Source organism: Hyaena hyaena, unplaced genomic scaffold (assembly GCF_003009895.1).
Source record: "Hyaena hyaena isolate Hyena2069 unplaced genomic scaffold, ASM300989v1 scaffold_15, whole genome shotgun sequence".
Taxonomy (NCBI): Eukaryota; Metazoa; Chordata; class Mammalia; order Carnivora; family Hyaenidae; genus Hyaena; species Hyaena hyaena.
The window spans coordinates 5,779,195-6,013,237 of record NW_024080647.1 but is presented as its reverse complement, the minus strand read 5'-3'; the positions used below and the strand labels follow the sequence as shown (position 1 = coordinate 6,013,237).

General features: G+C 43.7%; 3 protein-coding genes and 1 long non-coding RNA gene across 14 annotated transcripts; 3 read left to right on the top strand and 1 right to left on the bottom strand.

Annotated features, from left to right (window-relative positions):
* The first annotated feature begins 2,456 nt into the window (after positions 1 to 2,456).
* On the top strand, positions 2,457 to 58,690 carry RAB8B (RAB8B, member RAS oncogene family). The gene is made up of 8 exons (XM_039219369.1): positions 2,457 to 2,688; positions 45,929 to 45,989; positions 48,514 to 48,574; positions 51,429 to 51,506; positions 52,402 to 52,491; positions 53,940 to 54,005; positions 56,263 to 56,313; positions 57,141 to 58,690. Exons 1-8 carry the CDS (start codon positions 2,565 to 2,567, stop codon positions 57,231 to 57,233), a joined length of 624 nt encoding a protein of 207 aa, XP_039075300.1. The 5' UTR covers positions 2,457 to 2,564; the 3' UTR covers positions 57,234 to 58,690.
* A 9,980-nt stretch (positions 58,691 to 68,670) lies between these two features.
* On the top strand, positions 68,671 to 154,308 carry APH1B (aph-1 homolog B, gamma-secretase subunit). Of its 6 annotated transcripts, none has more exons than XM_039220221.1 (7): positions 68,671 to 68,844; positions 70,250 to 70,420; positions 77,013 to 77,083; positions 77,904 to 78,026; positions 96,286 to 96,413; positions 107,971 to 108,165; positions 154,157 to 154,308. In XM_039220221.1, exons 1-6 carry the CDS (start codon positions 68,732 to 68,734, stop codon positions 108,136 to 108,138), a joined length of 774 nt encoding a protein of 257 aa, XP_039076152.1. In that variant the 5' UTR covers positions 68,671 to 68,731; the 3' UTR covers positions 108,139 to 108,165; positions 154,157 to 154,308. The 6 variants fall into 6 exon arrangements, with proteins under 6 accessions (XP_039076152.1, XP_039076174.1, XP_039076157.1 ...); XM_039220243.1 differs by lacking the exon at positions 154,157 to 154,308 and adding an exon at positions 149,392 to 149,600; XM_039220226.1 differs by lacking the exon at positions 154,157 to 154,308 and adding an exon at positions 130,058 to 133,697.
* On the bottom strand, positions 121,926 to 174,796 carry CA12 (carbonic anhydrase 12). Of its 6 annotated transcripts, none has more exons than XM_039220178.1 (11): positions 174,581 to 174,796; positions 169,043 to 169,063; positions 142,426 to 142,605; positions 141,474 to 141,616; positions 138,338 to 138,433; positions 137,403 to 137,466; positions 137,061 to 137,218; positions 135,669 to 135,795; positions 133,706 to 133,775; positions 125,131 to 125,218; positions 121,926 to 124,406 (listed from the first exon to the last, which is right to left on the bottom strand). In XM_039220178.1, the coding sequence occupies exons 1-11, from the start codon at positions 174,660 to 174,662 to the stop codon at positions 124,395 to 124,397; spliced, it is 1,041 nt and encodes a 346-aa protein (XP_039076109.1). In that variant the 5' UTR covers positions 174,663 to 174,796; the 3' UTR covers positions 121,926 to 124,394. The 6 variants fall into 6 exon arrangements, with proteins under 6 accessions (XP_039076109.1, XP_039076103.1, XP_039076098.1 ...); XM_039220172.1 differs by lacking the exon at positions 133,706 to 133,775 and adding an exon at positions 126,064 to 126,096 and having other exon boundaries at positions 174,581 to 174,795; XM_039220167.1 differs by lacking the exon at positions 133,706 to 133,775 and adding an exon at positions 126,064 to 126,096 and having other exon boundaries at positions 121,926 to 124,409; positions 174,581 to 174,793.
* A 14,234-nt stretch (positions 174,797 to 189,030) lies between these two features.
* Positions 189,031 to 199,555, top strand: LOC120221822. Its single transcript, XR_005525904.1, has 5 exons — positions 189,031 to 189,154; positions 194,197 to 194,267; positions 194,875 to 195,068; positions 196,092 to 196,246; positions 198,535 to 199,555. It is a non-coding gene; the product is annotated as an uncharacterized LOC120221822 (long non-coding RNA).
* The last annotated feature ends 34,488 nt before the right edge of the window (positions 199,556 to 234,043 follow it).

Below are 234,043 nucleotides of genomic sequence, written 5' to 3'. Positions count from 1 at the left end.
AGAATGGCAATTGTTGCATGCAGATAGTAGGGCTAAATTTTATTTTAAATCAGTACCCGTTTTATAAAAGAAAGATATTTCACTGGTCTTTGAAGATTTTTTTTTCCTGCTTCTTTCCCAGAATGAAGGTGAAGGTATAGACTGAGCTGTTCACACTTGTTCAGCCCTGGTTGAGGCCAAATTCACACTTGCCCAAGAACTGACTAGGGCAAGGAGGTTCAGTCCATGCCAGAGGGCAGAGCCCTTCCCTGAAGGGGGCAGAAATTGACACTGACCTCCTTAAAGCTTTGTTTCCATCAAGTAGGCTCTAGGAATTAGACATTTTATTAGCAGCAACTCTCTAGGTACTGTATTACCAATAAGTGTGAGTTAATGACACATTTCATCTGTTTTCCACATAGAAGGTGAAGGCCAGTACTAAGACCAACTGAATCTTCTGCCACAAGACTAAGAATAGAATATCACTGACACTGTACATGAAGTCACGATTCACTCAAGGTGTTTCAGAAAAGCCGGCTGTCAGGGCGCCTGGTGGCTTAATGGGATGAGTGTCCTCCTCAGGCTTAGGTCATGATCTCACAGTTGGAGTGGGGTTGGAGCCCCGCGTCAGGCTTTGCTCTGGTAACTCAGAGCCTTCTTTGGGTTCTCTGTCTCCCTCTCTCTGCCTTTCCCTCCCTCCTTCTCTCAAAAATAAATAAACGAAGGAAGGAAGGAAGGGAGGGAGGGAGGAAGGAAGGGAGGGAGGGAGGGAAGGAGGAAGGAAGGAAGGGAGGGAGGGAGGGAGGAAGGCAGGCAGGCAGGCAGGCAGGCCCGCCATCTTGTTTAACTGTCTCAAGTGTTTTCTTTATTCCACTAATGGTGAGCCCACTGGTTTCCTTCATAACCCCCTCTAACCTTCCAGAAGGTGTTTCCTTAAATCGAAGGTAAATGCCTAGGCCAGTTGTTCTCCAATATTTTGGCCTCAGGACCCCTTTATCCTCTTAAAAATTACTGAAGTGGGGCTCCTGGGGGCTCAGTCAGTTGATTGCCCAACTCTTGATTTCGGCTCAGATCTCCATCCCAGGGTTTGGGATCAAGCCCTGCATCTCTCTCTGAGCGTTGAGCCTGCTTAAGATTCTCTCTCCCTCTGCCCCTCTCCCCTCTCTCTTTAAAATAAAAAAAAAATATTGAGGACTCTGAAGAGCTTTTGTTCATGTGAGTCTTATCTGTCGGTATTTGACATATTAGAAATTAAAACTGAGAAGGGAGAAGAGTCGGGAGACAGAGCTCTGACTGGATAGTTTCTGGTCTTAGACCTCCTTAGCCATTCCTTGCCCTTTGGCTTTATTTGAGACAAGAAACTTCCCTTCCGGGAGAACTTGTTCTGCTTGGGTTTCTGCCAGTAGCAAAGAAAGAGACCTTAACAATACATCCACAAAACAATTAAAGAATAGTCTAAAACAGTAAATAAAGGATTACAATGATGACTGAATGCACCCCCCAGCCCCCCCTTCGTCATCCATGCAGAAGGTAACTATCACCTTAAACATTTCTGCACTGCCTATGGATTTCACAGTGCTTTCATATTAAGTATTTCATTTAATTTTCTCTACAACCCTGTGAAATGCTTGTTTTATACCCATTTTACAGATTTGAAAACGGGGTCGCAGCGATTGCACAGTTAAGCCGCTGAGCCAAGACAAAATCCGAATCTCATTCTCGATTCCCAACGTCATAGTTTGGGCCTCACATAATGCTTTTCATTTTATGGGACACAGACCTGTAGCACAAGTCTTAATATTTTCAATTCCCACTTTTTTTTTTTTTTTTTTTAATCCATCCTCTTGTGGGAGGGGAGCGGTCTGCATAGCAGATCCTCTAAAATACCTATCGTATTGGGCTCTGGTCTGTGGGGTGTGAAGAGAACACAGCTGGGGTTCAAGTTAGAACGGCAGTCATTCTTTTCGAGATCTGTAACTGAGGAGCTGCGGGAGGGGGGTTGGGGTGGTGATGGGCAGGAATTGCAGGACAAGCCAGGTAATGCACTCTGCAGATAATCCACAGGCTGCGCCGCAGAAGCGGGAAGCAAAGAAAGCATCTCTGCTCCGGGTCCGGACGGGAGAAATACGGCAGTCGTGGGACTCCGATTCCGAGGTCCGGATTTGAAAGGCGCCCACACACAAAGAAAACGGTGAACTTGAGTTCCAGAGGCACGACGCGCAGAGTTCGAAGGGAGGCCTTCCTTCCCGGCAGGGGTGGAAACGTCTAATCCACCCGGTTACCGAGCCCAGAGTAGATCCTCTTTTATCCCTTGGGGCTGCTCGGACAGCCCGCGCGGGGCACGCCCGAGACTCCCCAAAGGAACTACAAATCCCATCAAGCCCTGGGACGCAGGCGGTGATGACGAATCTCCCGCGGATTGGCCGCACGGGGCGGGGCGCGCAGGCCTTCTCCAAGGGAAGGGGCGGGTCTCGGGGCGGGGCGAGCGGTGGTGGCTCGGCGGACACGCCCCCTCGCCCGCGGCCCCCTCCCCGCCTCTCTCCGCCGCTTCTCTAGCTCCCCGGTCAGAGGGCCGGAGCGAGAAGATGGCGAAGACGTACGATTATCTGTTCAAGCTTCTGCTGATCGGAGACTCGGGGGTGGGCAAGACTTGCCTCCTATTCCGCTTCTCCGAGGACGCCTTCAACACCACCTTCATCTCCACCATCGGTGAGGGAGGGGCCGCGGCCGGAGACGGCTAGTGAGATGTGGGGGGCGAATGCAAGGCGGCCGGGGAGAGGGCTGGAGGAGGGCTTGGGAGCCCCAGGAAGGGGACCCCGGGGACAGCCGGGCGGCGAGGGCAGTGGAAGAGGATGAAGGAGTGAGGGAGAGGGGCGGGCGGGTACGTGAGGCTGGGATGGGGGGAGGTGAAGAGGGAACTTGGGGGCAAAGGAAGGGGGAACCAGAGAACAAGGACTAGGGGTATTGGGGGGAAATGAGAGGGTTGGGGAGTGACAGGGAAGGGTCTTAGCAGGACAAAGTGGTGGTGGTGGGGACTAACGAGATCTCATGGAGAAAGAGAAGGGGATAGTGGGTGTGAAATGGATTAAAAGACAGGAAAGAGGAAGGAAATGTGAAGGGGGAAATGAAGCTTTGGGAGGAATAGGAGCGACGTGAAGTAAAAGAAGGGAGGGCACAGGGGACAAGAGAGGTGAGAACCCGACAGTCGGAAGGGAATTCAGGGGAATGAGGGATCAGGAGGTGCGGGACTGGGGGCACTTGGCCACAGGAGGTCTGGACCTCTCCTCAGGGGAGGGGCAGAACAGAATTGCAGGATGGGGAGAAGAGTTCAGGGGAGCGGAGGACCGAGTGAGCATAGGTGGTGGAGAAAGTAAAGGAGAGCTGGGTGTGAGACAGGATGCAAAAGGGGAAGCGGAATCTACAGTAAGGGCTGTACAGAGCAGAGGGAGAAAATGGGAAAGGGAGGGGAAATGGAAAGTGCGGGGCACACACTTTCTGCAGTAACCGAAAACAGTGGTTACCATGTTCTCCCTCTTCTTCCTTTGAATCAAGTGCGAGAGAAAGAGCAAAAAGTGACTAATGGTAGAGTAATGCCTACAGAATATTAAATTGTTGTGTGAGTGTTAACGGGTGTTAAGAGAACTGGTGACTCTTGGGAATGGTGTGGTCAGGAAAATAGGGTTCGCTCCTTTACTCCCATCTCCTGAGAAGCACCACGTCTCAACTTTTTAAATGCTTGGGCTTGGGTGTTTAGTAACGTCTCGGCAGAGGAATTGATCTTATATTCTGCCTGCCTCCCTATGCATTTTGCTTTGGTTCTAATTGTTACTTGCTGAATGAATCACAACATGCAGTGTATCCCCCAATAACTTTTGATTGATTCAGTTTTTCCTGATCTTGGCTGGGAGCTGTCCTTTCTACTTGTGTACTGGCAAGACTGTGTTCAGGTAAAGAGATCTCTTAACTTAAGCTGAAGAGCAACTCAAAGCTGGTGGTTTTTTTTCTTTTTTTTAATTTATTTATTATATTGAGGGAGAGAGTGTGCTCAGGAGGGGCAGAGAGAGAGGGAAAGAGAATCTTAAGCAGGCTCTGCACTGTCAGTGTGTACCCACCAACCGTGAGATCATGACCCGAGCCAAAATCAAGAGTCAGACACGTAACCGACTGAGCCACCCAGGCGCCCCAAAGCTGGCTTTAAGCTACCTATACAAGTGACCTTAACATCATTTCCTTTGTTAAATAGCTGCAGTTAATTAAGCACCTTAAGAATCTTAGCTTTTGGTTGTCTGGGTGATGTTTATGGTTTCTAATAGTAGCTCACTTAAGCACCTTTCACATGGTTCTTACAGCATATCTCAACACAAACTTCTGGGGTTCTTATGGGGCTAGAGCTATGGTAATAATTGTATGTGAATATTGTATGTTTTAAGGATAATTTACCATTAAAAAAGGAATGTTTGACTATGGAGTGCTCTTAAAAGTAAGAACTAGGAAAGTCTATGGTTTGTTTGTTTGTTTGTTCTGGCCTCTTTCATATGGATTGAGTGCTCTGACCCGCCGCCCCCCCCCCGTGTTATGATGTCTGGGCTTAGGGAAGTTTGAGTTGCAAGTTCTTGGCAGTCATTCTTGAGTGGGACTTTTTCTTTTCTGAGGAAGCAGATTTTAAATGTCATGTCTCAAGTATATTCCCAAGAGTTTTGGTGGGAGCTGTCACAGCAACCAGAGGACAGTAGTTTTTGATCCTGGTACTAATTTCAAAACCCCAAATAAACCTTTTTTATTGTTGAATTCATAGTGCAGTCCAGATGGTAAAGGACAATTTCTAACAAGTAGAGTGGGTAGCCTTTTGTCCATTCTCTGTGTGACCCTCCCAGAAGCATTCTCTGTGTCGAAAGTGAACAAATCTTGCCGATGCTGTTTCTGCTAAGCATCTTGGATGACTTTTGCTCATTATTAATGGCTTTATTAACCCCTTCCCCCTTTTTTTTTGCCCTGTATTTCATTCCACATTTCCTGTAAGGGTATCTGCTTCCTTTTGTGATAGTAGCTTTTAAAATTTACTTTTCATGTTGACGGCTTAGACTCTTGTGTGGATTTTTTTTACCGCAATTGGTTCGGTGAAGGGTTGCAGCCATGAAGGCAGGAAAACCAGTGTCCTGAAACTGTAGAACAGAAGGGAGACATTAAATGGGGTGAGTCTCATATGTGACCTTGGTCTTTATATTTTCTGTGGGGTGGATGTGGTTACAAGAGGCTCTGAGCCGTGTCTTCAGTTGACGTGGGGGAGGGGAAATCCATGCCTCTTACTTAGCCCCAGAGCCTGACAGGAAGTGGTATCACACTGCCTTCAAACTGCAGAAAAATTTAATATACCTGAAGCCTAATGCTTTGCACTTGAAATTAAGCTGGGAAAAGAAGGTGAATGTTAACACCATTCTAGTGAAAAAAGTTCCAGACATTCTTCACTAACCACAAACGTCAGCTTGGAGCGTCCACGTCTCTGGCAGCCATATCCAGTCCCCTCCGCCCCCCAACCTCCTCCCCCATCCTCTGGTGAACTGAAGTTGTTGAGGTAAGAGTTGGTGGTCTCTCTCCTTCGAGTCATAATTATTTTTTGAGGTACCCAGCTGTGTAAGTTCCTGGGCTCCTCTGACTGGGTTTTGACAGGTTCTGCCACAGCCTCGCTGACAAAATGTGATAAGGTCACCCTCACAGGAAAGAGCCATTTCTTAACGCCTGAGGTGTGTGTGGTAGCTTTGTATGTGTGCTTGTTTTTCCCCGTGAGGATACACGTTAAGTCTTAATTTTGCTTTGTCAAAGTTGAAGTCATTTTTTTAAAAAGGCATCTGCCATCCTTTGATCTGTGTGACAGTGGTTTGGCCATCATGACAGGAAGGAGACAGTCGTTTTGATTACAGATCCAGTTGTCTCGCAAGAACTTTGTTCTTCCTTCTCTACAGTCCCACTACCTTCTCTGATTTCGCGGCTCCCCTCGTTTCCTTTCTGCTCTTGGGGGTGGTGGAGGGTACATATATTTCACCTGACCTATTGGGAACCTTTTCAGTGTATCAGTCAGATAATATTTGTTGACTAGTGAGTAGGGATGTTTTATCCATTTGAAATATAGGCCCAGTGCCTAGGACCAACCAGCCTTTCAGTTCAGATGTTTGAGGACTGAAAAAAGTTTTTCGATTAGCTCCCCCAGACATGTTACGTAATCATAATTAATGTTTAATTAAATGTCTGTAAAATGTGACATTAAGACAATTAGGAAACAGTAATACAGTCGGTTATGCATTCTGATTCCTGTGGGAGTGGGTACAGTTTAATATCCATATGAGGCCATACCGATACCTTGGCCTGTCCTGAGCAAGGTACTCAAAGAACGGAAAGAGAAAACGGAGCTCTGTCCTTTAACTGGACAGCGTGAGCGTCTTCCCTCTGCTGTCTCTCTCCTGCCCTCCCCCCTTCTTCCTGTTAGGGTATTTCCTGAGTGGTTCCATTATTTAGTATAGTCATAGTTTGACAGCAGAAAGAGTTAGAAATTACCTACTTTGTACCCTTGCCCCAGTTTTGTAAATAGGAGCACGGAGGTTAAGTTGACAGTGTCAAGATCACAAAGCTGGGAGTAGCAGAGCTTCTAGCGAAGCCCCGAGTTCAAGTCTGTGTCACTTTTCACAGCCGAGCTGCTGCTATTTTTGATCAGTCTGATCATCTCCATAAATCCAAGTCACTGCCTTTTTCGGGGAGGAATTCGATTTTGCACATATGCTTTTCTGTGAGGAATTTCTGCTGGGATAACTCAGCACATTATAGCCGTCCTTTGCCCTTTCTTTGTGTCCATAGTTTCAGGTTGGGAGATCAAAGTGCATCCTGTCATTAAAATTCCTTCCATGTGCAAAATACCTAATGAAATCATGTTAATAGCAGTGTGCTGGTTAATTGTCGAGGCCTGGTCTCATCAGAGCACTTTTCCACTTTGTGTTCTGTAACGTTGCATTCTTTTCCCCCTTGGATTCACTTGTCCTAAAATCAGGGCTTGGCAAACTACAGCCCCTAGGCCAAATGTGGCTTGCAGCTTTTGTGCCATTGATAAGCAAAGAATGCTTGTTAACGTTTCTAAAGGGTTATTACAGACTAAAACAAAGAAGAATATGCAACCGAGACCATATGTGTTCTACAAAGCTTAAAAATATTTACTAACTGTTCCTTTATAGAAAAAGTTTGTCGACCCCAGCTTCAAATTAAAAACCGTTTTTGGTTGGTAGCGATTCAAGGCTTTTATCAAGACTTATTGACTGAAAAACAAACTCTGTCATATTTACATTTTTCTCCAAGATGTTATCAACATTTGGCCGAACATAATCCAGATATGTAGAGCAAGTTGATTTTAATTTTCATAGTTGTTTTCCTTGGTTTCAGACTCTCAAACAAAACTACGCAAGGAACATGCAACTTTGAATTGAACATTTTGTACCTAAAGCCTTATTTTAATGTCACTGGGTTCTTTCAAAGCTGTCAGTAGATTTTCCATCTAAGTGATAGCTTTGGTAACCATACTATTTCAGAAAAGTAGAACTTAATGCTTGATGATAAAGGGTTAAGTTTCCCTCCTCAACTAGTGTTCTAGTGCATGAGAAAAGCCATTCAACAAATGAAGAATGGGTGTGGAGAAACTGAGTCTTGGATACAATATAGGTATGTCCTAAGAACAAGTATACTTAAAAAAAAGTTTTGCCCACTATTCCACATGGCGGTGAATCCAGGAGGAGGTTCTCCGGGCGACAGCACTGGCATTGTCTGGACCCACGGAGAAAGCTGGAGGGAAATAGTTTTCGATATTGTCTTAAAGGGAAGTAACTCTAGCCTTTGAAGACCAGGACAGACTTAGCAGTTGATCTCTGAATTAAATCCCATAACTGGATCTGAAAAGAACCCTGGATCTGGAAGCGGAAGGAAGACCAGGGAGCTGCTGGCATGGCCTGAGGCTGGCTCTGGTGTAGGCCTGCCTGCCTGCGCACGGAGCCATTCCGGGGCCCAATTCTCTTGGGTGTACTAGAGTCAGGACTATTTTGCAGGAAAGAGATGCCACACAGGATGAGGGGAGGGTTGGAGTGGGGATGGAGAAGTAGATTTTCGGTGGTAAGTAATACTGTGGAACATAATGTAATAGGGAGCTTGTGAAATGTAAGGGGGTGACGCAGTGCACTGGTTCACGTATGGTGTTGGGGGGAGAGCACGGTGGGTTAGGAGGGGCACTGGTCTGCAGCCTGCTCATGTCCTGGCATCTGTCTTTCCTGGTGTTCTGGCCTTGGTGAGTCACTTGTCCTTCTAGGCCTTACTTAGTTCTTTCATCTCTAATAGAGTCTAATAATATTATACCAACTTGTCAGGGTTGCTGCGAATTGCCTGGGGCAGGAATCAAGCCTTTATTCACCTTTTAAATCTCCAAGGACTGTATTAAATGACTCATCAACTGAATGAGTGAATGGCTGGGTGGATGAATTGTGAAAGCGCTATATGAGCTATAAAGCATTGCTTGAATTTTGGTTATTATTCTCCTTCATAGTATTATAATTACATTATGTCTGAGATAACATCAAAAGTGCTTAATTTGAATTCTTAACATGAGAATGCCAGTAGAAAATGTGAAGGGATGTTTTAGACCAGGTACCATATCACTTATCTTTCAGTCTCCATAATAAGCTGTTTAACATCCGCTTCCAACCCCCTACTGACATAAATACCAAATGGAAAATGAGTGGCATCACTGGGTTTGCTTCAGAAGGGCTTTCAGCTTTGTCTCTGCCCATTAGCTTCACACAATGCAACAGATGCCTGTTAACAGTTTCATGCCCAGTTTTAATTAGCAGATGGAGCTCTGTTTGTGTCTGTACCTTGCCCAGCGCTTGTTTGAGTGACAAGGTAGTGAGTGGATTGAAACCGGGCTGGGCATTTGGGTTGAATAAAGCCAAATTCGGTTTTTAAAAAGACGAATATAAACATTTATTGTATAGAACTTCTTGTGTATCTCACCACAGTGCATGGTGTCTAGAGTAAAACTAATGTTTGCAGTTATGTTTTCCACTCTTATTGCCGGTTTAAAATTCTATAAGGTAGAAAAAAATTACCATTTTTATGGCTTACATGAAGCTTTACTGTCATGAAGTGGCTTTCTTTGAAGACCCATTTCAAGATCTTGGCATGGTATGTTGAGGAATACGCAGGGCCGGGATGGAATAGACTTCAGCACGAATGCCAGCGTTGGCGGATTGGTAGTGGCCACCCGGAATGCTGCCTGGTGCAGAGTTCTGAGCCCCTACCTGAGCTCAGCAAGACCAAGGGCCCCGATGGATTCTTGACCTCTGCTGGGGTTGCTATGGGGAGAGAGTGGGTGGCATTGGCTTAAATATTTGCCGTCTCTTTTCTCAAGCGAATAGGTAGCTGTTTGCTGTCCATCATGTTAGGGCTAAATTTCAGTAGTAAAAATATTATCCTGGAATGGTAATTGGATACAGTGTATCTGGATGTGTGTCCTTTTCCTCTGCTCAGTTTTGTGTTTGGGGATTATTCTCATTTTGAGTTGAATTAATAACCTTAATGGAAGTAGGTGCCTGGTTGTCTTTGGAGGAAGTGTCTGCCTTTTCTTTCTTTCATTCCTTCGTTCGTTCGTTAGTTACTCAGGACTTCCTTTGCAAAGCCACCTAAAGTGGTGGAAACAATTGGAAACTGTTCTCTGCAGCCCACCTGTTACTGATTGCAGTGAAACACCTATTTTCTTGTGTTACAGGTAGCATTGATTCTGTATCAGTTTAATTAGGCATTTTGGGGGGTGCCTGGGTGGCTCAGTCAGTTAAGCGTCCTACTTTCGCTCAGGTTATGATCTCATAGTCTGTGGGTTCGAGCCCCGTGTTGGGGTCTGTGCTGACAGCTCAGAGCCTGGAGCCTGCCTACTTCAGATTCTGTGTCTCCCTCTCTCTCTGCCCCTCCCCCACTCACTCTCTGTCTCTGTCTCTCAAAATAAAAAAAGAAAAAAGACATAAAAAATAATTAGGCATTTTGGTATTTAGCAGTTGTTGAACCTTTGGACATTTTCCAAGTAGCTCTCCTCTTCCTTAGCCCAGAGTTTGAATTCTTGGTACCCAGGAAAAAATGCTAACACTCTCGATGTCCTCATGTTCATCAAATATAGGCTTGCTGTCACTAGGAGACAGGCTCTGTCTGACAGTGCTGGTTGTAGCCTTGTGACAGCATTACAGGACTTCAGAGCACTTTGCAAACGTGGGGTTAAGTATGCAGTCCCACCTCATCATGATAAATACAACCACAAAGCAGTTAAGCAATGCATAGTGTTGGATAGTTTTCTGCTGGCAGAGCTGGGACTGGCATGATTTCCCCACATCACACTGTAATTTTGCATATTTTGGCAAAGAATTTGGCAGTAATTATTTTAATAACTCGTAGATGTTTTCTTGATATGTAAAGTGGAGGGACAATCTCTAAAATATACTATCAAGTTTTGACATGAAATACAGGATGATCTATTTAAAAGTTGAATAGGGTGCCTGGGTGGCTCAGTCGATTGAGCATCCGACTTGGACTCAGGTCATGATCTCACAGCTTGTGGGTTTAAGTCCCGCATTGGGCTGTGCACTGATAACTGAGCCTGGAGCATACTTTGGATTCTGTGTCTCCCTCTCTCTCTGCCCCTCCCCCCTTCTCTCTCTCTCTCCTTCCCCCCCTCGAAATAAATAAACATAATAAATAAATAAATAAATATTGAATTATAAGAGTTTGTTTCCTACAGCCCTATGCAAAATTTATCTGGAATAGGTATTACACAATATTGTAATCTCATACACACAAAAACACAAAGTCCATCACAAAAAAGAAAAAAAGAAGAGTTTGCATTGTGAGCTATCTGTGACTAACCCTACTGTAATTTGTTTGTTGCTTATGAATTTGGATGGGGTAGCGGTTTATGGTTTTCAACAAAGAATTTTTTACTTTTTCTTTTCTAAAGGTCTCTGAATAAAATCTGGAGATGGCATGGAAAACAATTTTTTATTGAGAGTTAACTCTTTCAGTTTTGGAATGAATCAGACCACTGTCTCGGTATAGCCTCCATTAACACGTCACCCTTACCACAGTTTGGGAAGAGGGGTTGGATTGGGAAAGGAAGTGAATGAAAACATCATTCTACCCTCCTCCCATCAGTTTCTCTGGCTACTCCTTTAGTCTCTTTTGCTTTTGTTAGTAGTTGGGAGAAACTATTGGGTGAGGAGTTAGAAACTTCCACCTGTAAGAGTGTGAGAATTGGGGGTTTCCCGGGTGGCCCAGTAGGTTGAGCGTCTGACTTTGGCTCAGGCCAAGAACTCATGGTTTATTAGTTGCAGCTCCTTTCTTTTGCTCATGTTCTCTCTCTAAAAAAAAAAAGAAAAAAGAAAAAGAAAAAAAAAAGTGGGAGGATTGGGGCACCTGGCTAGCTTAGTCGGTAGAGTGTGCGGCTCTTGATCTTGGGGTTGTAAATTCGAGCCCCATGTTGAGTGCAGATTATTTAAAAATAAAATCTTTTAAAAAAGAAATAGGGGTGCTTGGGTGGCTCATTTGGTTGAGTGTCTGACTCTTGATTTCAGCTCAGGTCATGATCTCATGGTTGCTGAGTCTGAGCTCCAGGTTGGCCTCTACACTGATGACACAGCTTGCTTGGGATTCTCTCTCCCTCTCTTTCCGCCCCTCCCCTGCTCACGATCTCTCTAAATAAATAAGCTTAAAACAAAGAAATAAATAAGAGAGTGTGAGGATTAATAGTGACTTTTGACTTCATTACCCCCTTACAGTGTTTCAAACTTGTTAGTAGAAAGAATTGGTGCTTCTCTCAGTCACAGCCAGTAACACACAGTGACAGATTAGGTGTCATCCACCAACCAAATAATTTGAGCGAGTGCGTCTCCTATTTTGTCTACTTATTTTTGTTTTGAAAATTTCCAGCTATAAAGAAGCATGAAGAATTGGTGGAACAAGCAAAATATTTCTTTCACTCCCAGAAAATTCCATTATAATCAAGTGTTAAGACCTGCATATATATCAGAGGTGTGCCCCTATCTTGGCCCTTCAGCCCTCAACTTTGATAAATACTATTACATTTTCAATTTGTGTTGTGATCTCAGTATATGATTTATCACAGTCTTTATTCCCATCATCTGTTATTGCAGATTATATAGTACTCTGAAAAACAATTGGTGCATGTTTCCAATCAGCCCTGCTTAAGCCCCTCCCCAAGGACAGTTAGACTGGGCCTGTTTTGTCATTGTGAAAGGCAGATCCAGGCTTCTATGGTTTTCATAGTCTCTTCTGGCTGCATCATTCTGCGAGTCTATGAAATCAAGTAGTGTCTGTAAAGAAAAAAAGATTTGTCCTTTCAGTTAATGACTGTGGACGAGGGTTCTTTTTGCAGGTGGACACTAGTGTCTTGATGACTTGAAGACAGAAGGAAGAATAATAGCACTAGTTAATTCAAACCATGCCTGTGTCGATCTTGTAAATCGGTTAAACTTTTTGCAGTCCTAAAGAGACTTCTTAATGAATTTGACTCCTGTCTTTCACAAATGCTTTGGTTTGAATAATAAAGCTAAATTTCACCAGGAAAACAACCATGTGAAGGTTGTCAAGAATATCTCTGTGAGAAGAGATGCATAAAAGTATTTTCACATTCTCTCATTTTCTTCACATAAAACATGGCGAAGCAGGTGAAAAATAATCTAAAAAGATAGGAAGCCTTTTTCTTGCTTAGATATGTTGGTGGTAAATTTCCGTTGGCGAAGCAGGTGAAAAATAATCTAAAAAGATAGGAAGCCTTTTTCTTGCTTAGATATGTTGGTGGTAAATTTCCGTTTGACACTTGGGGGGCCCGAGGCCTGGGGGCATGGAGTTGGCTTCAGGTCACACAGAGCCAGGCCTTGGGTATCAGTTTACGGATATCAAGCCTCTTTCCTCTTGCACATCATCTGCCGTCAGTTGCCATGCTATGAAAGACACCAGTGGTATAGCATAAAATTTGGACGCAGTCAACATTGTGTAGTAGAAAATTCAGGGATCGAACCAGGAGATGTAGGGGCCAAGCACATCTCTGCCCTTGATTAACCATTTGCTTTTGGTCAAGTCTTTTAGCTGCTTCTCATGATCTTTGGTTTTTTTACCAATAAAAAGGAGAGGCTGGGGGTGGGGTGAGGTTGCTTACAAAGCTTAGGGTGGGAACTGCAGAGATTTTGTTACTCATTTACTACTGTCAGAAGTCATTTTCATTTTCACTAAATTCACTCATTCAGCAATGTTGTTTAGTCCACAAAATTTTGAGAGGGGAAAGAGTAGCAAGTATCCAGGCAGTTTAACACAATGATGAAGAGAGCTCCAAAGTAAACATAAGAGCTTGTGAAAGCGCAGAGGAGAGGTAGAGGAAAGCTTCTAGGAGGAAGGAAATGGCATCTAAGCTAAAATCAGAACCCGCAGGAGGACTTAGCTGCGGAGACTGGGAGAGCCCCGGGAAGGAGGGCCCCTTCTGCTGCGGGTGTACTGGACAACACCCTGGAGGAACTCAGGACATCTGGTTTGGCTACAGCCTCAAGTGAGGTGGGAGGTAAAGTTGAACAGAAATTAGAGGACACGTTGCGATGGGCTTTTAAACCTGCTCAAGGGTCTGGACTTTGTCCTGAGAACAGCCGTGTCACTTGGGGTTTTATGCGAGAGACCAGTTAGATTAACAGATAGAATCAATTGCCTGTACCTCATTGGCACCCTTACGTTTACAAAGTACTTTCACTTACAATCTATTTAAACTCCTCAGTAATCACATCTATGGACACAGATTACTATCTCCCTGTTCTAGATGAGGAAGCTAAAGTTCTGAGAGAGTGATTGACTTGCTCAATCACGTAAGTCTTCGAGGAGCCACGGGCCCACTCTGTCCACAGCGACCTGTTCTTCTTAGAAGGGTCCTGGAGTTTTCCATGAGACGGAGTATGTCGGCACTTAGGCTATAGTAGCTGTGCCTTTCAGTGGTCTGTCCCAACCATGTAAACTGACTTGAGAAGCATGTTGCACGGAAAGATGAAATCAGCCTCTCCCCTGACAGGCTCCCGTACAGCTAATGCAAACATGCGCTGCACTCTCTCTTGGCCCTGGGAGGTCAGTGGACTTGGGGGTTTGGGTTGTCTCCTGGCCTCTGACCCAGTCCCGTAGGAAGCAGGCAAATATGTGCGCAGCAGAATGGGGGCAGGAAGGGACAGTTTAATTATGAATCCAAGTCTCTTGTGCAAAGGGAACTAATTATATCAGCACCTCAGACCTGTCTCTCCACATGGGGCCGTCGCTGGTTATGCTTGTATGCTGTTGGCCTTAGATAGACAGTAATATGCTAGGCAGAGCTGCTTTAATTGTGAGCTTCTTTCCTTTGACAGATTTAAGTTTAGACCTCATGCTAGCCTGTGCCTTTCTTTTTTTCTGCACGAGATCATTTCTGCTCCGGGTTTTGTTTGTAAAGCCCTGTTTGGCAGCTTTCCTCAGAGTCACAGTGACTTTGTAGATGAGACTAACACCTGATTTGTTTGCTAGCCCTGAGTCCACAGAATGCTGCTGTGAGCCAAAAAGCAGAAAGACCCAAGCAGCTAAAATTGATTAAAACAAAGTCCATTTGCTGAAACTCATGAAGTTGTCTGCTGGGGAACCCCTAGGTCTCTCATTTACCCTTTGCATTCTTGATTTTTACAGTAGTCGTTTGTTTCTTGGAGCCCTTAAAAGATCAGGAGTGAGCTGAGATCCTCCTGGAGGCAGGCCATTACCATCCGAGAGAAAAAAGTGGCATTGTGCTACTGTAGCAGTGGCATTCGGGACGTGGCTGTGGGCAAGTCAGCAGTCCACTTCCTTGGGCTTCCACTTCTTCAGAAGCAAAAAGGGCATATGGTGTTCAGTACACTCTAAAGACCCTTCCAAAACTCTGATCCTAAGTGGTAACCAGAGGCTTCACTGACAAAAGGGTATGGACTTAACACAAAATAACACAGTGTAGACAAAAGAACTTGGGCTGCTGAGACAAACTCTCAAGTCCTGTTTGAGAGCCTTGGGCAAATTATTTAGGCATTTTCTTTATTGATCAAGGAAGGATAGGAACTCCCTTTTAGGTTTTTTGTTTCATTTATTTTGAGAATGAGATGTCTTATAGTGTGGGTAGTATCTTTGGTTCATGGGACACACACAGAAAAGGCATGTGTGTGAGAGCCCTCAGTCCCAGCTCACTGAGGGCAGCCCCAGATAGCTATGAGGGAGGACGCTGGCAATCCCTCAGGCTTCGTTGCTGTAGCACTTGCTTTTAATAAGAGTGAACATTTATTGAGTGCCTGCTGTCTATAGGTACAGTTCTAGGTATTTTACATGGATTAATGTTTTTCATGGATTGATCCATGTAATTCTCAAAACAACCTCTTAGGTGCAATCTGTTATTATTTTCATTTTCTGAAAGAGGTAGTGGAGTAAGAAAATGGTTGAATAATTTCTCTAGGGCACATAGGCTGGTAAGCAGTGAAACTGACCCAGATTTGAATCCAGGCAGTCCGGTTCCAGAGTTTGTGTTTTTAACCTCTGTGCTTTTCTGTGCCACCAGTAACTCAGAAATATTTATAAAAAAAAAAAAAAAAAAAAAGATTAGCTATCTTCAGGGAGGCGGTGTGGTGCCAGGTCAATGTGACATGACTTCTGACCCGCTGGGTGATGTCACCAAGTCTTTTGACCTCCTTGGTATCAGTTTTCCTTTTCTGCAGAGGATTGTCTCGAGGTGCTTTAATGATGGCACTGTAGTAAAGCATTTAGCACAGCGTCTAGCACGCAGTCAGTCTCAGAAATTAGTGAAGGGTTTTGTTTTTTCCAGATAATTTAGGGAGCCCTTGTTAGAATGAGTTCCATAAAAACCATGAATGGGAACATTTTGGTTACTTAATGAGGTGTGCTTCAGTTTTCTAGAAAATTAGTTCTTACAGTTGAGGCCCACATGCATTTTATGAAGCTAGAATTAGAAATATTTGTCTTTAACCTCCTTCTCGGAGTGAAGGTGATAGTCCCTGGCCTCAGCTGGCTAAAGGAGGTATCCAAGAACAGTCTTTGACCCCAGGGGCAGCGTGTCTGTGTAACGTAAGGAGCAAATTCTCTGCAGCCTTCTGGCCGCAGACTCCCAGAGCGTCTTGAATTCTTCCTTTGGGTGAGAACAAAAACAAAAACAAAAACAAAAAACAATGCAAAATGCCCTGTCTAGGAGGGACAAATGTTTCAATTTAAATATTCCAGCTCAATGTCCTCTGTTAGGGCCCTGAATTTTAAGTACAGGGAGTTTCTGAGTGAAGTCTCCTGAATTTTAATGAGTTTGTTTGCATACATGAATTTGAACAATACATTAAATCTTGAAACGCCGGCGCTGATTCTAATGGAGTAAATTACCCAACTTGAAAGTTAGTTGATAGGCTTTTCTTTACCAAATAATCAAGATGATGATGATGCTTTAATCTGAAAAAAGTCATTAATCACATTTTTATAATATCGATGCATGCTATTAATTTCTTTTTAATCATTAGACTGTCTCCTCAAGAGAATTAGGGAAATAAATGTGTCAGTGTTGCATGAAGCACAATTTTCCCCCTTGTGATATTTGGTACTTAATGAATGATTACATGAACACGGTAAGCATAAAACTGAAATTGGGTTTGGTTTTGTACAGTACTTGCTTTGGACCATGAAGATGAGATGCGGTGCTCTTTACTAGTTTCATTTTTTTTTTTACCATAAAAAAATATATACAGGGATGGTACAAGAGGTGACAGGGACCAGGTCATGAAGAGCCTCAAGGGCCAATGTAAGGGGGATAGATTTTATTGTGAATCCAGTTGAAAGAACATATGCAGAGTTATGTGCGGGGAAGTGACACATATATGATTTATAATTTTATTTTTTTCAGTGTTTATTTTATTTTTGAGAGAGAGAGTGCAAGCTCGAGCAGGGGAGGGGCAGAGAGAAAAGGGGACCTCTGATCCTAAGCAGGCTCTGCACTGACAGCAGAGAGCCTGATGCAGGACTTGAACTCATGAACTGCAAGATCATGACCTGAGCTGAAGTTGGATGCTCAACTGACTGAGCCACCCAGGCGCCTTTATGATATGTAATTTTAAAAGCTGCAGTGGTTTTAAGAAAGTTCATTTTGGGGCACCCTGCTGGCTCAGTTGCTGGAGTGTGTGACTTTTGATCTTGGAGCTGTAAGTTTGAGCCCCACATCGGGTTTAGAGATGACTTAAAAATAAAATCTTTAAAAGAAAAAAAAAATCATTTTGAGGTTTAATGGCACTGAAAAATCATGCCATGGAACTCTCTGGTCCAGTCCATTCCCCAAAGTTATGTTGCATCCAGAAAAGTATCTTGTTAACAGTGTTCAGATGGCCAGAGTCTTACCTTGTAATAACACAAAGATTGTGATGGTGGGTTCAGTTAATGCCCCAGGCAATGAAATGTGCCAAAATGGTGGAAAGAGCAGAAGCTTTCAGAATGTCACTTCTGATTATGACCTGGTGGACAGGAACCATGACTTGTGTTCTTCAGGGGTGGTTTATCTGGTGCTCAGGCCTGCAGTATTTGTTTGTGGGATAAGTAAGCTAACACCATCTATTTTCTTCTGAGGAATGGATCTGGGGCTCCTTTGGTAGTGGCATCTCATCCATTAGCACATACATAAGCTTCAAAGGATGTGTAATTATCACCTGTTATTGCTTATGGTCTTTTTCTAGATGCAACGGGATAAAATCAGTCTGTTTCTTTTTTTACCCTGAGAACAAATGCCTGCTAACTTCACGCATGCTCAGGCATAAACGCACGGCTTCTGATGCATGGAAGGCCCTCGGTGAATGTTTCTTGAGTGGACATAGAGTTGGCAGCGGTTGCCATCTCAGGTCCCCGCTGTACACGCATGGCTCACTCACATCTCTTCCCAGTGGTTTCTAGAAAAGACCCTGCAACCCCCCGAACCAGAGCTTCCTTAACATTTTTTCTTACCATCTCTAATTCCTGGGTACTTTCGCCTTCCCTTGTTTCCTTTCCCCTTCTCTCCAAGGAGGCAGTGCTGACCTGTTGGTTGATGTTCTTGTAACACCTTCCCTTTCTCTCATGACTGGGCCCTGGCTGATGTCCCCTTCTCTCTTGTATCATCTGTTTTTTTTTCTTTCTCTTCCTCTGCTGGCCTCTTCTGCTCTGCTTTCAATCCTGTTGCAATCGTCCCCATTCTAATAAGGAGACCCCATAATTGTGCTATTTCCTCAAGTTACCCATCTCTCCCTCTCCTTTCCTTTATGTTTGACTCCCTAAAAGAGAAGTCTTGTCACCTGCACTTTTGTATGTGTCCTCACACATGAAGCGCTTGAAATCCTGCTCCACCAGCTTCAGCGCTGCGTCCAGGTGATCCTATCCTCCTCACTGAACAGGCCAGTGGCCCTTTCTCCGTCCTTGTCCCCCTTGGCCTCTCAGCAACGTTTGGCACTGTTTATCACTTGCTTCTTGAAACTCATTCTTCTACCAGCTTCCAGGAATTGTCTGCTCCAATTTGCTTCCTACTGTTCTAACCGTGCCTTCTGTTTCCATTGGTAGCCTCATTTCACCTTTTTTTTTTTTTAATGTTTTATTTATTTCTGAGAGAGAGAGAGAGACAGCGTGAGCAGGGGAGGGTCAGAGAGAGAGGGAGATACAGAATCAGAAACAGGCTCCAGGCTCTGAGCTAGCTGTCAGCACAGAGCCCGACGCGGGGCTCGAACCCACGAACCGTGAGATCATGACCTGAGCCAAAGGCGGACGCTAAACCGACTGAGCCACCCAGGTGCCCCCTCATTTCACCTTTTAATTGAAGTCATTTTCCAAGTATCTTTTCTCGAGTTTTTCCTTTTTTCTCTTTTGGAAATTAGACACTTTAATACACTTTGCAGTCACGTTCATCTGTGTCACCACCACGTGAAGGTCTCTCTCCCGCCAGATTGCCACTCTGGGTGTGCAGGTGCCAGACCTGTTGCTCTTTGCCATACCCCTAGCACCTAGTACAGTGCTTGGCAGGTAGAAAGGGTTAAAAATCCCTGAGTGATGAAGGAGGTAGGCTTGCCCCCTTCCAAGCCTTCCATGTGGGACTCCCCAACTTTCTATATCCTTATATCCCCAGCCTTTCCCAAACTCCTGCCCTCCATGTCCCGCCCCCACATGAGTTCATTTCCTCCTCTTATCTCATACCCTTTCATCAATTTTTGTGTATCTTTATTATTAATACTACCATCAGCCTCATTTGGTTTAATTATTCATTTATCTGGGCTCAAGACCTGGAAGTCATCCTTGGCTCCTTTGTTTTCCTGAAATTCTGCATAGAATTTGTTGTTGAGCCCTTTCTTTCTTCTCCCACCCTAATACAGGCCCTCCACACCTCTCAGCTGGACTTTGCAGCATCCCCTAGATGGCCTAGGCACTTCCAGCGTCACTTAGGCAACACCCTTGCCCCATTCCATTCTGTACACGTTGATCAAATTCCCTATAGAGCATAGCTTTAGATATTAATCATGTTAACCCCATCCTTACTCCTCCTCTTAAAAGTCTTATTTTTCACTTTGCCTAATTGAGCATATTTTTCTGAGTCTATCCTTTCAAACTCCTTACAGTGAGGAATCAGCTGTATCTCCTACTGTTTCTTAAAGGAGCCCTACACTCAAACCCAGGGCCTTCTAAATAGGTATACCCAGCAGGCTGTGGCCAAGCTTTTGCCTGACCAGCGACCAGCGTAAGGTTACTGACTGCCCTTTTGTGAGAAGGAATGCCATTTTTAAGTTGCGAGATGATGTGCTTCCTACATTTTTGGAATTCAAATGCTCTTTTACTTGTAAAATGATGGTGATGATAGATGGCCATTATCTATCATCTGCAAAATAAAAAAATAAAATAAATCGCAATCGAATTCTTGCTGTTTTATTTCTTTGGGGGAGAAAAGCCTACTTCCATCCCAGCAAATTTTATGGAATAGCAGTTCCTAGCTTAGTATATTCCTTCTTTCTTTCAACTTCTTCCCTTCTCTCAGTCACCAACTTTTTTTTTTTTTCCTGGAAACTTTACCAGTTCCCAAAATTAAATCTTCTAGGAATCGCTGCTGTACCCAGAATGGGTGGTTTCGTGAACACACACTTCTTACCTGCCTGTTGACATCTTACTTTTCATTCCTGACGCTCCTTGGGTGTTCCTTTCTTGTGACACCATATTACAGCTGCCTCCCGGCCCTCCCCCCCACTGGAAGGTGCTTCTTCTTTCCTCAGTGGTACTTGGTACCCTATAGTACTTTGAACTTAAGCATGACACGTGCATAAGAACATGACCCACGTTCTTCCTGTATTCAAGTAGAACTGGCTTCCTTCTCTGCGTCCCCACCTCCCCACCCCCATGGTAACTTTCTTTAGGACAGAAGCTTGTTTCTTCTTTGCGTTCTTTGCATTACTAGACATTGTACTTGGCACATAATTGGTGCTCAAAAAAATTGTCATGGAACTGAAATCTTAGTCTGGTACCTATGAAGTAATTAGGTAAAGCTCTCATCTTTGGAGGAAAGGGTCTTTCAAAAATATTAGTTGAGAAATTTTTTTGATGATTCTGACATTAAAATTACAGTTGCTTACTAAATGTGCTGAGAATAATTGCCCATTTATCTTTTAAATTTTAATTTATTTTAGAGAGAGAGAGAGAGACGGAGCAGGAGTGGAGGAGGAGCAGTGAGAGAGGGAGACACAGAATCCAAAGCAGGCTCCAGGCGCTGAGCTGTCAGCACAGAGCCCAATGCGGGGCTCGAGCTCACAAACAGTGAGATCATGACCTGAGCTAAAGTCAGATGCCTAACTACTTAACCAAAACCAACTGAGCCACCCAGGTACCCTGCCCTTTTATATTTTAAAGATACAGTCGTCTTAAACTGTAGCAGCTCTAGGTATCTCAGCCTTGGATTAAAGTCTGCTGTGGTTGCAGTGGTTAAATTGAGAAATTTACACATTTCATTTGACATCTTTTGTGAGACCTGTGAAATCATTGTTGGCACGTTGATTTTGATTTCACTTCAACAGAGGGGGCCCCTAAAATGTTCTTTCCCCAGGTGGTCGGCTACAATTTCTCTGCCTCTGGCTTTCTCTAGAGTTGTCAGCACGCCCTGAACATTGGCCTGATCTAGACCATGAGGCTTTTCTGTGTGTCTGTATACAGGCCTGTCACTTCCATTTTTTTTTTAAATATTTTTTATTTATTTCTAGGGGAGAGAGAGAGAAAGACAGCACGAGCAGGGGAGGGTCAGAGAGAAAGGGGGACACAGACTGAAACAGGCTCCAGGCTCTGAGCTGGCAGTCAGCACAGAGCCCGCCGCGGGGCTCGAACCCACGAACCGTGAGATCATGACCCAAGCAAAAGTCGGACGCTTAACCGACTAAGCCACCCAGGCGCCCCATGTCACTTCCATTTTTAAGAAAAAATTTTTAAAGTGAATTTGGTTTTTTTTCTTCCCACTTTGTCTATTTCTATGGTCTTCCCCCGCCCCCAACTTTGGTTACTACATTTGAATTCTGCAAAAGCATACTGGATGAGAAATACATAGTACGACAGCTAGGCCTCCTAGGGTATGTTTGAGGCCCTCTTTGGTGTGAACTACCTTCTACTTTTGGGTTCCTGACCGTCTGCAGTGGGGCCATGTTTCCCCATTTCCCACTGAAGGACTGAGATCGTTGTGGACATAGAGAAAGTGGCAGTGTTTCTGACACAGAAGCCCCTGGCGGGAGAAGGAAGGGTGTGCCACTGCCTCTTCTGTCCTGCCTTTCCTCCTGAGAAAAGGATGGGGAGTGAGAGCACTGGCCATGGCGGCAGCCTCAACTGTGCGCACTGACCACTGGGCCAGCTCTTGGCCTCCTTTTTTTTTTTTTTTTTTTTTTTTAAAAAACCGTAGGCTGGCTTTCTATTATGAGTGACGGGTGTGTAAATAAAAGATGAGAAACTGAATTGTCTCTCAGGGAGAATGAAAGCTTAGCATCATACCACAGGCATTTTCTAGCAGCATACTAACAAGACTATGTGGTATGGTTCTAATTAACTTTGAAGAGCCAGGCCTTAAAGTCAACCTAAGGAAAGTTCTTTTGCCAAAAGATACTGCTGCGCAGTGACCCATTGGAGCCCTTGCCGTATTGAAGGATAAAAGCAGGACTGAAGTTTGGGGGAGGATTTTTTTGGTTTGTTGGAGATGTGGAGGTCTTATCTGTTAAAGCCCAAGTCAAAATGAGTGGTCACCTCTGCTTTCATTGGCTTAAGTGTTTTTGCACTGCAATCTCCTTTGAGGAGCACCTGGGTGGCTCAGTCGGTTAAGTGTCCGACTTCAGCTCAGCTCATGATCTCACGGTTCGTGGGTTCAAGTCCTGCGTCGGGCTCTGTGCTGGCAGCTAGCTCAGAGCCTGGAGCCTGCTTCGCATTCTGTATCTCTCTCTCTCCCCGACCCTCCTCTGCTCACGCTATATCTCTCTCTCTCTCTCTCTCTCTCTCTCTCTCTCTCAGATATAAATAAAACATTAAAAAAAATTTTTTTTAAATCTCTTTTGACTTCTCTGGCCTTACTTTTCATTTTTTGACAGGGAACAAACAGAATATCCTTTGTACATCAGAAGTGTAGAAGTTGCTGAGATTTTGAGGAAATTCAGGAAGATATGTTCATGAAACTAGCAAAATTCTTGCCTCTTTTCATGTTGGGAAGTTAGGAGATTATTGTCTTAGTTACTGGGATGTTATAACTGTGCTCTTGTTCTAAGCTGTATACACTCACTATACCTCTCATTGACTGGCTTATTTAACACTATTGTATTTTAACTATGTTGGCCATTTGAACAGAAAAGAATATGTAAGACCCTAGAGAGAGCCTGAATTTGAAATTTTTTAAGGCTTCTTGGTAATGGGGCGCCTGGGTGGCTCAGTCGGTTAAGCATCTGACTTTGGCTCAGATCATGATCTCTCCGCCTGTGAGTTCAAGCCCACATCAGGCTCTGCTGACAGCTCAGAGCCTGGAGCCCACTTCAGTTTCTGTCTCCTTCTCTCTGTGCCCCTCCCCTGCTCATGCTCTCTCTCTCTCAAAAAAAAAAAAAAATATATATATATTTTTTAAATTTTTATAAAGCTTCTTGGTACTGCATTTGGCAAATACTTTCTTTAAATATATCCTGTTAAAAGTGAGTGTGGTAGAATTCAAAATTAGCCTCCAATTAAATCCAGTTATGGTTTTGTTGGATTTTTTTTTGCCAGGCACATTTTTCCTTCGTAGTGTCCCATATTGACGGACCAGTATCTCTCATACGTATCCTAGCTGAAGGTGAAATGCCCCTAATTAATTGTTCAACATCACTCAGAGCCTGTCTTCCCAGCACAATGCATTGTGGTCCTGCCCGAGTTCATATAAAAGCATCCTTAGTGCATAACAAACAGAACCTGCAAAATTAGTTCACAGCAAAAACAAAAACAAAAAGCAACCAAAACTTGATACCCAAGTTGCTGTTGGATAGGTCACTGTGTGTCAATTTTAAACCCCTGGGGTTGTGAGATAAAGTTGTTAAGGGAGGGATTTTCACCAGCACCTTTTCTGTTTCAGTTCATGTTCATCTGTGACTCATATTTATTCTAGTCTAACCCCATTTTGCTTGGAAATATTTTGTATTAGAAAATGTCACTTTCAACTAGGGGTGGGGAAATTCTGCTGGAGTCTCAGAAGAGTCGAGATATTGTAGTGATAATTTGGCATTACTTTTGACTCAAGAAAAAAAAAGAGAATCCTCACAAAGAAAAGTGTTGTAAAGTGCAAAGTGATTCTTACACACAGACACGGAAACGGAATGTCATCTCTGAGCTTTACTGTGGGTAGGAGGGGGGGTGTGGATCAGGGAAATTATTATGAAATTTTTATACATGGTGGGGAGATAGCTACTGGACTTTCTCACGTTCCCTATTCACTAAAACAGCTCTAGTGAATTGCCACCCGATTGGTATATGAATAGGAAGAAAGACACTAGAACTCTTAAACTTGATCTTGAAAGGCCCATCCTCACATATAATCATCCACAGATGTCTGTATGTGATTATATATTCCCGTAGTGAGGGAATGATAAATGTAAATGAGAACCATGATATAATTTTGCCTTGCTTGCTTGCACATTTTCAGAATATAATTAAAAGCACATGCCACCGTCAGTAGTTAACTATGAGGTTTGTGTTAGGTTTTCGTAAGACTCTGGCAGAAACCTAAAGCATGTTTTAATATCTATGTCTTCCCTCTCCCCTCCTTCCCTGCCTCCCCACTCTTCCTGTTTCCCTTCCTTTTTCTTCCCTTTCTCCCCTTTGAAATCAAAAGGAAACTCTCTAGGTTCTAACTGATATCTCTTCAAAACTAGGGATAATTTAAGCTTTAATACACAGATTAAAATAATTTTCATTCTTCTACTTCCTAGCTGGCACCTGCAGTTGTAACCTAAGTTTTACTAGATAATTGCTTTCTGACTTTTTTTCTTCAAATTAAATACCATGAGAATAAATGTCTTCTAGGCACTATTTCACTACCCAAAACAAGTGGATATGTCATGTGGGAAGGGAGGCAGAGGTTAGATTAGAGGCCAGTCATAATGTGACTTAGGTCAGTGGATTGGTGTTTAGTAAATCATGATTTTCCAAATAGTGCCAAATACCCAGAAAAGCCACTGTACTGCTTAAAGAATTTATTGTTCACTTAGTCACTCAATTTATGCTTAAAACTGTAATGTGTGCCTCTTCTGAATTTAGTGGGCTGTGCATTTATGACTTTAAATGATGCAGCTTTCATTTTAAAAATGATGATGGCATTTATGTGGAAACTAATTTGACAATAAGCTATTTGTAAAAAAAAAAAAAAGAAGAAAAAAATGATGATGGCACGTCTGGGTGGCTCAGTCAGTTAAGCATCTGACTTCGGTTCAGGCCGTGATCTCACCATTCCTGAGTTTAAGCCGCCTGTGTTGGACTCGCTGCTCTCAGCGCATGCCTCAGAGCCTCTGTCCCTTTTTCTCTCTCTGCCTCTCCCCCGCTTACTCTCCCTCACTCTCCCCCCAAAATAAACATTTAAAAATAATGATAAAAGCATAAGTTGAAAATTTGAATTGTAATGTGGACATAAAAAAAAAAAAAACCATGAAAAAATAAAGTAATCTTCCTCTGGTTAAGGGCAATTCTTACATGAGTTCTTCCCAGTTGCTTTGTTTTGAATACTGAAACTTAAAATGAGTAAATTTTGGTAACTTTCTACATTTTCCACTTATTCTTATCTGTCTGTCATATCTGCTCTTAAGAACAAAACAAAAGTGACTTCCTTCTTTTCACCAACTTTATAAATTTCCAGTGCTGAAAAATACAAACTGGTCATTCTTTTCAAGGTATTACAGCGTGGGAGGTAAAGGGTCTGTCTAATGTAACTATCCAAGAGCTTAACTTCGGTTTGAAAAAAGAATTCTGCAGTGGTGTTGAATTCCTTAGAAAAGGGTGTGCTCAGTTTCTGACTTTCCAAAGCTCGCGCATCTGACAATGGATGTGACCAGGGCTGGCTCTCCAGCCTCCGATTTCAGTTCAGCAGTTCATTTCTCTTTTCTTGTGTAACCCTTGCGATTCAAGTTTCTGCTTTTGAGAATTCACATTTCTGGTTTTTCCCTCCTAACCGAACAGCCTCATGTAGTGGTGTATTTTTTTTCTAAAGAAAAAATATTTTCTGTGGAATGCAAATATAGTAATCATATAAAGGTCTTTTACATTGAAAAGGGTATCTAAAGCTCTTCTGTCCTTGTAACTTCTATCTCTTATCAGGTGTCTGCATTCTCTATAGGATTCTGGGCTGCTTCCCAGTTCCAAACAGGGCACGTACCTACTCTTGGTGTTTATGACCAAATACCACGTTTGCCCCAAACCACCAGCCAGGGCCCAGGGAATCTGGATGTTGAAGACTGGTGTCTACATAACTCGGTTCCAGGACCCTTTCCTCTCGCTTCCCTCCTCCACGCTCTGATTTGGACTTTTGCCTTCCTCCAACTGGACCTCAGTTTCTACTTGTGTGAAATGGACATACAGCCCCTGTGCAGGCTTGTTAAGAGGCAAATGGTAAAGTATAGTAAGTCCCTAGCACGTGCCTGGCACTCAGTGGGCTCTTGAGAAATGATAGCTATTTTTATGAATGATGGCCTGTCCCATAGCTGTCAATGTCATTCTCTGCTGGGAGGTGAGCCATCGTCCCAGGAGAGTGTCTTGAAGGATTTTATCTGATTCCATTATACAGAATTATCTAATCTGACCCTCATTGTGCTTTACTACATTTTGTCCTTTAGTACAAATGCTGTAGCCATTCTGGATTGATTTAAATGGGAGTCCTTGATTTTGCAGGCAGTCATTTCCTCACTTAAAAGGTATACTCCTATTTCATTCATTTGGAATAAGATCGGTTACCAAACCGTGTCGAACTCTTCTACCTTTTTGTGATGGGCATTTCTCTCTTTTCTTCTTGTCCTGACGCCGATGGATCAGAGCGTCTCAGGTAGTACAGGAAGTGAAACCTCTGGCAAGGTTATGCTCAGAAAAATTGGGCATGTTGCCCAGGCAGTATTTCCATTATTAGAATTCTCCTTTTTCTCCTCTAAGGCTTAGCTCCTTGCTCCTTTCTATGTTATTTTAACCACAAAACAGAAACAACAACAATGCACACACTCTCTTTTTAATGGCTTATTAAATTTAACAAATATTTTAGTGCTTACTAGACCCTGAAGTTGTCTTTGATTTTTCTTTCTTTCATTAAAAATGAAGCTAGAGGGGCCTCTCCTTCTCAGCAGTGGATTTTCTAAAAAGAAAGCAAGCATGTGACCTTTGGTTGACTTCCACAATGTTCTTTAGGCCAGTGTTTTTTCAGTATGGGTTGCAACCTATTATTGAGTTATGAAGTCCGTTTAGAGTGTCCAGACCAACTTTTCTTTCTTTTTTTTTAATGGAGGGAAAGAGAATAGACCAAAATATAAGAGAAATAGAAAAGAAAATACAGAATCCATTGCATGCACAAAAGTAACAAGGGGTGAAAGTCAACTGCTATTTTGTGAAACTTTTGTTTCAGTTATATAACATGTATAACATGCACACATATGGATATATGTGTAATGTGCTTTGATATCAAAAGCATTTATTAGCTGTGGGTCAGAAAAGCTGGGAAGGCCCTGCTGTGGCTGCATTTGGCACTGAAGAGTTAAAAAACATGTTTTTTTTAAAAAAAAGCAATTATCTGGAGGCTGTATTTAATCGGATAAAACCCCTTTTTCCCCTGAAAGAAAACTGGGCCTTTTAACTGTCGAGCCTCTTTTTGATGGAGGGCTTCGGCTGCTGGTTCGACTTGCTCTGTTTTTATTAGGGTCTTTTGGGTAATGAGCCCATTGCCTCTCTCCCTTTTTCGTTTCCTGCTTTCTCTTCTCTAAGTGGACCCTGGAAGCCATTCTGGCTGTTGGAGCACTGGCAACAGCAGTTTTTATACAGCAGAGACATCTGCAACATATGGTTGTTGTGATTGTTGCCAGAGTTTTAGGAAAATTGTGGTTTGGGAAGAAAGTAAAAGTCTCTAAGCAACATGAAATACCCAATTCTTTTCCCCTCTGCTGGTGGCACTTACATTATTGGTCCTCCTGATACGATTACAGAATTGGTATTTATTTGCACGTGTGTAGATTTTTTTTTTTTAATTTTTAAAGTTTATTTATTTTGAGAGAGAGACAGAGAGAGCGAGTGGGGAAGGGGCAGAGAGAGAAGGAGAGAAAGAATTCCAAACGGGCTCCGCACTGTCAGCACAGAGCCTAAGGAGAGGCTTGAACTCACAAACTGCAAGTTCGTGACCTGAAACGAAACCAAGAGTCGGACACTTAACCAACTGAGCCACTCAGGTGCCCCAAGATTTTTAAAAATCACCTACACTCCTAAGCCTATCTAAATTAACATATTACTTTATGGATTGGAGTTGAGATGATGGTAACAGAACCTTCCAGTCAATCCCTTATCTCTGGAAGAGTCTGCACTGTTGTCTTTTCTCCATTCTAAAATAAACAGACATCTATTTTTGTGTGCTTAATACTGTCTTTTGTGATTTGTTCTTTTCTCAATTATTTAAATGTTTTAGTGTTTGTGTGTCTGTGTTTGTTTCTTTTTATCACCTAAAATTATCCAAATTTGTAACTTAATTTGCCAGTCATTAAGATGCATTCCAGGGGGGTCAGTCTGGAGATATGTGAACCTGATTGTATCCAGAAATAATTAATCAATGTCAAGAAGTATTTATTGAGTGCCTGTGATGTGCTTAGCAAATAAGGAGTTTCCAAGGCTCCTGCTTCTAAAGGACTTCTCTTTCATTTATCCCTATAAATATCTATTGAGTACCTACTCATTGACCTGCATACTGTGCTAGGTTGTCTGCCTAAATCTAATTGGGAAGGCAAAACTTATCATGTGAAATAACAAGGATAATTAAATGCCATCTCTAGTGATACTTATTCTAAATTTTGTAGAAATTTAGGGTAGAGAGTGAGCAGAGTTGGCTAGGATATCTGGAAGACAGAGCAAGTGGAGTTACTGAGCCTTGAGCTGTTGTCAGCATTCCAGTGGGAAGGATGGAGAATATTCCAGACAATGGAGGGATCCTGACAAATGCTTAGAGGCAGGGAATATATCAGAGTGGAGCATGAAGGAGGCATTTCTGAGGCTGTGTTCTGAGGAACTGTGAAAAGTAAGGCTGGCTGTGTTGGTTGGGGCCTTGTATTTTAAGACGTATGGATCATTGTAGAGTTTCATAAACTTAAAAGGTACCCCACATCCTGCGGGTGCTTACAGTTTACTCTGGGGGAAGGAAGGGATTATAAATAAGTACGAGACTGTCCTGTAAATACTGTGCTGGAAGCCAGTGCTGTGATGGAAGTACTCTAAGCAAAAAGCTTGGAGTCACCATGTCAGTGGTTACCCTTGAGCTATATTGGGACTGCTTGGGCTTAGCACTTGGCAACATCGCTGACTCAGTGACAGACTTCCTTTTTGGAAGGCCTGGCTCCTGACTTGCCAGCATATGACACTCCCAGTTCACCAGGTCATCCTGTCCCACACTGCCCAGTTGATTATGAAGCTGCAAGATCATAATGACTGAGGCTGCCTCCCGCCTCCAGCTGCGAATCCTGCTGCGTTCCTGGACAGGTTCCCCAAGTGCTTCTTCAGCACCAGGGAGGCTGGAGGTCTGTCTGTACGGGTGCTTGCCCTCTGCCCCAGGCTCACAAATTAACAGTGGAAATGTTTTCCTCAAAGCAGTTATTGAAAATAACTATTAATGTTATTTCATGTTAATAGTGAATCATGTTTGCTTATCATTCAACTTTTGCTTTTATGCAGCCCCCACAGCTCTGGCTTATAACAGTAACACACATTTCATGCTTACAGCTAAGGGTTAACCATATTCTTGGGTAGTTTTCCCTCAGCTGTATTCCTCCATCTTTTCCTGCCCTGGCTCCTGGGTTAGCTGACAGGTCAGACCGAGACACTGGCAGGAGATTAGAAGGGAGGAGAAAGGAGACACCGAGGTATTTCTCCTTTTCCCTTTCTGCCATGGGTAGCTTCTTCAAAGAGGTTGTTTTCTCTGGCGCCCCAGTTTTCACCTCTTACTGGGTGACTCTGAGCCTTCAGCTCCAGTAACACCATCTCCTCCTTTTGTGTCCCTAGCTTAAGGGTGGTAGTGGCTTCCTGCTGTTGCTAAACTCTTTATCATCTCCTGGTTGGCTCTCAGCAACTTCATGGCTTATGTAATCAACTCCCTGTATTAAATTCCTTCTGTTACAAATAATTGCAGTAGGTCCTTTTTCCTGATCAGGCTCTAACTGATGCACTGTGCCAAAAGCGAAGTTTTTCTTTTGTCTTTTCTGGTGTTTTTTCCCTATGGGGCAGCCTCAGAAATAGGTATAAAATAGCCCATTTGATCATCCTATTAAGTGTCTCCTAGTGAAGCAGTGAGATGTAGTGAAAAGAGGACTGGTTTTGGAGCTTCAGAACAGTCTACCAGCTGGTCATATTTCATGAGCATTTGAAGTTATTTCCAACGTAGTTTCTTTCTCATTCTAAACTCAGAATTGGAAGATGCAACTACAGTTAGCTAAAGACAAGTTATGTAAAGCATTTATGTCATGTTGGAAGAAATTAACGTGCATTTCAAAGTTACCCTGCAAGTTGTTAAGAAGTACATTTGACCACTGATGACCTCCAGGTGTCCCAAACTTTTCTGGTTCTTGCTTTCCTACAGAACCAAGAGCATATTCCGTAGGGCAACATACATGTCCCAATCTCTGTTTTGTAGACTAACATGAAATGTATTTCAGTCATAAGAATAGGCAGTTGCCTCTTCTCCCTCCTCCTGAACTTCCCTTATTTGGGACCTTGCCTTGGAGGAGAGATTCACTTTGGTTCAAAATAGACAGTCTTTTCCAGTTTGAAAGATGTCAGGATGATCCGATCTATTTCAGATTAATCCAGAAAGAGTTCTTTATGCAGTGGCTATACTAAGCTTACTCAAAGGACTCAAAGAATGAATAACTAATATTCAGGTCCACTCAGAGTGGACCTATTCTTCTTTTGTGATACAGAGATGACCTGGAACTAGGTTCATCTTTCAGTGCTGTGTTGTAAACTGGCTCCTCCCCAGTCTTTCACAATGTGAGTTAGTACTACATGGTGGGGAAGGGGTCTGAAAGGGATTCCCCTCTTAGAACCACCTGAGTCACAGAATTCTCATCCTTAGCATAGTGGAGAGCCCAAGGAAGGGAGCCAGGCAGACCCTGGTACATATCCCAGCTCTGCCACTCACTAGCTTGTTATCTTAGACACCTCTTTAAGCCTCAGCTGCTTTATTGGTGAAATGGCGGATAGTGTTAGCTATTCCCTTGGGTTATACCTGGCACGTAGTTAGTTCATAGTAAATGGTAGCTCTTTAATATAATTTCATCATCCTTATCAGACAAAGACTTTGGAGTCAGGAACCCAAGATTACAGCTGAGCTGCAGAGGTTTGCTCAGCCCCTTAGCCTTTGCCAATATAAGTTTAAACAGACAGAATTTTTAATATACCATTCCTTGCAAATATTGTATTTGGTCATTTTGATTTTTAGCTAGTCGTTAAAGTTTTCAGAGTACAAAGAAAATTTCAAACTTGACCAAGACTGTAGTATATATACTGGAGGAGGAAATGTGAAGGTGATGGTATAGTGAGTACCTTTTTTGTTTCTTTTAAAGTTTATGTGCTTATTTTTGTATTTAAGTAATCCCTACACCCAATATGGGGCTCGAACTCACAACCCCAAGATCAAGATAGCATGCTCTTCTGATTGGGTCGGTCAGTTGCCTCCCCTTCCTTTTTTTTTTTTTTTTTTTTTTAAGCTATCTTAAACCTTCAGTCAAATTGGTTTCTAAACAACAGTAAAAAATTGCTATTACCATGTTTGCCATTTGTGATAGACAAATGCCACTTGTTTACTTTCAGCCTTTGGGGAGATAATTATACGCTTGCTTGTGGAAATGACAGAATTAAAGCAGCCGGTTTCATAGCTTAGGAAATCATGTTTTCTGTCGGTTCATCATCTGTCGTTAGTTCCTGCTCCTGAGGAGCAGACCTTAGAATATTATCTTTAACAAAAGACACAAGTGAGGCATTGAGTTTTCACGATAATAAATTTTAATGATTCGTAGTAGCCCAGGAGCTCCTTTAGGCCCATAACTTTTCGTCTTTGTATTCTTCAGTGCCTAGCATAGAGTCAGGCTCATGTCAGGCTCGAGACTTCCTATCAGATCAGACACTAAAATTTGCCCTTTCATTAGTTGACTTGATTTACATTTGACTACACTAAACTTCACTGTATGTGTCAGATGCAGCTGAGCACTCCTTAGCGGATCTCCTGTGTAGCCAGTCAGGCCAGATGTAATTCCTTGCACGTTGGCTGAGGAATTGGTTACAGGGCTGAAAGGGGGCCATGTCTGCTCCTTCTTTGCCCTCAGTATAGTAATCTCCAAATGTGGACTGCAACCTTGAGGCCCGCAGTGGTTCATCTGAAGTAGGTTAATTTTTTTAAGTTATTCATTCATTCATTCATTTATTTTGAGAGAGACAGAGACAGCACAAGTTGGGGAGGGAGAGAGAGAGACATTCCCAAGCAGGCTCCACAGCATCAGCGCAGAGCCAGATGTGAGACCTGAACCCACAAAGCTGTGAGATCATGACCTGAGCCAAAACCCAGAGTCGGACGCTTAGCTGCCTGAGCCACTCAGGCACCCCTGAAGTAGATTAAATATCGCAGTTTTTCCGAATGTACGGTTGTCTTGTTTTCTTCTTTTACTTTCGGAAATTCATGCAAAGAACTGCAGTCTGGTGGTTATGATCTCTTCTTTTTCCCAGAATGGCCAGTAACATTTTCCTTCAGGTTCCTCATTCTGCTGACAGACCATTTGGGGTTAGAAATACACAGTCATTGTGTATCATGTTTCTTAAGTCCTTTGCCTCACTGTCATACACACTTCCTGACCTAATGGCAGCGCTGTCCAACCTGGGAGTGCTAACATTGTGACCACCAGATGTGGAAATCCTGCCCCAGGCTTGCCTGAGGACATCCTCTAAATGACAGTGTGTATGTAAAGTGATCATGTGAGTGTATAGTTCTGTTTTTGTTCTTCATATTAATAAAGGAGGGTTCCACTTACAGGGCTGACAGTATGCCTTTGGATCAGTCAAAAGCTGGGTAGAGGGATTTAGCATTGTAAAATACCACCTTTTCAATTGCAGTAATAGAATTTTCACCTCAGTGGTCAAGTTTGTTTTGTTTAGTTATTTTCCTCAACCCTTTATATATGGCAGCACTGTGGCTTGATCCACCCGCTACACACCCAAAGGCTAGAGTTCTCTACCTCCTCTATCTTTGAGTTTACTTTATTTTTTATTTTTATTTTTTTAAATTTTTTTTAATGTTTTATTTATTTCTAGGAGAGTGAGAGAGACAGTGTGAACAGCGGGGGGTCAGAGAGAGAGGGAGTGACAGACTCTGAAACAGGCTCCAGGCTCTGAGCTGGCAGTCAGCACAGAGCCCGACGCGGGGCTCGAACCCATGAACCACGAGATCATGACCCGAGCGAAAGTCGGACGCTTAACCGACTAAGCCACCCAGGCGCCCCTGAGTTTACTTTAAAACAATCTGGATACACCTACTGTCTTTTCCCCCCAAACCACATTGTAATATGGATCCTTCTGAGTAGAAAGATGAGTTAAAAATATACAAAGCAAATTATTCACCAAGACCACTTTTTGCCCTTTGTGTGTGTGGGAATTCACCATGAGCCCCAGCCGAGCAGCTTTTGAAGCCCAATGAGCTCACTTTATTAAAGCTTGCTCTGTTGCCCTCTCCTGTTTTATGGCTGATTAGATTAACTGAATATGATTAATAAATTATAGTATGGCGAACTCAGAATTATCTGTGTTAATTAGGGACAGGGAGAGCATGGAAAGATGAAATCGTCAGATGTCATCTTTCCTTTGGGTTTGTTTCTGCAGATGCCACAAAGACATATCACGTTGAAAGCAAGATCACGTTTCTTGATCCCTTTCTTTGTCTTCCCATACATTCTTTTGCAGGTGATAGCAAATAAAGTGGACCTGAGGGAATTAGGGAAAGAGGGATAGATTTGTCCAGTCTGTTTGGTGGGTGACAGTTGGAGTCTTGAGTTAAGGCCCTTTTAGATAGAGTGTGTGAATTGGTGATTTTGTGTGCTTTTTAAATGCTTCTCCCACCCCTGACAAAGAAATGGCATTATACTCAATGATAAGATTTTGTAAGGACAGTCCCCAAAAGCTTCTTTAATCTAGAATTTGAAGTATAGTTGTAGTGAGTACTACTTCAGCTATATATAGCATGTATAATGTATTTTCAGTGTTACAGACATAGTGCACTTTATATTTTGCTCCTTTTAAAATACCATAACATAAATGCTTTGTGCATTTCTGCATAATCTTGATAATGACCAAGGATTGCTTTTAATAGCTTTAAAATATAACTTTCTGGGGGCGCCTGGGTGGCTCAGTCGGTTAAGCATCCACCTTTGGCTCAGGTCATGATCTCACTGTTTGTGGGTTTGAGCCCCGCATCAGGTTCTGCTGACAACTTAGAGCCCAGAGCCTGTTTCAAATTCTGTGTCTCCCTCTCTCTCTGTTCCTCCCTTCCTTGCATTCTGTCTCTCTCTGTCTCAAAAATGAATAAACGTTAAAAAATGTTTTTTTTAATATACCTTTGTGGTGAAAAGACTCAAAGCCTTCAGTGTCAAGGGTGAGGATGTTGGAGGGATGTGTGATATTTTCAAGAAGTGTGTGTGTACCTGCCTAAAAGAAGTTGTTGCTCACTCCTAGGTATTCTTTTGTGGGAAATATGGTTTATTGCCCTCCAGGATCCAAGATCAGACTAAAGGCCTCCAAATGAGTCCTTTGTATCTTACATGCCTGTCATTTGGGGCAACCTACTGCTTGTGACTCTTTTTTTTTTTTTTTTTTTAATGTTTTATTTATTTCTAGGAGAGAGAGACAGCGTGAGCAGGGGAGGGTCAGAGAGAGAGGGAGTCACAGACTGAAACAGGCTCCAGGCTCTGAGCTGGCAGTCAGCACAGAGCCCGACGCGGGGCTCGAACCCACGAACGGCGAGATCATGACCCAAGCGAAAGTCGGACGCTTAACCGACTAAGCCACCCAGGCGCCCCTGCTTGTGACTCTTTAAAAAATATATTTTGCATTTACAACTTTGAAAACCTTACCTGAGAAAGATGAGCGCTAACATTCATTGATCTTAAATGTATTTTTCTAGGATTTGGGAAGAACGGCCTATTTTGAAAGAAGTGGGTAAAGGAAAACATAAAGTCATTGGAAATTGTGCAGTTAGTTTTCTTGCTCTGATGACTGAGGCCTCTTCTTTAGTTATTGAGGGTCAGTATGGGGAGCCTTGAATGGGGTGTTCCACTCTGAAGTTGGTTTAATAAAAACAAGCTGATAAAATATACTTTGAAATGTTTTTTGTCAGTTTTAGAAAAATTATTTTATGTGCTACTGGATGATTCTCTGAGCCATTCAAATATCAGGACAGCTTTTTAGAAATGGTCTCCTGTCAATATTGTTCAGGTTTTCTTTCCTCCTAACCCAAAACACTGGATTTGGAAGTAGGGAGCATAATGATCAAGCATGAAGTCTAAAGTAGCTTTTTTAACAACCCACTTATTTTATGCTTTGACAGAGTTATTATTCATTCTTTGTATTTGAAGATTAAAGTGCCAATTAGCTGGAGGACATGGGATACAAAAGGATATAGGATGTATTCTAGTCTTTTGTTCAGACTGCATCTATAGATCTGAAATGTGAGTGAGAGAAAATCTTGGATTTACGAACCCGGTTGGTATTGGGTATTGCCTCACTGTGTTCTGTTAAAAGTCAAGCCAGAGTAGTAGTATGTGACAGAATCCTTTATTACCATCTAAAGTTAGTAAAATGTCTTAAGTACGTAGAGGTGGATGGCTGCGTGTATACATATATATATGTGTACACACACACATATATATATACATACACACATATATGTATGTATACACACACGTACACATACACACACATACATATATATATGTACATAATGGCCCCATGGAAGTGTTTACTTTGTGTGCATGAAGGTCATAGTGCTGTTAATTGTAAACTTTTATATCACTACGGAGTGTGTTTACAAATCAGGATGATATAATCATCTGTGGAAGATTTTCATTTTGATTGGGAGAAACTATATTTTGTTCATGCCGCTTTTATTGATCTTCGTGTCATCTTTTTACTTGCATATACTCCATCTGTTTGTTTTAACCTTACTCATTAGCAATAGCTTATTATAATTACCCATCTGTCACCCTGGCTACCGTGAGCTGTAAATGCTGCTTAATTTTACTATACTGCTGTGGCATTGATGTTGGTTTTGATCAAGAAAAGCCTTTTTGCTAACTTGATTCAGAGCACTGAGAGTTTGCAGTTATGTTTGTTTATTTTATAATCTCTGATCACTTTCCTTTTATCTAGTGAAAGGAGAAGAATGGGAAGCAGTGAGGTGGGCATTGCAGGAAAGAGATTATGACTTTTGATGATTCTTCTCTTCAGCTTGCAGTTATGTGCTACAGACCCTACCCCTTTCCCTCCATTGAAAAAAAAAAAAAAAGTTGATTTGTATTAACTTGGTGAGGGAAATGACTAAATTTTGCCTTTTGTACCAATATAAGCTGAAATCTTTCCTAAACAAGTGATTTGGAAATTTTCCTGAAAAATAGTAAAAGTATAGCCAAAGTTTATTTCAGTCCTAATTGCTAACTGATATATTACATTGATAACAACCTTTTTTGTGTTTCCTCCTTTAAGAACTCAGTTCTCAAAGGGAAAAAAATACATCATTTGTTTATAGATAGTTACACCATGTAATGTTGTTACTTACTTATATTGTTTTATATGTATTTTTTTCTTTTTAGCTTTCATTTGCCTCCAAACTAATGGAAAATATGATACAAGGTCAATACTTGGAAAGATCTAACGGATCAGTTTTATTGCATATTTGGTGCAACATCATTGGAATGTGGTTGTAATTTTTTCCAGTGATAATTCCAGTGATTTGGCAGAAGGTTTTCCCATAGCAACAGTGTGTCAAATCAGGGATTTGGTTCTTTATTTTCATTTTCTGAATAACCACAGTATTCCCTTCACCCTTAAATGAAACGGACCTGACCCTGAGTTGTCAAAATACAAACAAGGAAATTCCAGGTTTAGGAAAGTGATAGTGACTCATACTGGGGGGAGTGGGGGTGCCCGCTGCAAAGGTACAGACACTTTCTCAGAAATGGGGGTGGAACAGAGGTGATGCAGGTGGTTTCGTTTGGGAGAGCAGTTTGGTTCTTGAGATGGTCGTGAATTAATGGGGAAAGGGGTGGAAATCTCAGACATTCTGAACTTTTATTCTTCAAGGCAGTTTAATTCATATATTAGGCTCTTTATGAAAAAGATTTTATTGAAGGTAAAAACATCTGTTCATTGAAAACCTCTAAAGTTTACATTTTAACTACTTCAAGCACATTGCCACTTCCAGATTGAGTAACACTTAAAACACACTTCCTTTTGAAAACGCAAGATTTGCAAAAGAGACTTGTAGTGTATTCATTTCACCATTCTCATATGCTGATAATGCTGGATAATCTCTGCTGGCCCCTTAATCAGATTTAATATTCTCAATCTTTCCTAGGTGTTTCTGCATACTTTATCTGAGTTGTAGCTGTGTTACTGCACCTTATTTGCTTTTTCTGTTGGTTTTTTCCCCCTCTTTTATTTGTGATTCAACACATAGCTATTTTAGCAGTTTTCACTTGGTATATAACAATTTGTTATTTTGCCTTATAATTTCCCAAAGACATTTTAAGGTTAATTAGATCATTATAATTTAATCTACAAAGCCCTTTGAGACTCTCAAATACAGACCTTACGTAAAACTCTTCCTATCTGCACTGTTTTTGTATCTGTTGCACATATGTTTATGGTTCAAAAAAGTAAATTCTTTCTCATTTCTAGAATTAGTTTATGAGTTTATCTTTTGTTGGTATGATTAAATTCTCTGGGTACAGCTGTCTTATGCCAAGAAAGCCAAGAGTTGAATTTAATTCCGTAACAAGTAGACAATTTTCAAACAGTGTGAAGATGTGCAGCTTTTTCAGCAAAAAGAAGTAATATGTGTCGCTATTGGTTTATACCATAAATGAGGTTTAATTTACTGCTTCCTATTCACAGAATAGAAGAATCAAAGAAATCTGAAAACTGTTGTATTCTTTTGACATAGTAGGTGTCTATTTTAAGAGCAGATTATATTTGCAGACCACTGTAAGTCCACGTTTGGAAAAGAAAAATCCCCTTTCTCCTATGTTGGATTTAACAAAACTAACATATTTGGCTGCCTGTGATCATTTCAAACTATTGTTAAATGCCTTCTAAGCTTACCTTCAAGGTTCTTTTTCTCCTAAATTTTAGATTTTTCTGATTTTCAAAAAAGAAACCAGATTGTAAATTTGAATATAAATGAAATAAAAAATTAAATGGTTCTAAATATATGCAGCAAAATTGCTCCTTGGTGAAAATGCTTCTTTGAAGTTACAGAATGTGTATTTACAAAAGAATAATGCCTTGAACTCCTCTCGTTCAATCTAAGTAACATTCTTAACTTTGTTTTTACTTTAACTCATTTTCTCCAAGTTCTTTATTTTGGAAAAAAAATGTTTAAAGCTTCCATCCATCTTATTTTTTCCTATTTCAATAATGTATTTTTCTACTTAGAGATTTTATTTTCAAAACTGGCACCTGGGTGGCTCAGTCAGTTGAGCGTCTGACTTCAGCTCAGGTCATGATCTCACGGTTCGTGGGTTCAAGCCCCATGTTGGGCTCTGTGCTGACAGCTAGCTTAGAGCCTGGAGCCTGCTTCGTATTCTGTGTCTCCCTCTGTTTCTGACCCTCCCCTGTCTCTCTCTCTCTCAGGGGAAAAAAAACAAAAAAACAAAACTGGCCGTATCCATCTACCCTGCACTTTCATCATTAATAATAACAATCTTGAATAAGGAAGTAGATATGGCATTTCTTTAAAGTGGATTTCAATATTTGGGAAACTTTTTTCTATTTCTGGAATATCTCTGAAATGTAAATAGACCAACCACATAACCCGTATTCCAATAGCTTGGGATCACAGATGTTTCCAAATGTACTTTTGAAACAAAGTACAGTTTTCCCCTTTTCATTGTGAAAGCGCAGTATTGGACTTCTGTTTCTTCAGCTGGGTCGAAGGGGATAGATGGCCTGTGTTGATTTGCTGTTGATGTGTGGATGTCTTTATGGTGCCATGAGCAAACTCAGCGTTGGAATCTTGCATTGCTGTCATCATTGAAAGGCGGAATGTTCCAGAAATTTGACTTCTTTTTTTTTTCATTGATCTCTTGGCTGTAGCCAAAGTGGACTTTTTATAAAAGAACTTGAGTGGGAACTGAGTGTGGAACCCATCAGTTGAAGGTCTCTGTTTCTCCACCCCTGATTTTCCTGGGTCAGCTGACTTCCCCAAGTAACCCAAGACAGTTCCAAGGTGGAAGGAAGAGCTTTGTGTGTTCCTTTTTTTTTTTTTTTTTTTACAGATTACTACTGGTTTCTGCCGCCCCCCCCACCCCCCACCCCCAGAATTTCAGATTCCATGGGGGTTGGGGGAATTTACATTTTTTTAATGTTTATTTATTTTTGAGAGAGACAGAGACAGAGTGTGAGCAGGGGGAGGAGCAGAGGGAGAGGGAGACACAGAGTCCAAAGTAGGCTCCAGACCTTGAGCTGTCAGCAGAGCCTGACGCAGGGCTCACATTCACAGACTGCAAGATCATGAGTTGAGCCAAAGTCGGAAGTTTAACCAACTGAGCCACCCAGGCACCCCTAGCTACGTGTGTTCTAAGCTACAGTACCCACAGGGCAAAAATTCATCCAATTACAGCTATGCTGGAGGTCAGGACAACTGGCTGGCTCCGGAGTTCTCAAGGCCAAGAACAGTCCTTCATACCCTTTCAACACCCCAGCAAAGTGTATCCTTTCACCCATTCACAAACCCAGGGCAACCTCCCTATTCTCTTGAAACAGCAAAGATTACGATAGTAAACAAAACATCTGTTTGCTGACTAATTTGACATCGTGTAAAATAATTTTGTCAATCTGTTCCCTCTCCATGTTCAGTTAGGTCTAATTTGTGAAATGAAGGGTGGCCCAGTATTGCTCATTCCAAGCTCCTTGCCCTGCTAGGTCTGTTAACTATGGGCTTGGATTGAGTTCAAAGGTTCCTTCCCTCCCTTCAGCTGCCTCCAACTCTGAGAAGTATCTGTGTGATAAGCAGTGCTTTAGGCCAGGTGCTCACACCATACCCCTCCCAGAGCATCGCCGCCAGCTCTCTGCCAGTTCTTGTTCCTGTGGGTCGCCCTGGACAATGCAGAAGCCTCCAGTACAACTTTTACCTTCTCAGAGGTGCAGGGCATAGCCCCTTCCCCCACCCTGAGCAGAGAGGGAGGCTCTCCTCTTCTTTCTCCCATTGGAATGGAAGATCAGAACTCCTGCCTTTGTTCCTCTCCTAGAGTGCCACTCCCAGCAGTGACCAAAGTGTGTTCTTTCATTATTAGCCGAAAGAGAATCTTCTTTTTACTGCAGGCAGGAAAGGAAATGCACTTGAACCCCTGCTTGAAATCTGAGTGGCATGCGTGCCTTGCTACCCCAAGGCCCTGGTCTGCCCCCTCACTCTCTGCCCTTGATCTAATCTTGCTGTCACTCACACTTGGTCACCAAGGGCTCCCAGGCCTTCTGTATATTGAGCAGTGTGGGGTGGGGTAGCGCCTGCTTCCCCCACACCCCTGCCACCTCCCACTAAGATTTTTAAGTGGCCTTTCACGACTAAATTTGGTCTGATTTTTCTGCTGTTATTAATGAATGAGTGTCTCCAGATGTCATTTTTTAAATAACTACTCCTTAACAATCATGAACACTTTCAGGCATATAAAAGTATACCTAATATAAAACACTTCCACATCCAGGTACCACTGCTCAGTTTTAGAAATAATAAATGATAGAGTTGAAGTCCCTTTGAACCTCTCTAATCCCTCCTCTTCCATTTCTCTCCAGAGGTAACCACTCTGCTGATTTTGTTCATAGTCATTCTCATGTATGTTTTTTATACTTTAATTACACATAGATATATGTATAAATGAAATATAGTATAGTTTTTTGGTATTTTTGAAATTTTCTAGGAAGGGTTTGATGGTGGGAAATTTCTGCAGTTGCTTTTTTCACTTCACATTCACTCATGTCGATCCGTGTGACTCTTGTCCACTGCCCCTGGATAGCCCCTCTGTGCCAAGGGGTTCTCCCACTGCTGGACACTCCCATTGTCGCTAGTTTTGCTATAGACCCTTAAAGAGCAGGCCTCCCCAGGGAGACAGGGACATTCTTGTACACATCTCTTTGGGAAGGCCTGATCTTTAAATGCCAAGTTTAATTTTAACCCCTTTTGAATTAGTCTTTGTGAATCTGGTAAATTGCTGTATTTCCCTGGGCCTCAGTTTTCTTAGGCACACAGGGATGACTGAACTAAATGATCTCTAAGGTTCTTTCTAAGCCTAGAATTCTGTGATTCCTTTCATGCTGTTTTCCTGGCTCCTTATAGTATATTATATATATACACACACATATATATATATCAGTTATGAGTAACTGTTTAGCATGAGAATCAATTCAGAAAAAAATCTGTGTGTGCATGTGTGTATGTGTGTGTTTGAATTCAAAATAAATAATTTCAAAATAAAAAATGGCTTTGAGTCCCTTGGGAATGTTTCTTACAATGTAGATTTCCTGTTTTATTGACTCGATAAATATTAATGACAAAACTAGCGCTGCTTTAAAGCCACCAGAAAATTAACGTTGGGGCACATTCCGGGACACATGGAAGCAGCGTCAGAGTCTTGTCTCCTGAACGTAGATGTTGGGCTGTGTTGCCAGCTGGGCAGGCGGCATGAAGCCTAGTGGCTGATGGACTGCTCGTGAGTTGGGATGACTCAGGGTCGTCATTTTGAACATGAGTTATCATATTATGTACTGCCAAGAAATGATGTTTTCTAAAAGGCTGTTGAAATGTGAAGGGCTTCTTTTTACCCTAAACGTAATGCTCTTCAGAAGCGATGTTTGAGATTGTATAGTCCTTTAAAAACAAATAAGTAAAGTTGCTCCCTTCCTGCCAGAATGAGCTGTGGTAGTTCTTGTTGCCGTTGATAGGACATTCCCCTCCTTCTTTGTGGTCTCTAATCATCTGGGGCAAGGGCGCAGGCCTGTCCTTTGGAACTGGGACTTTCGGGCAGTGAAGATCATGGTTTAATGCACAGATGTGGCAGCTGCTTGGTTTGCTCATTGTCTTTTTTTCCCCTTCATATTTTCTGCTTGTGGCTGAACACTGGATGAAGTACTAGAGTTGTCATTAAACTTAGTAACATTTACGTCAGGATAGTAGTGATCGTGATATTCAGATAGCTATGAATATTAAATTCTCCTAATTGAGAGATCTGAGTATTATTCTGATGGATACAATGACCAATTCAACAGCTTTTCCACTCTCTCCTGTTTTTAGCAGTCCTGTGAGTCAGGGAAGTGACTAGCTCCAGGGATGGGTTTTGATTAATCTAAATTTAGGGATGAGTTTAGATTAATCCAGTCTTGGGAACTGCCCATGGCAGTGATTGGTTCCTGAACTCAGCATTAGCCCCTAGAACATGACATTCTCATGGTTGTAATTCCAGAAGTGAAACATGAAGGAAAGGTCGCTGGAGGCTTTGGGAAAACATTTCCTCACTTTGAAGTGAGAGGCACAAGAAGATGATCTCTTTGCTTCTCAGTATTGCTGCGGTGGTCAGGAACCGTTGTCAGTCAGGGGATGAAACTGATCCTCCCAGAAGGGCAGAGCCCAAGGAGATACAGAGAAATGAAACGGAAGTACAGAATTGAGCCATCCCTGAACCCCCAACTCACCACTGGGCTTGTTATATGAGTCGACAAATTACCTTAAGCTAGTTTGATTTGGGGTTTCTGTTAGTTGCAGCCAAAAGCATCCTGACTGATATAATTATATTGCTATATTATGACGGGTTATTCTAATTCTAGAGTAGTCTCAGGAAGTTATCTTTTCTTTAAATGTTAAAGTGAGTGGTAATCCACCATATAATCTACTGATAGTTATCAGTTGAACTAACTGTAATGTAAAGACCTTGATTTTCATATTGTAATAGATTTCTTAGCATTCTTCGTCTTGTTTCTATGGCCTGCTAAGCAAACTTAGAACTTCCATGGTTTTCTTAGCTCCCTTCACTCTTAGTAGAATGTAACCTTTCCTCTCCTAAGAGCATTTTACCTTTTCTTATCTGTGCCTCTTTCTGTAGGCAACCTCACTGGCAGAGAGAGGATGGGGCCCTTGTTTGACTGGGGAGCAGTTCAGAGCAGTATGGTAACCACACCAAATAACACAGGATTAAACCAGGACCTGCCCTGTCAGGGATGGACGTGGCCAGGTAGAGAACTGAAGGGGGAAGGAGGGGGAGGACCCACAGTTAGCATCCTCAGGGAAGGCTGCCACGGGAGGGGGCCCTGACACGCGGAGGGGAGGAGGTGTGGGGCAGAGACACAGAAGGCTGCCGTCGGAGGGAGGCTCCGAGGGTTGCAGTGTCAGGAGAGCGAGCGGTGCCTCTGGTGGGAACAGCCGCATTGCCAGGCAGAGGACGTCGGGCCCACAGCTTCTCGAAGACTGAGGTGACGTGACTGTGGAGATTGTTGACAGTTACTCTCACGGTGGCATGCAGGGGAGTTAGAACCGGGGGAGATGTTGACACGGAGTCCTGGGACACTGTTACCATAATTCACACGTGAAGTGACAAGATCTGTAGGATCATAGCATCTGGATGTGTAATATTTTACAGTTATCTGGAATTTCAGAGTTCCTAAAGCACATTCAGACACATTATCTAATTTATCTAATTAGGTCCCCCTCACCTTTTTCTGTGGATGAGGATATAGACGTTCAGAGCAGTCAAACATCCCCCCCAAAGTTGTTAATGACAGAGCCCAACCTCCAGTCTAGGTCTTTGGCTTTCAGGGCCAGTGCTTTTCAATAATAATATAAATGACATTTTCCATTTTTAGTGAAATTCAAGTTGAGCTGATTTGACTGTGCTCTGTGCATTTGTCTGTCAGCTGGCTCCTGACAGTGGCATGAACAAAAGCTAACCGCCACTGCTCGCAACTCTTCCAAGCACTGAAAACCTCTGAATTGTGAAAAGCTGGTTAAGTTTCACAGATATTGGTAGAACCTCCTCAAATAACAGTAAGGTAGGGGCGCCTGGGTGGCTTAGTCATTTAAGTGCCCGACTTCGGCTCAGGTCATGATCTCATGGTCTCTGGGTTCGTGCCCCACATTGGGCTCTGTGCTGATAGTTTGGATCCTGGAGCCTGCTTCAGAGTGTGTGTGTGTGTGTGTGTGTGTGTGTGTGTGCGCGCGCGCGCGCGCGTGCACGCACCCCTCCCCCACTCATGCTCTATCTCTTTCTGTCTCTCAAAAATAAATAAACATTAAAAAAACATAACAGGGGGTGCCTAGGTGGCTCAGTCGGTTAAGTGTCCAACTCTGGCTCAAGTCATGATCTCATGGTTCGTGGGTTCGAGCCCCGTGTCAGGCTCTGTGCTGAGAGCTCAGAGTCTGAAGCCTGCTTCCGATTCTGTGTGTCTCCCTCTTTCTCTGCCCCTGCCCCTCCCCTGCTCACATTCTGTTCCTCTCTCTCAAAAATTAAAAAAAAAAAAAAAAAAGATTTAAAAATAAAGAAATAAAAAATAACAAAGATAGCCCTTCTAACAAAGACGTAAAACAAAAGACTGGGCCTATAGAAAATTTCCTAAATGTTTTAAATGACTGCAGAGGGACTGAAACTTTAATGAGCATCAAAATGGCAGCCTATTTGGGTGCTCTCTATGTTTGTATGTAGAAACATTGTAGTTAACATAGCTATTGAAGGCTTTTCTCTCCGCAAATAACTGCATTTGATGGTTAAGTCAATATAGTGGATAATTGACATATTTTCTTGAAATGTCTTGGAGACTCCTTTTAGGGGGTTCTGTACAGAATGCGAAAGAATAGAAAAACCTAAAAGCTCAATGGTCAGATGATAAGGATTTAGCAAATTGCATCCAAATTGTATTTATTAACTTGTCCTGTCAGAGAGTAGCAGCTTTTTTCTGATAAAATGATAGGGCATTCTGATGTTTGTCAAGGACTTTGTGGTTCTTTGTAATTGAAATGCTAAATAAGTTTTGAGCTACAATAGTGGGGGGGTGGGGAATAGCTGAGGGAGGGGTTGAACTTTTAAGTGCCAGAGCCCCAAATGATGCTATTAATAGGTTAGAATCATCTGAGAGCTTTTAAATTACTAGTGCACAGATCCCACTCACCAACTAAGTCAGAATCTCAGAATTCGGGGAAGAGAGCAGATCTAGCCATTAGAAGTTTTTTAAATTTCTCCAATTAATTCTAAAGTTCAGCTACGGCTAAAAACCATTCTAGCTGTTTCAGCCCCAGCCAGTAAAATGCAAGAAATGTTTTATTAAAATGTACATAAGATACTTGACGGCTGTGTACAATAAATATGCAGGTTTTTCTCATCCCTGAGCTCAAATAGGCAGGTTTGGGAGCCTGGGGTTATGTTTTTTCCCTTAGTCAGTGGCAGATCCCAAAGAAAAGTGTGCAGGAGTTGGAGAAAGACATTGTAAAAAGGTCCCACAGTGTTTTTTTAGAGAAGGATGGGCCAGAGGGCTAGGAATCATTGTTTATATGTATTTCAGGAAGTGGAAAATATGGCAAGTGCTCAGTCTATCCAAATTATATAACTTTGAGGGATGTGATCCATTTGTAACAAAATAATGAGGCATATAATACGTTCCATTTAACATGTGTGGGAATTCTTTGCAGAGTAATTAGCATTCCTTTCTTCAGCCTGTATTCAGAGGAAACATACCATTCACACCCTCTCTGTGTTCACATTTTCCAGTGCGTTGGAGAGACTTTTTTTTTTCTCAATAGAAATCTTTGTTCTTTTCCTAATAAGACTTGGATTATATTTGGAGAAGTTTAGCATTTCTTTCTTTCTTTTTCTGGCAGGAATTGATTTTAAAATCAGAACGATAGAACTAGATGGAAAGAAAATTAAGCTTCAGATATGGTAAGTAAAACAAAAATTATATACACAGTTTCTACCTTAATTGGGAATTGAAAGTGGGAATTGAAATGTGAAAAATGTGAATTGTGCTAAGTTAGAGGTAACTTGTGATCGCTAAAACATCTTTTCTTTATCAGAACCAAGTGGAAGTGGGTAAATATTCAAAGGTATCTCCACTGAGAATGAGAAGGTAAAGAATGATGCCACTAACCCTTACAGCTGGAGGAGATCTGAGAACTCATTCTACCCAAACGCTAATTTTGTGGGGAAGGAAACTGAAAGCTAAAGAGCACATACACTTTATCGTTATAGTTGTTGCACCTTTGATATCAGATAAGGCAAAAGTATTCAGGCGGTAAGAACCCTTACTGACTTCTTCTGTGGGAAGTACAGATCTAGGCTCTAGGTTCTGTCTCTAACCTGAGGACTTGGACCTGTGCCTTCCCTTATTAGGGCCTCTTTTTCCTCTTTCATAAATTGTTTGGCTGGACTGAAGACATCGGAGTTCCCCTCCAGGTCCGATAGTTTATAATTCATTTTCACATTTCTTGTCTTCAAATAAAAAAATGAGGAACACTGGACAGATCTAACATGTGATGATGACGACAGTAGACAAAGCTTAGGAATCGAGAACAGTATAGATTTAAGGAGACAGGGCAAAATAGTCAAGTAATATATGTCAGCTTTTCCCTTAGGCTGTTTTTCTTCTTTGAATATCAGAACCAGGATAGAACTAGAGCATCATATTGAAACCTCCTAGTCCTTCTTTTACAGAGGAGGAACCTAGGACGCAGAGCGGTAAGTCTGTCTGAGGGCATCCGTCTGGGTTAATGATACCCCTGGGACAGCTCCCCAGATCCGCAGCATGGTGTCGAGCTTCACATGTTAGCCTAGCAGAGTGAGTGGTTCCCAGTATATTTGTTGGAAAACATTGTGAAGGTTACCACAAGTTGCTCTTTTCATCTATTGATACTTAGTAAGAGGCCAAATATTTTAAAGATACTTTTAAAAATTTTAGGGGGGGAAGTATAGAGAATTTCTGACTGTGCTGAACCGTCCCGACCATAGCAGTAAGAGGCCTTTCTGGGAGCCTGCAGTCGGTCAGCTAATCAGAACTTCATACAACATCATAGCACTCTCTGTCAGCACTCTCCGCAGCGAAATAGTCTCCATTCAGTCTTCTTGACCTCCATCGAGGATGGCAGGGTGTCTCCTCCATCCTCACTGCAGAGCGGCTGCCACCTCGAGCAGTGTGTCAGATCAAAATATGGTTAGTTGGCTCAAAGGTGCCTGGCATCTGTTCTCCCCCTGATTTCCTTGCCACATATCAAACAAGTGCCCTGTGTGTCTCATCCTGATCAGTGAGAGAATAGCCAGTTAAGGTGACTGTGGTGTGATGCCTGGCCCTGCGCTGAACAGCTGAGACCTGGGACGCTCCAGTGTCCCTTAAGGCAATGAGCTCTTTAGTGGCTTAGTGACAGACCATAGCCTACCTGAGCCCGTTGCCTCCTGTGCGCAGTGAGGGTGGTGGGCATCATCTGAGCACCGGAGGAAAGTATTTTATAAGGCATATATAAATGTTAAGGTATTTATTGTTTCTGATTTACTGTATTTCCCTTGGGCCTTCATCTCCTGTTTGGGTTTGGCATGCATTCGACTTCTAGTATACTTCCGCACATGCCTCGCTCTCCCCTGCAATTAAATTGTACAGGTTAGTTTGCCTTAGTAGCATAGGGAGTGAATTCGTTCTGGCGGTGTATAGCAAATTTAGAAATATTGATTTGCCCAGGTAGCAAGTCACTTTGACCCCCTTTATAGGGATTGCTTCAATAAGCATAATGAGAAGATTTTTAAAAATTTTCAGAATGTATTTTAATAGAATGCCATCAGCTAAAAAACCAAGACTGTATTGAAGTCTATGTAATTTTGAAGTGTTGTTCGTATTTTCAAGTCTTTGGAAACATTGTCAGCCACCAGGTGTTAAACTCCAGGCTCCCATTTAATCCCAGGCTTTATAGCTGAAAAAATTCTTAAGGAGATCCATTTTAGTGGGTTCTGCTGAGCGGAATTTACACAGTAGTGAGTCCAGCCCACTTGCTTTGCGTTGTACAGAAATCAGACTTTCAGTCAAGAGAGCAAAATGCCTTAATCATTAAGCATTTATAGAAAGGATTATAACTACCCCCAGGGGTCCAAGAATTTAGAACCATTCTCTATTCTCTCCCACGTGTGTTTAACTAATATAACATGCCAGTTCCTAGCGGGGCCATGTATTTTCCTGTTGCTGCTTTTATCATCAAGGACCAAGTTCCCCACCAAAGTCACTGTGAGCTCCTGACAGGCTCCTGTGGCCACCACCGCCTGCAGCTCACAGACACACAGCAGGCTCCCGCCGCGGCTTATTCCCCTTCCCTTGAAACCACTGCCTTTGTGAGCAGACCGGAATTGCATTCACAGCTTAAGGTCTCTCCTCGGTGGTGCTGGTGATAACTTTTAAAACCACTTTCTCCTTTGTTTCAAATTTTAGGGACACAGCGGGTCAGGAAAGATTTCGAACCATCACAACGGCATACTATAGAGGAGCCATGGTGAGTGTGTTTTCGGGTTTCATAACTCTTCCGGTGCAAGTAAAGCATGAATATTCATTTGTCAAGTTTATGGGATCCGAGCTAGAGTCAAGTACAGTGGGGAGAGAGATTTTTGGATGTGAAAACAGGACATTTAAAGGGTTTTTTTTTTAATGTTCTGTGGTTAGTAACTGCATACTTTGCCATTGGTTTTCATGATGTTAATCAGGTAAATAGCTTCTAGGTGTTGGAGGACTCTTGCACACATTCTGAGCGATTGTATGTTTTCATGAAAGCTGGGAGACCAGTTAAAGACAAAGCCAGCGATTCAGGTAAAGGCTAATAGATGAGAATATGAATAAGGCCGTGCATGGGAGTCGGGGGGTCACAGTCGGGAGATATTGTGGCAGCTGGGCGTATAGGATTTAGTGACTGACTGGCTGTGAGGAGGTTACTCCCAGGGTCCGCTTGGACTGGCTGGCAGGGCTATGTGGCTCTTTATCAACACAAGAGTACAAAGAGGAAGAGAAGATTTGGAGGGGACAAAGACAACCTTGTGTTTTACTTAGCTGGGTTTTTGTGACCACATGGGACATTTGGGTGCTGATATCCAGTCATGGTCTCCAAAGCACATCTGACCCTGTCTGTCTCTTCGGCCTCATTTTGTGCCCTTCTCCCATTGGATCTGTGCACTCTTACCAAGATGGCTTTCTTTCAGTCAACCCAGTGGGTTCTGGGCCTTTCTGGTCAGCAAGATATTTATGTTTCTGCTGTGTGTTGGGCACTGTGGATTTTCTTTCCTTTGCCCCTGTCTCAACCCCACTGCCCAATTCAAGTTTACTCAGTCCTCAGGTCTTGGCTTTAATGTCATTTTCTCAGAGAAACCTTCCCTGAACAACCCCATCTCCTCAGCCAGATTTGATTAGCATTTGGATTCAGAACTCCCCATGCTGGGACCCCTGGGTGGCTCAGTCAGTTAAGCGTCCGACTCCGACTCTGGCTCAGGTCATGATCTCACGGTTGGGGGTTTGAGCCCTGCGTCAGACTCTGTGCTGACAGCTATCTCAGAGCCTGGAGCCTGATTCAGATTCTGTATCTCCCTCTCTCTCTGACCCCCCCCCACCCCGCTTATGCTGGCTCTCTCTCTCTCTCTCAGAAATAAAACATTAAAAAATTTTTAAAAACCTCCCCATGCTGCTTCATAGCAGTTGTCAAAGTTATAATCCATTGTATAATTATTGGTTTATTGTTTTCTTTCCTAGCTGTGCATGAAAGGAACGGGCCTTGTCTATCTTGGTCACTGCTCGTAGCACTAAGTATATTATCAGACATCCAGTGGGTGCTCACTAAATATTTGTTGAATGGGTGGACAGATAGGTAGAGCTCACACTTAGTACAGGAATGTGGTCTGGTGATACAGATCTTAGATACAGATTTTACGAGTCAGTTAATATATTTCAAGATAAGCCTTTTAAAATACTGGACATGAGGGTCTTTAAAGATAAAAGACATTGCCTTTCATTAAACCTGTATAACAGATGTATTTATTTTAAGTGTCTTTGATTTATGTAGATGATAGTGACATTCTGATCAGTCCATATAAAAAGAAATAATTTTATTTATTTATTGATAAAGATTTTAGTTTTAAGTAATCTCAACATCCATCCTGGGGCTTGAACTCATAGTCCCAAGATCAAGAGTCTTTACCAACTGAGTCAGCTAGGCGCCCCTAAAATTATCTTTTTATTTTTTTATTTTTAAAAAAAAATTTTTTTTTTAATGTTTTATTTATTTCTAGGAGAGAGAGAGAGAGACAGCATGAGCAGGGGAGGGTCAGAGAGAGAGGGAGTCACAGACTGAAACAGGCTCCCGGCTCTGAGCTGGCAGTCAGCACAGAGGCCGACACTGGGCTCGAACCCACGAACTGCGAGATCATGACCTAAGCGAAAGTCGGACGCTTAACCGACTAAGCCACCCAGGCGCCCCTAAAATTTATCTTTCTTTAAAAAGATAATTTTTAGGGGCGCCTGGCTAGCTTAGTCAGTTAAATGTCTGGCTTCAGCTCAGGTCATGATCTCACGGTTCTCAAGTTTGAACCCTGCACCAGGCTTTGTGATGACAGTGCGAATCCTGCTTGAGCCTCTCTCTCTCTCTCTCTCTCTCTCTCTCTCTCTCCTCCTACCCCCCCAATAAATAAATAAATTAAAAAAAAAAGAAATAATTTTATTTGTATTTATTTTTTTAATATTTATTTTTGAGAGTGAGAGAGATAGAGTGTGAGTAGGGGAGGGGCAGAGAGAGAGGGAGACACAGAATCCCAAGCAGACTTCAGGCTCTGAGCTGTCAGCACAGAGCCCAACACGGGGCTCGAACTGATGAACCATGAGATCATGACTTGAGCTAGAATCGGATGCTTAACCGACTGAGCCACCCAGGTGCCCCAAGAAATAATTTTTAAGTAGTATGATTACAATCTTAGTAAAGGAGTAAGAAGCAAGACAATTTCTACTTGTAATAAATGAGTACACCACAATGCTATCTCTGTTTTAACTTAAACACTCTTTTAACTCCAGTTAGTGCTGATTCTTATCACGTGAAGTCAAGTAGAAAGGCTGTATCACCTTTACTGTAATCACTAATTCATTACAGGTTAACAGTAAAAATGTTTACAGACTATCTATTTACATGGTGAGACAATGAAAGTATTTATTTATTTATTTTTGCTTCTCTGTACTTAAACGTTTTTATTATAGTTTATTAAAAAGACAAAGGACAAAAAAAGCAGTTTCTGGACGGTAGGAGTACACTGCCGTTATAGTCTATTACTTTAGGTCTATGAAGTACTAACTAAAAGATGTTTTTTTTCTTCTTAAAGGGGATTATGCTGGTGTATGACATCACAAATGAAAAGTCCTTTGACAATATTAAAAACTGGATAAGAAACATTGAAGAGGTAGGTATGGAAAGAGAATGACGGTGTTACGGAGGAGCCCTGCTTGGTACTGGCACAGGCCTCCTGTCTCGGGAAGAGGCGACAGAGCTGCTGAGAAGTAGGGCACAGGCAGCTTAGAGAGAGACCTCCGGTGCTGCCAGTCTGGCGTCCCTGTCAGACAGGGAGGTACAGCCAGAACAGCAGCTCTACAGATTTCTAAACTTCGGCCGGATCTTGAAAATAATGTCGTCCAAGTCCCACTTCACACGTGAGAACAGAGAGAAGACGCTGGCTTGTGCTCCTTCCTAGAGTTTTCACATCTGACCCTCCGGTTCATGCTGTTGGACTGGCAAAGCTTGCTCTCTCTCCCAGCATTTGATCAGTTTTCCCTTCTAGCATCTTCTCCATGATACATATTTGAAATCTGGTTTAATTCCACATTGACTGGTATTAAAATTTGTTTTTTAAGTCTTTGACGTTTCAGAAAGCAATCTGACTTTGAAAGCATTCTGTGCACATTTATATTAACCTACATGAATTTATATTTGAAGTAGTTCAGAATACAGAATCCCTTCCTCATTGGCTCCCTCAGTCCTGGTTTTTTTTTTCTTCCTTCTTTAACCTAAACTAATATTTGGAAGTTTTGTTGTTGGATAACCGTTGTATTTTCGTTTGTTCATGTACAAAAAGGCCTGAGAATGCCTGCAAGCCTTTGAGGGAAAAGTTAGCACAGGCTCTTAAGCTGTAGCTCTTCCCTCCTCCCATCTTTTACATCTTCCTCTGAAGCAGGCCCTGTGTTGAGCAAAAGATTGTCCTATTAAATTTATGGATATGTTTCTGACAGGTTAGGATTTGCCTATTGAATAACTGTGTTTTTCTCAGGCTGTTTTTATAACATACCATTTTCTCCCTGTAGCATGCCTCTTCAGACGTTGAAAGAATGATCCTGGGTAACAAATGTGATATGAATGACAAAAGACAAGTGTCAAAAGAAAGAGGAGAGAAGGTAAATTTGAACCGAATGCACAAAGATTGGAATCTATTCACTCTAAGCGTTTATTTTCTTAGTATTATTTAATTATTGGTTTCAGTTTGAAACGTATCTGTTATTTTAATCCTTTAGAAAACAACAAAGAGATGTAATCCATACTTGAATGGTGTCAATTAGTATTCGAGATCCAACCCCATTTACTGCGTAGTCATGACTCATTCCTGAAGAATTTGCTGTTTTCTGGGAGATACAAATTGGTCCTTTTTCAGATTCCTGCAGCTTAGAGTTCAGGCTATTCCTTCCATATCTGTGTGAAAAATGCCCTGTTTTATGCCCCGTTTTAAAGGTCAAGTAAAGCATTCTCTTCAAATAAAAGTAATAGAATAGGTGAACTTTAAACAGTAATCATAATCCAATTCATTTTTTCCCCTAAGAATATTGTACTACATGTTAGGTTTAGGTCATTGTGGATAAACTGCTTGTAACTCGTCAAAGCTAAGGATCTCATTTGCAGCCATTTCTCTATTTTGTATCCTGCCAAAAAAGCAAAAATGCTTATTACATGCATATATTTACTTCTCTGACATTTTTTAAATTAACTTAGAGCCTTCAATTTTTAAGTCTTGGAATTTTGCTGTAGCCTTTTTTTAGTGATACATATAAAATACATTTTGTTTTTAAATCTGACTGTAAACTTTCCCCCTATGAACATTCATTTAGTCCTGGTATTTTAAAGGAACTGGGAGTTTTTTGGGAGTAGATGGAAATAGAAACCAGATAAAAATGAAAACAGTGAGTACCTAGTATTTTAAGCTTTCATTCTTTCATGGACCAATTTATTAAAAAATAATGAAAAGTCAGTAGAGTCACTATTGGAGAGTTGTACTTTGGGAGCAGATAAAAGAGGTTAGCTAATTCCAAATTAATGGTAAGAGTCAGTGTCTGTCTCATAGTTTATTTTTTCTTTTTGTGTTTATGTTTGTTTATTTATTCTGAGAGAGTCCATACATGTGCATGGGAGGGGCACAGAGAGACAGATAGAGGGAGACAGATAATCCCAAGCAGGCTCCACGCTGTCAGTGCAGAGCCCTATACAGGGCTTGATCTCACGAACCATGAGATTATGACCTGAGCTGAAATCCAAGAGTCAGATGCTTAACTGACTAAGCCACCCAGGTGCCCATCATAGTTTTTCTTGTAAGTATATTAGAGAACAAAAGTATAGTAGAAAAAAATAAAGTACTTAAATGATGTTTTCAGTGGAGGTGGTGCCATTTTAACTTATGACGCTTAAGTTAGATGTCTGCATTTCAAAAACTTAGAAGAAAGCAAAGAAGTTTGAGAACCACAGAATTCTCAACTAGACACTCTACCTTTAGGACTTTGAGAAACCTAGAAAATAGAAATACTTTATATGTTGAAGCAAACTGAACTGAATTTAAATTTTTCTGTTTGCCTTTCAGTTAGCAATTGACTACGGGATTAAATTCTTGGAGACAAGTGCAAAATCCAGTACAAATGTAGAAGAGGTAAGAAAGAAATATTTGATGACTTCTGGGGTAGCATTAGAACTTAGGTACCTCTGTTCAAGCAACTCTCCAAGACTTGTTATTTTCTTTCTTTTTAAAAAAGTTTTTTAATGTTTTATTATTTATTTTTGAGAGAGAGTGAGACAGAGCGTGAGTGGGAGAAGGGCAAAGAGAGAGAGGGAGACACAGAATCTGAGGCAGGCTCCAGGCTCTGAGCTGTCAGCCCAGAGCCCAATGCAGGGCTCAAACCCACGAACTGTGAGATCATGACCTGAGCTGAAGTCAGACGCTTAACCAACTAATCCAGCTGGGCACCCCGCCCCGTCTTGTAATTTTCTTAGTGAATGTCTTCGGTGAGGTCTACCTCCATATTGTGAACTTTTGTGCGTCTGACTTTATGTGGACTCAGATTATTGAGTTTCTAGCACCAGCCTTCACACGAGCTATATGAGATTGCTCAGTTAAGATTCGCTGAACAGAAGGTAAAAGTTCTTTCAGGTTCACCTTTGCCCTTTGTTTGGGAAGCTGGAAATCCTGCCCTCGCCAAGTAAGCATAGTGTCCTCAGCTCATTTTTCATATTTCCAGTCATCCTATGGTAGCCTGTATCAGGAGAGCCTTAATTACTTTCATGTCTGTACTCTCGCAAGAGAGAATTAAACTGTTTATTGAATTAAGCATGAGACACTGTAGGACAACATTTAGTAGAATTAAGTGTGTCTATCTGAGAGTAGTTTTAGTAAATTTTCAGTAAGTTAACTGTTAAAGACAAGCAAATCATCTAAAGACTTCTAAGAATAGATTTTCTGTATCAAGGGCAGAGTTGTTGATCATTTTTTCTTTTAAAACATTTTTTAAACTGATCACAAAAATGATGTATTGTGTTAATATGGGTAACTCAATAAACAAAAATATTGATGGTTTTATAGACATTTAACTTCTTAGGCTACTCACCGTTCACCATAACATTATTGAAATGACTTTATTGGCTAGTTGGCACTGCTCAGAACTTTTTCTTTGTTTTCAGTAACACTAATATTTTCAGGTTGCCTAATGGGTGTTAGGAAACAGGAAGCTTCTATTGATTAATTACATAAGCATCGATAAGCAGAAAAATGCTTCCACCTGCTTGCCACAAAAAAAAAAGCAGAAAAGGGGGAGCCTCTTCGGAGACACAGGAGAAAGTGTGTTCACTGAGATGGCCCCGATGGGATTGCTCTCACAGAATGAACTCCATACCCTGGCTTAATGGAGCAGGTCTCTGTTCATACCTGCACCCTGCTCACACCAGTGGCTTAGAGCTAGCTTTGAGTTATGGAAATACAGAGCTGGGAGGCGCCTGAGCTGCTTATTCTGACCAGGTGTTCTACAGAAATGAGTGGCTTCCCTAGAGCTTTGACTTAGTGCGGTTGGCTTTTCATAAGAACTAGGATGGGCTTCTCTAGAAACTTAGACTCACGGGTGACCATTGTGACAGCGCAACGTTGATAATAAGTGATGATAGTGGTTATCGTATTGTTTCTATTTGGCTTGATGGGACATAATCCTCCTGGTGAACATCTGTGGAGGCATCAGGAGTGGTTGGAAACAAGAAAATGACAGCATAAGTTTTGCATGGAGACAACTGAAGACACTTTAAGAGTCTTGGCTCTGGAGAGGGGCGTCTGGCCGGCTTAGTCAGTGGAGCATGTGAATCTTGATCTCAGGGTTGTGAGTTCAAGCCCCACATTGGGTGTAGAGATTACTTAAAAAGAAAATATTAGGGGAAAAAAGAGTCCTGGATCTCTAGAAACAAAGTAGAGATGATAGAGTTAAAAAATGTTTGGTGTGGGTCAAGAGACACAAGGCACAAAATGAGATTCTAGAGGTATTCATTCAGTTGTTAAACAGATATTCAGCATCTCCTAGACCAGGCACTGTGCCCTGCTCTGAGGACGTGGGGTGACTTAGAGCCTCCGTGCCACTAGGTGTTCTTGGTGCACTGAGAAAGCTACCCATACCTCAACCAGTGTCACATTAGGAACTTGTGCCAGATATTATGTGCGGAAAATATTTGATGAGTGAATGAATGACAGTTTTATAACACTGGAAAGTAGATCATTGAAAAATAAGACGATATTCACGCATATACTGTGATTATGTTCTTTTCTCAATTAAAAGGTGTCAAATAACTTATAATGAAATAGTGAAAGAATTCCACATTTCTATTTTAAAATATGCTATTAACATATACTAATAAAATGTTTGGTTTACCTTTAGGCATTTTTTACGCTTGCACGAGATATAATGACAAAACTCAACAGAAAAATGGTTTGTATCACTTAACATTTTTATTTTCATTATGCTCTTTGTTAAATTTGTTGTCTTATTCATCCTGTTTATTTATTTGATCAAAAAGATAGGCCTGCTTATAATATATTCATGTTGACTTCTTTTTTTCTGAGCTCACATAGTCACCTGATTGGGCTTTGATTCTTATTTCTGTTGCTTCACATTTTCTTACTTCTCAACCACAGCTGCCTTAGTTCTTTCATCTGACTCTTCAGGTGGCCTTTAATGGAATTTGGACCAGAATAATTAAAATCATAATGACACAAATTAAATTTTTCCCATAAAATTATGTAGCTTAGTTTTCATGTTACAGATATTTATATCTATATGTAATTGTGATCTTAAAGTTGTTAACGTTTGCTTAAATTAGAAATGATCTCAGTGATGAATCATTAGGACCACACTGGAGGTTTGTTTTAACCTGAAGCCTGAATATAATTGTATACCTTATGTTACCAACTCTCCTTACGTCTAACAAGAGTAGTGCCTATAGCAATATCTTAATATTGTTGCCCTCCTTACCCTTGAAAATTTACATTCCATTGGCTATAATTTCTCTGAGCTGGAAATAGGAGCTTCCTATCTAATATATTGTTAACATAAAAGGTACTATCCTAAAAATATTTTTCTTGTTTTAATCCACCACTTCCAAAGAAACAGTGTCAGAGCTTAATGAGTCTCTTTCTAATACAACTCTGCTGAATAAGCATTTATGGTTTGGTTTCATACTTGTGTTCTTTAGATAATTGGATCCAAACCATGAAGCTTTAGTTTCCTTGGTAATTATATTATCTTCCCTTTTTTAGAATGACAGCAATTCATCAGGGGCAGGTGGACCAGTGAAAATAACAGAAAACCGATCAAAGAAGACCAGTTTCTTCCGTTGCTCGCTACTTTGATGAACTCTTTCTGAGAGACTGCAGCACACCTACAGGACTCTTTCCTGCTTCTCTGAAAGCACAGGTCAGCCAGCCTCAGAACCACACCGCCCGGCTGCTGCGGAGAACACCACTGAACCTAGACTTCTCGACACAGAAGGCCACGTGGGTCCCGGCCTCGTGGCCTGGCAAGATAACAGGCTCCTTTTTTCAAACATGGAAGCAATGAAGTGGAGACATACGCAGGACTTAACTTGTTTTTTTCTTTGGTTTGTCCCGGAAGCTGCTATCTTTCTTTTTCACTTTGCACATCGGTGTTAGCCTGTCCCTGCTACAGCACAGTCTCAGACTCGTATCTGCACACTTTTGCCTTGTAAAGTTCCAGACAAACTTGTGTACTTTTGATAAAAGCAAAACATTTAAAGCAGAGATTAATATGCTCAAATTAAAAGATGTTTGGTCTGGTTCATGTGGCCAAATGTTATTGCATTGATAGAATTTTTTTAAGGGTTCTAGTTTGTGATTTCCTTCCATAAGAATCATTAAATTCTGATAAAATTTATCTTAAAAATTCATAAAGATGTCCATCTGTTCATCGGAGGCCACATTTATTTCTCCAGATTGTTTAGAACCTTGCTTCATTCTGGCCTTTTTGCCAGAGAGTTTTGGGGAATAAATCACTTTTTCAGTTGATTACCTCCACCTCATCTATAGAAGCTACATTTGGAAATCACCTTAAGCTCACTTTTCCTGGGGCTTGTATTTACTGTTCTTTCCTATGTTTGACCCATTGTAACCACTCAGTTATCTAAACCATAACATATTTGAACATTGTTGTCTATTTCTAATTGTGAACTTCTTGAGCTGAAATTTTATACAGGCAGAGAGATGTACCATTTAGGTTTTATTTCATCATCTTACTGTGATTCTTTCCCATCAGCATATGTAATGTATTTTTTTCTTAGGTTCGCTCTCTAGCTTGCTGGTTTCATTTGTAATACCCAATCCCTACCGTAATCCCTGTCTGCAAGAGTTAACAAGAATTAGATGTAGACCTTTGTTCGTAGAAAGCTTACCTATAGGGAGAGAGATTAACTTGTTGATATAAATTTAATAGAGATAGCTCTTGGTGATGGTAAACATAATGATTTTTTGTTCTGTTTTTATTTGGGTGTTTTTTTTTTTTTTAAATAAAGGTAGTTAGGCCTAGACCTAGTGCAGCCTCTAGGAAAAGTCTTGCCTTTTTGTTAGAGAAAATATGAGTAAGGTTTCCATTCTAAAACAGCTGTTGTTGGATGTGTAGAACCCAGTTCCGTCTGTTTAGGTTCGTTGTTACAGAACTTGGTCCAGCCATTTGGGCCACAGCCAGCCAAGAACTTAGCGGCCTTTCTCACCAGACACTTGGTACTGGTATACCTTTTGTAGATGAAACCTTCACATAAGGGGAAAAAAAAAGTATTTAGTGTTAACTTATGTGCCAAATTCAAATCATTATGTCATTGCTGTTATTCTAGCCTTCAGTGTCCTAACACAGAAGGGAGTAATAAGTAGGTGATTAGGTAAATGAACTCTCTTAATAATCACTCTTCCTGTTAGGCCTTTTTTGTTTCATGGAGGTTACCGCCACGCTTGATAGTTTAGAGCGGAGAGGAAAATGGAAATGGATTGCTTGTTACCACAGAGCATTGTGCTTCCAGTTAAGATGTACCATTAGAATGCTTGGACCAGTCAACCTGTATTTAGTACTTCTTCGAAAACTTAACGTCCAGTTTAGCAACAGTGAATATACCAGAGCTATTTCTGATGGATATGCTAAACCTAATGTTGACAAATTTCAGCCTTCTTGATTTTTTTTTGTTGTTGAACTACCTGTAGGCGTAGAGGCACCTGCTGGTGTCCCAGTATAATCAGTAGTTGTTTGATTGAAAGTTGATTGTACATCTACCATCTTAAAATGAGATGCATTTTTGGAAAGAAAAAATAATTTTTCAGAAACATCTTGTCTTTACTAATTTTCTGAAGAAAGATCCAAGCAGTTAAGCTTTCTGAATGGTAACAAAGTACTTTCTAACAGGCAAGTGCTATGACACCATGTATGAATGTAATTCTCCTAGTAATTTACCTCTGACTATTTGGTGTCTTAACACTTTGGTTTATATCTCAGGGGTTGTCTGCAAACCAAAACTGACATATTCTGTGGTTAGCTTTTTTCTTTTTAACAGAATGCTTTGCTTTTGATTTATTACTTCCCTCTTCTTGTGTCTTATATGGGTTAATAGTTAGTCTCCATGAATTTCCCTTTGAAAAGAGCCTGTAAAAGTTAGATGAGTCTAAAAGTGCTCTTTGAAGTAGCAGCAATCTGGGGGTATATGCTCTGTTATATAGAAATAAATTGTCCTTGCTATTTTCTTACATTTAGCTTTGCTAAATTGTATATAATTTGAGCTAAGACCATAGGAAATTCCCTTTCTGCATGGTAAAATGACCCAATAAATACTCCACTTTGCTTAATAATGTACATATAGTGCATTATTTTTTCTATTTGTAGATGAATTTAGTGACAGATAATTGTCTGTTCCCTGCTGAAACTGAAGAAATCTAGTTTTGTGTGAACATGTTTGTGGTCTTAGGGATAAGGTACATGAAGACTTTGGCAGCAGTGTTAGTGGTTCGGGGGCTGCACTTTATTATCAGTGTGCTAATTTCTGACAATGATTGGACTAGACCTTTTCAGATAGAGTCTGAGGATGTCAGACCATGAAAATGTGCTGTAACTAAGTAGCATGTAAACCAGTTGATTGTAAAACGTTTCGCTGGGAATTTATTTTAGCTCTGTTTTACTTCATACCGATTATGAGAAAATAATCCACCTGTGCGTCAGTTAGGAGGCGCCACAGGGTTTCTTACTATTTACATGAACATTTTGTGCAGTCTTTGTTATAAATGTTCCGAAGACTATACTCTTTACTCCGAAGGACTATTTTTTAATTATACCTCATTTAGCTAACTAGTATTCTAATACCTGGTAGAAAAACAGTGAGCCAGCCTTTAAGCTTCCAGCACCATTTAGAGTCTATGTTTTGTTTCGGACTAAAGACATCATTGGAAAAGGTAGGAGATAGTTTACTTTAGAATAGAACATACATGTCATATCCACTTAGTGCAGAAAAGGTATTCTCTCCCTGTCTACATTAAGAAATTTAGCTGTGCAATATAGATAAATGTTTGCAGAAATTTGTAAGTAAGAGATTATAACTCCAGTTTATAGATTCTGAATGCTGAGAATCTGTACTAAGACTTATAAAGTTTTTCCTGTGAACAGTAGGTGATACATTTAAGCAGACTCTCCTTTCTAGTTCATGGCTTAGATTTCTTTATAAATTTGAGTACTTACTCTTTAAAGATGAGCTTCTAAGCTTCAAATTTTAAAACAGCATTTCATTACGTTGGTTTACTTAGCTCAGATTTTAAGCACCATTTCAGCTGTCGGGTTTTTTAGAATTTTTCTTTTAACAGAAAGGACATTCCTTTTCCTTCTTGTGATATCCAAAGAAGGGAGGGAAAAGGAATGTCTAAAAATGAAATTCCTTGTCCTAGCAGAACCTAGAGGGACAGGATATCCTAATAAAATTTTAAATCCCAGCACAATTTTACAGGAGAATCAGTCTTTTTTTTTTAGACTAATAATGTTAATGGGAGTCATGTTCAATATGATAAAGTTCTTAATGACTGAAATTTATAGAAGTGAAAATTAGCAAACAATTATTTTAGGGATATTTTCAAATTTTACTTCATTTTTTTCAATTGCTTGTGCCATATGCAAATGCATTTCTTATTGCCAAGAACTAATAGCAACTTATTGCTTCATTTTCTTACCTTTTTTAAAATGTGAATTTAATTATTATAATTCATTCCTATGGCCTTACAGATGGGTTTTATTTTGTTTGTTTGCAGCTGACACTGTAGTTCCTTTAATGCAAAATGCCATAAACGATTGACTAAAATCATGCCCTTTGTGGGAAATATCTAGTCTTTCCATAGAATTATCCATACATAGAACATGTATGTTTTGGCATATTTTACTTTTGCTTCAACGGCTTAATGTGGAAAGCTCCTGCAGATAAAGTAAACCTGTCATGTGGTTAATCTTGTTTAAGCCAATTCATTAACTGTATACTGATAACTGATGCTGTGGTGTTTTTTTTTTTAATGGACTTTATTCCAGGTGAACTTTTTTTTACAATAATGTTCGTCTAAAATAAAAACTACATAATGAAAATACGACTCTGAAATGGACTCCACGTTTAAAAAATGTTTCTTCACATTTGCTAAGTGACTGTGATTCAAACCGTGGTAGAGATATCTTAGCAAACCTATCTGGCCTGAAGTTGTTTAAAACTGAGAAAAATGGCCGGATCTCCTGCTCATACCTACATCAGCAGACATTGAGGTGGTTCTGTTCTGGAACTGTAGCCTTCCCTGCTGAGTCCTCACAAGTGGAGTTTCTGTTGCTTTGTTCTCACTTCCAGATACCACGGACGGAGGCCCTGGCCCTATTGCTGTCGTACCACGGTGCTTGTGCACATTCCTGGCACAAGGTAGCCTTTTGCGTTCAGTCCCACCACCATTTTGAACTTGCACTGTTCTCAAGCTTCCTACTTCTCTCCCTTCACTCTTAGTAAATAGGCCTTTAGGGGCGCCTGGGTGGCTTAGTCGGTTAAGCGTCCGACTTTCGCTTAGGTCATGATCTCGCGGTTCGTGGGTTCGAGCCCCGCGTCGGGCTCTGTGCTGACTGCCAGCTCGGAGCCTGGAGCCTGTTTCAGTCTGTGACTCCCTCTCTGACCCTCCCCTGCTCAAGCTGTCTCTCTCTCTCTCCTAGAAATAAATAAAACATTAAAAAAAAAAAAAAGTAAATAGGCCTTTAACCTCCTGCCTCACAGAGAAAAGCATCAATCAAACACAAGATTCTTAGCCACCTCTTCCTCCTCAACCTGTCGCTTCCATGGGCGGGCTGCCCAACGCCAACCCTCATCCTCACCCCTTCCTTATGAAATAGAGGCATCCCTTTCATTCTGTGCACCTCTCACCACTGCCTCTTCTCTGAACTCTTCCTCCCACCCTCCCCCCACCCCCACCTTGCAGAGAACTCGCAGCTCTTTCTCTTAGACCTTCACCTGTGTTACCCCCGTCCCTTCAGCATCGAAGCAGCCCTGGTATTTGATGTACCTGTAGCAGATCCCAGGGGAGATGTGTAGCAGGCAGATCAGCTTGGAAGTTGATCCAGCCTTTGGCCCCACCTTTTCCTCTTCCTGTTGTAGCTAAGCTAAACAAAGAGTTGCCTAGAGCTCCTGTCTTCAGTTTTTCATTTTTCATTTCTCCCTCAGCTCTCTTCCAGTTTGGCTTCCACCCCCACCACTGACCTTGTGCTTACAACTGCCTAGTTGCTAAAGTAGCGGACAGTTTTCAGTCCTTATCTGGGCTAACCCCTTGGTGGCATTTGACCAGTGTCTCTCTTCCTCCCAGAAATGTTCTCTTGGCTTCTGTGACCGCGTTCTCTTGATTTTCCACTTTTCCAAAAATAATTTCGTCCTTTTTCATGGTTCTTAAATGTTCACAACTCCTGTGATCTGCTGACTAATGGCCCCTAAGAATGTTCGTGTCCTAATCTCTGAAACCTGTGGATGTTACTCTATATATCGAAAGGGGCTTCACAGATGTGAGCAAGTTAAGGATCTTGAAATGGGGGGGTTGTCCTGGATTATTGGGGGGTGGGGAGCATGTAATCCCACGAGTCTTTATGGGAAGGGCATAGGAGGAGTTGGAATCAAGAGGAAACTCTGTGATGACAGAAACAGAGGGAGAAAAGGTGTTATCATGAAGGGCTGTGAGCCAAGGAATGTAGGTAGCCTGGGATCTGGAAAAGGTACGGGAAAAGATTTTCTCCTAAAGTCTCCAAAAGAAACCAACCTGGCCCTAATACCTTGACTCTACACTGGTAAGATGGATTTCATAATTCTGCCCTCCAGAGAGGGCAGAGACTCTTAAGAGAATAGATTTGTATTGCTTTAAAGGCACTAAATTGTGATTATTTGTTACAACAATGATAGGAAACTAATACAGCTTTCAAGTTTATATCTCTAGCCCTACCCTCTCTGCAGATAGGCAGACTCCCAAGTTGATCTGCCCATTGGACATCTCCCCTGGGATCTGCTTCAGGTACCTCAAACATCACATATAATCTGAAACTCATCCTCAGCTCTCCATCTCTCCCCCTTCCCAGCAGTTCCCACCAACAACCCTTAAACCTAAGAGGAAAAAGCTGTTCTCTCTCTTTTTTTTCTCGTGATAGATAGCACCATCACCTACCTAGATTTGCACGCAATTCACAGCCTCAAAGTCTTTTTTTTTTTAAGATTTTACTTTCAAGTAATCTCTCTGCCCAATGTCTCAACCCTTGAGGTCAAGAGTTGCATGCTCAGTAGCCTCCAAGTCTTAGGGATCAAACACCTTAATCTCTTTTTAATCCATCCACCTGTCTATTGTTTCTGCCTCTGTCTTTGTTCAGGCCCCCTCATCTTTTCCCTAGATGGCTGCAACTTCTGCTAACCAGTCTCCCAGTCTCTAACTTATTTTCCTCCACACCAGTTTTCACAGTGTCAACAGGCTTTTAAAACTGGAATCTCCAGGGGCACCTAGGTGGCTCAGTCGGTTAAGCCTTTGATATCAACTCAGGTCATGATCTCATAGTTCATGGGTTCAAGCCCTGTGTCGGGCTCTGTGCTGATAAGCTCACAGCCTGGAGCCTGCTTGGGTTTCTGTGTCTCTGCCTCTGCCCCTTCCCCCACCCCCCCCCCCAAGGAAAATAAAATAAAAATAGTTTAAAAATTGGAACTTCTATCACTGCCAAATTTAATCCTTCAGTGGTAGCTCATAACTTTGGGGGTAAAAAAAGCTAAACTTTGTTTACCCTGGCAAACAAAGCCATTTACCGCCCCCACATCTTTCTCTCTAGCCTTGGCTCTTGTCATACCCTAACTCATACCCATTTTAAATGTCACCAGTAATTGCAGTTTCCCAAATACGCCATGCTTTATCATTCCTTTGCTAATGCTCTTTCTGCTGACTTCCTACCCCTTTTCTGGCTAACTCTTCCTTATCTTTCAAGACTTACTAAGGGCTTTTCTGGGAAGACCCAGCACAACCTATCCAGGTTAGGAGCCCCCTCCTGTGGATTCCCAGAGTGTCACTGTACCAGATTCCAATTGTCAATTTATTTCCTTCCCACTAGACTCTAAGCTCCCAGAAGCATGGGGACCATGTCATTAGCTTTTGAATCCATGGTATTCAGTAAGGAGCCTGGCACATAGTAGGTGTTTAATAACTGTTGAAAGAATCAATGAACTTCAGGAATTATCAAAATTAACGTGTTGAAGAAAGGTAAGTAATTTAGGAGCTGTTTTCCATTTACCATTTTCCATTTTTCCATTTTAAAGAAAGATTTAAAGTAAATATAAAGATTTAAAGTAAATTTAAAGATTTAAAGTAAATTCATCAATGCCTTAGTAAGTATAGCAATAAAAAGAAGCTTCATTATCTGGTTTTTATTCTAGCCCTTACCTTTCATTAGTTTAGTCTTTATTTTTTTTAATTTTTTTTTAATATTTTTTATTTATTTCTAGGAGAGAGAGAGAGAGACAGCGTGAGCAGGGGAGGGTCAGAGAGAGAGGGAGTCACAGACTGAAACAGGCTCCAGGCTCTGAGCTGGCAGTCAGCAAAGAGCCCGACGCGGGGCTCGAACCCACGAACCGCGAGATCATGACCTAAGCGAAAGCCGGACGCTTAACCGACTAAGCCACCCAGGCGCCCCAGTTTAGTCTTTATTAAATACAGGAAAATTTCCTTTTAATAAAATAGATCACCCAGAGAGTTATGTATTGATAAGTTGAGTAAACTTTTTCTCCCCTTTTCTCCATGTGTCCTACTAGCAAGATTTGGGTTTTCCAATATTGGTTCCAGTAATATATGAAAATGCCCCCATAGTAAATAAAATTAATTTCTGCCCTTCAGAAATGCCGTTTTCTTTCACTTTGAGGCCTCTCCACCTGTACTCCATTTCTTCCCTACTTCTTATCTTTGCTAACCCTAAGCAGAGACGTGAATGAGTGCATGTTCTCTTTAGCAAAACCTCACACATTTGGACTGGATGCCCTTCCCTCTTCCTATGTATTCGCACAGCACCCTATCAATACTTGCCTATCTGGCTTCCCACTAGACTGTAAGCTTCACGGAAATAGGAGCACATCTGGTTCATGGTGTATTCCCGTTGCCTAGCATTGTGCCTGATACTTGTTGGCTTTCAGCATGCATTTTGAATGAATGAATAAATGGTTGAGTAAATACAAATCTATCAGCACTACCAGAAATAAACTCAAGTGAATTCATTAGTATCCTGTGAATTACATGTACGTATGTCAAAACCTTATTTGATAAATTGCTAAAATGTGGTATTACTTTTGAACCCCGGCCCCCATACCCAGCTTCCCACATGCACCCAATTCTGAGGAATTCCCTGTAGTCTATATCCAGAGCCATACCATGTGCCAGCCCCCTTCTGCCAGTCACCTCAGGGATTTAACCATCATCACTTAGTACCTTATGTTTTCAAGCCTTCAGAGGAAGCTAATAGTGCATAAAAACTTGAGTCAATAGCACTGCTACTTAGCTTCCGACTCCACTCTCCTAAACAGAACTGTTTGAAGTCAGTGTAAAAGTACTTTTAAGACAGCAGTGCATTATATAAATGTAAGGTGCTATTCAGAGAAAACTTAAAATCAGTTTTCCCAGTAAATAATCATGAATGCTGAAGATGAATATTTTATCAGGGATTTTTCCGATTTGGTCTAGTTGCTTTCTTCTTTTCTTTTCCAAAAGACATCAGTTAAAGATGTCTTTACTGATAGGAGGCAGACTCATTACATTTTACATTACCTTCCCATTTTTTAAAACTGGTTTTGAGGACTAAGGTTGAACTGAAATATGGTCAAGACACCATGAATACAAATTCCCTCAACTTACAGTTCTGCCTGTTGAGTTGCCTACTTCCAAGATATCTGAGGCAGCTTTAACCAAGACACACAAATCTTAGTTACAATTGGGGGAATCAAATCATTAAAATAGGGATAAAATAAGTCATTTTCTAAAGTCATGGCAATAATTATAATGATAAGGCCAGAAGAATAATTGCTATAACCAATTATTAAATTTAGCTCAAGTGCAAGTAAAGCCTGAATATGATGAATTAGCTCTCAAAGCTGAGCATATACATCTGTCAGGAGAAACAAAAATTTTTTCTAGCCCTGAACTGAAGTAGTAAAGTGTAGATCTACTAAAGGTATTGAACAATGATAATTAAAGTTTTATAAAATATCTAGATGGCCATTTGTTGTGTAAAAATCTTAATTTATGCTAAGGACATGAGTACATTGTGCTTCTGTGAAGGCATTGCTGCATGGAGCTGAAGTAATGAATTAATTGCATTTGATAACTTTGATTCAGTATTGAACCCAAAGAATATGTGATGGTGAATCACTCCATTATTTTGAACTGTGTATACAGCAACTCAGTTTCAGTAGGTGCTATATAAAACATTTCAAAATGAAGAAGTATTTTGTAGAGTAAATGGAAAGTATATGTCTGTTTTCAATGAGCAAAGGTAACATTTTACCATAATTAAATAGTTGTAGGGGTGCACAGGTGGCTCAGTCCGTTAAGCTTTTGACTCTTGATTTCATCTGAGGTCATGATCTCACATTTGTGAGATCTAACCCTGCATCAGGCTTTGCACTGACAGAGCAGAGCCTGCTTGAGATTCTGTCTGTGCCTCTCTCTCTCCCTCTGCCCTTACCCCACTCTCGCTCTCTCTCCCTCGGTCTCAAAATAAATAAAATAAACTTAAAAAATAATTAAATACTTGTAGTTGTATTATTTGAAGGTCCATTTTCAGAAATGAGATGCAAAACATTTTCAGTCAGGTACCGTCTACTGGCGTTTGTCTTTCCAGTGTTCATTTCCAAGAGCTTTATTCATGATATTAAACAATGGAGTGGGGATGGCTAACACTTATATACCACTTAGTGTGCAAGCACAACCCTCAAAATAACGCATGAAGTATTATTATTCTTCCCTTTAAACATGGAGAAATATCTTAGATGTGAAATCCAGGAACTTAACCTACTGATTTTAATTCTTCTACCTCTCAGAAATTGTTACATTAATATAAAGTAGCAAATGTTTATAAGTTCCAATTTTTAAATTATTTCGTTCACTGAACAGATATTTAGTGAGCACCTTTTAGGTGTGTGGAAACAGCAAAACAAAACAAAACAAAGCCCCTACCCCCTAAGAATTTACATTTTAATCAGGGACACAAATGAGCAAGTGAAAACAGAGCAGGGAGATTTTACCGTTCGTATAGGGTTGGTGACCGGAGAATGCCTTTAAACACATCCTTTCTGAAGACCTGGGGGTGAGGGGACGGCATAAATAAAAACAACTCTGAGAAGGACAGCTTCGTCCACCACTCTCATATTTTAACTATTGTGAGTTATTGCCTGGGTTACCGCTTTCCCAGCTTGGGTTTTACATACGACGGAGCACGAAGTTCCCGCAACTGTGCGAATGCCAAAATGCGCTTTAAAAAAACAACTTTATTTAAAAATTTTTTAAAAGACAACTTTATTTAGAAGTGGAATCCTACTTCTGTCCGGCGCTGTTTTTCTTCAGGGGACCTGGAATCTTCCCCCTGTTCTGGCTCCAAAGCGGGCTGGGGACCTCCCCTCTTCCCAGCCACCTCGCGGCCGGCACCGGTGACCTGATCAAGGCGCAGGAGCGGTGATGGTGGTTTCGGGGGCTCGAGGCCCGACGCTAAGTAACGTCGCCAGGTGGCCAGGGAAGGGCACCTCGGTATCAAGTAGGCCATGGACGTCCGGTTTGCGGGCGGGGCGTACGGGGTAAGCCTGGCGTTGAGGCCCGGCCCCAGCCCCGCCTTCCAGCATCAGCGCTTCACCCCCTCCGCCCCGCCCCCTCCGCCGCTCTCCTCCGCCCCCTCCGCCGCTCTCCTCCGCCCCCTCCGCCGCTCTCCGCCCCCTCCGCCGCTCTCCGCCCCTCCTGCTCCAGTTCCCTCCACCCCAGCCTAACACCCTCCTCTCCGCCTCCAGGCCTCTCCGCCCCGCCCCAACCTCCCCGCCGTGCCCGCCTACTCCGCCCCGCCTCCAGCCCTCTCCGCCCCGCCCCACCCCTCCGCCCCGCCTCCAGCCCTCTCCGCCCCGCCCCACCCCTCCGCCCCGCCTCCAGCCCTCTCCGCCCCGCCCCCCTCCTCCGCCCCGCCTCCAGCCCCCTCCACCCCGCCTCCGGCCCCCTACGTCGCGCCCTGCCCCCGCCCCCGCGCGGCGCAGAGCTCTGTCAGCGCCTGGCGTACTTCGAGTCCCCGCCAGGCCTCCCGGCCGGCTTCTCCGGTCGCCATGACGGCGGCCGTGTTCTTCGGCTGCGCCTTCATTGCCTTCGGGCCTGCGCTGGCCCTCTACATCTTCACCATCGCCACTGAGCCATTGCGCGTCATCTTCCTCATCATCGGGTGAGGCGGTTGCGCCGGGAAACCAGGGCCCGGGGCTCCCCTCCCCCGCCGTAGATCCCGGCGACCCCCGGCGTCCCCACCAAACGGCTCGACCTTGTTGGTCTTAAAGGGGAGAAAGGTGGGGAGGGGTGAGCCGGGACCCCGGTCTCCTGGTACTTACTCCTCGTCCTCCGAGGGTCGGCGGGAAAATACCAAGAGCCCTGGGGCCCTACAGGGGGGCTCTGGGGAAGGAGCTCACACTGGGTCTCAGAAAGCCCTGATGTTTGGCTCTTGAGTTTTTGCCCGAGGGTCCGTGGGTGGGTTTTAGTGAGTCGTGAGTCCATTAACATTGCATGAAAAAATTGTGGGTAAATTCACATATTCATCTTTTATTTTTCTGGCGGAGGGTTCCTCTATTCCCACAGATTCTCACAGGCATCTGTAGTCCCAAATGGGTTAAGGGCACATTCGCACCTGGTATTTAGGTGCTTTTAAGACGTACGCATGCCCAACCCCTACCCCGGATCCACCACTTCGGCATGTCTAGGGAGGGGGTGGGATTCGGGCTACGTATTTTTTTCTTTAATACTCCCCAGGTGATTCAGGTGTACAGCCAAAGGCTGGAAACCTGTGAAAACCCCGAAGCACCTGTCAGTGCGTCCGCTGGCAGGAGCTTGGTAAATACTGAACTCTGGTGGCGAATGTGGTCATAAACCCGGTTTTCACCTGTCCCGCAGCTCTTCCGGGGCTCCCCACGTCCCCATCCACCCTTGAGTCTCACTTACTACCAGGAGAAACAGCCATGGTAGGCCGGCGAGTCTCCCCTTTTCTGAGCTATTTCACCTCCTAACAGCTGTCGGGAAAGTGCTGCATCACAGGTGTCAATTATAACACAGAGATTTGGGCAAAAGGTTTATAAAGCTTGTTACAATCGTTAAAATCCACAGGTATGTTGTAAAAGCAGGACTGGAAATCTGATTTAGATTTTCAACCATCAGTGGTTTTCGACTTATGAATTTTATACTAATCACCCTGTTAATAGAGATGTAGACATTTTTCTGGAAAAGACTCATACTTACATATCAGTGAGCAATACATTAATTAGGAAGAGTAGCAAATAAGTTTCTAGCTCAACGGTCCTTGGCAGATAGCCCGCAGATGTGCTTAGAAATAGCAGGGTCATTGGAAAAAAATGATTATTAGGAAGAGTCTCACATTCCTCTTGGAGGGTATGTTCATCTCCCCAGGGAATATGACCCCTGATTAAGAACAGTTGATCCAGAACATCAGGTTATGAGGCCTTTTTTTTTTTTTTTTTCTTGTTAAGGAGTCAGGAAAAATGTTACTTCTCAAGTAAGGTTTTTTCACTTTTAAGTCTTTATTAATCCTGTTCACTTATACCTTTCCCCCCCCCTCTAATTTTCAGAGCTTTTTTCTGGTTGATATCTCTGCTGTTTTCCTCTCTTTTTTGGTTCATGGCAAGAACCATTATTGACAACAAAGATGGACCAATACAGAAATATCTGCTGATCTTGGGAGTTTTAGTCTCAGTCGTTGTCCAAGAAATGTTTCGGTTTGCGTATTATAAACTTCTGAAGTAAGTTACATGTTTGCTCTACCTTTTTTTTTTTTTTTTGCATTAATACTTGAGTTATGATTTAGTAGTTTGAAAACGTTAATTTAATGTGATGTTTGAGTGTCTGTGCCTTCCTAACAAAGTTGAAAGTCAAGGGAGCGTACATTTCCAGCTTGAAAATATTGAGTATTTTAACTTGGGGACATTGCTTCCTTCCTTCCTTCACTCATTCAAAGAATATTTCTTGAGAATTTACTTAGTGCCAGGCACTATCGTATTCCCTGGAGATGATATATCATGATTAAAAGACAGTCTCTGTCTTCACGGAGGTTATGTTATAGTGGAAAGAGATGACGAATGAACCGGAAGATACATTGTATATTAGAAGATAATAAGCGTCTTACAGAAAAATAAGCCAGAGAAATAGTCGTTGAAACAAGAAAACAACCTGTTCAAGGTTAGAATTTCTATGTGCTTCTCTTTGCTGCCACTTAAAGAATTCTTGTGGAGATTATGCCTACCGTTATTTTAACTGTATTAAGGGAAAACTGGGGTTTCTTTTGTGATATTTCATGACATTTCTTATCTGTAATAGAAAAATAGATTTAAAAAGAAGCCATGGTCTTGAGTTCCATTTTTAGGTCAGAAAGTAAGTCATCTGTAGGACACGTGAAGACTTCACATGAAACCACATGTGATTTGAAACACAGCTAGAACTTGGGACCATATTTTCTTTCAGGCAGTCATGAGGTTGACTTTGATTATGTAGTAAAAATTAATAAAGTGGTAAGTGTGCTCTCTTTATTTCCGCAAATGAGATGATTAAGGTATTCCATGAATTTCATAGATGAAATCTTGCCTACAACATCTCTTGTAATAGGCCTCTGGTAATTTGTTCTTGCCAGTATGCTAGGCCTTCTCGATTTTTTACTTGTTGCTTTTAATAACAGATCTTGAAATTTAATAATGAAGCCATTGTAATTATAAATAACAAACCCAGGAAGCCATTGCTTAGAACCAAAAGTCCTATCTTTAGAAAAGATTTAAAAATGAAATTTCCACTAGTTTCTGGAAATATTAAAGAGCAACAACAAGGGACGCCTGGGTGGTTCAGTCGGTTGGGCATCTGACTGTGGCTTAGGTCATGATCTCACAGTTCGTGGGTTCGAGCCCTGCGTCGGGCTCTGTGCTGACAGCCAGCTCAGAGCCTGGAGCCTGTTTCAGATTCTGTATCTCCCTCTCTCTCTGACCCTCCCCTGCTCACGCTGCCCAACCCCCCTCTCTCTCTTTCTCTCAGAAACAAATAAAACATTAAAAAAAATTTAAAGAGCAACAACAAAATACTGACAATTACATTTAAGTTTCCACAGGAATATGCTATCCTTAACAGATGGACCATCTATGTACCTGTGGTTGAATGTTTCTGGTACGCAGCAGTTACTTTCATTCCAAAATTTAATTTTAACTTTAGAATATATTAAGGTAATCAGAATCTCCCTCTGACCTCTGCCCCACATGGCCAGATGAAATCTTTGTCACATGGTTGTCATCTTGTCTATGTCAAGGCTATGCATACCTCATTTCTTCACCTGGCCCTCAGAAGACTTAGAATTGGCTTCCAAACCTTTACCATCTCTGTTCTTTTATGTCACTAGACACACGTCTTCTTAGGGCCTGGAGTTTACCTGTGCTTAGGACGAGCATAGTACTCTGCTGTGGTCGAAGTGGTACAAAGAGCAGTGCCCCTTCCCGCCCTTGACTGGGCACTGTCCTCTTAACAGTGCAGCCTCAGAGTGCACTAGTTTTTTCCTGTCAGCAACATCATTGGCTCATATTGTTTTACATGGTCACACATGACGATCCTGATTTTGAAATAGGTTAATTTTGGGTAGATTTTCACAGTTCAGGGTATAACCCGACTTACCTGGAGTGGCTCAATCTGCTGTTCTTTACCACCTTCTGATGGCATCTACCTGGAATGCAGCCTTTTGTTTTGCACTGTCGTATGTTTCTAAAGGACTGGAGGCTGAACAGTACCATCTTTAGTGAGGGTAGGGAAGGAGTGGGGCCATATGTGGAAGGAATTACAGATCTGTCTGATGCCTCTCATGCCCACAAGTTCAGAAAAGCCTCTTTGACCTTCTGGGGAAACCATGTTTACTCCTCTAAAAGGGCCTTTGAAAATTAGCAAACAGGTAATAAGACAGACCTGTATTAATAGGTTCCTTTAGGGATACCTGAGTGGCTCAGTCTGTTGAACATCTCTCTTAGGCTCAGGTCATGATCTCACGGTTCTTGGCTTTGAGCCCGGTGTCGGGCTCTATGCTGACAGCTCAGAGCCTGGATCCTGTTACAGATTGTCTGTATCCTTCTCTCTTGGCCCCCCATCCCCACTCGCACTCTGTCTCTCAAAAATTAATAAAAATTTAGAAAAAAATAGGTGCCTTTATTTGACATTGCAGAATGCATCTTGACCAAACCTTTTGATTTTTTCTACATCTTCCTAGCACATTTTAGACATGTTGGCTGTCATGTAGTTATGTGTTAAAGCAAGTCTGAGAATTATTATGATACTTTATTCATGACTAACATATATATAAATACATTAAAAAAATTTTTTTTAATGTTTTATTTCTTTCTAGGAGAGAGAGAGAGAGAGACAGTGCGAGCAGGGGAGGGTCAGAGAGAGAGGGAGTCACAGACTCTGAAACAGGCTCCAGGCTCTGAGCTGGCGGTCAGCACAGAGCCCGACGCGGGGCTCGAACCCACAAACCGCGAGATCATGACCTAAGCGAAAGTCGGACGTTTAACCGACTAAGCCACCCAGGCACCCCATATAAATACATTTAAGTTGTCTTATGCTACGCTATATTTAAATATAGGGACCTTGGGGCGCCTGGGTACCCCATATAAATACATTTAAGTTGTCTTATGCTACGCTATATTTAAATATAGGGACCTTGGGGCGCCTGGGTACCCCATATAAATACATTTAAGTTGTCTTATGCTACGCTATATTTAAATATAGGGACCTTGGGGCGCCTGGGTGGCTTAGTCAGTTAAGCGTCCGACTTTCGCTTAGGTCATGATCTCGCGGTTCGTGGGTTCGAGCCCCGCATCGGGCTCTGTGCTGACCGCCAGCTCAGAGCCTGGAGCCTGTTTCAGAGTCTGTGTCTCCCTCTCTCTCTGACCCTCCCCTGCTCTCATTGTCTCTCTCTCTCTCCTAGAAAGAAATAAAAAATATTTTAAAAAAATATATAAATAAATAAATATAGGGACCTTGATTCGATCAATATTTTAACTATCTCTACTGTCAAAGTAGGTTTTCAACTTTTAAGTTTAAAGTACTGCCTTAATCACATTTTTGCTATCTGAATTTGGTGCCAAGATTAAAAAGTGGACTGTTTTGCACCAGTTTTTTACATATATGAAATTGATTTATAATGTTTATCGTTGTGATCTAGTATAGGTTTATTTTATGGGTCAGGCATTAGGAAAAGTACTTCATCTTGAATAATGAATAAATGAATAATAACTTTCAGCCTAGCAAAGGGTTGTATTGTGAGAAGCTGGCACGTGGCTACAAGTGATAGCTCTTTCTGTATTAATTTTTTTTAATTCAAATTATGGTCCTTTACATTGCCTAAAACATACATTAAAAAAATGTTGGCTTGGGTTAACCTTTTGCAATTTAATCCAATTTTGTTTTACATTGCTGATACCATAAATATTTCCTACTTTTAGAAAATCTTCCATTTATAGAAGAAAAGTTAAGATAATCATTACTATAGTTTCTTAAAAGGCATAAATAGGTTTTTAAGTTTTTCTAAAATGGAATGTTTATATTCATATTTTTTGATACTGCTTGTCTCTTATATACATATACAAAAAAGAAAACAAAGAGGGGCCCCTGGGTGGCTCAGTCGGTTAAGCATTGACTTCAGCTCAGGTCATGATCTCACAGTTTGTGGGTTCGAACCCCGCATCAGGCTCTGTGCTGACAGCTTGCTCAGAGCTTGGAGCCTGTTATCGATTCTATATCTCCCTCTTTCTCTCAGAAATAAATAAAACATTAAACAAAAGTGTAACTTATCTGTAGTTTTTCAAAGTTTGTATTTTAAAAATTGGACTTTTTCTTTTTTGTTCTTGGAAATAGTAATAAATGCAAACAAAGAATTCAGTAAAACTGTCAGAAACGCTGCCCCTTACATCATCATGTGTTCTGTCCATCAGGAATGTGGAAATGAATAGTGTTTTCTACTTTTTCACTTCCTAATGTTAGCATTGAGAACTGTTAATGCCGTAGACCTTTCCTCTCACAAATTTCCAATGTGGAATGAGGAAGTTTATTAAACTTTTGAAATTATACATTTGGTATATTTGTGATAGCAGCACTTTGCTATACCAAGTAGCAAAAATCTTTTACTCATTATTGAGAGCAATTTATATAAAATAAAGCCTCCAAGACTTAATGATTCTGTTGTATCCTTATGTCCATTTGCTGGTAGAGATTATTATTGTTATATATGTCTCTAAGCTTTTTTTTTCCCATAAGTTTTCTTATTTTTTCAAGTTTATTTATTTATTTTGAGAGAAAGAAAGCACGAGTCAGGGAGCTCAGACCAGCAAACTGTGAGATCGTGACCTGAGCTGAAGTCAGACGCTCAACCAACTGAGCCACCCAGATGCCCCTTTTTCTAAGCTTTAATTAGCCTTTAATGGCATCCTTGTGATGGTTTTTTTTTATTTTATTTAGGAAAATTGAACATTTTACTTGGTTACTGCTCCAGAGAAAGATGATGACAGGCACTTAAGTTTTTATTAATGTCAATGTCCTTGCTACCAAATAATGCTTCTAAATGGAGAACCCTGAAATGGCATATTGTTTCTTTTGAGTCTGGGAAAGCAAAAGGACTTTTTATTATGCTTATTACTATTTTGGTTGAATTCTGCATTGCCTTAATTTAAAGAAATCAATGATATTTATATTTATGAAATGAATAAGCCAGCTGTATTGAATATGCATACCTTGAAATTCAAATGAACACAATGCCCAGAATATAAGTATGTTCTGGTTAATTTAATTTTCTGTTCTTAGAGTTAACCTAACTGATTTTGTTTCTGTATTTGCTAAAAAATCAGTCTAAAATGTTCAGTTTCTTTTCTTTTTGTTTTTAATTTTTTTAATGTTTATTTTTGAGAGAGAGAGAGAGAGATAGACAGACAGAGAGAGGAGCAGGGGAGGGGCAGAGAGAGTGGGAGGCACAGAATCTGAAGTAGGCTCCAGGTTCTGAGCTGTCAGCACAGAGCCCAGTGTGGGGCTTGAACCCACAAACTGCAGGATCGTGACCTGAGCCAAAGTCAGTTGCTTAACCAAATGAGCCACCCAGGTGCCCCTAAAACGTTCAGTTTCTTTATTGCTTTAACAAATATACTTTATAGTAAACATATTGTAAATACTTTTTGAGTCAGGATCATTGTTGCAGAGTTTCTAGCCAACAAATGTCTGTAATAGTGACCATAATGGAATCGACCAACCACATCTTGTATTCCTACATAACACATCTGCGTGGGAGCATGGACTCATGGATAAGTTTGTGATTGTTCACAACAGCTCAGATATGATCACTCTGAAGATCATTTCTTATTGAATTAGTATTGTAATGTTTTATTTAGGTATTCACTTATCTCCTTTTCTGAGGGCAGTATTTTATTCTCCTCTATTTCTCCCCTCAAGCCTGATTGGGATATGAAACAAATATGTTAAATACTTTATCATCCAAATACCATAAGATTAAGTACCCATATAAGAGTTCAGACTGTGGGTATCTAGGATTTAAGAATAAGAAGATGGAATGCCTGGGTGGCTCCATCAGTTGAGTGTCCAACTTTGGCTCAAGGCATTATCTCACGGTTTGTGAGTTCAAGCCCCATGTAGGGCTTTAAGCTGACAGCACTGAGCCTGCTCCAGTTTATCTGTCTTGCTCTTTGCCCCTCCCCCATCATGCTCATTCTCTTAAAAAGAAACATTTTTTAAAAAGGGTAAGGAGATAATAGCAATTACCAATCACTGGCAAAGGTAGATTCTTTGAGACCCTGCTGAATAAGTGAGACTTTGGAGAAAGAGTATAATTTAGGTCTTAGGAAGTGAAGGCAGAAGGGAGGGTAGCAAAATAACTATAACCCAGGCAGGAGATAGTATAAAAACCAACAAACTGGGATTGAAGATACAGTACTTTTGGAAGAGAAAAAAAAATTCAGAGTGATAGATGCCATAGGATATTGAGTTAAAAAAATAATTACTGAACTCAGAAAGTAGTGAGAACCATTCCTTTTTTTTCTTATTAAATTCAATCCCTGATGGCTTGTTTCTTATATTTTTCTTGTTTTTTTTCCTCTTCTACATAAAATTCAGATAAAAGGCAAAATGTTGGTTGTGAATTTTGATTGATTTTAGTTAATTGAAAATATGGGTTTTGTTTAAATGGATTTTAGATTTAGAGTATAATTTGATTAGAAGCCTCAATAAGCATCTAGATTTTGAAATATCTTGTGTATTCTTCTGATATACTACTTTTTCTTTTAAAAAATTGTCTGTATGGCTTTATTTTAGAAAAGCCAGCGAGGGTTTGAAGACTATAAACCCAGATGAGACAGCACCCTCCATGCGATTGCTGGCCTATGGTAAGTTGCAACTGCATGGTGTCATTAAGAGAAAAAACCTGACTTGGCATAAAAGCCAATTTTATTTTGATATCGTTGTAGATTTCAAATAGCTTTATTTTACTGCTTTGGCCTATTGGTGTACATTGTGTCTTTTTCTAGCTTTACAGAACCATTATATAAAGAGAAATAATTACAGGTGCTCTGTGTGTCTATTAAATATTAACTAGATTTGAAACTTGGGCTTTTAATATGTATGCACTCTAGTTAACTACTGGTTTTTAAGTGATATTACTGTTATCTTCTCTGGGTAGTTACCATGACTGTGGCTGTACTAGGAGGACTTTTCATATTAATATAATTAATACCTTGTGTATTTGTCTTTCAGAGTTATGTTTTAAAGACTGGATCTAGGCCCCTAAGTTAAGTCACCTTTGTTTGATCCAGGAATTACTTTCTCTAATCCACAGTCATCCCTCAAGATCAGTTCCAGTTTTGAACCCTCAAACATAATTCTACAGACTGTTAACATAAACCAAAGCCAGAACTTCAGCATTGTGTCCTTCTCGGTCTCGCGTATTGCTTCTGTTCCTTTCTAGATCTTTCTCTCTCCTTTTCATTTCTCTGCTATGTTCCACTGTTCGTTTCCCTTCCTTTTACACCATACCTGCTCTCTTTGTTATTTAGCCAAGCACTCCTCTTTCCTGAGCCAGCTTTCCACTGCTTCTCCAACAGCATGTGTCCTTTTTCGCCTTCAAAAAATAATATTCTCTAGTCCTTGGAAATTTAGTTTGAAGAGAATTCATAACATGAAATGGTCTGTGTGTTTCTTTCTCTTTAGTTTCTGGCTTGGGCTTTGGAATCATGAGTGGAGTATTTTCCTTTGTCAATACCCTTTCCGACTCCTTGGGACCAGGCACGGTGGGGATTCATGGGGACTCTCCTCAGTTCTTCCTAAATTCAGGTATGTGCCTACCAGTTGTGAACGTTAAATCTTCTGGTCTAAATGATCATCCTTATTGGAGTTACCTGGCTTAGGAATTCAAGTGAAGATAAATTTATGTGATACCTTCTGAAGGCAAAACACCATTAGACATCAGGAGCACCCACGTGGTTCAGTCAGTTAAGCGTCTGACTTTGGCTCAGGTCATTATCTCATAATTAGTGGGTTCAAGCCCTGTGTCAGGCTCTCTGTTGATAGGACAGGAGCCTGGAGCCTGCTTCAGATTCTGTGTCTCCCTCTCTCTTTGCCCCTTCCCCACTCATGTGTGTGCATGCTGGCTCCCTCTCTCTCTCTCAAAACTAAAGAAACATTAAAAACAAAAAAGGACCTAGGAAAACAAAAATTTTGGTTAGAGTATTTTAGAATTTTAGGGTGGAATTTAGCATACATAAAATTTGTTTTTATTTTATTGTACTAATAATGTTGCTGTGTAGTTGATACAAGTGAAGTTTTATAGGATATATGCTTTTTGATTTTTATTAATTGTACTTATTTTCAGTATTTATTGTATTCTCAGTATAAGCCCTTTTTGGGTTAGGCAGTATGACTGAAGTTTGAAATTGAGAGGGGAAAATTGGTTGTTTAATATAATGTTATGCATCTAAAATGTATATTTATACCTATCTGTATTATTTAAAAAATAACAACAAATCTTCCCTTTTCCTTAAGAACTAGAACATTAACAGAACCTTAGAGTCCCTTGTTTCTCATTGTTTCTTCGCCACAGGTAATTGTTGCCTTGATTTTGTTTTGTTATTTCCCTAGGTTAACCAGGTTTGAAAGCTAGGTTTTTAAACATGTATACATGTTTTGTTTTGAAGGTAAAACTTTACCTTCATGTATGTATCTGAAAAAAATTAAGTTTTCCTGCTTTTGAACATTTAAAAATAAATCATGCTATGTTCTTTGAAAAAAGAAATTGAAAGGAAAAAATGGTCATAGATGAGTTGACCTTTTAGCTTTTCAAATTTTTATTTGAATTTCAATAAATGTAGGGGCGCCTGGGTGGCTCAGTAGGTTAAGCGTCCAACTTCAGCTCAGGTCATGATCTCACGGTTCGTGGGTTCAGAGCCCCATGTCAGGCTCTGTGCTGACAGCTCAGAGCCTGGAGCCTGTCTTTGGATTCTTTGTCTCCCTCTCTCTGACCCTTCCCTGCTCATGCTCTCAATCTCTCTCTCAAAAATAAATAAAAAACATCAAAAAATAAAAAAATTAAACATTAAAAAATAAATTTCAGTTAACATAAAGTGTAATATTGGTTTCAGGAGTAAAATTCAGTGATTTTTTAATATATTTTTTTATTTAAAAAATTTTTTTAAATGTTTTATTTGTGAGAGAGAGAGAGACAGCGTGAGCAAGGGAGGGTCAGAGAGAAGAAGACACAGAATTTGAAATAGGCTCCAAGCTCTGAGCTGTCAGCACAGAGCCCGACGCAGAGCTTGAACTTATGAACCTTGAGATCATGACCTGAGCTGAAGTCGGATGCTTAACTGACTGAGCCACCCAGATGCCCCTAGAATTCAGTGACTTATCACTTACAGCACCGGGTGCTCATCACAAGTGCCCTCCTTAGTACCCATCATCTATCTAGCTTATTCCCACCCACCTCCATCTATCAGCTCTCAATTTGTTCTCTATTATTAAGAATCTCTTAAAGTTTATTTCCCTCTCTTTTCTTTTGTTTTTCCCCCTCCCATAAGTTCATCTGTTTTGTTTCTTAAATTCCACATATGAGTGAGATAATTGTCTGACTTATTTCACTTAGCATAACACATTCTAGCTCCATCCACATTGTTGCAAATGGCAAGATTCATTCTGATGGCTAAGTAATATTCCATTGTACATATATATCACATTTTCTTTATCCATTCATCAGTTGATGAGCATTTGGGCACTTTCCACAGTTTGGCTATGTTGATAATGCTGCTATAAACATTGGGGTGCACGTGTGTCTTTGAATCTGTATTTTTTTATCTTTTGGGTAAATACCTAGTAGTGCAGTTGCTGGATCATAGGGTAGTTCTATGTTTAACTTTTTGAGGAACCTCCACACTGTTTTCCAGAGTGGCTGCAACAGTTTGCATTCCCACCAGCAGTGCAAGAGGTTCCCCTTGCACTTCGTTCCCGTTTCTCCACATCCTTGCCAATACCTCTTGTCTTGTATGTTGTTAATTTTAGCCACTCACAAATGTGAGGTGGTATCTCATCATGGTTTTGATTTGTATTTTCCTGATGATGAGTGGTTTTGAGCAACTTTTTATGTGTCTCTTAGCCATCTGGCTGCCTTCTTTGGAAAAATGTCTATTCATGTCTTCTGCCCGTTTCTTAACTGGATTATTTGTTTTTTGAGTAATGAGTTTGATAAGTTCTTATAGATTTTGGATACTAACCCTTTACATCAGATATGTCATTTGCAAATATTTATCTTCTCCTATTGTGTTGGTTGCACTTTTGTTGACTGTTTCCTTGGCTGTGCAGAAGCTTGTTATCTTGATGAAGTCCCAGCATTTCATTTTTGCTTTTCATTCCCTTGCCTTCCACAACATGTCTAGTAAAAAGTGGGTCAGAGAGATTGCTTCCTGTTTTCTCCTCTAGGGTTTTGATGGCTTCCTGTCTTACATGTAGGTCTTTAATCCATTTTGAATTTGCTTTTATGTGTGGTATAAGAAAATGATCCAGTTTCATTGTTCTGCATGTTGCTGTCCAGTTTTTGCAATAGTATTTGTTGAAGAGACTTTTTTTCCATTAGATATTCTTTCCTGCTTTGTTGGAGATTAATTGCCCATATAGTTGTGAGTCTGTTTCTGCGTTTTGTATTCTGTTCCATTGATCTGTGTGTCTGTTTTTATGCCAGTACCATGCTGTCTTGATGACTATAGCTTTGTAATATAGCTTGAAGTCCAGAATTGTGATGCCTCCAGCTTTGCTTTGCTTCTTCAGGGTTATTTTGGCTATTCGGGGTCTTTTGTGGTTCCATACAAATTTTAGGATTGTTTGTTCTAGCTCTGTGAAAAATGCTTGTGATATTTTGATAGGGATTGCATTAAATGTGTAGATTGTTTGGGGGTAGTATAGCTATTTTAAAAATGTTCTTCCATTCCATGAGTATGGAATGTTTTTCCATTTCTTTGTGTTTTTTCTTCAGTTTCTTTCCTAAGTGTTTTGTAGTTTCCAGAGTACAGATCCTTATCTCTTTGGTTAGTATATTCCTAGGTATCTTAAAATTTTTGGTGCAACTGCAAATGAGATTGACTCTTTGATACCTTTTTCTGTTGCTTCATTTTTGGTGTATAGAAATGCAACAGATTTCTGTACATTGATGTTATATCTGCGACTTTGCTAGATTCACATATTAGTTGTAGCAGTTTTTGGATGGGTCTTTCAGGTTTTCTACAGAGTATCATGTCATCTGCAAGTTTGACCTCTTCCTTGCCAATTTGGATGTCTTTCGTTTCTTTTGGCTGAGGCTAAGACTTCCAGTATTATGTTAAACAGTATGTTGAAAGTGGACATCCCTGTCTTGTTCCTGACCATAGAGGAAAAACTCTGTTTTTCCCCATTGAGGATATTAGCTTGTGGGTCTTTTGTTTATCGCTTTTGATGTTGAGGTATGTTCCATATATCCCTACCTGGTTGAGGGGTTTTATCAAGAATGGATGCTATATTTCATCAGATGCTTTTTCTGTATCTATTGAGAAGATCATATGGTTCTTCTCCTTTCTTTTATTAATGTGATGTATCACATTGATTTGCAAATATTGAGCCACCCTGCAGCTTAGGAATAATTCCCAGTTGGTCGTGGTGAATAAATCTTTTAATGTACTGTTGGATTCAATTTCCTAATATCTTGTTGAGAGGAGTTGACCATTTCTATTCAAAGATACAGTATAAAAGGACCAACTCATTTCAAATTGCTTTTTCATCTACCAGGTAAAAAATGTCATCATGATGCCGTGATCATACATTTGCGAGTTGGTAATGTACATAATTAACATAAAATTTATCTTAAATGTTCAAAAAGAATCTTTTGAAAATAGTTTTAGGAAAATTCCACTGTTTTTGTTTTCTCCACAAGTTATATCATTAAAACAAATGACTCCCATGCACATATTCTATTAATTAAACATCACTTAACATCTTACAGGGTGCCTGGATGGCTCTGTTGGTTAAGTGTCCAGTTCTTGGTTTCAGCTCAGGTCATGATCTCATGGTTCATGGAGTGGTCCCCGTATTGGGCTTTGCATTGACAGCACAGAGCCTGCTTGGGGTTCTCTCTGTTTTCTCTTTCTGATCCTCCCCCCTCAAAATAAATAAACATTAAAAAAAATATTTAACATCTTTTACTAAAGGAACTTCTGTCCTTAAGGATCTTACCATCTGGTAGGGAAAATGAGCCCCCCCCCCCAAAAAAAGAGTAATTTGTTTTTATAGAATTTAAGATAGTAGTAGAACCAGATATAGAAAGATGTGCCCAAAATTTAAAAACTGCTGCAGGTATGGAGCCTCCTCAAAAACTATCCTATAATTCAGCAATCACACTACTAGGTATTTACCCAAAGGATACAGAAATATAGATTCAGTGGGGTACATGCACCCCAGTGTTATAGCAGCATTATCAACAGTAGCCAAGCTATGGAGAGAGCCCAAATGTACACTGACTGATGAATGGATAAAGATGTCACACACACACACACACACACACACACACACACACACACACACACACAGGAATATTACTCAGCCATCAAAAGAATGAAATCTTGCCATTTGCAACAATGTGGATGGAGCTAGAATGTATTGTGCTAAGTGAAAAAAGATAAAGACAAATACCACATGATTTCACTCACGTGGAATTTAAGTAACAAAACAAATGAACATATGGGAAGGAGAAAAAGAGAGGAGAGATTGAAACAAACCACAAGAAACTCTTAATGATAGAGAACAAACTGGGGGTTGATGGAGGGAGGTGGGTGGGAAACGGACTAGATGGGTGATGGGTACTAAGGAGGGCACTTGTGATAAGCACTGGGTATTGTATATAAGTGATGAATCACAGAATTCTACTCCTGAAACCAGTATTGCACTGTATGTTAACTAACATTTAAATAAAAACAAATTAAGCTGCTGCAGTAGTTTACAATCACTCTGCCTGGTAACAATGATCCGCTGACCCAGTAGACTCTTGTTCCTCATTTTAGCCCAGGCCTCTCTCCTGTCAAGATTACTACCATCAACCTCCAACTGCGTACTCTTTCCTTAGCACACATTTCATAAGAATCTGTCCTATATGCAGGCAGCCACCAAACCAATCTTCCTTGTACAAGCATGTATAATGACTTTCTAGGGTCTCTTCTTTCCAGGGATTAAGTCAAGGCCCATTACATCTGGCTACAAGTTCATGGGTTAGACCTAACAAAACTGATTTTCTTCATTTTAAGCATTCCATAATCACAACATTTCTGGCAGTTATTTAAATGAATTATAACGAGCTTTAGGTTTTCAGAAAAAATGTAATGTTAATAGCTCAAGTCTGTTAGAGTCTAGTGTAAATGAACAAAACATAATCAGGAGTAGCTATGCTTTTCTGTATTTTCTGAAATTGGTCTATTATACTGCTACCTAAGCAGTTTTCTCTTGGTTCATGTAGCATTCTCCTAGTGGAATTTCTTTTTCTTCCAGCTTCTTTCGCTAGATGGTGCTAATTCCCTTTCATAACACTAGCTTAAAATGATTCTTTTGGAGGAAAGTGAAAGAAAGATGTGCTAGCAGTTTGGGGATTGTATTCGCAGTTCCTTCCTTCCTTCCGTCCTTCCGTCCTTCCATCCTTGACAGACAGCGTGAGCAGGGGAGGGTCAGAGAGAGAGGGAGACACAGAATCTGAAACAGGCTCCAGGCTCTGAGCTGGCTGTTTAGCACAGAGCCTGACGCGGGGCTCGAATCCATGAACTCTGAGATCGTGAACTGAGCCGAAGTTGGACGCTTAACTGACTGAGCCACACAGATGCCCCTGTATTCGCAGTTTCTGTAAATGCAAGAGAAAATGCAGTATTCCAAGGAAAAGAATGTATTTTAATGCTCTAGCTGTTAGGATGGCAGGCTGACCATGCTGTGAATAAGTACTTATTAGAATGAAAGACCAGCTGATATTTTATCATATGCAAGAGTTTCTTATTTGTTATAGCATCATTATTTGGAGCATAAACTCTGAGTTATGCAATGAAGAAATTTTCATTGCATTTTAAAATAATAACCCCAAATTTGTATATATTTGTGTTTGTTGTATATATTATTTATAATTGCTATTATAATCACTTATTTAAGCATAAGCTCATTTTTTTAAAATTTATTTTTGAGAGAGAGTGAGAGCATGCGTGTGTGCAAGCAGGAGAGGGGCAGAGATGGAGGGAGAGAGAGAATCCCAAATGGGGTCTGCACTGATCAGGGAGCTCAATTTCATGAACATGAGATAATGACCTGAGCCAAAACCAAGAGTCAGTTTCTTAACTGACTGAGTCCTGCAGGCACCCTGCCATGAGCTCATTTTTAATTTGTTAGTTAAATCTGTAGGTTTGTATGTTAGTTTAACATATTTCATTACAAATACTTAAGTACTAATCAGAACAGGGACTGTGGGTCACTAATCTATGTTATAGATATGTATATCTATAACAGTATATCTATGTTAGTGACAGAGATACACTGTATGATACCTGTTTATACATAAATTTTTATGTTACAATTGGGCATAGTTTATAAATATGTAGTTTTAAGAAATTTTAATGTGTATTTAAAAAATTTTTAATGTAATTTTTTAATGTTTTATTTATTTCTGAGAGAGAGAGACAGCATGAGCAGGGGAGGGTCAGAGAGAGAGGGAGACACAGAATCTGAAACAGGCTCCAGGCTCTGAGCTAGCTGTCAGCACAGAGCCCGACATGGGGCTCAAACCCACGAACCATGAGATCATGACCTGAGCCGGAGTCGGACACTCAACCAGCTGAGCCACCCAGGTGCCCCTTACTGTTTATTTTTGAGAGAGAGAGACAGGCAGAATCTGAAGCAGGCTCCAGGCACTGAGCTATTAGCATAGAGCCCGATGCTGGGGCTCGAACCCACAGACCACAATATCATGACCTGAGCTGAAGTCAGACACTTAATTGACTGAGCCACCCAGGAGCCCCTAAATAATATATATTTATAAGTTAATTATTTTTATTTGTAGTTGTGTAGCAGCAGGCTAGCATTAAATTTTATTAGAATCATTACCATTTTTTAATAATGCTAGATAGAGACAAAAGTATGGAAATTGGAGTCCTAAATTCAAGTCTTATTCTGGCTCATAAATTTAGTATTTTGGGCAAGTCCATTTGATCATTTAATCACTCATTCCACACAGGAGTATTAAGTAGTTTTATGAAACAGAAGTTATACCAAGCTATGAAAATACAGCTTCATTGATATCTATACCTTCTACTCCTAGTGGGGGATGAAGACAAAGCTGATTATAATAAAGTATGATAATGCTGTGATGAGGAAGAGCCATGAGCACACGAAAGTCAAGCCTCACCCATGCTTGTTTGACATTGTGCTTCTCTTTTGTAGTACTTTCTGTGGTTGTAATTAAGTGGTCAGCTGTGTAGTTATTTTGTCTTTCTCTCCAGCTGGATACAAAGTCTTATAAGTGCAAGGACTGTATCTGTGTTGTTTACCCCAGCACCTTGTGGAGTCCTTGATTCTAGATAACTCAAATATTGATGGGAAAAAATGAAAGCTGGACACAACTCATGGAGGAAGTGCTATTTGAGTAGAAACTGAAAGGATGAATACTAGCTAGGCAGGCAAAAGAAGGAGGTTGTCAGGGAAGAATGTTCCTGGTGGAGGGAAGAGGTCTTTTCCCCAATGTCTGGGAGGTAAGCAAGACATTGTTCATTGAGTAAAGGAAGGCCTGGACTTCTAACCCTCAATTTCCTCATCTTTCAAGAACAAAAATGATGCCTAGCTCAGAGTTGTAATGAATTAAATGAAATTAATTTAGAGAGTAAGTAATTTAATAAAATGTAAAATGGTGTCAAGGTAGAGAAAGTGGTTCTCATCAGGGTAGAGAATTTGGTTCTTAAAATTAAAAAACAGGATTTAGAGGATAATCTCTCTAATTTATGTGGAATCTGAGTTTATCACTCAAATTGCCTGTCATACTTTAGAAGAAAAATGTCTTTAGTACTCAGAAGGACAGCTAATATTTTATTTTTAAAACTTCCACAAATCATTTCATTTAAATTTTCTTGGCAGTGCTCCTATCTAGGTAAGGTTTTAAACTTTTTAGCCATTCACTAGGAGAAATCAGTACAGGTCAGACTATCATGTTCATTTCTGAGCATTGTGATTTAATAGGAACACCAAAGAGCTAAAATTGGTATAGAACAACATTGTGAGTATGATGAAAGACCTAGAAGCTGTGTTTTATGGGGACTGACTGAGGGAAGAGGAATGTTGAGCTTGAAGGAAAATAAAAGAGGAATATAGAGTATTTAGATATTTCTCCCAATTTATCATTCCTCTGTTATAGAATTATGCATCCACACCCTTGCATGGCCTATGGTGGCCAGGCTGTACTTCCTGCCTTTGAGATTAGACTCAGTTATGTGACTTGAGTTGGTTAATCAGTGGATGGAAGGCAAGTCAGAGGCTGAAAAAGCACTTGTATGGTTGGGCCCGCCCTTTTGGACTCTGGTCATGTAGCATGAGAACATGTCCCACATGGTTAATGCCCCCTAAGGCTCAACTCCAGGATGAACACGTACAGAGCAGACCTGCATGTGTTCTGCAGTGGGGAGCCCAGCGCAGCTGTCGCAGCAGCCTGCAGCAGTGCTGCCCAGCTGGGCCTGGCCCTCATCAGCCAGGAACACTCCGTGAGACATTTGGGCCAGCACACATGCAAATAAATCCTTGGGTTATGACCCAGCGAGTCTCCTTTTTTGTTTTTTCTTTTTGTTCTCTATAATATTTTAAGTATAATCTTCACAGTACATCAGCTTGTTACATGTTTAGACTTTTTTTTTTTTAAACAGAATGAACTCTTTATTTATTTTTTACTTCCCTTATCACATTATCGTTTATTTGTTACCTTCACAACTCCCTTACGAGACTGGGAATTCTTTTTTTTTTTTTTTCTTACAAATAGTTTATTGTCAAGTTGACTTCCATGTAACACCCAGTGCTCATCCCCACAAGTGTCCTCCTCCATGCCCATCCCCCCTCCCCCCCACATCCATCAGGCCTCAGTTTGTTTCTCAGCATTCAAGAGTCTCTTATGGTTTGCCTCTCTCCCTTTCCCCCACCATTTCCGCCCTTCTTCTCCCCCTTGTTCCTCCGTCAAGTTCCTCCTAATCCTCCTATACGTGCAAACATATGATATTTGTCCTTCTCTGCCTGACTTATTTCGCTCAGCATAACACCCTCAAGGTCCATCCATGTTGCTACACATGGCCAGATTTCATTGTTTCTCATTGCCATGTAGTATTCCATGGTATAGATAAACCACATCTTCTTGATCCATTCATCTGTTGATGGACACTTAGGCTCTTTCCATGTTTTAGCTATTGTGGAGAGTGCTGCTATGAACATTGGGGTACATGTGCTCCTATGCCTCAGCATTTCTGTATCCCTTGGGTAAATTCCTAGCAGTGCTATTGCTGGGTCATAAGGGAGTTCTATTGTTAGTTTCCTGAGGAACCTCCACACTGTTTTCCAGAGGGGCTGTACCAGTTTACATTCCCACCAACAGTGCAGGAGGGTGCCCATTTCTCCACATCCTCGCCAGCATCTAGAGTTCTCTGACTTGCTCATTTTAGCCACTCTGACTGGCGTGAGGTGGTATCTCAGTGTGGTTTTGATTTGTATTTCCCTGATGAGGAGGGATGCTGAGCATCGTTTCATGTGTCTGTTGGCCATCTGGATATCCTCTTTGGAGAAGTGTCTGTTCATGTCTTCTGCCCATTTCTTCACTGGGTTCTTTGTTTTTTGGGTGTGGAGTTTGGTGAGTTCCTTATAGATTCTGGATATTAACCCTTTATCTGATTTGTCATTTGCAACTATCTTTTCCCATCCGTTGGTTGCCTATTAGTTTTGTGGGTTGTTTCCTTTGCTGTGCAGAAGCTTTTAGCTCCTGGTAAGCAGTATTGTCTCAAATAACTATATTACCAATTACAAAGTGGTAGAAGAAATACAACCTCTATTAATGATACAGAGAAACTTTTTAACAATGGAGATTAATCTGTAATTCTTATTTTCTGAATTTATTAGAATATTAATTTCTTATAATCAATTATCACAACTAAGTGCCACTGCTTATGATGCTGGGATATTCCTTATGCTATAATATGTCATCAATGTCACCCTCAAATATATTCATTATGTTTTCATTATATCTGTAGCATAATAGTCTTTCCTTCAAGCTGTCCACATAACAGAGAACAGAAAATTAGACTGTTGGAATATCCTTGGCTTGTCAGAGATGAGTAGCTCGTGATACATTGTCATGTATGCAGAGCACGGGCAGCCATCTTCAGGCAGTGTGCCGGCAGGCAGCTCCGGGGACCGCTTCACGGTGTGGCTGAAGGAGTGGTGCAGGCCGGTTGTGGCTCTGAGATTTGGTGGCTCTTTCAGATATGTTCCAGGCCACCTTCTTAGACTCTGCTGTCTCTTTGCTCACATGCCAAGGGGCAGCCCCTGCTGACCCCTGTGCAGCTCAGGCAGTCTAATGGCTTCTGCACCTCATTTTTCTTCAGGCCTTGTTTCTTCTTCTCCCCATATTAATCAGTCCTTATTTTCTTCACCCACTACTGCCTTTAATTTTTGGTGTTTCTGTGTTTAGTTTCTTTTTCTTCCCAGAGAAATTCCCTGAGATATTTATCATAGCAGTGATGAGCAGGATATTACTCTGTACAGATGATTTGCACTGGAAAAAAGTAACATTTTTGGAATATCACCCAGCATAGTGTCTTCTTTCATTCAGTCCTGTAGAAACATATATTTTGTCCAGTGCATCCATTATTTACAAGTTTGAAAGGGGGAAAAATAGCATGTTTTCAGCTTTATTGATCAGTGTGGCCTTTCTCAGCCACTCAGCGTGATCCTCTGAGCTCCATGGCTGTGTTGGGAGCGTGTCCTGGGAGTCCTGGCATTTGCTGGTCTGTTCTGTGCCTACTTCTCATCGCTGAGGATGCTCCTCCCTGCTGGGATCAGTTGTGCCAGTTTGCTCCCCTGCCTCTCCACGGTTCTTCTAAGGAGAACTAGAATGTTCACATCAAGGCTGCTGCATTGCATAATTTCTGGAGGAATCATTCATAGTGTAATATGTTTCATTGGTGTACTCTGAGGTTTTCCAGTGAGATTACCAGAGCAAGTCTTAGACACATTTCCTGGAACCAGACTTCTTGTATTTTATGCATAAATGTTTGGAAATCTTTGTGGTTCTTTTCTAAGGAATTAATCAACCTTGAGGTTTATTTTAAGGGATAGATTTCTTTGATTTTATCAGCTTTTTCATTATTCTGAAGTTCTTCACCAAAGAAGAAGTATTTTATTCCATCAGAATATCAAAGAATATTTTGATATACAAAGATTTTGATTTACAGAGTTTTAGTCAAATATTAACTTTGAATATTTACTTGAATATTTACATAAGTGAGTGGGGCAGGGACAGAGAGCAAGAGGGAGACACAGAATCCAAAGCAGGCTCTAGTCTCTGAGCTGTCAGCACAGAGCCTGACACAGGGCTTGAACTCAGGAACGGCGAAATTGTGAACTGAGCCAAAGTCAGATGCTTAACGGACTGAGCCACCCAAGTGTCTCTTTCCTTAAATATTTCAATCTTGATATTGAATTCCTAGTTTCATATGGTAAGTTGATTTTCCATCTTTGGGGGATTTTTTCTTATAGTCAGTGGAACAAGAATTTGAAAAATCTGCTGACTTCTCGTCAGTAATTCTGGAGGACATAAAACAATGCAACAACATCTTTAAAGTGATGTACTTATGAAGTCTTCTTCATCTCAGTTGATGCCCTTCCATTCTTCTGTTGCTCAGGCAAAAACCTTGGCACATTACTAATTTTTCCTTTATGCTTATAACTCACATCCAGTCCAACTACACATCTTATCTACAACTTTCTTTTAAATCTCCATCCAAATTCTTTTGTGCATGGTTTTACTTTATATATAGCATTAGGAATAAACAGTTTGAAAGCTGGCTTGGAGCAAACACTTAAAGGTAAATCTTGGGGTACCTGGGTGGCTCAGTCGGTTAAGCATCTGACTCTTGATTTAGGCTCAGGTCATGATCTCATGGTTTGTGAGTTCGAGCCCTATGTTGGGCTCCACAGTGACAGTGTGAAGCCTGCTTGGGACTCTCTGTCTCTTTCCCTGCCCCTCCCCTGCGCGCTCATGTGCTCTCTCTCTCTCTGTCTCTCTCTCTCTCTTTCAAAATAAATAAATAAACATTAAAAATAATAAAGGTAAATCTGATGATGCTGAAACTATTCCAGTCCAGAGACAAACATGGAAAGGCCCTAGTTAATGTCATAAAGCCAATGCAGCATTAATACAAAGCAGTAGAATCCTGAGAGCCAACACTCAGGGCCCACTGCCAGAGGATGGGTTTCTCATTAGGGAGTTGTACCCTAGGTTCTCATGAGCACTGCCTTAGGCCACCCATGCTCCCTGGGGCAGCTGTAGCCAATCACTTTTGGCTTGGTTATCCAGCATTTTTGTGACAATAGCTGAATAATACAGAAAGTTTCAATTTTTTTTAAATGTGCTACATATGGGACATAAAAGAGTTGACTCATGCTTCTTCAAAAAGCTTTCCTAGGATCAAGAAGCAGCAGTTGGAGCAGAGTTTCTCAGTGTTGCTATTGACATTTAGGGGCAGTAATTCTTTGTTGGCAGGAGATAGAGGGCTGTCTTGTGTATTGTAGGGTGTCCGACAGCATCTCTGGCCTCTGTCTACTGAATGCCGAAAGTACCTCCTCCCCAGCTGTGGCAACCAAAAATGTCTACAGATACTGACAAATGCTCTCTTGGGGAAAAATTGCCTCATTTGTGAATCACTGAGTTAGCAGGCAGATTTGGGTTCAGTTTGAGAAGAAACTTTCCCACAGTGACTGCTTTAATGAAGTAAGCTTCTAGACTGGATTTGAAGTGGACCCAATGGGATTTACTTTTTCATCACATAGGGATTAGTTCAGAAAACATCCAAGAAGTTTCCCAGTGCTGACTCTCCACTCTGATGAACTAATCTGAAGAGAGGATTTCATCATTCTTTAACATTTGTTAGGGAGACTTTAAACAAAATCGTATCTTTGGCAGTCTGTTCAGTTCATTAACATACTTCAGAAGCATTTTCATAAATATGAAATGATAAATGCTACTTAAACACCAGTAGTTATTCAGATTGCTTTCAGAACATCTCTTCTGTGATCTGTTTGATATTAAGAGATAGCACTACACCTTTCTTACTGCTGTGTAATATAAGATAGTATTCAAAATGTTTTTTTTTTAATCTTGGAGAATGTTATTTGATCAGCAATATATGTATATATTTCTTTTTTTATATAGTTTATTTTTGAGATAGAGACAGAGCATGAGTGGGAGAGGGGCAGAGAATCCGAAACAGTCTCCAGGCTCTGAGCTGTCAGCACAGAGCCTGATGCGGAGCTCGAAGCCACGAACCATGAGATCTGACCTGAGCCAAAGTTGGATGCTCAACCAACTGAGCCACCCAGGGGCCCCTATATGTTTCTGTATTATTATAACTAGGTCACAGGACTGTCCTGTTTTTTTTTTAAAGCTAAATTTTAAGTTAAATCACTCTTATGGGAAAGGAATTTTCAAAAAATATTTAGTTCTATGGCTTGACTTCTATTTTGGCTAGGTCACTGGAGATCTCTCAAGAATCCAGTTTCTGCAACCAGGAGGGATGGAGGGCAGTCCCTTACTTCACCTTGACACCCCAGACTCTTTTCTTATTTGGAAAAGGAAGCCAGAAGCTCATTAGTAATCATGTTCTGTCTCTAGGGAGATGAGGCTAACCCTTGGCTTTGCACAGTCCTCTGCCTGTTGCTGCCACCACCCAGCGGCAGCCTTTGCCTCTCTCTGGCGTAGTTAGAGATACTCCGCAGTTGTCAGGGGAAGCCAGAGGATAGCAGTTTCTGTGCTGGTAGGATCCAGTATTAGAATCAGTTGCTGTTTTAGGCTGCTGTCTTTGCAAGGACAGAACAGTAGATACCAGGAATAAGGGAGAGAGGGACAAGCATGAAAAGAAGGATGTTTATGGAACCGTGTGCTGAAATATTTAGAATATGTTCAGGAAGGACAAAAGAGCCAAGTAGTAAATGTAGCCTCTTAAAGATAACACTGAAACATTTTGCTTAAAAATAGGTTAGCCTAAAACATTCTTTACCAAGAGAATTTGACTCAAAAGATTGTTGGAAGAGGAAGTTCATTATCAAACTAGCAGCTACAGTTTCACAAACAGATGTACAAAATTTGTTAGAATTGTTCCGGTTTCTGATGAGTTGTTCTAAAACACTAGAAATTATAGTTTTTTTTTTTTATTAATCTGTATTCTAAACAAATTGTGATATTTTTATGATTGAGTTAGAGAAGTTTTTTTCTACTTTTGAGAATATTAGAACAAAGCAAATTTAGGGTTAGATTCACTGAAGGTCTTTTTGAATTTTATAGTTAGGAACATGAAACAAGAAAGTTTTACTACTGAAAAGATAATATCCTAGAGTTACTATTAGCAGATCCTCTGGTTGGAATTAATTCTATTTGCTAGAGAAAAGTATCAATATAGTATGTATGTACCTCTAGCTACATGTACGTGGCAGGATATTCAGGTCTCCGTTTCTCTTGGACCTTGAACCAGTTGCAGAGGGAATAAACAGTGAATCGCAGTATTCTAAAGAGCACATTAGGGTAAAGGCTTACGATGACATGGAAGCCAGCCAGGAAGCAATGTAGCTGAATAAATAAGCAGTCAGGTAAGAATATGCAGTGTTTTAACAAATGTCTGAGAGATCCCCTTTGGATACTGTGCTAATAAAACAGTAAACTGAAAGGATGAGGCACAGTCCCACGAGATTGTGTTTTGTATACCGTGATAGCTCCAGTGCCTGGAGCAGTGCCTGCCCATAATGGACATTGAATAAGTGGGAAGGGAGGAAGAAGGTAAGTGTAAAAGTAATACCAGGTCAAAGGAAGAAATAATCTACAAGAGTGAGGAAGAGTGTACTGTAGAACGTAGCCCAGTACCTAGGAAACTTAGATAAATGTGGTAATTGCTCGCTGCTTTGCCTCGCCTTCCCACCTGACAGTACAACTCAGTAAAGGCTCTGCCCTGCTCATCTTTGAATCTGGAGGCTATAGCACATAGTAGTATCATTTATTAAAAAGCTGTGGTTTACAAAGCACTGTTCTTCCCTGTGACAGCCCTATGAGGTTTTATTGGCCTCATTTCTGAAAGACAGGAAACAGAGGGTGAGGAAGGTTAAATAGTTTGCCAAAAGCCACACTATGGAGCTGGCATTCCATCTCGGGATTGTGTGGCTCCTGAGCTCCGATACAGAATCTTTAGGCCAGACTATCCAGGTGCTCAGTAATATGTGCTGAGTGTTTTTCTAAAAATGAAGAGTAGGTATCCTAAAGAATTCACCAAGGAGATGACAGCAAGGTAGATCTTAAGTAAAAGTAAGATTTGGATGTGGTGAAATGTCAGGGGGTTATTGAGGGTAGAGTATTCAAGCAAAAGGGACAAAAAAAATTTAAAGTTTAAAAAAAATAAGTAAAAACACAAAGACGTAGAGTATAAGAATTCTAGTTTTCAGCCATCTAGGTTATATTTGAAGATTAGTAAAGGGTATTAATTTGGGTCTAAATTGTAGAAGGCCTTCGATGGTAATCTGAGATGTTTGGACTTGACTTTGGGCACAGGATCAGTCCATCAAACCTGTTTTTTTAAGCAGGAGAGTACCTTACATCATTTGAGTTTTAGTCTGTGATCATCCCAAAGGTAATATATTTTAAAATCCCTCCTCTACTTTCAAGTATTTGCCATCATTTTACTAAATGATGTCACTAGTTAAAAAAACTTGCCTTCTTCCAAGACACAAATAAATGGAAAAACATTCCATGCTCATGGATAGGAAGAATAAATATAGTTAAGATGTCATTACTACCCAAAGCTATCTACACATTCAACCCAATTCCAATCAAAATTGCCCCAGCATACTTCTCAAAGTTAGAGCAAACTATCCTAAAATTTGTATGGAACCACAAAAGACCCCGAATAGCCAAAGTAATACTGAAAAATAAAACCAAAACGGGAGGTATCACCATCCCAGACTTTAACCTCTACTACAAAGCTGTCATCATCAAGACAGTATGGTATTGGCACAAAAACAGACACATAGACCAATGGAACAGAATTGAGAACTCAGAAGTGGACCCAAAAGTATACAGCCAACTGATATTTGACAAAGCAGGAAAGAATATCCAGTGGAAAAAAGACAGCCTCTTTAACAGATGGTGTTGGGAGAACTGGACAGCAACATGCAGAAGAATGAAATTAGATCAATTTCTCACACCGTACACAAAAATAAACTCAAAATGGATAAAGGACCTGAATGTGAGACAGGAAACCATCAACACCCTAGAGGAGAAAGCAGGAAACAACCTCTTTGACCTCCACCGCAGCAGCCTCTTACTTGACACATCCCCCAAAGCAAAGGAATCAAGAGCAAAAATAAACGATTGGGGCCTCATCAAGATTAAAAGCTTCTGCACAGCAAAGGAAACAACCCACAAAACTAATAGGCAACCGACGGAATGGGAAAAGATAGTAGCAAACGACATATCAGATAAAGGGTTGATATCCAGAATCTATAAGGAACTCACCAAACTCCACACCCAAAAACAAACAACCCAGTAAAGAAATGGGTAGAAGATATGAACAGACACTTCTCCAAAGAGGACATCCAGATGGCCAACAGACACATGAAACGATGCTCAGCATCCCTCCTCATCAGGGAAATACAAATCAAAACAACACCGAGATACCACCTCACACCAGTCAGAGTGGCTAAAATGAGCAAATCAGAGAACACGAGATGCTGGCGTGGATGTGGAGAAACAGGCACCCTCTTGCACTGTTGGTGGGAATGTAAACTGGTTCAGCCCCTCTGGAAAACAGTGTGGAGGTTCCTCAAAAAATTAACAATAGAACTCCCCTATGACCCAGCAATAGCACTACTAGGAATTTACCCAAGGGATACAGAAATGCTGATGCATAGGAGCACATGTACCCCAATGTTCATAGCAGCACTCTCAACAATAGCCAAAACATGGAAAGAGCCTAAGTGTCCATCCACGGACGAATGGATCAAGAAGATGTGGTTTATCTATACCATGGAATACTCCATGGCAATGAGAAAGAATGAAATCTGGCCATGTGTAGCAACATGGATGGACCTTGAGGGTGTTATTCTGAGTGAAATAAGTCAGGCAGAGAAGGACAAATATCATATGTTTGCACGTATAGGAGGATTAGGAGGAACTTAACGGAGGACCAAGGGGGAGAAGAAGGGGGGAAATGGTGGGGGAAAGGGAGAGAGGCAAACCATTAGAGACTCTTGAATGCTGACAAAAACTGAGAACTGATGGATGTAGGGGGGAGGGGGGATGGGCATGGAGGAGGGCACTCGTGGGGATGAGCACTGGGTGTTATATGGAAACCAACTTGACAATAAACTATTTGTAAAAAAATTAAATTAAAATTAAAATTAAAAAAATTAAAAAATTAAAAAAAGATAAAAACTTGCCTTCTTCCAACCACAACAGTTATATCCTTTTAATATACAACAGTTATGTCCTTTTAATATAGTTTTTGGATGTTTTTAACTTTGTATAAATAGTAGGTGTTGTCCCACAATATACTTTTCTCCCCACTAACATTATATTATTGAGATCATTTATGTCATGAATCATACAGTATTCCATTGTGTGAATACACCACAAGGTATCCATTCTGATAATGATGGAAATGTTTTGTTATTATAAACAATGCTGATATAAATATTCTTGTGTATGTCACTTTGTGCACATATATTAGAGTTGTCCGTTGTCTGTATGACTGGACACTAATTGTTAGCTGTCTTTCAGCTTTCATGACGCTGGTTATCATATTGCTGCACGTGTTCTGGGGCATCATATTTTTTGATGGCTGTGAGAAGAAAAAGTGGTCTGCCCTTCTTGTTGTTCTTCTGACCCATCTGCTGGTGTCAGCCCTGGTGAGTATTGATTGTCACCATGCTCACAGTGTTTTTTGGATCATAAGTTGACATATCTAAAATGGTAGATTCTACTCTAAATGAAATACATGCTCATGGGAAAATGAAGACATTCACAAAAACTGTTTAATGAGTGCACAGTAGATAGATAAATAAATCAGCTAAGTCTTTCTACAGAAAAAAACCCACTATTAATTTGTTCATTGATTTCATTAAAGATTTTTTTTCTACATATCTTTCTTTTATGGGTATAGTCAAACCTGATATAGCCTTGGATTATGCTTATATTATGTAACATAGCTTAAACAATTACCATGTTATTAGAAATCCTTTTCATATATACATTTTAATAGCCTTATGTCATTACATAGAAATTATATTACAGTTTGCTTAACTGATTGATCAAATCATCTATTTCTACTTTTGTTCCTTACAATGCTGTCTTGAACATCTTTGTACGTGAAATTTTTTCAATATGATTAGACTCCAAGGAATGAAAATATGAAGTTAAATGGTATGAATATTTTTAAAGGCCTTGATATAAATTGCTAAATTCCTCTCCATAAGGTTTGTACCATTTCTACTCATTCTGATCAATAACAAGAGTACCCATTTTATTCCCTCCTCACTGGAATTGTAATTATTATGCCAGTTTTCTAAATAAATAAAATTTAAAAAGAAAGCTTGATTGGATATATTTTTTTAAGAACTATTTAATGCTTTGGGGGGGTCTGACTTTGTCATACATTTATCCCCACCACTGCCGTGTCCAGACCCTTTTCATTTCTCACCTTTAAGTATTAGAAAGGTTCTTTCTGGTGGTGTCCTACGTCATGTTTCTCTCATCTCAATCCACTTAGAATTTATATCAGGTTTCCTCATACTAGTCTCCTTAATCTCTGATCCATCTAAAATGCAGTCTTGCAGGGGCGCCTGGCCGGTTTAGTTGTGAAAGCATGGGACTCTTGATCTCGGGTCATGAATTCAGGCCCCCAGTTATAGGCATAGAGATTATTTGATAAATAGATAAAAATGCAGTCTCATTGCTTTCCCTTACTAAAACCTTTCAGTGGTGCAGCATACTTAAGTTAGTGTGATGGCAACTATATGAAGCCAAATATTCATTGAAAAAAGACTAGAAAGAGAAAGCATTAAAATAATAACAGTATTTTTATCTCTGAGTGGATTTTTTATTTTAATAGATTTTGGCATGTTCCAAATTTTCTACAATGTACACTTTTATAATCAGAAAGGAAATTACATGAAAAAGCAAACGTCCTTTTCATGGATCCATTTGGCTAATTCATTCATTTGACAAGTATTTACTGAGTACCTTCTATGTTCCAGGCACTGTTTTAGGTAAACAAAACAGTTTAGTGAACAAAACAAAGATCCCTGTTTTCACAGTTTAGTGGGGAAAGAGAGGCAGCAAGCAGCAGGCCTAATAAATAAGAAATTTTATAGGTGCTGTGGAAAGTAGAGCAGGGTTAAAAGGAATCCACAGTGTGGGGAGGCAGGAGATGTCAAATTTTTTAATTAGGTGGTCAGAGCAGGCTTCGTTGTGAAGGTGACATTGAAGCAAAGAAGTGAAGTAAACTGGTCCTGTGCTGTTTGGGGAAGAGCATCCTGGGCTGCACAACCATAGGCAAAGTCGAAGAGCAGAGGACTTGTGTGGCATATTTTTGGAAGTGAGGGTGGCCAGAACAGAGTGAGCCAGAGGAAAGTTAGTAGGAGATACTGTTACAGAGTTGAAGGTGGGGACATAAGTAGAGGTTAGAAGTGAAAACCACATATAGATCTTGCAAGGCCCGGACATTTGTTCTCAGTGAAATGGGAGTCCTTGTAGGATGTTAGGGCCATGATCTGACTCACATTTTTAAAAGATCACTTGGCTGTGTTAAGAGTGAACTGTAGCAGGGATGGTGATAACTTGGGTGAAATAGCAGTGGATATAATGAGAAATGATCAGATTGAGGACACTTTTTTGGAAGTAGAGCCAACAGTATTTCCTGGAAGATTGTATAAGGCATAGAATGAAAGAAGAGGAGCCAAGGATGTCTCCAGGGTTTGGGCCTGGACAGTTAGAAGGATGGAGTTACCATCCCCTGGGCTGGGGAAACTTGTGAGGGGAGATCAGGAGTTCATCTAGACACATCGCAAATGTAATAGAGGTGCCTGTTGGACATCTTAGTGAAAATATCCATTAGGCAGTTGGATGAGAAAGTCTGGAGTTTGGGAGAGAATTCCAGTCCAGAAATCCAAAGACTGAGCTCTAGGACCCTCCCACACTGAGACTGGGCAAGGAGAAGGAGCCACCAAAGGAGACCAAGAAAGAGCCACTAGTGAGGTTGGAAGAAAACAAGGAGCCAGGTGTCCTGGAAGCCAGATGTATTAAGGAGAAAATGATCAGCTGTAGTAGATGTCTGTGGAATAAAACCCAGACTTCATTGTTTGACATAAGCCGCTTATCAGCCTTACAGGTATAAAACTTAACCTCCTTCCGCTACCCACAGTTCACCTCATATGCTCCATCTAAATTGATCTACTGTGGCTACCTAGAAGATGTACCTTGTTCATGCTGTTTTACCTGCAGTGACTCCTCTCCCCCTAACCTAAGTCGTTTTGGAAGAGTTCTCAGTCCATGTGAAGCCTCCTTGGAAAAGGTGCATATTCCACACTCAGCATTGGCCCTTATTCATAGCTGTGTTATAACACTTACCCTCAGATAACATTGTTTTATTTAATATAGTTATTTATTGATTTATTTATTCACTTATTATTTTTTAATTTATATCCAAGCTAGTTAGCATACAGTGCAATAATGATTTCAGGACTAGAATCCAGTGATACATATAACACCCAGTGGTCATCCCAACAAGTGTCCTCCTTAATGCCCCTTGCCCATGTATCCCATCCCCCTACCCCAAACCCCTCTAGCAACCCTGTTCTCTGTATTTAAGAGTCTCTTAGGTTTTGTCCTCCTTCCTCTTTTTATATTATTTTTCCTTCCCTTCCCTTATGTTCATCTCTTTTGTATCTTAAATTCCACATATGAGTGAAGTCATATGGTATTTGTCTTTCTGTGACTAATTTTGTTTAGCATAGTACATTCTAGTTTCACCCATGTTGTTGCAGATGGCAAGATTTCGCCCTTTTTGATTGCCAAGTAACATTCCATTGTATGTGTGTGTGTATGTATGTGTGTGTGTGTGTGTGCGGGCACATGCGCATCATATGCTCCACACACATATCACATCTTTATCCATTCATCAGTCGATGGATATTTGGGCTCTTTCCATACTTTGGCTATTGTTGATAGCACTGCTGTAAATATTCAAAACAACACACCTACACCCATTGGATAAATACCTGGTAGTGCAGTTGCTGTGTCATAGGATAGTTCTATTTTTAATTTTGGGGGGAATGTCCATACTATTTTCTAGAACCTATTTTCTAAAGTGCACCAGCTTGCATTCCCACCAGCAGTGCAAAAGGGTTCCTCTTTCTCCGTGTACTTGCCAACATCTCGTGTTGCCTGAGTTGTTAAATTTCATCAATTCTGGCAGGTGTGAGGTGGTATCTCACTGTGGTTTTGATTTGTATTTCCCTCATGATGAGTGATGTTGAACATTTTTTCATGTGTCTATTAGCCATCTGGGTGTCTTCTTTTGAAAGTGTCTGTTCTTTGGAAAAAGCGTTCATGTCTTCTGCACATTTCTTCACTGGGATTATTTGTTTTTTGGGTGTTGAGTTTGTTGAGTTCTTTATAGGTTTTGAATGCTAACCCTTTATCTGTCATTTGCAAATATCTTTTCCAATTCCATCAATTGCCTTTTAGTTTTGTTGATTGTTTCCTTTGACATGCAGAAGCTTTTTATCATGATGAGGTCCCATGAGTTCATTTTTGCTTTTGTTTCCCTTGCCTCCAGAGACATGTTGAGTAAGAAGTTGCTGCAGCTGAGGTCAGAGTTTTTTGCTGCTTTCTCCTCTAGGATTTTGGTTTTTTTTAATTTTTTTAATTTTTAAAAATCTATTTAAAACAATTTTTTTAATGTTTTATTTATTTCTGCGAGAGAAGGAGAGACAGCATGAGCAGGGGAGAGTCAAAGAGAGAGGGGGAGACAGAATCCGAAACAGGCTTCAGGCTCTGAGCTAGCTGTCAGCACAGAGCCCGACACGGGGTTCGAACCCACGAACTGTAAGATCATGACCTGAGCCGAAGTCAGACGCTTAACCAATTGAGCCACCCAGGCGCCCCTCTCCTCTAGGATTTTGATGGCTTCCTGTCTTAAGTTTAGATCTTTCATCCAGTTTGAGTTTATATTTGTGTATGGTGTAAGAAAGTGGTCCAGGTTCATTTTTCTGCCTGTCGCTGTTCAATTTTCCCAGCACCATTTGCTTAAGAGACTGTGTTTATTCCATTGGATATTCTTTCTTGCTTTATCAAAGATGAGTTGGCCATATGTTTGTGGGTCCATTTCTGGGTTCTCTGTTCTGTTCAACTGACCTGAGTGTCTGTGTTTGTGCCAGTACCATAGTGTCTTGATAATTACAGCTTTGTAATACAGCTTGAAGTCTGGAATTGTGATAACGCCAACTTCAGTTTTCTTTTTCAAGATTGCTTTGGCTATTTGGGGTCTTTTCTGATTCCATACAAATTTTAGGATTGTTTGTTCTAGCTCTGTGAAGAATGCTGGTGGTATTTTGATACAGACTGCAGTGAACATGTAGATTGCCTTGGGTGGAATTGACATTTTAACAATAATTGTTCTCCCAATCCATGAGCATGGGATGTTTTTCCATTTGTTTGTGTCTTCAGTTTCTTTCATAAGCTTTCTATAGTTTTCAGTGTATAGGTTTTTCACCGTTTTGATTAGGTTTATTCCTAGATATTTTATGGTTTTTGTTGCAGTTGTAAATGGGATTGATCCCTTGATTTCTCTTTCCGCTTCTTCATTATTGGTGTATAGAAATGCAATCAATTTCTTGCATTGATTTTATCCTGCAACTCCTGTCATACTGTGAAAATACTCATGGTATGATCTCAGTCTCTGTGTACTTATTGAGGCCTGTTTTGTGTCCCAGTATGTGATCTGTTCTGGAGATTGTTCCATGTACACTGGAGAAGAATGTGTGTTCTACTTCAGGATGAAATGTTCTGAATATATCTGCAAAATTCATCTGGTCCAGTGTGTCATTCAAAGCCATTGTTTCCTTCTTGATTTTCTGTTTAGATGATCTGCCCATTGGTGTAAGTGGGGTGTTGAAGTCCCCTACTATTATGGTATTATCAATGAGTTTCTTAATGTTTGTGATTAATTGATTTATAAATTTGGTGCTTTCATGTTGAGGGCATAAATGTTTACAATTGTTAGATCTTCTTGGTGGAGAAACCCATTAATTATGATATAATGCCCTTCTTCATCTCTTGTTGCAGTCTTTATTTTAAAATCTCGTTTGTCTGATATAAGTATGGCTACCTCGGCTTTCTTTTGGTGACCGTTAGCATGATAGATGGTTCTCTATCCCCTTACTTTCAATCTGAAGGTGTCTTTAGGTCTAAAATGGGTCTCTTCTAAACAGCATATAGATGGATCTTGTTTTCTTATCCATTCTGATACCCTGTGTCTTTTGATTGGTTTAGTCCAGTGACATTTAGAGTGAATACTGAAAGATAAGAATTTATTGCCATTATGGCATGTGTAGAGTTGGAGTTTCTGGTGGTGTTCTCTCGTCCTTACTAGTCTTTGTTGCTTTTGGTCTTTCTTGTTTTGTTTTGTCTTTTCGGCCTCCCTCACAGAGTCCCCCTTAAAATTTCTTGCAGGGCTGCTTTAGTGATCACAAACTCCTTTATTTTTTGTTGGTCTGGGAAACTCTTTCTCTCTCCTTCTATTTTGAATGACAGCCTTGCTGGATAAAGAATTCTTGGCTGCATTTATTTCTAATTCAGCACATTGAATATATCCTGCCACTCCTTTCTGGCCTCCCAAGTTTCTGTGGGATTGAACCTGATCTGTCTTCCCTTTTAGGTTAAGGATCTTTTCCTCCTTGCTGCTTTCATAATTCTTTCCTTGCCTGAGTGTTTTGTGAATTTGACTATAATATGCCTTGTTGATGGTTGGTTTTTGTTGAATTTAATAAGAGTTCTCTGTGCTTCTTGGATTTTGATATCTGTGTCCCTCCCCAGATTAGGAAAGTTTTCTGCTATGATTTGTTCACATAAACCTCATACCCCTTTTTTCTCTCTCATCTTCTAGGACTCCTATGATTCAGATGTTACTCCTTTTTAATAAGTCACTCAGTCCTCTAACTCTTGTATTGTGCTCTTTTCCATTAGTTTCCCTCTTTTTTTCTGCTTTGTTATTCTCCATAATTTTATCTCCTGTGTCACTGATTCACTGCTCTGCTTTGTCCATCCTTGCTGCCATGGCATCTATTTGAGATTGTATCTCAGTTATAGCATTTTTAATTTTGTCCTGGCTGGGTTTTCCACCTTTTATCTCCACAGAAAGGGATTCTATACTTTTTTCATCCCCAGCTGATACTCTTATTATCATGATTCTAAATTCTAGTTCAGACATTTTGCTTATATCTGTGTTTATTAAGCCCCTGGCTGTCATTGCTTCCTGTTCTTTCTTTTGGGGTGAATTTCTTTGTTATGTCTCTTTGGAGAAGGAAAAAAAATATAAAATTAAATTTAAATTTAAAATTAAAAAATTAAAAGCAACAAAAAATCAAATAAGGGAAGCTAAATCTTAGGTGTATTTTGGTCTGGTTGTTGAAAGAAGCTTGATAGAATTGAGAAAAAGGGAAAGAAAAGGAAAAAAATGTAAGAAAAAGTAAGAAAATAAAAAAATGTATACAACAAAATAGAATAAAATGAAATAGTTTAAAAATTTAGAAAAAAACATAGTAAAAAGAATTTTAAAAATTAAAAATAAATAAAAATAAAATTTTCTGTTTATCCAAGAAAAAGAAAAGGAGAAAAAAGAATTTAAACTAACGCCAAAAAGAGAGAGAGAGAGAGAATAGATGAACCTGCAAACAGAATGAACCCTGAATGAAGTTATATCCAGTTTCCCTGAGAACTCAAACTATGAAGCCCTCTATAGTCCATACACTAAGCAGTGGTGAGACTTGTGGTGGTCCTCTAGGGCATGTGCTTGGAAGGCGCAGCTGGGCAGGGTTTGGAGAACCCCTAGTGTTCTCAACTAGGTGGCGCTGCTTAGTTACTGGGGTGTATCAGTGTGGTGCTCCTGCACATGTATCGCATGCACAGGAGAGGTGAAAATGACATTACCCAGCTTCCTAGTTTCTGGCCCAGGAACTCTGCGCTAGGAGAGGAATTGCCCATCATGGGGTGTACACGTGTCAACTGTTCATACCATTCAGTTTTTCAGAGTAATTGTATTGACTTACATCCCCATTAATTTGTGAGTGCTTCTCACCAGTAGTTAGTATGGCACTCTCTGGTTCCTGATCCCACTGGGTATGTGGTACTATCACATTATGGTCTTAATTACATTATCCCTAATGATTAATGAGATTAAGCATTTCTTCACATATTTATTGGCCATTTGAGTAATACCAGGGCAAGAGAAAGAACATGCATGCATATTTGAGTGGGGGAGGGGGAGAGTGAGAAGGAGGTAGAGAATCCCATGCAGACTCTGTACTGTCAGCGCAGAGCCCAACTCAGGGCTCGATCCCACAAACCGTGAAGTTATGGCCTGAGCCGAAATCAAGTCAGACACTCAACCAAGTCACCCAGGTGCCCTTGGATAATTCTGTTGTGAAGTGGCTGTTCAGATGTTCTGCCTATAAATCCTACTGGGTTGTATTTTTGATTTTTAGGAGTTCTTTCTATTTTCTCTAAGAAAAAGTCTTTGTCAGTTTTACATGCCGTAAATAACTTCTCCTACACTATGGTTTATCTTTACATTCTCTTACTGTTGTCCTTTTTATGAGCGAAAGTTCCTCATTTTGATGTAGTTTAATCAATTTTTCTTTATGGTTTTCAGTTTTTGTGTTCTGTTCAATAAATATTAACCTGAATTTCAGGTTTTAGAATTTGTTTTTTTTTTACTCATTTGTGTATTCTAATTTTCTGCAACAGTCACATACTGCTTTTGTAATTGTTTAAAAGAGAAAAAAATTTTAAAGAAACTAAAGAGAAATAGAAGAGTTTAGCACCCTGTAAAATAAATTAAAATCCAGTGGATTTGAGGTAAAGAATTATTCTGAAGAATCTAGAAAAAGCTCAATGCCTGCCATACCCACAAATGCCTCTTGAGAAAAGCACTTTTTCTGCATAAGTAACTACCTGCGAAGTCAGCCCATTTTCCTGGCCAGAGCTGATAGGTAGGAGCATGTGCAGGTACAGTGAGGGTAAGGACAGTGAGGAGCCATGAAGGCGCTCCCCCTGAAGCCCCTGATAGGCAAAGATGTTTGGTGACAAGCTGACCCTACCAGCTCCTCTTCTTTGGTATGTACGAGTGCTAGGTTAGTTGGGAACCCATCTCCCTACCTTACCCTGGCCCAGTAAAGGAAGTAGCCTGCCTTCTCCAAAGGCCATTCCTGCCTCCTGGGTGCTAGATCCAGTTCTCTCCTTTAAGGACTTCACTCCTCTGATGGTGCCTTCTATCCCACACCACCAGCTTTTCCCTCTTTTTATCAATACATAGACATACCTTTTTTCTTTTTCTTTTCTTTCTTTCTTTCTTTCTTTCTTTCTTTCTTTCTTTCTTTCTTTCTTCCTTTCTTCCTTTCTTCCTTTCTTCCCCTCTTCCTTTCTTTCCTTTCTTTCCTTTCTTTCTTTCTTTCCTTTCTTTCCTTTCTTTCTTTCTTTCTTTTTTGAGAGCACAAGCCCGGCAGTGGGGCAGCAGAAGAGTGAGAGAGAGAAAAAGAGAGAGACAGAGAATCTTAAGTACGCTCTACCCTTAGCACTGGGCCTGATGCAGGGTTCCATCCCATGATTCTGGAATCCTGACCTGAGCTAAAATCAAGAGTCTGACACTCAACCAACTGAGCCACCCAAGCGTCCCCATTATAGACATATCTTTCTAAAAAAAAAAAAAACCTCTTTCTACTCTTGCCTTTCCCCCTTCTAGCCATCACTCCTTTTTTTTTTTCTGTTTCACAACCCAGCAAAATTTCTGAGAGTTATGTCCACTCATTTTGTCTCCACTTCTTCACCTCTCCTACTTCTAATCCAGTGTGGCTTCTGCTCAACCACCTTCTTCTTTGAAAAAAAATGTTTTAAAAACATTTATTTATTTTTGAGAGAGTAAGCACAAGTAGGGGAGGAGCAGAGAGAGACAGAGGATCCGAAGCGGTAAAGGAGCTTGCTTACAGCAGAGGATCCGAAGCAGTAAGGAGCTTACAGCACAGAGCCTGATGCTGGGCTTGAACTCACAAACTATGAGATCATGACCTGAGCCAAAATTAAGAGTTGGCCTTAACAGGCTGAGCCATCCAGGTGCTCCTCAACCACCCTTCTGAGATTGCACTTGTCAAGGTCAAAAAAGACTTCGATTTCTCTAAATCTAATGGACATTGGTGGGTTTTGGTTTTTTTTCATCTCAGCAGCCTTGAAAAGAGTTGACTGCCCTCTCTGTGAAAATTTTCCTCTTTTGACTGTTACATCACACTGTCCTTATTTTCCTTTTACTTCACTGTTTGCTCTTCTCAGACTCCTTTGCTGACTCTTTTTCAATAAGAGTCAAGCCAATAGAAAGGTGTTGACACTTTTAATTTGCTCCTGTAATACTAAATACCAGTTTATAAGTGTTCTCAGGGCTTGGTCTTGACTTCTTTCCCTTCTTCTATAGTAGCTCCCTGGGTAGAGCCATGGCTTTAAATACCGTCTGTGGGGGGTGCCTGGATGTCTCAGTCAGTTGAGTGTCCGACTCTTGATTTAAGCTCAGGTCATGATTACAGGGTCATGGAATTGAGCCCCATATCAGGCTCTCCACTGGGTAAGAAGCCTGCCTAAGATGTGTGCGCTCTCTCTGTCTGTCTCTCCCTCTCTGTCTTTCTCTCTCTCTCTCTCTCTCACACACACACACACACACACACACACACACTCTCTCTCTCTCTTTTTTAGAGAGAGCTCTAAAAGATAATAGTAAAATAAAAAATATATTAATTTTTTTTTAAATAAATGCTGTCTGTAGACTGTGCTTTTGTATTCCTCTTTCTAGCCCAGGCCTCTCCTTGAGCCCCATGCTCATATACCTAATGCTTACCTGACATTCTGTCCTTTGAAATCTCACAGGCATTTTGCTCTTAGCATGTCCTCATTGGACTTGATTCTCACCAATCATTTCAAGCAAGGTCTTTCCCCTAGTCTTTCAAGCTTGGACTTCCTCAAGTCTTTGTCATCAAATTAAATAGCATATCATTTGCCAAAAGCCAGAAACATGGAAGTCATTTTGGCCTCCCCCTTTCCCTCACATTCCATCCATCAGCAAGTCCTGTCCATTCATAATGCCCCCTCTCTCCATCTCTACTGCCACCACCCTGATTCCATCAGCCAGTGCCAAATCTTCCTAAGGAGTCTCCCAACTTTCATGATGGCCTCCTTTAATCCATTCTCTGCTTTCTTAAACATCTAAGCCAAGTCATTCAGCTCCTCTGTGTAAACCTGTTCTGTGATCCTCCATTGCACTGAGGAAAAATGTATACCAACAGGCTACATAGCTGGTCCCTGCCTTCTTCTCTGACCTCATCTCATGTGTCACCCCTCCATTCCTACATATCATTCATAGCACTATTCTCAGCTTCTCATCTGCCCCAGACTCTTTGCTCTACTGTCGTTCCCTCCCTCAGTCTACACTGAGGCTGGCTCTTCTCCCAACTGTATGTCTCACTTTATGTGCCACTTCCTCAGGGCCTCCCCAAGTTGACCTCCTTGTTCTTACTTATCCTAGCACCATCACAATTATAATTATTCTGTCTAGCATGCATCACAATGTGTATTATTTATTTGTTTCTTCATTCATTACTTGCCTCTCTTACTAGCATATAAGCTCCATCAGGTAGATACTTTGGTCTTCACTGTTGGGTAACACAGTACCTCTTGGCATTCCGTCAGTGTTTTTTAAATAAACTTTTGGAGCCCTCAGCAATTGCATAGCTGCAAAAGAGATCCTGTGCCCTCTTGTTCCCTCAAATTCTAAGGATCCGTACTACAGCAACGTGGATGTGTCCTACTTTCTTGCAAATATTAAGAGCTGGTTAACACAGAAATTATTATAAACTGTGCCCAGAATATATAACATGTGTCTTCTCTTGGGTTTTCCATTAGATGCTGACTTCTAATTACCCTCTAGGTTTGCCATTTGAATATAGTAAAGCACACATCTGTGGGTTAATTTCTGTCGGCGAGGTTAGTTCTGTCCGTCTGTGTGGTGCTCCACATACACGACATACATCATGTTTGTTGAAACGCACCCCAGCTGTTGAAAGTATCCTAGATTTTCCTCTCTCTTTGGTTACTCTGCATGTTTAATAAGCTTGCTCTTATTACCCAAGCTGCTTTATTTTCCTTTTGCAGACTTTCATAAGTCCTCATTACGGAATAAATTTGGTGTCAACATATATAATTGTGGTACTCATGGGCATCTGGGCGTTCTTTGTTGCTGGAGGCAGCTGCCGAAGCCTGAAACTGTGCCTCCTCTGCCAAGACAAGGACTTCCTCCTTTTCAACCAGCGTTCCAGATAACCTCTGAGCACCAGCACCTGCCACACAGTAAGCTGCGTCTTTAGAGGAAGCACAGTTGTGCCTTTTTCTAAAAATTCCTTTTCCTGGTGGTATTTAGATGAAACAAAACCCCCTAGATAAAATGTGACTTCATGCAACAGCTCTCTGGAAGGATATATCAGTGGATGTCCACGTCCTGGCTACACATTAGAATCGAATCCCCTGGGGAAACATAAAGAATATTGATATATGGGCTCCACCCTCCACATATAATTGGTCTGGGCTTTTGGTCATTTTTAAAAGCTTTTCCCAGATGACCCTGATGTGCAGCCAGATTGTGAATCATCAGTGTCTAAATAGGAACTTTCTGAGAATACCATAAATGAATAAAAGTCTGATGTTTAGCCGTCTCTCAACTTGTGCTGAGCAGGTAAATCTCTGAATGTCAAATCCTGCTCAGCCTTTGTCTTTTTAAGCTGTGAAGTCACAAAACGCTAAAGGGCTCTCACCCCCGTGAACTTTTCATGTTCTTTACTAGTTCCCTAAATGTATGAGAACATGGTAGGTTGTGCTTCTAAATGCAATAGTAAATCGCACTGACTTACTATGATAATCTAGCCAAAGTAAGCTAGTGATTCACAAGCTGTGTTTTTTTCTGTAGTTTTTACAATCTGGATTTTGCTTTTTGAGGCATTACATTGTGAGGGAAGGTTCAGTTTCTTTACCTAAGAATCAATTATTTTCTGATTTCTGGGAAGGTATTAGAAACCAAGAATTTTGGTGCAACTTCTGTAAGTCTTTCCTGGGTTTAAGGCTTTTCTCGAGCTGTGCCCCAAGGCAGTGTTTACCAGCAGAGTGCTGGTGGTTGGGCTAGTTGGGGTGAAGCCCGTTATACTATCTCTGAGTAGTTCTGCAGGTTGCTGAGTGATGTACCCTGGGACAGGCTTCACTAGAGCTGGTGAAAGTTCAAGAGCACGAGGCAAACAAGCCAGTAGAGTGATGTTGACACTTTTAATTTGCTCCTGTGATACTGCCAGCACTTCCTCCTCCCCACCAAGTGATGTAGTATAAAATTGGAAATGTGTCCTAAACTGCCAAATCCATGCTTTTACAAAATTCATATAATCTTTAGAGGTAGCAAATGTCTCTTCCAGTTTTTAGTAGCAGATAGAACTTTCCCTTTATAGGAATACCCAAGGTGTTTGTTCAGCTTCTAAGCAGCCCTTTTAATTTCCTTTATTAAGGGGAAATGCCAGTGAATTGTGCCTTTACGAACTAGAAATTGTTCCCAGTTGATGGTTTTTAGGGAGCGGATGGTGTGAAATGAAAATTTCCTACACATTAAAGTGATCAGCTCAATGGATCCCATATGTGCAGTAGAACACCCAAGAGAGATAGGAGCAGCAGTGAGAGGGAGCCTCGCCAGTGCCGTGACAGATGGAAGAATTGGACGGTACTGTGGGGAAGAATGATGAACATGTTTAAAATTGAAATGTGGCCAGTATTTTGGGCTAGCCACACGTCATTCCAGGAGCCAAACCTTTCACTTGAACTAGGTCTTTAGCCGTGAAATCTCCCCCCATGTTTTAATTGCTAGAATTTGTCAATCTAGGGATTCAAGAGAAATAGGATTTCTAGCAAGACTGTAAACAGTCCCGTAGCAATTATAGTTATTCCCCTAAAGTTTACCTCACAGCACTAATACCAGTGTTTCCACTGGAATTTGCAGGTTTCCACCTCTGTACAAGGTTTTCCTTAGACTAACAGAGCCACAGGAAGAGTCAAGGACACAGAGACTGAGTAGTGAAATTTACTGTGCAGAGTTGAGGGAAACAGGATGCCCACTGAGCTGGGCTTTATTCCTTTAGGAATGTGGTGTTCTTTGGTGAACAGAATAAGAAAAATATATAGTTGGTTATTACTTTTGACTTACAAATCTCTTAAATGGACAGTCTGATAAGATATTTGATCTGTAATGTATTGAAAAATCCGAGAATATTAATATTACTCGTTCCTGCCCTCTGAGGATATCCTCTGTGCTTTAATAGTTTAATATTAAGTAAAGAATCTGGGATATGGTACAGTCTCACTTATAAAAACTTCTCAGGCTAGAGGAAATTTTTCTTTGATGGTAAGACTCTTGTCTAAGGAAATTATTTAATAATCTTTGATTCCCTGTGAATAAGGGAACTTTGTAATCCTGATTTCTCTTAAAAACTGAGCATTGCCATAGTCAGCTAGGCAATGTTGTGATAAATAGCCCTGATTTGCCTGATGCCAGGGATACTGGGAAGGAGAGGAGACGATAGTATTCCTCTGTTGCTGTGTATATATTGAGGTGCCTTTTTATTTTTCTTTAAACATTTGTTATCTATGATGAGCCTTCTGAGCCCTGATAGTATTTGGAGAGGAGGAGGTGGTGGTGATATTTTATGTTCTCCTCCACACAAAGCTTTCTCAGTTTGGAAGGAAATGTGGGTATCGTTCAAGTTGACCTTGGAATATGAATATTATTGCAGTGCTGGAATATTTTGCCATGTGATTAATAGAAATTGGTTTTATTGCTCTCTAATTTTTATTCATTTTTTATTCATGTAAGCTAGTAGTGGTAACTGGAGAAGTTTTGTTACCTCAATCCTGGGCCTGCTTGGCTGGTCGTACCATAGTAGCAGCTTCTGTTAGAGCCTCTAATGAAAACATGGCTGAAAGGAAGAAATGATGATAATGGCAGATTGCCTAGAAAATGGCTTTTGTTCTCAATGTGAATTTTCTATTTTAAATCACATTTCAGTGTTTGCGGAGAGTGGTAGATTTCACATCAAAAATATTAGGTGTTCTTATCCTTAGAGTTGGTGCAGTATCTGCAGTCGTGACAGAAGCTTCCTCTTAGCTGCTACTCCTGCCACTTAGTAGTCACCTCCCAGTAGCCCCAAGACAGGGATTAGCAGTCTTCATGGGCCTGAGGGCTCCAGGAAGGCCAGGGGGGCAGCCTGTCTTGGGCGGCAGCAGCCTGCTCCCCAGGAAGAGCTCCTTGAAGGCACTGGCTTCCGTTGGCCAGCTGTTTCTTAGGCCCTGCTGTTCCTGACTCCGGGTGGACAAAGTAGGTATCGCAGCAAAACAATTTTAAAGTGCTTTGCTTGCAGCATTTTGTTTATGATTGCAGTGTTTACAGTTCTCACTTAATAAAAGGCTTTACTTCTATTAAATTCTAGTGTTTAGAGAGCTGGGTACTGTATGTATTGTTTTATATAAGTATGCAATATGTATCATTTTATATAAGTTATGCTGTTATGTCATGTATCCTTGTAATAACAGGCCTTGCATTCAATACACAATGCAATAGACTCTTTCCAGACCTGTATTTTTCAGTGAACAATAAAAATATTGTTTGGCACTATTCTTTTCCCATGTTTCCTCTTCTTTGGAGTAGTGTATCCTTCAGTATCTGTTACAGTTTTTGTCTCTCATAAAACTTGGCTGTATATTCTTTTGTTTATGACTGGTCAGTTCTGAGACTTTTTAAAGAGAAATCTTTGTGAACCTTAAAATTCATAAGGCCTATTTCATTTCTGTGCGTTCAGAAACAATTTGATGCAGAGAAGTTCCTTGAGGTGTCCTAAACCAAGTGGAAGATTATTCTCGAAGATCGTAGAAACTCACCTTTAAAAATCTCCTCTACGTAATTTTTTTTAAGTTTATTTATTTATTTTGAGAGAGAGAGTGAGAGTGAGAGCAAGCGACCATGAGCAGGGAAGGGGCAGAGAGACAGCGAGAGAGAGAGAGGGAGAGAGAGAGAGAGAGAGAGAGAGAGAGAGAGAATCTCAGCTAGGCTCTGCACTGTCAGTGTGGAGCCCCATGTGGGGCTTGAACTCACCAAACTGTGAGATCATGACCTGAGCCTAAGTTGGACACTCAACCTACTGAGCCACCCAGGCGCCCCCTCTCCTCTAAGTAATTGTAAAACAGTAAATTTATAAAACAGCATGTGATAGTGGCTAAAGATGGAATTGTCTGACAAGGAGAGTACCGTTTAGTACCCAGTGACCCTAAGCAGCCTACAGAGTCCTTTTGTGTCTTTCTCCCCTTGATGTGGAGACAATGCAGCTAAGGGTTTGAGCTTGGCTTTCACCATCAGACAGGCTATGAAGAGAATTGTTATGGCCTGAAACTCAAACCACGTGATGCCAGTTCTCGCTGGTTTGAAAGGAGGCTGCTCCAGGTTTATGTTGACTGTGTTGCTCAGTGAAATAACTTCAGGGACCAAGAGCTTTTTGGTCCTAATTTGTATGCCAGTGGAAGCGATGTGCATTTTTTAGGTAATAGTTCAGATTTATGTACAGTTTTTTGGCCCTTCCCCACTGAAACTGTGGCCCTAGTTTAATTGTTGTTTGTTTGATATTTAGTTGGAATAAGGATTTCCCTGTGATGAGCCTCAGCAGATCAGAAACCTCCAATGGAAAGAAGTACATATTTTATCTTCACCTCATTGAAAATGCTGAAGAGAAAGAGCCAAGTAACTGGCTTGTGGATTCAGTCTTAGTAAAAGAATTGGGGACTTGACACATTCTAAGGTGATCGTAATTATGAGCCCTGAGCAGGTCCTGGCTTCAAGACTCAATACTAGAAGGTACATGTTGCATAAGTGTGGATCACTATAAATCCTTTTTCGACTTTATATTAAATCATTCATTTTTCAGTGCTTGAACAAAATCAGAGATGGAGTTTGTAGTGTTGAATCAGGGCCTAGCACGCAGAGAACGCTGTATTAGATACTTTCAAAAGATGGAAAAGAACAAGATGGTGGAGATCTTTGTCTTCTGGGAACATATAATCTCACTGCACAGATGAGAACACATATTACTTTAAGGCAACTAAAAAATGTGCTACCAATTATGAAATAATATAGAATAGCTTGAGTGCATGATACTTGCAATTTTAGTGGTAGATGAAAGGCACCTGGGTAACGGGTGTAGATCCAGGGGGAAAGGGGGAAAAGTGGGACTGAGGGCTGAACCCTGGGGAACTCCAGCTGAGAGTTTGGAAAAAGGGAAGTAGAGTTGTCAACTGAAAAAGAAAGGAAAACCAGGAGAATGTGGTGGCCTGAGAGGGGAAAGTATATCACGTACTGTTGAATAATGAGTAAGATGAGTGAGAATTGATCATTACACATGGAGAGATGGAATTTCAGTGTATGGATGAACACCTAACAGGAATGGATTATAAATATTGGGTGATAATGACATCGACACAGCATATTGAGTAAAGACAAGCATTATAATTCTAGTAGGAGAATGGGATGATAGCCTGAGGATTATGAGGGCGCCACAGAGGGTGTTTTTCCTCCCTTCTGCCCCCATCATTTCTCATTATAACAACATGTTTGTATGAAGATGGGAATTATTTAGTGGAAAGAGAAAAATTGATTGATGCAGAACATGGGGAGGACAGTTGCCAAAGCAAAGTAACTGAAGAAGGAGTAGAGTGAAATTTTTAGTATTAAATGCTTAGATAAGTCAAAATGTTTTTTTCTTGTTTTCTTTTTCTTTTTTCTTGTTTTTTTAAAATATTATTATTATTATTATTAATTTGAGAGATTGAGACAGAGTGTGAGCAGGGAAGGGGCAGAGGGAGAAGGAGACAAAGAATCTGAAGCAGGCTCCAGGCTCCAAGCTGTCAGCACAGAGCCCAATGCAGGGCTCAAACTCACAAGACTCTGAGATCATGAGCTGAAGTCGGATGCTTAACCGACTCAGCCACCCAGGTGCCCCAAGCTTTTTTTTTTAGAAACTAGAAAAAGAGGAGCAAACTAAAGCTAAAATAAACAGAAGAAAGGAAATGAGTAGCAAAAGAGTAGCAAAAATCAAAGAGCAGAAAAACAGTGAAGAATTTCAATGAAACAAAAATCTGGTTCTTTGAGAATATCAATAAAATTGATAAAACTCTGGCCAGATTGATAAGGAAAAAAGAGGGTACCAATTATGAATATCACTACAGATCCTACATGTATTAAATAAAATGGAAAATTATAAACAACTTAATGCCAGTAAATTAAACACTTAGATGAAATAGACAATTACCTTTAAAAACTCAAGAAGAAATTTAAAATCTGAATATCTCTCCAGACTATGTTTTTTCTTCTTTTTTTTTAATCTCTTTTTTTAAGTGTTTTATTTATTTCTAGGAGAGAGAGAGACAGCGTGAGCAGGGGATGGTCAGAGAGAGAGGGAGTCACAGACTGAAACAGGCTCCAGGCTCTGAGCTGGCAGTCAGCACAGAGCCCGATGCGGCCGAACCCACGAACCGCGAGATCATGACCTAAGCGAAAGTCGGACGCTTAACCGACTAAGCCACCCAGGTGCCCCTATGTTTTTTCTTCTTAACATGACTTATAATTATTTATTAAACCCGGAGATCATATATTGAGTAACAGGAACTGAAATAGGCTTTTAGTGTAAATTTTATGTTAATCTGAGCAAAAGTTGGACTGTATTTAATGTTTGTTGCAGCTCTAGGTACCAGAGTCTTCAGATTTCTCTAGTGTCCTTGTTTTGTCTCCCCTCTTGACTTTGGGCTTCTTTATATGTTTCACGTCAAAGAAAGTCTCTGTTTTACAGCTCTTTCAGCTATAATCCACTGTTATTCTATTGGAAACCTATTGGTGTGACAGTAAGACATAAGAGAAAGAAGGTGTCTTATAATCTTAAGATTAAATTTCAACTTTGTAGTGGGCATGCATCCTTAGACTAAGTGTCTCTTAGCTTTTTACCCCTTAGGTAAGATAAGAAAGCCAAAGAGGGCTAGAATGGGAGAAATGCCTTCCTTCCAGGTTGGACAAGGCTCTTAGAAGGTCTTTTTCTGTGGACAGTTAGTCTTTGTTATGGAGAACACTGGGCATAATACAGTATTTGCACTTACCCTTTCCCTGCCTGAGCCATAAGGGATGGACTTATGAGGTTCTGGTCGTGTTCCTACAGGTAAAACCTATAAAATTGTGAGCTCTTAAGATTGTATGCTACTCTTAGGAATTTCTCACTATTATGCTACTCCACATCAGACTCCAGCAGTTTGTTAAAATTAGCATTTAAATGTCCCTACCTATTTATGGCTCTAGTGGCTTCTGCCCTAGGTAAGCAAACCTCTTTTATGACTCTGGATTCCCCTGTCTCCCCAGATTTCAGGGTGATGGCTTGTCCTGAGACTCAGTTCTCTAAGAAGTGCAAGACCTTATTGATTTTTAATTTGTTGAGTGTTTTCTTGTTGTGAGAATGGGAGCGACAACTTCCAAGCTCTTTACATGTTGGAGCTAACCAGATATCCCCTCTGTCTATTAAAGAAATTGAATTTGTAGTTTTCATGAGTGAAATTCTTAGAAGTCTTCATGGGAGAATTCTACCAAACAGAAAGAAAAAAGGAGAAGGAAAAGATACAATTCTACACAAACTGTTCTAGAAAATGGAAGAGATGGCACGCCTTCCAGTTCATTCTGTGAGCATTGCCAAGCATTATTTTGATAACAAAACCGGACAAAGGTATTATAAAGGAAAACAAAAATAAAAACAGAACTACAGACCAGTATCTATCATGTATAAACATGTAAAATTCCTCAACAATGTTTTGGCAGACTGAATCCAGTAATACATAAAAGATAAAATGCATGTGACCAAATGGAGTTTATCCCAATAACACAAAATTAGTTTAACATACAAATACCATTCAGTTCACCAAGTTAACAGACTAAAACAAACATATGATCGTATCAGCAGATAAAGCTTTTGACAAGATCTAAACTCCATTTTTTTACTGTAAATCACAAAGGGAAAAAATGGATGGATTTGACTGCATAAAATTTAAAACAGCAAAAGATACCCTAAGAAAGAAGACTAGGAGAAATATCTTTGGCATATATTACAAAGAATTGCTGCCTATAATATATAAGACTCTTTTATAAATAAAAAAAGACGACTGATTTAGTGAAGTGATCAAAGGACATAAACAGATAATTCACAGATAGTATGTAAATGTAATAGCCAACAAACATATGTAAATGCTAAACTATTAATAATAAAAGAATACAAAATAATTTTTAGGTTTCTCAGATTGTCAAAGGTGAAAAAGATTGATAATATCAAGGATGGTTGAACATATGGTGGAAACAGCATGTGGTGAGAAAGCAAATTAATACAACCTTTTGGGTGATAATTTAGCAAAATTTATTATATCTATAAAATGTTGAGATCTACATATTTTGAGCCAGCAATTCCTTTTCTGAGAAGGAATTTAATATTCCTATTAAAATATATCCAAGTGCAAAAGGATCTTGGGGTAGTAGTGTAACGGTAAAGAATTTGCAAAGTCTGTCAGTACAGCTTTGCCTCAAGGAGCAGAATATTTGATAGCCATTAAAAAGAATGAGGATGGGGACGCCTGGGTGGCTTAGTCGGTTAACCGTACTTTACCGTACGTACCGTAATTTACGTATGATAAAATGCACAGATTTAAAGTATACAGTTGGCTGGGTTTTGACAAATGGATATGCCTATTTGGTAAACACCACATCTATCAAGATATAGAACATTGCCTTCCCCCGATGCTTTCCTCATGCTCCTTTCTGGTCAATTCACCCCACTTTCTGCAGAGGTAATTGCCATTTCCAACTTGTATCACCATAGATTCGTTTCACTTGTTTTGAACTTCATCTAAATGGAATAACACTAACTGTACTCTGTCTTGTCTGACTTCTTTCCTCCAACGTGATTTTCTGAGATTCATCCATGTTTTGTGTATATCAGTAATTTAAACTTTATGCTGAATAACATTCCATCTTTTGGATATTCAATTTGTTTATCTGTTCTTTTGTTGATAAGTACATATTATCCTTTTCATATTATTCTTTATATATTATATTTAGTGGTTTCTGCTTGCTTCCCCAAATGAGATTGTGATACCATTTATCCCTGAATATACAAACCCTATCTAAACCATGTTTGAATCTCCATCAGTTAATCTGTGCTTAGCAGATAGTAGTTATTCATTAAATTTTTGCTTTTGAATAAGGAGGTTTGAGAAAGGAAGTCAGATGGAAGTTACTTTGAACGATAGAAGAGAGATTGAGGAAAATGCTGTTCTGACAAAATGTGAGTTTTTCCACACCAAGCACGTCTCCAGTTCTCGGTGGACACTGAGTAGGTGTTCTACAATTTAACTCGTTTCTGACACTAACTCCCCAGAGTTAGTACAGACCCTACAGGTTAAAGGCTCAATCCCACAAGACTGTCCCCACTTCAGACACCAGTTGTAAGTCCCAGATTGTCACTTGTACTTCTGACCAACGGCTATAAATTGTGACTTTCCATGGCTCCCTCTCAGGTCTGATAATGTGCTGGAACAGCTCACAAAACTCAGGGAAACAATTACTTATATTTACTGCCTTCTTATAAAGGATATTACAAAGAATACAGATGAACAGCCAGATAAAGAGAGGTACTTAGGTCAAAGCATGGGGAAGGGCACAGAGCTTCCATGCCCTCTCTGGGTGTACTACCCTCCCAGTACCTTCATGGTTGGAAGGTCTCTGATGCCTTTGTTTAGAGTTTCTGTGGAGGTCCCATCATATAGGTGTGATTGATTAAGTCATTGGCTATTGGTGACTGAACTCAATTCTCAGTATTTCCCTGGAGGTCGGCAGGGGAGGGCAGGTAGGGCTGCAAATTCCAACCCTCTAATCACTTGACTGGTTCCTCTGGCAACCAGCATCCTATCCTCCAAACATCACCTCTTTAGCATAATCTTAGGTATGGCTTGAAAGGGCTTATTATGAATAACATTTGGGCTGTCTGTGCCAGGAGCTGGGGACAAAGACCAAACACATATTTATTATTACATCACAGTATCGCAGAAGATTAATCCAGATTTCACCCAGTGGCTAAGAGAAAGTGATAAGCTCCAAAGCATACTTGTTCTCAATGGAAGATTATACCTTATTTAGGAAAACTTTTCTTTAAAAAAAAATATTTTCAAATGTTTATTTTTGAGAGAGAGAGAGCATAAGCCAGGGAGGGCAGAGAGAGAGAGGGAGACACAGAAGCTGAAGCAGACTCCAGGCTCTGCACTGTCAGCACAGAGTTCCCCATGGGGCTCAAACTCACAGGCCGTGAGATCATGATCTGAGCCAAAGTTGGACACTTAACTGACTGAGCCACCACTCACCCCAGGAAAACTTTTCAAATGTTTATGTGTTGGGTGGTTTGGAAGGAAGGAAACTACGATGCATGAGATCTGTTGTTGGATGTCTAGGTAGCTTGGGAAACTAGTTTCAGCAAGCTACCTGCCTCACCAGGAGAGTCTTTACTTCTTGCCGAGAAGCTAGTAATGACAGAGTCTACTACATCACTGACACAGAATTCCTGTAGAGTCTGTCCTTGAACCTATAGCCCTGTATTTGTTGTTTTCATTGCAGGTAATTAAAAGTTAATATTTGAAACTGGTGAACTCAAGCAGAAATAATGACTTTGACTTACAGTATCAAGAGGTCATACCTGACCATGTGAATAAGGAGCACACTTCTTCTTGGGCTCCCACACACAGGGTGGGTCCCAGGGAAGGTCCCAGTCCTGGCCAGGCTTCTTCTAGATGGACCAGGAGGATAAGCTCTCAGTGGAAATGCCAAGACAGGGCAGGGTGACGTTTGGCTTTGTGTAGGTGCTTTTATTGTTTTTGTGGGTTTTTTTTTTTTTTTTTTACAATTTTATTGAAGAATAATTGGTGTAAGATAAATGACACGTATTTAAAGTGTAAAATTTGAACAGTCTTGACCTATACAGAGAAACTATTACCACAAACATGATAATGAACATATCCATCACCTCACCAATTTATGGTACCCCTTTGTAATCCCTTCCCCCCCCCTTCTACCTGTCTCATCCCTAGGCGACCACTGATCTGCTATCACTGTAGTTTATTTTGCACTTTTTAAGAATTTTATACAAATGGAATTATAGAGTGTGTGTGTGCTTGTGTGCTCATGTGCACGTGCACACATCTGTGTATTTATTCCTTCTCTCCAGTTTGGCCTTTGGAATATAGAGAAAGTGCAATGAATGTATCCTTGAGACACATTTGGTTTGCTGAAGTAAGAGGTGGGGGTTACATCCCAGGAGCTGAGCTGACTCCTTTCTCTACTTGCAGTTGGCAATCTTTGGACCGACTTTTCCTGAACAGAGGCCAGGGTTTAATATGACCAAGCAGAGTGGAGGCAGGAGGTTGTTGTTGACTTTCCAGAAATTGTTGGCACAAATGCCTTTAGTGCCTTTAGCCTTTGGGACTTTACGAGGTTGTGGCATGATTGAGATAAGCATAGTAAATTCTATTATAAGAAGGTGTTTTCATGTAACTGGAGCTGCGTAGGGCAGACTCATACTGTCACTGCAGATCCTAGAGCTGCCCGAGCTGTGTGACCTTAACGTAGCCCAGGGCAAAAGCTCTGGTTTGGTTTCCTACTTATAAGGACAGTGTTTCCTCTTTTCCTGGGTTGTGGGATAATGGAGTGAATGTCCATTCAGTCTAGGAGATACAAGTGGGAGACTTACTGAAGCCTCCCTGGTTGACCTGCAATCATAACAGTATGCTGACCCAGTTGCAGTAATTCGTTTATGGTGGATAATCCTGTATTACAAGGCACTGTGGCCTTATCCCTGCCCAGTCGTTATAAAATGAAAGGAGGGAGTTAGCCCCTGGCACTTGGCTCCTGCAGCAGGGTCCCCTAACAAGTTAACCAGGCATCCTTGTGCCTATAGCTCCAAGCTCCTGCAAAGGCACCAGAATGCCCTAGGTCGAGTCACTGCTGAGCCCCTGCACCCCAGGGCCTGGCCAAGGGTCACTGCCAGGGTGAGGAGGGCTGGGAACCCCCATGGAACTACAGGAAGAGGTGTGAGGGAAAGGGGATCTCTGCCTAAGGTCTGCTGCTTTGTTCACCTTGGCCTGATTTTCTCTCTGCCCTCTTTTCTAACATCCTCCCTATCCACCCGCCCGGATTCCCCCATCCTCTATCTCTCATCCTTCATTCCTTGCCCCTCACAACTTTGTTCTTGGGTTGATTTTTTCCATGAAAGTCCTCTAGGTTTAAGTGTTGCAGAGGGTATTTCAAAGGAGGTTAGCAGTCCATACGTGCACAGTGGCTGTGCTGGCCTCTGGCCACATGTGGCTGCTGAGCACTTAGGATGTGTCAAATGAAACTGAGAAAAAAACTTGATTTATTTTCCTTTTTTAAAGAATGTTTATTTTTGAGAGAGAGAGAAAGGGGGGGAGAGAAAAGAGAGCAAGTGGGGAAAGGAGGGAAAGAAACAGAGGTTCTGAGGCTGGCTCTGTGCTGACAGCAGAGAGCCTATTACAGGGCTCGAACTCTCCAACCACAGGATCATGATCTAAGCCACCCAGGTGCCCCTGATTTATTTTACTTCAATCAACTTAAATTTAAAAGCTGATAATTGATCAGTTATTTGGAAAACTTTTAAGTGTGTTTTGAGCAACTCCTGGCATGTGAATCTGCTTTTTCAACTGTAGTTTTGTGAAATCTAAATACAGATCAAATATTTTCAATGAAAATGTAGCATCTGAGTCAAGAGGTGCTATAAATGTAAAAATACGCACTAGGTTTCAAAGACTTACTACAGAACAAAAGAGTGAAAATACCTCATATCAAAATATCGATTTCAAAGTGTAGTATGTTGGATCCACTGTTTTTTTCCTTTTGGGAGGTGTGGCTACTGTGAATGTTCTCGTGTCTTGCATTATATTGTCTTATGTTCTCTTGGACTGTGTGCTGGATTTACAAGAGGAGGTAATGGCCAACCTGGAGACGGACTTTAGTGTCACCCGCCAGCCCATGGCTCTTGCCTTCACATCCCTGATTATCCCCTGATGAATCTTGAGTTCAGGGAATGGGAAGAGAGGCTATGTAGAGATGAGGGAGATGATTTCTTTGGCTCACTCCAGCCTCCCCTTCCCTGTTGTCCCAGCCCCGATGGGAATGAGAGTCACAGGCACTCTGTGTGTGCCTTGCTTCACCTGTCCTCACCCCAGAAGGATGCTCAAGGGGGCAGACAAGAATTCCCTGTGTTCTGACTGAAGAGACCATCAGAACCTGGAGGGGTTTATAATGTTTCTATTCTGAAGCTGGGTCCACTGTTTTATCACCTACTGGAAAAATTACCCATGGACAGTTCATCTATTTCCATCCTTGGGCAACCTAAGTGAAGTTTGGAAGCTTTTCTAAATAATGCAAACAATGATCATGCCTGTTTGCCTCTTTTAGCAAACCAGAATATGAAATCTGGATTTAGATAAAAATCATATGGAAGATGATAGCATGTTTTGAAAAAAAATCCAGAATAGTTAACAGGCAACCTAAAGAGGCTACCAACCTACTAAGTGCAGTACCTACTAGGACCCATGTCTGTATTCATGTCACTTTGGTTAGGAATGCCTCTCTCTTTCCATCCATTTGTTCAAATTTGACATATTCTATAAGGGCCAGCTCAGGTACCCCCTTCTCTCTGAGCCTTTCCCTAATTTTTCTAGACTTCCCAGCTGTACTCCCTAAGCAGCTACGTGATCCTAGGTCTTCAATGAACACACCATAGGCCTCTGTCCTCAGTACAATGATTAAGTACATTGGTGTGTTTTCCTTTGCAGTCAGGTTATAAGACCTGGATGCAGGTAACATCATTATGATCAGTTACTACCTGTCACCATAGACCAGGAACTATAAAGTGCTTTGCCAACAGTAATGCTTTAGCCTCACCTCCAAAAAGTCAGTGTCATGTGAAAAACATTTTATTTATAATTTCTCATATTTATAGTTTATTTCTTCATTACAATCATTCTTAACAATAAATACAGAGGTGCTAAACAGACCATCACAGCGGCCTGTGATCCATCCGTGGCACAGGGATGGAAGGGTGCTGCAGACCCCTGTGCTCCCCAGCAGTGCTCAGGAGGCCTTTAGAGAGTTTAGCAAGGGGGGAAGAATCTAGAACTCAAAATAGGATTAATTAATAGTCAGTGCAGGAAAATCCTAGAACGTCTCTTAAGGAAACAGGTATAAGTTGTTACTATTTTTACCAGATGTTACTAAAGAATCAGAACACAGAGATTCAAGCTATCCCGTTAGTGAGAAGCAAAGAACCCAGGGTGTTCCCTGTGTCCTTTTCCCAGTCTGGGCCTTGTTTTGTGATCTCTACCTGCTGTGCATCTAGCACAGCACCTGGGCCCTCCACTGGGTTTGTGTGAGGCAGAGGAGTGTCACACACCAGTGGCTAGTTTCCTGTAGTGGGAATAAGGGAGAACCTGAAGAAAGGCTTCCCAATTCCAAAGGTGCTGGGTCCTCACGAGTCCCATAATGATTCACATAGAAGTTGACAGTGTTGATTCTTGGAGCCTCCTGCCTGCCTCCCTAGCTTTGCTTTTTCTCAGCTACAGGGCAGGGGGAATGCCAGTTTTCATGGCTCAGTAGATCTCCCTTTGTTTGAGCAGCTGTCATGCCAGGTATGATGATCTCTTTGTTCTCTTACAAAATTGTTCATAAAAAGTAAAGAGCCCCATGGTTCTGGAGTGGTTTATGTTGGTTTCTGATTGGCAACTTTGGGCCAAAGCCAAGAAAGCATCCCCTAAGTCACATTGCTCTGTCATGAGGGCTGTCCCTGCTGTCATTTGACCAGCATCAGGCATGCTAATGGCAAGGCTGGGATGCCACCCCAGGCTCCAAACCTGTCAAAGTTCTCATACACACACATCTGAGTGTCCTAGACTAGCTACAAAGCCATGGGGGTGACCATCACTACAAAAAGTCATGACAGTAGAGAAGGGAGAAGACTTCTCAGAGTCAGAGGGAGGAGGAGTAGGAAAAATAATAATGAAACCAGGAATCAGAAAGTTCTCTGGGAACTGCAAAGTGCTGGCCACGAGAGGTTGGTGCTGGAGGCTCCTTCACAGTCAGGGACTAACTGATCTCCATGGGGCTCTTACATCTAGGAAAAGAGTTCTGTCTTTTCAGAAACTGCCTATGACTTGGGGGAAGACCATGAAGAATCTTTGTAACATTCCATTATTTTTGGTCCCTAAATATCATAGTGCCCCTACCCTGCACAGATAACTTCCTGCTTTCTTAGCTTGAAAATAGGTTTTAACCAGGCTTCGACTCAGTATCCCCAAAGTCAGAGAAGTAGGTAAGTCCCAATTCCAGAAAGGCACTAGAGACACCACATAAGTGGTCTCTTTGGGCAAAAGAGACAAAGCTCTTGAGTCATTTTGCTTCTACCTGTTTCCTCTAGATTCAAAAGCAGTTTGAGTCATCTCAGAACTCATGGCTAGGAGACAGAAAACAACACATTTTCAAGGAATGGCCTAATCATGTTTAAAGTGTAGAGTACAGAGCGTAACTGCCCTGCTGACAGGAGGTTGACCTTGGCCTCAATATTCTGTCCTTCTCACACCTAGGGCTCTTGACAGACAACTTCTGACTCTAGTTCTGACTGCAAAGTGAGGTTCCTCCAGACCTTAGGTGTCTTCTCATTCTCACCCTCTCAGGTCCCTTTAGTGCCTTTGAACCAAAGTACAGGACTTTGGAAATGCCTCTATTGTGTTTCAAAGAATAGCTCTTGTTTTCTCTTGTCTCTGATACCTTGACCCTTCCTGTAACATTCTTCCTCCCAATTGTAAGGTCAGACCAAAGGTTTTGTCATAGCAGAAGGAAATCAGAGGAGAGCAATAACCCCTTCCCTGAGGAAAGAAACTTGAGTCCCGAAAGCAAATCCTAAGCAAAGAGTGCACACAGGTCTGAAAGCTTCGTCAAGAAGCAGGATTTCCAGGATCCTTGAAATCACATTCAGATGAATCCCTGGATAAAAGTCTTTCACGACCACTAACAGCCCCCAGTGAGTGACTTGGCTTGTGTCCCCAGAATCCAGACAACTTGTGGTCCACCCAGCTGAAGCAGACTCAGAGTTCCTGCCTCCTTGGCGAGTTCTTCCCATCCATATATCGCACTGGCCGGTGGCCGTGGCCTTAGGGTGGCAGGGCACCCACCAGGAAGCCCCCCATGGGCCTGGAGTGTTTGTGGGCTGTGCTTCAGAGAACCCTCAGGTATTTCAAGTGTCTCGGGAGCCACAGTGTGTAGTGTCCAAAACGAAGTCCTTCCTCGGACATGCCCAGGGGTTCTGAGGCCTCAGGCATGGGCTTCGGTCTCCTTCTTGATGGCCGGTTTATAAATGACTCCTTTGTTGTCACCTTTTTTGCTACTGGAACAGGAAGAACATACATTTACTTTCAGTTAAAGAGAAGAGACAGGCAGAGAGGAAACCTGACTCAGCTATGAAATAAGATGAATTTTAGGGGTCAGATTCCTTTTTTAGGGACCTTTCCCCAGTCTGTCACTCTTGGGAGGAATGCCCCCAAATAAAGCATTAGCAGCTAACAATACTAGACCTGCACTTTGAAGATCTCATTACTACCCCGACTTCAAACCTTTGTATAACAGAGTTCCTGGAAACTTTTGTTACAATATGCCAGAAAAAATAGTTTTTCTAAAAACCAAACACGACGATAAAAACATGAGCAAAGGGCATTGATAGCTAATGTGAGTGATAAATCAGGTTTTCCTTCATGTTTCTTTTTGGGTTCAGAGAAGAAAAATCAGATATACAGATGTTAGAAAGAAGATAGCCTTGCAGCCTGTGTGTGGGCTAATGGGACCTCCTTCCCCCACTAATCCAGAGGTTTGTCTCCGGCATGAGCCATTGCAGCGGGGCTGGTAGACACACCTCCAGCTCTGAGCTTAACGATCCCTGAATGACCAGCATCTCATGCAGAGGATGCCAGGGGCAATGGTCTTTTGGAAACAGCACTCGTAGGATAAGTCTTGGTACAGGTGATAGGGGCTCTTCATTCCGCAGGCCACCTTCCCAGACAGACCAATCCACATGGACATAGAAGGTTCATTTTGAACCCAAACCAGCTCACCTCTTCTTTCTTCTGAAAAGCCAAATGGACACTGCCAGGACAACACAGATGCCAAGAACGCCAGCCAGGGCCACTGAAAGGATGATGCCTGGTGAAGAGGCAATGAACACACATTACCTTCCTCCCATCCCCTGCATCTCACCCTGTGGCACACGGATGTGAAGTCATGTGGCAGCTGTGTAATCTGCCACAGGAAGGTGTAATTTCCCCACTTGTGTTCTCAGGTTCTGGTCTTTGGATCAGCAGAACTGGCTGGAGCACTTAGGGGGAGCCATTTGCAAGCTGTAGTGACTCATCAAGGTTCTCAAACTTGTACCAGGATCATCTGAAGAGCTTGTTTAAATGTAGACCTTTTTTGAGCCCAATCATCAGAGACTGATTCAGTGTGGAGTGGGGCCCAGAAATCTGCATTTTTACCAAACAGCTTTAGCTGATGCTGATGTACATGGTTCATGAGCCATACTTTGAGAAACCCTGAGCTACAGAATAAGAACTTTATCTTTGTTTGCTGGATTTAAGGCCCCTTGTGATATGTCTATCAGCTTTGCCCCCAAGCTCCATTGCACAGTCCTAAGCAGTCTAAGACAACCAGGGATCCATTGCCACGATCACCTAGCTAGTCACCCAACCTCCACACTGGGCTCAGGCATGTTTTTTTAGGCAATGGCTTCCCACCATGGCCAACAGCTCATTGAATGTACACATGCTATAGAGTGATTAGGTCTTTATCAGGGAAGCATTTGATTGGCAATTCATCTTTGAATCACACACAGAGTGACCTGAAGGTAGGACCCACAGCAAAGAGAGGACCAGGGGCCAGAGCAGCAGCACAGAGAAGCAGGGAGGATGGGCTAGAAGTGTCACAGGCCCGGATCATACCAAGAATCACAGAGGTCACCCAGCTGCAGCATGCAGGGCCAGCAGGCCACATACCCAGACTCAGTCCTGTGTAGGTAAGGTCTTGCACTTCAGAGGGGAGAGGAAAAGGGTAAAAATTAACCACGTCAAACCATGGTAGATCTGACCAGTGTTCTGAACATTTGGTTAGAAGTACAGGGCTGGGGGGCGCCTGGGTGGCTCAGTCAGTTGAGTGTCCGACTTCGGCTCAGGTCATGATCTTACCATTCGTGGGTTTGAGCCCCACATCGGGCTCTGTGCTGACAGCTAGGTCAGAGCCTGGAGCCTGCTTCGGATTCTGTGTCTCCCTCTCTCTCTGACCCTCCCCTGCTCATGCTGTCTCTCTCTCAGAAATAAAAGAAAGAAATTTAAAAAATTAAAAAAAAAAAAAGAACAGGGCTGATACAGACTTTCTGAGAGTATTCATTCTTGACTCCGGTGCCTAATGGCCTAGAGGGAATTGCCCACCTTGGGAATTTACACTGTGATGCTCCTTTCCAGTTTTTGTCCCAGCAGTTGTGTTGCTAGGGCAGGATTTCAGTTTTTAGTACAACACGGCTAGAGTGGAAGATGAGGAAGGATTAAGGTCGGAGCCGTTAGGAACAAACGGGCAGGCCGTTACCTTCCTGCTTGGGCACCTATGCCTCTTCATCTGGTGATTTTCTGACCTTAGCAGAAACTTCTAGCAAAAGTGTGTATGTGTCGTGTGGGTGCTGATTCGTCCAGTTCACACTGGAAGCCAGAGTTGTACTCAGAGTAGTGGCCACCCAGTGTGACACTCAGGAGCGCTTGTGCCCACAGAGCCCACTCTGAGACTCAGACCTTGGGAGAGCCCTGGCCAGTTGTGAGATGTCAGTAGAGGGCCAGGGACTCATACCTGGGGACACTTGACACCCTGGGGAACCAGACTTGAGACTGCAGGACGAGGGCTTTTTCGTTCACCCCCTTTTCCTGTTATGTGGCCAGAGTCTGGCTGATTCCCCCTGGAGCCCTCAGCCCTGAGTCTTTCCCCACTGTCCTCTTCCAGTCTCACATGGAGCCTGCAGCCCCCCTCATCCAAGGCTGGCCCCTAGGCATCTCTGGTCTGGCCTGCCCAGGTGGCCCCAGGCTGCTGTCAGAATAAGCAAAGCAGTTCTGGAGAGGAGCTGCCACAAAGTACAGGGTGGCCTGTTCTCTTGGCTCTTGCTAGCCATCAGCAGCAGCCCGTGGCCTCCCAAGAGGCAGAAAGAGAGCGCGGCTCCTGTGACCTGATTCCCTGATCCAGGTCCCTTCTTGTAACGTGAATACAAGGACCAGTCTGTGGCTTAGGGAGACACTCGGGATGCGAGTCTCTCCTGAGGAGAGGTTCCAGTGCCTGTATAGCATATGCTCTGTTCTCTGTACAGCCTCTGGCCCCTGCACACTGTAATATGGTATTTTGGTTTTTTTTTTTTAAGGTACCTAAAGGCAACCAAGGCCTCTAAGATCTTAAAAACAACCAGAACCAACACCCCCAACTTCATCATGGTTTCTTTTCCAAGCCTTTTTGGAAAAGATGTTCTTTGTTCCTAAAGCTCCAGATGTTTGTGGTACCAAACTAGTTCTCGCCACATAAGACCATTACTAGTAAGCCTAACCACTGGCTAAGCCGCCCAAACTGAGCGGTTTCTAGAGTTGTTGCTTTCACAGTCACCTCAAACATCCTGAGAGCCACAGGGGCCCCGGACAGCTAAGCAGCCCCACTCCAGGCTGTAGGAGGCGCCCCCAGGGAACTTAGGAGGCAGAGCCCCTTCTACAGAAGCAAGGCTGCCAGAGATGGGACTTTTCTCAAGAGCCCATGGCCCAAGTTGGTGCCTTATCTGGAGGGAGATCTGGCTGCCGTTGGCTGTATTAGGCTGTATAATTGTTTATAAACAACAGCCTAATTTATTTTATTTTTTATTTTTACAAATAGTTTATTGTCAAATTAGTTTCCACATAACACTCAGTGCTCATCCCCACAAGTGCCCTCGTCCATGCCCATCCCCCCTCCCCCCCACATCCATCAGTCCTCAGTTTTTGTCAGCATTCAAGAGTCTCTCATGGTTTGCCTCTCTCCCTTTCCCCCACCATTTCCGCCCTTCTTCTCCCCCTTGTTCCTCCGTCAAGTTCCTCCTAATCCTCCTATACGTGCATACATATGATATTTGTCCTTCTCTGCCTGACTTATTTCGCTCAGCATAACACCCTCAAGGTCCATCCATGTTGCTACACATGGCCAGATTTCATTGTTTCTCATTGCCATGGAGTATTCCATGGTATAGATAAACCACATCTTCTTGATCCATTCATCTGTTGATGGACACTTAGGCTCTTTCCATGTTTTAGCTATTGTGGAGAGTGCTGCTGTGAACATTGGGGTACACGTGCTCCTATGCCTCAGCATTTCAACAACAGCCTAATTTAATCCAGGGCTCTAACCAGGGTTCCTTGCTCCTGGATGACCAGTTGTGAGGGCCTCAGTCGCCTTTCTGTGGAAATAACGAAATGAGCAGGTCGCCACAAAGACCAGGAAAGCCCCAGAGACTGGGACAGATGCTTTTCAGCCAAGACTTTGATGCAACAAAAATAAAGCAGCTTGACTGAGCAAGTGAAGAGCATAAGCCACTATGGAAGAGGAATGGCAGTGAGGGGGTCACCTCACAAGAATTCTACTCCCAAGGGAGCCCAGGGCAGGAAGATGTTGGGATGCTGCGCCCTGCCAGTTGAACCAGCACCAAGCACCCAGGAAGTGGGACTTCTCTGCAGAGCCGGATGAAGTCCACAGGGCTTGGGGCCCCTTGAAGGGAGATGCTAAAGCATCCGCTAACTAATAGGAGAGGGAAAGGCACTTTTCCCGCTACTCTGGAGGCACAGAGATAGCTGTTGGGGCAACTGAAGAAGCAGAGCCCAGAGAGAGAAGCCAACACCTGCATCGAGCAGAGTGTGTGGGATGGTGTAGAGAATAGGGGACACAGATGATGGCGGGAGGGACACAGCCAGAGAAATTCATCTGCAGATTAAACAAAGAAATGGTTCCGGTTCTAAATGGAGACTAACACAGGCAGTTCCCACTGAAGAACAGTGAGATCGGAGAAACAGAGACAGGCTGTTGACAGGGATGGCCCACAAGAGCTACTGCATGAGAACACGATGAAGGGGCTTCTGAGCCACTTGGTTAAGAGGGTGCATGCCACACAGAGCTGCCTGCTCTCTGTAAAGTGCCCCGGCACCGGTCAGGGTGAGCAAAGATAGGGCGGTACAACACAGAGAGGGAAATCCCACAGATACAGAAGAATTCTGTTGTCACAGGCCTCCCGCAGGTACAATCCCGGAGGAGGCAGATAAGCTGGTTGCCGCAGGGGCACTGCTACCTGTTCTCGCTGGCTCAGGAGCTGCATCTTCCACTGGGATCTTGCTGGACCGAGGGATGCTGCTGCTTTAGTGCTTTGAGGTCTTCTGAAGCCTCAAGTGCAGACACAGAAAAGCCCAGCAAAAGGAACAAGCCCTTCATCCACACAGCTTGCAGTTCCTGGAACGACTCTAGCATTTTCGAGATCTATTTGCAATTCTGTTTATTCAAACAGAATTTTAAATAAAAAGGAATACGATCGTTCTCCTTTCAAAATATTATTTTAGGAGCGCCTGGGTGGCTCAGCTGATTGAGCATCCAACTCTTGATCTCGGCTCAGGTCGTGATCTCACGGTTTGTGAGTTAAAGCCCCACAGCAGGCTCTGCTCTGAGAGCTTGGGGCCTGCTTGGGATTCTCTCTCTCCCACTCTCTTGACCCCTCCCTCACTCACACTTGTTCTCTCTCTCAAAATAAATAAACATTAAAGAAATACTAATTTTGGTAGGTGACATCTTACATAGTTACATACATGTTTATACATATGTGTATGTATGTCTCTTTAGCAGTCTCCAGTCTTATAAAAGAGACAAGAAGAGCTTTGGTTTAGCAGGGATTGGTAGTTTAAATACATAAAATCCAGTTGGGGATGATAAAAGCTCTTATTATTATGCTTAATACAGGTCACAGAGTGAAGTAACTGAAATGCTAATCCTCTCTTTGGATGATGCTTTGGTAAGAACAGCAAGGAAGATGCCCTCCTTGACTACAGAACTGAACTCTCTTTGGAGGACGTATTTAACTGGGAGACTTTTCTTATTGACACCATGGGGCCCCAAAAAGAAATAATCTCTACAGATCTGCTAAAAAGATGCCACCAGATTACCTAATGGTGTTGGTTTTCTACAACCATGATAGGGACCGAGGGCTTTGCCCTCCAGGTTGCAGGATTGCAGGCCCCGGGCCAGGAAGCCACCACTGCTCTGTGTGGCTTAAATCCCAGGGTGGTAGGCGTGGGTTACAGTGGGAGCTGGGGGTTCAGTGCTCCCCACTCCCTTCAGTGGCCACACTCGGGCGGTCTCTGCTGAAGGAATGGTGGGTGGTGGCACCAGGGCCTCTTACTTTTTTCGGGCCAGAGCAACAGAACAAGCCTGACAGCATCCCTAGGTGACTCTCTCCTAGGACTTCAAATCTTGCGAGCTAAATTCTGATCTTTAAGGCTTCTTAAAACAAACGGATTGATTTGAATGCCTGTTGTCAAACTGAAAACAAAGCAAAAGACTTGAAACTAAAAGGTGACACCTGGCCAGGCTTCTGTTAAAATCATTCTGCAGAGAAGACCCTGGGGAGGGGAAGGGAAGGGAGATGGTTACATTCTTTCAATCTTGTAATGAGCTCCAGGCACAATGCCTGCCACAAAAGTGAGTCCCTGTCCTTAGGGTCTTGGAATGTGTGGATAATCTAGACGTGCTTGTTCTTTTTCTCTGTGGCAGTAAGTCATTATCCTGTGCTGTGCTCAGAACCATGACAGAGATGAACGGTTGTTCCAGCCGTACTGAAGGAGACTGTAAGTCACCTTCAGGGGAACAGGGAGGATTCCTGGCGTGATACTAGAGTTGGGTCTTGAAAGAATTTTCCAGGTGGAAAGCTGAGGGGCATCGCCGGCAATGGACCCTGTGTGCAAAAGTAAATCATGTGCACATGTTAAAGCAGTGCCCTGCTAAGGGAGACCCTGCGGGGCGTGGATGGATGCCAGGGGGAGAAATGCCTGAAAGATTGCTGCGGCAGCCTCACCAAGGGTGGGTCCAGCTTTCTGACTTCCCACCTGGTCTGCTCTGTGCCAGAGGCTTCTTTTTAAGGAGCAAGAGAACATCCACAGAAGGGTTTTTGTTCTCCATAGTGCTCAGCTTGGGGTGTGCTCAGGAAATGTAGTGTGTGGAATTGCACTAGAGGAAGGGACTAGGGACTTCTTAGCGCATTTGACAATTACTCCTGACTGTTCAGCCCCCTATATCCAGGGGGATTTGAAGGTGGGAACTCCTCTGGTCTTTCATTTGGATGTCTCAGTAGATTTGATGGTAGTTTCCATCTAACAATTTTTATTTAAAAATAGGAACTTTTAGAAACAAAAGGTCAGTAACCACAAAGCATACATTCTAGTCTCAAAAAGTAGATAATTAGCCATCTTAGCTTTGTAAGATTTTTTCCTCTTTTTAAAGGTTTTATAAAACTACCCAGGTCCCTCAGGGTCAAGCAGATTCTAATGGTGTGACTCCCCAGATTGAGCAGGGGTGAAAGCCCCACCCCTCTACTGTCCAGCGCTCTTGCCTACGAGTGCCTCAGCTGCTCCAGGCTCTTGCAGGGGGGACATGCGGTGCTCAGATGATTATAGAAACTCTTTGGCTTCCCCTTGTCCCTTAAGTGTCCCTGCCCCCTGGTATATTAAAAATAGGGCTAGATCACATTAGCATTTAGGTTTGATCCGGACCCAGTGTTGCTGTCCTTAGGTAGGAAGAAGTCAGTGTGAGGGAACTAAGAATCAGGCTCCTGTAAGTCTGCCCGTGCCATCTTTCTCCTTCCTCACAGAGGGCATCTGACTCCTGTGAGATCTGGTCTGGTCACAGGATGTTTCCCCCCCCCCCAACACTGGGGTCCCACCTGAAGAACAGTGACTCTTGTTTCCCCTCTTTAGTTCAAGTCCTCCATTTGTACCACTTGGAAGACGCACTTTCAAAAGAGCTTTAAAAAATTGCCTGACATGACTTTGACGTCTCCATAAAGAGTGGGCATTTTAACTAAAGGCAACAAGAAACACAACACACATGAGAGAAAAAAATGATATAAAAGCGAGGGAGAAAATGATAAGGAGTTTCTGAAGCAAGTTGCTGCCACAGAGGCATCTGGAGCCCTGATATAGGGTTTGTAGACTCCTCTTAAGGATGGATAGTTCTCACCCATCCACTTCTCTTGGCCTTGGAGAGTCCCAATTAGACTAAAAGCAGGTATATGCAAATTCTAAAGGAAGACGGGGAACAGGGCTTCTCTTGAGTTTGGTCATTTTACCTTACTAACCCAACAACCTTTCGGTTTCAGGGGTAGCCATCACCAGATTGAAAATGTCATGCTGCAATAGAATAAAGATCAGGGCATATGGTAGAAAACTCCAGAATCCTGTCATATGAGTTGGAAAAAAAAAAAAAAAACAGCATGGGCCTTGGAAAGTCCTCGTGTAATCCCTGGGCAGTGGTTCTCAATTTTGCCCCTCTTTCCCTGGAGACATTTTTGGCAGACACAAGTGGGGGGATGCTACAGGCATCAAGTGGGGATAGAGTAGTGCCATGCACTGGACAGCCCCCCGGTGAGCATTCTCCAGCCCAAAATGTCAATAGCACCAAGGTTAAGAAACCCTGCCCTAGGGCTAAATCATAGACTAACCCTCAAGGACAGATTACTACCTTTTAAGGACAGAAATTAAGTTCCTTATTCCTTTTCTAAGCACAGTTGAGGAAAAAGCATGGTCAATTTAAATGATTCAGTCCCAATTCCAATTTGGCTAAAACCTAGGAGCCTACTCTCAAAATCTGTGCACTTTCTCTCCTAGAGGATTTCCTTAACATTACTTTTCTCCTGGCACAATGTTCCAACTCCATAGTTCCTGTTAACTTGCAGAGAAAACTGAATAAATCAGACCCTAATTACAAGCATGCCTTAGTGAAAGTACAAATAAATGAGCACAATTGCTAAACGTTCACACTGACACACACTGACTGCCTAAACCTGAAACTGCACGTTATGGTCTGAGGCACCTCCAAGTTGGTAGGAGAGGGGCCTCATAAATGCAGGTACCCCTGGGGGGCGAGGTTTGGGGTTTCTTTCCTTTGGGGCTGCCTTCCCCATTGTTCCTTGGGAAACAGCCCCATTAGTTGCCTGTGTCTTTGATAAGTGGGAGGGGACAGTTCTAGCCAAGTTTCTATAATCAGCCTCTAAATGAACAGGTTTGCCTTGGACTGCCACGGTTTCTCACTCCAGGGGGAGAGCTGGGCCCAGCCTGGGCTCTTAGAGCAACAGTTCTGGGTGAGCCATGCAAGATGGGCAGTGGCAAAGCTGCATTTGGGCTTTGATCTTGATGTCCTAAGCTTGGAGTCGGTCTCCAGGCTTCAGCCTAGAGGCCCCTCCAGCTCCCCAGCCAGGCTGGGAAAGTCTGCTGAAGTGCTCTGCTGCAAGCATGCCTGCACTGCCCGCGCTGTGAGAGCCAACTTAGACCCAAGCTGGTCTAAGAAGATGGCTAATTATTCCCAGTGCCACAGTCCATTGTTACAAGTGGAGGTTACTTTGGGATGTCAGACTCAAGTTCCTGCATGGTTTCTTCTGATCCTCTGTTACTGCCCTCAAACACTGTCCCTGCAACGTAAAGTCAGGATGAGCAGTTGTTAGTGTCCACTTCGAATCATATAACGTGTTAGCATTGAAAGGACGTTAGCTCACCTAGTCCAACCTGTCGTTTTATGGCTAAGGAACCAAGGCCAAAGAAGGGACATGATTTGCTTACATCATACAGCACAAACTGAGGCCTTGAACCTAGGTCTTCTGACCGTATCCCCTGTTACTTTACATAGACTACTCTAGAGAAGAGCTCTGATTATTATCCTTGAATCACAAACAAAATATACCTTATCTATGTGAGCCAAGTCTCTTATCTCTAGGTAGAGTTGTGGTTTTTTTGGGGTTTTTTTTTTTTTTTGTATTTTATTTTATTGAAGAGTTGAAGTATTTTCCATTTAACCATTGACTACTACATACTCCATTTAGAGGAATGGAAAAAGAGAAGTTTATATCCAAACTAGATCACAAAGGGATGAGTCTGTACATTTGAGGCATTTCCTAGAAAAAAAGTTGACAGTCATCATCATATACACTGTCTGTGTTTAAGAAGGGCCATTGTTCACAGATTCAGTTTTCAGACCAGAAAACTGAGAAAAAGAGGGAAATTACCTTAACTGGTGGCATGTGGCAAGGAGAGCCCAAAAGATAAATTCCCGGGCAAGTCTTGATTAAGTAATCAACAGAAAGACATAATTCTGACCATATGTATGAGTCAGTTCAGAAGGGCATGTTTCTAAAGCTTTCTGGCAAGGGCCCTGAAATACGATCTTCCTATGTTTAAGCTTAGTCAATGATTGTTATAATCTCACACAATAACGAAGGAACAAGAAGAAGGTACACAAAGTGAGACAAGGAGAACGGATTCTTGGACAAGTGGGTTAATGGCGTCATCTTTAGATGTGAACACCTGGCCCAGTTCAGTCACAAGTGACACAAGGAGGTGAAGTGGAACTTGCACAGACCTACCTGCTTCTGACCATGGGATTCCCACGTTGGGAGTGGCCCAAGAATCTACAGTGAGAAGGTGTACTTGGAGGTTTGAAGAAGAATATGGACCCCCAGGGTGCTCCCTTACCTGTTTCCCTGAACCCCCAGCTTCCAACAGTATTGACATGGGTATTGAACAAATAAAGATGTTAAGTGTCCCTTGTGGGAGTTAAGGTTACCGATTTAAGAGGAAGAACTGAGCTTTCCTAGCATTAGGAATAAACCAAACTATTCAGCTTCATTCAGTATAGCTCTTGTGTGCCTGTGCTTGTGCAAGCTTAAGATGAGACAAAAAGGTAGTGAATGCAGACGCTTTCTTGCCTGATGGGTCCCGCTACATCACATTAGACCACGAGCTGCTATGGCCACAAATGTGGATGATTCCCACTCTGAAAGATTACGAAGGGGTATCCCTGGATGTTGGTGATGCTGATGGTGCTATGAATCACCTAGCAAGGCTGAAGATGGGCCTTGATGCCAAGAAAGCCTAGGGTAAGAACTTAGGAGTTTGTCTCGTGAAAACAGTCCTACCATGTGTCTTAGGAGACATAGTTCTCTGACGGAGAGGATGCCAGAACATCCTCTCTTCCCCATCTGTGAGAGACTCCCAGACTTACAGAGGCCTCTGATCCAAGCACCTAGAGGCCCTGGCTAGTGCTTCTGACAGGGAAGCACTCAGGGATGAGTGCTTTGATGATGAGCACACAGAGGCTCAGGGAAGTCAAGAGCAGTGGAGGGAGACTTCAGTAAACCCCCACACTGTAGCTTCTCACATACCCCGGTTCCCTTGGCAGCCAGAGTGCTCTTAACAACCACCTCCTAAGAGTACTGGTGACAAAGTCCGAGGGCAGGGCACGCAACTTCAAATAAAATGGGTGTCCCAGCACCATGCTCCCCCCATCCCCCCACACCACATCTTCTCACCTTGTCGGAAAGAGATATACACCAGCCTCTCATCAAAGTTCTGGACCCGCCGGAAGTTGTTGACCATCTCTCTCGGGGATGGGTCATCCAGATGTGTGCAGTACAGAGCAGTCTCCAAGGCCAGCAGCTGCAAGGCAGAAATACACCCCATGGGCAGAGTGATGCTCCCTTGCCTGACCTCAGCAGGGAAGAGATCTCTGGGGCTTGGCAGAAGGGATGTGAGAAAGCAGTGGGAAAGCCAGAGAAACATTCCCCCTCCCTAGCCGGTGTCTGGTTGACTGGACACCAGGGGACCTGGTCTGTCACCACCTCCCACGTCTTGGGGGGAGGTGAAGGCTCTCAGCTCCTGGGTGCTGGAGGGGCTCCTTAGCCTTTCACGGAGACAGCGTTCCCCTCACAGGCCTGATTTGCAACCCGCCTCTAAATCAAAGGGGCCTGGTGCTTATTCTGGTGGTCTCGTCACAAGAAGCAAAAAGAGGGAGCCAAGAGTTTCACAGTTCCTCTGACCACTGGCTCCATGGAAGGAATTTTCATACACCCACAAAGATTATATAATCTGTTTCCAGGGCAGCTTCTAGGTTACTGCCTCCCTGAACATTTCATCTCTTGATTCATCACATCTCTTTTCCTGTCCGCCTACCTGCTGCCATTTATCTACATTACTCAGATCAGTAGCTCATAGTAAAAAGAACAACCAACAGTGAGGGCCTTACTGGACTCAGGAAGAGGGGTTGGGGGGTGGGAGAGGGCACTGCCCCTGGCCCTGTCTCCTGGACAGCCAGTTTTTTTCTTGATGAATTTCATCTGTGGAGTAGGGGGATGGGCAGCGACCAGGAACCCCTATCTGACACTGGGGCTTGTCTCCAACCAGTGGGCGATCCCACAAGCTCCCTCAACTGTCTCTCCCTCACTTTCATCACCTATAAGACAAGAGGGTTGGAAATGATTGCTGTGGCTTCTGTCCCCCAGTTTTGCACTAGACTTTGAGCTTAAGAGCAGAGACCATGGCCTACTCAATGCTGCAGTCCCAGTGCTCTGGTTTGTTAAACCATCTAACCTGGTTCTGTCTTTATTCTGCCCTGTAAAGGAACCTTGTTCTCCCCCACCACGGAGGCAGACACCATCCAGCCACTGAGGGATATATTAGGAAATGCAGCCTAACAACTCGTATGGAACTGTGGAGATGGGTTTGTTTTTCAGGCTTGACTTGATAACTCCAGTCTTGAAGCTCAGCCTGTAATTTCTGCAGCGCTTCCGGGAACTGTGATATTTGGAGAGGTTTCGCATAGCTGTCAGTGCGGCTCTAAGTGAGGTAATCAAGTTGTCATGATATGGGTGATGGTAGAGACCGAGGTGCCACATGGCCTCTGAGTCAGAGGATACGACAGATACCTGCTCCTGGGAGATTTGCACAGGGTTCCGGAAGACTGTCCAGAGCACTGTGGGGTGGCAAGGAGGCGTGGTCAGGGACCCTTTATAGCGGTAGTATTCTTCAGGCCTCTCAGGAAGCAGCTCTTCAATGCTGAAACCTGGAATGAGCACCTCTTGGCCTGGAGAGACATGTTGGGGAAATGGTGTCAGCCTTTCCCCCATGGCAGGCGTGCTGTTGGGCATGTGACTGAGCCTAGAAATGTGGACAGCACCTGCCCCCTGCATTCACTTTTCTTTGGGTCACATGGGAGTGACTATATATCCTTCTCTCTAAGGGTAAATAAGCATCCGAGGACCCCTTACCTTTGTATTTTACATCTTGAAGGTGCCTGAAGATCTTGTCATAAGATGGATTGAAGGAGCCCATCTGCAACAGAGAGGGCCATGTTGAACTAGGACAGAATTCCATGTGCTGAGCCTGGCTTGACAGTTGCTAATGGAAGGGCTCGACTAAAGGTATATAGTCACCACTGCCTAGGTCCTCCCTGAAGGATGTGCTTTACTAGGAAAATTTTGAAGAATCACTAGCCTGTTAGGGAGTTAAGGTGATGGTCCTGTCCTCTTGCATCTCGGGATGCAAGGCACTGAGGCCTTAAGGCACTGGGGCTTGAGTGCTGCAGGGCAAGGAACATAGCTTGTCCTCCTGGTGATCAGGCTGTGGGTCTGAAAGCCACAACTAAGATGTTTTCTAACCAGAACTCGAGCTTTAGTACATACGAGCCAAGTCAGGAAAGCAAGTGTGTTGAAAAACAAAGTACTTATCATGTTAGGGAAAAACATGTGAGCGAATCAGAAAACATTCCCATTTTGGGGATTAAGGAAAGAACTCAATCTAGGGTCCATATAAAGACTGCAACATGGATGTTAAGAGTTGTGTAAAGGATTTGGCACCTGATGAGGCAGCACCGAATGATCCTCGCCTCCCAACCCCATACACACAGGGCCTACCCAGCTGGACAATTCCAAGCTTTATGCAATAGGACTAGGAACTAGGCTTCATTTTCTCCAGTGTTCCAAAGGAAAGGCCCATTTCTGCTGCCCAGCTACACAAAGCACTGCCTCTAGGCCAAAAGACAGGGTCCACTGGGTGGGAATACCTTCGGCTCTAGAGGCAAGACCCAGCCAAAATGAGAGTGACCCATACACATCCAACAGACAGGTAATTCAGGGCCCAAATGCCAAGTGTGATATCATCCTGGCTTCAAATTTCGTGTAAAACTCCTTTAAACATCTCTTACCTCTATGAGAACAGCCAGGACGGCGAGGCCTTCTGACTTATTACTGGCGGTGCTGGCGTTGGGGTACAGGTCCGAGTTATAGTGGACGATATGCAGCTGCAGTGGAAGGAAAGCTGCTCACCAGGGGACGGGCGACTCAGGGGAACCTTTTGCTTTTGCAGGGGACTCAGATCCAGTGGGGAGGACAAAAGCCCCTCTGCACCTGCCCCAGGTAGATTAGGCCTCTCAGACCCTTTCCTTCATGGCCTCCCCAGTTTGCCCTTTTTCCTCCAGTCCTCTAGACTAAAACCCCTGACAGGACAGACTGTCCATCTTATTTATTCACCATATCAGTGTCTGATATGGTGCTTAGAAAGTACCAGGTATATAATAGAGGAGGGAAGGAGGGACAGAAGCATCGAAGGAAGGGAGGGAGAGAGGGAGGGCGTTTATACTAGCCATGAAAAAGCTTGGGTACTTTGGAGCATTTCTCTCTTCTGATTTTTTTCTACTTATTCTGGAGCCTAGAGAAAAATGGCCTCATGTAGCTTGCACAGTCTCAACCTGGCCACTCTGCACTTGATCTGGAAGTAGTAAGGGCTGAGGCAAGAAACCTCCAGTGGTAACTTAATCATAATTGCATCCAGAGTAGGACACATATTTATCCCTCAGGTGGAAAAAGGAAATCACATCATGGCTTTTATACAGGTTTAATCAGCCATATTTTAAGAGACCAAAAAAAAAACAATAATGTTACTCTACTGAATATAGATTCTTACCATTTACAAAAAAATTCTAAGCTCATGTTTTCAAAGCAGGAATTACTTGTCATTATTAACGTGAGGAAAAGGCAACGTTCTGAGAAATCTTGGATTTAAAAAGTCTAGGTAACTGGGGCACCTGGGTGGCTCAGTCAGTTAAGCGTCCGATTTGATTTTGGCTAAGGTCTCATGGTTGTGAGATCGAGCCTCGAGTCTAGCTCTATACTGAGCGAGGAGCCTGCTGGAGCTTCTTTCTCCCCCTCCCTCTGCCCATCCCCCCTCCCAACCTTGCACACGCACATGCTCTTTCTCTCCAAAAAAAAAAAAATGTCGGGGCGCCTGGGTGGCTCAGTCGGTTGAGCGTCTGACTTCGGCTCAGGTCATGATCTTATGGTTCGTGGGTTCAAGCCCCACGTTGGACTCTGTGCTGACAGGTAGCTCAGAGCCGGAACCTGCTTCAGATTCTGTATCTCCCTCTCTCTCTGACCCTTCCCTGCTTATGCTTGCTCTCTCTCTCTCTCTCTCTTTCTCAGAAATAAAACATTAAAAATGTTTTTAAAAATGTCTAGGTAAGCATTAAGATATTGTTATGGCAAATTCTTACAATGTTGAACCTAATTTTTAATCCAAAATGTGATGTCCCTTGTTCTCCAAAAAGCTCTCTTAGTAGAGAGGTCTGTCTATGTGATATAGGCTTTTTGGTTGATTCTTTGCCTCTTGAGACTGTGACACATTGAGATTTTCTCCTTTCTTTTTCTTCGTATCTTTTTTCATCTTACATGGTTGTAAGCAGAATTCAAGCAGATTTTATTGACTACAACTTAATGTTCCCCACATTTCAAGTGACCCTTTCTAATTTTTAAAAGTTACACGACATTATTTCTTTTTTCAAGCAGCCCTCCCTGTGAAGGATGTAACCTGCCGTACTGCCCCACCGTGTTAGCTTGGCATGGCCTTGAGAGACGGAGAATTCCTTGTGGCTAAAACCCTGCAGGTCCTAGATCCTTAGTTCTTTTTACAGCTGCCCTTTGAGTGTGTGGTCTGCTTCAGCACTTTTCTTACTGTGTTCAGATTAAACTGAGAGGAGGTGAAGACTAATAACAGATGGAACAGAATTCCCCGCTGAGAATATGAAGAGAGTCTTTCTATAGGACTCAATCCAGAAGAACTGCTGCACTTTCAAGGACCCTCTGCAGAGAATCTGCCACTTTCGGGTCACCTTAGTGTATTTCTCTATTAGAGACATTTACGGCCCATTTTCACCAGGCTCTTGGTGATGATGAGGCTTAATAACAGAAAATATAATAACTAGAAATATATTTCATGCCCACATTCTCCCAACCTATACCTTAACTCCTTCTTTATTCCCCATGGGTAAGTAGAAGCCTCCACGTTGCAATTAGCCTGAAAGAAATTGCAGTCCTGGAGGTTCAGAAATGGGCCTGGTTTGAAATACGTGCATCTCTGAGAGTGCTGTCCTATTGGGCCAGAATTATAGCTGCGCCACACTAGTAACTCCACCTGTAATTAGCCTGAGACATTAAGCAGTTCAGCAGTTAAGAACAGAGGAGAATGGTCATGTCATTATTTACCGTGGGCTCCACTGGCTGATCAGTAGCATTTCTCTCCTTGTATTTATTGCCCTGTAAACATGCAGAACCACACCCGAAGTTCCACCCTCTGGGAGCTCTGAAATGGAGCATCTCAAGCACCCCCACTGTACCCCCTGCACACCTATCGTGCAGGAACAAATGCTTCACTCCTGATTTCTTTTGGTGTTTTGGGCTAGTGCCTCTGAGTGACATAACGATGCTGTGCCGACATCCCACACGATCCTCATTGACTCTCTCATTGCCGTGATGTCCCATGAATTATAATGCTAGTCTTCCCCTGGCTTGTGGCCATGGGTCCCAAGGTTCCAAGCACAACCCATGCCCAGGGAAAGGAAAGCTGGGGTGGGAAAGGCCTATGCAAACAGCATGGCTTGTGAAGAAAGACTGAGAAGTTTGGGGAAGCAGTCAGCCCAGTAGGATTCAACAGTGGGATATGATACGTCAGCCAGACAAGCTGGTGGGATCTTGATCTCTGCACGCAGAAGGCGATGCCAACAAAAGGGGCATGTGCGTCCCACTGTGCCACCCTGGGAGCGTTGCCTTCTGAGCGGCCCCACTCAGTAAAGACAGAGACAAATTCCACAAGGCTAGGAGGAAGGGGACCAGGACACCGCAGAAGAGCCGCGGGGTGACTGGAGTGGTTCTGCCTTCCTGGGAGTGGGTGTGTAGAGCCTGAAGGCAGCCCTTGCTTGGGCTCTGATCTTATCTGCACACCAGCAAGGTGGAAGAGTGCCAGACCACCCACCGCCAGGCAGCCTCTGCCGGCCCGCCCGCCTCACTCACCTCCGCGGCAAAGTGCTTCCCACCGACGGTGTGCTCGGAGCCGTGAGGGTCATTCTGGTTCCCCCAGTGCAGGTGCAGCTGCGCGGCACTGTAGCGGGACCGGAGGCCCTGGATGTGCATGTCCGGGGGCAGGTTCAGCCTCACTGTGGAGAGTGGAGCCTTCAGAGCCCTGGCCAGCTGAGCACTGCCTGAGAGCAGTTAGGGAAGCAACCCCGGCCCGGAGCCCAGGCAGGGGGCAGGTGGATGCAGCGAGTGGAGACACAGACTGAGGCTCAGAAGCCTGGTCTCTTCTCCTGAGAATGTCCCCGTTTCCCTAAAGCAATTCTACGGGCACCAGCACCTTCTAGGCTCCCCTGGAAAAAGGATGGCAAGAGCACTAATTCTAGATGGGTGGATGTTGTTTTACATATCCATGTATTACACACCCAGCTATCAAGATAGAACCTTTAATGAAGTATCCTCCAAGCTCTCTAGAATAATATAACAGCAACGATAATAATTGCCATTTATGAAGCATCTGTTGAGTTCCAGATCCCTAGTCTTTTTGCAGTATTCATCAATATGCCCATTTTCCACACGAAAGCTAGAGGAGGGTAATATTCTTACCCAGAGTCTTATGACTTGTAAGTAGTCAAGCCAGGATTCAAATCCAGGTTTGGCTGACTCCAAACCTGGGCACCCCCACAGTGAGTTTCATGGCTCCTGGAGGGTTTGGACCAAGGAGCCCAAGGGCTCAAGCCTGTCCCCATCCCCCCTGCCACTTCCCAAGAGATGTGCTTCTGAGAGGCGCTGCCCTGGGAGAACGACCTCCAGCATCTCCTGAATGAGTGGTCCAGGCCTCCTTCAAGCCCCGCCCCCCACCATCCCTTCTCCCCCCTGCCAGGTACAAGGAGCCAAGGAGCTGAGGGGAGCTAAGACATCCCCTTGCAGGCCTCAGAGGCCTCTCTCTCACCTGAATGGCCATCGTTGGTCAGGAGAAACTGCTCATCGGCAGAAACATTGTAGCCTTGGAACCCAAGGGGCACAAGGCTGGCATCGTACTGGAGGATGTCACTGTGCAGGTCTATTGGGGACTGCAGCACGCCCCCACATGATGGGTACTTCTTGGACCAGCTCTTCTCCCCATCAGGACCTGGCAGGGGAGATTCAGGCCCCAAATTTAGTCAGTCTTCCTTAAAAGTTTTTCCTCACTTTCTAATTCTGTGTCTAAGACAATTACTCCTTTTCTCCTCTTAATCTTCAGAGGTGTATTCTTCAAGGCCTAGAAATCTCAGCCTCCTGCCCACTTCTCCTTAAAGCGATATGGGGAAAGAAGGCCCAGAGCAGCCCCGTGCCAAGAACTTGGGCCCGCCAAGCTCAGTTTTCAGTTTACATTGTTCATATTTTGGCACAATGCACATCCTTTCCATGTGAGGACCTGTTTACATGCATCAATTTAGCATCTGTTTATGGGGCACCTATTATAGAAGGGATTATTCAGGGTCTTGGGGCCACCGGGTTGAACACAACCGTAGGGCCCCTGCCTGCCCAAGCTGGCATCCTCTGGGATGCTCCAGGCTGGAAAAATTGCTGTCTTACTGACCACAGCTCCAGGGAGGTCTTCAGGGCTCGTGGATTTACAGATACGATCTTCCTGATAGGAAACCCTTGAGGACATCGACTCTTGATAGCCACATCCAGAGCAAGTATAAAACCCCATCTGATAGAGATGCTTGAAAAATTCCACTTAATTATGGGCCTGGGATCACAGAGCTAAGTGCCAAGTTTGCCCTGGGAGAGTGTGACAACACTACAAACGAATGACAAACGATCATTGAGGAGGAAGAGACTTAAAAAATAAATCCTCCAGGCCTCAGGCTTCTTGCTAACTACCAGGTGATTGTCCTTCCTCTGGAAATGGAAGTAAACACTCCAATCCCATGTTCAGATAAACTTTCTTACTCCCACAGGGAAAAATCTTTAAAGAATGTGAAGCTGTGTTTAAAAGATTATCTCCTGTGGTAATTAAATGGATTTTCAGGCTGAGGTTTCTCCAGAAAAGCAAATAATTGGCATGTCATGGCTCGTTAGGGTAGAACCATAGTGCTCCGTGGGCTCTGTCTGAGTTGGGGACCATGCTTTGCCATCTGGGGTCCATTCATCAGTATTTGGGCACCAAGAATGATGTTAACTGGAGCAGCAGGAAAAGGAACTCCACTTCCAGGAAGCCTTCCATAGACAGCAGAATCATTTCACAAGAGTATAAGTGTGTATCCTGGTTCCGTACCCCTTATTCTGTAACTAGGGGACTTCATCTGAGAGTAAGGAGAATCTAAAGGAAAGCTTGGTGTCCATAATGCTATGAGGAATTGATCCGAGGTCTGGACACATGCGGTGGAACCCTGCTAATTTTTCAGACTGTCAACCTTTGGATATACCTTTGGGGAAATGTTAGGCCTCGAAGGGATTTCACCATCTCCTGTCCAACTTTTCAAAAGACACCAGTGTTCCTACTTGCACAAGCCAGTCGGAGTCTTCACTGCGATATATTTTAATTTCTCAGACCTCAGAGCCCTGGACTCAAAGCCACTCACACCAAGATGGCAGAGAGGAGAGGGAGGCCAGAGGACACCAAAGCTGTCACTCCATGGGGCAAACTGGAGTAAACGTTAGACCGTTACTCAGCGGAGCACAAATACAAATTCCTCAGGGACAGTAGGAGGCAGAGATGAAGCAATCATGAGGACCCTTCCAAACCCTCGGGTCAGAGAGAGGTACAGCTACCGGGTGGCAAGCCTTCTAGACTGAGGCCGCCAGCCTTTTCTCTGCCCACATCATCTGGAGCCGCAGCCAGCGTGGCAGAAGCTGCCAGCCAGGCACGAATGGAAAAACTCAGGGAATAAAGAGGTGTAGCAGTGAGACGATTTCTCCTTGTACGCATGACTAACGGGAACTGGGTCAGAAGGACTTTCTCTTCCCAGAGTGGAGGTTCCCAAAGGTGTCATGAAGAGGGCATGCTAGTGATAACTAAGCTAGGAGCTCCTAGGGGACACGGACATCTCATTTTCATCTCCGTGAACTCACACTCTGATTAGGGTCACGTGCGTAACAGGCATTTAGTATAAACAGCTTCCCAAAGAATAAGACCCCAAAGAACAGAGAGCTTGGGAAAAGGTTATCAGGAGGAACTTGTCTTTTTCATTGCGCCCTAAATACTCTTTGTTGGAAGTTACACTGAATTAGGTATTTGAGGGCAGGAAAGCTTAGGGATATAAAAGGCAACAGAGTCAGTGTTGGCAAAACCTTCTGAGGAAAGAAAAGCAACTACATGGGACCAGAAGAGTCCAGAAAACAAGATTTCAGCCACAGCTGTCCCAGCGCCTCTGTGAGTGACCTTGAGCAAGTCACATGCGCTGCCTGAGCCTCCTTTACCCTCGTACAAATGAGAGGATTGAATGCTGCATTCTCGAAGTTCCACTCTGGCTCTCAGCTCCAAGACCGATTAAGATTACTAGGACTAAGCGCCTCCACCCTCGGAGTCAGGCAGGTTTGATCAAGTTGGAGAGAGTTGCTCATGCCAAGGCAGCTCCCGGGCATGTGACAAGGTGCCTGTGGGAAGCGGCTGTGAGGCTGCAGGCAGGTGGCTGCTGCTCTGAGGTATGGCTGGAAAGCCTTCTGCATCGGGAACCTGCCACAGGTCAGGCTGCCGTCCACAGGGGGCCTCATCTTTGAGCACCAGTCACAGGCGCTTTTAGGGGCAACAGGGTCTAGTAGAAAAGCCTACTCCTCCTGCTTTATTATTATTTTTAGTAGCTTTGCTTCTTACCACTCTAAACTCTATAGGATCAGCAAGGCAAGAATTGCCCCATTATACAGATGAAGAATTGACATTAAATGATTTGCCCTAAATTAGACTCTGGCTCAGTTAACAGCTACGTTGCCTGGGTCCCAGGACCTCTGTGCCCTTCTGTTTTAGTATGTGTCCAGGAGAATTTGTGCATTCCTGTTTCCTCCCTCTCCTGTGCTCGCCATGCAGGTAAGGGCCATGTCATGTTCATCCCTGCCTTTTCCGTAATCCCTGGCACCAAGCAGGCCCTCACTTGTTTACTGAGCTGGATTCTGATGCTAATTTTGTGCTTGTTCCTCTCCAGGGAAGCATGCACCTATACTAATCCCTAGCTTCCCTATTACCCCGTATAATTTTTTTTTTTCCCATTAGAAAGAAAAGAAAAAAATTATGTCCTTTGCTCAGGTTCCAAATTTACCCTCCTAGCTTCCTAGTTTACCTGCCTGAAGGTTTGTTCTGTTTGGGGGCCACTTGTTTCGCTGAGAACAAAATCTGGTTGCTGCCCTGTAGCCTGGGAGATGGCGTGCCAAGTACGGGGCTTCACCGCAGTTCCCCTCCACCAGCATGTGATGGCCAGTGCCCCCTTCTTGCATGTCTGGGGACGTTGGCAGAGCAGCCTCCCATCTTTGGGGCTTGTGGGTGAGAGAGGTGTGAGGTGCTGTGTGAGTGGGCACCAGGGCGGCTGGGAGCATCGTCAGTAGACCCCTCTCTGCCCCCCACCCCTCGCCTCTGCCTGGGCAATGTGTGACTCATTGCAGAAGCAACACGGGCTTTTTACAGGCAGCTACAGCCCAGGCTGTGGCTTTTCAACTTGGCTACAACTTTCACACTCATGCCAAGTGCTCTGGTGCCAGAAAACCTCTCTTGGGACTGACTCTTCCAAATGAAGCATTTATTTCAAACTATCACAAAAATACCACTTTTCTCATCTGAGTTTTGACTTTGCCTTTTCAGTTAGTTGGTTTCCTCACATGATCCTGATAAAGGAGATCATGTGTATCTCCCAGTTTGTTTTTCCAAATAAAGTCAAGGCATTATTTCTTTCAAGTTCATGTTTTTCTGCTATAGGCAAAACAGAAGTAGACCAAATTTCTGTTTTGAAATGTGACAAGAGATTAACATGATACAGCTCAAAATGCCTCTTGTGATCTCTGAGGGGGAATTAGGAAGCCCAGGGTATAAGACTTGATACCCAAGGACCAGAATTCTTTTTTCATGGAGAATTTCAAATATATACAACAGGGGAGAGGAGAGCACAAGGAACCTCCGTGTCCCCCAGGTGACAACTAACAATTTGCAGAAACAAATCAGCTTCAGCTATATCACACCCACTCCTCCCATCCCTGGATAATTTTATATCAAATCCAAATGTATTTCGTCTGTACATATTTCAGCATCTGTCACTAAAACACAAGGACTCAAAACCACAATACCATTCCCACACTTCCAAAGTGAACAGTTCCTTAATGTTATCAAATCTAGTCAGAATTCAGTTTTCCAGTTATCTCATAACTGTTTAATGGTTCAACTGTAAGCCTCAGGACTGAAGTACAGTCCACAAACTGCAGTTAGTCGACGTGTTATGGCCTGGATCTCAATGTGATGGTGTGATGCCTCATCGGACAACAACCGGCCCCACCCTTCCAAGGCTCCAGATCTCAGAGCCAAGCTGGCCCTGTCCATCTTGTGCCCTCAGTTGGTCATGGAATCAAACAGAAACTGTTACCAACATGGCCTCCACCACCCTGGGGTAGGCCCTCATCATGTCACACCGTAAAGGCTTCCTGCAGAGGCCCCTGCCTCAGCCTCTCCTGTTAGCTGCCAGCCTCCTTTCTCCTGTAACCGAGTTTAGCCCTGCCTCTGTGGCGCTGCCCCCCACCCCCACTTCTCCAGAGCACGCCTGCCCCACCCAACAGAACGGAGCAGAGCCGTAGCCATCTTTCAAGGCCTGAAGCACCTCAGCCTATAGAGGTCTTCGGTGGCCCTCATACCCTCCCCCGTCAGCCCCCACGGTCAGGCCGGCTTCCCCATCCTCAGAACAGGCTATGAACTCAACCTTCACAAATGTACTTATGCTAAAAAAGTGTGCTTAAAATGTCTTCTTTCCATGGGGCGCCTGGGTGGCTTAGTCGGTTAAGCGTCCGACTTTCGCTTAGGTCTTGATCTTGCGGTTTGTGGGTTCGAGCCCCGCGTCGGGCTCTGTGCTGACTGCCTGCTCTGAGCCTGGAGCCTGTTTCAGTCTGTTACTCCCTCTCTCTCTCTGGCCCTCCCCTGCTCACGCTGTCTCTCTCTCTCTCTCCTAGAAATAAATAAAACATTAAAAAATTTTAAAAAATAAAATAAAATAAAATAAAATGTCTTCTTTCCTCTTTGCCTTTCCAAATCTTGTTCACTCTTCCAAGTCCAGTTCAAGTCCTACCAAAACTACTCCAGTGCTTTCTCGCTGCCTCAGACTCCTTGGCCAGCCTGCTGGGCGCTCACACGGTGGTACAGTGATGTGAATGCTCATCTAAGTCTCATGTGTGACTAGTTCCTGAACCTGCTCCAGACTAGAACTCTGTCTACAAATTTCACAGTCCTTCTGAAGACAGAGCTTTCTGTCACATCCCTCCCCCATGTCTGCCATGCAGCACTTACTAAACACTTAATAAATTGATCTGGGGGATTTCTTAAGCTCATTTCAGAAATCTAGCCATAAAGCGTTGAGAGAAGACCCTGTGTGTGTGTGTGTGTGTGCGCGCGCGCACGGACACGTGCATGGTTATAGGAAGATGAGGATAGCAAGAAGGGTTTTGTTCTTAATGGACAGACTTCAGCGTACTTCCATCCGAAGGGAAAGGGGAGTAGGAAAGGAGTATTGGATCTAGGAGGAAGAGGAACTTATGGATGGATTGTGGCTCTGAGGAGACAGTGAGTTGGGGAGGGTCCAGCCAGCAGAGGTTCAAATTAACTCTGGGCTGAAGGAGGCACTCGGTACATGTTCAGCAGATGGATCGGAGCTGAACACTGAAGCCTGACTGGTAATGAAACCCACAGAGTGAAAACCCAGTCAGAAATCCGGGAGCTCAGTGGGCCCACAAAGCTGATCAGAGGGATCTGCTGTGGGAAGACAAACTGTTTCTCCACATTCTGCAGTGTTTGCAACCAAAGTGCACCAATGAGCCCAAACAAGTCAATGTGATTTTTTTAAATGAACTTATATTTGGATATTTTCTTAATACATCTTGTGTCTTGTTTTAAAATGTAGTTACAGAAAACTTCAAAGCAGGTACAAAGTTTTACCATATAATGTACCCATCTATTGATCCATGATTAGTTTAGTTTTTATCTGTCCCCCACCACTGGATTACTTGAAGAGAATCTGTGGATGTTTATCTAAAGATAAGGAGTCTTAAAAAAAATAACCACAATATTATTTTCACATCTAAAAACTTGGCAGTAATGCCTTAATATCATCAGATATCGAGAGGCTGTTCTGGGTTTCCCCAGTTGTCACATAAATTCATTGAACGGTTTGTTTGAATCAGGGTCCAAATAAGGTTCATGGATTTTGACTGGTTAATATGGCTTCTAGGTTTCTCTTTATCTACCTGCCTCCCTTTCATCTCCAATGTGGGTGTATTTACTCTGTACATATATGAGGTACATCTTCGCCTCAGGCAAATAATAATTTATGCAAATAAATGAAGGATAATTTTATTATTTTATAACCTGTTTGCAGACATGGTATAGGGGTAAGTAAAAAACTTTATGGGTTGAGTAATTTATTATATTTATATGCCTGGTGCCTATGCTGTACTAGTAAAAGCACAGAGAGTGCCTTCGAAGATGAGAACTATGTAATTACTGGTACAATCTGATTCTTGTTTCTTACCGGTTATTCTCTCTCAGACTGTACACCCTGTGGGCTCAAGAATAATAAAAGTTTTAGTAAAAATATTGTCTGTAACTTGGACTGTATCTGACGAGTCTGAACAGAAATGTGCATTCATTGTCATCCTATTTTGAGCTTTGTCTTTGGGGCTTTCTGAAGTCGGTCCTTAAGATCCACCTGCTGCCCCTGATGTTTCTTCATGGTCTTCTCTGAGGTAGACTCATCTCCGTGCGGGCTGCTGCCTGGGAAGCCAGTCCTGTACCACAGCTCCGGGGCATGTCTCTTCCGAGCGGCCACCAAAACACAAAGTCAAATCAAAACTTGCACCAACGGATAAAACCATCACAGGAAGGTTTACAAGGTTTACATATTTTTCCAACCGATAGTCAAAATTTCAGTACAATAAAAGCTTTTTTGGTTGGTCCCCTAAAGGATCTGACTACATAATGAAAATGGACCTAGCCCTGACATGTATACTTAAGTGGAAGCGATCACAGATTGTGTATCAAATTTGAATACACATTTAATGAAATTGATCATATTTGCTATTAAAAATGAATATTCAAATGTTGACTAGAGGAGGAAACTGCTAAATACTCTCCTTGGAAGCTACTTTAAAAAAAATTTTTTTTTGGTGTTTTTATTTGTTATTGAGACAGAAACAGAGCATGAGTGGAGGAGGGGCAGAGAAAGAGAGAGGGAGACACAGAATCTGAAGCAGGCCCCAGGCTCTGAGCTGTCAGCACAGAGCCTGACGCGGGGCTTGAACCCACAAACCACGAGATCATGACCTGAGCCAAAGTCAGATGCTTAATGGGCTAAGCCACTCAGGTGCCCGTGAAGCTACTTAATTTTGAAATTAATTCATTCATTTCTTCAACAAATGTGCCTGCTCTGTGCTAGGCAGTGTATTAGGTGCTGAAGATGTAATGGAGAACAAAACAGATGTGGTCTCTGTCCTCACAGAGCTTCCATTCCAGAGGAAGAGACTGATAATAAGTTGCAACTAGGCAAAGCAATACATAAATAAAATAATTACAGTCTGCAACCAGTTCTATGAAGGAAATGAGCAAGGACTCATGAGAATGAGAAATGAGAAATGAGAAAATGGAGGGACCGCTGTGGACCAGGTACTACAGGAAGACTTCTCAGAGGAGGTGCCATTACGATCGAGACATAAAGGATGGATCTGAGCCAACCATGAGCAAAAACAGAGGAATGGCATTCCAGAGAGAGGCCGCCGCATGCTCAGAGGACTTGCTGCTGCAGAGACCCTATGTATTTTATATGCATGTGACGTATCAGAAAAAACCTAGGATCTATCTGGCTTCCCCGTGCCCAAGACAGGCATTGCCCTACAGCAACTCGGAGAATCATTCGGCACCTGCTCATGCGCACTCCTCTATCTGTCTCCCCCTTTCAGGGAGCTGGTACCCACTTTTCCCTGAGGGCCATCAGTCATGGTCCTGTGGCTAGAGCCATAGGACCCCATTCAGAGAAGGCAGCCTTTGGTGCCTCTCTAAATCCATCTTGAAACCACACATCCTCAGGAGGTCGTTGGGACGTGGAAGCCACATTTTAAAACTATTTAATATATACTTTATAGGCCCTGCAGTTTACTTCCGACACTGATGAAAAGATATACAGCTTCTCATAGGAGTCCAGTGGGTTCAGCCTACAGGCAGTAGCACGTTCCCACAGAGTGGCTGCATTCTGCCGATTCTGCCTGTTTTCCTGCCAGTCGAGTAAAGAGGCATGGCCACAATAACCAAGATCCTGCCCGGAAGGAAAGGAGGCTATCAGGGCTATGGGTTAATGATTGGTGGCTGAGGTCTTATGATTTTATTATAAACAAGTGGAGGCCTAGGACTCAAACTGGCATTTTCCTATGTTAATGTTACAGATGAGTCAGAGACAGGGCAGTGAACAAGAGCTAGAGTCAGGGTTACTTATTATTTATACAGCTTAAAGCTGGGTTGCTGAAGGGGGCCCTTTCTTCTTCCTTGGATTTTATGTTATGGGTCAATAAAAAGGGAAAAGCTTTCTTTTTTTTTTTTAAGTTTATTTTTGCAAGAGAGAATGAGTAGGCGAAAGGCAAAGAGAGAGGGGGACAGAGGATCTGAAGAGGCCTCTGTGCTGTCAGCACAGAGCCTGATGCGGGGCTCAAACGCACAAACCATGAAATCATGACCTGAGCTGAAGTCAGACGCTTAACCGACTGAGCCACCCAGGCACTCCAAAATGGGAAAAGTTTTCTAAAGATGCTTTAATCTATACCTTATCTCAAACTTCCCTTTATTTCCTTTTCCTTTGTTATTTCCATCAGTATTGGGGCCAGTTTGAGAGGGAGGGCTGATGCTGTTGGGACGGCTGACGCTTGGGTAAAGCCTCGCTTCCGTGTCATTGCTTGTTTAGCCACGGCGGGAAGGGAGAAGAGGTGAGCTGTAAGACAGGCCACCAGCTCAACTCTCTGCTAGCCTTCAGAAGCCCCTCCACTCTGCTTGCCATATCTAGAGGTACACCCCCACAGTAGCACTGGGGTGGGGGTTGGAGGGGAGGTACGAGGGTAGATATCTCACCCTGCCCCTCTCTCCCGATAATGCAGGACAGAGCGTTCCCCCTCCCCTTGTTCCTGTAGAGCCCTTGGCATTTCTCTTTCCTAGCAACACGTACACTTTTCAAAATAATACTTTCTGTCTTTCTACCCCAGCAGACCAGTGGTTGAGTCTAGTTTAAGAACAGCTGTTGTCAGGGGCGCCTGGGTGGCTTAGTCGGTTAAGCGTCCGACTTTCGCTTAGGTCATGATCTTGCGGTTCGTGGGTTCGAGCCCCGCTTCGGGCTCTGTGCTGACTGCCAGCTCAGAGCCTGGAGCCTGTTTCAGTCTGTGACTTCCTCTCTCTCTGACCCTCCCCTGCTCACGCGCTCTCTCTCTCTCTCTCTCCTAGAAATAAATAAAAAATATTTTTAAAAATGTTAAAAAAAAAAAAGAACAGCTGTTGTCAAGCTTGAATGACCATCAGAATCCCCTAGAGGCAAAATCCAGATTGCTTAGCCCCACCCCCAGAGTTTCTGATTCCATAGATTTTAGGTGGAGCCCCAGAATCTGCATTTCTAACAAGATGCCAGGTGCTGCTGATGCTGCTTGACTGGGGAGCACACTGCGAGAACCACTGGTCTAGAGCAGTATTTCTTAGCCCCAGCTTTACACTAGCATCTCTGAGAGCTTCGCAGTTTGCCCCTCGTCCCCCCAGCCCCTGATATCTGGTTTAATTGGCCTTGGGTGGGGGCCAGACCCAGGAAGCTTTAAAAAGCTGCCCAGGTGATTCTAATATGCAGTCAAATTTGAGAAGAGCTGATGAAAAGCACTTCTCAGATCAAATGCCTTGAAAGCTGGAGCCCGGCTTTTACTCTCCGTTGTCAGGGTAAGATTGCTTTTTAAGAAACATTAATTGATGTTTTATTGTGGTAAAATATATATAACATAAATTTACCATTAGTGATACTTGGTATATTCACAGTGTGGTGTAGCCCTCATCACTATTTAGCTCCAGAACATTTTCATTACCCTGAAAGGAATCCCCATCCTCATCCCCCATTTCCCGTCCCCATCCCCACCCCCACCCCCTGGTAACCATGAATCTATTTTCTTCCTCAATGGATTCTGTAAGTTCAGTCTAAGTGGAATCATACAATATGTAGCTTTTCTGTCTGGCATCTTTCACATCGTGCACTGTTTTCATGGTGCATCCATATTGTAGCATGTATCTGTACTTCCTTTTTATAGCTGAATTAGATCCCCTCGTATGGGTATACCTTCGTTTATTCATTCATATTGTTGCTTTTTGTTGTAAATATCGGACTCTGGTTAAATTGCTAATCTGTCGTATAAAATCGTTATTGACTGAAATAAAGCCTTGGTGTTTCTCCTGTGAGTGTTTTAGAAAAGGTGTGACTAGAGCCAGCAGCAAAGGAAGATGGAGAAAATGCAGCCTACTTTCCTGGGAACAAGAGGCTAGGAGTCAACGAGGCTGTTGCTTGTAACAAGCTCCTGAATGAAAAGGGGAACCTTCAGTCATCATGCTAACAAAGGCATGTTCCATACAAGGAGGTGTAGCGGTGTTCCCTCGCACCAGAAGGAAGTTGGTGGGAGAGCAAATTCAGTGGGCAGAGGCTGCCTCTGTGACAGGCTCTTTCCCTGGCAAAGGGAGATGTAAAGATGTCTCAGGTGCTCTGAATCATTGCTACAGCCGTCTCCTCCAGGTGACAAGAAGCAGCTCTTCTCCAGCAGCCCCCCTCCCCTTTGTTAAAAGTGTGAGACTGGCGGTGACCCATTCAGGGTTAGACAGTAGGTGAGGGACATCCCTGGATACCTAAGTTGAATGTGGCCCTGGCAAAAGATTTAGTTGTGGACTTTGGATGTCTGTTTCCTAGAACCAGTATATCCCCTTTCGTTTTTACTGTGATATCTCGCCTCCACTTCTCAGCCAGCATCTTACAAGAATTGTCTAAGCTGCTGGCTTCTGCATCTTCACTTCCCACTCAGACTCCCTGCCCTGCAACTCTGACTTCCAGGTCCACGTACCACTGACTTCACATGGACTCTCCAGCCCTCGTTTTTCTTGCAGCCCTTGGCCCCAATGCCCCCACCCCGTTACTGAAACTTCTCTGCTTCTGCTGTCTGTAACTCACTGCCCCTTAATGACAGCTCATGACGGTTCTGTTCTTGGCTCTTTTCTCTTACACACATCTCAGGGCTGAGCCCATCCCTTCCCATGGTTTCAACACCACCTCTGCCCTGCGCAGACCTTCCTCCTGAGCTCCAGACCAGCTGCCCACCGGATGCCCCAACTCGATGTCCGTGGCTCCCTGAAACCAGACATGACTAGAGAGGAAGGCAGACGAACAATTAAAAACGAATAACCAAATTTGCCATCTTTTCTCTCTGACCCTCCTCCTTCTAAAACCTCCCTTACTTCCTTCAAGGTTCTCTGTCTCAGCTGATGGTAGCAGCCACCACACCAAAGCCTGGGATCCCAACGTACGTCTTCCTGTCCTCTCCTTTGGCCCCACTGCGAGGCACAGAGACATAATGATTTTGCTTGTAGGTATCTTTTTTAAAACATTTTGATTTTGAAAAATATTAAATGCATGGAAAAGGATACCACAATGAATTCCCATGTACTCTTCACCTGGAATCACTAGTCATTAACATTTTGTCACACCTGCTTTATTCCTCGCTATATATACATGTATATGCATATTATTACTGTTATTACAGTTCCTCCTCAACCTGTGAAAGGGTTATGTCCCAATAAACCCTCTGTAAGTTGACATTACGTAATTTGAAAATGCACCTGACCTCCTGAACGTCCTAGCTTAACCTAGCCTGTCTTAGACATGCTTATATTAGCCTACACATCGGCAGAAGCATTTAACACAAAGGCTAGCTTAGGAGAGAGTGTTGAATACCTCATGTAATTTGTGGAGTGCTGGGCTGCAAGTGAAAAATCGTAGTGCTTGTCTGGATGCAAGATGGTTCTAAGTCCCTCAGTTGTGTACCCTCAGGGTGGCATGGCTGCCTGGGAGCTGTGGCCGCCCCGCCCACTGTCACCAAATGGGATCACACCAGGTATCCCTAGCCAAGGAAGAGATCCAAACTCACTACTCCAGGTAGGGTTTCTACTGAATGTGTGTCACTTCCACACCATCCTAAAGTGGAAAAATTGTAAGTTGAACCATCACCAGTCGGGGCTATCTTTTGAGAGAAAGATTTAGACATCATGCCTTCCTGTACTTAAATACTTAAATGTCTATCTCCTGAGAACAAGGACATTTTCTTACATAATCACAATACAGTTACCCCAGTGAGGAAATGTACCCGTTAGTACTGTTACGTCATATACAATTATATTCCAATTTTTTTATACCCAGTCTCAAAGGATCTTCCCACAGATTGCCTATGATTTATAAAAGGGAAAATGGTACCATTTAGATAGAAAGCTACCAAGTATTATCTTAACCATGTGATCAAAATTATCTCCAACAATGACGTCCAGAGCTTTCTGATGAAATACATAAGTAGTCAAGGACACATTACTTCTGCGGTATTCGTGCCAAAACTTACAACCTAATCTCATGAGAAACCCTCAGAGAAACTCAAATTGAGAGCCCTTCTAGAAGATAGCCAGTCTCTATGCTTCAGAAATGTCAGAGCATGAAAGGTCTAAAGAGGCATGCAATGAGTTATCCAGATTGACTCCTGTATCAGTAACAGTGCTATCAAGGACCACATTAAGTTTCTTTTAAACTTGGCCTTCATGTGTCTCCACTGGCACAGTCTTTGTTCAGACCCACGGCTCCATGTCTGTCCCTTCCACCAGCCTTGCTTCCCCAGGCTTACCCTACAGCCCTCAGGTCTCCACACTCATCCACACCACTTCTGCACATTACTTTGCTGAAAGTTCTTCAGTGGCTACTCAGGCCTTTAGGATTAACCTCAAAGTTTATACTGCAACCCTCAAGACCTTTGTGATCCACCCCCTTCCCCAGCCTTTGCTTTCCCCACTGCCACGTGTCAAAAATCTGAGGTCAGTGGAGGAGGACCTAAAATTTCACCCAGACTAACAAGTTAGGCTACCACAGTTTCGTGGCAAAGACACGAGACTCCTGAGTCAGAGACAAAGGATAGTTTAACACTCACAGCAGTAGCAGAGTGACATTAGCATCTGTGTCCCAAGCCCCTTCCACAGGGCGCTACAATGAGGGCCAGGAGACACCTGCACACGCCCACTGCTCAGCAGCATGGCCAAGCATCCCCAAGTTTAGGAAACCCCCATCTTGTAGAGGGGCAGTTAGCAAACCTGCCCAACCTCACCGCCAGGGGAGACATCATCTTTATCTTAGCAGATAGCAAACAAATCTGCTCTCTGCCCTGGAGGGAGATACTATCTCTCTCTTCTAAAACTACTTGCTACAGAAACATCCTTGAAATGATAGTCTGGAACAAAACCCATCCGTGCCTCTGACCACAGATTGGTTGAAACACAAGAAACCTAGGGAGAACAGCCTCCCAACACCACTGCTCAGACACTAGGCTGCTGCCGCCCCGGTTCTCTGCCTATGCCACACACTCTCACCTGCTCTTCGGACCTCTTTTGCCCTCAATGGAAAGCCATCCTCATCCCTAAAACATACATGCCCCATGCACATAAATATTCATGCGCTCTCCTTCCTGTGCTCCTTTGCCTTCCAAGAATCAGCTCCTCAGGCAGGCCTGACAGCCATCTGCCCCCAAATTGAGGCTTTTTTGTCGTCCCTCCCTGTCCACAGCTCCAGCGCACATTGTCAGAGCACTTAATTTGCTCCACTCTAACCGCTTGTTTACATGTCTGCTGGTGCCTCGGCTGTCATCCCACTGAAGGCAACGGCTGTGTGACGCTTGTCTCTAATCCCAGGACTAGCCCACAAAGGGATCATTAAGGACTGGTTGAAAGAATAAGTGACCCTGTGAATGAACTGTTACGTTACAGTGGCCAGCAGTTTCTTCCTGTCACTTGAGGTAGAGTCAGATGCACAAATTGATGAAGCTGGAAGATTGGCATGGGACAAGGGGTGGGGCGGGTATGGGCTTCATAATCACCTTCCACATTCTGGGGGAGGAACCAGAAATCTGTCCACAGGGAAGCCTTTTCCATCTTGTAGGATGGAGCACTTTGATAAGCCTTCTTAGCTTTACAGACCTGAGGCGGGGAACTACCCAGTGTTACTAGGAAAATGTAGCCCCAGCTGTAGCCATCCAAATGCTCGTGTTCCGGGCTAAGATGCTAAGTGTTCTGTTTAGTGACCCAGTGATACAAACTGGATGCATCTTTAAGAGGTCTGTGTTCTTGCAAAGGACACTGGTTTTATCAATATGAATTTAAGTGTCCTGGACGGGAACAATGTTGTCCTACTTGTGATGTTATTTCAAACTTTAAGTCATTGTTCTCAACAGAAGGGTTATTACCCCTCAGAGGACACTGGCAATGACTAGAAACATATCTGGAGTCACAGCCGGCAGGTGCTACTGGCGTCTAGTGGGTAGAGGCCAGGGATGCTGCCACATATCCTGCAGTGCATGGGACGGCGCCACACAATTATCCTGCCCAGAATGTCAGTAGTGCATCCCTGAGAGGCCCTGGACTAGTCTGTTGGGACTTCCTCGTCTGGGCCGTGTGGAAGAAGGACCAGGTCATGGAGTGCAGAGGAGGTTTTTCTTGAAAGGATTGGGTGCTCTCACTGTGAATCATCCTGGGGCCAGAAAGAGGAATTGAGGACTGGTGTCAGGGAAAAGGGAACACAGTCAGGAGAGCTCCAGGCCAGGAGAGCAAGGTCGGTGCCCCCGTGGTGGGTGGGGACCCATAAGAAAGGGGTGATGTTGCCCTCAGGGAGTACTGTTGACAGACATACCTGTAGACGGTAATTGCCTTGTGTCATCCAGGGCCCGCACCAAATTTTTTGCTAAATTCCAAGGCCTAATGAGTTGTTTTGTAGTAGTTGTTGTTGTTGTTGTTTTACTCTACCATGTAATGAGCGCTCACTATGTACCAGGTATCATTTTATATCTGAGGTTGGCTAATATTTTCTGCAAAAGATCAGAGAGCAAATACCTTAGGATTTGCCGGCTGTACTGTTTCCGTCACAGCTACCGAGTCCTGCTGCTGTCGTGCCAAAGCAGAGTCATAGCAACTGCGTCAGTGGAGGATCGGAGCTGTGCACAGTTTGCCAACCCTCGTTCTATATGCGTAACATGTATTAATTAATGTAATCTGCGTGCCAGCCCCATGACATAGGTGCTATACTCTTATTTAGTAGAGGAGGTGACTGGGGCACAGAGGTTTGCATAACATGCCCAAAGTCATGCTGCCTGTAAGTAGCAAGGCTGGGCTCTGACCTAGGCTGTTCATACGGGCCCCCAAGGCAGCTCCCAGTGCACTTGAGAGAGCTCGGAGCCCACGCGTCGGCAGTGGTTACAGGTTGGTGAGGGGGACCAGTAGGTAAGCCCCAGGTGACCGTCCTGAGCTCGAGAGGAGCAGCAGCCACGGAGGCATCTGTGACCTTGTAAACATTCCCCAGGGAGTCTGGAAATCATGAAAAGAAGGGATCTGGTAACAGACACAAACTTTCTGCAGCTACCCAGGGTGGAAGTGTAACTAAAGCGAAGGGTGACTCAATCCTTCACTTAACAGCTTTCACCAGGAGGAAGTTCTTCCTGATAGCTAACCGATAGCGCTCCTGCTGTTATCTAAAGCTACTCCCTCAGTTTGCCTGTCTAGTGAGAAAAGCTGCTTTTTCATGGGTCTCTCACACCTAAGACCTCATCCCGGCTACTACTTACTATCTCTTTTCCAGAGAGGCGTCAGGTGCAGCGGGAAGCTCGAGGGCTTTAGAGCCATCAGGCTGAGCTGCCAAGCACAACTCTGCCACTTACAAGCTGTGTGACCTTAGGCACATGTCATGGATGCCCTCAGCTTCACTCAGAAAATGAAAGTGGCAGCACACACCGTGCATTCCTGTCGTGAGGAATAAATGTGGTAGCATAAGGCCAGTGTCCAGATGTGATAGGCTCGCAAGACATGCTGGGCCCCGGATCCTTCTGGGCTGAATTGTCTCAATCCTTCCTTTTTCTCTTGCAGGCCGTTTGCCAACCTTTTCGAGTAAGTTCTCCGTTTTCCTCACTGGAAAACAAATCTAGCGTTCCCTGTGTGTCTCCGTTTACTTCTAATGAGATATGCATGGTGATGTGGCATTTCGTTTCAGACTGGTCTTCACCTCTGAAATCCTATCATCCCAGATCAAATGTCACCGTCTCCCCAGTGCCTTCCCCAACTCCCAAAGCCAAAAGTAAGCAGAGGAATCAACCATTCTTTCCTCCTTCACTCAACAAATGTTTGCCGAGCGTCTTCCCTGGGCTGGGGTCTGTGCGTCTGTCCAAGCAGCCCCTGTGGGGAGGGAGTCGCACCCCACAGGCTGTGCAGTTATGTGCTCCTTCTACATGGCCCTCCTTGAGGCTGGAAATGGCCCCTTGCTCACCCCACACCCTATAATACCACCCCACTTGCAGCAGGCTCATGCTTAAAAAAAAAAAAAAGCCACTGAAGGGAAAAACTTCTTCAGGGATAACTGGACATATTACTCTTCACTGGAAAGCAAGCACTTGGCTATTAACCCAAGAGGCACCTGTGCTTCGTGGGACAGTTATGTGAAAGGAGGACATTAAGGCAGCTTAGAATACTCAGGGTTACTTGCACACCTTCCCTACTCAGGGACATTCCCTACTTCTTCCTGGCTGAGGGACAGGCTGAAGCATTGCACCAGGTTGATCGAGAGCCGGGGAGACTGTTGGGCCACCACCAGAAGGAAACACAGAGGAGTCACTTGGAAGATTGCGTCTGAGTGGCTCTCCAAGCTGAGTGTATAAAACACACCGTAACTCAGAACCCAGCTGAGAGGCTACCCCAGCTCACAGGCGAGGAGACGGGAGGGTGAGCGTGTGTGAGTACAGACACCTCTCAGAATGCAAACACTGACCTGAATACGGATGTGGGCCTGCGTGTGTGCATGTGTATGTGGGTGCGTGTGCACGCCCTCCTTCCTGAGGACCCAGAAGGATGGAGCACAGAGGCCAGCCTTCCTCTTCGGTCTTGCCGGCTGCCTCTAGCTCTGTGGTGTGCCACACGACACTTGCTCACTGGACACTCCCGCCGCCCAGCCCACTCGCTTTGATCTGCTTTTCTTTTCTTTTCTTTTTTTAAATTATTTTTTAACTTATTTTTTGAGAGAGAGAGACAGACAGCAAGCTAGGAAGGGGCAGAGAGAGAGAGGAAGAGAGAATCTGAAGCAGGCTGCAGGCTCAAAGCTGTCAGCACAGAGCCTGATGAAGGGCTCCAACTCACAAACTGTGAGATCATGACCTGAGTTGAAGTCAGACGCTTAACCCACTGAGCCACCCAGGTGCCCCTGATCTGCTTTTCTGACCTGCTGCTTCACCTGTGTTTGTCCTCTTCTCTCTAGTCTCCCTTCCAGTGCTGATCCTTCTGATTCCAGTCACCACGTTCCTTTAGCTGCCTATCCACTTGCTCAGAACCTGAGAAGGATATGGATTCAGGAATGGCCCCCAGAGGTACCCCCACAACAGTAACAGCCGTGTTTTGCCAACGGTAATGAAGGCTGGGGGAGTCTATTGATTTTTTTTTTCCTACCAACCACACTGGTCCTTGATCCACATTTCCAATGAGTGTGGCACAAGGAACCATATCAGATGTTTCTCTCTGTCAAAACGTATTCAGTCTACTGTGTTGTCTTTAACCACTAAGCCTTTTATCCTGACAAGGGGAGGAAAAGAAAGGTGATTTGGCATAATTTGTTCCTGGTAAATCTATTTTATTTACTTAAAAAAAAAATCACTGCCTTTCCTCAAGGGCTTTTACACAATGTCATGATGTGCAGCATAGGACACGCAACCTGGTATAAAATAAACATCCCCAAAATGACCAGGAAAGCACGTCCGATGGGAATCAGGAGGTGCAAGTTCTGGTCCTGGTTCAGCGCCTGGTGCTCTGTTGGGGCCACTGTGGAACTCTGAGTTGCCCCTGCCTCTTTGTAAGTGGGGGTGGGGTTTGGCTACGTCAGTATCCCAGACACATAGACACAGACCTCAGGTCCCACCTAGGCAATATGGCCATCTGGATGCCCATTTGAACAGAGACAGGCACTCATCCACAATCAGGCTTCACCGTGCCTACATTTCCGTTAGATGTCTACGTTTCCAGCTGACTTATACCAACAGGTGAGGACCACTATTCCTCTTCCTTGGTTCAGACCCCCAAGTCCCCCTCCCACATCCCTCTGACCTCCCTTTCTCCAGGGTTCACATTCCATGCACTCTCCGCCCTGAAGCTGGTATGATCTTTCTAAAATGCTTATCTGATCGCCTCAGGTTTCTACTTGGAATGCTCTGGCAGTCGCCTGCTGTCTCCAGAATGAGGTCCCAACTCAACACCCGGCTCACACTCTTCATACTCTGGCCTTGGCCTGTCTCCCCAGCTCCACTTTAGTGAGGTTCTTGGGTAGTCCCCAGAACATACCAGCCTAGGTGGTCATTGCACAGTTTGTCCCTTGGGCCCCCAGTGCCCTTTCATGCCCTGCCCTTTGCCTGGCCAGCTCTTATCTGTGTTCCAGATCTCAGCTTAGACATCACCTCCTCCAGGAAGCCTTCTCTAGTCCTTTCCCTCAAACCCTAGGTGAGATCTCTTCCATGTTTCATCTCTCTGTGTTGTAAGGCTCTGTCTGATTCGCTGTCTCCTCCCAGATTCATAGTTCCATACTGGTAGAGACCATGCCTTACTCATCATTTCTTTAGCATCTAGGCCAATACTTGGCACTTAGTGTTCACTCAGTGTTTGTGGAATGAATGTGAACCACTTATCTTGGGCTAACTGAAAACTTTGATTGGTTTTTATGTGTGTCTTTGATTAATAACAAAGGAAGATTAACTATTTCATTAATATATTAATTTGTTAAAACAAATCTTTTAACCGTGGTGTCCATGGAGGGGGCAGAATAAAAAAGAGTGGTGGAAATCTAGAGTATCTCTACTGTAAGGTTCCTTCTAGCTAAAAATTTCAGAATCTATTTGTTAGTACATTTTGGCTCAGAATCAGGAAAAATATCTAGAAACTAGAAGGGCAATATAAGGAAGAATCTTTGGATTTGTAGGTCATAGAAGAATAGACAGTTACTCAGATTGGGGCCACTAGTTTGCCTCTGGGCTTCCTGGTGGCCAAAGCCAAAAGGCAAACAGTCATTTGCATGACTGCTTCAGACTCCCTACAAAACATCTTTGAGGAAAAAAAAACAACCAAAACGTTTTTGTTCAACAACCTTCAGAGTGACCTTTTCTCACTTCTCCACTCCTCGTCTACCTTCTAGAAGGTGGAACACCAAGGAACGGCTGCTGCTGCAACAGCCACTTGGCACCAATTGCCAACGTCCCTGTTCCCTGCTTTAAGTAAATCTCACTTTCAACATAAGGAGCCTTTCCAGAGCCGCCAGTCCCCTCCACCCCCCGGAGGTGGGGGCTGCATGAACCTTTGGCCCTGACTGTGCGGCAGTCTTTACGAGATCTGTATGGGTCTCATCCAGTTCACCCAGGAGTCACCCCGCTGATCTAGTCGGCAGTTAATGATTGCAAAACCCTTTAAAAAGTTAGGACGAGTTAAACAAACCATTCAGAGTTACACCAGTTCTGAGTCAGCCTTTATAGACAGCAGGAGGTGCAGCCAGTATTTGTTCCTTCCTGGTTGGCATAAAATTGAAGGTTTGTCAGGAAATTGGGGAGCTGGCTTCTTAAAGAAATGCTTTTTTTAAAAAAAGCTCCTAAATGACTTTGTTTATAAATGCTTGTAATATTATGAAACAGAAATCATGCATGAACTTAAAATTGGGAAACGTTGTAGTTCAAAATCAAATATAATTCCCCGTCATTCTTGTACGCCATGTGGGGCAGTGTGCACGCCGGCCGTTATTTTTACACTTTTTTGCCCCCATTGTTTTCACTATTGAGTTATCAAAATTAATCATTTCGGCTCCTTTCCTTGTGTCCTTAGCATGTAACAGGGTGCTTCTCAGTGAGTATTTGTGGAACTACCATATTTCATTGCTTCCAGACACCACTGATGGTATGTCCCTATTTCAGAGATGTTAAAATGTGGGGGAGTGTGCATCTGAGAATCAAGCGGTGATGGTCTTTGTCCAAGGCAAGTACTTGGCCACATGGTGTGGCCCCTGGAAGTCTGGCTGTGCTTCTGGGCTTCCGTATCCTTCACCCTTGTGGGTGTTGCTGCTCAGGACGGTAACAGAGCAGGAAAAGGGACCCTCCTGCCCAGGAGATTGCAGAAACAGTCTCTGATCCATTCTCTTCCTCCCGGAAAACCAGACTGTGCAGTCCCTGCCTAGAGCCTCCTTTACACACCTGCTTTGAATTCAGCCCTTTTTTGGCTGAGCTGGTTTATCCCAGAGGCTCCTCTCTCTCCAGAGCTGAGGATGGCATGCCAAGGGCTTTCACCAGCTTCTTGGGGGCTGTGCTCTGCCCACACCTGGATGCCTGGGGCACAGGGCAAGAGGAGCAAGTCTGAGCACGGCGGGAGGCCTGCCGGGGGCCCTGACGAGACCTGCTCCTAGCTCTAGTCTGCCAGCTCTCACCCTGCAGTCCCAGGGCTTGACTCTGGCTCCGGTGGGCCAGGGCTCCTGCCTGGGGCTGGGCTGACTTAGCTCACATTCCTAAGAGCCCAGCCTCAACCTTCCACCCAGGTTCAGACCTCCACCCTGGCATCCTAAGTCAAGGATCAGCCCTGAGGCTTCCCAGGGGCCGGGAGGCCAAGGAAGCCGCAGTGACTTCAGCTGCGTGGCTGGGATGGCTACCGCTGTGGAGCCAGCTGTCTGGTCCCTGGAGGCCAGGAAAGCAGCAGGGAGTTGAGGTCTGACTTCTCCCTGGCCTGACGGACAAAGCTAGAAAGAACATTGTAGCCTGGGAGGAGTTCGTGGTTTTATCCAATCCCTTTCTTTCTCACAAAGAAAGGGTCCCGTTTGCTCAGAATGTAAAAGGAAAACTTCCTTGCTATTGAAACCTCAGGCAGTTCAGAAAAGCATGAGGAAGCAAACCCTTCCTAACCCAGCTCATGTCTGTTTGGTGCAATAGAGTCTACAAGGCATTTTCCCCACATAGAAGCCAATGTAATTCCACTCTGTAGGGTGGAGGGAAAGATAACGGTGATTAGCTGTATTAGGTGCTCACTACATGACCGGCACCACCAGGCTCTGTCCACTCATGATCTTAGTCCTCCGGGAAGCAGACCCGTGCTTCTCAGACTGCAGTGGGCATCAGGACCCTCTGGTGGGCTTCCCCAAACAGATGGCTGTGCCCAGCCCCTGAGTTTTGGAATTTGTAGGCAGACCTGGGACGGGCCTAGGTTTTGCATTTCTAACAAAATCAAATACGGTGCTTTTGTTACTGCTAAAGAATCCGAGCTGAAGAGGTTGAGTTTTTCCTCTAGTCTCCTTTGTGTGTTCCACTTCTAGTTCTTAGTGTTGGGAGGGGCCTCCCGAGTCCCAGGTGATGCTGGTGCTACCTGGCCAAGAACCACGGAGGTAGATGCTATTACTCCCGTTAGGCAGTTGAAGAAACTGAAGTTCAGAGAGGTTAAGTTCCTTCCCTAAGGCCATTCAGCCAGAAAGCAGTCTAGTAGATATTCACGGAGATCTGCCTGGTCCTGGGCTCTGAACACTCTTCCACATCCTCCTCCTGGTTTTCTGCCTCCCCCCACCCCTGGGCCACTACACCTGTCCTGTCTTTAGGAACTAATGCCAGCTGCGCTATGGTTGTACCCGGCTGGCACAGCCAGCCACAAGCACTAAAATGCAGGCATTTTGATAGCCACAGGCCAGGATCCCCACGAACACACAAACCTCAATTCCGCAACACAGAAGAGATGAGAAATAAGTATGAGTAGGCAGACCATACCACATCCTAACAGACCCTGGATGTCACAACTTCAGTTAGAAGCAACTAGAACAACAGCACAGATTTAATAAATGATGGTGGGTTGGATTGCTAGCCTCAAGGGAAATCCCTACTGCATAGGGCTGGGGATTCAGTGCCCTGGTATGAGAAACATGTCCCGGTTTTTTCTTGCTCTCTCTCCTCACAGGGCTCAGTGCCTCTTGTCATTCATCCTCAGGACAGCAGATGGATTGGGGGCAGGGGGTAAGGTCACTGGGGTGTTTGGAGTTGGCTGAGCTTCTTGCTTTTGGTAAAAACAAGAACTATTATTCTTTAAATTTATTTATTTTGAGAAAGAGGAAGAGAAAGAGTGGAAGATGGGGCAGAGAGAAAGGGAGAGAGAGAATCCCAAGCAGGCTCCGAGCTCAGTGTGGAGCCCAACATGGGGCTTGAACTCACAACCATGACCTGAGCAGAAACCAAGAGCCGGATCTCAACTGACTGAGTCACCCAGGAGCCCCAAGACAAGTGCTATTCTTAACTAAATCAGCCTTTTAATTGCATGTGCTCCCTATAACTGTTGTTTTAAATTCTCCCTTTAGCTCTTGGTCTGCTTCCCAAACATTTGGAAGTGAGGTCACGAGTTGCCTTTATCTGCACTAAAGAATAGAAAGTAAAGAGTTTTTCTCCCAACCTCCCCCCTTGTTTTGCGTTTAGCCCTCAGAGTTTGGGAAGGGCTTAGGAAGCATGTCATGTGTCAGGGAAAGCTTGTTTATGGCAACTTAGTGTTCCAGAAGATTTGGGACAAGGTGGGTGGAGGCGAGAGTCTGGAAACCAGAGAGGTTTGCCCCGGTGAAGGATCCCTGCCTGATTCCCAAGGAAAATCCTCTAAGACAGGGAATCCATTGTCCAGAACAAAGGAGAGCAGTGAGGGGATCACTCAGAGCCCAGGCCTTCCGGCCGCGTGGCAGAGACGCTGGGCAGGAGGGGGTGGGAGGGGCTGCAGCCCCCCTGCCCGGCACCCCCAGGCCACACCACCTCCTTCCAGAGTTCTCTGCATCATGGCTGGGCTGGCCCCGCGGATGCCCTGCAGGGCCCTGACTCTTGGAGAGTGGGACGCCCGCCCCGTGGTCCTGTCCATCCCATCTCCTTTGAAGGCTTATCTCACTTCCCCTGAATCTCAAGCAGACGGTGCTCACTCACATGCCAGAAGCACCACAGCGACACCTGGTATGCTCAGGATGGGGCACGCACGCATCCCCCCAACCCCTCATCTGACATGCCCTCGGGGCATTAGCTCCAGCACACTCATTCCTTTTGGCTGCTCTGTCATTTTGAACACACTAAGAGGTTTTGGGGGGTGTTTTCGTGGGGGAAAATTAAAAAAAAAAAACTTCCAGGCTACGGATGAGTCTCCCAGCCAGCTAGAACTGGTTAACTCTTTTATTGAATGTAACACTTGTACAGAACAGGGCATGCATCATCCGCTTAACAGCCTGATGAGCTACCCCCATCTGAGCACAGCACCCACACCAAGGCACGAACCGTGACCAGCACCCTCCTCACGCCTCCTTCCAGTCACCTCCACCCCATGGGGGCTCCAGCTCTCTACCCTCACTTCCAGCAGCAGAGAGCGACTTCAGCAGGCTGGAGTTTATATCGCCCGCTCGCAGGACAACCTGACTTGAAGTGCCTTCCGGTCCAGCAGGCGGAGCTGCCCGGGCTCAGCGGGACTGATCTGGGACTGAAGTGTGGTGGAGGGGGGGTGGCTGCGCAGCAGCTCCAGGCCTGGCCGACGCACCCAGCTGCTGCTCCAGCCACCCCCGAGGGGCGCCCAGGACCGTGGGTCCCATCTTGGCTATCAGGTGGTCCTCCTGCCTCCAGGCCGGCCATCGGGGAGCTCAGCCTGGTGACTTTGTGAAGGGGAGAAGGAGGGAGGGCTCTCTTTCCATGTGCTTCTAGAAGTCCTACGCTGTGTTCCAGGCCTTGGGAGGCCGGTGGATCAGGATGACTCAGCAGCATTTACGGGCAAGTAGCTGAGGTCTGCACCCTGGGAAAACTAGCATGTGGCATTTTGGACTTGCCTCATTCAGGGCAGCCCTCACTGTGTGGAAACCATTCCCCATCCCCCCAGCACCCCCACCAGGCCCGCTGTTGCCCGGAAAGGCTGTGAGCACAAGTGCCAGCTGCCAGCCTGGACCTGTCCCCAGCCATCCTTCCCCCGTCCTCCTCCATCGGCCCCCACTGAGGGCCGACCCCACTTCGCGGGGACTCATTTTGCTCCTAAGAAGCCAGATGTGTCGTTGTGCTCACCCTGTGCACGCCTCTCACCATCAGCCCCTGGCCTCTGCTTCCTCAGCAGATGGCTGCTCCAGTCCTGCAAGGCTTGAGGGACAGAGGGCGGCCAGAGCTCGTGGCCTGGAAGAAATGCTTCTGCACCGCTCCTGACGGCCCCCCCTCCCCGCACTGCCCCTCCCGAGGAGCCCTGGGGCCCAGACTCTGTCATCTTCCTTTGTCATTTCCCTTGCCCTGCCCTTTCCTTCCCTCTTACTGCTGTCTCCAAACTGGATGGTAAGACATGAAATGGGAATTCCACAAAGGCCTGACACCTTCCTGCCGGCTCCCATCCTTCCCTTGCCAGTCCCTACCACCACATTAATCTCCCTAAAACACAGATGATTCGCGGCCCTGCCCCTGCATCTATGGGACAAGGTGGGAAGGTTTTGCCCTGCCCCTGAATGCCTTCCTTGTTCAGTCCAACCTATCTTCCCAGCCTTAGAGTTAATCACTCCCCTGTAACCCCTGTTTAAAAGTTTATTTATTTATATTGTGAGACACAGTGTGTGTGTGTGCAAGGGGCAGAAAGAGAGGGAAACAGAGAGAATCCCAGGCAGCACAGAGCCCAATGTGGGGGCTTGATCTCCTGAACCGTGAGATCATGACCTGAGCCAAAATCAAGAGTCGGATGCTTAACTGAGTGAGCCACAGAGGCCCCAAGTCTTTCTGTACCTGTTGCCCCTCAAATACCATCTTATTTCTTGCCTCCACTCATGTGACACCATCATCATTTTGGCCACCACCACTTCCCTCCCACCACACTGGATCCTCTCTATCCTCCACGGCCCAAGGGAAAGCCTTCCGTGACTATCCAGCCCTAGTCTTCTCTATCCTCCTCTGAACCATCAGAGCACTGAACCATTTATTTATTATCTGTCATTATCTGTTTAGCTTTGAATTGTGAGCTTAAAGTATTCCCAGGTGCAGACCACAGCCCACCCTTCTAAGCACCATGCCTTGCACACAGTAAGTACATAAGGGGTGTCGGTAATGATGGAGCCATGTGGTGCTAGAGCCAAGGGGACCTTGGCCTGGTGGTTCATTGGCTAATTAGTTCGATGGCTTGGCTTTGCCTCCTGGGTTAGCAAACACCCAGAGGCTGGCTTTTGCAAATCTAAGTCAGACCTCTCTCTGGATTCTGCTTATACTGTCACCATCAACACCTCTGCCTGTCACCACTCCTCCTGTGCCAGTGAGGCAGTCCCAGCCTCCTCGCTGCACCAGTCTATCTTGCACATTGCTTGTGACCGTCCCCAACGACATTATGAACATTCTTGCGCTTGTCAGTGGACCTGGTACTTGGCTTCCATTCCCACCTCAGCTGATGACCAAATTTCCAGTTCATTGCAACACACCAGCTGGGCTGATTTCAAGGCCTGCCAGAAGTGGCTAGTGTCATTCCTGAGCCAATCCCACAGAAACCCCATTGCATACTTGATGTCCCCCGCTCTCCTCACGCACGAGGCAGGCATCTCTCTTTCATGAAGGACTAACTGTCACTACCCCTGAGCTACGCCTGCTTACAAACATGGCAACAAGAAGTTAATCCCAGACACACTGACAGCTTAAATCCTGGGGCCTGAGCCAAACTTCCAGAAAGGAGCCCTTTGTTCTTTGTTTATTGTAGAATAAATATCCTCCGGAGGAGAAGGTCTCTCTCCTACCCAAGGCCCCTGCAGTCTGGAGGTAACCCAGGCACATTCACCTGGGAGGTTGGGTAGAAATCCTTGCCGGAAGCGGGAAACCTTAACGCTAGGATTCATAGTTTACGTGCACAGCGCAGGCTGCTTGGCTTGGAGAAAGCGCTGTGTGGAACCATTCTTTCCAGAAGCCTGGGTGCTCCCTTTTAATGATGTCAGAGTTGCTCTTCTCAATACTTCCCCCACCCTGTACCCTCCACAGATCATGGAGTTCCTGGCTTTCTCATGAAATACAGCCATCTCCTCAAAAAAAAAAAACAAAAAAAAAAAACAACATGCGAGATCTCTACTCACCGAAATAGCTCCACTTGGATCCTGCAAAGAACAAAACAAGGCAAAGTAAGTACAGCTGAGCTTGAGCAAGTTAGAGAAAACTACAGATTTTATTTTGAAACGGGTGCGGTTGCAAAGGAGGCAGACGCCTGGACATAAAACGTCGTCTGAGTCTGCATCAGAAAAACGGGTTCCCAGAGTCGCATGCTCCAGAGGGAGGCGCAAGGTCATGGTTTCCGGCAGCGGCTCAAGCATTAGGGAGGAGGCTTCTTGATTAGAAGCCTCCCAGATCTTTTTTTTTTCTTTTAATGTTTATTTATTTATGAGAGACAGAGCACAAGCTAGGGAGGGGCAAAGACAGGGAGACACAGAATCCGAAGCAGGCTCCAGGCTCTGAGCTGTCAGCACAGAGCCCGACATGGGGCTCGAACCCACAAACCAGAGTTCTTGACCTGAACCGAAGTCAGACGCTTAAGCGACTGAGCCACCCAGGTACCCCAGAAGCCTCCCAGATCTTAAGCCAAATTTTAGTTTCTGAATACGTATGAAAGGCTCAAAACCCAGGCCCCCAAAGGGTGCACAGTGAGAGCTCTCTTCTGCCTGCTCTCCCTGCTTGCCCTAGAGGCAGCCAGTTTCATGCGCTGATGGGGACATTTTCACCGTCTGACCACCCACACCTGTGTAATCACATTCTCCCTCCCCGTTTCCCCACAAACATCAGCCTCCTGGAAGCACAGTTCTGCACCTTGCTGTCTCCCACTGAACAGCACACCCCGGAGAGCAGTTCACCTCGGTGCATAAAGAGGAGACAAGTTGTCTCAAAAGGCATGTTCTTCTTGGAGGAAGCTGCCACCCTCACCCGAGCTAGGAGGCTAGGGGCGGTGAGCATGGAGAAGTTCTGCCGGGAAGTGGAAGGTAATGGAAGCCGCCTACCCCCTCCCGCTCCATGCCCTTCACAGATCCTCTGTTCCCACGTCAAAAGGCAGTTGGAGAAAAGAGGCTGCACAGGGGCACTTTTAGTACTCTGCCTGACACCTCCCTCGTCACCTCCAAAAGGACACAGAGACCCTGAATGGAGACTCAGGGTGTCTCGGGGGACACCACCAGGGAGAGGGACTCTCCAAATCCTAAGTGCCTCTCCTAGCTTCTGTGGATGCCTCCATCATTTTTGGCCCACAGGAAGCAGTTGGAAGAAGGTGCTCACGTCCCCCTTTTCTCCTGGGAACTGATTTGCAGTGAAGCTTTTTTACTGACCAGCAATCTGCTCCCTTACCACAGCTGGGCATTTCCTACAAAATCGGGGATTTTGAAAAGCTAAAAGAGTTTAAAATGGGGGTGGGGCACCTGGGTGGCACAATTGGTTACGTGTCGGACTCTTGAGCTTGGCTCAGGTCATGATCTCACAGTTTGTGAGTTCGAGCCCCGCATCGGGCTCTTTGCCATCAGCATGGAGCCTGCTTTGGATGTTCTGTCTCCCCCTCTCTCTGCCCCTCCTCTTCTCATTCTCTCCCTCTCTCTCTCAAGATAAACTTAAAAAAACTTTGGAATTCTTTGAGTCTCCTTCTCTATCTGTAGTGTGGGAAAGAAGGGGGTGTTCAGACCCCTTAGAATATCCAATGAGTACTTAAAAACCTCTTGCCCATGAAAATGTCTATGGGCATGGCCACACAAGATTTCACAGAGGTCCACAGCCCCTCTAAAACCTGCTCTGGACCCCACAGGAGTTAACAGCCCCAAGATTAACCTCCCCTGAATTAGCAATTAGAGGAGGACATTCAGAATCATGGGGAAACCGAACCTGTATGCTACCCACAAGTGTACCGCTATGCCTTTCATTGAAACAACGGTGATAAGGAACAAAGGAGGCATGGCCCTGGAATCAGGCTACAGAAGACCTCAACCCTCTTTTCTGAACATTTCCCTTCACTGGTTTTGCCTGAGGGGTTCATTATAAAAACACACTCATGGATTTCAGAGATAGAAAACATCAGATTATTGCCACTAGGGCTGGGCGGCGCACTCGGAAGCTCGGGATCTAGAAGTTCACAAGTAATCGGGGAGTTCATCCTCACCACTAACCTGGAGAGACGGGCCACTTTGATGAGCCTGGAGACCACTAGAAAAACAGCCGCTGCCTGTGAGCAGTCCTTGTGCCTTGGCCACAAGTTTAATTGCACCTGCCCCCAAATCAAATCATAGCCTCAGTATTCCACATCTTCTGCTATCCTCCCTGAACCTGGCCAGGCTGAGGTTTTCCCTATTGTAGCTCATCCTCTGATGAGGCATCTATGTGATACTTTGGAAAGCTCAGGGAGCAGAGGTATAGAGTGGCCATCTGGGACCATTAAAGGACCCACAGGACCAGGGACTCGGTCTTTAAAATGCAGCAGCATCTGGAGCAACCTTTCCTTCCCTCCTCTCTCTGAGCAGCCCTGCCTGGTCCTTAAGACCAAGACATAAATGGCAGTGTCTGGAAGGACTCAGTAGCTGGAGGCTGGGGAGAAGAAGCACTATAAAATGAAGAGGAGGGTAGTCCGAGGGGGAGGAGGTATCAGATGAAGGTTAGGGCCCAGCCTGGTTCATGTTCAGCTCAAAACTAACCCGAGGCAGACTTTCTAAAGGGTGTGTGTGTGTGTGTGTGTGTGTGTGTGTGTGTATTTGCTTTCCTAGAAGTAACACCTCCTGGTTCCTTGCCTCTAGCCTTAGTCTTTTAAAAAAAATTTTTTTTTAATGTTTATTTATATTTGAGAGAAAGAGAGCACAAGCTGGGTGGGGGGTGGTTTGCAGAGAAAGATGAAGACAGAATCAGAAGTAGGCTTCGGGCTACTTCTCAGTGCTGACACCTGAGAGCCTGATGCGTGGCTTGAAGTCACAGACTGTGAGATCATAACCTGAATCAAAGTTGGACGCTTAAACAACTGAGCCACCCAGGAGCCCCTAGGGGCAGGAGTCTTAACAGGACTCACCTGACCAGACACAGGAGGCCGGCCAGGCCAAGGCTCCTGCAGCTACACTTCAGAGGCTTCCTGAGGAAGCAGGCTTTTCCAGAAGGAAAATTTTCCCCTTCTGGGAAAGGTGATCCTTTCTATCTGTTAGAGGTGGGAGGCTCAGCTCAATGCCTATTAGAACCTGCAGGCCCGCTCTGTACTGGGCCGGGAGAATGCCCTGAGGGCTCACTGAGGAAGTGGTAGTGACAAGGATCCAGGCCAAGGGTTCAGGGTCCTATCTTCTTCCTGTCCTGGGTGCTAGAACCTTCTCTGAGTAACCATCATCTGGGAGGCTAGACTGTCTAGCTCTCCATACTAGGTTCAACAGAGCAGGCTCTGCAGAATTCATTGAAATGTTCCCCCACAACAACTAAAAATTCTAGGGTTTTCTCCAGAAGACACTTGACCTCACTTTACTGCATTCCCTGTTTCCTGATTCCAGTCATTTTTTTCAGACATTCACCAATGAAAAATACTGGAAGTTTAAGTGCTCCAGGTGGAGGGCACACCACACTTTGACCTCATTACCTAGCTTCACCCCCCTCCATTCCCAACCTTGGGTTAATACGGACACTCTACATCTCAGTGATTTTTGCTTTGACCTTGTCCCCAGAGGCAGTTAAACAGCCAAGAAACCTGCATGAGGAATAGCAGAATAAAACCTGTGTTCTTAGACTTGGAGAGGGGAGGTAGGCAGGCTGGCTATTCAGTGGGGGTGAATGTGGATTTTTTACTACAAGCTTCCCCCAACCCCTCCCAACTTGGAGGATGGGGGGCGGGGGGACAAGGGAAAGGAAAGGATGGGGGTGGGCAAGGAGAAGAGGGGAAGAAGAAAAGGAGGGGAGGGAGGAAGAGACAGCAGGGATGGGGAACTGCCCCAGAATGAGGGGAGTAACAGGCTTTCTAGAAAGTGGGCCAGTAAACAGCTGTTTCTCTCCCGTCTTGGAGCAGCTTGGAACTACAAGGGAGATTTCTAGAGGATTTTTTTTTTAATGTTTTATTTATTTCTAGGAGAGAGAGAGAGACAGCGTGAACAGGGGAGGGCCAGAGAGAGAGGGAGTCACAGACTCTGAAACAGGCTCCAGGCTCTGAGCTGGCAGTCAGCACAGAGCCCGACGCGGGGCTCGAACCCACGAACCGCGAGATCATGACCTAAGCGAAAGTCGGACGCTTAACCGACTAAGCCACCCAGGCGCCCCCTACAAGGGAGATTTCTAGTAAAACTTCAGGTCTCAGTACAGCCTTCCTGAGAGGGGAACACGTGTCTAAGTCTGCAATTGTAACAATTTATTTCCACTTTTATATAACCCCTTTCTCCCACCAACCTTCTATTTCTCCTGGGCCAGATAAGGAAAATAATATCAAGTATATCTTGCCAGCCTGTGGATTTGAGCTGAATTAAGAGTAATGCCAAAGCTGCAGCCGGCCAGCTCCCTGCCCCACGGGTACCGTGACCTCCAGGAGGAGGGTCAGAGCTTTCAGGCTACGGAAAAGGTCTGATGTCCCACCACCACTGCCTAGTGGAGGAGGATCCATTTCCAGCCGTCAGAGTCACTGTCAGCCCTCCTATAAATGTCTCAATCTAACCTCAGTCCAGGAATCACAGCACCTGCAAATGTCCCTACAACTTGAGACAGACTCTGTCGAGGGCAGGAGCCACCGTCAGTTGCCCAGAAGTTTCCACAAAAGGTCACCATCTGCCGCCAAGAAAAGTGCTCACCCAGAAACTGGAGAGGCAGGCAGCAGGTTGGCATCCTCCTGCTGCTCCTAAGGATTAACTAACCTTGACCTTGGCTGCTCACCCAACCTCACTGCCTTGACCTGAGCCTTCAGTTCAGGTCCTCCCCGCTCTCCTGCCATCCCATTGGGCACCCTCAGCCTCCAGCCCTTCGGGGTTAAGGGCCCTAATTACACTCAGAAATGAGGTGTGTAGGCCTCCTGGGCGCGCACACACACTCAGGATAGTAGAGCCGTCCTGGAGCAAAACAATTATTAAGGATGCGATGCATCATCCCTTAGACGTGGAGGTAAAACGCCATGGTAAAGAGTCTCTCCAAAGAACATCCTCCACTGTTGGAAGGTTCTGCAACTGGGGCGCGGCCACCCCCTCCCGGTACCCACGCGGCTCAGAACGCCGCCACATTCACTCCTCTACCCGCTCCGCACGTGCACCGGGTCACCGTACTTGAAACCCCGGCTCCCTTTCTCCTCCTCTTCAGCAAGTTCCCAAGCCACCCCTGCCTAGCGGGAGCGGGCGGAGGCTCAAAGAACACACAAACAGCGTGTAATCCGCAGACAACGTGCTTCCCCCGACCGCAACAGGTCGAGCCTTCCCAAGGAAAACGAATTTCCCAAAACGCATTTTCTGAATTGTCTAAAAAAATACGCATTTGAGAGTATGCATGTCCTTCCCTGCTCCCCCGAAATGATTGTGCTTGAGAGAGAGAGAGAGAGAGAGAGAGAGAGAGAGAGAGAGAGAGAGAGAGAGGAGGGGGGAGCCCCGCCGGAAATCTTCCGACCAGGTGTAGCTGAACGCCTGGGACTGTGAGCAAAGAGGAGGCAGGCACTTTACCGTTGAGCGGGGCCGGCCCGGCCGGCGGTTCCTTTAAGCACAGGAGCAGGAGCACGGCGGCGGCGTGCAGGCTGCGGGGCATCGCTGGCGGCCGGCGCGGCGGGGGCGCCGCCTGGACGCCCGCTCCGTCCGCTCCCGGGCTCTCTGCGCTGGGGACCGCGTGCGCACAGCCCCGCCGCTCTGCGAGCGCGTCTGCTCTTCGGGCTCCCGGCTCCCCGCGGGCTGCTTTTATGCAGCGACTCAGCCCCAAACACGTGATGTCGTCGTGCGCGGGGGAGAACGCCCTGCCTTCGGGAGGTCGGGTACCGGGGGTTGCGGGGTGAGTGGTAGCCCGACTTGAGCCGCGCTCCGCGGGGCAGCGCGGACCTGGGAATCCGGGTCTCGGGGAGGGGCAGCGGACAGGTGCGGGGTGGGGGCGGGGGAGGCGCCCGCCTCGGCCCCATCCCCATCGGGAGGGGTGCGGCTGGGAACTGGCTCCGCTGGTCACTGCTTTAATCTGTGGCCGCCCTTAAGTGAGAAGCGCCCTAAGTAGAACGCTGTTTGGACAAGGGCCTCCTTCGCGACGCCCAGTTGTGTGCCTGCCTGGACCCTGCGCGTGTCAGGGACTGGGAAGGACAGCTAAGGGGCTGCATTCCCGTTCAGAATGTCTGCAGGTCGTACAGTGCAGCCTGATAAGGTCTTGCTTTTGAACTTGGACGCAAAGAAGTGAAAGAATTAAAAATAGGTAAATAGGGGACATAGTGAACAGCACTAGGAAGCAATTAGACTCCCTAGTAACGTGTTAAGTAGACGAGGCTCGTATGCCTTCATACTACCAATCCGTTCTCTTCGAAGCTGGGGGGAGGGCCGTCCCTTCTGTGGGGTAGCAGTGGAAGGAAAAGACTTACATTGTTTATTGAGTACCTTTTAGGTGTCAGGCACTGTACTAGGCATTTTGCATCATGCATTCATGTCTGAGTTCTGCTTCTAATGCATGTTATCACTTGTTGCTCATTTCTGCCCCTTTTTCTCACATATCTGTATTCTTTTTGAGAGAGAGAGAGAGAGAGAAAGCTCGAGCAGGAGAGGGGCAGAGGGAGCAGAGACAATCTTCAGCAAGCTCCGTGCCCAGCACTAGCTGGACATGGGGCTCAATCTCATGACGGGAGACCACGACCTGAGCTGAAATCAAGAGTCCCATGCTTAACTGACTGAGCCACACAGGCGCCCCTGTGTTCTTTGAAGTATGTGTATGCACACATCTAGTCGTATCCACATGGTTCTGATCCATGTTCACTTGTTAAGTCAAAGGCCTTATTAACCTGCTGCCTCCATAAATCTTCCTCCTGCTGTTCGCACCACTTGCCATTCCCACATCCTTGTCATTTGTTCTTTTGGCTTCCCTGGGCCGTCGCAGCGTCTGCACTGCTCTCCATGCTCAGTTTCCTTCCTGCTCTGCGACCTTGCTTGTTCTCTTGGCTCCTGCTGCCTATAGACACTGCCCAGACCACACGGTCTGCTGAAGGTCACCCACCAGCCCTGGTACACGCCCCCCGCGTTTGTGACTCGGCCCATCCTGCCCTCTTCTCTCAGCCACAGCAGCCTGACCAGCCTCGCATCTCGCCGGTCTGTGCTGACTCTCAGCCCATGTGGACTCTCAGGCTGGCCCCGGTGACCAGTGAAACCACTTGTCTGTGCAGGTTTTGGAAGGAAAGAGCAGCTTCTGTGCTGACAGTCACCAGGAAGCACCGGCCACCCGCGTTAGAAGGGGTGCTACTGCTCTGCCCCCAGCAGCTCAGCTACTGTTTGCATTAATCAAGAGCCCTGAAGGCTTTTTAAGGAAGTAGTTACAAAGACAGTCTTGTTACCAGCACTTCCAGACCACAGTAGGCTTAAGGATGACCTTTTCTGCCTGCGAACTTGATAAAGAGCCTTGAATAAGCTCCAGAGCAGCAAGTGAGCAGTTCACTTAGTCCTTAGACATCCCTGCCTCTGATTCGTCATCAAGGGCTTTAGAAGATTAAATGTACTTGAAGGACACAAGAGATCCTGCAGGCTCAGAGCTGCCCATAGGAACCAGTGCAGGTGAAATCGCTCACCCCACGTCCCACAACGACTTAAAGGTAAGGTGGGCCGTGCACACACATTTTGTTACTCTCAGTTCCGGTGTTTTCCCATTATGTCTGGATAAACGTTAAGTTCAGTTTCTCCTTGAACATGCATTTATAAGTCTTCTCCAAGGATCCTCCGAGATCGAGGTGGAGAGGTTTAGAAAAGAGGGGGGATTTAACAGAACAGTAAGGTAAGATGGTGAAGTGGGCTTGATGGAGAGAAGGAGAGGGCTGGGATGTTTACTGCATATCTAGAACAGAGACATGGTTAATTAGTAGAGAATGGATAGCAAGCAAAAGAGAGTTGGGAATATCAACTGAGATCCAATTGCCCTGATTTGAGCGATTTTTTTTTTTACGTTTAGGGGATCAGAAAGGGGGAAAAGCAAACAGGAATGGATGGAATGACCAAATTCTAAAGTCTTAAAGCTGAATGCCAAGCACCCCCTTGCCCCCCAACCAACAGTCCCAACCTAACCAGCTTATGTTCCCAACTCTGGGAACCTTCCGTGCCAGAGGCTCCCTGAAGCCTGCGTCACTGGGCGTGCATGGGCTCGCTTTGCTGTCATCAGATGGGGCTGTCAACTACCAATAAATAACCCATTACTCAATGGGTTAAGGTGGAAAATGGACCTGTGGCCCTCAAAATGTGGCAACTGGCCACCAAACAACATGCCCAGACAGAAGGCTCCAGGGAGAGGAGCTCCTGTATAATGTCACCATCTGAATTGACAAGAGGGCGAGGCTGCTGAGTCAAAGGGCAGAGAAATGTGGGGCAAAGGAGCTCGAGATTTGGTGTCGGGAGATCTGGGCTGAAGTGCCTGCCCCACTACTACTAACCAAATGGCCTTGACAGTGGTACAACCTATTGAAACTTCAATTTCCTCCTCTGTATAGCGCACATTGTAATCCTGGCCCCTGGGTGACTAGCAGAAATGATATATGGCCGCAATGAGGTAGGGCGAGTGCATCCATTCATTCACCCTCTGTGCGCCAGGCACTGTGTTAGGCACTCTCCTTGCTCTTGGAGAGTGTGGAAACTCATAAACCACTATATTGGATTGGAATAAGTGTGATGGAAGGCTGATATATAACCAGAAGGGATCTACTCTGTCCTGGGGCAGTGAGGGAAGACATCATCCGTGTAAGAATTAGATTCTGTGACTTCATAAAACCTCTGAAACACACTGCTAATGCCAGCCTTTTCTTCCCCAGAGCTGGAATCATTTGCCCATATACAAGCTAATCTGTAGGCATAAGCATTCCAGTATAAAGAATTTCTTAAGGTAAGAATTGACTCTTCAAACAGGGTCACTTGACGTGTCCCAGTGGCTCAGTTGGTTAAGCATCTGACTCTTGATCTCAGCTCAGGTCTTGATCTCAGGGTCCTGAGTTCAAGCCCTGTGCTGACCCCACTCTGGGCATGAAGCCTACTTAAAAACAAGCAAACAAATGAACAAATGGGGTCACCCAGGTGGGAATGCACCTAACGAAAGGATGAGTGGGAGAAGTAACATTTTTTGTGTACCCACTGTTTGGCGCTGTGCATGGCACTTTATTCTTACAACAGCTTGTGGGGATAGTGTTAGGATTGTCATTTTACGGATGAGGAATCTGAGGCTTGGCAAAGTTAACTCCTTTCCTTGAACGAGGCTGTTGCGGGGCAGAGCCTGAATCCTCAACCAGATGCTTCTCTGTCTCCAAGGCCCAGGCGGGCTCTTTTCACGGCTCTCCTAACAAATACCTTTGAAGGGGATATTTTATATCCTTCTAGGATGAGGATTCTTCCATTTTCTAGATGCTGTGATCATTTATTTGTGGATTAGGGGCACAATGTGCCAATTCTGGCAACTGGATAATGCACAACATGGGACACAGCTGTGTCCTCCCCGATCCCCATAGAGTTACTGAGAGCCCCTGCACTCTGATCGGCGCCCAGCACACCTGCCAAAATGTGATACGAAGAACCTGAGAACTTTGATGTGATACATTCCTCTGGCAAATGAGAATATGAGCCGGACTGCCTAGTTACTTGTTATAGTAATGAACTCTGCTTTGACCAAGGAAAGGGGGTATGGAGGAAGGCAGAGGGAGAGGAATGAAAGAAGGACTGGAAGGGAGGGAGGGAGGAAAGGAAGGGGGAGGAAGGAGAAGGAAGGAGAGAACCGAGGAAAGGAGGAAGGGAGGGAGGGAGGCAGGCAGGAAGGAAGGAAGGAAAAGGAAGGAAAGGAGGAAAGGAGGAAGGAAGGGGAGGGAGGAAAGGAAAAGAAGAAGGAAGGAAAAAGCCACGGGCTTTCCTTTGGGTAATAATGGCAGAGGAGACCTCTGGGCCAAGGCTTGCGTAGACCCCTTGATCCTGGTGCCAATGTCTAGGTCTTTGAAAATGCAGTGACTTTTGTAGCTTTATTCACAGGGGCTCCTTCACTTGTGAAGCTGTGGCTTGGAGTCGTAGCCTCTGTGTGAACCCTAGCTACCCTGCTCGCTTTTAGGCAGGATCAGTCACAGGGTAGAGTGACCCTCAGGAAAGAATGCTGAACTCGTGGCTTTGCCAGGAATGAGCTCTGGTCTTATAGCAATCTCCTGTCCAGCATATGCCTCAGTTTTCTGATCTGTAAGTTGAAGTAAGAATGCCCAGCCCCACACAGGGTTGTGAGTGTGCAATGAGACCATATATGTGAAAGTACATTGGAAAACCAAATAAAAGTACATGACCTACACGAGATATTCCTAAGAGAGGGTTGAAACGAAAGATACTGTTTTGATCTCAGCCTTGGTTTACCAATAGAAGAAAATGAAAACTGGATTCCAACAAGGGCCCGTAAATTCTCATTCAGCCCCTGACGCCAGTTACCATGGCAACTTGTGACTCGGGTCCAGCAGCTTGTCCGCTGAATCCTTCAGCTGTTGCTTCTGTCGAGTGGGGAATAATGGCTTGTCATCAGGACTTTTATAAAGCACTCTGCATGATTAATAAAAAATGACAGTAATTTAAAATTCTCTGCACAGGGAAAGTAAGCACTGCAAGTGAAAATAAACCTTGGTGCAATATGTTTCCTCTTTCCAGGCAATTGATTCTGAAAACCATGGTTAGCTGACAAGAGACTGCTTAGGAGATATAATTAGCCTGTAATAGCTTAAGGTTTCTCACGTCCATCTCCTTTCACCCCTGCTGGTTGGATCCACTCCTCTCTAACCTCGCGGGTTTGATCCAGATCCTGCTCTCCTTCTTCTCAGTCTGAAGCACTCTCCCCTCTTAAGCCTATCTTGCAAACCACAGTATGGTCATAGACAACGTTCCAGCAAGCTCGTGGGACCTACCAAAAGTGAATAGTCCTCATATCAGTTCTGACAACTTCCGCTCAGGGTTCAGAAGGCCAAATGGTATAAGGGAAAGAGTTTTGGCATCACGTGAACCTGGGTTTTGAGAGTCAGCTCCGCCACTCTCTACCCATGGGAACTTGGTCAAGTCACTGAACCTCTGAGTTTCAATTGCCTATTTTTCTATTCTTTTCTTTTCCTTTTTTTTTTTTTTTTTTTGGAGAGAGAGAGAGGGAGTGAGCAGGGAAGAGGACCAAATGGAAAGTGGGGGGGGGGAGGAGAGTCTCAAGCAGACTCCACGGTTAGCACAGAGCTTGACATGGGGCTCGATCTCACAACTGTGCAATCATGACCTGAGCTGAAATCAAGAGTCAGACACTCAACTGACTGAAACACCCAGGCGCCCCTCCTATTTTCCTTTTTAAAGAGATGAGGGCCATAGAGTAAGAGCACCCCCAAAGAGCAATAAGGAGAAATAAATATAAAAGTTAGGCCTGTAAAGAACTTAGCCCAGTGGCATATAATGAGCACCATATAAATGGTAATTCTCTGCTATAGAAATACCTTGAATGGCTGAAGGGTGACTGTTTCATCCATTTTTCCTGGTTTAGACAACCCTACCAACTTCCCTGATTTGGGCAACCACACCAACTTTCATAAACCCTAAGAGAAGAATGAGTGAAAATTTCCAGACATCTCTTTTCCCTACTTCGGCACATTAGCCTCTCAAAGAATGTTACTTTTATTATAACACACCAGTCTTCCTACAGAAGCAATGATACCTTTTAATCAGGTAGACTCAGGACTACTTTATCACGGGAAATTCCTGATTACTAGAATCTTGGAGCTGGGAGGTATTCCTGAGCCCAGAGATGCCACATGCTATTAGAATAAGCTGGTAATTTCCTCTTGCTTAGATACTCTTATTTTTTACAATTGCAGGAATTTATAATTTGATCCCTCATTTCCGTTCCTTTCAAAGAAAACTGGCAAGAAGTCCCACCTTCCTTCAGCCCCAGTGCCTGGCAGAGACTCTGTAGGCTGGAAGCCTGGTGCAGTTAACATTGCTGGTTTCATGGCATGGACAGGTGAGGGCCACTGAGTGTCTCAACAGACCGTCCAAGTTGAGTTGACTCTCTGGTGAGACGCCAGCCCCTGGAAAGGATCCAGCTCCCTCTCAAGCCCTGGCACAGGGCTCAGGAGCCTCTGGTGGCCAAGGACAGCAGATAGACATCCAAGGCTTCATGGTTCTCTCACCCGAGACATATGGCCAGTGAACTAGAGATACTTCCCTGAGGAGAGGTTGCACGGTGCACTCACTGCGATGAGTAAAGAAGTCTCACCTATGGAGCTAACTTCTTTATGCCCACCCCATCCCCCATCCTTGAAATCAAGAGTCTGAGGCTCAGGGAAGGAGAGGAGCTGGAGGTTGAATCAGTCACCAACGCCCAATCTTATCAGTCTTGCCAATGTAATGAAGCCTCCATAAAAAAAAACAAAAGAACTTCTGGGCTGGTGAACACATGGAGATGTGGGGAGAGTCACGGAAGCTCCATACCCCTCCCCCAGACCTTGTCTCTTGCAGCTCTGCTGTCAGTTCCTGAGTTGCATGCACCCTTTAAAGGTGTGGGGTTTTTAAAAATATTTATTTATTTATTTATTTATTTATTTATTTATTTTATTTCTCTCTGAAATAGAGAGCATGTGTGCATGTGCACAAGTAGGGGAGGGGCACAGAGAATCCCAAGCAGGCCCCATGCTGTCAGCACAGAGCCCAACGCAGGACTCGATCCCATGAACTATGAGACTGGCAGGATCAAGAGTTAGACATTTAACCAATTGAGTCACCCAAGTGCCCCTGAGTTTTTGGTTTTGGTTTTGGTTTTGGTTTTGAGAGAGAGAGAGGGAGAGAGAGAGAGGGGAGCTGGGGGGCAGAAGGAGAGAGACAGAGAATCCCAAGCAGTCTCCATGCCCAGTGCAGAGCCCAACGCAGGGCTCAATCTCACAACCACATGATCATGATATGAGCTGAGATCAAGAGTCTGATGCTTAACTGACTGAGCCACCCAGGCACCCTGAGGTCTACCCTTTTATAATAAACAGGTGATCCAGGAAAAAAAAACAACAGCAGAGAGAGTTTGAGGCACGCTTTGCTGTGGAATACATTATAACTGGGTTATTTACCTCTTCAAATTCTCTTTCTCTTGCCGGGGATGGGAAGGGGAAATACCTCAGATACCTCAGGCCTTCCATTTTTGTAAGAGAAACTTAATGCCATTTAATTCCAGTGAGAATTTGTAAAATTCTTTTGAAACGTTTAGGAAGGATTCCACACACCATAATTACAGTGTACTGATGCTTGTTACTATTGAATTGTTCGTTTCTAGTGAAGACATTTGATACCCCTATCATAAGAAGGATCTTGTAGGTCATTGCACCTCTGAGAGAAAAATCATGTTAACACAGGCCCAGTTCATAGTAAAGAAATCAATTCAGAGCTAGTGAATAAGAGAAATCCCATCATGCGGCACCTGGCTGGCTCAGTCAGTAGAGCATGCAACTCTTGATCTCAGGATTGTGAGTTCGAGCCCCATGTTGGGTGTAGAGATTACTTAAAAATAAAATCTTTAAAAAAATAAAAAAGAGAAATTCCATCTTAATAGTTCTTATATAACTAGCTGCCAGTAGAAGGAAATGGTAAAAATTAGGGAAGAAGGCAGAGAAAAGTTATGGAAGAACAGTGCTAACTTGTAGCCATTGTCCAGACTAAAGGGTTAGAAGCCCAGGGAAGGCAAAGGTAACCCCCTGGTCTTCTACCTGAGGGATGGGCAACATGTGATTTTTGTGAAGATTCAAAAGTCTGATGCTGCACAAAGCACTCCTGGCCAAGACTGGATACACAACTTTTTTTAAAAAATCTTTTTTAAAAAAACATTTATTTATTTATCTTGAGAAAGAGTGTGAGCGGGGGAGGGGCAGATAGAGAATCCCAAGTAGACTCTGTGCTGTCAGCACAGAGCCCGACATGGGGCTTGATCTCATGAACCATGAGATCACGACCTGAGCTGAGATCAAGAATCAGACACTCAGTCTACTGAGCCACCCAGGCACCCCTGGAAACAGAACACTGAACTATAACAGGGAAACAGCTCAGCCAAATGATTTTTATAAACAAAGTTACTTAGAGGGAATTCATAAAAGGAAAAGAAATCACACATTAATCCATCCTAGCTGACAATAACTTCTTGCATGTTCCATTCTTATTCTTGTTCATATGAACAAAAAATATTTTTCCAGTTTCTGTCAAGTAAATATACCATATTGTGCATACAACTTTTAATTAAAAAAAAAACTAACATTGGACTATAAGCACTTTGCTACACTGCTACATAATCTTAATAATCTTCACACTGACAAATCTTAAGTTTCAAGAGGTCATGAAATCTGGGAAGACTAGTGATTTAAAACAGGGAGTCAAGGGGCGCCTGGGTGGCTCAGTCGGTTGAGCGTCCGACTTCGGCTCAGGTCATGATCTCACGGTTCGTGGGTTCGAGCCCCACGTCGGGCTCTGTGCTGACAGCTGGCTCAGAGCTTGAAGCCTGTTTCTGACTCTGTATCTTCCTCTCTCTCTGACCCTCCCCTGCTCATGCTGTCTCTCTCTCAGAAATAAATAAAGCATTAAAAAAAACAGGGAGTCAAATTTCTTGAGGGAGTTCCTCAAGAAGGTCAGGAAACTCCTAGAAGAGCAATGGAAGACACAATTTGACAGATTTAGATAAATATGACAGTGGGTAGATTGTAAGTCAGTGGTTTGATGGCTTACGGGACAAAGGGAAGTGATTGCATAGGAAGCACTGATTGCACAGGGGAAGTGAGCCCACGAGTTCACAGCCCAGGGCAAGAATAGCCGTAGTGCATGACAATGAGTCTTCTTTTGTTTGGCACTCTAAAGAAGCTTCCAGGCTTCAGAGCTCCTAAAAGAGCCCAAGAGCCAAGACAAAGAACCAAAGACACTCAGTGAAGGGAAAAGTTTGGGGAGTCATCAGACCTACACATCCAGGACATCCAGAGCTGGGCATTTTTTCCCTTGTCCCACTTCTAGGTTGCCAGCCACCCTCCTCCCACTCGCTGGTTGTGCTTTTCCTTTCTTCTTCTCTATTTCACTTATTCCTCCCCCTTTGAATGTTCTCCATCTTTCAGCCCAAAGAATCAATGGGTTGGGGCGCCTGGGTGTCTCAGTGGGTAAGCATCTGACTTCAGCCCAGGTCATGATCTTCCGCCATCAGGCTTTGTGCTACAGCTCAGAGCCTGGAGCCTGCTTTGAATTCTATGCCTCATCTCTCTCTGCCCCTCCCCCACCCCTTTTCTCCCTCTCTCTCTCTCTCTCTCTCTCTCTCAAAAAAAAAAAAAAAAAAAGAATCAATGGGCCGTGGTCTTCCAGTTCCATAGAATAAGTGCTGTCCTGGGGAACCTAAGGTAGGGGAGGCAGGATGGGGGAGGGGAGAGCAGAGCCAGAAGAGGGATGAACTCAGACCCAGAAAAGCAATTAGCTAGGGCAGTAGGAAGTAAACACTGAAGACCCTGTCCCACGAAACAAGGTGACAGTTTTACTTGTTACACTTCTGTATTGTTTGAGGTTTTTCGGTTGTTGTTGTTGTTGGGTGTTTTTTTTTTTAAGCAAATCTGTTACAAATGGAAACAGTCACACAAGTTAAAATTTAAAAACCTTGAAAGAGGCAAATGTTTTCTTTTTTGACGTAAAAGAAGCAACAGACTACTGTTAACAAACAAAAATTCAGCTGAGTACATTTGAAGCTCTAATTGGCTTTATGAAGCGATTCAAGAATCGGGCAGCATCCCATCTTGTTAGTGGAAGGGAGCTTCCCAAGAGAAATTACACCAAATGGGAGGTTTTTATAGGAAAGAGGGTGGGACAAAGACGTCATTAGCAAAAGAAATGATAGTTCCGGGCCAGGGCACTTTCCCTTTGGGAAAAGGGCAGAGGTCTCCTCAAGCAGATTCCTTCATCTTCTTTTGAGGAGGGTGGAGAGGACCCTCGTGACGGATCGCCTCATGGGTGCCGACTGACTGGTGACACCTACATTTCTAGGGAAGGTTGAAGCTACAATTAGGTGAGGTATCAAGCCCGTTTCAAGGCTTGGCCTCAGTAATGCCATGTTGAGCCACTGGTTCTTCTCCACACTACCTAAGGGAAGTCTGAGTGCCAGCAAAAGCAGCAGCAAGGTCCCAAATATCAAATGCAGAGAAAAGGTCTCCAATGAATGACAGGCAGGCAGGCAGTGCCTCCGAGAAATCTGGTTCTGCAAACACAGAGTGAGAGAGAAGGCTGGTAGGAGGGAAATGGCAACTGATAAGAGATGGGTCCTTAGCGTCAGCAGGAAGGACAAGGAGACAAGGCAAGAGCAGAAGAGTCTCAAAGATTTGGAAAGCTTGAGGTAAATAAGGAGAAGAAAAGGAGCTGCCATTTCTGAAGCCAGGAGTGAATGTTCCAGATGGAGGAGAGCTGGAGGGAAAGGGACCGCGAGCAGCAAGGGGAGAGCAGTGAGGGCTTGCACTGCACAAAAGGTGGTTCAGATGTGTGAAAGCGTTGTACGAGGGAAAGCTCCCACATGCACACAAAAACAGTACAGGGGCCCCTGGCCGGCTTAGTTGGTGGAGGGCGTGACTCTTAATCTCGGAGTTGTGGATTCGTTAGGTGCCCCTAGCCCCACGTTAGGTGCAGAGATTACTTAAAAATTAAATCCTGGGGCACCTGGGTGGCTCAGTCATTTGAGTGGCTGACTCTTGATTTCAGCTCAGGTCGTGATCTTGTGGTTCCTAGGATTGAGCCCCGAGTCAGGCTCTGTGCTGAGCAGGGACCTACTTGGGATTGGCGCCCTCTCTCTCTCTGCCCCTCCCCTGCACACGCACACACGTTATGCACATTCCCTCTCTCAAAATAAACTTTAAGAAAATGTTTTAAGAACAAACAGAATAGTTATAATGAACCCCCATGTACCCATCACCCAGCTTCAACAATTGGTACCTCATGCCCATCCTTGCTTCATCTATACCCTCACCAACACATCACCCCTTCCCTGCTCTGGCTTGAAACAAATTTACGATTCAACGTTCTTTCCATGGTTCTCAGACTGGACTGGGCATCAAAAATCCCTAGAGGGCTTATTCAAACACGGATTGCGGGACCCCACCCCCGGTTTCTGATTCTGCAAGTCTGGAGTGGGACTGACAATTTGCATTTCTATTTTTTTTTATGTTTAATTATTTTTGAGAGAGTGAGAGAGCAGGAGAAGAACACAGAGTGAGAGAGAGACAGAATGTGAAGCAGGCTTCAGGCTCTGAGCTGTCAGTTCAGAGCGCAACGTGGGGCTCAGACTCACAGACCTCGAGATCATGACCTGAGCCAAAGTCAGATGCTTAACCGACTGAGCCACCCAGGCGCCCTGAGAATTTGCCTTTCTAACACGTTTCTGGATAATACCAGTGCTGCAGATCCAGGGGCCACACTTTGACAGCCACTGTATTATTTCACCTGAACATATTTCTGTTTCAAAAAGGACCCCCTTATTTAAAACATAATCAGTGTTGCCACCACTTACAAAAATCTATAGTAATTCCTCAGTATCATGTTTTCCCAGTTGTCTTACTGACCACTTGTTTGATTCGTGCTCCAGACAAGATCCATGCCTTGCCGTTGGTTAACATGTCTCTTTCAACCCCTCCGGTCCAAGGGATGGGGTTTGAATTAATAACATGAGGAGTAGTTTGAGCAGTAGCACTGACAGTGGTGCCGCTGTGTATTAAGAAGAGAGCACAGCTGTTGGGTCTGAATCGCACTCTGCCACTTCCGACTGTTAGGTTGGACCCACCACCGAAGTGCTCTGAGGCTCATTTGCCTCGTTTGTAAAATGAAGAGAATAAGCCTATCTCATGAAGACTTGTGAGAACTGTATGAAAATCAAGCCTGCGGCATGGTGTCTGATACGTGGTAGGGCTAAGGAACCAACCAGAAGGCATGGGTTGGTAGCGGCTCTGTGACCTGGGCACCTTAGGCAGGTGCTTCTCTAAGCTCCAGTTTCCTAATCAATAAAATGGAGATGATAACAGTACTTTGGTGGGCTGTGAATGAGCTGATGGGGACAAACAGCTGAAGCATGACATCTAATGTGCTATAAGCACTCAGGGTTTTTTTTGTTGCTGCTACAAAAATAGCAATTATTATTAGGAGCACAATGAATGTTACTTCTCATGCACTTGAGTAGGAATAACTTCTTAGAATCTTGATTTTCAAAGTGAAGGGTCGGGAGATCCCAGGCCATGAAACTGTGTGTTCCCCATCTCACTTATTTCTTACTTTGGTGAATGGCACCACCATCCTACCAGGTGCCTGAGTTAGAAACCATGGGGGTCGCCTCTGACTCTATCCCACATTCAAGTGCATCATCCATTATAAAGGATTCTCCCTTCAGGTTGTAGCTGGGATCCCAAACTGAATGAAAGAACCTAATAGTGCCTGGTACACAGCATGTCCTTAATCAACACTGATGGTTTATTTTTATTTCTTTTTTTTTTTAATTTTTTTATTTAGTTCTGAGAGAGAGAGAGCATGAGCAGGGGAGGGTCAGAGAGAGAGGGAGACACAGAATCTGAAACAGGCTCCTGGCTCTGAGCTGGCTGTAGGCACAGAGCCCGACGCGGGGCTCGAACCCACGAACCGTGAGATCATGACCTGAGCTGAAGTCGGCCGCCCAACCAACTGAGCCACCCAGGTGCCCCGGTTTATTTTTATTTCTATTGCCTCTACTCTCCTTCTGACCGCTGCCCTCCCCTGACCCACACTGCCCAGCAACTCCCCTCCCCTGCTCCCCCCAGCCCCCCAGCCTCTCATTCTTCAGATGACAGCCTTTCTCTCTGTCTCCCCCTCCCCCACCCAGACTGCAGTGCAGTGAGCCAGTTTCCCAGTTTCCGTCCCCTTCATCCTCCTGCTGCATAAGGAGCTACTTTCCTTTTGTTTTTCCTCTTTCATCCCTGATACTTACGTTTCCCTCCTTCCTACAGGCCTTCCTGTCTCGTTTAAAAAAAAAAAATGTTTATCGATTTTGAGAGAGAGCATGCACCAGCCGGGGAAGGGCAGAAAGAGAGAGAGAAAGAATATCAAGCAGACTCCGTGCTGTCTGCAGGGAGCCCCACATGGGGCCATGAACTGTGAGATCATGACCTGAGCCTCTATCAAGAGCTTGACACTTCACCGACCGAGCCACCCAGGTGCCCAGCATGTTTTTGATAACGTGTTCTTGGATATGTATGTGAACTTATAAAATACATTATGTTATTTTGTGTGCTTTCTGTTCTTAAACCCGCCCACCGCATTTACTTATCCAATAAGTATCCTAGCTAACTAGTAACTTATCCTAGCTAATACCCTCGACCTCCTGCTGCCGGCTATGGTGAGACGAATGTCCATGTGGATGATCCTTTAGGACCTGAGCACGAGTTTCTCTGAAACATCTGCCCAGGAGGGGAATCACGGAATCATAATATCGATGCCAATTTCCTTTGGCCAAGTACTGCTGGGTTGTCCCTGAGAACTACAGAACTCTCGGCCTCTGAAGACTCCTTCCAAAGCCTTCCACTTGATGGAACTCTAGCATAGCTTTAGTAGCTTAAGGTCATCCCTGGGATGCTCCTGGCCACCCCCCCACCCCCACCCCACCCCACCCCGGGAAGGGCCCACCTGGGATGAAATTCAGTGCTGCCTGGATGAATTTCAGTGCTGCCCTGAACCTCCTCTAAGGGCAGTTACTTTAGAAAGCTTACAATTATAAATTCTTTCTCTGCCCTTTAAACTGTTTCCTAAAAGACCTAAGAGCAAATATTCAGGGAGATAACTCTCCTCTCCTCCCCATAGGGGAAGATAAGGACCTAACTTGAGCAGGCACCTCACTGCGACTCATACTACTGCCTCCAGTCGTAAAGATAGGAGAATTTGTTTCCCCTCCTTGAATAAACTAGTGTCCAGCTTTGTTTATTTTTGACGGGCCCTAGAAAAATTCTAGCAGTGTACTTTCCCAGCAGGCAACCAGAAGAGTTTCAGACTTCCCGAGAATTTCTTATTACCCAGACTCCGAATTTGTCAACCTCACAGGTAAAAAGAGATCTCTTGCTATTGTTTGAATTTTCATTTATCTGTAACTGGTGGGGTTGAGCAGAACTAGTGGACTTTCTTGTGTGAGTCATATATTCACATTCTCTGACCATTTTCCTATTGGGTTCTCCATCTTTTTCTGATTGATTTGTAGGACTTTCTTATACATGTTAGATAACAATCCCTATTGGTTTTCGAAGTCTCACATATTTTTTCCCAGTCTCTCACCTGTCAGTTAATTTTGGTAATAATAGCCATCATTATCATTAATTTTGACATAGTCATACCCCTCAATTATTTTGGCCAATGATTGCACTTTTTAGGTCTTGTTTTTGAAAGAATCTTTCCCCACTTTAAAATCATAAATTGGGGCACCTGGGTGGCTCAGTTGGTTAAGCGGCCGACTTCGGCTCAGGTCATGATCTCACACTTCATGAGTTTGAGCCCTGCATCGGGCTCTGTGCTGACAGTTCGGAGCCTGGAGCCTGCTTCAGATTTTGTGTTTCCGTCTCTCTCTGCCCCTCCCCTGCTTATGCTCCGTCTTTCTCACTCTCTCTCAAAAATACATTTAAAAAAATTTTTTTTAAATTAAATCATAAATATATTCTCCTGTGTATATTTCTGTGTGTTTTTTTTTGTAGGGTTGCTTTTCATATTCAATCTTTAATACATCTGAAGTTCACCTTTGTTTATGTGTGTTGAGGATTCAACTTAACTTTTCTCCATGTAGTGAGACAGTTTCTCTGCTACTAAGTTTCTATTACCTACTAAGTAACTTACCCTGTCCTGGTTGATTGTGGTACGTTTTCTTCCTACATACCAGGTACACTCACACCCAAACGCATATACGTTTCTGGGCACTTTGTGGCCCTTGGCCTATTTGCACGTTTCTGCATGACACTGGAGTATAGTCAGGCAAGTCCCTCCTCTTTGCTCTTTTCTGAGAATTAACTAATTATGGATTTTGATTTTATTCTTCCGTATAAATTTCTGAATATGCTTTCCTTTCCAACAAAAAGATTATTAGGAGTGTATGGAAGTGCTTTACATTTTTAGATTCACTTTGGGAGAATTGGTATCTTTACATGTTAGGGAGTCTTGTCTCCCGACACGGCATATGTCTCTGCTCATTCAAGTCTTGTTTTGTGCCCTTTAATAGTTTTACATTTGCCCTCCAGAAATGGTTTTGTGCTAATATAGAAGAATGCTACTGATTTCTGTAAGCACATCTTGTTCCTGACATCCTTGCCAGGATTCTAATAATTCGGGGGTGATTTTCTATATGGATAATAATCAAATCACCTATCATTAGTGACAGTTTTGTCATTCCCTTTCCTTTTTCTTTTTTTTAAATTTTAGATCGAGAAAGAGGAAGAGAGCACACAAACAGGGGAGGGGACAGAAGAAGGGAGAGAGAGAGAGAATTTTTTAAAAAATATTTTTTATTTATTTCTGGGGCGCCTGGGTGGCTTAGTCAGTTAAGCGTCCGACTTTTGCTTAGGTCATGATCTCGCGGTTTGTGGGTTCGAGCCCCGTGTCAGGCTCTGTGCTGACTGCCTGCTCAGAGCCTGGAGGCTGTTTCAGAGTCTGTGACTCCCTCTCTCTCTGACCCTCCCCTGCTCACGCAGTCTCTCTCTCTCCTAGAAATAAATAAAACATTAAAAAATTTTTTAAAATATATTTTTATTTATTTCTGAGAGAGAGAGAAACAGCGTGAACAGGGGAGGGTCAGAGAGAGAGGGAGACACAGAATCTGAAGACAGGCTCCAGGCTCTGAGCTGGCTGTCAGCACAGAGTCTGATGCGGGGCTTGAACCCACAAACCATGTGATCATGACCTGAGCCGAAGTCAGATGCCTAACCGACTGAGCCACCCAGGCACCCCAAGAGAGAGAATATTAAGAGGCCCCGTGCTCAGTGTGGAGCCCAAAGCAGGGCTCCATCCCATGACCCTGGGATCAAGACCTGAGCCAAAATCAAGAGTCAGATGCTTAATCAATTGAGCCACGCAAGCGCCTCTTTCTTTCTTTCTTTCTTTCTTTCTTTCTTTCTTTCTTTCTTTCTTTCTTTCTTTCTTTCTTTCTTTTCTTTTCTTTCTTTCTCTTTCTTTCTCTTTCTTTCTTCTTTTTTAAAAATTTAAATCCAAGTTAGTTAACATATGGTGTAATAATGATTTCAGGAATAGAATTTAGTGATTCATCGCTTACATATAACACCCAGTGCTCATTCCAACAAGCGTCCTCCTTACTGCCCCTCGCACATTTAGCCCATCCCCCTACCCAACACCCCGACAGCAAGCCTCAGTTTGTCCTCTGTTTAAGAGGCTCTTGTGGTTTGCCTCCTTCTCTGTTTTCATATTATTTTTGTTTCCCTTCCCTTATGTTCATCTGTTTTGTATCTTAAATTCCACATAATGGTGAAATCATATGATATTTGTCTTTCTCTGACTTATTTTGCTTAGCATAAAACACTCTAGATCATTCCATGTTGTTGCAAAAGGCAAGATTTCATTCTTTTTGATTGCTGAGTAATATTCCATTGTATATATCTACCACATCTTCTTTATCCATTCATCAGTTGATGGACATCTGGGCTTTTTCCACACTTTGGCTATTGTCGAAAGTGCTGTTATAAACATTGGGAGTGCATGTGCCCCTTTGAAACAGCACTCCTGTACCCCTTGGATAAATACCTAGTAGTGCAATTGCTGGGTTGCAGGATAGTTCTATTTTTAATTTTTTGAGGAACTTCCATATGTTTTCCAGAGTGGCTGCACCCGTTTGCATCCCCACCAGCAGTGCAAAAGAGAGCCTCTTTCTCTGCGTCCTCACCAACATCTGTTGTCCAGGCGTCCCTTTCTTTCTTTTTCTTTTTTTTAAGTAGGCTCTACACCCAATGTGGGGCTTAAACTCACAACCCGAATAAGATCAGGGTCACATGCTCTACCAACTGAGCCAGCCAGGCACCCATCACTTCCTTTCAAATTCTTATACCTGTTCCTTCTTTATCATGTCTTTTTTTTTTTTTTAATGTTTTATTTATTTCTAAGAGAGAGATAGAGACAGCATGAGCAGGGGAGGGTCAGAGAGAGAGGGAGTCACAGACTGAAACAGGCTCCAGGCTCTGAGCTGGCAGTCAGCACAGAGCCCGACGCGGGGCTCGAACCCACGAACCGCGAGATCATGACCCAAGCGAAAGTCGGACGCTTAACCGACTAAGCCACCCAGGCGCCCCTTCTTTATCATGTCTTAACACGTTGGCCAAGGCCTCCTGTACTCTGCTGAGTAGTAGCAGCTCCTGTTCTCAGAGGGAATGTGGATCTACCCGCACCTCTTATCGCCTTCCTTTCCCCACAGGCTAAGCCTGCCCTCATGTAGCCACAGGCTCTATTTCCTACTGGTGCAGGACTAGTGATTCTGTTTTGCTGTGTAGTGGAGTTGGGATAAACTGTAATCTATCCATGGAAATATGGGGGAGATAAAAGTTCCCCCAGCTGTGGACCCAATTACTTGCTGTCTCTCTAGAAGCTTCTCACAGTTATTACATTAGATACTCAGATTCACCAACTGTTCCATTTCTGAGGCACTCATTCCCAGCACTGGTTTGAGGAAGGTAGCCAGTAGCCTAAAATGGGTTGCCATTTTGTCAAGAGCCAGAAGCCAGAGCGGCATTTCTAAAGTAATTCCCATCATGAGAGTGTTTTAATCATAGTCCATTGAAGGCCCTCACTGTAAACTCTCTTTTTTAAATTTTTTTGATGTTTATTTTTATTTTGAGAGAGACAGAGAGAGAGAGAGACAGCATGAGCCAGGGAGGAACAGAGAGAGAGGGAGACACAGAATCCAAAGCAGGCCCCAGGCTCTGAGCTGTCAGCACTGAGCCTGATGCGGGGCTCAAACCCACAAACCGTGAGATCATGACCTGAGCCGAAGTTGGACGCTCAACCAACTGAGCAACCCAGGTACCCCCATTATAATTCTTTAATAAGAGCATTCAAGAACTTGACAAGGTGGCCTCACCTCCTTTTCCACTTACCACAGCATACCCCACACTCAGACGATCCTGGGCGATCTCCTTTCCCTGAATGCGTGTCCATTCAACCTTACCTGCTTATCATTCAGTTCTCTCTGCATGGGATTCTCTCACCCTCTCTCTACATTGAGAAAGCCTCATCATTCATCAAGGCTCAGAACAAAAGTCATCTCTCTTATGCTGTCTTCCCAAGTTTATCTCATTGGTATAAATCATTCCTTCCACCATGCTCCCCAGAGCACTCAGCTCTCCGGTTTGCCTTACAGTTTGTTGCTAGTTATCTAACCGTTCCGTTAGATAGCGACCCCCCAGGTCAAGGACTGTGTGTTATTCATCTCTATCTCTGCAGCAATTCTTCGCCTATAACAAATGCGCAATAGATGCTTATTCATCAAATGAAAGGATAGAGATCACAAATTATATGAAAAAGAAGTCATTAATAAAGGTGAAGTAATGCTGATCGAATGTGAATCTGCGGAGGTGTTATCTGCAGAAATACTCAGCAACACGCATTTAGGAGCAAGAACAGACCCTGTAAATGTCTAGCCATGTTCATTATTATGTGGTAAACCTTGTGAGTGCTATCGTCACAGGTGCTCAACTTGTGCGGGGCAGAGCAACGCTGGGGGGGGGGGGGGGGGGACTGGGGAAGTTAGTGTGTGGCCAGACTTCCCTGGGTCTCTGCTTCTGAATGAGACGTCTGCTTACACTCTATGCTACCTTGCCCTTAAAGTGTGCGGATTTACACACTGAAGATGATAAGATACATGGAAATGTCTTTTGAAATATTACCTTTGGAGCACCTCGGTGGTTCAGTCAGTGAAGCATCTGACTTTGGCTCAGGTCATGATCTCACGGTTCTCGAGTTTGAGCCCCACATCAGGCTCTGTGCTGGCAGCCCCCTTCACATCCTCTGCCCCCCCCACCCCATCTCTCTGCCCCTTCCCTGCTCACACTTTCTATCTCTCAAAAATAAATAAAAAGATTTTTAAGTACCTTTACTTTCAATAGGAGTTTCCAATAAGTGGGAGAGATTGGTCATGTGTGGACGAGACGTGGAAGAGGTAAATGAAGAAACTGAGGTAAAATTTATAATGTTTGTATTGTTGCTTTTCTTTGATAGTTTCTTCTGTGCATTTATTCTTTTTGCTTTTTGTCTGTCTAGGCCAAGTAAAGAAGGTATTATATATATATATATATATATATATATAGTATATATCATTATATAAAAGCTGAGATAAGGAGTTAAATTCCTTTTCCTCCATAGATTGTGGCAGCAGTGTCCCTCAAATTATTCACACCTTCTTGTGTCCACCTCCTTGGGGAGAACCTTTCACACTGACTCTAGGCATGGCCATGTAACTTGCTTTGGCCTGGGACAAGAGCAAATATGACACTAGCAGAAATTTTATTTCATTTTTTTAAATGCTTATTTATATTTGAGAGACAGGGAGACAGAGTGTGAGTGGGGGAGGTGTAGAGAGAGAGGAAGGCACAGAATCTGAAGCAGGCTCCGGGCTCTGAGCTCTCAGCGCAGAGCCTGACAGGGGGCTTGAACTCACTGATGGTGAGATCATGACCTGAGCCGAAGTCAGACGCTTAACCGACTGGGCCACTGAGGCACCCTGACACTAGCAGAAAGTTTAAAAGGCTTGCTTGCTTATGGGAGCTTGCCGTCTCCTGAGACAGCCTTAAGGTGATCAGCACACGAAACCTGGGCTTGAGGATGACAGAGCATGTGGAGCAGAGACAGACCATCCCAGCAGAGTCCTCAACAAAGGAGCCTCTCGGTCTCCAGGTATGTGAGTGAGGCCAGCCAACCCCAGAGGATCCACCTACCAACCTCAGAGATCTGTCACATCACCTACATCAGAACTGTCCAGGTAACTCACAGAACATTGAGAAATAATAAATGTTTGTTGTTTTAAGCCATTACATTTCAAGATGGTTTGTGACACGGCAAAGCCTAACGAAAACATTCCTCAGGAAAACCTTCTGAGGCTAGAATCTAGAGGTCCTGGTCTCCAGGGTCATGTTCAATTGCTGTGACTTCTTTTCTAGTCAAAATTCAGGTTGAGATATGCAAAACTTATGTGTCTTAGGTTTGATCAGGCCTCTTGAATTCCTCGAGGGCAAAGACCATGACTTTTTTTTCCAGTTGGCTCAGTACATCACTTTATTCATACAATATGCTCAGTACAGAGTATTGCTTTTCTGTAAGGGAATGAAAGTTTAGTTCCTGTGAGGATAAAGGTAAATTACATGGGATACATATAACTCTCAAACTTTATGTAGGACACAGATATTTCTAGTTACAAAGAAGGTTTTAGACTAACAATCTATCCTAAGAGAGAAAACAGAAGGAAGAAGCAAGGGCCGTGTTTTTGTCCCCAAAAGAAAAGAGTCTTGCAGAGTCACTGGCCTGAACAACTTCAGGGAGCAACCATTCACATTGAGGTCTATGCTAACAGTGCCACTCCCCCCCCCCCCCCCCCCCGATTGTGCAGTACACAACGTGCACAGCTGTACACAAGGCCCCTGCCTGGCACATAGTAAATGTTGAATGAATGAATGAATGAATGAGCAAACAAGTGAGTGAGTGAGCATGTGTGCATGCATTCATGCCATGTTTGTGGCATTTAGCAGAGTTTTAAGTGGAAAGAAAAATAAGCCAAATTAGACTGAATACGCCTGTTTAGTGGGCTCCAAGAACATAACCCACTTTGCTTTTGGTGTGACGAAGTGAGAAAATGACCAAATCAGATACAGATTCAAAGAAAAAAATCTTTCACCAAGAGTTGCTGGTTAAAAAAATAAAAAACTCATTTTGGTTAATGGTGACACCTAGTGGTGGTGTCAAAGCTGTAGGTTTTCCTTGGAGTAAACGATTTTATTTTACCCATTAGGGCAGTGGAGTCCTTGGCAAGATGGATTCCTGCTCCCTTCACAATTTAGACAGTTAAGGCCCGTAGGCTTCCCACGGTCAGCACAGGTGGGACATCTTTGTTCTGGGATTTAGTCCTGGAGAGGCCATTCCACTGTTGCTGCCACGGAGACGTCGGTAGGTAGGAAGCTCCCTCCCTTCCAGTGGTACGGGGTCACTCACGGTCCCTTAAGACAACTGTCCTCAGCTTTTCCACTTGTGTCTTAATCTTCCCCCATCTCCTTCCTTTGCTTCTTCTATTTGTCCGTTGCCAAAATAGCCATCCATGGGCCATTTAAATGCAAATAGATTAAAATGAAATGAAATGAAAATTTGAGCCCCTCGCATTTCAAGTGCTCAGCAACTCCGGTGGCCACGGTGCTCAGTGCAGAACATGATCATTTTCATCACTGCACAAACCCCTCCAGGAAAGCGCCAGCCTGGAGCCTGGTTACCTACCTCTCTAGCCTTCCATCTCTTTTCCTTCTAGCACCTCTTCTCTACTGGGTGATTCTGCTCCCTCCCTCCCTCCCTGCCCACTCCAGTTTACTTGGTAGCTTTCCGTGTTCTGTATAGTATTATGTAAACTCGCCAAGGTGACCTTACCAAGTGAGCACAAAAATATATAATCATATTGGACAGTTTATTCAGGACAGTCAATGATTCACAGCATCTTGTTTTCCATGCATTGGAACACATCAAAATATTTTTAAACTCAACACATCAACACATCATTTAAAACAATTATAGCCCAGCCTTTTTTTTTTCTCTTGCTTTTTAAATCCACAGGTTTCTGCCTTTCTACTTTGTCTTGAGGTAAATGGTTTTAAAATTAAACAGTGTATCTCTTTTTAATGTCTGAAGAAATATTTTTTAGGGTTTTATTTTTAAGTAGTCTCTACACCCAAAGTGAGGCTCAGACTTACAGCCCCAAGATAGATCAAGAGTCTCATGCTCTACTGACTGAGTCAGCCAGGTGCTCCTGAAAAATATTTTTTATGCATAGAATAGCTTTGAAATAATACACAGGAAGCTTTTTGTTGAACACGCTCTTAGAATATTTTCATTTCTACCAGATTTTTGTGCATCTGTACGTGTATATTTGTATCTGTGTATTTATGTATAACTTTTTATTTTTTTAGAATTGTTAAAGTTTCTGTATTGATTAAGAGAGAGATAGAGACACGGCCAGTGCGGGAGGGGCAGAGAGAGAGGGAGGGAATCCCCAGCAGGTTCCTTACTGTCAGCTCAGAACCCAAAGCAGGGCTCGAACTCACGAAACTGTGAGATCGTGACCTGAGCTGAAACCAACAGTCAGATGCTTAACGAACTGAGCCACTCAGGCCCTCCTGTATGAATATCTTTTTAAATTAAATTGAATTCTAAATTACTTTTGAAATTTAAATCATATCTGAAAATAAATATCACAACCTTGAGAGGATCAAACCAAGAACTTTGCAGGATATATGAGCTCTCCGAGAGAGAGTAATTTCTGAACGAGCCTGCAAAGTTTGGGTGATGACCCATCTCTTTAGGAATAAGGTGGGGTGGGGCAAGGTGGGGGGGGTGGATGTAGCACTGCATTAACTTTAGATTTATGTCTAATGACAGTTTGCCAAGAATCGGAATGCACTGACAAGTGGCCCTCTTGACTATTGATAAAAAGTTACATTAGCAAGAGAGCCTTCCTTTTCCTTCCCGCCCATGATTAGAGAAGAATGACTCGAGAGCTTATCCCTTTGGTGCCCATCCCAAAAGGGACTTGGAAAATGGTAACAGCTTGGATCCTCCCTTTCAGGGGCACACTGACCCGCCTCTCTCTTTGTAAGGGCTTGATGAACGGGTGAAAGTTACCATCTCTTGGGACGCTTGGGTGGCTCCATCGGTTAAGGCTCTGACTCTTGATTTCAGCTCAGGTCATGATCTCACAGTTCATGGGTTTGAGCCCCACATCAAGCTCTGTGCTAACAGTGCGGAGCCTGCTTGAGATTCCTTCTCTCTCCCTCTCTCTTCCCCTTTCTCCCCCACCTCTCTCTCAAAATAAATAAATAAACATTAAAAAAAAAAAAAGAACATGGGCTCAGGTCATGATCTCATGGCTCTTGAGTTCGAACCCTACATCGAGCTCTGTGCTGACAGCTCAGAGCCCGGAGCCTGCTTCTGATTCTGTGTCTCCCTCTCTCTCTGCCCCTCCCCCTCTCACACTCTGTCTCTCTCCTTCAAAAATAAATAAACATTGTGGGGGGGGGGATGGGCATGGAGGAGGGCACATGTGGTGATGAGCACAGGGTGTTATATGGAAACCAACTTGACAATAAAGTATAAAAGAAAAAAATTAAAAGAAAAAAATAAACGTTTATAAAAACTTTTTAAAGAAAAACAGAACAAAGGTTACCATCTCTCTTCCTTTTCCTCCGATCCCACAGCTAGCCATGGCCACCTGTCCTCCAAAGAGCCATCAGCTTTCAAAGAAGAAAACAGGATGAAGCCCAAGATCTCCCCTGACTTCAAATCTGGTTTCAGCTCAAAGTCACTTCAGAACTTGGATTTATGCAGCATTTATGTAAAGACTTGTATTTCTTTGAAAAGTGATTTGGGGACCAGGACAGAACCAGCATACTTACCTGATAAATAACAGCTCTACTGCCACTTTGAGAAAAAGGGAAACTGAGGCAGGGCACAGTAACTGTGGCGTGTGCTAGGATTTGGAGCCAGTATTTTTGAGTTCCCGTAAGGCAGTTTGCATCAAAACCATATAATCATATGCCCAGGCCAAAGTGTAGCATCTCTGTGTGGATTCCTCTAAATAAAGTGCCGCCTGGACCATGCCACCCAGGGGAGTTGGTTTGTGGTTCCTTCTGGCCATGGACGCCCGTGGTGCCAGGCTGGCGCGGGCAGAATTGTGGTCCTTCTGAAAGAACAGGCGTTTGTGTGTCAGCTTCGTGGGACTTGCAGGAGTCCGTTTTGAATGATGCTCCATGTTGGGAAGACAAATAGCATCCCATCCCCTCGGCAGAGGACCAGCTTGGCCCTTATCCCAAGGCAGACTGGCCACGGGCAATGGAAAACTCAGGATCATCCGTGCTACAAAGGCCCTTAAAACACTCCTCATCCATCCCCAGTTTTATGGAGAGAGAAACTGAGGCCCCAAAAGGTTAGGGGTTCGAGTGACCTTCCTAAGACATGTAAAGGGAGGACAGGGCTGCAGTGTGACCCCTCCCCACGAGACATCCCAAACCATTTGGTGCTGCCTCGCCTCCCCCATCCCAGCGGCCCTCAGGCCCCCTTGCAAAGACTTTCTCTAGCCTCGTGGAAAGATCCAGGCACCTTCATAGTGTTCATTTGTTAATACGAAGATTGACATACTGAGGATTACTCTGTCTGTGTTTTCAGGTCAGATTTTTTATTTATTTTTTTATTTTGAAAGTGCGTGTGAGCAGGGGAGGAGCAGAGAGAGGGAGACAGAGAATCCCAAGCAGGCTCTGGGCTGATGGCGGGGATCAAACCCAGAAACCCATGAGATCGTGACATGAGCTGAAACCAAGAATCAGATGCGTAACTGGGGGAGCCACCCAGGTGCCCCTCAGGTCAGATTTTAAACATAGATCTGTGCTAATACAGTAGCTACTAGCCAATGTGGCTACTGAGCTCTTGAAATGTAACTATAAATTAACACGCTGTAACTGTAAAATGCACATCAGAGTTTGAATAGTTGTTATGAGAAAAACAAATTTTAATCATTTTCATACTGACTACATATTGAAATAATATTTTAGATATATTAGGCATTATTTAATGTATTATTAAAATGTTGATGTATTTCTTTTTACATTAAAAATTTTTAATGTTTATTTTGGAAAAAAAATTTTTTAATGTTTTTATTTATTTCTTAGAGAGACAGTGTGAGCAGGGGAGGGTCAGAGAGAGAGAGACACAGAATCTGAAGCAGGCTCCAGTCTGTGAGCTGTCAGCCCAGAGCCCGATGTGGGGCTTGAGCCCACGAACCATGAGATCATGACCTGAGCCGAAGTCGGATGCTTAACCGACTGAGCCACCCAGGCATCTCTGTTTATTTAGTTTTGAGAGAGAGACAGAGATACAGAGTGAGAGCAGGGAAGGTGCAGAGAGAGGGAAACAGAATCGGAAGCAGGCTCCAGGCTCTGAGCTGTCAGCACAGAGCCCAATTCAGGGCTCAAACTCATCAGCTGGCAGATCATGACCTGAGCTGAAGTCGGAGCCTCAACCAACTGAACCACCCAGGTGCCCCTCTTTTTACTTTTCAAAATGTGGTTAGTAGAAGATTTAAAATGATACATGTGGCTCATATTACATTTATGTTGGACAATGCTGAAATCTACAATATAGACCTTGCCTTCTGCTTTGATATTCATTTGATATTCAGGTAGATTCACTTGGTGTTCATGTATTTAATATACTTACACTGAAGGAAGGGAGGAGGAGGTGAGTGACAGACAAGGAAAAAAACCAGCTGACCTGATGTTACACTGAATGTGAAATAGGATCTAATGATTCCACATTGTCCCTGTGGGGGTCCTGATTCCCATGCTTGACTCCCATAGGGTGAGCACCTTACACTTTTCCAAGAGTTAAGTCTAGTGTTTTTCCACCTGCACTGACGTGGATAAAGCTCAAAAACCTGACATTAAACAAAGAAAGCGAGTTGTGGATGCATACAGATAACTTGCCTTACATAAACTTGTACAACTGCAAAGCTATATAGCAAATAGAGACTTGCACCGGAATGGTAAATCCCAATTAGGGACAGCGATTCCTTCTAGTGAGGGAGGAGGAGAATGTGATTGGGGAGTTGCTTTCAGTGTATCCGTAATAGTCTTTCTTTAGCTAGGTGGTGTTAGGCATTGTTTGATATTTATTTTCTATGCTTTGTGTAGACCAGAAATACTTCATAATAAAAGTGCATTAAGGTGCATACTTTTCAGAGACTAGTCAGATATTTGTAGGGGCAGCATATATTTTTGGTGTGTACATGTTTTATTTGCTTCATATTGTTAGTGCAAATTTCTAGGCTATCCGCTACGTATCCCCTAACAAGCCCATTTCTAATATGGGAAACATCCAAAGAAAGCAATGGCCTTTAAAATCTAAGCAGCTGTTTTTCCTTTAAAATGCACAGATGTGGATTAGACACACACTCACAGTGACCTGGTGATGTCACAGTGTTTCAGTTATCAGTCACTACAGAACAAACCACTCCCAGAACTTAGTGGCTTAAAACAAAATGATTTATTTCTCCTAATATTGTAGGCTGGCTGGGCTCTACTGGTCTCACCTGGGCTTACGCAAGCAGCTGCTTTCAGCCAGAGCTCAGCTGAATTGGGGGATCCAAAATAGCCTCACTCCTGTCTGGCAGTGATTGCTGTGCTATTCTCCGTGTGGCCTCTTTACCCTCCAGCAGGGCCTCTTTACCCTCCAGCCTTCTTTTTATGGCAGTTTCAGGGCATTCTGAGTGATAAGGGCAGAAGCTGCGAGTCCTTTTGAGGTCTAGTCCCTGAACTCACGGGATGCCCGCTTAGCCATCTAATATCAGTCATGGCAAGTCACAAAGCCAGCCCCAGTTGAAAGGGTAGGAAAAATAGACTCTGCCTCTTGGTGGGAAGAGCTGCAAAGAATCGATGGCTGGATTTCATTCACTACACACATGTATTAAAATATTCATTTACTCTTTTGAAGTCTACATAATAACACAGCAAACTGAGAAGGCATAGTCTCAATTTCCACCATCTCCCTTAATTGGTTAAAAGAAAAAGCATCTATCGCAAAACCATTCAAACGCTGAAGGTTTAATTCCATTTAAACCTAAATAATGTTCTTTTTTAAGTGGAAGAATAAAGGGGCGAAAAATGGACTTTTAAAGAGAATGATGAAATCCAGGCCTGGAAATGGGAGTCCCCAGCACGAACATCTGCTACCATTTAATATTTAACTGTGTGAGCCCCAGACAAGGAGAATGGGAGTATTTGGAACTTACTAAGCACCATCTATTTGCTACACTAATGTTTAGTTGATGTGGAATTCTGTATTTTAGGAAGACAACCGGAAGGGCACAAAATAAAGCTAAGATGAATGTAAGTGAGCAAAGGGGAGGCAGCCCCGCCGGACAGCAGGTGGAGAGGGTTTGCCCGAGGGTAGCTGGTATTCATTAGATGGGATTGTTACATTAAGTAGCAGTTTTGCATGCAGACAAAATGGTTGGGAGAGAAAAGAGGAAAGGGGACACAGCTAGAGAAGGAGAATCTTAAATGTTAAAAAGTGCCATTTGTGAAAAAGCTTTACTTCCAAAAGAAAAGAAAATTCATTTAATTTTGGAAGAAACTCTTTCTCGAACAACTGCTGTTTTCATCTCCAAACCCACTCCACCATATGGGAGATTGCGTTCAGTTCAAGAAAACATGTCCTGGGAATGACTTACGCGCTCAGGCATCAGAAAAAGTCACTGATCAAAGGGAGTGTGTGATTTTCCTGGGGAGAATTGACCAATGACCACAGGGATTCAGAGAGCAGGGAGTGAAATCAAGGGCTGGGGAGCCGGGCTGAAAACTCGAGAGAAAATGTAAGCCAGGTGAGAATGGTCTGAATTGCAGGCTGCGAGAAAGGGAGATATCTGGGCAAGAATCTGCCTGCTTCCTCCCTGCCAGGATCCTGCAGAAGCATTAACTGGCCTTTCAAAATTGAGAAAACGGAGAAAGAAAAACAAAACGAAAAGGAAGACCCCGAGACACCACCAGCCAGGACCAAAAGCCAAAATAGGGCGTTTAGAGAGGGTTGCAAAGCATGCTGGAGAGAGAAGGTGATGGCCTGTGGCAGCTGTGGGGTCCTGGCCCACACCTCACTAGCCATTTGACCTTGGGTGAGTAATACGATATCTTTGAACTTCACGTTCTTAATCTGTAAAATGTGAGCCTAAGGTGACGCGCAAAGCGTGCCGAGCACGCAGTAAACTCCTGTTTTTCTCTTGGGGAGAGCTAAGCTCCTGCCACCTTGTCATACTTCCTGTCTCTCCCTCAGCTCTGCCATTTAAACTCATTCAAGACAGGCTCCGACTCAGGCACAGCAGCTTTGGGGGTCCCAGGAGGAGTGGTGAATAGTTTTCCTTCTGGCTGGGATCCAGTGGGGTCCAAAGGGGCAAACCTCAGCATGGCTTTAAAATTTTAAACATCCTGTTGCCTTACAAGGCAAATGTAAATACTTCCCAAGAGGCTTGGTATATTTTCAAGAGTTGCCTGTATTGCTGCACATGCATCACCCCAGATGTAAAATGCTTAACTTTTTTAATGTAGATTTTCCTTCCCACGAAGCCTTTAAAAAAGATCTATTTCTCTGAGTACCTTTTGCCAAGAGACAACATAGTAGAGAACATGATCTGTTGAGTTTTACTTCTAAGCATAATGTAATCCTTTGCATTAGCTGAATTCACTTTAAAAAAATACTTATTGAACATTTACCGTGTGCCAGGCAAATACAAGTGCTCAACTGAGACAAAGAAAACTGAAACATAGTTCTTGCCCATGAAGTTTCTGGTCCAGAGGGAGCTAAACCTAGTGTACACTCAGGGACCCCCAATCAGCTTTAGGAACAAGGTAAACAGAGGGTTTTGAAGGAAGGGTAGCATTTTCTATAGACTTTTATCACATCAACAATATTCTAATAAAAACAGCCTCCTAGTAAGTGGTGATTTTCCTTTCTCTGTGCCCCCTTACACAATCTCATTCAAGCATCTATGTGATTTTTATAGCATGTTCACAATACAGTTTTGTGCTCTCCCAAGCATCAAGTTATAAGTATTTCCTTTTGCTAAATACTTTCCATCATAATTTCCATCTGTTGGTGAATGTAATTTCTTTTATGGTTCCCCCTTGTAGGATGGTTGGGCTATTTTGAGTTTTTTCATAGTTACAATTTATGATATAAAGGGTGTCTTTATGCATGTAGCTTTTTTCTTCTTCAGTATCATTTTCCTTAGCTTAGGTCTGCAGAGCAGGATAGGTAGGGCTCAAAGGGCATGAACATTTCTGTATCTCTTGTAATTTGTTGGTCATTGTTTCCACCACCCACCCCCAAAAGTTGGACCCATTTACCACGTCCCCAACAACATGTTTCTTCAATATAGTGTCAACATTGAGTGATTTTTTTTTTCTTTTTGTTTTTTTAGTCTGATTTCATAGCTATGCCCGGATGCCTCGCTGTTATCTTAATTGACATTTCTGCGATAACTTTTCCCACATCCTTCTTGGTTGTACCTCTTAGTGACTTCCTGTTTAGGTCAGGTGGGCAGGATTCTACAGGCAGAGAGCCAGTGAACGGGCCTGTTGGGGAGAGCATATGGCTCAGGCCGGTGTCGAGATAGAAGGGAAATGTAGACCTTTTTGGTTGAGGAGTCGGGTATACCAAAAAGACAAATGGTGGAGACGAGGCTCAGAAGGAAAGTGGAGGCCAGCGTGTGCAAAAGTTTGCTTTGAGTCCTCTGGGTTTTTTGTTTAACTGGGACAAAATACCTCATAGGAGCGAAAACTGAGATGGTCCGTCTCTCTCTAGTTCTGGTGAGTCCCTGTGAGCAGCACCCAGAACAGCCAGCTCTACCCAGACAAGCTGCTGCTGCTCCCCTCTCTTGCACCTGCTTCACCTCCTTCGGGTGCTCCCTGGAGGATCCCTGGTGCCCCTCCCCAGGGGCCTCCCCACACTCACTCTCCGCACGTGGCATGGGTCTTGCTCCTTGGGCTCTATCCACCTGACCCAGCCCAGGACCCAGCATCAGTCCTGGGCATTGGACCCCCGGTTCTGCACTCCTGTGCCCACCCCTGCCTGCTGGGGATGTGTCCTTTCTGTCCCGCAAGAGGGTTAAAAGCTACCAGACTGGGAAGGAAGCATCCACAGTGTCTTTTGCCACCTACCAGGAAAACTGGGCAGCCTGACACACAGCTATAGAGGAGAGAAGTGTGTTGTCCTTTGAGAAAGCACCTAGGCCTTGGTTCCTGAGTTTTGTGGAATATTACATGATCGTGTTTGCAAGTATGAGAATCTCAGATGTGAAATAAGGCTCCCTAGACAATGGCCTGGGAGCACCCTCTGACCCAAGGGTTGTACTTCTGACTTTCTATAAGCAGGCTTTCTTATAGAAAGCCCTTGGCTCACAAAATATGCCTGTGGGAAACTTCGTCACCCCACTAAGCCTCAGTCTCCGTGTCTGTGAAGTAGGAATAATAAAACTAATGCAAGGTGTTGTGACGATGAAACGAAATAACGTATAGAAAGGACTTCATGCCTGGACACCACTCCATAAATGGTGGTCACGATAATGTGGGTTGGTTTGGGCAGCTGTCTGCCTCTGTGCCTCTTCTGAGTGCACCAGGCTGAACACCCACGATGAAGTTGGCCCCAAGCCCTCAGCTATACCACATGCCCGGGGCTCTTCCCTCCAACCAGATCTGTAGACCAGACATCCGTGGCGGGTCCAAATCTGGGTCCTGTGATGCCCACCCATGTTACTAACAACTAACAGGGCAGGCAGGGGAGAGCCAAAACAGACCCATGCTGAGCCTTGATGGGAGGGGCTGCACCCAGGAGCCTGAGGTGGGTGGGTTTCCTCAAGGCATTGTGGGTTCCACACTGGTTAGGGGTCTGGCAGCGCGTGGCACCGCCCAATCTCGGGGGCCACTGGTAGGCTACTTACTGAGCTCTGGGTGCTCTGCTCAACCCACACAGCCAATGCCATTCTCTCTCAGTGCTCTCCAAGTTGGGGGGGGGGGCAGTGCTGAGGGCTCTGTCCCTGGGTGCTCCATGTGGACAAGCACTACTCTGTCTCCACAGGAAGAAGTTGTGGACTCATGTCTGTGGCAGCCCCGTGGAAAGAGCTACACAAGTGTCAGCCCCCAACTGTGAGTTCTGGCATGAGCCACACTCCTACGACTTCCCTGAGCCCCGGAGACCCCCTGCAGGTAGTGTGTTGGGATATTTAAGCAGATTGCCTGGTTCGCCAGCATGGTCTTCCAGACAAGGCAGATGAAATCACATTCTCCTCAAATGGGACAGACGCCCCCAGCTGGGTTCTGGCGTAAGCTGTGCTGATGACATCATCCAGATTCCAAGCTTGTCCCCACACTTACCTGGTGCACACCCCGAAGGGAATTCTGGCAGCTCCAGAGAGTAGAAAAACAGTTGCTTTTGATCCTGGACTACACTTTGCTCTCCTATTATGGGAAAGCAATTATTAACTTGTCTTAACTTGACATTCATAAACATCTCTGTGTCTGTTTTTTATTAACTATATCCCACCAGACAGCAGGAGACAAATGAAGGAAAAGGTAAAGCTCTGAACATTATCTGAGAGACCAGCTGGAGGAAAATAAAGAATAGAACAATCACATTAGCATGGATTCAGAGCTGCCCTCCAAATCCTGCCTGCTTTCACCCTTTATCTTGACCTGCTATCGCCACTTTTCAAACAAATGGATCTCAGCTATTGGAATAATCAATATTTGGTTTTTACAACGAAAAATAAATTGAGCTTTCTGTCCACATTTAGTAGAGCAGTGGGGATACTTTTCTCCCTGCACCAAAACACAAGTCCTGCTAAATATGTTGGTTGTATGATTTTTGTATGTTCTGTGACTCGTTCCCATCTGTTCTTCCTCGGGTAAGCTCACTACTTATATTTGCAGGGGCTAAAGCAAGAATTTAAATGGGGCTCCCTGGCCCGCAGCCCTTCTGGTGCTCTGTGCATGCGCTGCTCTGTTCCTCCTGCATAGGGCCCTGCGTGCATGTAGGCAGACTTCAACTTCATGCTCCCACCAGAGCACGCTTGGCTACCTCTTGGGCTCCTTGCTGTGCACATCAGACACACTACCCCCTTTTGGGAGGATGGATCTGAGGAAAAGTTCATCAAAGACCCAAGAAGAGGGCCTAGGGCTCATTTCAAAAGAGAATTCCAGGGCCCCAGGCACCTAGAGCCTGATCTGGAAGGTGTTTCTTGTCCCTGGCCCCCTTGGCTCCATCTTGCTCTGTGGGAAAGGGCCCAGGGATAGGAAGGCTTGGGCACGGGGTCCTGCAGAGCTGAGTGTATAGGCCAGGAACACTGACTGCCTGATCCGAGGGCGGTATCTACTGCTGTGTGCCGATGCCAGCTGGGCTGTGAAACCGAGAGAAGCATTGGCTGTCCTGGCCCCAGGGGACCAATAAGCATATCCCTGGCCCCAGTGGAAGTCTCCAGAGTGGAACTCAGAAGGACGAGATATTCTCTCCACCTAGATATCATGTGCTTTTTTAAGTTTATTTATTTATTTTGAGAGAGAGAGAAAGAGCGCATGTGCACACGGGAGAGACAGAGAGAGAATCCCAAGCAGATTCCGCACCATCAGGGCAGAGCTCAACACAGGGCTCAAGCTCATGAACCCATGAGATCATCACCCAGCTGCTGTCAAGGGTCAGATGCTTACCAACTGAGCCACCCAGGCGCCCCTACATAAAAAGTCTCCTTAACCTGGCCTCAACCCGCCCTCCCAACTTAGTCCCAGCATGTTTCCAATTAAAGGTTAATGTCCTCCCCCCAGTAAAAGGACCTAGGCCTAAAGCAGCTACTCTAGGAGGCTTAACCCATGAGGCCCCACCAAGCACACAGAACCGACTGGGTGCAGTAACCAGAGAGTTGGGCTCAAAGACAAGACAGAAGAACAGATGAGAAAATGATGAGTCCTGCTTCCATTCCTGAGTACAGTACCTGGAGAAAGGTGTTTGCAGACCTAGGATTTAGTGGGTAAATGAATCGTGCAGAAGCAGGACTCGAAATCTTCCACTTAAGTCAATAACAGCTCTGAGCCTCACTTTCTTGACTACAAAACAAAGGTCTACCTCCTTGCAGGGATATTGTGATGGTATGTGGAGATCATGCAAATGAAATGTTTCATGCTATCAGGTGCTTCACATATGTAAGGAGGTCTTTTCACATCACTTTAACAAAATAGTTTTGAGGAGGTATACTTTGTGTACCATAAAATTCACCCATTTTAAGCGTACAACTCAGTGATTTGTCTTTGTAAAGTGACAGAGTTGTGCAGCCCTCGCCACAATCCAGTTTTAGAACATTTCCATTGCCCTGAAGAGACCCCTGATGCCCATGTAATTTCGAGTACAGTTCGCACCCCCCCACACACACACACAACCTGAGGCAACCTTTGGTCTGGCTTCTGTACCTTTAGATTTGTGCTTTCTGGACATTTCATATAAATGGAGTCATACAATACGTCCTCTTTTACATTCAAGTTACCTTTTACAACATTTTTATATATTGTCTTTTCCTTTCCCACTCTGTAATTCCCAACTCACCAGACGATTTTATTTTAAAAGTTTATGTCTTCCATTGGTCTTTGGACCTCACTTATGCTTCCCCAAAGAAATACTGTTGTAAGTCATGGTTAAGTTCCCAGACCAACTCCCAATGCCTACTTAACCCCAAACAGAGCCGAACTAGAGTATAAATGCTTCCAGCCTGAACTTTGAGTCTGGAGAGGAGCAGGCCACGGGGTATAGAAGGGACATAGGAATGGGTTTTCTCCTGCTTTCCCCTCTACAGGGTGCCCCTAGTAACATCCTTGGGTTGGTAGAACTTCCTACTACACCTGTCTCTAGATCAAAGTGGGATCCTTGGATTACCTACATTAAAATTCATTCATTGGGACACCTGGGTGGCTCCATCGGTTGAGTCTCTATCTTTGGCTCAGATATGATCCCATGGTTCGTGAGTTTGAGCCCTGCATCAGGCTTGTTGCTGTCAGGGCAGAGCCTGCTTGGGATCCTCTGTCCCCCTCTCTCTCTACCCCTCCCACACTTTCACTTTCTTTCTCCAAGATAAATAAAAACATTATTTTTTTTAAAAAAATCATTCAACAGAAGCTTTTTTTTTTTTTTTACAAATAGTTTATTGTCAAGTTGGTTTCCATATAACACCCAGTGCTCATCCCCACGAGTGCCCTCCTCCGTGCCCATCTCCCCTCTCCCCCCCCACACCCATGAGTCCTCAGTTTGTTCTCAGCATTCAAGAGTCTCTCATGGTTTGCCTCTCTCCCTTTCCCCCACCATTTCCCCCCTTCTTCTCCCCCATGGTCCTCTGTTAAGTTCCTCCTAATCCTCCTATACTTGCAAACATGGTATTTGAAATAAGTCAACAGAAGCATTTTGAGAGCTGCTAGGAACTAAGCATCAATTCCCCTATTCCATATTTGGAAACAGAATCTCTGGGTGTGGACCCCAAGAATCTATCATATTTCACATGCTCTCCAAAAGATTAGAATGCACAAGACAGTCTGCATCTTCTGTGCTGGCCTGACTGTCCCTGAATTTAGGATGCCCTAAGCTAGTCAGGCCTAGGCTAGCCACAAAGTATCAATTATCTACCTCCCTTCCAATTAATAAATACCCTTCCCTCAGTGTAGCTCTTGTCTGCTAGATAATAAAATAGCACCCAGCACTGCCCCTGCATGTTTCTGTACTTTCCAAATTCTCTTGTCTAACAGTTTAAAATTAAAATATAGATAACAACAGAAGCAAAATTGGATTCTGTAAGTTCGTTTCCTTCCCTGCTCAGAACCCTATTAAAACTGCACTTAACAGCTTGATAATTGTCTCCCTCCTGCTGGGGCACGAGCTCAGGGAAGGCGGGCTGCCCTTGTCTGCTGTATTCCGGCTGCCTTGCACAGTGGCTGCCGAATAGTAGGTGCTCAATAAGAATCTGCTGAAGATGGTAAAAGATATCGGGAATCTTATTGAACAACTCAATACTTTGCAGTGAGGTGGGGGTGGGGGGCTGGTAGGCGCCTGGGTGGCTCAGTTGGTCAAGCACCTGCCTCTGGGTTGCAGCTCAGATCATGATCCCATGGTTTGTGGGATCGAGCTCTGTGTGGACAGTGAGGAGCCTGTTTGGGATTCTCTCTCTCTCTCTCTCTCTCTCTCTCTCTCTTTCTCTCTCTCTCTTTCTCTGCCCCTCTCCTGCTCACGCTTGCTCTCTCTCAAAATGAATAAACAAACATTAAAAAAAAAAACCAACTCAGTTCTTGAGGTTAATATTTCCATTCACTCAAAGGTAAATTTTTCAGAGACTGTCTCTAAGTGTCGGGTGCATACCGGATGATTCCCTGCAGCTTCTGACAGAGCAATTAAGGGAAAATACGGGTCCAGGCTTTTTGAAGAAGGATGATGTGGGGCCCCGAGGCCATCACAGGCAGGCTCCTGCTTCTCACTCCTCCTTCCCAGTTTGTGGGACTTGGTTACAGAGGTCCTAAGAAATCAATTCACTGCCTCACCTCACTTCCAGTTTTCCTTCACTCTTACTGTGGCCTGGGATTATGTCCTTCCATGAAGTATTAGGACATAAGCTTTGCCTTAGGCTCTGTTATCAAAGGTGGGTTAATAATATTGTATATATATAATATTTTATGTATTATATATATTTATTATGTGTATATAAAAATGATGGTCATATTATATATATACATTTGTATATATAAATATATATTTGTGTGTATGTATGTATGCATGAGATGAACTTTGATCCGTGAAAGATAGGAGATGATTATATATGTATAATATATATTATATGATTATAGGAGATGATTTTAGGAGGGTTATGCTTATAAATGCATACATTATTATTTTTGAGAGAACACATAAGAAACTGGTAAAAATCACTGCCTCTACAGAGAAGGAGTAGCTCTGGACAGGGAGAAAGAGAGAATTTTCTGTTTTTCTTTTTGTGCCCTTTGCATGTTGAACAATGTGGATTTATGGTGGGATTTTTTTTTTAAGGTAAATTTAAAATGTTTCAAAGACAGCCTAAGAAGGCCAGAGACCTTAAGAAGGACACAGAGAGTACAGAGTAGCTCATGTAGAATGGCCTTGATGACCAGATAACAGATGAGGTACGTGATGTCCCAGAAGCCAGCATGTGCTGTGCCAAACCCTAGTCAAGATGAATCACAGTTCAGGGAGTAAATAAGGGCAGGTGTCTCCCTCCCCTATGGTGATGACCCTTAAGCCCCCAGGATGAAGGAGGACAGTCACTCTAAGGAAAAGAAAAGAGAGGACCAAATACACACTTCACTGAGCTTAAAACTAAAATGACCGAGAAACCCCTTAAGTGTCTGAATTTTCCTGGAATTGACTGTTGTCTTAGTGTTAATGTTGTCCGCATTTAACCGGAAGGCAAAATGGGAGCTCATGATAGTATTTAAAGTTAGATTTCAGAAAAATAAAATTAATTTTCTCTTTTGGAAACCCAAAGCTGTGGTCTGGGAAATGTAATGCCCACACATGTGTTACTGGTTTAGTCTTCCCAACCACCCCTGCAAGGTTCCTGTGACCCCCCCTCCCCATTACAGATGGGAAAACTAAGACCTCGAGAAGTTAAATGACTTACTCAGGGTTATACAACAGCTGAGTGTTAGAGCTGGGTGGTAGTGTCAGCATGGCACTTCTAGACCCCGAAGCTGATGCTTTCTTTAGGACTCCACATTCCCTGTTAGGTGGGGTTTATTTGGTCACTTTTCTAAGAGAGGTTTGTGCATGTGCCAATCAAGAGGTCAATTGGCTCTTAACCAAATGATGCTTTTGGGTTGGGAGTAGGTTTAAAGACTGAAACAGGAGAGGAATGGAAAAGACAGAGGGAGAGAAGGGAAGCCCCACTCCTACCCATCCTTGTTTCTCTTTCTGGAGAAGGTGCATCTTGTCCAATAGGTTCCTTTTCCCTTCAGTACAGTTGGTCCAGGTGTATCTCCCACTCAGCCTGACTTTCTGGTGACCCAGTGTTTGGGGGTACTGATTTGAGAAGGTTTGAGTTGACAAGCTAGGCCATGGTGTCATGCCACAGGATGTCTGTTATTGCCAGAGTGTCCCCCAAGGGACAGTGATTATCTGGTGTGTCTTGATGGTAAGCAGTCATAGACTGTTCTCTTAGTCTATCTTTATAAAATTCAAAGGATTCTGCCCCCAACTGGTTCTTGTGATTAAAGAGCAACAACATTCCCATGGCAAAAACTTATAAATTATTTATATAAAAATAAAAAGGATACCTGAAACTGTGGAAACTGGAAATCTTCTGACCTAACTATGGTTAGTAATAGGAGAACTTCATGTTTACCAAACACTTCCTTGCCTTTGGGCCCCAAAGTTACTGAGTTCATCTTCTATCCATCTACTTATTTTAACAGTTACTGGGAGAGAGGTCTTAAAATTTCAAACATTTGGAGCGCCTGGGTGGCTCAGCCAGTTAAGCATCTGACTCTTGATCTCAGATCAGGTCTTGATCTCAGGGTTGTGAATTCCAGCCCTCCGTTGGGCTCCACACTGGGCATGAAGCCTACTTAAAAAAAAAAAAAAATCTCAGACAGTAATTGTGGCTTTGTCTGTAACTCCTTCTGGTTCTATTAGTTTTTCCTTCATGTATCTTGAAGCTCTATTATAAGGTATACAAGTGGTTAAGATTATTGAATTGACTCCTTTGTCACTTTTTCATTACTCTCTTTATTACTGGTAATCTTCTTTCTCTGAAATCTGCACTGTCTGATATTTGTATAACCACTCCACTTTTCTTTTGACTGTGTTAGCATGGTATATTTTTCCTATCCTTTTACTTTTAACCTATTTATGTTTTTATATTTAAAGTGAGTTTCTTGCTGATAGCATGTAGTTGAGTCTACTTTCTTATGTTTGTTTTAATTTGGATATTTAGCTCATTTACATTTATCATGATGATTGTTACGATTGGCTTCAATTTTCCCTCTTGTTCTGCCTTTTTTGGGCTAATTAGATATTTTTCATGATTCCATTTTTCTCCCTTTTCTTGATTGATTAGCTATAACTCTTTGTTGTGTTATTTTAGTGACTGCTTTAGGGTTTATAGTATACATCTTTAACATCACAGTTTAACCTCAACTGGTATTATACTACTTCATGTATGATATAAGAACCTTTTAATAATATATCTATGTATAATATAAAAATCTTATAACTGTATATGCTTCTGGCCTTTGGGTTATTGTTGTCATACATTTACTTCTAAATAATGGCATTATTATTTTGCTTTAAACAGTCAATTATGTTATTTTTTAAATGTGTATTTATTTTGAGAGAGAGAGAGAGAGAGAACACATGAGCACAAGCTGGGGAGGGGCAGAGAGAAAGGGAGAGAGAGAATCCCAAGAAGCCTCCGTACTATCCATGCACAGAGCCCGATGTGGGGCTCAAACTCACAAACCGTGACATCATGACCTGAGCCAAAACTTGAGTTTGATCAGAAACTCAAACAACTGAGCCTCCCAGGTGCCCCATAAATAGTCAATCATTTACAAGGAGATATAGCTAAGAAGAAAAAAAAAACCTTTAAATTGCTGATGCAATTGTCATTTCTGATGCTCTGTAATCTTTTATGTAGATCTGGGTTTCCCTCGGATATCATTTTCCTTCTGCTTATAAGACTTCTAATAACATTTCTTGTAGAATATGTCTGCTGGTGATGATTTTTTTTCTGCTTTTGTGTTTCTGAAAAAGTATTTTACCTATCTTTCTTTTTCCCTCTTATAATCCTTTTTTTTTTTAAAGATTTTATTTTTTTAGATCAGCTTTAGGTTCACAGGAAAATTGAGAAGGAAGTACACAGATTTCCCATATACCACCTGCCCCCACACATGCATAGCCTCTACCATTATAAACATCCTGCACCAGATGGGTACATTTGTTGCAACTGATGAGCCTACATTGACACGCCACAGTCATCCAAAGCCCACAGTTTACCTTAGGGTTTACCCTTTGTGTCGTATATCCTATGGGTTTAAGGCAAATGTGTAATGACATGTATTCTCTATTGCAGGATATACAGAGTATTTTTACTGACCTAAAAATCTTCCATGCTCTGCCTATTCATTCCTCTCACTCCAGCTCCTGGCAACCACTGATCCTTTTGCTCTCTCCACAGTTTTGCCTTTTCCAGAACATCATACAGTTGAAATCATACAGTATACAGTCTTTTCAGATTGATTTCTTTAACTTAGTAATATGCATGTCTTTTCATGGCTTGATAGCTCGTTTCTTTTTAGCACAAAATAATATTCCATTGTGTGGATGTACCACAGTTTCTTTAGCCATTCATCTATCAAAGGACATCTTGGTTGCTTCCAAGTTTTGGCAATTGTGAATAAAGCTGCTAAAAACCAAGGAGTGCAATTTATGGATCATACAGTAAGAATATGTTTCGTTTTGTTAATGGTTTTTATTTTTGAGAGAGAGAGACAGAGTGTGAGCAGGAGAGGGGCCCAGAGAGAGGGAGACACAGAATCTGAAACAGGCTCCAGGCTCCAAGCTGTCAGCACAGAGCCAGATGTGGGGCTTGAACCCATGAACCATAGGACCATGACCTGAGCTGAAGTTGAGTGCTTAACCAACTGAGCCACCCAGGTGCCCCAGGAATATGTTTAGTTTTATAAGAAACCTCCAAACTGTCTTCCAGAGTAGTCACACCATCTTGCATTTGCACTAGTGGGGAGTGAGTTCCTGCTGCCCTGCATCCTCACCAGCAGTTGCCACATTTGACAGGGTCCCAGATTCGGCCATTCTCATATGTATATAGTGATACCTCATCATTATCACTGGCATTTCCCTGATGACATATAGTGTGGATTAGCCTTTCGTATGCTTATATACCATCTGCATGTCTTCCTTAGTGAGGGGTCTGTTAAAGTTTGGCCCACTGTTTATTTGGGTTGTTTGCTTGTTTGTTTTTTTAATTTTTAAAAAATATTTTTGAGAGAGAGAGAGAGACAGAGACAGAGTGTAAGTGGGGGAGGGGCAGAGAGAGAGAAGGAGAGACACAGAATCCGAAGCAGGCTCCAGGCTCTGAGCTGTCAGCACAGAGCCTGACTCAGGGTTTGAACTCATGGACCGTGCGATCATGACCTGAGCCGAAGTCAGACACTTAACCAACTGAGCCACCCGGGTGCCCCCTGTCATTTGTTTTCAGTTTATTTATTTTAAGAGAGAAAGAACCAGTGGGGAAGGGGCAGAGAGAAGAGGGGACAGAGGATCCAAATGGTCTTTGCACTGATAGGCACTGACAACACAGAGCCCGATGTGGGGCTGTGAGATCATGACCTGAGCTGAAGTCACATGTTCAGTTGACGCCACCCAGGTACCGCTAATTGTTTGTTTGTTAATTACACCTCTCTTTTTCTTATTCCCGCTTTATTATTGTTGAGGGTTTTTTTGTATCTTTTGGGTAACAGTCCTTTAGCAGGTGTGTCTTTTGCAAGTATTTTCTCTCTGTGGCCTGTCTTCTCATTCTCTTGATCATGTTCATTTTTTAAAGATATTTTCAGTGAGTACAGAATTCTAGTTTGACAGCTTTTTCTTTTTAGCATTTTATTTAATTTTTTGGTAATGTTTATTATTTATTTTGAGATAGAGTATAAGCAAGCACAAGCTGTGGAGGGGCAGAGAGAGGGAGAGAGGGAATCCCAAGCAGGCTCTCTGCAGTGCAGAGCCCAATGCAGGGCTTGATCCCACAAACTATGAGATTATGACCTGAGCCGAAATCAAGAGTCAGATGCTCAACTGACTGAACCACTCAGGCACCCATCTTTTTAGTACTTTAAAGATGTCATTCATCTGTCTTCCAGCTTGCTTTGTTTCTGACCAAAATAATCTGTCATCTTTATTTTTGTTTCTCTGTAATATGTTTTTTCCTCCACTGCTTTTTATTCTCTCTTTATCACTCACTTTAAGCAATTAGATTATGATGTGCCTTGAAGTTGTTTTCTTCATGTTTTTGTGCTTAGGGTTTGTTGGGCTCCTTGGATCTGTGGGTCTATACTTTTTGTCAAATTTAGAATATTTTTGGCCATTATTCCCTCAAAGATTCTTTTTGACCCCCTAGACCCCCGTTTCTGGGACTCCAGTTTCTAAAATATACATGTTAGGCCCTAAAGTTATTCCACATTTTACTGATGCTGTAACTTTTCTTTAGTCTTTTTTCTAAGTTTCATTTGGGATAGTTTCTATTGCTATGTCTTCAAGTTCACACTTCTTTTTTTCTACAATGTATAATCTCTTTATCTTAGCTAGTGCATTTTTCATCTTGGACATCATAGTTTTCATCTCTAAAAGTTTATTAGTTTGGGCCTATTTTACATCTTCCATGTCTTCATTTATCATGGCCATTCTCTCTTCTGAAAATATTGAATATAGTCCTAATAACTTAAAAATATATTGTTGTACATGAATTATAGCATCCACATTCTTTCTGGGTCAGTTTTTTTTTTTAATTTTTTTAATGTTTTTATTTATTTCTAGAGGAGAGAGAGAGAGAGAGAGACAGCGTAAGCAAGGGAGGGTCAGAGAGAGAGGGAGTCACAGACTGAAACAGGCTCCAGGCTCTGAGCTGGCAGTCAGCACAGAGCCCGACGCAGGGCTCGAACCCACGAACCGCGAGATCATGACCTGAGCGAAAGTCGGACGCTTAACTGACTAAGCCACCCAGGCGCCCCTTTCTGGGTCAATTTTAACTCACTGATTTTTCTCTTCATTCTGGATTGTATTTTCCTGCCTTTATGCATGCCTGGTACATTTTGTTTGAATGCCAAACATTGTGAATTTTACTTTGTTGGATGTGAATACTTTTGTATTTATATCAATATTCTTTTTAAAATTTTTTACAAATGTTTTTTACTTATTTCTGAGAGAGTGAGAAACAGCATGAGTAGGGGAGGGTCAGAGAGAGAGGGAGACACAGAATTAGAAGCAGACTCCAGGCTCTGAGCTGGCTGTCAGCACAGAGCCCGACGTGGGGCTCAAACCCACAAACCGAGAGATCATGACCTGAGCTGAAGTCGGACGCTTAATATCAATATTCTTGAGCTGTGTTCTGGAATGCAGTTAAATGACTTGACAATAGTTTGATCATTTTAGGTATTATTTTAAAATTGTGTTAGACTAGATCAGAGCTGCATTTAATTTAGAGTTAATTTTTCCCCCCAAGACAAGACCCTCCTGAGTACTCTAGTCAGTGCCTCGTGGATTGTAATGTTTCCACTCTGGTTGTTAGGAACAGGAATTACTTTTGGCCCAGTGTGAGCTCTGCATACTTTTCCTTCACATACTTTTGGGTGGCTCTTTTCCTTGTCTCAGCAAAATTCTTCACATGCATGGGCTGATCAGTATTCAAACGTGTACTCAACAGGCACCCTTTGCAGATCTTCAGTGTTCTCTGTGCAGCTCTCTCCTCTCTGCTTCTCTGCCCTGTGGGCTCTAGCTGCCATGGCTTCCCTGGACCCCATCTCTCTTTATTCAACTCAGAGAATCCCCTGCTCTCTGCCTGGGTTCCCCTCCATATGCCACAGCTGAAAACTTTCTCCAGGCAGTGAGCTGGGTGATTGTAGGGTTCACTTCATTAGTTCCTCATCTCATTCTTTGCCACTGTTTCAAATATTTTCTCCAGATTTTTGGTAGTTTTGCATGGAACAATAAATGTAATCCTTGTTACTCCACCTTGAATAGAAATGGAAATCCTTTAACTGAAATTAAATATCTCTCTATGCTTATGGGGATGAGTAGAGAGAGGATCTTCCCATGTGGTTAGTCCATGACTGTAAATCTTCAAAGCACCCCAGCAGTCCTACCCCCTTGGGGACTCAACTACACATCTTTCTCTTCAGAGGCAAATGTTAACTACTCTTAAACTGACAGCCAAACATTGTGTCTGGAACAACAAAAAAACAGGTGAAAAATCAGTTAATAAGACAGACCCAGTTCCTAATTGACCACTCCATCTATATCTTTCCCCATGACAAAGGTGAGGTGGAATTGACACTATCCCAAAACTGCCCCAGTGGTGAATCACTAGGCCTCTACTAGCATAATACCTCATCTGGTAACCTAATGGTTTAGCCCATAAGCCATTCCCCTCAGTTAACATTGGTCACAGAGAATCATGGGTACTTTACTTTGATATTCTCATAGCCTCCTAATCAGATTCATTTTTTTAGAGTCTGCTACTCAGTAGGATATCCCTGGAGCAGCAGAAATGCATCTGAGAGCTTAGAAATGCAGAATTTCAGGTCCCAACCTTGACCCACCAGATCAGAATCTGCAAGTTAACAAGATCCCCAGGAGATTCAAATGTACATTAAAGTTTGAGAAACTCCACTCTAGAGAAAGGACTCTGAAAGTCTGTCTGTGATAAAGTCTATCGGGCACAAAATCTTCACAATGTGAGGCTATGTCCCCAGTGGATCCATACCCTCAATCTTGACCTCACTACAGGACCTTAGTCCAACCCCTAGTGTAGTCAGACATGCATTCCCTATAAGCCAAGAGCCCTGCCTCTAGGTGTCTGTCATAAAACTCCCACAATGCGTACATGAGGAGACTCATACAAGAGGGTTCATTGCGATATAGTTTGCGGTAGCAAAGAATTGGAAACAACTTGGGTGTCTAACAACAGAAGAATGCATGAATATGTCACCATATATTTATGGTCTTAGTTTGAGGTCCCCCCAAAGCAGACTCTGAGACAAAGATACAAGTACCAGTAGATTCTGTGGCAGGTGACCGGGTGTGTGACAGATGAAGAAACCAAAATGGTGTGTTTCTGTGGCAGATGTGGACAGGGGATCCAATTTTAGTATATGTGCTGCTGAAGCGAGCACATGTAGACGGGGGATCCAAAGTCCCCTTCAGGGAAGGCCTCGCTGCCCAGCTGCAGGGATTAGGGTCAGCAGATGGTCTGCATTAGCCTCCGAGAGCAGCCTCACCCAAGATCAGGCCTTCCCCGGGGCAGCTCACAACTAGGGACTGAGAGAGGCAGACATTCTGCATCACAGTGGGACACTCTAAAGGCCACTGCTCGTCCCTGAGCTCCCCATGGCTTGACTGAGGCTTTGTCAGGCCTGCATAGCAGTTACTTCTCCCTCTGCCCAGTCCTGGTTTCTCTGCCTGCCTTTTGCTGGTGTTAATTCCTAATAATGTCTTGTGCCCAAGGTCTGGTTCAGCATCTGCTTCTGGAGAAGGCAGACTGAGATGATTATCAAGCCAGTGACTACTGTGGGCAATTGAGTGGAGCTTAACCTCCAGGGAACTCTAGGAGACGATGTAGGATGTGTGCCTCAGGGTTATTCTGCTTGAGGAGCAAGGGAGCAGCCGAATATATCCAGCGGCTCCCCTCAAGCAGGGACGGAAGGCTGCCTTGGGGGCTGTTAACTCCTGGCCCTCTGGCGGCCCCACTGGCAGTAGAGCAGGCTCCAGAGGCCAGAGACAGCCCTCCAGCAGTAATGCGGGGTACTGGCAGCCCAGCCGGGCCGTGTGCGGGACCCGGGCAGGCGAGATTCCCAGGTGTATAGGGACCTGCTATATTCATACAAGGGAAGACTAAATAGCAGCAAACATGGACGACATATTTGTATCAATATGGATAAATCTCACAAAAATAATATTGAGCGAAACAAGCAGGCTGCAGAAGGAGATATGTAATAGAATATAATTTATGGAGAGGTTTAAAACATGCAAAACAAGAGCAAATATTTTTGAGAGTTATGTATTCATAGTAAAAGTAGGAAATATGATGAATAGCAAATTCAGGTGAGTCGTGACCACCAACAGGGAGGGAGGGATGGGATTCGGCGGTGCACACAGGAGGCCTTAAAATAAAATTGTATTTTAAGTGTTTTGTTTTTTATACCAGTTAATAGGGATACTATGACCATTACATCATAGTCTAAAGTTTTTGTACGTCTGAAAGTTTTTAAACTAAAAAGTGGTATAACCAAAGTAAAATCTTACTGAAAGAATCCAAATGGTCTTAAGGATTAAGGATCTCTTAAATTTAAAAATGCATCGTGAGGGGCGCCTGGGTGGCTCAGTCGGTTAAGCGTCCGACTCCAGCTCAGGTCATGATCTCATGGTTCGTGGGCTTGAGCCCCGCATCGGGCTTTGTGCTGACGGCTCAGAGCCTGGAGCCTGTTTCAGATTCTATGTCTCCCTCTCTCTCTGCCCCTCCCCCACTCATGCTCGCTCGCAAGCTCTCTCTCTCTCTCTCTCAAAAAAAAAAATAAATAAATGTTAAGAAAAAATGTTTAATGCATCAGTGAGAAGAGCACAAGAGAATGTAATAGGAATTGCATTGGAGAGTAGAAATACTTCCAACTTCATACCTTCTCCATTTGAACTTTTAAAAACATGAGCAGAAATTGCCTTTTTAAAGTTTTTTTTAATGTTTATTTTTGAGTGAGAGAGATGAGTGGGGTGGGGGCAGAAAGAGAGGGAGACAGAGGAACTGAAGCAGGCTCTGCACTGCCAGCGGTGCAGAGCCCGACACAGGGCTCCATCCCACAAACCATGAAATCATGACTTGAGCCAAAATCAAGAGTCAGATGCTTAACTGACTGAGCCACCCAGGCATCTCGGAAACTGCTTTAAAAAAAAGAAGAAGAAGAAGAAGAAGAAGAAGTAGCAGCAGCAGCAGCAGCAGCAGCAGCAGCAGCAGCAGCTCTCATGAGTCCACTACCCTAACACCACTATTTTCTTTTTCTTTTTCCTTTTGTTTTTCGTAGTTGACATACAATGTTGAGCTAGTTTCAGGTGTACAACATACTAATTCAACTTCTCTATACATTATGTTGTGTTCACCACCATGTATAGCTACAGAGGGTGTATGGTGTATGGTGATACAACCCTATTACTATACCATTGACTGGATTCCCTGTATTGTAACCTTTTATTCCCATGACTTATTCATTCCAAAACTGGAAACCTGTATCTCCCTCTCTCCTTCATCCATTTTGCCCAACCCCTCACCTCTTCCCCTCTGGCAACCAGCTTGTTCTTTGTATTTACAGATCTGTTTCTGCTTTTATGTTGTTCTTTTTTTTTTTTTTTTTAGATTCCACATCTAAGTTAAGTCATATGGTATTTGTCTTTTTTTGACTTATTTCACTTTGTATTATACCCTCTAGATCTGTCCATATTGTTCCAAATGGCAAGATCATTCTTTCTTTTTTATGGCTGAGAAATATTTCATTGTGTCTGTCTGTCTATCTATCCTCCTACCTACCTCTTTATCTGTGGCATATCTTCTTTATCCATTCATCAAATAATGGAGACTCAGGTTCCTTCCATACCTTGGCTATTGTAAATGACGTGGCACTAACGATAGGGGTGCATATATCTTTTGGAATTAGTGTTTTCATTTTCTTTGGGTAATAACCCAGTAGTGGAATTAACTGGATCATATGGTATTTCTATTTTTAATTTTTTTTGAGAAAACTCCATACTGTTTTCCCCAATAGCTGCACCAGGTTGCATTCCCAGCAACCGTGCATGAGGGTTCCTTTTATTCCACATCCTTGCCAATGCTCATTATTTTTTGTCTTTTTGAGACTGGCCATTCTGACAGGTGTGAGGTGATATGTTATTGTGGTGTTGATTTGTGTTTCGCTGATGATTAGTGAGGCTGGGCATCTTTTCATGTGTCTGTTAGCCATCTAGATGTCTTCTTTGTAAAAATGTCTATTCAGGTCCTCTGTCCATTTTTTAATGGTTTTTTGGATTTGTTTGGTTTTGGTTTTGTTTGGGTTTTGTTGGTGTTGAGTTGTGTAAGTTCTTTATATATTTTGGATAGTAAACCCTTATCAGATATAGTATATGCAAATGTCTTTTCCCACTCAGTAGATTGCCTTTTTGTTTTCTTGATGGTTTCCTTCACTGTGCTAAAGCTCTACCACCACTATTTTAATTTCCATTCATCTTTTTCCAGGTTTGCCCACATACCTAAGTAGGACTGAACTGCAGTCATTGCACATGTATCTTATACTTTACTTTCCTCACTTAATCATATATGTTATGTCCATAAATGTTTCTCCATTTTTATATAGTCTAAAGAATCATCATTTTAATGGCTGCACGATGTTTAGTTATGTTGATGCATTCAACCAATTCTATTTTGGACATTTATAGTGCTTCTCAATTTTAGATATTGAAATAACTTTATGATAAATATAGTCATAGAGGTTTTTGTTTATGTTAAATATAACCTTAGCAGAATCCCAGGGGTACAATTACTAAGTCAGGGGGTGTGACTGTCTGTGTGGAATTTTGCCATGAAACACATAAAGCTTTCCCTTTGACAATGGCTGTTTACTTAAAGCCTAGGGCCCTCCCAAATGCCTAGGAATCTTCATTTTAGAAATAATCTATTTTGGGCTTGTTTTTGTTTCACTGGGTTGTGGGGAGGCTATAGAAGACAGCTGGGAGGGGATGAGCAAACCCCAGTTTGCCCAAATAAATGTCTATTTTCTCTTTTTTAATTTTAGTTTATTTATTTATTTTGAGAGAGAGACAGCACAAGTAGGGGGGAGGGGTGTAGGGAGAGAAGGACAGAGGGAGAGAGGGAGAGAGAGAGTCTCAAGCATGCTTTGCCCTGCCAGCACAGAGCCTGATATGGGGCTCAAACTCAAGAATCTGCAAGATCATGACCTGAGCCGAAATCAAGAGTCAGATGTTTAACTGACTGAGCCAAACTAGGCACCCCAGAAATGTCTATTTTCTAAGAGGCAGGAAGAATTTAGGGGGAAGGCAGACCTGACTTCTAATCCTGACTACTACTGCTGCTGACTTGTGTGGCCTTAGGAAAGTGGCCCTCTCTAAGACTCAAGTTTCCTCATCTCTGAAATAGAGATATCAGCTGCGTCTACCTCACGGGCCTGTTCTGAGGATGAACTGAGAAAATGCGCTGAAATGCTAGATGTAGAGCTTGGCCCATAGCAGGTGCTTTCCAGATATGGACTGATACTAAGATCAGCAGAAATACTCCCCCACAGACCTGTGCATCAAAGGCAGAGCCCAGCTCTGTGGACAGAAAGGGTACAGAAGCTGGACCCACAAATCTGCCCGGTGACAACGCAGCTTCCTAGATGAAAGGCTGGTATTTCTCAATGGCTTTGAGGCTGGTGATAGTTAAATGATTGAAGGAAGGAGAAGGAAAGCATCTTCTCTGAGCTTGGGAGGCTGTACTATCCATGTTAGCCCAGAAATGAGAAGAAAATGGTGTTCATTGAACACCTGTGTTTCCTGTGCACTGGTTGCCCCCCACCCTCCCTGCAGTGTGAAGAAAACCTAGAGTTGTGTAGGTAACCCATGTTTGCACCCTGATACCCACAAGCTGGGAAACTACATACCACTCTATGTAACGTTCCCTTGTGTGTAAACTGGGGGTGATCATCTTGATGGGAAGAAATCATGCCTGTAGAACGCCTGGCACACAGTAGGCCCCCAGTGGCGGCTGTAATGGAAACTTGCCCTAGTGATGAGCCTGGGGCGGGGTATCCTGCCTCCAAAATCCATCTACTATCATTCCTTCTTTCTTTCTTTTTTTTTTATGTTTTTTTTTTATTTCTAGGAGAGAGAGAGAGAGAGAGACAGCGTGAGCAGGAGAGGGTCAGAGAGAGAAGGAGTCACAGACTCTGAAACAGGCTCCAGGCTCTGAGCTGGCAGTCAGCACAGAGCCCGACGCGGGGCTCGAACCCACGAACCGCGAGATCATGACCTAAGCGAAAGTCGGACATTTAACCGACTGAGCCACCCAGGCACCCCTATCATTCCTTCTTTCTATGCAAATACCATGGTCTATGTGACACAGAACACTAAAGAAATACTTTTATGTTGACTCAGGGAAAGGATTCTTCCGGGTGTTTATGTTTAGAGCAATCTATAATCATGAAATTCATCTCTCCACTCACTTCTGAAAGTTTCTCTTCTTATTCAGGAGCTCAAAAGGGGTGGAGACCCCAAAATATAGATTTGTCCCAGATCAGATCAGCCACCAGGAACAGAGAAGCTCCGATACACTCATGTAGAGTGGTCCCTGCCTCTTCTTGGATGACAGCTATCCCCGGAATAACCGGACATTCATTCACACAAGGGGAAGCAAGCCCAGAAAAAAGCAAACCCGCAATTTAAAGCCTTGGGGATATTTACCACAACTTGTTGAAACTGTTTGGTTAACAGATAAGGAAACTGAGGCCCAGTGAGTCACGTTGGTCACGACTGCTCCACGCTTTTGTGTCTGAAACAAAATTACTAACCACCCTGTGCTTCTGGTAAATAGTGTTTGAGGTTTCGCATCAATACAAACGGTCATACACAAGAGCGTCTCTGGCCGTGCAGTTAAATTACCACCTTTCTAGAGGAATCTCTGCCTGAAATACGCTGCGGCTGGGGCAGCCCAGTGCGCGTGAAATGACCACGGGTCCCACGGGCATGCAGAGGTCTGACCCAGGAGAAAGATGACCCCTTTGGCAAGATGGAAGGAAACCTCACATGTTTCATCTTGTTGGTGCCCAACTCCACACAGGGCCTGCTTCTCTCAAATAGTCCCTCTCTGCAGTGACCCTCACGTGTTGGGGGGTGGCTCCCCCACGCTCTGGGATTTTCAGCTGGAGCAAGCAGGGGCTGCTTCATAGAGGGAAGACGTCAAAGAACGCACTCTGCCCACAGTGGGTACCGCACTTTGCTTTTCTTAGCCTCCGGTTCCTTATCTAGAAGATGGGGAGAGTAACCTTTCCCGCCTCCAGTCCTATATATGCCGGGCAATACCGTCAGCCAATGGATGCCGACCCCGTTCAAATCTCCATCCCCAGCCATTCTCCCGAGCTCTAGATTCACGCATGCAGCTGTCCACCGGACCTCAGCTCTTGACATCCAGTAATCAACACGCCCCTTCTCTGTAACACCATCCGTCTTCATCCACCTGCTCAGGCCAAAGACCTGAGGGCCTTAACTCCCCTTCGTTCCTCTCCACGCTTAAGCCGCCACCAGCTGGCTCTGCCAGCCTTGCCCACAGAATGCATCCGGAACCCATTTCTTACCACATACATCATTTCCACTAGTCCTGGCATTGTCTTGCCAGGAACTGAAGGGTCCCGGTATCAGAATAGTTTTCCTTTAAATACGTAAAATGCTGGGGATTATGAAGAGAACCAGTCACACTGAAACGTCGCTATCAGATATTCTAAAGAACAGACTTATGGTGTATTAGTACAGGCGCTTCACTGGTACTGCATTAAGTGAAAAGACCTAGTGGCAAGTCTAATAATTATTATAATTACAAAGTAGTGATGAGGATAAGCAGTGTTTCTAGACATCTGCAGGGACTCTATGTATGCGATATAAAACCATCTGTGATTTCTCGTGGTGACAAAGTCACAGGCACTGCTCATATTGTGATCGTTGCCTACATTTAGCATCGCAGGCAACACTAACGTTTCGTTGGAGGTTAATAAACATAAAGCGAAGCCCCATCTAAGTGCATGAGGTCCCTGAATTCAGCGTGCGAGCACCTGGAGTTTTACAGGAAGCCTCCAGGCTTGCATCCTGGCCTCCCTCAGTCCCTTTTCCATACCACAGCCCCCCTGACTGCTTTCCTATGTATGTCATATCACACCACTGCCCTGCTTCAAACCCTCCAACACAGTCCCATCACCAAAAATAAAATGCCAAGTCCTCCCCACACCCACAGGGCCGGGCATGATCCAGGCTCCGGCTACCTCTCCGTGCTCCTCCTACTGCTGGCTCGTTCCACCCTGGTGGGCCTACAGGGCCTTGGCCCAGCCATGCTCCTCTCCCCTGTCCCCACATGGCTCCCTCACTTTCCTGGGCCTCTGCTCACATGGTGTCTCCTCAAGGTGCCTTCCTCAGTACCCTCCCCACCTCCCCTGCCTCAAAAAGACCAGCCCCTCTTCTCAGTCACCTTCTATCCACCTGCTCCCCTATATGTATTTCATAGAGCGTGTATTCCTACCTGAAAGGCATTATAGTGTCTGTTTCTTTCTTGTCTGTCTTCTCCACTAGAGCCTAAGGCCTTCTTCACCACTCTTGGGGGAAACAATGGCGGCCCTATCAAGAGGACTCTAGACTGGATGAATGGAGAAATGTAAGCTCCAGATTCATCAGCCATGAGAGCACTGGTCAGGGAGCCAGTCAGGGTAGTTTCTGGAGAATCTGGAAGGGAAGCAGGGTCCCTGACAGTCGAATCGTCCTCTGCTTCAGTGCCTCCCTTCATAGGCTCCGGTCCCCATGTCACTCATGTTGCCATTGGACAGCCCATCTCATAACCTACGGGGAGCCTGGAAGAGAGCAGGGCCCGGGCAGAAAGAAGTCCTGCAGTAGCCGAGCCCAGCCTCGGAGGGCACTGGGTGAGCTCTGCTGTTACCAGCGCAGCCCCGAGGCTCTCAGCCCCTGCCCCAGGCTGAGGTCCCCTTCCCCCACCTCATCGTGCTCTCTGTGAGGCATGCTGAGAAACACTTCCAGAGGGGTACCATCTTAGTCCATCTGGGCTGCTGTCACAAAATGCTATAGGCTTCGTGCCTTATAAATAGCAGAAATTTATTTCTCACAGTTCTGGAGGCTGGAAGTTCAAGATCAGCATGCCAGCATGTTCCGGGGAGGTCCCTCCTCCTGGTGCATAGCCAGTGTCTTCTCACTATGTCTTCCTATGGCAGAAGGACAAGCAAACTCCCTGGGTCTCTTTTATAAGGCACTGATCCCATTCGTGAAGGCTCCACCCACTGTGATCTAATCACAATCTCAAAGGCCTACCTTGTAATACCATCTGCTTGGGGGGATTTCAACATATAAATCTCAGGGGTACATTCAGAGTACTGCAGGGAGTGCTGTATTAGCCAGTACTCAGCTGATGCCCCTGTAATGGACTGTAGTGGACCTTTTAGGCTCATGGTCTTGTTCTGGATCTCGACTTCTCTCTCTCCTGGCCTGGCCTACTTGATCTCTCAATATCAGGTTTTGGCAGAGTCCCAATAACCTTTAACTCCCTTCGACCATCATGCTGTCTATGCCCCACCCCCAGATCAATGGCAGACCTGCCTGAAGAGCCAACCGGTTGGCCACAGAAGAAAGGGGCTGTCCTCCCTTTTAATGGCCTATCACATCTTGAAGCAAACAAAAGCAATCATCTATCTAACTTAAGTCCCAGCCGGATTCACCAGGTTTGGTTCCCAATTGTTGACATTCTCTTCCCAGGCCTCTCAGGAACCAGGGCTGTGTAGAGCAGCTGGGTGGAGCTGGCCCGGGGCCACGTGGCATGATGCATGGGGAGCTATAAATCAGGATCTGGGGTGAAGTTGGGGTCTTCCAATGGAGCCGTGCTGAGAGGCAGACACGAGGCCAGAGCAACAGGCCTGCCAGCTTGGGTCTCCTTAACATACAGGCCACGAGTACTGAGGTCACAGACCATACACATCAGTATTTTAAAATTACAAATCAAGGGGCACCTGGGTGGCTCAGTTGGTAAGCATCTGACTCTAGACCTCAGCTCAGGTCATGATCTCACGGTCATGGGACTGAGCCCTGGGTTGGGCTCTGTGCTGACAGTGTGGAGCCTGCTTGGGATTCTCTCTCTCCCTCTCACTCTCTCTCAAAATAAATAATCATTTAAATAAATAAATAAGTGAAATTACAAATCAAGCTAACAAAGCATGAAATAAATATATTCTTTCCTCCTACCTTGGCAAATATATCTTCATAACATACCTTCATTCCACAAGATGGAATGCCAGGTTCAGATGTAGAATTTTCACATTCCTCAAACTTCCAAGTCCAAATATGGTAGCAGAGGAAAGCCCCCAAGCCCCAGGGCCTCTAGGTACCTATGTCCAGTTTTCTTTCTGTTGCCAACTATGTGTCACCCCACGAGTGGACTTAGGTGAATGCATTTCGGCACCCCAGCTCCCCATTCAAACGTCATATTCACAAACAGCTCCCCTTGCTGTCCCCTCAGCCAAGGATGAGCACAGTAGCAGTACAATCTTAGAGGGAGGTCACACAGTCTCTGAGACTGGACTTAGAGGCACTTGGGCAGGGAAGGTGGGAGTTTCTGGACCCTAAGGATGGTCCATTAGTGAGGGCACAGCCACTTGTCTCTATGAGCTCCTGACCCCTTGGGGAGAGAACAGATCAGGCCCTATGAAGTGTGGCTGGGGAGGCCCAGGGCAAGTGCCCCCTTCCCCAGGTCTTAGGGTGCTCCCTCCCCATATCCCACAGCTGAGCTGGCTGGGACATGGGAGGGTACTGGGAAATGGAGTGTAGACACTTGCCTGAGGCGGGAAAAAGGAGTAAAACTCTATTTAGAGGGTGCAAAGGATAGACCTGTTACAGCATCAGACTCAAATCCAAACTCATCTTCAGCTGTTTTTAAAAATCTTCCCTTAAAGGACGATTTTGTTCTCATTGAGGATTTAAAAAAGAATATCCTGCAAATAGTTCCAAAACATTCTGTTGTAAAAATTCTAGTATGTTAGCAAAAAATAATCTTTGTTGCTTGATGGCTTCACCATTCATAAAATATTCGATCCATCCAATTCAAAAATTGGAACAGGATATTTAAACTTTCAGTAAGTACCAGTAAGGACAATTAAACTTGAATCATTGTGTTTAACCTTGTTTTAAAATTATGGCCAGTTTGGGGAAGAAATACCAGGAGAAATGGGAATTAAAAGGCAAAGTAGGGGCGCCTGGGTGGCTTAGTCGGTTGAGCGTCCGACTTTCGCTTAGGTCATGATCTCGTGGTTCGTGGGTTCGAGCCCCGCGTCGGGCTCTGTGCTGACTGCCAGCTCTGAGCCTGGAGCCTGTTTCAGAGTCTGTGACTCCCTCTCTCTCTGACCCTCCCCTGCTCACGCTGTCTGTTTCTCTCTCTCTCCTAGAAATAAATAAAACATTAAAAAAAATTTTTTTAAAAGGCAAAGTAATTTTTTTAATATAATTTATTGTCAAGTTGGCTACTTACAGTGTATACAGTGTGCTCTTAGTTTTGGAGGTAGATTCCTGTGATTCATTACTTACATACAACACCCCGTGCTCATCCCAGCTGGTGTCCTCCTCAATAAGGCAAAGTAAGTTTTAAAAAATAAATGGAGTGGGGGGCACCTGGGCAGCTCAGTCTGTTAAGTGTTCAATGCTTGATTTCAGCTCAGGTCATGATCTCACAGTTGTAGGATCAAACCCCACGTCTAGCTCCGTGCCGAGCGTGGAGTCTACTTGGGATTCTCTCTAGCCCTCTGCCCTCTCCCCCACTTGTGCTCTCTCTCTAAAATAAAAATAAAATAAATAAAAAATAAATGAAGTGGAATAAGTATAGGAAGAAACAGAGATGTGTGCACAATGAGAAAAAGAAGCATAAAAGAACTACTTACACCGGTGCCTTTTGAGACTAAGTATTTTGAAACTGGCATTTTTACAACCATAGGCACCAACAATGATATCATCTCTAAGTAGTTGCCATATGAGTTGTATGAACTTGTGTGACAGACTTCTGGTTTCTCAACCCTTTCTAGAACTGTCTGGGCATGAATCACAGAGGGTGGTTTATCTTAAAACCATTAAGCAAGTGGCAGGGGTCAGGTATCTGAATCAGCAGGACTCTCTTTTGTCCCTGCAGCAACCAGTCATCCATAATAACTAATTTTTAGATAAGACTGGTACCTTTTAGCATGTGACATCATATTCCCTCTATATTCCCTATTATGATTCTCCCTATAGCCAAGGGCAGGTGGCCATCCTTGAGATACAGATAAAGAAACTGGAGAAAGGGGAAAGTGCTTGCCTATTATCTGAGAGCAAGCGAGTTACTAGAGATGTAGGGCAAGAATGAGGAAGCACCTAGATCTCCTGCCTTCTAGTGCTAAGTGCTTGCCATTTTGCGGACACTCAGCCTCCCCTCCCCCACCTTCCCACCCACTCACTGCAGAAGAGCTTGGGACATCTGTGTTGCCAACAGCCAGGTGACTCAGGCATGGATGCCTGACAAGGACAGCAGGGAGGCATCATTCTGGGCTCTTCTGATGAGAGGTTATAGGTGTAACCAGCTGTATGTGGTAGGGGAGGACCCAAGAGGCAGCTCTAGGGTACTTGTTTCTAAGAAGCCAAGAAAAAACAGGGTCTAATGGTGCCTTGAAATTAAATGCATGACATCCAGGTGGGCCAAATATGGAAACAAAATAATAGCCGTGCTTTGGGAAATCACCATCCTTGCCACGTCTGAGGACACTAGCCCAGATTAAAAGGGAAGGAGGGAGGGAAGGGGCAGACCAGGGAGGCCAGACTGCTGCTTTGAGCCAAGTTTGCCCCCTGAGGAGAGGCGCCAGGGCCACTGTTCCTGGCTACAGCTAACCGTGACCACTGGATGAGCCACCAGTAACTCAAGAGGTGGCTCTAAGAGTCAGAGCTTAATAAATACGTGTGGGATGAAAGAATGGCTGTGTGGACAGACTGATGGATGGATGGAGGAACAGAATGAGTAACCAGTGCCTTGCTATCAAAGTTTCCATGGGCACAGGGCTGTAGTTACATTTACTGCCCTGTATTTCTGGAGCTGTTTTTCAGGTTGGAATATTGGATTTTGCCGTTAACCAAAATTTTTAAATTTTCAGAGTGACGTGGCCACTCTGCAAAGCTGCAAACATTGGAGTGGGGATCCCACCACTCAAAAGTCACATCTAAACCATGGCTTCATTTTTGTCTAGCCCTTGACAAGAATTTCCAGAAACATTGACGTATGGCTTAATTCTAATGGGCTTTCGTTGTTTAGTTTTAGGAGTACTTTTGGGGGCACCTGGGTGGTTCAGTCAATTGAACGTCCTACTCTGGCTCAGCTCATGATCTCACAGTTCATGAGTTCGAGCTCTGCATCAGGCTCTGTACTAACAGCTCAGAGCCTGGAGCCTGCTTCAGATTCTGTGTCTCCCTCTCTCTCTGCCCCTCTCCCATTCGTGCCCCCACCTCTCAAAAATGAATCAACATTTTAAAAAAATAATGCTTTTGTCCACGTGGCAGAGAACAATAGAAAGAGCACTGGTGTTGGAGTCAGAAAACCTGGGCTCTGCCTCAGGTGAGCCATGTCATCATCTGAATCTGAGTTTCCTTATTTGTAAATGGAAACTGCTAGTTATAATAGTTATCGAGTGCTTCCTGATGCAAGGCACTGTTCTAAGAACTTCACATGAATCAACTCATTTCATCTTTATAACAACACTGTGAGGTGGGCACCGTTCGTATCCTCATTTCTAGATGAGGGAACCAAGATGCCAGCCCAAGACCACTCAGCCAGGATGCGGAAGCCCTCAGATACAAGCCAAATAGCGTGGCTATTGCTGAGCCTATGCTGCAGTGACCACACATGTGCTTCTGAGTGTCGCTGTCGTACCACAAACTGCAACTTATTCAAGCCTGTCGGAGTTGGAGTGGATGATGGGGTGCTCTTGGCATTGACATCGGACCAAAGGCTGATTTCAAAACTTGTACAAGGCCCACTATTATTGCTTATGTTTGTCTGAAGCCATTGATAGAAATACTCTTTTAGACTGGTGGCCCACGATGCCGTCATAGAAGAGGAAACTAAGCCTGAGAGGTAAAGAGCCTTAGATTGTGGTCATGCACTTAGCCAGAAAGTAGCATGGGTGGGATTTGAACCAAGTCCTCAGAACCCACATATTTGCCCTCACAGCAGGCCACCTTTTCTTGTCTGTGCATCCTGCTTAGATCCTGACACAAGGCAGCCTGGACACTGGGACAAAGTGAAGATAGATTTTAGATTTCAAATATTTCCCACATTCATTGCAGCAACCATGGGAGAAAGACAGGGGAGCCTTATACCCATTTTACAGAAAAAGAAACTAAAGAACTAAAGTTTCTCCAATGAACTGGGGCTGACATGTCTGGTACTTCCAAGAATGTACTCTGACTCCAGTAGCCACAAGAGGAGAGGTTGAGTCCACTCGGTAACCATTTGCTATTTCTCCCCTGGCCTGGGCACTCTTCGAGTGTCAGGAAGGACAGTGAATCGGACAGACATAGTGCTGTCCTCATGGAGCCTGATCAGGAGACTCACTCTCTGTCTCCACTCTCTGTCCGCTCAAGAAGGCTCCTCTGTCCAACCTGACCTTAGCAAGGAGTCTCTAAGGTAAATCTCTACCGGGCCTGTGTTCCAGAAGAGGCAGCTGCTTTTGCTCACCAGCCAGACACAGGCCTCCCCCACGCCCATGGCTCATGGCATACCAGTGAGTTTGGGCAGTGGGTGCCCGCTGAGGCTGGTGATCAGAGCCCCACACATGTCATGGTTCACATCTCAGACACTTGAGGTCCGTGGGCCACGCTGGAACCCGGGGGCCAGAGGCCCATGCACACTTGGTGATCCAAAGCTAACAGAGGAGGCTCCTTGGCGGTTATTCCCCTTCACCACAGTTTGGATTACACATCTCTGGCCACAGGCCTGGTGACTTCTGTCAGGTGCTGAGGGGGAAAAGCAGGCTTGAGGGAGGCTGGGGAGCTATTTTCATCCTGTCCTGACAGCCTAAAACACCAGCTTCTCTTGTGCCTTATTTAGATGCATAGTCTTGACCTAAAAGAAGTCAAAGCCGTGACTCAGTTGAGCCCCCAACTTGCTCAAAATGCTCTGGGCTCCTGTCTGGGGCTATTCTGAACGCCTTTGGATGGTGTGATGTGGACACCATGTTTGGGCAACCTAGAGAGCTTTTGGAAATCATTCCCCTGGATTCGGGGACCAGAATGAAAAACACTAGTGTTTGGGATCCCGGCTTGCTGGTTTGGCCCACTCTGGTTTTAAATAGCATGTGTGGGAGGTGGATCTGTCCATTCAAAGAAAAGTGTGTTTCCATTCTTCTTAACTGCAGCGCATGGAGCTTGCAGACATACCCAGGGGAGCCCAGAGACCAGATCCCAGTTGAGGAACCACACTGCTGTGTGCATCAGGGACACACTGCCTTGCGGGAAGGGCCGTGGCGAGGTCAACACATTCATTTCAAACCTCTTCTCAACACCATGCTGGCCTGAGGGAAGACTGTGGTATAGGGCAAGGTCGCCTCCAGTGTCCTGTCATGCTCTCTGATCACTGCATGCCCCCTTGACCCGGCCCCACTAATGAGTCCTGTCCGTGTCTTCCTTTCTAGGACAGTAATCCGTTCTCCAAAATGGTGTGTTTGCCTTGCCATAGCCATGTCTTTCAACTACTGCTTCTGGGGTGCCTGGGTGGCTCAGTTGGTTGAGCGTCTGACTCCTGATTTCAGCTCAGGTCATGATCTTCAGATTGTGAGTTTGAGCCCTGCATCGGGCTCTGTGCTGCTAGCACAGAGCCCGCTTGGAATTCTGTTTCCTTCTCTCTCTCTGCCCTTTGCCCACTTGCTTTCTATCTCTCCCTCAGAGTAAGTAAAAACCAAACCAAACAAAAACTACTGCTTTTTTCTTCATGTAGAACCTTCAGTGGCAAGAAAAAAATACCAAACTCACTGGTATGTCATGAGCCATGGGCGTGGGGGAGGTCTGTGTCTGGCTGGTGAGCAAAAGCAGCTGCCTCTTCTGGAACACAGGCCCGGTAGAGATTTACCTTAGAGACTCCTTGCTAAGGTCAGGTTGGACAGAGGAGCCTTCTTGAGCGGACAGAGAGTGGAGACAGAGAGTGAGTCTCCTGATCAGGCTCCATGAGGACAGCACTATGTCTGTCCGATTCACTGTCCTTCCTGACACTCGAAGAGTGCCCAGGCCAGGGGAGAAATAGCAAATGGTTACCGAGTGGACTCAACCTCTCCTCTTGTGGCTACTGGAGTCAGAGTACATTCTTGGAAGTACCAGACATGTCAGCCCCAGTTCATTGGAGAAACTTTAGTTCTTTAGTTTCTTTTTCTGTAAAATGGGTATAAGGCTCCCCTGTCTTTCTCCCATGGTTGCTGCAATGAATGCGGGAAATATTTGAAATCTAAAAGCATCTTATAAACATAAGAGGTTATGACCATTGCTGAAGGGGGAATCTCTTAGATCTGTTGCACCCAACTTTGAAAGCAGTCAGGTTCG

Excerpts from the sequence above, each read along its gene's own strand:
- CA12 (XM_039220167.1), bottom strand. The coding sequence starts at position 174,662 with ATGCCCCGCAGCCTGCACGCCGCCGCCGTGCTCCTGCTCCTGTGCTTA. Across the intron at positions 137,467-138,337 it reads TCCTGGCTGTTCTCATAGAG|ATGGGCTCCTTCAATCCATC; the intron begins GTAAGAGATGTT and ends TCTCTGTTGCAG. Across the intron at positions 125,219-126,063 it reads CTACACAGGACTGAGTCTGG|GCATCATCCTTTCAGTGGCC; the intron begins GTATGTGGCCTG and ends CCTCTTCACCAG.
- RAB8B (XM_039219369.1), top strand. The coding sequence starts at position 2,565 with ATGGCGAAGACGTACGATTATCTGTTCAAGCTTCTGCTGATCGGAGAC. Across the intron at positions 51,507-52,401 it reads GGATAAGAAACATTGAAGAG|CATGCCTCTTCAGACGTTGA; the intron begins GTAGGTATGGAA and ends TTCTCCCTGTAG. Across the intron at positions 56,314-57,140 it reads CAAAACTCAACAGAAAAATG|AATGACAGCAATTCATCAGG; the intron begins GTTTGTATCACT and ends TCCCTTTTTTAG.
- APH1B (XM_039220221.1), top strand. The coding sequence starts at position 68,732 with ATGACGGCGGCCGTGTTCTTCGGCTGCGCCTTCATTGCCTTCGGGCCT. Across the intron at positions 68,845-70,249 it reads GTCATCTTCCTCATCATCGG|AGCTTTTTTCTGGTTGATAT; the intron begins GTGAGGCGGTTG and ends TCTAATTTTCAG. Across the intron at positions 70,421-77,012 it reads GCGTATTATAAACTTCTGAA|AAAAGCCAGCGAGGGTTTGA; the intron begins GTAAGTTACATG and ends GCTTTATTTTAG.